The 288,358-nt window shown below is 41.2% G+C and overlaps 1 protein-coding gene and 1 long non-coding RNA gene across 7 annotated transcripts; one reads left to right on the forward strand and one right to left on the reverse strand.

Annotated features, from left to right (window-relative positions):
- Nucleotides 1-21,612: 21,612 nt before the first annotated feature.
- strbp (spermatid perinuclear RNA binding protein) lies at nt 21,613-204,124 on the reverse strand. Of its 6 annotated transcripts, none has more exons than XM_078549839.1 (20): nt 203,948-204,124; nt 153,030-153,114; nt 114,658-114,849; nt 94,892-95,081; nt 93,809-94,044; nt 90,238-90,403; nt 85,723-85,870; nt 82,248-82,342; nt 81,750-81,845; nt 81,188-81,299; nt 80,723-80,820; nt 79,247-79,361; nt 76,334-76,426; nt 62,629-62,837; nt 56,497-56,664; nt 49,964-50,098; nt 45,837-45,977; nt 45,309-45,435; nt 39,785-39,829; nt 21,613-28,740 (listed from the first exon to the last, which is right to left on the reverse strand). In XM_078549839.1, exons 4-20 carry the CDS (start codon nt 94,928-94,930, stop codon nt 28,646-28,648), a joined length of 2,118 nt encoding a protein of 705 aa, XP_078405965.1. In that variant the 5' UTR covers nt 94,931-95,081; nt 114,658-114,849; nt 153,030-153,114; nt 203,948-204,124; the 3' UTR covers nt 21,613-28,645. The 6 variants fall into 6 exon arrangements, with proteins under 6 accessions (XP_078405965.1, XP_078405969.1, XP_078405967.1 ...); XM_078549842.1 differs by lacking the exon at nt 21,613-28,740 and adding an exon at nt 36,006-36,473; XM_078549843.1 differs by lacking the exon at nt 94,892-95,081.
- A 1,518-nt stretch (nt 204,125-205,642) lies between these two features.
- LOC144685407 (uncharacterized) lies at nt 205,643-239,055 on the forward strand. The gene is made up of 4 exons (XR_013577718.1): nt 205,643-205,693; nt 213,155-213,297; nt 233,053-233,332; nt 237,454-239,055. It is a non-coding gene; the product is annotated as an uncharacterized LOC144685407 (long non-coding RNA).
- The last annotated feature ends 49,303 nt before the right edge of the window (nt 239,056-288,358 follow it).

The raw sequence follows: 288,358 nt of genomic DNA on the forward strand, positions 1-288,358 counted from the left end.
AATATTAATAAGAAGCAAGTTAGTACTGTGCAATATTGGGTACCACGCCACACAAAAAAAATTAGAGGCTTTAGCAAAGGTACAGTGTAGAATTACTAGGATGGTATATGATCTGAAGAAATACAAAGTTGAAGAAAGACTTGAAAACATTGTATTTTTTCATTGGAATAACACAGGTTGCAGGCAACATAGTAGAAAGAGTGATTACAATTATGAAAAGGCGGGACACTGTAGGAAAAGGGATTGTTTCCAGTAGTTGAGGGAGCAAGAATGAAAAGCCATAGGTACAGGATTAAATGCAAGAGAATTTGAACAGAAAGCAGGACAAATTTCATTGCTTTAAAGACAGGAGACAATAAATGTCTTCTTTGCATATTGTCTCCAGTCTCCGCCTGTACTATAAAATTACATATTTTTAAATTAGCATTTGTAAAAGTCAAAGTACATTAATGCTAACTTTCATAATACAATATTTAACAGCATGTTAAATGAGGACTCAGGAGACTTTTTAAATTCAATTTTCTATTAATGAAATAGCCATAAGTGAAATGTGACTCAGAAGAAAACATACTACAAATCATACAGAAGAAAAATACCAAAATAGGATATGTATTGTATTGCATTGTCTGAAACACAAAACATATTGAAAAGCATCCTGGATTGGGGCATTAGCTTTTTCAATGCAATTGTTTTCAGAATTATAACAGCAGATCATCTGTCATCGAAGGTGGCATTTAAAACAGCAGATCAGGAGAAATCTAAGAAGCTAAATAGGTGCACAATGGTGATTCAACAAGCAAGTCGACAGTGCTTTTGTCACAGGTTATGTCTGATTCCTCAGGTGGACATAAATGAGCTCATAGCACCATTTGCAGAAGAGTAGGGGGACTCTTAGCACCCTGGCTAACATTTAAACCTCAAATGACATCATTAAAAAACATTTATCTCAGTACTGTCTGTTGGTCCTTATTTTGGTCAAATTGGCTGCAAGTGACTACACTTTCTTAAAGGAGCTAATTGGCTCTGAAACAATTTGGAATGTCCTGAAGCTGTGCAGCACAATCTAAATGCAAGTGTCTTCTTTCCTTATTCAATACAGAGGGCCAACTCATAGATCAGCCCAATTTTTCAAACTAAAATGGCAATCCTAAATTAAAAGTAACTACATCTTATAGTCTGCATTCCAAACCACAGTAGATTTTGCCTAATAGAATTAGAGGAAGTATTGGGATTCACAGAATCACAGAATCTTAATGGCACAGAAGGAGGCCATTCTGCATGTCTGCACCAGATCTCCAAATAAGCATTATGACCTAGTGCCACTGCCCTGCCTTTTCCCCGTACCCTTGTACATTGTTTCTATTCAAATAATCATCTAATGTCCTCTTGAATGCATTGATTGAACCTGCCTCCACCACACTTCCAGGCAGTGCATTCCAGTCCCAAACCACTCGTGTGAAAAAGTTTTTTCTCACGTCACACTTGCTTCTTTTGCAAAAAACTTTAAATCTGTGCTCTCTTGTTCTTGATCCTTTTATGAGTGGGAACAGCTTCTCCCCATCTACTCTGTCCAGCTCCCTCATGACTTTGAACATCTCTATCAAACTTCCTGTCAGCCGCCTTCTCTTCAAGGAGAACAGTCCCATCCTCTCCAATCTATCCTCATAGCTGAAGTTTCTCATCCCTGGAACCATCCTTGTAAACCTCTTCTGCACTCTCTCCAATGTGTTCACATCCTTCCCGTGCATTCACATACATGCATAGTAGTCCCAGTTTAGATTTTGTTACTTTCTCCCTTACCCTGACTTTACCTATTAACTTACTATTCTTTCTACTAGTGCTATCTGTCCCTCCCAGTATTTTGTGCACTCTGGTATTCCTCTCTAATATTATTTCTTGGTTCCCACACACCTGCCAAGTTAGGTTACAGTCCTCCCAACAGCACTAGCAAAACGGCCTGCAAGGAACTCAGTCCCAGCTCTGTTCAGGTGCAACCCCTCCGGCTTGTACAGGTGTCATCTCCCTCAGAGCCAGTCCCAGTGTCCCGGGAATCTAAAGCCGTCCTTCCTGCACCATCTTTCCAGCTACGCATTCATCTGCCTGATCCTCCTATTTTGGCACTCACTGGCACGTGGCACTGGGAATAATCCGGAAATTACTACATTAGAGACACTGCTTGCTAATTTTCTACCTAGCTCCCCAAATGCTGATTGCAGGACCACATCCCCTTTCCTATCTAAGTTATTGGTACCAATGTGGACCACGACCTCTGGCTGATCACCCTCCCCCAGAAGAATGTCCTGCAGCCGCTCTGTGACATCCTTGACCCTGGCACCAGGGAAGCAACATACCATCCTGAAGTCACGTCTACGGCCACAGAAACGCCTGTCTGTTCCCCTAACCAATGAATCCCCTATCACTATAACTCTTCCTTTCTTTATCCTCCCCTCCTGTACAGCCGAGCCGCTCATGGTGCCACAAACTTGGCTCTGACTGTACTCCTCCGAGGAACCAGCGCCCTCACCAGCTTCCAAAACGGAAAACCGATTTGTGAGCAGGATCCCAGGAAACTCCTGCACTACCTGCCTACTTCTCTTGGACTGCCCATTCCCTCTCTGTCTCCAGGCCCTTAAGCTGCGGCGTGACCACCTCTCTGAATGTGCTATCCACGTAGCTCTCAACCTCCAGCTGCCGCTCGAGCTCTGAAATCCCGAGCTCAAATTTCTACAGCTGACAGCACTTCCTGCACATGTGGTCGTCTAGGACACCGGTTGTGTCAATGACTTCACACATATTACAAGACACACATTCCACTTGACTGAGCTGCTTTACCATGTCTTAATTCTACTTCCTTTACGTTAACTTTATTCTACTTTGGATTATTTATATTACTTTATTATATTGGCCCTAAATTTCCCTTATTCCTGTTGCTCCACAGTTAAATCCAAGTATAGGAACTTAAAAAATATTACACTTTTCTAATTAACTCACCAGTTCCTACTTACCAAGGCCACTACTCTTCTTTCTGAACAAAGGTCGAAAAAGAAAGGAGCACCTCCTCCCTTCTCGCCGAACTCCCTCAGTCACCAAACTCCAACTGAAGCGCTCTACTGCAGCCAAAAACAACACTATAGTGCAGACACTGGGATTGTCGTTACTTTAATCCAAACACCTATATTACTAGCTTCCCTATATTTTTGAATCTGGTTCTTTGAAGCAAGACTTCAGCTAGAATAATAGGGAATCAAAAATTGTCTGGTTCTTCACTTGTTAAGATTTGGAGATCCAAGCTTTTTAGGCTGGTAGAGAAAATGTGGTATTAAGTCACTTTAGTCCAGATTGTTATCTTTTTTTAAACTTATTACAGTGAAATTTTATCCTCTGCTGGATGCAGAAAGGCTTTCACAATGACACCCAAATTCAACATGAATCACTGAATATAACATCAAACTGATCAACAAAATTCTCATCCTCTTTATCCCAATCAAATTCCTAACAATTCTATCCATATAAATGTAAATGGATGGAATGCTTTCTTAATTACTGATGAGGTTCATGATTGGCATCTGAACTAGGGAACGTAATAACTTTACATCAGATAGCTGCAAATAATGAGCTAAAAACCTGTTTCCTATTAAGCAGGGGATAAGCAGTGAATATCATCAGAAGGTTATTGAAATGTAAGCTAGTTATTGCAGCTCTGTGACCAATAGCTGAGTAGAAGCTGAGAGGTATACCATTTATTGTACTGAACTAATGGTTACTTTGGGTTTCTTTTGTAGAAAAATACAGACATAATTCTCAAATGTTATGTTGTTTCCACTCTGGTGTGTAGCAATTTAATATTTAAATCTGGCATTACACTGTTTATATATCTTGTCTTGTAAATTGTGGACCCTCAGTTTGATTTCCCCTTTTATTCAGAAAATAAAACAGAGCTGGATGGCGTAGTGGGTTCAAACACTAACATTTCACCTACCTTTGGAACTACTGGGGATGGAAGTCTTCTCTTTCACTTGGATACAAGGGCTCTAAATAAAATGACCTAGAACAGGGTGAATTCAGTTCCCAGGAGACAAAAATCCATAGCACAAGAAACAAATTGACAATCTCTCAGAAGCCATCAGTTTTATATTTACAATATCAGCCGTTCCTATTGATGCAACAGGGCATCTTGGCATTAGGCAGGATAGTGCTGCAGAAGTACACCAATCACCTTCTGTAATTGGGAGTGAAGGCAAAGTAGAAAGAGTTTTACTCTTATTCTGGGGATACTGGATGCTGATACTGGATGACCAAAGTAGAATAGTGTTTGCAGGGACAGTGCTGACATCCTTCCGTTTAATGAGCAATTAATAAAAAAACACAACCACTGCCCAGAAATCACACTTCACTAAATAATCAAAACAAAGCATAAGGCGGCAGCTAAATTATACGCACTCTGAAGGCAACCTTAAAAACATTTACTGACATTATTTATAACTCCGAATTTTACCAGTTAGCAGCCACTAATGTTTGTATTACCAGAAATAAGGCAAGTGGGACATGTAAAAAAAAATTAAATACAAATCTGAAACTGGAAAAATGTTTACGAGGGGGTGGGGAAAATTGAGAAATCATTCTCAATGTTCAGAGAAAAACAGACAGATTAAATTAGTGGCCATATCTGTTCAGATATTTTGACTGTAAGTATATTATATATAATTAGGCCCCTCATGGGGGTGTAGTTCACCTAGTGTGGATGGAAGATTTTTCTTTTGTCTGTACCTAGAGTACTGACAGGCTATTACACTGTGTAGAGTATGAGGGCCTAGACAATTGTTCTCAGCCAATGCCCAGACAGAGCTGAGCTCAGTAGGGAGAGTAGCATGAGGCATGAGTCCTGGGTGATTCTTTCCTTCCCTTGACCAAACGCAAATTTCCTGGGTCAGGAAATTCAGTGGACTAAAATTCAAACGTAGAAACCTTGTGGTCTGAATATTTTTAACATAACCAGTTGCTTCATTTAATAATCAACTAGTTGAGAATGTTGAACTTTTTTGTTTTTAATTAAAACTCGCACATTGCCAAGCATAAAAATTGTTGCAATTCATTTTTCCGAATACTATTGGCTGCTGCTACTTTTCTGGTATTCTTAAATAAACTAACAATCAAAATGCTTTTGGGCTACATAGGGACTTACAACTCATGAATCACTTAACACCAAGATGCAAGTCTTCACTTATGGACGCCATAAGCAAATTAAGTTGAATAATGTCTCTTCTTTTGAGGTTCTGGAATTAGCAACATGGTTCCTTTGAAAAAGCAGCTTTGATGTGTTCGCAGCAGGTGACCACTTACAGGAGACTTCAAACTAAATCTCAATTTAAATTCAATGCAATCTCACTTCCTTGGTTTTGGAATATCTGTGGTGCTGCCTGCAATTAAGGCCAAGGATTTTACAGTTGGCGTGCGGGAGCGCGCCCGACATGCCAGCGCATAAAATGACACACGGTGACGTCAGGCGTGTGTCCCGGCGTCATCGCGCTGTTTTGTTCGGCGGGCATGCGACGATGTCAGCTGCCCGCCCGCCGATAATTGATAGGCCCGTTAAGGCCATTAACGAAGTAATTAACGTCAAATGGTTGGCGGGCAGGCGAAAAGGCCAAGCGGCCTTTACTTTTTTTTTAAGGAAACCTCATCCACGAGCGGGATGAGGTTTCCTAAAGCGTTTACGAATTAAATTTTAAAAATTTCTGAGAAATGAAACCATGTCCCATCTCATGTGACACATTCACACGAGGGCACGCATTTCATTACATTTTTATTCCATTTATTTCTTTATTTCTAAAGCGCTTCAATCACCCTGAGGCAGCTCTGGGCCTCAGGGAGTTTGAAGCACTCTTTCACGCGCATGCGCAAAAGAGCGCAGGACCCGACTCTGCCTCCTTCCCCAGCCCGCACAGGTAGCGCTCACGCTCATGTGTTATGCTGGGTGGGCCTTAATTGGCCTGCCCGTGTTTAATGGCAGTGCAGAGCTGATCGCGGGAGGTGGTTGGCTCTGTGATCGCGCCCCCCGCCTGCTCCCACTGAGCCCGCCTGATGCGGGAAAAATTCAGGCCTAAGAATTCAAATGGGCTCACTGGATTGCTCAGAGTTTGACTTTCTTTTCTTTAACCTAATGGTAGGATCTGTTTCTTTTCCTCAGCTGTAAAACATTATTATTGCTGCTGTTATGAAAGTATAATCCCTTCGGAAGCCAAACAATCCCTTCACTTATCTAAAAATGCAAATTCCCTTATAATAGTATAATAATTTTCATAATATTTTTCTGGCTTGTTGTAAAGTATGTTTATGGGTGCAAGTGTAGTTGGTTCTGTCTGTGTGATTAAATTACATTTGTGGAGTCAGATAGACTGCAAGCTTGAAATTATCAAAAGAAGCTAGGTGTAGAAATGTACTTGATATGCTATTGAGTCAACATTGTAAGCATGTAAGGTGGGAAGGGAATTTGCATTTTTAGATAAGTGAAGGGATTGTTTGGATTCCGAAGGGATGTTAGTCTGTTTACAAGTAGCCAGATAAGCAAGGCTAAGCAGCGTGTTCATTTTCCCAAAGGTTACTGACAACATTGGCAACATGAAAGTTTTTATATTATGGGAGAGGTACAGTTCCAAAGGCATATGGAACAATGGAATTTACATATTAAAGAGGGAGAAACATATATAAAGGAGAATGAAAGGCTATGTTAGGGGCTATGTAAGATAACAGATAATGTAACAGAAGTGTGCAAAAGAGCCTTGAAAAATCCTCTAGCCATTTTGCCTAAGTCTGTGTGTCCAGTAACTAAAGTTAGAGAAAGCCATTTGGAATTTCACTGACAAGTGGGTACTGTGTACTTGCTGGTTTTAAAAAAAATCTAAAATCTATTTTGAACCATTGTCTTAAAAGGGATGTGTAACTGGGAGGTAGGTGTCACTGGCAAGGCCAGCATTTGTTGCCCATCACTAATTGCCCTTGAACTGAGTGACTTGCAAAGTTATTTCAGAGGGCAGTTAAGAGTCAACCAACCACATTGCTGTGGCTCTGGAAACACATGTAGGCCAGACTGGGTAAGGATAGCAGGTTTCCTTCCCTAACCGGCATTAGTGAGCCAGGTGGGTTTTTGATAGCTGTCATGGTCACCATTGCTGAGACTAGCTTTATATTCCAGGTTTAATTAAATTTAAATTCCACCAGCTGCTATGTTCCCAGAGCATTAGCTTGGGCTTCTAGATTACCAGTTCTGTGACATTACCAGCACGCCATCTTCTCCCCAATGGCATACACACAATGGCATATTCACTAACTGAAAAACACCACTTTTAACTCAACAAGTTAAAGTGAATCCATAGAACAGCATGTATTACATTAACAAAAGTGCTCTTGTTAAACCATTAATATTTACAATCAAGTCCTCAAATTAAGTATTATATTTTCAAATGAAATTAACTGCCTTTCCTCGACTCACTAAGTAACTTCTACTGGATTGCATTTCCACATTCTACTTTCAAAGTCCCGTTCCCCATCAGTGCTGTGCTTGCTGATCTACATTGTCTCCTGGTCAAGCAACAACTTGATTTTAAAATTCTCATCCTTGCTTTCAAATCCTTCCATGGGTCTTGCCCCACTTCTCCAATCTGCTTCAGCCCTACACCCTCCGAGATATCAGAGGCTCCTGGCCTCTTGTGTATCCCTGATTTTAATTACTCCCCCATTGGTGGCTGCATTTTCAGTTGCCTAAGCTCCTGGTTCTGGAATACCCTCACTACATCTCTCAGCCTCTCTACCTTGCTTTTCTCCTTTAAGATACTCCTTAAAATCTACCTCCTTCATCAAGCTTTTGGTCATCTGCCCTAACACCTCCTTATGCAGCTCAGTGTCATATTTTGATTTGTAATGATTTTGTGAAGCAGCTTAGGGTGTTTTATTATGTTAAAGATGCTACATATATACAACAACTTGTGTTTATAAACAGAGCGACTTAAGAAATTAAAAGATTAATGTTTGGGTCAAGTGCTGTAACAAGCTGCAGCAAAAGGAGGCAGCTGCTGTCCCTCTTTTACTAAATCTCAGTTATGTTACTGTAGGGTGGGGTGCCGTGGAGATTGGGCATCTCCCTATGGGTTGACGGATAACTGGAAGGAACATATCTGAAATCTTAAAACAAGATGCCACAGTCCTTTTATTCCCAATAGGCCTAGGAAGAAATTATGGTGACAGTGGTGATGCATGTGACAGTAATTGGTGAAACATCAGTATTAAAAGAATACATTTTGCTGTCCTTATTCACTAGGATGGCAGTCATTTGCTGTGGAGGCAGACAGTGGCCTGAGAGAAGGTGCACAATTCACTGGCCTGTGTTTCCCCTGGGCCCTCTTCTTGGCCAGCAGAACTTTTCATTTTTGGTTGCCTCTTCTAGTACCCTTCCAGTCAGTCTCCAGAGCCCATGGCTAACAGCAACTGTCTCCCAATCATCAGTATCAATATCCGTCATCTTCATATCTTGTTTGCAGGTATCCCTGTAGCAGAGGTATGGATGCAAAGGCTGTGACACAGTGGCCAATTCAACGTACAGAAGGTCTTTGGGTATACGACCATCATCCATCTGACATTTTTTTTTTTATTCGCTAGGCCAACATTTGTTGCCCATCCCAAATTGAAATTGCCCTTATTCAGAGGGCTTTTAAGAGTCAACCACATTGCTGTGGGTCTGGAGTCACATGTAGGCCAGGTTAGGATAGCAGATCTCCTTCCCTAAAGGGCATTAGTGAACCAGATGGGTTTTTACAACAATTGACAATAGTTTCATAGTCATCATCAGACTTTTAATTTTTGTTGAACTCAAATTCCACCATCTGCCATGGCAGGATTCGAACCCAGGTCCCCAGAGCATTACCCTAGGTCTCTGGGTTACTCATCTAGCAACAATACCACTATGCCATTGCCTCCCCTAATGATGCCGTTGGTTTAGCAATGAGTGTATGCTGATGGAATTAGCACACTCCAGGACCTCCAAGTTGGTGATCTTGTCCTGCCAAGAGATGCTGAGGGTTCGACTGAGACAACAAAGGTGGAAACTGTTCAACCTTTTCTCCTGCCTGGTATGTGTTATGCAGGTCTCACCACTGTAACTCGCTGAGGACTCAGGCTTGGTAAACTTGCAGTTTGTTGTTTTCAGCTTGCTGTTGTCCCTTACTATCTTACTCAGCTTGGGCATAACAGTTGCAGCTTTTGCAATGTGTGCATTGATTTCAGCATCAAGTGACAGATTGCTGGTGACTGTGAAGCCTAGATATGTGAAGCTATCAAAAATCTCCAGCATCGTATCGAGGATAGACAACAGATTTTTTGAAAACAGCAATGAAACTCACCGGCAAACAGGCGGCAAAGTAAGTCATATAATTCTAGAATTAGAAATGGGAAAAAAGTTCAAAACAATGTTGAGGGACAGCACAGGGGGATTACCTTGAGAGACACAGATCAATCGGAAACAGCCGGTATGGTTTTCAGAGTGGGAAGACATGGAATCTTATGAATAAAGGTGAAATATTTGCCATTACTTAGCTGAATTTTGGAATTATCCTATATAGTAGACTACTGCACAAGTTTCAGAACTTTGGGATTAATAGTATCGTGCTAAATTGATTAACTGAAAGAAAGCAACAAATACTGGGAAGTGGAAAGAAGTTATTTATTCGAGATGCGTTGGAATCGCTGCTGTTTGACACCATATGTGATTCAGACCTTGCAGTCAGCTTAAACATGTGAAAAATTTGCAGATGATACCAAAACTGGTTCACTAGAAAGAGATGAGAAAAATACGCACACATTTGAAGAATTTGGTCTGTGGGAAGGAAAAAAAGCAGTAGATTCAATTTAATGCAGGTAAATAAAAATGAATAGCACTTACAAATGAAAAGATACCACAATAAAAGTTAATATGTATTCAGTAGGAATATAGTGGAGGTGTAGGAGGGATCCCAGAACGCTGGTGCATAGGTCACTAAGCCCCACATTCAGGTTCTAAAGAAAGCAAGGAAAATATTGGGTTGAATTAACAAATACATCGAATGAGGCAATTTTAATGTTGAAAATGCCCTCAGGTTACTTATGAAATACCGTGCCTAATTGTGGTCCTTTATTTCAGAAACAATAACAAGATATTGGAGGGGATACAATGGAGGGTTAGAAGATTAACAGTAGCAATCAGCATTGAGCTATGAAAAACAATTGTATAACCAGGGACATCGACACCTTGAGAAGACAAGGAGGAGTGTGAATAAAAGGTTGCAAGATTACAAAGCATTCTGCAAGTTACTTTAGCAAAGGGCTGTTCGGTATATGGAAGAAACTGACACAACAGGTTGAAAGGAATTTTAATTGGTTCCAGAAACATTTTTGGCATTTTAAAATATTCAGTGCTATTAACTTTTATAAATGACAAGGAAATACCCAAAGGGAAGATTGGGGATAATTAAATGGGCAGGCTAGGTCACCTCCTGCCTGAAGCACATTCTGCATAAATAATATAAGCTTTTAAACAAAAACAAAAGCAAGGTAGTCAGAGGAGAACAGTGTCAACCCAAGGGGCAGGAGTTGCAGCTGCAACACATTCATTTAAATGTGTATGCAAAATAATGAACAAAGACAAAATTGCTACACAGTAATTTACCTATTTACAAAAATCTGTAAAGATCATACTAGATCATACACATGTAAAGATTGTGGAGTATTAATAAAAATTCCATATAGAGACAGGAAACAACTTTGCATTATTTCTAAATGGTGAAGTACCGCTTTTAAATATATATAACAAACAGCAGAGCCAAGCTAAGTAACCTAAACATATAGGTAAGGAAGGTCTAAATCAGTTAAAATATACATTCATTTCAAGTTGTGCATGCACAGTGTATCACATACACAATTTATTAAAAGATTTTAAGGTATATATAATTAACATAGAAATGCACCTAGATTATAAGCATTTATTTTTCACTCCTACTTTAATTCCTCCATAGAAAATGATTTCAAAACACAGGCCAACTAAAAATAAACCCGAGGATTGGCTTCACACTGACAACTATACATTCCTTAGCCATTTAATACATTGGGTTAAAATGTCATTTGGAATGCCAGTTATTAAGATATTGCTGAAAAGGGAGACATGCTGTTGAAGTTTTTTTTATCTTTCGCTTATCAGGACAAACATAAAAATGCCAAATTTCAAACAATCACAATTTATACCACAGGAGAAAAGGAGTGCTGATTGGTTGGAAAATTGACTCTGATTGGTTGATGCATTGCCATGTTGAAAGCTACAGGTAACTATAGGCTATCTATGCTTCCAGGTAATTTTTAAAAGGCATAGGGCCTGAACTTATTCCTTTTGTATGCAGAGAGTGGGTCCCTGGGTATGAATGCATCACTTCTAATGAGTGTAAATAAGCCAAGTTACAAGCCCAACTGATTATCTTAAATTGTTTTTAGTGTAGCTATTAGCACACACGGAATTGTTCAGCAAGAGCTGTCCAATTGCAAAATCACACCTAACAGTAGATGTTTTGTTTTGGGCTTCGCAAGCACTGACTGGTTGAGTGCATTCTGCCTATTTTTAATTTTTTTTACCAGATGTGGGTGTCACTTGCAAGGCCGGTATTTGTTATTGCCCTTGAACTGAGTAGCTTGCTAAGCCATATCAGAGGGCATTTAAGAGTCAACCAAATTGCTGTGGGTCTGAAGCCATATGCAGGCCAGGCCAGGGTAAGGATGGCTGATTTCCTTCCCTAATCACCATTAGTGAACTAGATGGGCCTTAATGACAATCGATGATAGTTTCACGGTCAGATTAGCTTACAATTCCAGGTTGACTGCTTCGAACCAGTGTCTCCAGAGCATTACTAGTCCAGTGACATTACCACTACCTCATCATCTCCCCTATTATTAACAGCTGGAGGAACATGTTGTTTGATTCAGTCAGGCAATCCTTGGGACGTAGAGTCCACATATCTGGCATCACACCAGCCCTGAAATTCACACACAATGTTGCTCAATTGCTCGGTGAGCAGAACCTCTTATTCAACTGACAGCAGCATCCTATTGGTGGAAAATACCACTCGTGTTGCTACTGCAGAGTAGCATTGTGAAAAGGCTTGCTTAACCTGTTGCTTAAATTTCAGAGATACTTTGTCCTTTCCATGGTAATTTGAAGTAGACCAGACACTTCTCAGGTCTGAAAGTGATGGTCTTTGGCCCTTTTCAATCAAGCTCGTAATGTGGCTCATTTACAGATGCTGGAAGTGATGTGGATTCATGCATAGAGGCTTGTACTCTGTAAACAAAAGGAACATGTCATGCTTTGCACCTTTTTTGAATCACCCAGAAGCATGGGGAGCCTATAGTTCCTTGTTGCTTTCTCCATGGCAAATCTTCACCAATCAGTCGACTTGCCAACCAATCAGCGCCCTTTTTCTCATGTGGTATAAATTGTGATCTTTTGCAATTTGGCATTCTTGCTTTTGTCCTGATGAGTGCACGATGAAAAGCTTCAGCAACATGTCTCCTCAGCAATATTCAAGTTCTGTACTACCAAGCATCTGTGTCCAGGAAAATATAATAATTTTCATAATGTTATTGGAATTTATTGTAAGGTAGGAACAGTGTGTGCCTGTGGGACTTAACTGAATTAAAGACAGCTGGTCTGAAAGCTTTGATGTATCAGAAGAGAAGCTAGGCTTGAAATGTTAAATAGGTAAACATGGCTGAAGTTCTAGAATGTGTGAGGTGTAAAGGAAAAATTTGCAATTTAGATAAACCAGACAAACTTGAATTTCAAAAGATGTGGTGAAACGTTATACTGAGCCAGAAGAAGCCAGTGTGTTTATTTTTCCCAAAGCTTACTGATAAAATTGGTACTTTGAAAGATTTTTATTATTAGAAAAGTAGAGTTGAAACATTGGGACAATGGGGTTTACATTAAAAAGGGAGAAGCCTGTATAAAGGAGATGAGGTTATGTGTAAGAGGAAGGCATTCTAAGATCTAACAAGTGTAAAAAGCCTGCAGCCTCTAAGCCTCAAGTTGCTATCTACACGAACCGAAGTGAAGAAAACTCACTTTGAATTCGACTGTTCAGGGTATCAATGTTACTTTGCCTGGGTCTTTTAAAATCTGTGTGTTTTACTGTTGTCTTGATGGAGATGCAACTGGGAGTTAGATTAACTAGGGGAGCTAAGAGTTAGCATAGTAGTAAATTGTAAGCCTATGAATGTGCTTAAAATCATTTACTTATTTAGTTTTGTAAGAAACCTATAAGACTCGGTGGTCTTATTACAACTGAATTTAAGGCACGCATCTCGAAATAAATACAAATTGTGAAATAGTTGTGGCAGTTGTTTCAAGTTTCCTTCTGGGATTTGAGCAGCTCGGCAGTTACCATCCGCTGTGCCATAACAAAACCGGGGGCTCTTTGCAGGATATATTTGAAATTCCTGGATTGGTTTGGAGTTGGTGAATCTTAAGGTTACGAGTACGAGAAGCACTTTGAATTCAGGAGTTGGTGAGGTTTTTTTTTAAAAAGCGGTGAGACTGCAAATTGGCTTTGGCAGCTGCTGAGACTTGAAGTTATAACATTGGTTGGTTTACAAAAGGCAAATAAAGCTAACTTAATGGAATTGGCAGATGAGTTACAATTAGGGTTACCTGCAGGGGTAAGGAAATCAGACATAATTGAAGGTTTGGCACAGCATTTGAAATTGGAAGGAATACCAACTTCTCCAAGGGGTGGTTTATCGGAATGGGCTCAAATTCAGTTGCAAATGAAGGAACTTGAGCGAGAGGCAGCAGAAAAAGAAAAGGAAAGAGAAAGGGTGTTTCAAAGGGAACAGGCAGAAAGGCAGGAAAGAGAAAAAGAGGAAGACAGAGAATTCCAGCATAAAATGCTGGCAGTTAAAAAAAGAAACACCAGGAGGTGTGGAAGGACTTATTTCCAGATCAGAACCCAGTGGGGAGATGTTTAAATTTGTACAAGCTCTTCCAAAGTTTGAGGAAAGAGATGTTGAAGCATTCTTTATTTCATTGGAGAAGATAGCTAAGCAGATGAAATGGCCACAGGAAAACTGGAACAAAAACAGAACCACCCGGAAAAACTCAGCAAGTCTGGCAGCATTGGCGGAGAAGAAATCAGTTAACGTTTCGAGCCTTCATGGCCCTTCGGCAGAACTGGAGCATAGTTAGAAGAAGGGAGAAATATAAATTGGTTTAAGGTGGGGGGGGGGGGGGGGGGGGAAGAGACACATTGAGGGTGTGGTGTGATGATTGTGGAGATGAGCAGATAATCAAAAGATGTCACAGACAAAAGGGTCAAAGAGGTGTTGAAGGTGGTGGTCTTTGTCTGAGAAAAGTGCTAATTAAGAATGGAAGACAGGATATTCAAAGTACAGCTGTAGTGGGGGTGGGGTGGAAAGACTAGAGGTTTTAGTTTTAGATTTAAAAATAATGGAAATAGGTGGGGAAAGAAGAATCTATATAAATTATTGAAAAAAAAGCGGGGGGGGGGGGGGGGAAAGAAACGGGGTGGGGGAGTTTAAGATCTAAAGTTGTTGAATTCAATATTCAGCCCGGAGGGCTGTAAAGTGCCTAGTCGGAAGATGAGGTGCTGTTCCTCCAGTTTGCGTTGGGCTTCACTGGAACAATGCAGCAAGCCAAGGACAGACATGTTGGCAAGAGAACAGGGTGGAGTGTTAAAATGGCAAGCGACAGGGAGGTTTGGGTCTTTCTTGCGGACAGACCGCAGGTGTTCCGCAAAACGGTCGCCCAGTTTGCGTTTGGTCTCTCCAATGTAGAAGAGACCGCATTGGGAGCAATGAATGCAGTAGACTAAGTTAGGGGAAATGCAAGTGAAATGCTGCTTCACTTGAAAGGAGTGTTTGGGCCCTTGGACGGTGAGGAGAGAGGAAGTGAAGGGGCAGGTGTTGCATCTTCTGCGTGGGCATGGGGAGGTGCCATAAGTGGGGGTTGAGGAGTAGGGGGTGATGGAGGAGTGGACCAGGGTGTCCCGGAGGGAACGATCCCTACGGAATGCCGTCAAGGGGGGTGAAGGGAAGATGTGTTTGGTGGTGGCATCATGCTGGAGTTGGCGGAAATGGCGGAGGATGATCCTTTGAATGCGGAGGCTGGTGGGGTGATAAGTGAGGACAAGGGGGACCCTATCATGTTTCTGGGAAGGAGGAGAAGGCGTGAGGGAGGATGCGTGGGATATGGGCCGGACACGGTTGAGGGCCCTGTCAACGACCGTGGATGGAAAACCTCGGTTAAGGAAGAAGGAGGACATGTCAGAGGAGCTGTTTTTGAAGGTAGCGTCATCAGAACAGATGCGACGGAGGCGAAGGAACTGAGAATGGGATGGAGTCTTTACAGGAAGCGGGGTGTGAGGAGCTGTAGTCGAGGTAGCTGTGGGAGTCGGTAGGCTTGTAATGGATATTGGTGGACAGTCTATCATCAGAAATTGAGACAGAGAGGTCAAGGAAGGGAAGAGAAGTGTCAGAGATGGACCATGTGAAAATGATGGAGGGGTGGAGATTGGAAGCAAAATTAATAAATTTTTCCAGGTCCCGACGAGAGCATGAAGCTGCACCGAAGTAATCATCGATGTACCGGAGAAAGAGTTGTGGGAGGGGGCCGGAGTAGGACTGGAACAAGGAATGTTCCACATACCCCATAAAGAGACAGGCATAGCTGGGGCCCATGCGGGTACCCATAGCAGGAAAACTGGACATTGTTGTTACAATCCAGGTTGGTGGGCAGAGCACATGAGGTTTTTACTTCATTGTCAGAAGAAATGTTAGTGAACTATGAAGTGGTAACAAAGCCTATTTTGAGTGCATGTGAGTTGGTTCCTGAGGCATACAGGCAGAAATTTTGGAACATGAGAAAATAGCCTGGGCAAACTTGAATTGAGTTTGAAAGAGTAAAACAAAGTAATTTTTACCGGTGGATATAGGCATTAAAAGTAGAGATGACATATGCAGCTCTTAGAGAAGTAATTCTTTTGGAAGAATTTAAAGATTCAATTCCTTCGGAAGTGAGAACTCATGTGGAAGAACAGAGGGTTGAAACTGTAAGACAAGCAGTAGCGATAGCTGATGATTATGAATCAGATCATAGAACTAAACATTTTTTTGTTACCCGTGTAAATCAGAGAAGGATAGAAAGTAGGAAGGTGAAAGGAAGGTGGGTAGTCAGGGAAGGGGAGTAGGTGGAAATTCGCAGAAAGTTTTTTTTTCAGATTAAAAAGGTGCTGAGGGTAGAAGTCTCATTTGAAAATCGGGGCATTTTCATTGTAATAAAGTTGGACACGTGGCGCAGAATTTTTGTGTCTTTGGGCAGGCACGGTGAATGGGCCCGGGAGCGGCCAGGAAATGGCCTGGTGCCCGTGTTCGGCCCTGACTGTGATTTCACGCTGGCTGGCCAATTAACAGTCAGCCAGTGTGAAAGGCGCACTGAAAGGCTCAGCGCAGCTGGGGTGGGGGCGGGAGGAGGGCAAGTGCTGACATCAGCACAGGTGCAGGGGAACGCGCAATGAAAGCTCCCTGAAGGTAGAGAGCTGCCTCAGGGAGCTGGAGAATTTAAAACCAAGAAATAAAGGATATAAAAATGCAGAAAAAATGTCCACACATTGGACTCACTCACCTAAACATTTAGATAATAAAAATTCATCCAAAACATTTTTATTTTTCTTAATTGATATCAGAAACCTCATCCCACCCTTGGATGAGGTTTCCTCAAAGGCCATCTAACCGATTTGCCGTAACGTTGGACAGGCAGCAAAAAATCACCACTATTTGAAACTTTAATGACGTTAATAGGTCCCTTAATTGTCAGCGGGACTCTCATGCGAGCCCATCAACCGATATATCACTTGAGTGTGCGATGACGTCAGGACATTCACCTGACATCAACGCACATTATTTTACGCCCAATCAGGTCAGGCACGCGCCCACCCATGGGACGTAAAATCCTGCCCACGAAATGCGTGCGTTGGAAATTGCAGGGAAAATCTGTTGGTGTTATTGGGATGCAGAAAAATTCTGGAAGTACTGTGAGTTCTGTGGTTCAGGCACAGGAAAAACCAGTGGTTTGTGTACAGGTAAAACAGGAAGAATCAGTGATAGGTAAAGAAGTGGGAATGTGTTCACAATTTACCCAAGAGAATTCTGAAGAGCGGATTGCATAAATGTTTAATGATTTTGTATGCGAAGGGAAGTTTTCCATTTGTACAGGGTGGAGTAGGTAAAGATATTAAAATTTTAAGAGACACAGGGGCTAGTCAATCCTTAATGTTGTGGGACAGTGATATTTGTTGTTCAGAGGGAGTATTGCAGGAACGGATAACAATAAGTGGGGTTCACGGAGATGTTAAACCTATTCCATTATGGAAAGTAAATTTAAGGAGTAAGTGGATAACAGGCAAAGTGATTGTTGGAACAGTGGAAAAATTGTCCATTGCAGGGGTTCAATTTATTCTGAGTAATGATATAGCTGGGTCACAGATGTAGGTGATTTCTCTGGTAGTTGAGCAGCCTGTAGCAGTGTTTTCAACAGAAGTGTTGCAGAGACAGCATCTTGGACTGTTTCCAGAATGTGAGATAACAAGATCACAGGCTCATAGGTTGAAACAAGAAGAACAGGAAGTTCAAAGGCAGGGAAAAGGTGTGGAAGTCCAATTAGCTGACACTGTGTTTGATAACATTGTTAAGGAGGAAAGAACAGACGGCAATGCGACTGAGGTGTTTAACTCCAGGCAGTTAGTGGAGTTACAGAAAAAGGGTTCACAAATAAAACAGCTATGTCAGGCAGCTTACCCAGAAACAGAGATTTAATGTATTCCTGAATGTTACCTTAAGGGTAATGTTTTGAGAAAATGGCAGCCTTATCATGTTTCAGCAAATGAAAGCTGGAGGGAGGCGCATCAGATTGTAATTCCATTTGGATATAGAAATGAGATTCTCAGGGTAGATCATGAAATTCCAATGGGGGGACATTTCGGAATTAGAAAGACACAGGCAAAAGTAAAAACATTTTTATTGGCCTGGATTGCATAGGGATGTAGTCAAATTCTGATGAACATGTCAGGTGATAGGGAAACCACAAGCAGTGATTAAGCCAGCAGCTTTAATTCCAATATTTGAAGAACCTTTTACTAGGGTCATGATTGATTGTGTAGGACCTCTCACTAAGACTAAAAGTGGAAATCAGTATTCACTGATAATAATGGATGTGTCTACAAGGTTTCCTGAAGTGATGCCTTTGAGAAATATTACAACAAAGAGAACTGTGGAAGAGATAACAACATTATTTTTTACAAGATATGGTTCACCCAAATAAATACAATTAGATTAGGATCCTAATTTCATGTCACGGCTGTTTAAGGAAGTAATGAACAGTTTGAGAATAAAACAATTTAAGTCAACAGCTTACCACCCTGAGCCACAAGGGGCTTTGGAAAGATGGCATCCAGCTCTAAAAATTATGATGAGGTCATATGGTCAGGATTATCCACAGGATTGGGATGGGAGAATTCCATTCTTGTTATTAGGGACCTATTAGGGGACATCCCTATTGGGGACACTCCTAATGCATCAACTGGTTCTAGTCTTTTCGAACTATTCTATGGTCATGAGGTTAGGGGACCACTGAAATTGATTTAAGAGAAATTGGTGGGTCAAAATTCATAAAGTGCTCTCCTGATTATGTATCAAACTTCAGAGAAAGATTGGACAGAGAATGTGAGTTGGCTAGCGAATATTTAAAGATATCACAAGTGACGAAAGTGAGGGCAGACAGGAAAACTACAGCTCAGCTTTGCTGCTGGGGAGAAAGTGTTAGTTCTGTTACTAGTACTGGATGACTCATTAAAGGCAAGGTTTAGTGGGCCTTACAGGATTGAAAAGAAACTGAGTGAAGTAAATTATTTAATAAATACTCCAGATAGAAGAAGCAGAGGGTGTGTCATGTGAATATGCTTAAAAAGTACTTTAACAAGGAACTGGACCAAAAGGAAGTATTAGTGGTGGTAGATAATGAGAAAGAGGTAGAAATGCATGATTCTGAGATTGATTTTCCTCTAATCAAATTGGATAATGAGGGGGTACTTAAAACTTAAATGTAATATTGAGTTACCTTCCAGACAAGTGTCAAAGGGATATGGGGAAGCTATTGCAGTCACACAAAGCTACTTGGGGGAATAAGTTGGAGAGGGCAAATTTAGCTATATATGATGTATGTGTAGGAGTTGTATCTTCAATAAGGCAACATCCTTATAGATTAAATCCAGCAATGTTATCAAAAGTACAGAAAGAAATCAAATTCATGCTTCAAAATGATATCATTGAGTCTAGTTGCTGTAACTGGAGTTCGCCTTTTGTACTGGTACCGAAACCAGATGGAACACAAAAACTGTGTGGACTATCGAAAGGTGAATGCAGTGACAAAAGTTGATTCATATCCTATACCATGGTTGGAAGATTGCATTGAGAAAGTGGGACAATCGAAATTTATCACAAAGATTGACTTGCTAAGAGGATATTGGCAAGAGCTGTTATTAGAGAGAGCAAAGGAGACATAGGCTTTTGTGACACCAGATGGACCATATCAGTTTAAGTCATGCCATTTGGTATGAAAAATGCACCTGCAACATTTCAAAGACTTACAAAGTTAATTGCAGGTCTGCACTGTTTTTCTTGACAACTTGATAGTTTTCAATCAAATATCGGAGGTGCATTTACAGCATCTGGAAGAACTGTTTTGTCAATTGCAAGAAACTCATTTGGTGATGGACTTGTACAAAAGTGAATTTGCAAAAGTGCAAGTTATATATCTAGGCCATACCACTGTACATGGTAGGGTGGCGCCAAGAGATATGAAAGTCAGGACTATCATGGATTTCCCCGTGCTTATAACAAAATTAGAAGTTTTGAGATTTCTGGACATGTGTGGGTTTTACCGGAAATTTGTACCAAATTTTAGCCGTGTGGTTACTGCATTGACTGAACTATTAAAAAAGAACAAGAAGTTTCAATGGGCACAGGAGTGTCAGAAGGCATTTGACAGTTTGAAGACTGTTTTGACTACACCACCAGTTTTGGCAGTACCCAATTATGCCAAGAAACTTAAGTTGGCCATTTACACAAGTGATGTAGGCATTGGGGCCGTACTGTTACAAGATGGCGAAAATGGAATTGAAAAACAAAGGGTATTTTTCACGAAAGTTGAATGCACAACAGAGAAGATATTCAACGATCGAAAAGGAAACTTTGGGTCTGGTGTTAGCAATGCAGCAGTTTTGAAATTTACGTTGCAAACAACTTGTCAGAAACAATTGTTTATGCAGACCATAATCTGTTACCAAGTTTCTGGACAAATTTCGAGACAGAAGTACAAGGCTTTTCAGATGGAGTTTATTACTGGAGTTAATGTACAGATTATACATGTGGCTGATTGAAGATGCATTGAATTTGAAGCTTAAAGGGAAAATTGGACATTTAAAATCTGGACAATGGACTGGAATGATTTCTGTTGATACTAAGGATTTGTATATATATTATGCTAATGCATGCATCTAGTATTCAGAGGTATAGATTTGGCTCTCTGAACATTAAAAAAGTACAGTTGCAGTCAAATGAAACCTGAGCAAAAGCATGAGTGGTATTGAGGTGAAGTCTGTGCTGCATGCATGCTCAGTGTTCACTCATCATCTCTTTACATATTTTTTCATGTGGGTTTACTTGTTCTTTTTTAAAGCTTACTTTTGAAGTGTTATTTGTGCACCTCTTTCTGGTGAAGAGTATGAGGATATGCAGTGCCTATTCTATTTCTTGCTTTGGATTTACTAGCTAGTTAAGGATTTGTGTGAGTTGACCCATTCATTCCACTGTCCCTCTGTCTCAGTTCACTAGGTGGAAAACTACAAGCACAACCTCCACATTCTAGAACTCTGTAGCACAATTGGCTTTGCCACCTACATTTTCTTTTGGTCAGCACAAATGAGTTTAATAGTGTAATATTTTCTAAGGGCATGAAAATCTCTCTCCATTTTCCCAATTTGGTCATTGCTTTTTGGGGCAGAAGGCAGGCTGAATGTCTGGCTCCAAGCTCTCCATATCAGTGTTTCAGTGTTAGCCACTAGGCTTTGAAAATAGCCTGAAACTGGCATCTTTAATATTTCATGCACTTGATGAGATGTCTCATTTTCACTTGACGCCACCCCACAGCAGAACAGCCAAAATTTGGAAGGTAGATTAAAATTATGTTTATGTCCTAAAACATAACCTTTGTTATGAAAGGCAACAAAACAAAAATTCAATTGCGCCATCTCTCTAGTGAACCTCAACATAAAGTTATGGAAATATTGAACAAAGAAAGCATTTTATAGAATGATGCAATGTAAATGGAAGTAATTTTTAGATGAAATTTCCATTCGCATGTGTAATATCTAACATATCAACACAGAGGAAGGTTCATTCAGAAGAGTATTCAATAAGAGAATTGACCATAAATCTACTTCTACTTATCAGTTCTTCCAAAAATACTCAATACAATTTTAAATTGTGATATTTTATTGTACAAAATGCAAGTACTGGCTGTGTAGCACAGTTATTTGTGACAAAAATTGCATACAACAAAAAAATATACACTATATATCATTTCATTTATGTTCATAATGATTAACCTAGTTATTGCCTTTATTCTTTTCATACACAATTCCCTAAACATTTAATAACACGTCAATAAGCTTCTACCTCAAGGTAGTTTCCTAGCCGTAGTCATTTATAATTATATACATTGTCAATGAAGACTAATTTTCCTCTGTAGCTTTTATCTACCCGAAAATACTTACTTATTTTATTTGATGGAGTACACCTACCAATAACCTCAAAAGGCGAGCTTTGATGCTTTAAAAGTACTTTCTGTAAATTATATGCAGAAACAAATGGAAAGCTAAATAATTGATTACATCAAAGTAATTATTTTGGAAGAGTTTGGTAATTATACTGCCCTGATTGTGTGCATTTGAAAATTCAATTTACATCTTGGTAGGGATTTTGAAAATCCAGAGTCGATGACCAGCATTTCAAATCCCTTCATTACCCTGAGAGAAGTATTGCTGAATTAGAATTGTGCTTTAGCTTACAACTGAGAAGTATTCAATTCTAACAAATTATTGCATAAACTGTAGTTTAAGGTGACTGGGCATAGTTTCAAAACACATTCAACACATGGCTGATGGTATTCAAACATGACTGTAATAAGCCATTTGCAAACATGAAATGTGGCAGGTCAATTCTTTTAATATAACTTGTATGTGTCTACATACAAAGTTGGAACGAACAATGATAAACAATTCATCAATGATTATCGTTAACATAAGAAATTTAGATCCAACATTTATTCAGTGCTTGACTTTTGCAATAAATAGGACATTAAATTACATTGCAAATAAAAGTTTTCCAAATTGCACTACTAGCATAATGTGGAAATCTGGAAGGAAAAGCAGCCAATATAGAATTGTGGCATGTGTTCATCAAGAGACTTGCAAATAATTTCCACCCTGGTGCATATGCATCTTTCCACATCAAAAACAGGAAGATAATATATACAAATGGCTAACCAATTCCTTTGACCTAGAGGACAGAATGCCTTGGACCAGAAACCTCCACTGTTACATATACTGCTTTCTCCAATGAAAGGAATGAAAGTTGCCATAGTCCCAGAGGATCAAAGGCTGCTCTCTCATTAGAGAAAGATGACTGGTGGTGAGTTTAATCTGAGGGTCACCACATCTCAGGCGAGGGGCAAGGTTGAGACAGCGGGGCCTTCATGAATGACTTCAGCCAGTACAGGAATTGAACCCGCGCTGTTGGTATCACTCTGCATCACAAATCAGCCATGCAAACAACTGAGCTAACCAATAGAAGGTCTACTTCTGTGGGTAAGTCAGTTTCTGCCAATAGTGATGAAGAAGTGTTCCATTATTATAAAGTGGAAGAGCAACAGAAAAATACAGTATGAAAGATAGTCTGAAACACAAAACATTTCAAATAGAAGTCCAGCAATTTTTGACTCAGACAGTTATGTTCAGTTCAGTACAGTTCTGGCCTGTTACAGTAGTTCCACTCTATATTTACAGATTTTGCACACAGATTGCTCCGGAATGCACGCTGTAGCAACATGGTAACAATGTGGTATGTAATAGCTTGCAATGGATTATGGACACACAGGCCAAAACCAAAACAATTTGGAATTTCATGCAACCAATGTACTGGTTTTGTCTTGGACAGTTTGGAAGGGCTAACCCGTATATTGGAAAAATTAATTTTGCCACAATTCCAATCCATTCTGGTCCTCGATGCGCAGGACAACTGCTATATAACACCAAATTAAATGAGAGAATGGCGCAATTTAAATATGACAACTACCTTTACTGGAGTGAAGCTTAACATGTAATTTAGATTGTTTGCTGTTGGAACAAAACATTAACAATGAAAAAATAAATTTCTAGCATGATATAATTGATTTCACATAAAGAGGTGATAAATGAAACTTGGGCTACCAGTATTAATTTCAGAACAGTGAAAGATTATTACAATTACACTCTGGAAAAACTGGTTCTCAACAAGTGCAGATGTACTCCCCTCCTCTGCCACAGATAAAACCTCTACACTTCACAAAAAACTTGTATTAAGTTGCCGGTTTCATCTTTTATTTGCTGTCACTGGAATTGAATGGTCAATTCAACCAAATCAGTGAGGAAAAGGACTCACTGCAAATTAATGCTCTTGAAGCAAAGAAAGATGCATAGTAGTCATCCAGAACAGGGGCAGAAACCCATCCAGCAGTACAGTAACTCAGAACAAGCTGACTACTCCGGCTGATCTATATTAACTTACCATTATTCTGAATGTGTCATTGGGCTAAAACACTCGAACTCTAGTGTTTTACACCAGTCCTATTGAACAAGCTCCTTATGGTGATAAAGAACCTTGGAAGTGCTATCAATTACACAGGAGCTGCCAAATTTTGTACTCTTACCACAACACACAAATTTGGTGGTTAATTTATTCATAAGTTCTCAAAACAGTTGGCATAACATTGCAAATACTACACAATGATTTCAAAAGATGTGCAATCATTTACTAATGGATAATATTACTACAGATATGGTCTTCCTTGATCTTTGAGAGAAGTAGAAAAAGACCATTTGTCTCAAAACCACAATTGCTGGGGTGGGCGGGGGAATTGGATGCCTTGTGATCAGTGGGGTCTTCTACTAATTTCTTATAAGGAGCTTTGCACCAAACATTACAAATACAGTGACAGCAATCTTTCGTATGGTTTAAATCATGGCTCAAGTTTGGACAGTGTCATTCCCATTCAACTTTCTCATGTAGCTTCAAATTGTTTACCACAAAATCTCCTCCCTTGGAAGAGCAACTTGTAACACATTTCTGGAGATCTAAAAGGAAACCTAAGCACCTTAAATTATCCATGTCTATGGAATATAATATTTAAGGATCAATAAAATAGAAACATCACCACCTGCAAGTTCTCCTTTAAGTTACGCACCATTCCAGCTTGGACAACATCATCAACTCGAGAGAAGAAAAGGAGACAAGCCACTTGTTTGTACAAATTAGCAGTAACGTTTGCCCCACACAAAGAGTTGACAAGATATCCAGCCCCAAAACTCCTGAATACTCATCCTTCTTCATGGTGATGAGTGCCTCGCCTACCAGGGTTTCAGCAGAGAATCTCACATTTATTGTTGGTGGGAGATGATGGAGGGAAGGTGGTGGAGGGGAGCCAGCCAGCTGCTGCTTGATATTAGGGTGCATTCCATCTGTACCCATGCTGTGAGCATGCACAATTATAATGCTGCTGGCCTGCTAAATATTTTGAGCATTTTCTGTTTATTTTAATCTCCTGTTGGCTTGATTCTTATTACTGTGGAAAAAGCTGTCAGTTTGACTTACTTAAATCTTCCACCATGCTGCAAAAATGTAATTTCCTTGAATGATTAAATAACACTGAGAAACTGGGTTTGCATAAGTCTGTAAAGTATTTTCGAGAATGTCATGTTCAAGTGAGTAATAGAATTGGAGCGAAGGAAACTTGTATGTTGGTGAATTAGAAAAAATAAAATATACCTACTTTGAGCCTGTTAAATATATAAAGTGAAACTGAGATCTGTGAACTGATTGTCTAATAATGACATAGTACATGAGTAAGCTTTAACCACATTAAAAGCACTTCAGTTGGCAGACACTAGAATGTTAGTGGACTTACACTTAGCCTTTCTCTCTGGTTTATCTGGTATGTCTCATCATGGTTTTTAGTCCTCAAATTGCTACTCAAAATAATTATCTGTTTTCTTAAAAGCATTATTAAAACACTCCTTAGATGCAGCACTTTCATATGATGAGTATTATAATTCAGATGGCGGCCTCCGTGATTACTAATCCATTTGAAAAAGGGCCCTTCAACGAATAAAGTTTGAGTACCACTGGGTTAAGTGGCCTCTTCTGCATTGCATATGTTATGAGCATCAAATGGAATTATACTGGCACACAGGTCAGGGTGTTTATTTTGGAATGCTGATGTTTGCACCAAAGATCACCTGAAAGTTAGGCGAAGTTTCATACATTAGCACTTAGTTACAAATTGCATCAACACCACTGCAGAACCCAGAGATACATCAGACTTCTGACTATTTCTGGAAGAGACAGTTCATACTGTCCTTTGATACTAAAATTGCAGAATGCTCCCAGGTTCTGCTTGAACTGTTGGCATAACTACAAACCTGTGGCTCATCTGTAGGATCTATTTACAATGAATAAGTAGTTTGCATTTGCCACTTTTGGTGAAGGCGCTACTTCTGAATGTCATGAAATGTTTGTTGGAATACAATAAATGTCAATGTTATGAAGGGAATACAAAGAACAACACCTGGCAAGTTTTAGAATTAGAATAAACTGAACAAAGGCAAAAGCATTTGCCAAGAATATTTTCATTCATCAAGAACAAAAATTGGAGGTTTGAAGACGATCAGATACCATTGTAGTTCCAACCATAAAAAGTTTTAGAATAAGAAGCTTGCATCAGCTGATGGGAGAAAGAGCAGAATTGAGCTGAAATTTCCTAAGACAGCCCCAGTCAGAAAATATTGAGATGCAACAAGAAGCACTGTGACACTGTGCAAGTAAAAAAATTTTTTTAAGAAGCTGTCTGCAAATTTGAAAACTAATTTTGGAGAAGATTAAAGAAATATTATCAATCCACAAAAAAACGATAAATGGCAAAAAAAAGTCTTTTCAGTAAGTGGGTTCCTGAAGGCAACTGGAGAGCACCTAAATGCAATAATTCAGAATAAGGTCTTAGAAGCAATGGGGTACACGGAAGATAATCTGATAGCAACACAATGGCCAGAATTTTCCCGTCGGCGATTTGGGGGCGGGGCCCGCTCGTCGATGGGAAAATGACGCGGGATGATGTCGGGAGGAACCCCTGACGTCATCCCGGTCCATTTAAATATTGAGGAAGGCGGGCGGAGGGCGAAATCAGCTGTCCGCCCGCCGACCTGTCAATGGCCAATTTAAGGCCATTGACAGGCTAATTAAGATCATTAAAGACCCTGCCCGTCCAACCTTAAGGCTGGTGGGCAGGCCAGGAGCCCCAGCGGGCTCCAGATTATTCATGAAACCTCATCCACTGGCGGGATGAGGTTTCATGTCCGTTTTTAAAAAGTTTAATAAAGTTTATGTCCTTTTTATTAACATGTCACATCTTATGTGACATTGTCACATGAGGGGGACATGTTAATAATTTTTATATTTTTAATGTTTTTTTACACTGTCAGTGATCTCCCTGAGACACCACTTAGTCTCAGGGAGCAACGCGTGCATGTGCGAAAGAGCGCACTTTGACAGATGGGGAATCTCTCCATCCCCCCACACAGGAAGTGCTTAGAGCATAGCGCTTCCTGTCGGGCAGGCTGCTGGGCAGGGCCTTAATTGGCCTGCCCACTCAAAATGGCGGCGGGCCCCGTTTCGGCAGTGGAGTTCGGCTGCCCACCCGCCGCCGAGCTGGTGGGGCCCGCCCACCCATCAAGGTAAGAATTCTGGCCAATGGCACAGGTTTTTTTTTAAAAGCAGTGTCAACAGTGTCACTAAATGAATTTTCCAGTGTAGAGTGACAATCATGTCTTACTTTCAGGTGACAACATCTGATACCGACTTGTTGAGAACTCATCTATTTTCCAAGAAATACTGTGTAATAATTTTCCACTCACATGTGGGATGTCGCTGCTGATGTTACTTACCTAGGAATGGTTTTGCCATCAATTTAATTGACAACAGAATGAAAAAGTCTGTGATTTAACTTAGACACTGCAGACACAAGCAAGATTTAATAAACCACTGACATGGGTGAAGTTTAACAAAAATATAAAAGTTCTCAATTGTCACATTTATTACATAAATCTGAACGTAAAAAAACAAAATGTTATTTCACTTCTAAAACTAAAACGACAGTGAACTGATTAAGATACTAATTGTGTACATCAATAAATAGTATATGTTTTCAGATGGCTATAATAAATTAGATAACTGCCCATTTCCAATGGCATTTATTGTTCCAACAGTTTAAAGGGATATAGTATAAATTACAGTTCTATAAGTAACAAAAAAGCTAATGAACACACATTTCAAGTACTGGCCATATTTTCGATATTAATCCCATAGGTTTTATATTTCATTAAGTGTTAATTCATCAGCCATGCTATAGAAAATGTTGATTAATAATGAAAATTTGCTTTCCTCTACTTGTGCTTAACTTCATCTCTTTCAAATATATTTGATCTGATTTCAAGTATCTTGCTGTACACGAAGCCAGTGGCTTTGTTCAGCTTTCACATTTTTGATTGTATTAAACAATTACCTTAAACAGCGCCCAGCCACCATAAATTTAGAAAATTATTTTACAATTGTATTTTAAACCCTGTATTAATAATTCAAGGAAAACACTGAGTCGTTAGCATTTAAATACATCCTTACTGGAGAATGTTCATTACTTTGTAAATAAAGGATCGATTTAGTGTTACTTTCATATTGCACAATATTTAAAACTAATAAATCTGGTGGTTTTGCAACATATTAATGGCATTTCACTTTAAAATCTAACTGTTAAACCCATTAAGTAAATGACTAGCAGCAGAGCTGACAAAGTAAGTCAAATTCACAACAATTTTTACTTAAGTACAAAACAAAATACATGTCTCAAATGCAAACTCCAATGAAACAGCATAGGATTTGTATATGTTAAAGTGGAGGAATAGGAAAGAGAATCAACTTCATTATACAGTTCAAATTTCTAATGGTTGGAATCATTAATAAATAATCCTCATGATTTTGGCTTAAACATTTAAATTCTAAATTTCAAGTAAGCTACTGCCAAAGATTGCTATTCGTGCAAGGGATGGATAGATATATGGCCTTGAAACAGTCTGCCATTTTCCCCTAGCCCACAGCCGAACTGACATAACAAAAATAAGTTTTCAAGTCTCACAACCTGATGGTTCTAGAAGTCAGAGTCGAAATCCTGAGGACCCAAGTGAATAATAAAAGGTGCGATGGCCCGAGGCTGGTAATAGGGATTGTCAATGAAAAAACCACCTACAGTAAGGAAAAAAGCAGAGAAGCAAAACTGCACGTTAATTATCACTGCAGTGAAGCTGTTCCATTAGCATTTATATTTCTCTGCTCCTTTAGCTGTATGTGGAATTTTCATTGCAAACGGGACAACCTTTATCAAAGGCATTCAAATTCTGGGCCACGCATTTCCTACTTTGATAAAAGTCTCATTTTAAATAAAGCAGAGAAATGTAAAATTTGCAGCAACTGGGGGGGGGTTCAGACAATGTGGTTAGTCACTTGGAATAAACGTAAAAAAGGTAATAAAACAATCTCAGCCATCATTTTGGAAGCTGTACAACTGCTTGCTGACAGATCTATGTTATGGAACACGATTAACATGCTTGAATTTGGCGAAGCAACGAGCAGCAGTTCTCCTGATATCAGAAATAGCTTTGTTTCATCTGAAGGTCACAAAAACAAACCTCTCTGTGCAATGAATAGAACTCAAGACAATAAATGGCATGTCTGTTCAAACTTCTGTCTTGCAAATCGCAAGAGCTAACAGTATGAGTTTTCATGCAATTTAAGACTGCCTTGCAAAGCAGTAAAAACTTGTAGTAAAGATGGTCTCAACTTTTCAAGTATGTTCTGCACATTACAGTCAGCTATAGTTGGGGGAATGCATTTGGAGAAATATTTCTGAATTTTCCCTTTAGACATGGTCAGAAAATAGAGAGCATTTGCCTAAATATCCGCAGCAAATATTCTAAACAAGAATGTTACAAAACCTTAAACTAGCTTTTCAGGTTCTGCCTTTACATCTGCCACTAGGGTCTTTATGAATCATTATAATTGAAAAAAGTCATATTTTGAATCTATGTAGCTCAGGGATGAGAGTGACCGAAGACAGAAAGGTCTGAAATTTTTGTGTGACAAGGAATCAAGTAATTAGGGCACTTTTTATGATCTGTAGCGAAATGTATATACGTCTAGACCCCTTCATATTGGTGGAAACATTGGTTTTCCCTTTACCTTAAATTACCATCAAGAATGTGGGCCAGTGTATTTGTATCAAATCACCACGGTGACCTCAGCATTCAAGGCAGTTAGTGCACATGATACGGGATGAAGTCCATATGAACAACAGAGCATGACGTTGTTGGACCTTCACATGCGAAGCGAAGCGACAGACTACTGCAGTTCTTTGCAAACTATTTTCCAATGTGGCTCCAAGCTCACCACCGCCTTCTCAAGGGCAATTAAGAATGGGCAACAAAGGCTGGCCTTGCCAGCGATGCTCACATTCCATTATCAAATATATATTTAAAAAAGCCCTTGAAAATGAATGTGGCCATATGCCAGCCAAAACAAAACAGCAATAAATCAGCACAGTAATATTTGGCATATAATTATTAAAATTTGCATATTATAGATCAACATATAATACATCATATAGAGGTGAAAATCTGTGTTTTTAAAAGCGCTTTTTAAAAATGTTATTATTTTATGTATTCACATAGGTTTCAGCCAAGCTCTCCATGTTCTATAGTGCCAGAGGGCTCAGGGAAGCCCCTCTCTCCCCCTACCACACACACATTGTAATCAGTTCCTCTCCCGCCATACACCCATCTTCCCAAATCCCCTCCCCACACTCACTCACCCACAGCCCCTCTTCCCAAACCACCTCCTGCTCACTCATTCACTCCCTTCCCAATCAGCTTCCTCACTCATCCCGTCCCCTCCCCACCCAGCCCCTCACTCATGCCCTCCCTCAACGCTCACTCACCCCTTCCTCCCCTCCCAACTCACTCATCCACTCTTCCTTCCCCACTCTTCCACCACCCCGCCACCACACTTTGGACTTCACCACCTTCTTCGAACTTGGCTCCTCGTCACTGCTGCTGTCCTTGCTGTAAGAGGGCGGCTGCAACTCATTCTTGGCTGGTACCCACTTGGATCCACAATGCCGGGAAAGGCGAGTCACCTGCCCAGGGATTAGCAGATCAGGCCCCAAGGGCTCAGACCCCGAAGGACTGGGGAACATCAGATCTTCAATCACTGGGTACTTGGGTAGCGCGGGCATCCCGAGCAGTCCAAGCCAGAGGCAGCAGAAAGACGCAACTGCTGCTGAGGCCAGGATGTGGCTGAGACCAAGCTGGCTGAAATCTCCCTCCCTCCGTTCCAGGGATGGAGCCAGAGCCTGAAGCCAAGCAGTACACCACGGTTGAGTCGGGGCTGAGTTGCTCTATCAGTAACGAGGCCTCAGATTTGGCAAGGCAATCTAGTCATCCTCTGCCAGGGGCAGTGACACCTGCAGCAGAGGCAACACTAGGAAGAGGGCCCAATGCTGGAAGGCATTTCTGCAGGTGGCACATGGGAGCAGCAGCTACTGGGGGCAAGGCCTCAGCATCTCCCAATCATAGAAAGTGAGTCATTGGGACTGTAATTAGATCAATTGGAAGGAAAAGCCAGATCAGAACAGGCAATACATTAAAGAAGAGGGGCTGATCGAGGGCTGCCCCTCCTAGGGAAAGGTCAGAAAAAAATTAAAAGGGCGGAATTCCGTGATCCAAAAGTCAGAATTCTACCATATGGCAGAAAGTTCTCACCCTTGGTAGTTGGAAATGAAGAAAACAAAAATCCTTAATTGCATGTAATAGTTCCACTTGCCATTCATGTCTGAGTCACATCCAATCACATGAAGCCATATTTACTAATTAACATATGGGCCATTCCATCAGATTGTGTACCTATATGTATTTTTGATATCTGAAACCATTCAGAATACTTTCAGCATACTGGATGCAGACACAGGCAAGGCTTACAATATCCATTATTGTTAGGCACTATTCAAGACCTTTTCCCCCCTTCCAGTGTGAAAAGGAAGAAGCCAATGATAGCAAAAATAGTTTAAAAATTTTAACAATCCAGGTCTGCACTTTCTTTTTCATTAGAGCTGTGTAGAAGATCCAAATCTCTGTGGTTCAGTGAGAGGGGCAAATATGAAGCTGGTTTCAAACTGCAGACTCCATTAGTATTGAGATTCAATTGGTCTCAGATTTTCCTTTTTTGCTTTTTGGTTTAGCACCACTTCCTTATGCGTCTGGCTAAGATTAATCAGTGAATTAAAGCCATAACTCTGCAACCATTGCTCCCTAATTGATGCACCAATATGGCATAACCAGGCTGCCCTAATCCCGTTTTTTCTTAGGTGGGATTGCAAACCATCATTCTATTATTGTGTTTGACCGCTAATTATATTTGACAATGCCCGGCATTACACTTGGGCAGCAAATTGTATGAATTTAGTTTTCACAACGTATTGTGTAAAGAACCATGATTACAGTGAAAACCAATCAAAAGAAAAAATATTATTTCCATTTGTAACAATGATTAAACATGAACACCACAATCACATGGCAACAGTACTGTTGAAGATGACATTATCCTTTTGAATTTTTCCAGCAAAAGTACCTGGGCCCTATTATCATCATTGAGTGCTCCCTAAATTGAAGGGTGTTAGGAGACAGAAACAAGTAGATGATTTACGTACCTGAGTCATTCCTATATATTCTTGGTCATCAAAATGTACCTACTTAATTCATTTTATATACACAAGGATTAGATAAATCATATGCACTGAACAATAAACAGAGTTTAAGATCATAACTATAATGACATATTTAGGTTTTGATGTATCATCCTCCAGTCACCACCCTTTAAGCGGAATTGTAAATGTCAACGGACTGTGATATTCCTTATAATTTCAATGTCAATACTTCTCTCTTGACAGAGGATGACAAAGAGTTCACATCACTCTCCCCCCCCAAAAATTGCTTAGTCGGCTTTGTGAAAAAATACTTCAAAAAGAAAACCTGCAAAACTTCACAGTAAATCATAAAAAGCAGTTTTTTAATTTAAGCATCAGCAACACTCAAAGAACAATTTAAAAAAGTAGTCTAGTTAAATGATAACCTACAATTGTTCACAAAGCCCATGGGCATTATTTTGATGGGATTCTCACGTAACACTTAGATAGTTTTCTTTAAATTAAGATTAGAGAATTCATGTTTATTGTTGTTGCTCCAGCCACACTGGTGTTGAAATAATAAAAACTGTTGGTACTTAACATGCAATGCATGTGGTTGTCACTATTGCAATCTGTCCACAATTCTGGATCAGATTTTCGACTAGCAAAAAAAGACTGGGAAATTTCCAGTGATTTTCCCCTCAAACCTGAGAGGAATTATTGCCTTACAAAAAGCAATTCACTCGAAAAAGTTGTGAATTTATTGATACAAATCAGTAAAAATGGATTTTAATTATCCCTTGTGACAAACCCAACTAAATAGGTTGTGTGGCACATGAAGAGGCAATCCAGTCAACCACAGCATTGTGAAGCAAATAACTAGGCTGCCAAAAATGTATTTCCATGCATTGTTTTATCTCTACCTTTTAGCCTATTTCGATCCCTTCCCCCCACCCCACCCCCACTAAGGCTATCTGTACCTTGCTCGTCCTGCTTTCTACCCTTAATGTCACCTATTAGCACATTTCTTAGCTAATATCACCACCGTCAACACCTCTTTGTCCTTTTGTCTATGACATCTTTTGGCAATCTCCACCTATCACTGGCCCTTTATCCAGCTCTACTTGTCCCACCCCCCCCTTAAACCAGCTTATATTTCACCTCTTTTCTATTTTTCCTTAGTTCTGTTGAAGAGTCATAAGGACTCAAAACGTTAACTGTGTTCCTCTCCGCAGATGCTGTCAGACCTGCTCAGTTTTTCCAGGTATTTTTATTTTTGTTGTGTCAAATACTCTATAAGGCAAAACAAAAACAGAAACAGAAGTACCCGGAAAAACTCAGCAGGTCTGACAGCATCGGTGGAGAAGAGCACAGTTGACGTTTCGAGTCCTCATGACCCTTCAACAGAACTAAGTAAAAATAGGAAAGGGGTGAAATATAAGCTGGTTTAAGGGGGGTGGGTGTTGTTGGGACAAGAAGCCAGTAATAGGTGGAGATAACCAAAAGATATCACAGACAAAAGGCAACTTTTGGCAACTTCTTTTCCACCACAAAGAAATAATAAAACATTTCCCTATAATCAATTATTACTCTTTGGTTCCCATAAGCACCAATTTAAAAGTTTAGGTGCTCAATTGAGGACTTTTCTTTATTCCTTTATGGTATGTGGATGTCTGTGTCAAGGCCAGCATTTGTTGCCCACACCTAATTGCCCTTGAACTGAGTGGCTTGCTAGGTCATTTAAGAGGACAGTCAACCACATTGCTGTGGGCCTGGAGTCACATGTAGGCCAGACTGGGTAAAGATGGTAGATTTCCTTCTCTTAAGGACATTAATGAATCAGGTGGGTTTTTACAACAATCAATGGTAGTTTGACAGTCATCATTACTGAGGTCAGCTTTATATTCCAGATTTATTAAATGAATTCAAATTCTACCAGCTGCCATGGTGGGATTTGAACCTGTGTCCCCAGCGCATTAGCCTGGGCCTCGGAATACTAGTCCAGTGACATTACCACTACACCATCATCTCCCCCTAACTCAACTTAACAAAAGCAAACATTTTGAGGCATAAGTTAAGTTAATTCAAAATACACTTGTTCTGGTTTCATAGGGTACAGTCTTGCTGACTATAAGCCTAAGGATTATGCAACTGGTAGGCAGACAATTGCTGAAATTTCAATAGCATTGTTACTGCCAGTAGTCAAGTGTTACCAGCCATCAAATGTGAACCTGTAGTGGCTAAGGGTTGATTTAATTAAGGTTTTTAGGGTTTTGAAAGAATTGATTGATTAGATAGAGAGAAAATTTTCCCGCTGGTTGGGGAGTTTAGGACAAGAGGACATAACCTTAAAATCAGAAGGCGGCCATTTAAGAGAGAAGTTAGGAAAAACCTCTTCACACAAAGGATGGCAGAAATGAAGAACTCGGCATGTTGTTATGATGTGGAATGCACTGCCTGAGAGTAGTGGAATTAGATTTAATAACTTTCACAGGGGAACTGGATAAATAGTCAGTTGTGGAGGGGGCGGGGAAATTAGTGCTTGGGAACAGGGAAGGGGAATTGGGAGCTGGTGCAGATATAATGTGCCGAGTAGTCTCCTTCTGTGCTGTATGATTCTATAATATGCATAATTTGCATTTCATTGTATCTGATTTACAAGTGCAGCAATATTGCGTATATTGTTAGGGGTTTTACACTGGAAAACATACAATCTTTCAGATTTTATTAAGTAGGGATTTACAATTTTAGCAAGAAATCTCAAGCTTTATGCCCCTTTAAGCCCTTTCCTAATAGAGCATCGAGACCCCTAGCATGAAATACTTAACATTTGGTCAATTTAGAATTAACTAAATCTCAGATTTTTGTACACACCTTGATAAACTGCTATCATTGACTTCAATCCTTACCACAATCCAATATAGTCAAAAGATTTTAAGAGGAAGGTGTCCTTCTCAGGAATAAACTGCAAACAAACTGATTGGTACCTTAATCTTAGGAAGAAAGTGATGTAATCAAGGATGATCTTAAAATAGTTCTCAAAGCCTATAATAGTGGCATATCATTTTCACAAAAGGCATGCATATACACAAAAAGGGCATTGGGATAAAAAATGTTGGTTAACAATTATATAAACACAAGCATCTGAAGTTCGGTTAGGCTTGACAATGATGCAAGAATGATGGCCCATGGGTGAGACGTGTCACTTTTTAAAAAAACAGCAGCACTCAACAAGAATTGGGACAATTAAGTAGCGAATATCCATGGGGACCTTGTTGCTGCTTCAGATTCTTCATTTTGTGCAGTGGGAAAAAGATCCTTAGCAAAGGAGTTTTTTTTTTGTTTTTGTACTACAGCTCATCAATTAAAAACCTGTCTACCTAGAAGCAACTAATGCAAAGTTAAGGTGCATCTCAGATAACTATGAAAAAAAGGCCACAAGAACCAAATATGAGATTATGGAGGCAAGACAGCCTTAAGCCAATTTTAACACACATGCTTCATACCAGGATCTTAGGAAGGACATAGGTATATTAGCTCATTTGCAGCTTCCATCATTTGTATAAGACTTACCATCAATTTGGCCTAACTCGAGTGTTTTGGGACAACGCAAACTAAATTTTGAAATATATTAATACAAACTAATTATAAAATTTGAGGAGGGAAAGCATCATTTTCATTACACAAATGATGGCCAGTACAGAGCATATGCACAATACTGGGTTAAGGCTTTGCTACATAAAGAGATTTATAAAACAGGCAATACGCTGGCTGGTTCTGAAACAGAAAGTGTTTATTTGTGATCAGAGATCTATTATCTATACATCCTTCACAAATAAGCTTCCATAAAATTCTTCAGAAGCTATGATTCAATTAAAATGTTTGTGAGGTTTTCTTTTTAAAGTTTATTACTTTCTACCACAGAAGGCTGGCATAAGTTATATTGAGAATGAGGTAACATTTCACAGTACATCTTCAAGTTTTAATGAACTAAGCCTTTTTTGTTAAAATCAAAAAGATAGGAAAATTATTTTACAAATAATTTGCTTCATACAACATTTTCAAAAGAAATTTAATTAAAAAAGCAACTTTTTTCTCCTAATGCTCACTTTTTTTTGCTATTGTGATCAGAATCAGTTGTTAGGCTTCTAACACAGTAATTAGCTGAAAAAGGAGTAAAGGGGAACAGGATATGTTGGAATTTTCATAACAGGGAACAGAAGCATTCTCTTGCCTGGCAAACCTATAGAGAGAAGAAACGAAAGGACCCCAAATAAGTTTAATGGTCCATTAAATTGACTTAAGAATATAAGGCTCTGTTACCATAGATCTTTCCAGATTAGCCATTCAATTTCAACTTATTTATTTCTCTTTATATGTATCATCTAATTTCAGTGAACAAGCTGACAAAATCTCAGCATTAAAATTAATGCTAACTATTACAAACTGTGTAACTCAAGTGCATGGAAACTTCAATTTTTATCCACATCTGTCCCCATATTGTATTTTTATTCAAGAACTGGAAACCGCAAAGCTTTGAACATTTCTTTACATGCTATGTTTTAAAATAAAACTTATCCGGCCGAACTTAAACCTCGTTATTTGTAAAATAGATTCATTCAAGATAAAATCTGGCACTGGGAAAAATAAATCAGGGTAGAAACTATATTAAAGAATTATTAAATGGGATAGTAAGTGTGGCAGCAATGCTGCCAATTCTATATGAATGATAAATTGAGGCATCTATTTAATTGATGTATTTTAAGGAAAACAGCATAAAAAATAAATTAAACTGGAGTAGCATTTTTCATAATATAAATTCATTATGTTAATAAAATATTCTCTCTTCCTCAGCCAAGACAGCTTTCATTTTCTCTCTAATAAGTGCCCTTGCCATGAAATGGAACCTTTCTATCTTTTAACGGAGTGTTTTGCCAGACTTCATGATCAGCAATGGTTGCAGCAGAGGACTTTTAATGCTGGAGCAATTTTAGAAAAAGAAGAAAATTATTTTAACTAAATATGTACGAATAAGTTGTTTGGCATTGGAGGTGGACTCAGGCATTAATTGTTATACTCCAATCTCTACCTTGACCCAAGAGTGTCTGCAGGAAGTTATAATTCTAGATCACTTAAAAAGTGTAATGCTTAGCACATTTGGGCGGCAAACACTCACTACAGATGCTACCATAAATTTACAACACCCTTCTTCAGTAAGCACTTCAAAAGACTAAACTACCTATTTTCCTCAAGACTGAATTCAAATCTGATGCCATCCACAGAAAAATTGTTCCGCAGTTTATTTGAATAGCAGATCTGGAAAGATCTATGGGTTGTTAATTAATGTTATTTGGTTGAATACTAAGTTCTTGTGGCCTCACAGAATTCTACATATCTAGACAGATTTCTTATTTTCAATTTTAATCTTCATTAGAAATCACAAAGCAGCAACAGTAGGTGTTTTAACAGCACCAGATGACTGAAGTGCAAATTTCCCAACATGCAACAGCTTACAAAGGCATTAAGACACTTTCAACCTACAGCCAAGAAAACAGCCGTGTCAAATATTGTTTTGCATCACATCTAGACACTGAAGAAACACAGGGCCTTTATGTGAGAAATGATGACAATGATCTCTTTCTAGGAAATAACATTAATTTGGACCTCGTTGAACATTGGTGCACACCAAACTGACAAAAAATGAACTGAAGTGTTCAGGATTGATTTTAGAAGTATATCAGGTAAGTTATTTCGGGCACATGCCAGCTGTGACTGTAATAGCAAACTTTGCAGATTTATATTTGGAACTCCTGTCATGATACTCAAACTGCTCACATGTGCAGCCCAACTCAGGTTCCAAATAAATCTTACACTTGCTTGTCATCATTTGCACATAAGACTCATTCAAAGCAACAGCATGGTGCCAGTTTCTGTGATTAAATCAAGCTTATTTTAGTAAGTTATGGGAATCTGTCAGTATTGTTCTAACATTAGAAATAAATGTGTATTGCAATACAACAAAGGTGTATGAACAGTCAAAGGTTGGTAAAAGCTCGAGTCAATTTATATACCTTCCCAGTACTAAGCATTTACCTGTTACAATGAAGTGTGGTGGGGGTCACAGACTTAAATATCCCTGAAAGAGTACTTAAAATAAAACTAAATTGTTTCATATTGGCTTGCTTTGTGTACTAGAAAAATGCAATTTAAAATTAAATCTTTAAAATGTTGATTTACTAGGTGAGAATACTAATGCTGTTTTTCATCTTGATTGTTTTTAAATTGACAAATTTAAATCAAGTTTAAATCATTCCCTCATGTCAGCCTCAACCCGGTTAAATCGGATAATGGTGAAGTCGATTTTAAAAATTTGAAGGGAAAATTAGGAACAAAGCAACAAGTTTAACAGCTGGGGAGGGATTCATTCTGGTCACAGACAAAATTGTTAACACGATGATAGGTTTTCCACAGTCATACTAGTGACTAAAATTGCAGTCATTTCACTAAGCCCTTCAGCTGTCAAGGATAAGCAAACTGTCAGGAGTCAACCATGAGATGGGCCTAAGTGTTGACATTCCGCCTGTCTTGCTGTTACTCAATTGAATATGTGGGTTATAATTTTGAGGCTAACTAACCACAATACACCCATGTTCCAAAGTCCCTTTAAATTGTAATCATTGATTGAAAATGCAGACAAATGTGAATGCTGGCATATTATTCAATAACATTAGAATTAAAGATTCAATTTTTTACAAATCTAAATGCTGTTACGTAACAAGTAATTACGGCTCATTTTAAATTTGCAACTTTAAAATTAATTATGCCTGCTTAAGGCTATGGAAAAGAGTAGTTGCAGCAGTGAACTTAATAAATGTTACCGCAGTCTACTTGTCAATTTGTCTGGCAGTGCAGTTTGCTTTGAAGAGAGCATCTAATTGCTATAAGCACTGGGGCTACATTTAATAAAATGTACACTCTGGCATGGAAGGGGACAAGCACTTTACAAGCAGTCCCTTTACAGCTGGACAATTCTTTGCAAGGAAGAGCTCCAACCATGAGAAGAACCACAAGGTTATGCTGATTTCTTCTATTGTGTTTTAAGCTGTGTCAAAATGACAACTGGACTGTTTTTGTATGAGCATGTAGATCAAAATGAACTAGCTGCTATTTAAAAACAACACCTTGTGTTTAAATTCAATGCAACACTGAACCCTTCAGAGTACATAAGGTAATAATAGGTCAAATTGATTTTTGGAAAATATTCCATAATTTTCTGAATTCGTAATATGTTCCATGCTCTCTATAATCCTACTTTGCAAACATAAAAATTGAAATTCAAAAGGGAGATATGGAAATTTGAAATACTTTCACTATCTATGGTTGAATACATGCAGAAACCAGGAACTGGACTTTTGGTACTTGGAGGGTTGTCAATGTTCACACACACATATATATCTCTCTCTACACAGTGCAGAGATATACATGTTCTAGATTAAGGCACTAAGGAAATGATAGTCATCTTAGAGTCATAATCCACTGCGTTGCCATACATACCGTAAGCTGGGGCAGCAGCACTGTATCCATATGGTGCCCCATAACCTAAAGCCAAAATGAAAAATCAACATTATTTTCTTCTCTTACTACTGCTGCAGTATATCAGCAAGAACACAGCAATGAAACAAAATTAATTTTATTCAATTATCCTTTATGATCCACTTAGTTTACTGCAGGTACATATGCTCAAGGCTTCATCATTAACTGCATTTACCATTTTAAAAATTGATCAAAGACTATATTAAACTAATCAACTATTTAATTACCAGACCAAACCAAATGCATTGCTTTTGCTTCTTCCAAAAAATTACACTAGCTTGCCGAGAATGTCTTCAGAAATTTGCAAACCAGTGTTACAACAAAATCAAAAGTGAAAGTACAAACCTTCAACACTGGGAGTGAATGATACAATACAATACGTCAGAACAGAATCAGCAAGTTTAAGTGGAACTAATGAAAGCATGAATATTTCCAGAATTAAATGATTCCCTTCTTGTTCCTTCCCTACTTATTACAGGAAAGGTATATATACCTTCATCTCCCAACATCTCTTCACCACTGTATTAATCAGTGAGACTGCCCTTGCTCGATTTCACTCTTATCTACCCAATCACAGCCAGAGCATCTCCAGCAATGGCTTTTCTGCCTAAACCTGCACCATTACCTCTGGAAGCCCTTGAGTGTCTCTTTCTCATCCACATGCTGTCTCTTGATCACATCATCTGTAGAGATGGGGACAACTTCCGCTTGTGCATTGATATCATCCAGTTGTACCTCTCCACCCCCTCTCTTAACTGCATTACGCTATGTTATCAGACAGCGTGTCTGACATGCGATCTTGGATGAGCTGCAATTGCCTTCAATTAAACACTGTGAAGGCCAAAGTCAATTTCTTCCATCCCTACCAAAACACTACATACCATTACCAGAGTTGGTCCTATGCTATTATCTCAGCTTGAACTTGACTGTTTGTAACTCATTATCCTTTTTGAGCAGGTTTACTTCCCTCTTTTGCTTAAAAACCTTCAGTTTGTCAACATTTTTGATCATCCTTCTTAAGTTCGGTGTCTATATTTAAAAATTATTCCTCTGTGGAGGGCACTGAGAGACATTAAAAGGTAAAAGAAAAAGACTTGCATTTATCTAGCACCTTTCACAATCCCAGCACATCCCAAAGTGCTTCACAGCCAATGGAGTACTTTGGAGGTGTAGCTGCTGTTGCAATGTAGAAAATCAGGCAATTAATTTACACACAGCCAGCTCTCATGAACAGCATTGTGATAATGACAGATAATTTTCAAGTCAAATTGAAATTGATAATGACAGATAATTTTTTTCAGTGATGATGAGTGAGGCATAAACATTGGCCAGGACACTGGGGATAACTTCCTTGCTCTTCTTCAAATAGAGTCACAGGATCTTTTACACCCACTTGAGAGGGCAGATGGATCTTCAGTTTAACATCTCATCGGGGAGGTGCAGTGGTATTGTTACTGGACTGGTAATCTGGAGACCCAGGATAACGCTCTGGGGACCTGGTGCATCAGTCCAAACATGGACAAAGAAACTTCCTGCTGATTACCACGTACCACACCCCCACCCTCAGCTGATGAATCAGTACTGCCCCAACTTGAACACCACTAGCAGGAAGCACCGAGGGTGGAAAGGGCGCAGAATGTGGGAGCTTCAATGTCCATCACCAAGGATGGCTCGGTAGCACCACTGCAGGACAACATAGTTGCTAGACTGGGTGGCAATGGAAAAACATGCTTGACCAACTTGCCTGCAGCAGATGCATCTGACAGTATCGACAGGAGTGACCACCGCATAGTCATTGTGGAGGTGAAGTCCTGTCTTCACTTTGAGGATACCCTCCGTCATGTTATGTGGCACTACCACCCTACTAAATGGGATAGATTTCGAACAGATTTAGCAACTGGGCATTCATGGGGCACTGTGGACCATCAACAGTAGCAGAATTGTACTCAACCACAATCTGTGGCCCCATGGCCCGGAATATCTCCCACTCTACCATTACCACCAAGCCAGGGGTTCAACACTGGTTCAATGAAGAGTGCAAGAGGGCATGCCAGGAGCAACACCAGGCATACCTAAAGATGAGGTGTCAACCTGGTGAAGCTACAAAACAGGGCTACATGTGTGCCAAACAGCATAAGTAGCAAGTGATAGACAGAGATAAGCAATTCCACAATCAATGAATCAGTTCTAGGCCTACTGCAGTCCTGCCACATCCAATCGTGAATGGTGGTGGACAATTAAACAACTCACTGGAGGAGGGGGCTCCAACAAATATTCCTATCCTCAATGATGGAGGAGCGCAGCAAATCAGTGCAAAAGATAAGGCTGAAGTATTTGCTACAATCTTCAGCCAGAAGTGCCGAGTGGATGATCGAACTCGGCCAATTGATTGAGCCAATTTGATTCACTCCACGTGATATCAAGAAACGGCCGAAGGCTGACAATATTCCAGCAATAGTACTGAAGACTTTTGCTCCAGAACTTGCCACATCCCTAGCCAAGCTGTTCCAGTGCAGCTACAACACTGGCATCTACCTGGCTATGTGGAAAATTTCCCAGGTATGTCCTGTACACAAAAAGCAACACAAATCCAACCCGGTCAATTACCTCTCCATCAGTCTACTCTCAATCATCAGTAAAGTGTTGGAAGGGGTCATCAACAGTGCTATCAAGCCGTACTTGCTTAGCAATAACCAGCTCACTGATGCTTAGTTTGGGTTCTACCAGGGTGACTCAACTTCTGACCTCATTACAGCCTTGGTTCAAACATGGACAAAAGAGCTAAACTCCAGGGGTGAGGTGAGAGTAACTGCCCTTCATATCAAGGCAGCATTTGACCGAGTGTAGCATCAAGGAGCCCTAGCAAAACTGGAGTCAATGGGAATAAGGGGGAAAACTTTCCGCTGGTTGGAGTCATACCTGGCACAAAGGAAGGTGGTTGTGGTTGTTAGAGATCAATCATCTTGGCTCCAGGACATCACTGCAGGAGTTCCTCAGGGTAGTGTCCTCAGCCCAAATATCTTCAACTGCTTCCTCAATGACTTTTCTTCCATCAGAAGATCAGAAGAGGGAATGTTTGCTGATGATTGCACAATGTTCAGCACCAGTCGCGAGTCCTCAGATACAGAAGCAGTCCATGTCCAAACATCTAGGACAATATCCAGGCTTGGGCTGACAAGTGATAAGTAACATTCGGGCCACACATGTGGTGGGCAATGACCATCTCCAACAAGAAAGAATCTAACCATCGCCCCTTGACATTCCATGGCATTACCATCGCTGAATCTCCCACTATCAACATCCTGGGGGTTACCATTGACCAGAAACTGAACTGGACTAGTCATATAAATACAGTGTCTACAAGAACAGGCCAGAGGCTAGGAATCCTGTCGTGAGTAACTCACCTCCTGACTCCCCATTGCCTGTCCAACCTCTACAAGACACAAAGTCAGGAGTGTGATGGAATACTCTCCACTTGCCTGGAAGAGGGTAGCTCCAACAACACTCAAGAAGCTTGTCACCATCCAGGACAAAGCAGCCCACTTGATTGGCACCCATCCACAAAAATTCACTCCCTCCACTACCAACGAACAGTAGCAGCAGTGTGTACCATCTACAAGATGCACTGCAGAAACTCACCAAAGCTCCTTCAGAATCGCCTTCCAAACCCACAACTGTTACCATCTAGAAGGACAAGGGCAGCAGACACATGGGAGCACCACCACCTGGAAGTTCCCCTCCAAGTCACTCATCATCCTGACTTGGAAATATATTATCGTTCCTTCACTGTCACTGGGTTATAATCCTGCAACTCCATAACAGCACTCTGGGAGTACTTACACCACAGGGACTGCAGCGGTTCAAGAAGGCAGCTCACCTTCACAAGGGCAATTAGGGATGGGCAATTAATGCTGGCCTAGCCAGTGATACCCACATCCCGTAAATGAATTTAAAAAATAATAAAAATGGCACCTTGGACAGTAAGCTGGAGTTTCAGCCTTGATTTCTGTGCTTAGTCCTGGAGTGGAACTTGAACACACCAATCTTCTGACTCTAGAGGTGAGACGCTACTGAACAAGTCACGGCTGACACAATGTATATGTAAATCGTTGCTGCATGTTTTGCTACTGTGCAAGCAAAGGAGAAGGCTGATCCTTGTTTAAAGCTGAGTTAGCGGATGTCAACCAGTGGAGCTTCTTTTCAATTCCTGCTAGCTTTCTCAAGTTAGCAATGGATGAAACAAAACATGTACATGGCCAGGATTTTCACTGTAATACATGTGAACACTGCATAAAAATAGCTTAGCTATGATATCACGGTAAATGATCTCCAGGCACTCTGTCTAGATTCTTAGAAAGAATAGCCAATTGAGTGAGGTATCTATGAAACTATACTCCAGCAAGAAATACGACTGTCAGTAGAACTATGGGGAGAAAATTGTTGGGTGGACATTATTATTGCAGTAAGTGCTATAAGGGCTCTTAATGTTGAATGTATAATTTTAACAATCGTCTCTCTGTAAATAATAAGGAACTTTTACATAATCAAATGGATAACTATGTACAGTCTTGTTGAAGTTAGTTGCCAAAATCTCAAAGGCCCTGTACAACTTATGACATTATTCAAAATGAACATTCCCATGAACAAAGTAATTAGCAATAAATTTGAGTCCAAAAACAAAATCTCAATCCAGCTGCTAGAAAGTATGTGAAAATTTGAGCCACATCGATTTTCCTTTTCTTCCTTCCCTGTAGAGGAATGCCTGCCCTCCAGCTGGTATTTCCCTTGATTGCATAGATGAGGTTACTAACTCCTGTGCAAGGATTCACTACATATAATCTTTGGCACTGCAGTCTGAAGCTATAATCTCTGGAAAAATAAAACACTTAACTGATTTGCCATAGATTAGTTTACAACATGTAACCTATGGATCCATGTAAATATAAATTTGTAAAAGTTAAGCACTATGATCCATCAGGAAGAGAATGTGCTGTTGAAGTTCTACATCGGGCAATATTTCCTAAATATGAACTGAATCAAGGTATACCCCCACGTTACTGGCAAGAATTAGGGAAATAGGCCATTGATTTGTACTTATTCATCTTTGCCAGGCAAAGATTTGTTACTTTTTAATGGTTAAACAGAATTTGTTGGTTAAAGGGAAGCATCTTTGCCACCGTTAGGACAAGTGAGGAGTGGAAAGGTTCGTGCAACCAAAAGTGAATGCATGTGGGTTGAAAGTCTGCAAACTAGTAAGCAAAATTAACAAAACCAGTTAAGAAGCTGACACTGCCAGCTTCATTATATGCAGGTGTGCTTTATTTTGCAAGGCTATGCAGAACTTGAACAGAGGTGACTTAATTCTGTGCTCCTCCGGCAATATCCATAAGAGAATAGAATATAGAAACTGAGACATTTATAAAGCAAACAGTATTATCTTCAGTAACTTTCAACATGACTACTGTTGTTTCGCTATGTGCATTACCTGGTGTTAGATAGCTTGGAGCAGCTGTTACTGCTGCACCAGCAAAAGCTCCTCTGCTCAAGGCACCTCTGCCTCTGCCTCTGAGCGACTGGACTGCAGCTGCTGGAGCGGCAATTGGACCCTTAGCCTTTACAAAGTGAAGACATTAAAATGCATGAATCAAAAAGTGATCATTTCATTTAGATTAAGTTTTCAAAAAAAAATCAAAGCATCATTTCAGATTTAAAGGAAGTCAATCCTGTAATGAGCTAATTAAATGACACACATTCTACTTGCGTGGTTTGACGCACATTTGCCAAACTTACAAGAAAGGTAAGGGAACTTATGTAGAAACTGATAAAACTCCAGAAGAAAAATACTACAAATGTATGTGACTACAAATGACATGTGGATATCTAAATATATTAATTCATGCTAAAGGTCCTATTTTTAATTACAAACTATTTGCATGTAATTTGTGATCAATTACTTACCTAACTTACATTATTAAATGCAACAGAAGCAGAAAGAAAACGATAGAAACCCTACCGGAGGACCAGTTCTCTTTTTCTTGTTGTTTGCAGCACTGGGACCAGAAAACAATCTTTCAAGGGCAGCTAAAGCAGCGCTGGCCTTTGCTACTTTCTTATTAGGACCTGCTCCCTTGAACTTCTGACCATCTACTTCCACCTATGAAGAAGGAGATGAGAATTTTCAATCAGATCCTGTACAAACTACTGGATAATTATGGAAAACTTAATAGGCTCAAATACCTCTACCTCATTACCCTAAAGGGGGTGCAGAAGTAGAGGGACCTAGGTGTATGTGTGCATAAGTCATTGAAGGAGGCAGGGCAGGTTGAGAGCATGCTTAATAAAGCATATTGTACCCTAGGCTTTATTAATAGGGGTGTAGAGTACAAGAGGAAGGAGGTTATGTCGAATTGTCAACTTCAATTCACTACACATAATCTTTGGTGCTGCAGTTTGAAGCTATAATCTCTGGAAAAATAAAACGTTTAACTGATTTGCCATAGATTAGTTTACAACCTGTAACCTGAGGATCCATATGAATGTAAATTTGTAAAAGGAAAGCATTATGGCCCATCAGCAATGGAATGTGCTGTTGTTGAAGTTCTACATTGGGCAATATTTCCTAAATATGAACTGAATCAGGTATCCCCTTGTTACTAGTTCAACCTCAACTGGAGTATTGCATCCAGTTCTAGGTGCTGCGCTTTAGCAAAGATATGAAGGCATTGGGATGGTGCAGAAAAGGTTCACAAGAATGGTTCCAAGGATGAGGAGGTTCAATATGAAGCTAAATTGAAGAAGTTAGGAATGCTTTCCTTGGAGAAAAAAGGACTGAGAAGAGATTTGATAAAGGTGTTCAAAAATCATGAGGGGTCTGGACAAAATAGATAGGAAGAACCTATTTCCACTCGTGAAAGGATCAATAACGAGAGGGCACAGATTTAAAGCAATTGGCAAAAGAAGCAAAGACGATGTGAGAAAAAACTTTTTCATGTAGCAAGTGGTTAAGGTCTGGAATGCAGAGTGTGGTGGAGGCAGATTCAATTGAAGCATTCAAAGGGAATTAGATTGTTGCCTGAAAGGGAAGAATATGCAAGGTTACCGGGAGAAGGCGGGAAAATGGCACTAAGTGAATTGCTCATTTGGGGAGTGGAGCAGACACGATGGGTCTCCCTTCTGTACTGTAACAATTATGTGATTATAGTAAATTGGCTGTAGGTCGAACTGCAATGGCTGCCAAGGATTTGTAATGTACTTAGTGTATCAAATAAATCAATAGCAACATTTATTCTTGCCCCTAACAGAACTCTTTTATTTAAAAACCACTTCTGTCAATACTTAAAACACATTAAGATCTGTTTGTTTTCTTAAAACATCATTGTAAGTATGCACATATGTATACAAAGACTGGATGTGGGATAATAAACACGCAGGTCCAACTATTGCATATTGTAGCCAATAATTGGGGTGTCAGCTGTGGCTCAGTTCATAGCACCCTCGCCTTTGAACCAGAGGGTTGTGGGTTCATGTCCCACTCCCGGAAACCAAGAACCGTGATTGTACTCAAAAGAGTTGCAATCTGTGACTGTTGATAACTCGAAAGAGTTTTTTTTGTAGCCAATAAAAGGAAATTTAATGTTAAAATTTTCTCTATTTAAGGATCTGAAGATCAAAACGATTAATCTTGTTGTGTGTATAACTTCTAGAGAGGCATTTTTCTTCCATTGGTGTTAAGTTTTAAAAGCTCTCAGTATTTTCGCTTCTATGTTTCAGAATACTCTACTAGTGAGCCTTAGGAGGAATCTGCTCACCCCAAGTCCTAGTCATGGCATGGCAGTAAACTAGCTAAGTCACACTCTCAGTTTTCACGGACAAGATGAGCTTGGAGAAGGCATGAGGGGAGACAGGAGGTAAATTCGGCTTGGTGGACAAAGGGAAAGGGTGGAAGTAGCAGAGGGAGCTGAACAGATGATCTCAATATTTATGAAACATCTTTTTCCTGCCTTACAGTATAAAAGGCAATTAATTCCTTCCACTGTTTTCCATCCACAGCTCAGTTGGGTTTTTCTGCAACAAAGACTCCTTTTTATCTAGACAAGTCTTTAATCTGATCAGGAGATTGACTAGATGAGAAGTGGAGTCACCACTTCACTTATCAGGCATAAGTAGTTTGCTGGATGTCAACCCAATATTCAGAGGCTGGAGCTCTAGTCTTCTGTTCACCGGGTTGTATGACAAACAAGAAACAGCGATAGATCTAGCTGATATTTGGATATACTGAGTGGAGGCAAAGGACATAACCAATTATGAGATCTGGCCAAATAATATTTAGCACTATCAAGTCTCATTCTCCTCTGCCAAAATCATACCTTACACTACGATGATTCTGGAGATCAACGATAATCCCAGATTTCTTCTCTTCATCACCAACAAATGTCTTAAAAACCTACCCCCCCTCACTTCTGCCTCTGGTATATTTAGATCATCAGGCATTGCTTAAGAATTCAACCCTGTAACATTAGTTGACAAAGATTATTATAATCAGTTTTGTTCTTTACTTCACTCACAGATTCAAGGTGAAAGCCATAGATTCATTGTCCAGGAAACCTTGCAGGTAAAAGTAGGCAAAAAGGGCTAGATCCATAAATTAAATGTCTTTACAATTTTTAGGCCAGGAGGAGCAGTGTTTACTCCAGGCTCAAGAAGCTTATCCTGTAGATGACACATCCCCACACCCATCTCTTCCACGGCCACCCCCCGCATTCCTTACATGATCTGCCAGCTTCCCAACAAGCCCCCACCGATCCCTTCCCACCGCTAAACTTCCCCGTTCACCAGCTGTGCCCTTTTATAAAGACATACTCAACTGACAGGCTGCGGACAGGCCACCAACCCTATCTATCTATCAGGCTGGCTTTTAGCAGGGAACCTGTGAAAAATAATCTTATGTGCTATGGAGTTTTTGGGGTAACCCACGCTTCCGGTTTCCCAGTTATAACATGCTACCCCTCCCTAGTAATTATTGGAGTCTACATCCCTTATAATCAATTGTACGGTTTGCTTTTAAGCAATTCCCCTTGCTTAATATCGTAAAGTTTTGCACTCCTGCTTTGAATTGTGCAACTGAATGACTTGTGTAGGACAAAGCACCATTAAAGTTCCACCTTATTAAAGCTATTTCACTGCATGAAAAGGGCATGGAAATGACCTTGGATCCAACCAAACAGGAGGCGGCCAAAGTGACAAAGCAAGAAAGGAAAGTTACCTCACAAAGAATGCCAGAAACAGCTGTCAAACTTGAGGTGCTAATAGGCAGTATTCTTGTAAGTGACTTCAGTGGAAATGGCAAATGGTTAGCCCCATTTCGCAATATAAGTGCTGCCCATGATGAGCATGAACAACGTAAGTGCCAGGCTGCACCATGTTAAACCTTTATTTTTTTTGGATACGGATATGCTTAACTATAGACAGTTTATTCATGTACAAATCTTTATATTAACATAAAGTAAAATAAATTTGATTGACACTTCACAAATATTTTCTCCGCTACCATGCAGTAACAAAAGAAAAGGTATTATGAAAGTTACAATGTAATGTAATTAAAGGACTTTGGACTATCAATCATTCCCCAGTCCAAAGTATGCAACAGAGAGGATTCTGCTACTGCTGTCAATGCTGATGCACAGTTGATAAACAGGTAGTTCATTATTATTTGGCTGAGTTGGCATAATCAATGCATGTAGTTAGAATATCAAGCAAGGTTGGAGATCTCAAGCTAGATATTAACTTGTTAATTGTGGATAGTGCAATTCAGCCCATGCTCAAATTCTCTAGCTGGAAGAATAACATTGCTATGAGATCTTTTAAAGACAGGAAGCACATTTAAAGCTCAACTTTCTCCAGCAAGTACTCAGAAGAGCAAAAGCCACAAGACTCAGCTTTCCTTCTTTGTTATCTGCTAATATGCTTTGCTGAAAAGTCAAGTGGCATTTGTTATTGTAAACACAATTTTTAAGAAAGCATGCAATGTCTCAGAAATTAGACTTTTAAACTAAATGTGATAAATTCTAAAGCAAAACACCGTGGGTGCTGTAAATAAAAACCAGTATAGAAAAACATTTCCAGTGATAAATTTTAACATACCTCCATAACGAAACGTTTGTCATGACTACCACCAGTTTCAGATATCAATTCATATTTCAAACCCCTCCTCTTCTCATTCAGTTCCATAACGGGATTTTTTCCACTGGCGGTTAGGATAGGACCCTGTGTTCTCATCTAAATACGAAACAAAATATGAGCAAAATATTTTATGCACCACTGCATGGTTTCATCTAAAAGCAAAATGCCTTACAATAAATCATTTATGATTTACATTGGACTTTGTCAATTTTTGTTTAAACAGCAAACACTAAATACAATACCTGGCAAAACTCGCTGTGAGGAATTATTGACACCAACTGTATAAAGGAAATTAACCTAAGCTGGTGGTGTGCATCAGCAATCATTTTTATTTCAACTGTGCATGTTAATTTGGTTCATGTACTTGGTCATGCTTCACAAAGTAGTATCTTCCAGACTCACTTACAAACATATATGCAAATTAACAGGATTGGAAAGAATAAAGAGACATTTATTGATCAAATATTTTTTGGAACTTTTTAATATATAAATAAAATTGTGCAGTACTTTCCACACTGTACTCTATTGAACCATATGCCACAATTTGCTTTTCTAACAGATTCTTTCACAGAATATAGTGACTTTGGCACAGCCCCATAACATAAAAAGACTTAAAACATATGTAGCATCTTACATCTCTCAGAAACACCTCAAGGGATTTCAAATACAACAACTTACTTTGAAGTAGCCATTATGCGTCCATCATGCAAATAAAAACCTCTCAGGCGTCCAATTTTATCAAACAGTCTAAAAGCTATAACTTAAGATGCCTCAATGTAGAAACTATCACATAGAAGGCTCAAAATATGAAACTTAATTAGTCCTCAACTCTCTATGAAATTGTACAACAGCTGGTTCCAGTTTCCCACTTGGAAAGTATTTCCTTTTAAACTAACCCACTCTCACTCATGTCACTTTTGAAAAAGAATTCCATTGAGAAAAATGAATTGTTAACCACAAACCACAGATAGATGTTGCAATTTTTTTTCTAGAAAATCCAGATTCATACAAAACATATATGGATTCCCCCATTGCTTTGATGGATGAGTGTTCAGGAAAAAAATAAGACTGGTTTACAGTCTAGGTGGATGTCGTCTCATGTGTGATGTTAAGCCAAGACTCAAATTGCATAACTGATTGCAAATATTGCATATGAAGTCAGCGTTGGAGGGATGGATGGAGGTATTGGCTTGTCCTGAAGGCACTTCACTCCGTTCTCCTCAAATGTTAGAATTGCTTGCTGACAGAGACTTCTCCATTTGGTTCTGACCAAGGTTGTTTCTTTCCATGTATTGGGATCCAGCTTTCAGGTTGTCTTCTATATCTAAGTTTGGAATGTCCTGTGTGGGTTCCCGTGCTCAGCTGGCTGTAGAGAACTGCCTTTGGAATGCGGGAATCCTCTATGCAAACCATATGACCAACCCAGCAAAGCCGAGTTCTGATGAGCATGTTCTCGATACCAGGTATGCAGCACTTTGTAAAAACCTTAGTGTTTGGGGGGGTTTTGTCCTGTCACCTGATGTTGCAAATACATCTCAGACAGTGAAGACGGAATGCTTCTAGTTGTTTTATGTAATGCCGGTAGGTTGTCCAAGTCTCGCAACCTAAAGATGTGATGTAAGAACCTCTGCCAAGCAGACTTTGATCCTTGTTCTGAGACAAATTCCCATGATCTTTCCAAAGCCTGAGTGAGCCTGCCAAACGCTGAGCTTGCTTTTGCCAGGCGATGGTTGATTTCGTCATCCAGCATACTGTTACTGGACAGAATACTTACTCCCAAGGTAGCAAAACCTCGTACTGAATGGAGGGGTCGACGGGTTGTGGGGTCTTTTGGAGTATGTGGCCAGGGATGGGTTGATACAAGATGTCAGTCTTCTTCAGGCTTATTGTCAGGCCAAAGTATTCTGAGGCTAGGGCAAAGCAGTCAACATGTGTCAAGATCTTTTGAGTGCCTACTGGTGCATGGCTAAGAAGTAAATGGCAAAGAGCTGGAGCCAATACACAGCCTTGCTTGGTGTCATTGGTGACAGGAAAGGCATCCGATGATGTACTACTTTGCATCGTGCTGGCCATCATGCCATTGTAAAATGAGCAAATGACACTGATCAGCTTTTCAGGGCAGCCAAAGTTGTACAGAAACTTTCACAGGCCTTCCCAGTTTACTGTGTCAAAAGCCTTTGTTAGATCATTGAACACCATACAGTGATCCTTATTCTGTTCGTGGGACTTTTCTTGAATTTGACATGCTGCAAAGATCATGTCTACTGATCCCGTCCTACACAGAAACCACACCACATTTTGACCCCGGTGAATGGATGACCTGGCAGGAGGAGAGACAGCAAACTGTGTTTAGGGTTCCTTTTCCCCCCCTTCTCTGGATTGGGGAGAGTAGCACTGTATCTGAAAAGGTCTGCTCTGTTGCCTCAGGAGGATACTAACTTTACATCTGCCCTGATCTGTGGAGAGCGACAATCACCCTGAGGCTGCCTATGTGCAGGGTTATGACCTTTACCGGTCACCACAAGGCTTGGTATGTCTGATGTTTCGGTTGATGATTTGCCAAACAACCTGCACATTGAGTATATTTAAGTGGGTGGGGTTTGTGTAGAGACTCTTCCACCCCCTTGTTCAAGGCAGCTCATACTACACTGGTGCAATGTGTTCCACAAGCGTGGCAGCTGAAAGGATGCATGTTTGATTTTGGAGTTGTTCATCTCTTAAATGAGCTGCTGAACTGAAAAGCCTCATCTACTCTTGACATCACCGTCCAGTCCATCAACACTATTTGTGATCTTCTGCACTGTCAGCCGACATATGCCTTGCTAGTTAACCCATAGCTGGAGGTTTTGAAATCAGAGTTACCTTCTCCTAGGTAGACTGCCAATAAGGCTGATGAGCTCTACCGAACCAGAGTTGTCTGGTTTAGAGGTGCCAAGCATCCACTGTCACATCTCTGCCCACAGTTCTAAACAGGGATCGGCACGTGAAGTTTGATTAGGAGGCTATTTGAGATGATGACCATTTGGGACTTTTTGTGGATGAAGGGCATCTGAACTCTCTTCACCATCCTGGTCCTTCCTAACCCTTTGACCCCAGATTTATACAAACCTAACTGAAACCACCCAAATATGTTGGATTAATCCTGCTATTGAGCAATATAAGAATATTTGAACCATTTAACATTTTCCCCATATAAAAGCAGCAGCATACATTCCGTCATAGAAGTTTCTTTCGTTCATTCATTCATGGGATGTGGGCGTCACTGCCTAGGCCAGCATTTATTGCTCATCCTCAATTGCCCTTGAGATAGTGGTGGTGAGCTGCCTTCTTGAACCGCTGCAGTCCATGTGGTGTAGGTACACTCACAGTGCTTTTAGAGAGGGAGTTCCAGGATTTTGACCCAACGATAATGAAGGAATGGCGATATATTTCTAAGTCAAGATGGTGAGTGCCTTGTTAACTTTTAAATGAATGGTGAGTTGTTAATTTTTAAATGAATCATCTGCAATACAGTATAGATTTTGCTCTTCCGGGCTGGATAAAAACAATTCCAAATGCATAGATCAATGGCAGACAAGTATTTGTCAACTCTGAACAAGTAACAATATTGAAGAAAGCTTATAAACCATACTGAAGAAATGCACTGCAAACATTATGCCCAAGTTACCATAGACTTGTGACCTTTATAGCTCTTCAGCAACTGAAAACATTGGATGGCTCCATGCCCGAACATTTAGAACTAATCATTGTGAATATTGCCAGGTCGTTTGAGTAATCAGTACACATCAAATAAGGAAGATTAAAGACAAAAGAAGAATCGCCACATTGGCACAGTTTGCATATCTGGCTCCCTTTTTTCACTGTAGTGACCTCTTGATTTGGACATGTAAGTGTAAAGATTTGTCATGGAAAGTGGCGCAAAGTGGGTGGTATGACATTGGCCACCTGTTATACGCGCCACTCAATGTTCTGTTCTAGGGACTTCAATGAAATTGAGTATTGGGCGAGGTGAAATGACAAGTGGCCCAAACGCTACCATGATTGCCCTTATCCTTCCTGTTGTCAACCAGCAACAACCTGTTCAACCACCTGGGAGCTTGCAGGAGTAGAGCCTTAAGCTGATTTGCTTACTTTGGGATATGTCGCTAAACTACCTGTTTAAATTTAGAGTTTGAATGGTTGTTATCTGTGATTCTCTTATTGAATTTAAAATTCAACCACCTTTTCGAGCAGTACTGCAAACAGACATTTCAAAGCACAACATGTCCCAAATTCAAACTGGAGTAAGCCAATGATACAAGGGGTGACTAGAAGACAAGGTCAAGACTCAACAAAAGACCAATGGTGCAGTTTATGGAGAGAAGGTGAGTGTGAGGCTTACTTTATTTTGACTTCTCTCCTGCCTTGAATGTTAGCACCCATTCAATCCCTGGATTCTCAAATCTTTGCTTCATCCCAATCTCCAACTGCATAAATAAGAAGTTGCCAGCTATTTTATAGATAACCACTTCATATGTAGTGTTGGGGAGTGGATGGGGATCAACTGACTAGCAAGACCCTCCAAGGCCAGGCAGAGGCACTGGGGATGGGAAGAACTTCAAGATTATGTGCATGTGCTGGGTTTCTCAGTCCTGTTTCCCTCTTGTTTGATGCAAGTCAATGTTCCTGAAAGTCAAATTTGACTGAAGCCAACTGAAGGGCAGCTAAAAGATGAAAACTGGACTGAGAGACATGCATTCCAGCAATGTTTTTTTCTCACAGTATAAATGGGACAATTTTATCAGTAGAAATTCAGAGATTTCTAATGTTGCTTTTCTGCATAAAGGATGTGAAATGATAAGTGAGCAGTGCTATTAGTCCAATTTTCTTGAATTTTAATCTGGGATAAATATGAAGTAGGAAAGGTTAGCTGTTATTTATGCTAATTAACAATTCATGTAGAAAATCTGAAACCTAGCTCTGCATATTGATTATCTAATCATTTTAAATAAACCAAGGTCGGTATTTGCTTCTGAACTGTAATTATTCTCCTCCAGTTGATACTTGGCAGGAAATATTTTTCACTTTGCATCCAAAGTGACATCAAGCACTCCTAATATTAGATACATTATAGGCCAGATGCAACAAGATACAGGCCTTCCCACACATTACATTGACAATCTGCCTAAACTTTAGAGCCGGGAGCAACAATCCTACTTCACCCCTGTATAACATTTTAATTTTTAATTTCCCACAATCATCATCCATTTTAAACAGGACCACACCCAGTAGAATTAAATTAGGTTTATCCTGATTTGTTTTGTATTAAGCACTTTAAACAGGTTCATCAAAGATTTGGTGCACAGTGGTAAATGGTCATAAAAACGTGGGATTGAATCCAGATATGAAAGTTCCTATTCTCGCGTGACTGCCAACCAAAATAGCCTAATACAAAACAAAGTTGGGTAAACCTAATCTAATTCTATTGGGTGTGGTCCATAAAATAACATTTCTCCACTAGGCATAAGGCTGGCTGGTGTAGGAATTTCACAATATAATGGTGCCGCAAGCTGGGTGAAGGCATAATGCTGGGCTTGTGCAAAAGCAGCTTCAATTTACTTATCAAAAATACATGAAAATCCACACTAATTTGGTCAAATTGAAGATGTGTGTGCAAGCCAGGGAAAATACTTGTGTTGAGACCTAAATTCACAATATACACAGGCATTTTATTTCTCACTCTAAAGTTGCTAGAACCAATCTCAATTTATGACTACACAAGGAGAAAAGACGTCCAACTTGCCCAACTTGCTCACTCCATTATCCATGATCTGATTAAACAATTTTGAATCTATTTCCCAATCCATATTCACCACACTTTGCTGGAGCAGAAATTAATCCATTTGCTCTTGAATGTTTTTTACTGAGCCAGAATTGAATGCATCAAGTGGCAATCAACTTTTGCCACTTTAGGTTGCTCAGACAATCAAAAACGCTCCGGCATCTTGACCACTCAACTTTAAGTGGAATATACTATGTTAATAAGCATTTTTTAAGTAGTGCACGCACAATGACTAATTTTAATCATATTTTTCTCTCTCATCACTTCAGCTTGAAACAATGATGGAACTTGAAAGTTCACCAACCTACCTTATTGTCCAAAGGTAATTCATTTGTTTTGCTTCACAAACTTTAAGGAAATAGTTACAGCTGCATTTCTAAAGCACATACACTTTCAAATGTCTCAGTTTCTATCCGATCTTCTAACTGCATAATTCTGGAAGGGCAAGGTAACCAACTATTGCCAACATGGTTACTTTCAAAAGAACCCCAAGTGGTAATGAAAGGAAAGTAACTCTATTTGGTTAAAATCCCATACATAAAGATAGTGAATACCGAATTTACTTTGAAACTAAAAAAAATCAAAGTCATAAAAAATGTGAGTTATAATAGCAAAATAATGAATCGATTCTTTCTACCCATTTATTAATAATTAGGTATTTGATGTCTGGTACCTCTAGAGTATTGGTGCTTGCAGCAGTAGCGCAGCCAACTGTGTCATTGCTAGAGTTTGTAGAAACAGTTTCATTCTTATCATCGCCTGAGGACTTTTCTTCCATTTCCTGGGATTCAAAACCCATCTTCAAGTCCATACCAGTTGGACAGCCCATTGCCTGCAATACCTGTAATAACAGTGACAAAAAAAGTGATTTCGGAAGTTTCGAGTGTTTCGCTGGCCCAATGCAAAATCTCCAATAATCCCATTAAACTATCAGGACACTCACTCCATTACGTGTATAAACTCAATACTACTACTACTACTACTTGTTTATTCTTGGAATTTGGTAGACACTGACAAAACACAACTCTTGGCTGTCCACTTAGTTGAACTGGAATCACATGTAGGTGAGCTCAGTTGGGGGTCGTAGGCTCCATGCTTCAAAAGAAAAGTGAACCTGGTGGGTTTTACAATAATTCAGCTGTTTTCATGGCCATTTTTTGATGTTAACCAACAAATTAGCAGATTCTTTGCATTCAATTTTGCAACTTGTGATGATTTCTAGCTTACTAGTCCATTACCAGTATCATAACAATTAGCCTATTGTACAGTAAAAGTAGCATTAAAGGGGGAGAAGGTGGTGTAGTGGTAATGTCATTGGGCTAGTAATTCTGAGGTCCAGGCTATTGATCTGGGGAAACGGGTTCAAATCCCACCACAACAGCTGGTGGAATTTAAATTCAATTAATAAAAACCCAGAATTGAAAACTAGTCTCAGTAATGGTGACCATGAAATGATCATCAATTGTTGTAAAAGCCCATTTGGTTCGCTAATGTCCTTTAGGGAAGGAAATTGGCAATCCTTACCCGTTTTGGCCTACATGTGACTCCAGATCCATACAATGTGGTCGAATCTTAATTGCCCTCTGAAATGAGTCAAGGCAATTAGGTCTGGACAACAAATGCTGGCCTTGCCAGTGACACCCATATCCCGCGAAATTTAGGCCACATTAACATAACAGAAACCGATGGATACAAAGTAACATGTTGCAAAACATGGTATGTGAAATCAGGACTGTCACAGTCCATTGTAGAGTATCCAATTCGAAAATATTTGTGATCATTACAGATGCTGCAACATATATAATTTTTCAAAACATTACACCAATCAACCCCAAAAATCTGTATTTCTTGCTAAAATTGGAAAATGTGTTAAAAACTAATAAAACATAATTGGATAATTCTTTTGACTGGATCAGTAATTGTATATCAATGAACATAAAACATCTTCATTATGAGAATTCTATGCTTGAATCTGGTAATAATTGAGCTGGTTCGCACATTAGCCTTCCAGCAAAACTACTGGCTCAAATTCATACCTTCTCCTGACACAGTTCAACAGATTATCTGCCTTTATAGCTCATACACCTTCATGGATTCATTGCTGGAACATTAATGGCTTGGGAACAGGTTGCTTATTCACCTCCTTAATTTTTGGTGCAACAGCATTTTGGGGAGATACATAGCATGCTTGTCTTTGAGGAAAATCTAGGTCATTCTACATTTGTCTCAAAACTGAAGAACCTTGAAAGATCTTAAAAGCTAGTATTCAAAATCATAAATTACAGCATTCCTTTGTAAACTTCTTCAGCAGTAGCACACAGCAACTTAACAGGCAATTTTAGCATTTATTTTTATTTAAATTAAAAATTATTTTTAATTATTTATTAGTTTTGAAAAGGCAGATGTGACACTTAAAATTGCTCATTTGGAATACTGAGTCAATATGGTGGAATGTGGGTTTGTAACTAACAGTCCCCATATAAGGTTCTTGGTACCAGCAATGCCACCCTGGGGATCTCAGCAGCTATTCCAGTTTCACATTAGCATTTATGGAAACATGAAAAGTGGTCTTTGATTATGAATAAAGCTCAGAGACCAAGACGTTCAAAAGAAATTTCAATGCATTTTTAACCAGCTGGAAATTATACCACTCATATTGGGTTTTTTGAGCTGAAACAATTTGAGAGAATATCACAAATCTTTTTTATCCAGTTAGGACAAACAAGAAGCACTCAACATGTAAGATTCTATCATATTGTTTCTTTTAGAATGTAAATGGCGATAGAACTGTTCTTTTCAAACAAGGGCGACTGTGCCACATTGTCGGTTCTTAATGTGCCTGGCCCCGGTAAACAGGAACAGCAGGCAAACTTCATTATAAATAAAGTAGATGCAAAACCTCTGCAAAAATAACCCTAATCTGGAACAAAATTGGTTCACAACTAATGTAGACAACTGAAGCTTTCCTCTCTCAATCATCCAAATCAAAAATATAATATATAAATAATCAGTCTTCTTCGTACAAATATTCAAACTACTCTGTGTTTAACGTGCCAGAATTCCTGTTTTACAATTGCCAGTCTTCATTCTTTTGCCAGTGACCGTTATTAAGATTAAGTTAATGCCTGGCCTCCAACTTCTTGTTCTTCTGTTAATACCACTAACTGGTCAACAGAAGATGGCATGAGAAGACCTCCATGTTCTATGGGGAAAGACAGATTCAAAAGGAAAGCCTACTGTGTAAAGAAACTGTGGGAACCCATGGCTTACAAATTTGAAACCTCGTGAGATTTATCAATAAGCCACTCTATCATAATATTACAACATTACCTGACGTACAGCTGTCATCATCTTTTAATAGCACATAGAAGGAAAACTACCTGGAGACACTAATCCTTTAAGGAATTTGCATCCTGTGTCTCATTTATGTCAAGCACTAATACATCGAGTGGTGACTGGCAAAAGGAAGACACACTGGGTCAATTATAAATATAAATATATAATGAGCCCTCAGCTCATTGCCTAAAGGAAGCAGCATTATGGCCACACTGAACAGCACATATTGTTGAAATAAAACAATAAAGAGGAGCTTAACGCCAAGCCACAAGAAGTCAAAAGGATAAACAACTGGTAATCTAGGATGGAGCTTGGCACAGGGCAGATTTTCAGGCCCTGCCAAGGTCAGGAAGGGAAGCCGATGCAACTCAAGAACATTGGCACCAGCTAGACTGCCCGTTTCTCAATACTGTTCCCGATGCTGACCTTTGTGGGGGAGGCAGCCAATTGCTTCATTGTTAACAATAGTTAAAGGAGGCCGATTAGGATTTTCTAGTCAACCCTCAGCTTTCCGACTCAACAGCTCCTTCCTGTTAGCTGGGTGTGGGTGCAACCAAAGTCTGCCCTGTAGTGGGATCCCCCCCCTCCACCCCCATAGTGGTAACCTGGCTGCTTTTTCTATTGTTTAACTGATTTTAAAAAAGTTGGTAAGAGGGCATCTTCATTTTGAAGTGCCTACTCAGTTACTTAGCCTTTACTGGAGCTAGCTTTGAAGTTGCTCCTCTGAAGCTGTAAGGCTTTTGATTGGCATTTCAGCTTCGAAAGCCCGTCTGCCACCCTTAATAGGACAGGGAACCTGTCTCTATGCCAATTAAGGGAGAGCCCCAGTCAAAATTCCAACAAATGGCTGCTTTCCTCTGGGGGTGAATTTCAGAGCCGGAAACAGTGCCAGCTCCTGTTTGCCATCTGCAAAGCAAAAATTCAGCCCATAGATTGAAAAAGATCATAACCAAGGTAGGTCTTTATTTAAAATAATAAGGCACTTTTCAATATCCATATGGAAGAGGAGCATTCCAAAGTATACAACAGAAATTGACTGTGGAAATCTAATCTGAGGACTGCATTTCCAGTGCAACTTGCAGCAAAACACTTGACTTCCTGGGCTGTCCAGTCAAAGATTAACGTTCAGTAAAAGCATGGAAACCACTCCAGCTTGTCTCGTATGCAGCCTTGGATGAGTCCATAATATTTGGGTGCAAGAGCTGCTCACTATATAAGAAAGCAAACTGATGGGATAAATTTATAAATGTATTTTATGTTAAAATCTAGGGTCATATACAAATTTACTTCATGGAAGAATCGTGAGGTTGGTGACAAATTTGAACAGTGTGATAGTTTGATAAAAATAACCCAACCTCACTGGAACCCATGGATTCTTCAAGCAACGTGAAAGGTGTCTCAACGAGCTTATCTGTGTGAAACTATTTTTGTCGACTGATGAACTACATAGCCCAGAACGACCTCCCTAAATCCATGTCTTCGTTAACATTTCCTGTTAAGCTTAATTCTCTGGCTTACGATTTGTGGAGGACTTTTTTGCTAGTTGTTTGAGATATTTGTTTCAAGATTCAAGCTGCAACATTACTGTAAACCAGAATCCATCTCCAGTGAATTAATTTTGTTGTCAAATCTTTATTCTTAGATTGGAGGAGGCATCATACCTCAAGAATGATATGATGCTGGGTCAAAAGCCTGGAACTCCCTCCCCAACAGCACTGTGGGTGTACCTGCACCACAGGGAATGCAGCGATTCAAGAAGGCAGCTCACCACCATTTTCTCAAGTGCAATTAGGGAGGGGCAATAAATGCCGGCCTAGCCAGCGACACCACACCCCCTATATGAATTAAGAAAAACACTAAGTGAGAGGCCCAGAGCAAGTGAAATATGTTTAAAAACTAGAAACTGGTATTTCAGATGGCTGAAACAAGATTAACTGAAAAGCAGAATACTGCAGATACTGGAAATAAAAACAGAAAATGCTGAAATACTCAGCAGGTCAGGCAGTGTCTGTGGAGAGTGAACAGAGTTAACGTTTCTGATGAAAGATCTGAAAAGTTAAACTTTGTTTCTCTCTTAAGCAGAGGCAGGTCGATTGCAACAACAATCTCCTATAGTTGGCAATGTTTTGCAATAAATAGAAACACACTATAAACATGGATTGCAAGAGCAGAAAGACTGAAAAATGAATTAATCATGCAGTATACAATTGCCTTCATTTTAGGAGTAGGTTTGTATGCAGGAAATCTAAATAATATTTCTTCACTAATAATTGATTGCTGAAAAAAATATCCAATGTCATGGACAGAATTTGCATGTTTTCTTATTTTCTGTGACCAAAGTGTTTTGTATGCGAGGTGTATGTATTTTTACCCTCCGGTTGTCCTAATTTAAATAACCCCAGCAGCAAGCTGTTCTGAGAGTTTTAAAAACAAAGGTTATTAAATATCTCACACTTGCCCTGGAAGTTTAAAGTCATGATGTATCACACACTTATCACTCACGCAAACGTTCAATGCAGAGGAAGAAAAAATATATAGTTAGAAGGTATAATGATCTCAGTCTCACTTTTGTGGCAAACCTGTAGGTTCTTACATGAGTTGATGCTTTGAGTAAATATCTTATAAGCAGAGGGTTCTCAGTAAGCTGTGAGACTTCTTGCAGTTGATTTTCCAGGAGGTTGGCTCTCAGGTGAACTTGAAGTTGGAACAAGTTGCAGAGAGTCCTTTTACCACTTTTAAGGTATGGCTGTTTATTACCTTGACTGCTAAGTTGACTGCAGCTGCTTTGATGACTTTCTGTTCATCTCTGACTCTGCAGAACTGATTTTTTTCTGTTTTAAGAGCAGGCAAACGTGCCTGTTACAAGTCCAAAGTCTTTTCCCAATAAGGTGGTGTGTTTGACCTTTAAACATCCTGTGTTATGGCTTTTCACAGATTAAGAGTGTGATATAGCCAAGGTCTTTGTGTTTGGATGAGGGGCCATCGCAATACAATGAAAGGTCGATGGGATCCATTTTACATTCGTCTAACACCCATTAAGTTTCAATGTCCCCGGTGAAACATGGAGATGAGTTGTGTCTGTAGGTTTTGGTCCATCCTTAAACAATGAGATGTGTGAATTTCACAAGTGGCTGTGAGGTTCCTTTCCTCAGGTCCATATCTAATCGGTATTTAATTGGGTATCGGCCAAAGACCCTAATGTCTACAGTTTAAATGTCTATAGTCACATGGTATGCTGCAGCCACCTTAATAGCATTGGTGTTCACTTTTTAAATTATAGCTTTAAAATTTGTAATATCTTCAAGCCTGTACTGGGCATGATACCAAGTAAACCTGATTGTTGTTTTAACTGGAAATTTCGTATCCATGGCATGGCTGCGCATTCCACGAGCATTTTTCCCAAATTAGCCCTATCAAAATTTACTCTAACAAGCAAAAAATCACATCACTGGAGGCTATTATGTCTTACCTTAACTGCTACATTAAGCTTGGCTGTTTTTTTTGATGGTCCTGAGGCTTCATAGGTTTTTCCATCAACATCCACAGACATAGTGAAGACAGGTGCGTGCACAGGACCAGACTGTGAAAGAAGCTTGTACTGCAGGCCAGGTTTAATTTGATTCAGTCTCATCAGAGCATTCATAGGTTGGTTAACATCTATTGCCTTGCTTTCCATTACTAGAAAAAAAGGTGTAAAAAAGAAAATCTCAAAACTCCTAAAAGCTTTGTTTTTGTTAGAAAACTTACTTCTAGTTTAGAAAGAATCACAATATACCCTTCTAAAACTTTAACATGAAGATGATTTAAGATGTATAAAACAGTTTTGATTTAATCACGTTATTCTTTACAGGACTTACAATGTGTCCTCAGAAATCTGGCTGATCTTTGCTGTGTCGGTGCAGACTCAATGGGCCGAAGGGCCTCTCCTGCACTGTGAGATTCTGTGTATCCGCCAGATATTCTTTCAATGAAACATTCAACTGGCAAATTTCTGGGAATTAAAGTGCAGTCTTATCTGCCCATGGTGCACTGCAGACATACAAATCTAATTGCAAAGCAATCTATGTACCGAGAAATTCTCACCATTATTGTTAGCAGGTCTACTTCTACCACCCTGTTCGTTCTAATATCCAATGAACTTGTGCTCCAATAAACTGACTTCGTCCACAACCTTACTCCAGTCACACACAACCTAGTATATCCTTCACTCCTCATACTGGGCAACTTATTATCCCTCACTCCTTTTGCTCCACCTTTAATGGTGTAAAGAACATATCTTTTTATTTCTGTTGGACTATGGATTAAAATTACAATGGCTGTAGTTTGAAAGATATGTCCACTGGAACAGCATAAGGGGTATATACAATGTTGCTGTCCTGGAGCAGTGTGCCATGAAAGACGGGATGGTGCCAAGGAGGAGTCTGGTCTAATGGGGAACTGCCTGACAACAACGCTTTCATTGGCTCCTGACCAGATGACTAGGGTTTGTGTGAGAACACTGCAGCAGAATAACTCCTGGCCTGAAAGGGAAAAGACCTAAAACCTCTGCCTCAGGTGTGTGTAAGATTCCAGTAATCCTACAATAATAGCTAGCTGGCTTTTTCTCCTCATATCTCTATAGCCTACTCTCTCTCTGAAAACCCCTGTCAAGAGGAAAAGGGGAAAATCACTGTTAAGAGACATTGAAAGGCAAGTACTCAACCAGTGAACTAAAGACTGAAAGTGTTGGGAAGACCACCTTGTTTCATCAACAAAGAACTGAAAGGAATTTGAAAAACATTGATCAAAATCAACCCATCGGATCCTGTACTCCGGAATTGGTGCCAATGAAGTGTTTTGTCCCACCCTTAAGATCCATGTTTTTGTGCGTCCCATATGTGTGTATAGGGATTTAAGAAGGGGTACAGTTTAGGTTATAGAGTTGGAAATTAGCAGTTCATATTTCTTTCTTTTGTCACTGGTTAAAGACAATTTGTTCAATAAACAGTTATTTACTTATTAAGTTTACAAACCTGGTGCTCGTATTCTGTTAACCTAAATTAAACAATTAGGCGGGTTGATCAAACTTTTTCATATTTGTCGCGGCTTGGGGAGCAGTGGGGCTTGATGTTGCAGCGCACTATCCCCAGTGGGTCGTGACAATGGAATGTTTCTCTAGATCCCTATAACATTATCTGCTATCCAATGTTTCAAATCCCTCTTTCATTGTGCCTTTGAAAATCTCCAATCTTTCCATTTTCTGTTTGGTTTCTATCTATCATCTTTTCTCTGTCTTTGGTTCCCTATCAACGACCGCTCTGAGCTACCTGACCAGTACTTCGCTATCTGACTAGTTCTCTGGCATCAGCAACATTTAAAGAACTAATTCCTAACACAAACTTTGCAACTTGACCCAGATTTTGTCCACCACCCTGGCTGCTCATTAAGAAATAACCTTACATGGGTGTCCTGTTTAAGGCAGGAGCTGAACTTCAAATCACACAGCCAAACATCAGCAAGTTTCCTTCCACATCAGTCTATTCCTCACACCCAGTCCCACATCTTTGTCATGCCAGGCTCAAACTTTTTCAATGTTCTCCTATCTGCCCCATTCTTTGGATACGATTCTCCTTGTCAAACTCTATTAGCTCCCATCCCAACACCACCCCACCCACAACCCACTGAATTCAACACAATCTTGTTCCCTCTCTACCTTTGTGAACTACTTCAACCTTGCTCCCTGATCTGACTCTGGTCTCCTTTGGACCTCCCCTCTTCTTTTATTCCACTTCTATTAGTAAAGCCCTTATTATTTCAGCCCCATATTTGAACCTTCTTTTACCTTGTTAAAAGACACTATACATTGCAAAAATGAAAGCAAAATACTGGGGATCTAAAATAAAAATACAAAGAGCTGAAAAAATTTAGGAGGTCTGGCAGCAACTGTGGAAAGAGAAACAGAGCTAGCACTTGGGAGTCCAATATGACTTGAGTTCTGAAGAAGAGTCAAATTGGACTTGAAACATTAGCTCTATTTCTCTCTCCACAGGTGCTGCCAGATCTGCTGAGTTTTTCCAACACTTTATTTTTATTTTTCATAAATGCAAGCTGTTGTTGCATTATGCATTGAGATTTCTCTCCCTGATTATGAGATGCAAACTAAAAATGCAAGTTTTTAAAAGTATCAATACTCCATATGCCAACATGGTTTGGAGTTGTTCACTACTCTTTATTAGCCATCTTAAATAGCTTCCATCACTGCCAACAATGGCAGCAAGGTCAGGGGGAGGTGCCAGACAAAATGCGGTCCAAAAAGTCCTCAATGGCAGAAGAGGCGATGGAAGACTGTGCATTTCATTGGCTGCGAAGGTGGAAGAAGCCTGGCAAGCTGGCCCCAGTCATCATGGCTTGACAAATCACTGAAATCTGACCATCAACGCGTCAAGATCATGTGGACAATGACGACACCCCAAGGTCCCCACGTTAAACAAAGTCACGCAATGAGTTCTACAAGGGGCCATTTCCAAGTCCCGTGGTAAGGGAGAATTGGCAATGGGGACAGGGCTATGAACCGGGGTGTCCCTAGTCAAGAATCTGCACGCACTTGACAGATTGAAGATGGTCATTGGACACCTGTGTTGGGGCAAAGGTGTCTTTGGGCAGCAGCATCTGAGACTGAGCAGTCTTCTTCAGGATACCCTCTGCTCACCCCAAATGGGGAAATGGGAGGGGACTAGAAAAGGTTTCTTGAAAATAGGCTGTCCCACTTTCTCCTGGCTGGGAAATTACACCCTGCTGGATTACTATCTTAGTGGTCAAAGAAAGAAAACTTTGCAACTTGGAATGTTAGAACACTCATGGATAATCTCAAGATTGACCATCAGGAAAAAAGAATTGCAATCATATCATGTGAGCTATCAAAGCTCCAAATTGACATTGCTGCCCTCAGTGAGGCCCATCTTCCTGGGGAGGGGCAGTGGAGGAACAAGCAGGGAGGTACATCTTGTACTGGAAAGGAAAGTTTGACAGCAACATTCGTGTCCACGGTGCTGGTTTTGTTATCTGGAATAAGATCTTAGATGCACTGCCAGAACTCTCCAATTGTATAAATGAAAAGCTCAGCCGTGAGCAATATGGCACCTTCATCAGCGCTTATGCCCTGACCCTTGACTCCGATGAAGATGTTAAGGAAAAGTTCTATTCTGACCTTGATGGGGTCCTCACCGCCACCCCAAAAGAAGAAAAGATCATCATTCTGGGAACTTTAATACCAGGGTTGATCGTGACTCCGGAAAAATGAGGTGGGAAAAGCCAAGGCAAATGGTGTCCTCCTGCTGACAAAGTGTGCTCAACATGGAGTTATTATAATCCACACTCTCTTCTAGCAGAAGGACAAATACAAAATGACATGGAGGCATCCTGGATCAAAGCACTGGCACTTTCTGGATTATGTCATTGTCTGAGTCAAAGATCTAAGTGACGTCTGTATCACTCGGTCCGTGCGGGTGACTGATGTCTCCTGGACACATCGTTGACTTGTTCAATCAGTGATGAACATCCACATAGCACCAAGGCATTGCAAGACCCAACAGTCCAAGAGGAAGAGGCTCAATGTCTCAGCCCCAAAGCAGCCTGACCAAAGAGAGGAATTCCAATTGCAGTTCACAATCAATCTGGAAAATATTCAGATATCGAACGCAATTTCAGAACAATGGGAACAAATAAAGTAAGCTGTTTGAGACTCCTGTGCCAAGACCATTGGGTTCAAGCATCGTCGTTGGCAGGACTGCTTCAACGAAAATGATACTGAAATGTGACCCCCTGGAATGAAAACATGCAGCCTTCATTGCCTGGCAGAAGAACCCAAGGTCGCAAGTCATGAAGGCAGCATTGCAACAGCTCAAGGCTGACACTCAAAGACAAATCAGGACGGTAAAGGACAAGTGGTGGGAAAAGAAAGCCCGAGAGATCAAACAATATGCTGACCATCATGACATGCAAAAGATTTTTTGATGCCATCCAAACCATCTATAGGCCTAGGTCAAATGGACAAAATCCCCTTTGCTCCCAGGATGATGTTTCTCTTCTTAAGGATGACAATACCATCAGTCAACACTGGAAAGAACATTTTCAACGACTGAATTGTGAATCCACAGTTGCAGCTGAACTCTCCAGGCTATCTCTCAGCATCCGGTAATGGTATTGTCACTGGACTAGTAATCCAGGGACCCAAGGTAATGCTGTGGGGACCCGGGTTTGAATCCCATTATGGCAGATGGTGGAATTTGAATTCAATAAAAATCTGGAATTAAATGTCTAGTGATGACCATGGCCAGGGTTTTCCCCTCGGCGATTTGGGGTGGGGCCCCCTCACCGAGGGGAAAATGATGCGGGATGACGTTGGGAGGAACCCCCGACGTCATCCCGGTCCCTTTAAATATTCACAAAGGTGGGCGGACAGCGAAATCAGCTGTCCGCTCGCTGACCTGTCAATGGCCAATTAAGGCCATTGACAGGCTAATTAACCTTATTAAACACCCTGCCTGGCCAACCTTAAGGCTGGTGGGCAGGCCAGGAGCCCCAGCGGGCTACAGATTAATGAAACTTCATCCACTGGCGGGGTGAAGTTTCATGTCCGTTTTTAAAAAATGTAATAAATTTTATGTGTTTATTATTAACATGTCCCATCTCGTGTTTACTTACCTCTCACGAATCTCCCTGACACAGGACTTTGCCTCAGGGAGCAGTGCGTGCATGCGTGAAAGAGCGCACTTTGACAAATGGGGATTCCCTCCACCCCCCCTGCACAGGGAGCGCATAGCGCTTCCTGTCGGGCAGGCCGCTAGGCGGGCCTTCATTGGCCCCCTCACTCAAAATAGCGGCGGGGTTCGGCTGCCCGCCTGCCGCCGAGCCGGTGGGGCTCACCCGCCAGCCAAGGGCTAAATTCTGCCCCATGAAACCATTGCTGATTGTCAAAAAAAACCCATCTGGTTCATTAATGTCCGTTAGGGAAGCAAATCTGTCATCCTTACCTGGTCTGGTCTACAAATGACTCCAGATCCACAGCAATGCGATTGACTCTTAAGTGCCTTCTGAAATGGCCAGCAAGCCACTCAGTTGTATCAAACCACTAGAAAGTCAAAAAGGGATGAAACTGGACGGACTACTCAGTATCAATTTAGGCACCCGAAATGACAACGGTAAACTCAGCCCTGTTGATCCCACAAAGTCCTCCTTACTAACATCTGGGGGCTTGGGCAAAAATTGGGAGAGGTGTCTCACAGACTAGTCAAGTGACAGCCTGACATAGTCATACTCACAGAATCATACCTTACAAATAATGTTCCAGACACCATCACTATCCCCGAGTATGTCCTGTCCCACCGGGAGGACAGACCTAGCAGGAGGTGGTGGCACAGTGGTATACAGTCTGGAGGGAGCAGCCCTGGGAGTCTGCAACATCGAATCTGGATCCCATGAAGTTTCATGGCATCAGGTCAAAGGTGGGCAAGGAAACGTCCTGCTGATTACCACGTACCGAACCCCCTCAGCTGATGAATCAGTGCTCTTCCATGTTGAACGCCACAGTGAAGCACTGAGGGTGGCAAGGGCACAGAATTTACACAGGGGGGGGGCGAAATTTCCATGTCCTTCACCAAGAGTGGCTCAGTTGCACCACTACAGACCGAGCTGTCTAATCCCTAAAGGACCTAGCTGCTAGACTGGGTCTGAGGCAGGTGATGAGGGAACCAACAAAAGGGAAAAACATACTTGACCTCATCCTTACCAACCTGCCTGCCGCAGATGCATCTGTCTATGACAGTATCGGTACGAATGACCATCGCACAGTCCACATGGAGACAAAATCCCATCTTACCAATGAGGATACCCTCCAAGTTCTGTGGCACTAACACTGTGCTAAATGGGATAGATACTTGACCATGAGGTGCTGTGGGCCATCAGCAGCAGCAAAACTACTCAATCACAATCTGTAATCTCATGGCCTGGCATATCCCCCTCTCTACCATTACCACCAAGCCAGAGGATCAACCTTGGTTCAATGAAGAGTGCGGAACGGAATGCCAGCAGCAGCACCAGGCATACCTAAAAATCAGGAGTCAACCTGGTGAAGCTACAATAAAGGGCTACTTGCGTGCCAAACAGCATTATCAGCAAGCGATAATCAGAGCTAAGCAATTCCATAACCAATGGATCAGATCTAAGCTTTGTAGTTCTGTCACATCCAGTCGTGAATGGTGGTGGACAATTAAACAACACACTGGAGGAGGAGGCTCCACAAATATCCCCATCCTCAAAGATGAGGGAGCGCAGCACATCAGTGCAAAATATAAGGCAGAAGCATTTGCAACAATCTTCAGCCACAAGTGCCAAATGGATGATCCATCTCTGCTTCCTCTGGAGGTCCCCAGCATCACAGATGCCAGAATCCAGCCAATTTGAATCACTCCACGTGATATCAAGAAATGGCTGAATGCACTGGATACTGCAAAGGCTATGGGTCATGACAATATTCTGGCAATAGTACTGAAGACTTGTGGTCCAGAACTTGCTGCGCCCCAAGCCAAGCTGTTCCTCTACCTGGCTATGTGGAAAATTGTCCAGGTGTGTCCTGTGCACAAATAGCAGGGCAAATCCAACCCGGCCAATTACCGCCCCATCAGCCTACTCTCCATCATCAGTAAAGTGATGGAAGGGGTCATCAGCAGAGCTTTCAAGCGGCACTTGCTTCGCAATAACCTGCTCACTGACGCTCAGTGTGGGTTCCGTCAGAGCCACTCAGCTCCTGACATCATTACAGCCTTGGTTCAAATATAGACAAAAGAGCTGAATTTCAGAGGTGAGGTGAGAGTGACTGCCCTTGACATCAAGGCAGCATTTGACCGAGTGTGGCATCAAAGAGCCCTTGTAAAACTGGAGTCAATGGGAATCAGGGGGAAAACTCTCTGCTGGTTGGTGTCATACCTAGCACAAAGGAAGATGGTTGTTTTTGTTGGAGGTCAATCATCTCAGTTCCAAGGCATCATTGCAGGAATTCCTCAGAGTAGTGCCCTAGGCCCAACTATCTTCAGCTACTTCTTCCTTCTAACACAAGGTCAGATGTGGGGATGTTCACTGATGATTGTGCATTGTTCAGCACTATTTGCAGCTCCCCAGATACTGAAGCAGTCCATGTCCAAATGCAGCAAGACCTGGGCAATATCCAGGCTTGGGCTAACAAGTGACAAGTCACATTCGTGCCACACAAGTGCCAGGCAATAACCAGCTCCACCACCAACTCAAAGTGGCAGCAGTGTGTACCATCTACAAGATGCACTGCAGGAACTCACCAAGCCTCCTTAGACAGCACCTTCCAAACCCATGACTACTATCCTCTAAAAGGACTAGGGCAGCGGACGCATGGGAACACCACCGCCTGGAAGTTTCCCTCCAAGTCACTCATCATCCTGACTTGGAAATATATTCCTGTTCCTTCACTGTCGCTGGATCAAAAACATGGAACTCCCTCTCTAACAGCACTGTGGGTGTACCTACACCACATCGACTGCAGCAGTTCACCACTACCTTCTCAAGGGCAATAAATGCTGGCCTAGCTAACGATACCCACATTCCATGAAGGAGTAAAAACAAACCCTGTGGTAGAATTTATGGACGGCGGCCCCGCCGGTGACTTCAGGAGTGTCCGCCCCATTCAAATCCCTTCTTCCTGTGATCTCAGCAGCTCCAGCTCCACAGGCCGAGGAGGGTGCCAGTGCCGCACAGCAGGAGCCCAAAAACAGGTCTGGGCCCTCCAGGTCTAAGCCCTCCAGAGGATGCCTGCCAAGGTCATCACAGGCAGGGCACAGCAGTCAGCAGGCTGCCTCCACCTTCGTTGTGGATATCCGGAGAGCACCAAGGCGTAGCAGCGAGGTTAGGAAAGTTAAGAAGATGCAGTTTCGCAACCTGGGCACGGGCATTAATCACTTGTACATAATGTAAATAAACTCCCAAGAATGTCTCCCTACCTATGGCTACTTGTTCTGACGAGCAGTGTTGTGTCACTCGGATGTGAAGCCTCTCTGCACAAAATAAAGGCCAGTGTGTCAGTCCAGGGTCTCTTCCCTGTGCTTTGTGCAGCTTTCAGGCTAAAGTAATGGTCCGGCCTCTCATTCCCTGGACATATCAGTGATCCCTGCACCTTGGCGGTGCTTGTTATTTCAATGCAGTCTTCGGTAACACTGGTTGTTGGTCATCTGCAGAAATGGAAGGCGGTGTCTATAGACCCTGGGTCAAGCTAGGCGCTGACCAACAACGGCTCGCTGTGGCTCTTCAGCAGTGCGCGTGGGAGCCCAACTGACCCTTCTTCCTGAGGGTGCTGCTCCTCCCTCTGAGCAACCAGGTGCCCCCATCGCTCTCTTCTCTGTACGCCATGTGGCGTACAGCTAGTTCATCAGGCTCCATGATCCTAATGTACTCCTCCTGCAGGGTGAAAGAGAGAGACGCGTGGGTTAGCTTGGGTGTGAGCAGTGTTGTGTCACTCGGATGTGAAGCCTCTCTGCACAAAATAAAGGCCAGTGTCTCAGTCCAGGGTCTCTTCCCTGTGCTTTGTGCAGCCTTCAGGCTAAAGTAATGGTCCGGCCTCTCACTCCCTGGACATATCAGTGATCCCTGCACCTTGGCGGTGCTTGTTATTTCAATGCAGTCTTCGGTAACACTGGTTGTTGGTCATCTGCAGAAATGGAAGGCGGTGTCTATAGACCCTGGGTCAAGCTAGGCGCTGACCAACAACGGCTCGCTGTGGCTCTTCAGCAGTGCGCGTGGGAGCCCAACTGACCCTTCTTCCTGAGGGTGCTGCTCCTCCCTCTGAGCAACCAGGTGCCCCCATCGCTCTCTTCTCTGTACGCCATGTGGCGTACAGCTAGTTCATCAGGCTCCATGATCCTAATGTACTCCTCCTGCAGGGTGAAAGAGAGAGACGCGTGGGTTAGCTTGGGTGTTCTAAGAAACTCTCTCGGTTAAGTCTAAAGGCCCCTTAACGCATCCCACTTGGATGGTCAGAGTTCAGTGTGCTACATGGCTGTCCAAAACCCCAACCACCTCTGCTCCGCTTCATCTGACCGTTTGGAGGTAGCCTTCCCCACTGGACTGCACGCTGTGCTCTCAGCTCAGGCACAGGCATTCTCCTAACCCACACTGCAAGGCTGCACTGTTAGCTTGAACCATGGGGGAGACTGGTCCAAACCAGGATGCTGACATTGCACAGGGGCTGTGAGCACCTCCAGCAGTGACTGCTCCATGACCAGCTTTAGTAAAGAGATTGTACAACGTGCCCAATTGTCCAACTTGTCTGCGGTCCACTAAAACGCTCATTAGTTTGCAGTCTGTGCCCAAGAGATGAAAAGCTCTGCAGCACTTGGTAGCACCTGCACGCCTCTGCGTTGTTTGAGTGGGCAGATAAGCTAGAGGCCAGACTCCATGCACATCAATGTGGCTGTGTCAACTGTCTCAGCTGCAGAGGAATGGTCTCTGTATACAAGGTTCTTCTTACGCGTGGCTGCTTCCCTTCCCCCCACCCGGCACATGCTTGTGCACTACCTTCAACCGCAGGGCAGCCCTTGCACCCCTTCCCCCCACCCCTCCCCACAACGCATCTCAACTGAAGGGCAGCCCTTGCCCTCACACCTCCAACCCGTCTCAACCCTGAAGTCTAACAGAAGACCCGGGCGCGCACCGCGCAACGTTACTGTGTACTCACTTCCGGGTTCCCCTCAAAGTGCCAAGTGCAAGCCTTATATATGCTGCCGTGAAACACGCTGGCGTTCAATCATGCCAACGTGGGCGTAGGATCCAACTTGGGCAGGCGGGGGGGGGGGGGGGCGCAGATGATTCCGGCACGCTGGCCTTATAATGATATGCAGGTGTATTACAATGAGGTTCCCAATGTCTGATGGTGGGAAACGTGGCCCGCTATTGATGGATTGAGTGGACGATCGCAAACTGGTTTCATGACATTTGTGAAACCAATTTTTGGCCTTCTCGCCATATTGTCTGCACACGTCGTGCACACCCGACGCCAGCGGGCACAGATGATTCCACCCCAAGGGTCCATGCACTCATCCTATAGATTTGGGAGGAAACACTCCCCCCCACGCCTCGACTTCAGGAATGTGACCATCTTCAAGAAGGGAGATACATCATGCTGTTGAAACTATCGAGGTATTTCCATAACAGGGAAAATGCTGACACACATCCTCCTGATTGCCTGCTTCTTGTGACTGAGAAATCCTCCCAGAAAGACGGAGTGGCTTTAGACCTTCCAGAGGAATCTCTTACATTGATTTTGTTGCCAGACCAATCAGAGAAAAATGTCAAGAACACCACCAGGAACTCTACATTGCATTCATGGATCTAACCAAAGCATTTGACTCAGTAAATCACGAGACTCTGTGGATTGAGCCCCAAAGATCTGAATGTCTAAGAAACTTCATCATAATCCTGTAGCTGCTCCATGATGATATGGTTACAACTGTCTTGAGTGGGAGATCTGAAACAGATGCCTTCAAAATCTGGACTGGGGTGAAGCAAGGCTGTGTGATAGCTCCCATGCTATTTACAATTTACCTGACAGTGGCTATTCACTTCAAAAGATCAACTGCCCTCTGGTATAGGTATTAAATACTGCCTAGATGGAAAGTTCTTTAACCTCAGTCACCTCCATGCCAAAACTAAACTAACCACCAAAGACACACATGATCTATGGTTTGTGGATGACTGCAGTGCCGTTGCCCACTCTGCACCAAATTTGTAAACTACTCTCAATCTCTTCAATTTGGCATTCAAAAGACTTGGCTGCTCCTTGAGTGTTGTCAAAACAAAACTCATTTATCAACCCACACCTGGTCAGCCAAATAGTCCACTTCCCATACATGGTGAAGGAGACACTCTGGAATATGTTGAACACCTCCCATATCTTGGCTGCCACCTCTCTCAAAAGCCATCATTGACGAGGAGATCCAACATTGGATCAGCGGCACCAGCTCAACCTTCTACAAACTACAGCAGCAAGTGCTTGACAACAAGGACCTGTGCAAGTCAACAAAAGTCATGGCAGCTGACGTCACCCTACCCTTGTACTGCAGTGAGAATGGGACTGTGTATCAGCGACACATAACAGCACGAGAGAAATTCCATCAACAATGCCTCTGCTGCATCCTCCTGATTCAATGGAAGGACCATCAAGCAAATGCTAGTCTACTTCTTGAAGCCAGCTTCACAAGCATTCTGGCAAAATTCCTGAAAAATTAACTTCGATGGACTGTGTCCAGATGGCCGAAAACAGTCTCTCCCACCTGGTCCTGTTTTCGCAACTCTGAAATGACCAGCATTTCGGTGGGGGGGGCGACATATAAAACGCTTCAAAAATGCTCTGAAGCTCTCCTTGGTGCACCACAGCATTGACATTAATGACTAAAAGGAGCTTGCTACAAATCGTTCAAAATGACAAAAACTTATCCATCAAACTGCATCATGCTTTGAGTCCAAAGGCCTCAAATGATGAGGCAGAACAGCGGCACTCCAGATCCCACTACCTCGTGGAAGGTCCACCTCCATGTGCCCAAAGATCTGTGGGTCAAGAATCTGCCTATTCAGTCACATTAAAATCCATGGCAGAATCTCATGACCCTGAGTAGACATTATCCTCGAATCGAGTGACAGCCGACAATGACGTCAACGATATCCAATGCTTTATATTTGTGGAAAACCAGAAAATCCCCAACACATATCAGTAGGACATATCACGAGCCACATCTTGACAATCCAAAGAAAACATTAATTTACCATTTTGTTTTGCTCTTCACCTCCTATCCATGCCACCACATTATCACAAGTAATTTAGAAGTCTCACATTGGCACTTCATCAAATGCTTTCTGAACAAATATACTACATCCACTGTAACCTAAGTCTGTATACTCAAATCTCCAATTATTCCATTCCATTAGTCAAGCTATTCATAAATGCACATTGTGGTTCCCTGATTGGCCTACACATTTCCAATATTCACTAATCTTATTCCTATTATTTGGAAGGACACAATCTAATGGTGTGTTGCCCGGTGAAATTAATCAAAAGACATAATATGAACATTTTTACATACTCACCTTGGCACTTCACTGAAATCTGTTGTTACACAAAGAAGTATCCATATGCAAAAAACATCAAGTACTTTGGTATGTTCAACTTTATCAATATTGTAGTATCTTAAATCTAAAATAATTGAACCTATTGAGAATACTGCATATTGGTTCCATAATATGATATTAAGAGCCTTGAGAGGGTGCAATGGAGGGCAAGAAAGATGATACCACAGTTCAGGAAATTAAGTTAAGTTATCAGGAAGGATCAATAAAATTTTGCTTGCTCTCACTGTAAAAGAATGAGTTTAGAAGTAATGCAACAATAATTTTCAGAATCTTTAGATGATTGATAAAATTGATCCAAACAAACTGGTATTGCTTATTATAGTTCAAAAAAATGAGAGGACATAATTTTTAAAAAATGAACAATGGACTCAGGTAAAACCATATCACATGTTGAGGTCAATAACACATTAAATCAAAGGATATTTGGATGTGTTGCTGAGAAATAGGCATTGAGGACTTTGTTGAGAAAACAGAATGTTGATATTGGTCAAAAAGACTGGTTTTCTGGGCCTCATAAATTCGTCTGATCATAAAATATATGTCCTATGAACTTGTCAAAATGAAATAACCAATATTAAACAACAGAATCTTATAATAACATCCTTCACATTATGAGTCATAAGGCATTATGTTCTTATGCACTCTAGTTCTCCAATGCAAGGTGAAAAAATAATCTTGGTATTTGAAGCTCCACCTTCAATGGAAGTACCAAAAAATGTCAATAACTTCTGTTTACAAAAGCATTTGAACAAAATGTCATGAAATAAAGTTGAAACGAAGGTGTATATTTTTGTCAGAATTAACAATTAAGAAGTAAAATGTATCAAAGTTCTCACAAGAAACATGTGGATAAGTTGAAAGCACATGGAATGGAAGAGAAAATTGCAAATTGGATATTCGATAATCTAGATAATTAGAAAGATACGGTGAAATGTTCCCAAGTATTATTCCACAGTCGGTGACAAATTAATGGGGCAACATGGACATTAGCTTACTTTTTCTCAGGTTCCTTTTCATCTTTTTGTTTGGATCTTTGTCATCTCCCATACCATCTTCGTATGGTCTCTTCAAAGGTGCTGAGAGTGGTCCTGCAAAAAAATCCTGAAGCGTTTTACTTCATTATACATCTTTAGGTGAAAGTTCTACATCAACAAAATTATTCATCTATGATTTGCATTGCAACACTATGAGTAGGGATATGAACTTAACATTCTTCTTTTAGATATGGTTTACTTCTGAGAAAAGTATCAACAGTACAAAAATAGGTATTTTATTTTAAAGAATTTAAGGATCATTTTTGCAGTGGCTGGTTTGATATTCTGAAGGAATAATCTTGTACTTTTTCAAACTGCTGTGGTTGTTCAATGATGTACCAGGATAAGTAGACCACTACAGTCAATCTATCCGTGGTACTTACTGATGTTTGGTCATGCAATAACCATAAGCAATGACATGCTTAAAGTTCACTATCTCAAAAACCCCGTAAGACAACTTTACGGCTTTATTTTTTAACATTAGAATATGGACCATATTTCTATTTCTATTTTTTTAAGAGCGTCCAACACACTTTGTATAAAGTTACAACTGAATAATTTAAAAAAAACCCACAAAAATAAAAAGTTCCAATACTTTCTGTTGTTCTGAACTTGAGGTAACCTGGGAGGCTTGTTAACTAGGAGACGATTCAAGGATTTATGCAGTTATCAATTTGGAGAAGCTGCCAACAATCCTAAATCGCCTCTAATTCGCCTCGGAATCAATTTTGACCATTTGACTACTGAGCAAAACAAACAGATGATCAGCTAATGCAAAAATGATCAAGCACTGGATACAGTGCTTGACTCAAAACATTAACTCTGCTCTCTCTCTACAGCTGCTGCCAGGCTTGCTGAGCTTTTCCAACACTTCTTGTTTTTATTTCAGATCTCCAGCATCTGCAGTATTTTGCTTTAAGCACTGGATACATATTGAAACATATAAGATTCTGAGGGGCTTGATGGGATAGGTGCTGAGAGAATCTTTCCCCTTGTGGGGGAATCTAGAACTTGGTTTCAAAATAAAGGGTCTCCCATTTAAGATAGAGGTGAGGAATTTCTTCTCTCAAGAGGGTTGTTAGTGTGTGCAATTATCTTTCACAGAGAGCAGTGGAGACTGGGCCATTGAATATATTCAAGGCTGAGTTAGACAGATTCTTGATTGACAAGGGAGTGAAGGGTTATGGGGAGCAGGCAGGAAAGTGGAGTTAAGGCCACAATCAAGTCAGGCACAATCTTACTAAATGGTGAAAGAGGCTCGGGGGGCCAAAAGACCTACTTCTGCTCCTGTTCATGCTCTTATACAATATACTGAGCAAATGTTTAAAGGGGCAACTTGACATTGGTGCCTGGTAGGAGCTTGCCGCTAACCTAACCATATGCCATATGGTGGTGTCTCATCTAAAAAGCCACAAGAGTCGGAAACTGACTGCATAAACTCTGCTGTGGTGAAGCGACAAAAGCCAAAGGAGAGCAGAACCCTGGATCAAGAATCTCCTTTCCTTGGGGCAACTCTTGTCCTCTCTGCCCAAAGACCTGTGGCTCCAGAATCAGCCTGCTGAATCACCTGAAGACAGACAAATTATGAAGCTTGGCAAGCATCATCCTCATTTCGAGGCACTGACATCAATGGCTTTTCTGAAAGTGATAGAACATTTTTTTCCCACAAAACAGTTGTCCAAATTTTGGTTGATTGGATACTGCAAGTCTCACCAGCCTTATGCCACACACCTTCCATACCCAAAGGCCAAGAGGGTGTGCTGGAGGCCTGTCTCCACAGAGCCAAAACTCATCTCTATGCACTCAGCAGCAAGCTTTAGAGTTTTGCAAATGTACTCAGCATCCTTTACAGTCCTTGGTTCCAGTGAGTACCATGATCAAAACTGGAATATCCATCAATAGCCAAGCATTAAATTTCAGTTTCATACAACTATGGAAAGAATCTGAGGTTAATACTTCTAATGTCCAGCTCTTACTGAATATTCCAGGTGCGGCAAGCAATTAGAAAGGCAAGTAACATGTTAGCTATCATTGCAAGGAGATTGGAGTACAAAAATAGAAGTCATGCTACAATCGTACAAGGTTTTGGTGAGACCAGCCCTGTAGCACGTATGTAGTTCAGCTCTCCATTTCTAAGGAAGGTTATGGCTGCCTTGGTGAGGTACAGCGAAGATTCACTAGATTTGTTCCTGGGATGAGAGGCTGAGTAAATTGGGCCTAGATTCTTTAAGAATGAGAGGTGATCTCCAGGCATCCAGCAACAGTGATGTCATCAAGCCGGGTTAGCAACTAATCAATCTGAAGTATTCTCAGACAACAAATCAAGGAGTAAAATGTACCAATTTTTTCACTTAATTAAAATTCTACAGAAAGCCAAATAAACGAGTAGGTCATACACATGGGATTGAGGTAGAACTTGGCATATCCAAATTTTTTTTAAGGTGAATTTTTATCATAATAGAGGAATATGACATTCCACAAATATTAAATTAGTCTCTCAGGTCAATGAGGCCACTCAGCAGTAATTAGTTTAGTACACTATTAAAAGTAAAGTTACACTTCATTGAGCAAGGTGCAACTTTTCAAGGGATTTTCTAGCGAGACTAATAGCATAAAAAATCAATTTTTAATCAGTTCAGTGATTTCTACTTGACAGCGATGTGGGAGGACTTCAACAGTGCATCCCCAAGTGGAAGTGTAGAATCATTGACTGCACCCTCTGGTTTCCCCATTTAACTGAGGTGTGCGGACTCTAGATGTTGTCAATTTCAGAGGAGTAATGATGGCGAATGCTAATAGTTTTGCCATTATTACTACAGCAAAACACAGGCCACTATGTCAAATTCGATCTTAAAAATTTTATCATCTACCTACCATCTCGCTCACCCAGTGATCTGGACCATTTTTGAAGGGAGGATCTTGTTGATGGAAGTGGGTCCATCTCCAGTACTTTGTAGATCTGACCAAAGGCCATGAGTCTAAGTGCATGCTGTAAGCACAAGATCTATAGATAAATAAATGACAACTTCATACATATAAGCAAGTTATTTTAGACTGGGTTTTGTGCTAACTGACATGGAAGAGGTTCATAAATGGGCTAGCAAGTTTATCCAGGGAGTAAACTGAGCTATAAAGGCAAGGAAGGGTCCAAATTCGATGCTGCAGTCGGGCAGTCATAATTAGGGAAAAAACTGCTAGGATTTTTGCTTCTGATTGATATTCAGCAACTCCTGCTGGAAGCATGCATGTGTGGATGGATCAAGTTCAGCTTTAACATCCACCATGTTTGAACAGCTTGCCAAAACTCCATGTCTGAGAATGATGACAAATAGGTGTGGGACTAAAGGAGGACATAATCTAGCAATGACATCTTCAAAGGTGTAATTAATGTCACCACCACCCAATTAGTAAGTTGCAGGAACTTCCCACAAGATGCTCCACACAGTATGTTTCCAATCTCAGCCAGGCTATATATGCAGGTTTAGTAGCAGCAGCAAGTTCAGTTCACAAATTGTGGTCCATTTTTTTTTACTTCCAAGAGCCCTAATGGTAAAAAGGTCTAGACATGTTTCAGCAGTTTGTTCTCTTGTACTAGGAACAAGAAAGCCCCGACAATTTGGGGAAAAGAAGAAATACTTTTAAGGTCAATCAAAAACAAACTCATTATCTAATCATATTCTATCATATTTATTCCACATTACATAGAATCCACAGCACAGAAACAGACTATTTGACCCAACTGATTCATGCTGGTGTTTATGTTTCACACGACCCTTCCATTTCCACTCATCTTCATTTAATCTTATCAATATTCCTTCCCTCATGTTCTTATCTACCTTAAATGCACCTACGATATTCGCCACAACTATAACTGTGGTAGCGAGTTTCACATTCTCATCACTGTCTGGGTAAAGAAGTTGCTCCTGTATTTTTTATTAGATTCATTAGTGACTCATATTTATGGCCCCTGGTTTTGGGTTCCCCATAAGTGGAAATGTCTTCTCCAAGTATAGATATGTAACTATTATACGTACACACTGCAACTGATCATTTTTAAAATCAATCCTCTAATTTATATGAAAAGCTTTCATAATTATTACCTTCTAAACCTTCTCAACTGGTGGCTAACAAGGTATAAAATTACCACTAAATTAGGAAGTAAATTCACTGCTGCATTCAACTTACATAATTATTTAAAAACAATTACTGCTTACAGGTATAGATAATCTGAATGTACCCATTTTCAAAAGTCAATGTTTCAAGATGGGAAGAATATTTCTTAGATTTCCCACAATACTATTTTACCTTCAGAAAGGTTTCAATGGTCATGATCCTGATCATCAACCATACCTGGGCACTATGAGTAATGTTGTCCATTTCCTGTGGAGTCATCGAGTTCAATACATCAGTTAGGTCTTTTTCACAAGGATCATGCAACCCTGGACCACCTGCATAGAAAACAGACAGTTTGCATTTCAAGCAGTTGACATTTAGCACAATAATTTTTTTTATATCAAAGCACAATGTGTAGTAAATGTGGCAAGCATCTAGTTATTAGCTATTCCAACAAAATGACCATATTTTCATCCATGGCAATTTATGTATCCTAGCTGATTTTTGATCAATTCCATACTGGAGTTTGGCAGAACTATTAATCTAGAACGTTTATATGAAAACAGAAAACCATACTTTATTATCTATCCTAGTTAAACTAATATAGAACTTCTGAGCATGGAAAAACAATGCTAAACTACTAAATACTAATATTAGTAATCTATTTCAATATATTTATTAAATGTTAATTGAGACTCTTACCAGGTAGAAGAATCCCTGATGCCAAGCACTCCATTACACGTCTCAAGGCTTCACCAGCCCCTAGTGGTCTATTACTAGTACCTATGGCTTTTTCACAAATAAGCTCTAGGGGCTAAACGTAATAAGGAACAAGAAATCAGTCACATCCAACAACATGTTATGGGGAAGTTTTTTTTAACAAAATCACACCCTTAGATTAGAAGAAAGGTGTTCAAGCTTATTTCCAAATAAATGCAATCCCAAGTTCTTTTCACACCAGCTTAGTTCAAGTTCAACTGGTCAGTGCCAAGAGATAAATTTAATTAGTATTTGGCCATGATAAATCCTTCACAATACTACATGAAAAAAGCTATACTTGATATCAGACCACTACTTTTAATTAAATCCATGGTTTAAACAAATTCATGTTCGCTTTCTGCACATTTAGAAATCTGTACGTCACTCCTTCTGTTTTCTGAATTTGTCTTCTTTTGAAATAGAGTCGTGAAGTATTTAAAGGTAGAAGCTTCTATGTGTTTAGACTATTAGGTTTGACAAGGGAACATTCTATATTTAAACTTACCCATCCTTTCAATGGTCCCCATGTGGGTACTCTGTTGCATAAATCACGCAGAATACGAATCACAATTACACATGACTTTAATCCATTTGCCCTTGCCTAAAACATACAGAAGTGTTGTGATACGTCATCTGCTTAGCAGAGATATAAATTACATAGAACCTTGGCATTTCTCAGTAACTTAGAAAATTAAATTAAATTATCATGCAAACAAAAATAAACTTTTACAGAGAAGAAACTCCATCGCTAGAATGACCGATTTCAAGTACAAGCAAGAAGCATAAATGTTTAACGATTGCTTTTGTAGCCTCATGATAACTAGTAAAAGAAAACTATCTACCTACTGTAGTATACCAACTGACAACTGACTTAAACTGTGCGCAGAGTACCAAAGCTACAAAGAGCAAATGAATAGCATTAAGTGTTTTAATATAACAAATAGTTTTAACATTAAAACCTCATAAGGCTACAATAACAATAAGGTAAGAACAAGTAGCCAACCTGAAACCATTTGGCATGTCGCAGAGACGCCAAGGCGTTTAGGCATTTCTGCCTGTCCAATAAGTCCGGTGGATCTTTCATCGCAAAATTTTCTACTGGTGAATGGAATAAGAAGACAGATACAGTTTGACCAAGGGGTTTCTGTCATTCAGTACTAGGGAGTGGCAGCATCCTAGGCAAACAAGGCTCCCAGAAATTTTAATGGTTTAATAGTGCATTGTGGTTACTACAACAGCCATTTACAGTAACGTGAACATGTGAGACAGAAGCAAAAGGCATTCATTCGGGATACGAATCAATGGCATATCAACTGCAGAGTATATGATTCTGAGTCTTATTTAAAATGCAGAACACAACAGATTATACCACACAGCAGATACTTTTGTTGACTGTTAGCCAGGCCCTAATTTCTGGTTTCTTGGGTAGTTCTAAAATTAAAATAACGAATTGTTATTAGAAGAAAAACACGACCTATTTCCAAACTTTTGAGTCTTTCAGTTTGCATTTCCCTTCACAATGATGCCAGCTTTTGCAGATCAAAATCACAAGAGTTCACACTATCATATAAAAATGCTACTTCAGGTTCATGATTCTGTCTTAATGTCACAACACAACATTAATATTTAGGACCCAGGAAGCCAGAAATTAACTATGTATGGCCTTATCATTTTAATGCCTTGTGCAAGTGCCACTTGTTGAAAGTTACTGTTTTCTGAGAAATTGTCGCCAAAACTGTCAGTTGGGTTTAGATTAAATTAGAAATAAACTGCCAGTAGGCACTTGCAACAAAAGGTGTTAAAATGTAACAGAAACTCAATATGGCAGTTAACCCCTACTGAAATTTGCAAAAACATAATAATTCCAAATATTTTCAACAGCTGGAGTTTTCTGCCTTTTAAAGCAACAAAAACATCTGCTATAAAGTACAATATTTCTTACACAAGGGATACAAAGATAAACTGCTGTAGATGGGTGGTTAATAGTCTAAAACATTGGATTAGACAGCATAAAGGATGACTGTCTGCAGGGGCAACTTTTTTCCAGTCACACAATTCTGTATTAAAACATATCAAATTGCAAAACCTCACTCACTTCATCATCACGCAGTCAGGTCCTAATTTTTTTTCAAAAAAAAAGGCACATTAACATTTTAAAATATAGCTTCATTCTGTTTTGATGTCCACGGGCTATGGTTAATCTTAACATTGCTCCTACTATAAAATTTTGATTTGTTTAAAGGTTCTTGCAATGCAAGATTTATTGCATTAAATTGCATTCTAAAAACTTATATAAACATACAATACATTCTTTTTGCAGTCAGTCATCTTTTACATGCAAGTTCTACAGAAAAAAAGATAAGGATAGGGGACAAAGAGCAGGCAGTGAATGGGATAGACTTGCACCAAAGTCCCTTTTAAAACAGTCATGTATTCACTTCATGCCCTGTACAATTTCTGAGTTTGAAATTAATGCAGGCTTCCAACATGTTAATTTTACCATCAAATATAAATAAACAATGCTCCACAGCATGTGGTGATTGCAAATTATACAACTCCCTGCAATTTACACAGAATCAATAACTGATTCAGGATGTATGGTAGAAAGTTCAAAGTATCCATTTAGGCAGAGAAAATTCTGCCTATTGCCAAACACAAAGTTTATTGACACCCAAACTACACTCCAAGCAATGTGAAGCCAATCAACATCCCAAGAGGTCTTGATACTGGAATTTTATAAACTGCATAAATTTTACGTTACTGGTAGAATTTTAAAATCTTAGGGGAGAAATCAAAGCAATGGTAACATGGTTAATGCAACAGCTAACCGAGAAACTATTATTGTCCAATTCTGTTGTTGTCAATACATTAATTTCAAACCTATAATTGTAAGTCACATGGTAGTAGGTGTCAACAACTTGCCCATCTCAACTTTTCAAAATATGCAATAGCACAAGCAACTTTCAAGTTTTCCCCCACCCCTAGACAGCAGGGCATGAACGTACATGAATCATTCATTTAAGACAAAATGTAAACAGCTGAGTAAGTTCCCTTCAGCCCATATTGCTCTGGATGCTGATTAGTGACTGTATAGCATACTGTGTGGCAGGAAATTTTGGATGGTATTAACTTTTGGCAACTAATGTGTACTTAAATCAGTTGGTTATTACTAATGGAGTTTATCTGAAAATTCCTTCTGAGTTTCTAAGCATACATCATTTCATGCCATAATTTCTTGCTGAACAGTAGTAAAATTACTGAAGGGACTTGTAGCAAGTCTAGAAATGGGGAGAACAGCAACAGGGAGTCCCCTCCTGCCCAGGTGGGCACAGCTGCCTCCATTCCCATGACAGAGAGCGGCCAGTTGGTCAAAGGTCTGACATTGTCCAGTAAGGCTCAACAAACTATCACTGACACGCTTTGGAGACTAAACCGAAAAAGGAAATAAAAAATCCTACAAGTAAACAATAAAAACAAATTAACACACTACTTTATTCTTACCAGCTATTTTTCTTTCCCATTCCCAGTGCTGTTATAAGTTCCATGTATTTTAAATCAATGTACTCAAGGCACACTTGAAGATTAACAATAACAACATATGACTGAATATCGAACGCCCTTTCTGGTTCAAAGTCCCATTCTTGTAATCTACACAAGTTACAAGAACAGCGTATGTGGATTAATTTTTTTTTTTAAAAATTAGAATCGGAAAATGTGGTCCGTGCTTAACTAATTAAACCTCAGAGTCTTACGATGTTGTTTATCATAATAAATACTGTTTAAGCATAGACATTTTACAAATCTTACTATTGGTGGTTAGAACTATAAACACAGCTGCCTGGGTTAAGTGTGCTGTGATGCTCATACCATTGTGAACTTTTAATATTCAAACAATACACAAACATTAATTGCAAGTTGTACCCTCTCCAAACATACATCTGGAATCTATAATTCTTGGTTTTACATTTTTGAATACTTATAAACTGAAATGCATTGCTGCTGCATTTAAGTATACTGTTTATTCTTTGCAGCACTGAGATGGGGCAATATTGACACTATATAAATGATTAAAAATGCAGCAAGTCTTACATTTACATGGTCAGAACGTGTTCTGTGAATGTGCAGTAGACAGGTAAGTGAATACAAAATATCATGGAGCAGTACATCTTTTATACGTGGAATACTCAACTTTTACTTAAGACTGCTGTATTTCAATATCATGTATTCATAGCTTTCATTCTAATTTTGATTTCTGAACAGACTAAGAACTGTTTTTAAAATTCTGGAAAAGGAACCCTTTGATTTTTGTTTTTTTTTAAAAAGGGGGAATTGTATGCTTTGCTGTAAGTGACCGCTGAAGCTGCGAAATTTATTTTCAAGGTGTGTTCAAACCTGCTCTGCAAGACCACAGAAGTCTTGCAAACAAGCAACAAGATAAAAAACTGTAACATGTATCTGAAAAACGCTGATCAATATACCTCCATCTTCTTTCTTTTCCATTTCATCTCTCACCACTGGCGAACTCAGGATAATCTTCAGTGTCAACTTGGGTTCTTTTGTATTTTGAACAGTGATAGCTGCTTCTTCTACACATTTCTCAACTTCATACTTCTCTTCTGAAAGTTTCTAAAGGTATCAAAATTTAAAGATACAGACAAACCAAATTTCAATCTAAAGAAACCAAAGATGGCCCTTCATATTCACATATCTCAAAACAGATTACTCATACATTAGCACTTTGTGGGTGAAAGTTTGCTTCTGCAACACCTACAAAACAATAACATATTGCATCCCGTCAGCGCAAAAATAAACTACACTACTAATGAAATAAAGCGCCTCCAAGTTGCAAGTGTTCAGCTTTACTAATCCATTTTGAAAATCTATTACTAGCCACTTATTGCTCACTCAGTGTAAATTATTAATTCCACAATGTATAAATAACAATGTTAATTCATCTTCCAAGAATTGTTCGATTCAGTACTGCATAGAACTTGATTATTATAGTCATTATAATGTACAGCTAATAATTTCATGCAATGCTTTTTTCTTCTAAAAACAGTTCAAATAGTTTATTTAATAAGCATAAAAATACCCAAATACATTCCTGGAGGGATATCACTTTCAATTCAAATTACTTGGTGAAAACCTGATGTTATATTTCACTGGTTACTCTAAGGCAGTTCAATGGCAGGATGGTGTCAAGTTGCCAACCATGGTTCTTTTCAAAGAAAAGCATGATGAAAGCTTTTAACTGAACAGTATAGTTAAACAGATAGGTAGATGATTTTCCTCTAAGCTAAGAATTAGAATAACAAATTTCATGAACATCAAGTTACTCTTACTGATTGAAGAGACAGCTTCATAAATGGGCTTATAAAGGCAGCTTGTTCTATATAAAAAACCCAGTTTATTGAATCAATCACAATTACATTTGCTGAAGGATGTCAGTTAGCTTTAAGATCTTCAAGCTCACATACACCGTGAGCAAAAGAGGAGTTCCAGTTCTTTTACTTAAAGGCTAGCAGTCAATATTATGGGTTTGCAAATATGTTAAAAAAAATCAAACTCTGGTAATATCAAAATAAACTTGAAAAAGACTGAGATTAAGGACATGGATAATGGTAATGAAAATAATGAACTCCTGCCAGGAACATTTTTAAGGACAGCAATGAGGTAGCTGGAAGACGAGGGAACCCTGACATGTCACCAATTATTAAACAGATCTCCCTGTGCACTTCTTTTTGAGCAAAGGCCCATTTAATTCATATTTGGGCACTGAATGGATTTTGTTTTATTTGTTCAAATCTAGATATTAGCTTTCTTTTATGCACTATTTTATGTAATTGACAATTATGTGTGGAGCTTGACAAGCCATTTACATAATCTTCTCTCCTGGTTAGGCCACAAGAAAAGTACTGTGTCCAGCTCTGGGCACACTTTAGGAAGGATATGAGTGTCCTTGAGAGCGCACAGAGGAGATTTACCAGAATGGTTCCAGGGACTAGGGATATTAGCTACAATATTACTTTGAAGAAGCTGGGACCGAGGGAAAATTTGATAGACATGTACAAGGTTATGACAGGTTTAGACAAGGTAGACAAAGAAAAGTTGCTCCCATTAGCTAATGGTATAAGCACTAGGGGACAGGTTTAAGATTTTGGACAAGGAATCCAGGAGGGATGTGAGGAAGAACTTTTTTATGCAGCATGTGGTAACAACCTATAACTTGCTGCCTATGAGGGTGGTGGAAGGGGAGATGATGAATGATTTCAGAAAGGAAATTGGATGAGAAATAAATTTACAGGGAATAGGGAGGGGTAATGGGACTGACTGACTACAGAGAGCTGGCATGGGCTCGGTGGGCTGAATAGCCTTCTGTGCTGCAATGACTCTATGGTCAGAATTTTGCTCTTGGTGGGTGTGCGGGCCCCACCGGCTCGGCGGTGGGCAGACAGCCAACCCCCGCCACCGAAACGGGGCCCGCCGCCATTTTGAGTGGGCGGGCCAATTAAGGCCCACCCAGCGGCCTGCCCGACAGGAAGCGCTGTGCACTTCCTGTGCGGGGTGGGGGGAGGGATTCCCCAGCTGTCAAAGTGAAAGAGCGCACTGCTGCCTGCGGCAAAGTGCTGTCTCAGGAGATTACTGACAGTGTACAGAAGTTAAAAAATAGAGAAATTAAAATATTATTAACTTGTCCCCCTCATGTGACAATGTCACACGAGATGGGACATGTTAATAAATATCACATTACATTTATTAAAGTTTTTAAAAAGGAACATGAAACCTCATCCCATCAGTGGAAGTGGTTTCATGTATTATCAGAAGCCCTTAAGGTTGGACGGGCAGGTCTTTAACAATCTTACTTAGTCTGTCAATGGCCTTAATTGACCTTGGTGGGCGGACAGCTGATTTCACTGTCCGCCCGCCTTCCTGAAAATTTAAAGGGACTGGGATGACGTAGGGGGTTCCTCCCAACATCATCCCGCGTCATTTTCCCATTAGCGAGCGAGCCCCGCCCCCAAATCGCTGACGGGAAAATCCTGGCCTATGACTCCTGAATAAGAAAATTTTAAAATTTGAAAACAAAGCAGTGGGGCACATTTTGAGAGGAATAGAATTTAAATCAGGGATGTTGCGTCAAGTTTATATAGAATTTTGGTTAGAACAAACGGAGTACTGTGAACAATTCTGGTCTCCACATGACAAGAAGAACCTAGAGGCACTGGTGAAGGTACAACAGATTTAAAACAATGATACCACAACTGAGAGGTTACAACTATTAGGAAATATTGGCCAGGATGGGGCTCTAATGGCCAATAAAAATTCCTTTCTGGATTTAAGGAGAAATATCTTTTTTCAGAGGGCGATTAAAATGTGGAACTTGCTACCACTCAATAGAATTCCTGAAATGAGAACAATATGCTGACTATCTACCACAGATAAAATCTCTGGCTAATATGAAACTACTGGCATCAATCTCTAAAACCAATAGCATATGGAATAGCTGTGGAGAATAGCATTGAAGAGTTTAAGGTGATGTTAGGTAACTTCAGGGGAAAAAGGAATAGAAGGATATGCTGAGTAGATTGTAGAAATAGAGTGGGAGGAGGTTCATGAGGAGCATAAACACTGACATAGACGAGCTGGGCCAAACAGCTGGTCCCTGTGCTGTAAATTCTATGTAACAGCATACTCATAGAAATGAAGGTGTAAAGTGTTGTAATTTCACTTTGTGCCTGACTAAGTCCCACTAACATGAATCAGATAAATGACCAGTCAATCTATTTTCATAATGTGACTTTTGGGACAGGTGTTGATCAGGGCATCAAAAAATCTTCCCTGTGTTTTTTAAGTAATCTTTTGTATTCCTCTGAACAGGTGAACTCTCCCAGCTCTTCAGCCTGTACTGTAGTGAAACTTCTATGCTCCAAATAAATCTACTTCATTGCTTCCCAAACTGGAAAAAAAAGGACAGAATGTATGACTTTAAAATGGTAGCCAAATTCTAACTCTGCACCCTGGCTCGCTAACCCCGCTTCAATGTTTCAACTGAAGACTACAACTGGTCTAAACTCTGCTGCAGCTCTGGTAGCACTCTCACCTCCAAGCCAGAAAACTGTGTTCAAATCCCACCCCAGAGAAAATCTAAACTAAGGGGATGCTGCATTGTCTTTTACATGAGATAATTAAGCAAGGCCCCATTTGCCCTCTCGGGATAACGTAAAAAATTCCCGGACACCATGTTGGAGAGCAGGGGAGTTTACCCCGATGTCCTGGCCATATTTCACACCTCAACCAACATCACTAAAACGGATTGCCTAATCATTATCACATTGCTTTGTACAAATTGGTTGCCACATTTCCTATAGTTCAACAGTAATTGCACTTCAAAAGCACTTAAATGACTATAAAGTGCTTTGTCCTGAGGTTATGAAAGTCACTTTACTATGCAAGTCTTTCTTTAAATACCACAGGGGATCAACTGCAACTCCCAAAAGGCCAAAAGTGATTAAGATGTAACATTGGCTGCATCCTCAGCACCTCCTGCCACTTACAGAATTCTATTCAGTCACCTACACATGACACAGGAGATTGACAGTGTGATTCTGCCTGTCGGTACAAAAGGAGGTATTCTCCATGGCGAACAACGTAAACGACTGCATGCACTGCTTCAAATATGTGTATGCAGAGACCATGAGATTTTTTATTAGATTTGATCCTAACTTTGTACCTTTTAGCAAGAGTAATCATATGGTTTTTAACGTAAACAAAGGGCTGGATTTTCTGGCCCCGCCCACTACCGGGATTGTCCGGTCCCGCCAAAAGTCAATTGGCTTTGGCTGGGCTGCCGAATCTCCTGGGGTGCGTGCACCACAATGGGCTGGAAAATCCTGGCCTAAAGTTAACATTTTCAATAATGCAGAGTCACGTGTTACTGCAATTTATGTATAGTGCATTTTCCTATCAAGCACAACAAGTTATTTGGAACTCACCTGAATTTGTATTGGCAGATTGTTATGCACTGTATTTAATAACTTCTCGGTTGGTTTTTCTTTACACATCAACACCAGCTCCAAATCCAGGTCCCCCTTTATCAGCAAACCCTTTGCAACCAATCCAATTCGCATCACTCCACACAAAACTCGACCACTCTGTTCACTGTTAAAGCAATGATTAATTATGTGACTTGTTTTTTCTTCAAAAAGGGAAAAGTAAAATGCTCTATGAAACAGCTAGAAGAATTAGCCCTTTGAATAGTGAATTCTTTTGAAGCTTTCAAATATACAATTTTCTAACATATAGAATCATCGAACCTTACAGTCCTGAAATTTTTTATTGAACTACTTCCACTACTATTTCAGGTAGTGCATCACAGAACATAACTTGCTGCAAAAAAAATTTCATTCCCAGCTGCCTGGGGCTCTTTTGCGAGTTATCCTAAATCTGTAACCTATGGTTAACGACCCTCCTGCCAGTGAAAATAGTTTCTCCCAATCTACTCTTGATAATTTTGAACACCTATATTGACTCTCCCCTAAACCTTCCCTAGACTTTTCACATAACTAAAATTCCTCATTCCTGGTACAATCCTAATATTTCCTCTGCACTTTCTTCTGAATTGTGGTGCCAAGAATTAGACACAATACCATACTTCAGATGAAGCAGGACCAGTGATTTATAACCATTTAGCATGACTTTCTTGCTTTTGTACTTTACGCCTCTACAGTGTTTATACAATCCAGCATAGAGTATGCATTTGTTAAACAGCCTTATTGGCTTGTCCCGCCACCTTCAAAGGTCGGCGTTTGTAAACACCAAAGGTCTCTCTGTTCCTACAACCCCATTGGAATTAGTTTAGTTTATATTTCCTCATTTAGTTTATGTTTCCTCTCCTCATTCTTCTTTCCAAAAACGTATCAATCCACACTTCTCTGCATTAAATTTAATCTGCCATGTGCCTGCTCATTTCACTAATCTGTCTGCCTCCTGAAGTCTGTTGCTTTCCTGCTTATTCTTTACTGCAGTTCCAAGTTTCCTGTCGTCTGCAAACTTTGAATTTATGCCCAAGTGCAGGTCATTAATATATATCAAAGCAAATTGCGCCTGAATACCAAATCCTCGGGGACATCACTCTATATTTCCCTCTAATCTGGGGGAAAAAAGTACTCTCTGCTGTTTGCCTCGTAGTCCATTTTGTATCCACGTTTTCAGTACTTTTTTTTTAATCCTCTGGGTTTTAATTTTACTAACAAGTCTATTATGTGGCACTTCATCAAACACTATCTCAAAGTCCATATACATGACATCACCTTCACCCTCTCCATTATTTCACTAAAAACTCAATCAAGTTCATCAGACACAGCTTACATTCAAAAATCCATGTTGGTTGTCATTTATTATCTCATGTTATTCCAAGTAACAATTAATTTTGCCTTCGATTATGATCTCTAGAAGTTTCCATATCACTGATGTCAGGCTGATTGGCCTATAGTCACCAGGTTTATCCCGTTGCCTTTTTTAAAAAAGGATGTAACATTTTCAATTCTCCAGTTCTCTTGCACCACTCCCATATTCAAGCCCCGCCCCCCGCTTGCCGACAGGAAAATCCTGCCCATAGAGATTAAAAAGATAATCGAAAGGAAGGATGGTTCTAACTTACAGAGCAAATGGAAATCATCTTGTGGAAATAGAAGACTTGACAGAGTATTAAATGAGTACTTTGTATCTGTCGCAGCAAAATCAGCTGTGCGCCCGCCGACCTGTCAATGGCCAATTGAGGCCATTGACAGAGTAATTAAACTAATTAGTGGACCTGCCCGTCCAACCTTAAGGTTGGCGGGCAGGCCAGGAGCCCCAGTGGGTATTAGAAAAAGCATGAAACCTCATCCACGGGCGGGATGAGGTTTCATGTAGGTTTTAAAAAGTTTTAATAAAGTTCTTGTAAAAGTTATGGACATGTCCCAACTCATGTGACAGGGTCTTGCAGATGCTGGGTCACATGAGGGGACATGTCAGGGAAATTTTATTTTTATATTTTTAGCTTTTTTACATTTAGAGCTGATCTCCTTGAGGCAGCACTTAGCCTCAGGGAGATGAGTGCACTCTTTCGTGCGCATGCGTGAAAAAGTGCACTTTCGATTTTGGGATTCCTCCCCCCCCCCGCCCGCACAGGGAGCGCACAGTGCTTCTGTGTGGACGTCACGCTGGGCGGGCCTTAATTGGCCCGCCCACGTAAAATGGCGCTGCACCCTCAATCGAGGGCGCCGATTGGAGGCGCACCCGTGCGTGCCCGCCCTTCAACGTCGCCCCCAACGGGGGGAAAATCCTGCCCTATGTTTATATAAGACTGTAGCATTATATTTTGAATTACCTGCTAATCTTTTCACACATGTCCTCTTAACCCCTTTTAATCCGTTATCAGTCACTTCTGCACTTTGTATATTCTGCTCGCTTTTTATCACAATCCTCATAATTTTTCAGATTTCCAGCATCTGCAAGACTTTGCCCCTAATTTATCACGAGAATCTTCTTTCTGTTTCATTTTAATCACAATTTCTTTAGTGATCCAGGGAACTCTGACTTTGGATACCCTTTCTTTCTCCCTCAACAGGAATATGTTGAGTTCGGGGAGAAACAGGGTTAACCTTTCAAGTCTGTGACATTTCATCTGAACCTGTCACAGACCTGAGACATTAACTTTGTCTCTCCAAAGATGCTGCCAGATCTGCTGAGTATTTCCTGCATTTTCTGTTTTTATTTCAATTTCCAGCATCTGCAGTACTTTGCTTTAGCATGTTTATTCTGCACTGGAACTCCCCTCCTTGAAGGCCTCCCATTGCTCAGTACTATTTCAGGGGGCAAGAGGTGTCAGCTGTGGCTCAGTTCATAGCACCCTCGCCTTTGAATCAGAGGGTTGTGGGTTCATGTCCCACTCCCGGAAACCAAGAACTGTGATTGTACTCGAAAGAGTTGCAATCTGTGACTGTTGATAACTCGAAAGAGTTTTCAGGGGGCAATTTCTATATCCAATCCACCTGGGCTGGATCTCTTTTCAACTCATTGAAATTAGCCTTCTTCCAGTTATGTTACCTTGCCCTTGATTGTTCCTTGTCCCTTTCAATAACTATTCTAAATCTAATTATATTGTGATCACAGCCTTCCAAACATGCTCCACTTGCCCCACTTCATTTTCCAGAACTAGACCCATTATGTATTTCTAAATAGTTGGATTGGAAAATAAATTTGGGAACTGTGACCTTGGAAATATGTCATTTTCCAATTTAAAGTCCACAACACAATTTTGTTTGCTAGAACTTAAAATAATCTCACACTATTGGAAATGAGAAATTTGATTAACCTTTATGGGCTAGAGAACCTGCTTAACCAAATGTTAATCAAATTTTGCAAACTGAAATTTGCCAGCAACTAATCAACAATTATATGGATGAAAATCTGATAAATCAGTAGAACACTCTTCAACTGGCACTGATATGTGAATCAATTACAATATTCTTTCTGTACAGAAAACACAGAAAAAATTCTTCAGTAAAATTGGGAACTCACTTTGTACTGCTCTCTGATGTGCCACTTTTCTTCACCTCTGCAGCTCCATCTTCACCTGCATCCACATTAACTGATTGCAAATTAGTTTCATCCAAATAGTCCGATACATGTTTCAGTGCACATTCCACTGTTGAAACCATATTCTGCACAGCTTCAAGCTCTTCTTGGGAAGGATACACCGAGGAATGTTTTGCCATGACATGTCGGTCATCATTGGCAAATGTTCGGATTGGTCTCTTCAAAAAGAAAATGAAGTTTATATACTGAACCATTTACAAATTAACAAGCAAAAAGTTCTAAAAGCTGTAAGTACTAAAAAAGCAGTGTCAAAATCCATGCATAGGATAATGCTTGTAGCCTGCTCTTCTGCTATTCCCTTGGGCATCCATTCCACTGGGTGAGGAGAACAGATATTCAGTTTTTCTTCTGTTCTTACTACAACTTCTGCTCGATAGAAATCTCTATAAGGTTAACAGCGGGTAAATTGGAGATCACAGCTTTCAACTTCAGGAGGCATGAAACATACTGCTCTCTCCATTCTTTCATGGTTCAGAAGTGTTATTCTTTACCACTTATATAATTTACACACTTATATAATTCACTTACTGTAAAACTGTATAGTTAACTCAGCCAGATGTAACTTCCACATATTATTCAAAATCATATGGATGATAATGAAAAACCAGTCTGAAAAATTATCAACATCATAATCATAAATGGCATAATTATCCACTTCCCTGCAGAAGTCTACCTTTGAGCAACCCAAGGTAATACGGTTAAATCTGGTGTACCATCCACTCCTTTTAGCTTTACCTAACATTGAGGGACATTACTGAGACAGCAGCTATATATAACTGGACTTTTAAAAGGGGATCATTTTATGAGTTATGCAGGTTAGGCTGCCTGCGGGGACTGTGGACTCAAAAATAAGCCTTTGATTTCATGAGAAAATGCGAAAAGCATAAATTCTCAATCACAAATCAGGTAGCACAGGAGAGGATTGGTTAAGAGCTTGGCATGCAGGGAACATAACTTGAAGAATGTTGAAGACCCTACCAAGGTAGGTAATGTTAGATTGCTTACCTTCAGTATGGTCTTCTTCATTCTTTCAACATACTTCATCCTCCAAATACAAATGATTAAGCCATCACCCAAACGGGGGAAAATTGCAAGACACTGTCCATTTAAGACTTTTCATCCTTGCAGTAGCCATGCAAGCCACATGATCTCCCCCGCCTGTGCTGCATATAAGGTCTCATTCTGTACCTCAGTTCTTTCATGGAGGAGAAAACAGAAGAGATCAAATTGATACAGCGCAAAATACACAAAAGAAATTGGTAAGCGCCAAGTGAGAAAAAGAAATAGTATGGTTTGAGCTACTCCGAATACCATTTCCTTATTTGCACTGCAAAAGGCAGTTTGCTTTACTGTTCTGCATTTCCTACAATTTCAAACTTACCTTTATGCATTTAGTGCAGTTGTTTATGCATAGAGAATAGCTGAACCACCACACTAATCTCACCTACATTGTATTAACATGGTCATATGGCAGACCCGGTGCTTATGTGGTTGATTAAGGGTTTTTGACTGCTGTTTTAACATCCAAAGATATAAATATCACTTAATTAATCTGGTGCCAAATCCATACATGTATGATCACAAAAAGGCATGGTTGCAATAGGTAATATAAAAACAGTTGACCAAGCACTAAGTGATAGGTAAAACAACAGTAAATTGCATTGAAAGATTACAATAGGTCTCGAAACATTAATGTTACTTCAGTGCTTAAGAAATTTGACTAGATTTTCATGCTTCAGCTGCAGTGAAACCTTGTATAATATCAGACAATTGGTATTCGCAGTTTGTAAAAACTGAATTTTGTTTTCTCCTTCTCCCAACTGAGCCATGACTGTGGGAGGGTGACTGGGGTAGGTGAAAAAAACAAGAGCTTTGGTCAGAACCCTCAACAGACTGCCATGTGTCCCCTGGATTATCAGCATTACTCAACACAGGCACACAATTCTTCCATGCCCACTCTCTTACACACACACACTCGGATTGCAACCTCTCTCATCCTCCTTGTCCTTTCAATCTATGGGAAGATAAAGACAGACCATTACTGATACTGTGCAAGTGGTGAGGTAAAGTGAAAATTTGTCCTCAAAATCAGTGCCTAAAATTGTGCCAGGGTCCAAAAACTGGGTCTCCCACCCAGGACAGACTCCCACCAATTTCTGCCACTGGGACTGATTGCCTATGCTCCTCTTCCTTTACCAGAGTGCAAAGAGTTATATTCTCTTTCAACACTATAAAAGGTGGACTTTCTATTTCATATACAACAACAAATCAATGGAGTAATTAGATTACTCTCCTGATTGTGCTCAGCGCTATTTAGCACATCAGCATTCCATAAAACATAGGTGTCCTTGCACTGGACCTCTGACTGGCTCAAGGCTCCATACAATTGCAGATTATGCAGCCCATCACCATTCTTGATCTCAACACTATAATTCGTCTCAGTACATTTATCCACCATTGTGTACAGACCTGCTCAGTCAGCCTGTAACTTATTATGCCTCACTGGTAATAGAACAAGTATATTCTAGCATATTACTCTCAGTAGCTGGTAATGTGGTTGCACCAGCTTTTCTAATAACCCTGAGATTCTTCTACAGATGCTCAGCTCAGCTCTCTCAGCCTCCATACATGCTCCACACATTTCCAGTTCAGTCTCACTGGCTAGAATAAGGATTGAACAGTACTTTCTAAATGTTGAAAAGCTCAAAACAGTGGATGTTCAAAGACACTCGGGAAGTGGGGCGGGCGGGGGATGGAATGGTCCATGCATAGAGATCATTAAAATGTCATGAACAAATAGGGAAAATAATCAAAAATGACTAATGGAATATTGGGCTTTATAGCTAGTGGACTAGGAGACAAATGGGTAAAAGTTACGCTACAAAGCTGTGGTTAGGCCACACTTGGGAGTACTGTGAGCAATTCATGGCACCACCACATCTTAGGAAGGATATATTTGGTCTTGGAGGGATTGCAGCTTAGATTTATCAGAATTTTACCTGGACTCTTAAGGGTCACATTATGAGGTGAGCTTACATAACCTAGGATGAAGGCAAAATACTGCAGATGTTGGAAATCTGAAACAAAAACAAAAAATGCTGGCAAAACTCAGCAGGTCTGACAGCATCTGTGGAGAGAGAGAGACAAAGTTAACGTTTCGAGACTGTATGACTCTTCTTCAGAGCTCTGAAGAGTCAAACGGATTCAAAAGGATAACTCTGTCTTTCTCTCCACAGATGCTGCCAGGCCTGCTGAGTTTTGCCAGAATTTTTTGTTTTTGTTACATAACTGAGGGTAGAACCTTTGTCTCGGCGAGTGGGGGGCGGGGTGAATTTGTGATTTGATCAAAGTTTTCAAGATATTAAAAGGAACAGATAGGGTGGTTATAATCTAGTAGAGACTGATAAAATTTAAAAAGAATAGTTGTTTGGTAGTACAGAACGCGAGTATTTTTGAATAAGGGGGACATGCTGTCGAAGCTTTCAGACTTCTCTTACATACAACTCATTTAAGATTATCAGTCAGACTCACAGTGCGGCTCACTTAGATGTGCTAAAAGCTACATATATTCACACACAGGGCCTTGTCCTTTGCAAACAGAAAGAACATGTCTATGCAGTGCATCTTTTTTCAAATAAACAGAAGCTTGGGGGATGCCAGCCCCTGGTTCATTTCCCATGGCAATACCTTGACCAATTAAAGTCAACCTGCCTGATTTGAATTTAAACAAAAGCTCGGCAGTGAGCTGCTCCTTGGTGCATTCTCCATGGCAACCCCTCTACCAAGCAGAATCCACTTGCCAATCAATCAACATTCTGTCCTCATGCAGTATAAACTGTTATTCCCTTTACAATTGGTGAATCTGTCCTGATAAGTGCAAGACAAAAAGCTTTGACAGCATGTCTGTTTTTCCCAGCAATATTTAAAAAGAAATTCGAACTTCAAACTAATTGCTGAAAAGTATGCCACAAGATTTCACGTTAATATTTTTAATACAAGAAATCACTAAAAATACTATTAACTAAACACAATTTTTGTAGACAACTTATACTTTAAGACTTTAGAAAGGAACAATCCTCTTTTATACATCGTGTTCTTCACAGAATTCCAGTCTTTATAACATACAGTCCGCCAGTCCACAGCTGCTTCCAGCTTCCAACGGGTTCACATTTTTCCATTTCACCGAGTAGTAACTTTGAGTGACCGTCTTCAGATGCTTCCCTCAATTTTAAAAGTGTTTCCTAAATCCATGTCAGCAGGAAAGCCCACGCTGATGATCCTTCTTCCGCTCCAGCCAAGGCAGGACAAATCTCCTGGATTCCTTAATTAGCTGTGGAGTGTATCTCTTCAACTAAAGGCCATCTCCCTCCAGCAACCGGTTTCTGTAGCTCACAAAGAATCTGCAGCCTCCTCTTTCTCATGACCACTCCAACAGCTGTTCCTCTCTTTCCCTTTTATCCAAAAGCTTGGAGCCAGCAAGTCTATTTACTGTTAGCACAGCTGCCTTTGCCTTTTGTTCCCAAGTCTTTGAGAACTTTGCACCTAGCTCAGCAGGTCTCTTGGCTAAGCCAGGCTTGTCGTCAGGCAGGATTCAGAATAGTCACATGACCCCATTCATTTTAACCTCACAGTCCAAAATACAATCATCTTATGAACGTCATAACAGTACAGGGACAGGGAGAAAACCTACTTCCGCTGGGTGGGAGGTAGAGGACTGGTGGGCATAGTCTAAACGTTAACTTCATGAGTGAAGTTAGGAAACACTTCCACATGGAAAGGGTGGTAAATGTTTGGAACTTAATCTTAAGCCTGAAAATGACAGATTTTTGTCAACCAAATGTGTAAAGGGATATAGGGGCAAAGGCAGGTACAAGGAGTTAGACTGCAGATCATCCATGATCACGCCGAATGGAGGAAAAGGCAAGGGACTACATAGCCTACTCTGATCCTTTGGTCCTAGTCTGGGCTTTTCCCTCGACTACAAATCTTTGCACTGCATCAATTGGTTGTACACTTAAGTGTCTGTACATTAAGTCAGATGGAGAGAACCTGTTAATTTTTATGACATCTTCCTACCAGAACATGACATATGGGGCAATTTGCCCCATATGCAAACAGCATATGGCTAATATGCTGAGAAACCTCTATTAGCCCTTGCATCAGCTTATAGTATCAAGTGGACAGAAACTTTTTTATGTGGCTTTTTAACTGTTGCTGCAGTGAATAATTAATTGAGTAACTAGTTGTTGAGACATGAAACTAGAATGTCACATGGGAATCCAATCTGTGTAAAAATTTCTAACAATACATCAATCATGATATCAGTGTCCGCTGACGCCATCAGTTATCTTGGTCAGCAAGCACCATTTCAGAAAAAAAATTCCACCAACAGGCATGCCAATTCTCTTAAACAGTTGGTTTATAATGAGTAGATAATGCAATGGTGCTTTGATGCAAGCCCTAATTTACTGACATGGTCATTCCACATTCTACAAAATATTCTGTTTTCTTGCAGATCAACATTGCACCAATCTGCACTGTGTATTTCATGCCCTGCTGCCCCTAGTAGATGTTGGGCTCCCTTTAATAAATCTTGGTAGCACGCCCTTAATACCATTCTTTGCTGGAACACTGCTGTATTCTGTCCTGCAATTGCTTTGATTTCCATTATTTAATCAAAATCCTTTCTTCATACTAAGATAAAAGCAAAAAACTGCGGATGCTGGAAATCCAAAACAAAAACAAAAATACCTGGAAAAACTCAGCAGGTCTGACAGCATCTGCGGAGAGGAATACAGTTAACGTTTCGAGTCTGTATGACTCTTCAACAGAACAGAACTCTTCTGTTGAAGAGTCATATGGACTCGAAACGTTAACTGTGTTCCTCTCTGCAGATGCTGTCAGACCTGCTGAGTTTTTTCAGGTATTTTTGTTTTTGTTTTGTCCTTTCTTCATACCTTTGCCACTATGAAAGTTTAGGTTGTAGGCTGCTGATGCTTTTTGTGACTCATCATTAAATGGCCTCCAGTTTGGGGTCGGTTCAGACCCATAGCTAGCTCAGCACAATTCAAACTGTGCAGGCCCCTTGGTACACTGCAAGATATCATGGGGAGTCCTCTATTTCCTCACATGCTTCTATGAGGTCTGATATCACTGCAGTAACAGAAACTGCATTATGGAATTTTACAGGCTCTCCTGGCTTGAATTGTGAAATCATGGCTGCTTGAGCTGTTTCTTGTTCATATTTTAATATATTCACCAGGAGTCTATCATACAGTTAGCTAGACGCCTAGAATGTCAATCAGAGTAAGGGCAACAGCACCGGTTTGATCCCTACTTCGGCTGAGGTAGGCTCGAAGCTGCCTCTTTGCCCTACCCATGGTTAAAAATCATGGCAGTTTGCTGTGCTTTGGCGAATAATCGCCAAGGAATGAGGAGAAGAAGAAACTATTTTGTATTCTTTGCCCCTGGTTCTGGTCTCACCCACAAGTGGAAACACCTCTACATTTATCTTATCAAGCCCTTTCATAATCTTGAAGGCCTCTTTCAGACTTTTTTCTAGAGAAAAAAGGCTCCAGCCTGTTCATGAAAGGTATAAGCTCTGTTCTAATTCTAGTAGATCTTACTGCATCGTCACTAATGCACCTATATCTATTTTATAAAATGAAGACCAAAACTCTTTACAGTGTTCCAAGTGTTTTCCAACTAAAGTGCTGACAAGTTTAACATGTCCTCTCTGCTTTTCAACTCTGCCCCTCTAGAAATGGATCCAAGTTTTGTTTGTATTTTTAATGTCTTATTAACCTGTATTGCTACGTTAGCGATCTATGTCATCTATCCTCGACCTCATTTAGATCCTCATTTTCCAAGGAACGTGTGTCCCCCTTGTTCTTCCAACCAAAATGTATATTACCTTGCACTCAGCGACATTGAAATTTATTTGCCAATTATACTCCAACTGTGTAGGCTTACTGTTTTCTTGTATTTTGCTGAAGTGTTCTTCTGTATTAACGAAAGCGTCCAATTTGCTTTTGATTTTCTCCTATTGCTTCCGCTGTTTTTTTCCCTGCCTCCAATTTATGAAATTTTAAGTGCTGTGCATGTTTCTTAATTCTTTTCCCCCCGCAGCTAGACAGGCAAGTTTGAGCTCACTATCCACATTTTTCTGAACCCAAAGTCAATTACTTTCATTTGTTACTGTTTTTAAATTTCATTTAATGTCATCTTCTTTGTTCCCTGCATGATATCAATCCCACCAGCTATGATTTAGGCTTCTCCCCGATAGTTATTTCTTATTCCCATGTAAAGGGCAGCTTGTATAGGAAAATGCACATTCCCCATGATTTAACTAAACATAATGGCCTGGACTTTGCTCTAATAATGGCAAGGCTTACAATATATTACAAATTTAACAACAACTTCTGGCATCCACACACACACAGTTAAACACAAAAATACAGAAGTTGCTGTCAGGGACATTGCTCTTTCACAGGTGTGCTGTTCCAGTCCTCGCTGATAAGGTTCGCCACTGAAATCATTAATGGTGTGAACCTACGGTAATCACCCACAGGCCTCACATTAAAAAGGCCTGGAAATGTTAGGGCTAGTGCATTCAGGAGATGATTACTGCTGAACAACCTCTCTAACCCTGTAAAATTAACTCTACAGCTGTGGTGCCTCATTCCCTCAGAAGAAAATGCAGACATTTGAAAAATAAACATTTTTAAGTTCTTCTCTTTTATTGCTCTCCTGTAATCATATCTGTATTCAATCTTTTAGTTATATTTAAATCTTTGAACAGGGAAATAATGTTTCCTGTTTAGTTCCTGGCTCAAAATCTGTCTGTCTCAGTGAGGATTCTTCAATCTGATTTTTTTTTTGAAGAGCCACCCCGCTGCTTCTCCTGCTCACAGATCACCACAGGCCCCATGGAAAGGGTTTCCCACTTGATCAGATGTGGGATTAGTAGAATTTCCTGCTGACAAGCCTGCAAAAAGTTTCTGTCTGACTGCACACAAGGTGGATGGCAAAAGCCGTTCCTTGGCTGCTGGAAGGGAAATCTGTGGGATGGAGGTGGGCCCGCCACCCCGGATGAAAATCTGAGGCAGCCACAGACTGTTTGAAAGGCTCACTGTGATTCTCAGCAGATTTGCCTCAGTTGTATGGTTAAACATTAGATTCTCTTGCCCTCACCCCTCACATCCCTATTGCCCCTGCACTAACTCCCCATGCTCATATATTGCCAACTCATGCCCCCTCCCACTTCCAATGGCCCCTCAATCCCTCCTTGGCAACCCACGCCTGCCATCCATTCCTATGACTCTTTATAACCCCTATGCCAATTTAGTGCCAAGTCATGCCCTCCACCAGCCACCCTTTGCCCTTACACCCTCGATGCCAACTCACCCAGTATTTACTATAGGCAGAGCTCAGGAGCTTTGAAGTTCTAAACATCTATTATAATTCACTATATTAAAAAAGCACTTGCACTCATGAAAGCTCATTCAATACACTTAAATCCCCGAAAGCACTTAATCCCTTATAAAAACAAACATTTGTATTCATAACCCCTCAAAGCCAGCTAATTCTTTAATAACCTCTTAGAGCTGTCAATCGAACTGTGAACTTACAACTCCCCCACTGTACTAATGATGATGTGGAAAGCAGTCAAACATTAATAATGCTTTAATTATTGGAATTAGGTTATGTCAACAAACAGCTATTGAAACTGTTAAAATAGGTTTCTTTTTCAGCTGTCACAAACAAAGACAGGCAGTTTATTTTTCAATTTTTAATGGGATGGCTATTTAAATAACTTGACAGCTTGGCAATTCTATAGACCTTATCTGACCTTCAAGAACATTTATGACCTCACAAAAGGTTCAAATAGCCATGCTGAGTTTGGGTTTCCCACACGTGCGAGTCATGTTCTGCACCTGTTTCCCACCCACTACTGCCCCCTGCACCCACACGCCTTCCCAACACCTTTAGTGAAAATGGGTCTGTCAGAATTCTTCCAGAATCCGGGTCCCGATTGCCATTTTTAAAAGGTTGCAGAAGTCTCCATGACTCCACAGAAATACAGCGCTATATATCTGAATACATGAAGCATTCATAATCAGGTATGAATTAGTGGCACAAATAGAGATAAATGGATTTGATCCAGTACTCATTACTGATTGCAGAGTCACCAAGATTGGAAACTAAATATTCCATGATACTTAACTTTAGAAAAGACAGCCAAAATGGAAAAGGTGACGTAGCCCTGATAATAATGGATGAGATAAAGGCAGTAGAAAGGATCTTAGTCCAGAAAGTCAGAATCAGTATTGATGGAGCTATGAAATAACAAAGGGCAGAAAACTGGTTGAAATAGCTTACAGGCCTGCTAACAGACATCAGTGTTGGCCAGAGTGCAAATCAGGAAATTAGAGGAGCATATAACAAAGTAATACAATAATCCTGGGGGACTTTAATCTTCATACTAACTGGGCAAACAAATTGGCAAAAAGCCACGTGGAGGACAAGTTTGTGGAATGCATTTGAAGGCAGTTTTTTAGAATAACATATCGAGGAAGCAACTTTGGAACAGACTATTTTAGACCAAGTATTGTGGAACGATACAGGGTCAATTAGTAATCTTACAGAAAAAGGCCATCTGGGGAAGAATGATCACAATATGATAAAATCTCTAAGTTTGAGGGTGATGCAGTTAAGTCAGGGGCTAAAATTTAAAGCTAGGTATGGGGGTGAGTTGACTGAGGTGGATTGAGAAATTAAATTAAAAAGATATGATGGCAGATAAACAATGCCAAACGTTTCATAGAATAATAGAATGATTACAGCACAGAAGGAGGCCATTTGGCTTGTCACATCTGCGCCAGCTCTCCGAAAGAGCTATTCGCTATTATGACACAGCCGATGGTAAATGCTGAGTTATTCAAATCCCAGAGAGAAACTTGAAACAACTGTCATAACTAATTTTCGCAATTTGTATGTTTCAAGATGTAGGCTTTGAATTCAGTAGTAATAAGACTACTGAGTCTCAAGATGTTTTTATGAAACTAAACATTTATTATTACAAGATTGCAAGTACATACATATGTTTACAAAATTACTACTATAACTACAAAAATCCCCAAATTAATCTGACTTCTAATTACACCTCCATAAAGGCAACAGTAAAACACAGATTTAAACAGGCGCCTGACAAAGCACACTCTGGACAGTCGCTTTCAAAACAAGTTTCTTTCAGCTCTGGGTCTTTGCAGACAGCAGCTTGGCTTGAAGCTTACAGGCTGAAGGCTTTACATCTTTGAATCCCTCCTCCTTATACGAACAGCCTTCTCTTCCTTTATACATATTTTCCTCTTTGAATACAAATTTTCATTGTATCACTATGTCATTTGAACTTTACCTCTTCTAACAATAAAATCCTTTCATAACACCAATTTTATTAGTAAGCTTTGGAAAAAGTAAACACATTGTTTGGTTTCTTCTGGCTAGGTTCAATATTTCACCCATTCTTTTGAATGGTTTATTTAAAATGCAAATTGCCTCCTTTACACTTCACCATGTAACTTCTTTATGTTTACCTAATTAACATTTCAAACCTACTTCTCTTCTATACATCAAAGCCTCTAGACCAGCTGGCTTTAATCCAGTTAAGACACACACACATACACACACAGACACCACTAAACTCTATTTTAAAATAATTTCCACTAACATTATAGACATTATTACATCTTCTTGACATTCACCTAGTGCCATTCCCTACCTTCCCCCTAACCCTACATATTCCTCCTTTACAGACAACAATCCAATTCCCTTTTGAATACTCTGATTGAACTTGCCTCCATCACATTCTCATTATCCTCCTCGCAGTTCACAATGCTTCCAGGCTTCATATCATCTGTAAATTTGAAAATATGCCCTGTACACCAAAGTCTAGGTCATTAATATATACCAGGAAGCACAAGGGTCCCACTACTGACCTCTGGGGAACTCCATTACAAACCTTCCTCCAGCCCAAAAAATATCCATTAAACACAACACTCTGTTCCCTGCCACTCAGCTAATTTTGTAACCAGGTTGCTACTGTCCTTTCTATTCCATGAGTTATAACTTTCCTCACAAGTTTGTTGTGCAACACTGTATAGTACTAAATGTCTTTTGGAAGTCCATCAATAGCAAAATGACATCAATCCTCTTTATTACTTCTTAAAAAAAATCATATTTCGACAAATATACATTCCCTTAAAGGAATGAAACTCTGCTGGAAATGTTGTGGAATAGCCAAGGCTAACTAGAAAAATTAAGGATTGTGTTAGATTAAAAGAAGGCTTACGGCGTTTCCAAAAAGACTAGTAAGCCTAAAGATTGGAAGAGTTTTAAGCATCAATAAAGAATGACCAAAAATTTGTAAAGGAGAAAATATTATGACAGTAAACTAGCAAGAAATACGAAAACAGACTCTAAGAATTTATATCAGTACTCAAAAGGGAAGGTCAGTGAAAGTAAACATGGGTCCCTTAGAGACAGAGAGAGAAGAAATTATAATGGGGAACATGGAAATAGCAGGGCTGTTTAACAAATATTTTGCCTCTGCTTCACAGTAGAAGAGACAAAGGCTATACTGGAAATTGTGGGGGCCCAAGAATCTAATGAGAATGAGGAACACTGGAAAAATTAATGGGACAAAAAGCTGGTAAATCCTTTGGATCTGGTGCTCTATACCCAAAGATTTTAAAAAGGTGGTTGCAGGGGTGGATGCATTTATTTTGATATTCCAGAATTTCCTAATTTCTAGAATGGTCACTGTCAGTTGGAAGGTAGCAAATGTAACTCTTCCTCCTTTCTTGCACAGCAGAAAGAAAACGGGGAGCTATAGGCCAGATTGTCTGATCAGTCGTAGGAAAATGCCAGAATCTATTAAGGACAGGATAACAGGTACTTGAGAAATCAACACATTATCTCCGCAGAATCAACATGGATTTATGAAAGGGAAATCGTGTTTGACAAACCTTTTTTTCGAGTGTGTAACTAGAGGTTAGATCAGAGGGAACCAGTGGACATATTGTATTTGGATCCTCAAATTCTCAGAAGACATTCAATAAGGTGCCGAGAAGAGGCTGTTACACAAGATTAATGCTCATGAGATTGGGTGGGGGATAATATATTAGCATAGATGAAGGGTTGGTTAACAGACAGAAAACAGAGAGCAGGGATAAAAGGGTACTTTTCATGATGGCAGGGTGTAACTAGTGAATTGTCACAAGGATCAGTGCTTGGACCTTAACTATGTACAATCCATAAAATGGCTTATACGAGAGGAACAAACGCAATATATCAAAATTTACTGATATTCTAAGGCTATGTAGGAAAATAAGTCGTGAGGAGGATACAAAGGGTTGAAAAGGAATATAGGCCAATTGAGTGATTGGGTAAGAAGCTGGCAGGTGGAGTAGGATGTGGGGGTACTGTGAAATTATGCACTTTGCTAAGAATGGAAAAGCAGGACACTTTTAAAAAAGGCAAGAGAGAAGTAAATGTTGGTGTTCAGAGGGTTTGGGAGTGTTTGTGTACGAAACACAGAAAGTTAACACTCAGGTGCAGCAAGCAATTAGCAAGGCAAATGGTATGTTAGCCTTCATTGCCATGGAGTTGGGAGTATAATAGTCAGCAAGTTTTGCTGCAATTATATAAGGATTTGATGAAACCACAAGGAGCATTGTGTACAGAACTGGTCTCTGTACCCAAGGAAGGATATGCTTGCCTTAGAGGGGGTTCATTGAAGATTCACTGGATTGACTCCTGGGATGAGCAGGCTGTCCTTTGAAGGAAGATATGTATGTAAGGGAAATGGAGTATTATGGGCCTATGTTCTCTGGACTTCAGAAAAATGAGAAATCATTGAAACTTATAAAATTATTAAGAGGGCTTGACAGGGTAAATGCTGTTTCCCTAGCTGGAGCATCTAGAATTATAGGTCATAGTTTCAAGGTAAAGGGTCAAGACCAAGAATTGTAGATTTTTGGGCAGTAAGAGTGTCAAAGGTGGAAAAGTGAAGTTGATGCAGAAGTTCAGTCATTATCTTATTTAATTGCAGAGCAGGCTTCATGGCCTGTATGGCCTACTCCTGCTCCTATTTCGTATGTTCTTATTCTATTGATGGGTGATTCATACAGTGAGTGCAGTAGTAGTTGATTCTGAGCAAACAAGCTAGCTTCTAATGAAAATGTTAAAAATTTTGCTTTTTGTAATGGGGAAGCAGAAGTGATAGCCCTCCTAGGACAGGTACATGAAGGATAAACTATTACCAAGATGACCCATTTACAGTATGGCTTAAAAATTTATTAAATAATCAGTCATTACACACAAAGGCATTATACCGAATTATTACAACTGTAGGTGGGCAGTACTGACTTAGTTTTGAGGCTGTGCTGATGAAAACATGTCTCCTGTGGGCATTACTGTGACAGTAATTAAAAAGGCAGATAGTTAATCATGCTGTGAATTGTTGAGAGTGCTCTTCTGGCATCAACGGCCAGAATTTGATTTAACATTAAAATGGTGGTTACTCTAGACACCAACAGGTTTTACTACCAAAGGTAGAGAACTACATATGTAAACAGTTTCTTTCATGAGCCAAGCCATCAAATGGAGTCTGAGGAAAGTTATGCTGTATACTTAAAATATCTTGCCTCCAATGTTTTATGGGTCAATTAATGCTCAGCTCCAGCTGGTAGTAGGATTAGGAAGGACAAAAGCAGCCAAGAAATCTGACGCATAGAATGCATTCAAAGTCATTTTTTTTCTGTTGTTTTCTAATTTTCCTTCCTCTCCTCTTAACTCCTGAAGACATGGGAATGCTGGGGTATGGTACAATGGACATCCTATCGTACCTTGCCCCCAAGTGTTCATTCTTCACATGAACAACAGCTACTCTATGATAAAAGCAAAATACTGCGGATGCTGGAAATCTGAAATAAAAGCAGAAAATGCTGGAAAAACTCAGTCTGGCAGCATCTGTGAAAAGAGAAACAGAGTTAACGTTTCGAGTCCGTATGGCCTCTTCAGAGCTACTCTACATTGTGCAGCTTCTTAGTTTTGCCCAATCTTGCCTTTATTGGGCATCCACAGTTAGTCAAACGTTGGGAATAGACACTTGGTTGATGTTAACTCCCCACCCAACCCACCACCAGCATTGCCCCCCACCTCTCCACTGTAATGTCCAACCTGCCTCTTTGGCTAAGAGTAGTTAACATAGCACAAAGAGCAATTAACTAATTATGTACCATGGGACTATCCTAGATTAATGGAGGTACACTTAATGCCCTGAAACATCTAGTCAGAGTATCAGAGTACATTACAACAAGTCAAGTAAACTGATAGGTCTATCTGTAGCAGCTGTGTTATCAAAAAGTAGTAAAGGTACCACTGTAGACAAGGGTGACTTGGAAAGACCTCAAACAGTCTCAAATTTGACATCAGATTGATAGCTGTAGCATCAGGTTCAGTACAGTAAGTTCTCACTATAAGTTGCCCCATTTAAAGTCATTTTGCTTTAACGTTATTTATTCTTTAGGGCCTTTTCTTTTGATTAGCGCCGTCATTTTCAGTTTTATGTTGTCTGGACTGTAGCCCCAACCCTTCCGCGCTGGATGCTGGGCCAGTGACTGCCATGTTCTGTTGGGCAAGCTGCCACTGCAGTCACCAGAGGCCCAGGCTGCGGGCAGAGAGCGAGGGCAAGGCCTGAGATCCCGGGAGCAGGAGAGAGAGTAAGAGACAGTATGTGAGAGAGAGTGTGTGTGAGAGAGAGAGAGAGAGAGGGAGAGAGAGACAGAGAGTGTGAATGAGTGAGAGTGAGAGAGAGAGAGTGTGAGTGAGTGTGAGAGAGAGAGAAAAAGAGAGAGAGAGTGCATGTGTGTGCAGAAAAGGAGAGAGCTGAGTTTTAGGGGTGTTGTGGATGAGACACAGAAGCTGTGCTACTCAGGGCTTGTTTAGGTGATACAGTTTTATTTAATTTGAATTTGTATGGTATTTGTGTTATATTCAGTGATTTATTTTATCTTGCAAATTATTTCAGCTGGGAGTGCTTAGTGCTACACATGCATGGTACAGTATTTCAACTTGCACATTGGTTCTTCTGGGCAAGAAATGTCCGAAGGAACTCAACTCCAGCTTTAACATTGATTCCAATGGGAACGCATGATTCACTTAAAGTTGTTTCACTTGTTATGAAAGTCAAATTTATCTTAACGTTGAGAGTAGAGGTCGGGAACTTCAACTCCCAACACACCTTGGACTTTCTGCGCATGCGCAGACTGGGAGCAGGCTGCATATGTGCAGTTCAACAGTGTTCTTTGGGCCAAGGACGGATCCAGTGCACTGGTGCATAGAGGAAAAATGGCATGAAAGCCTGGGTCATGTGACCAGGTGTGGAACACCATTGCCGGAAAGTGTCCAAGGCAGAGGACGGTGAGAGGGACAGCGAGAGGTTCCAAAGGGGGAGGGTACAGGGAGAGATCCTAAAGGAGGCTCCAGTTAGAGGACAGAGACAGGCAGCCATTGAGGTAAAACAAAAGAGGAGCGGAGAAAACAGGTTCCAAACATGAAAAGTGCTGCGTGTTGCAGACTTTAAGTGAAGAGAGCTTAGGGGAAGCTCTGGTAATTGAAGAGGACCATTGGAGCAAAGATACCCTTTGGAGCAGTAGTCTGCTGCTTGACCTGGCCGAAGAGCTGAAGTTGTGCTGGTGTGTTGGTGCTTGAGTGCATACTCAGGAATCCAGGGGAACAGAATCTCGGGAGGCGAGACTGAAACCCTGCAAGGTGGGTTGTCGTTGATGCCGTCCAATTTGGAGTGACGTTTTTAAGAGAATTCCAAGGTTAGATGTTCAAAGATGAAGACCCGAATCGCTTGTGAGAGAGACTGAGTTTCAGTGAGATTGACTGACTCACAACCGTTACTGATGTCTGAGTGGCTTGTTCAGGGATCCATGGACTCTGTCTTGGTTGCACCTGCCATTTATTGTATAGTGTGGTTTGTTTGACCTCAGTTGGCTTGTTAATTCACATGCACCTCATACTTATCTTGAATGTTAGAATATAAGATAGATATTGTAAATAGTTATGTTTTTGTGACCTTGTATAGTAAAGTTTATTTTTGTTTGTTCAAAACCCGTGGAATCTTGTGGCTGTATTCGCCGAGCAAGTGTCCCAAATCTCAAACTTGATCTACTTTAAACAAAACATTATTGGTCCCTAATCAAATCTTGCCAAAACGTTGGGGGTATGGTCAAGGATCATAACATACAAAGTCGTGATTTTCAGGAACACAACCACAACTTTAAGTGAACACTTACTGTACTCGGAAGAGATTACTTCAAAATGTTACGAGCTTTCAAATGCTAATAACAAACAATCTGGGACTAGGGAACTGGAAAGGATAGGAAAGTTGCCTGCCAGAAAGAAAGTTGTTTGAGAGAAGCCTCAAGGTCATTGCAAAAAGATCTTAAGAGGGTGCCACTTTCCTGGTTCTCTGCATATTCTGCGTTTACTTCTAATATTACGCGAAGTTTGATCTAAAACAACACCGAAGCATGATCAAAAAGGTGGTTTCAAAGAGCGTCTTAAAACATGAGAGAGGTACTTACATTTCTCCCTATTGCATTAACTTTTGCTTGTTGTATGCAAAATAACCTCCAATAATCAAGTTAAAACTGTGAACCTGGAACAGCTCTCAACTAACTTAACAAAGCTAAAAGATGGTTGTTAGCATATCACACTAATACAATGTCCAATGCAATATGTGGTGATACTGACTCAAGAGGGGTTAAATAAAGAAATTGCACACCAGGGATGGGCTGTGGAAAAAGACTTTACCTATAGTGTACTTTTAAAATATTTGCCATTTGTTGCCAGGAAATGTTCATTTCTTCTACAGGCTGATCTCAGATTTAGAAGTCTTCTTAGATGAGAACAGTCCTACAAGTGTCATGTCTATACACTAGACAACAGTTGGACCATATACTTGTTAAATAAAAAAAAATGTATATTCATGCTCTTCCTCCTTTTCTGCCCAATTTTATCCATCATTCCCCTCCTACCCATAAAGAAGTACCTTTTACAGAAAATAATCCATTAATAACTGCTCCAAGTGATTATCCATTAGTAAGTTTGACTTCTTCGGCTCGTACAGCTTAACAGTCATGTCAACTGATGCATGCTGTTATCGGCTGTCCTTTGATTCAAGAATGATAGCTACTCAGCATCATGTGTTTCTGCCATGGGTTTTCATGTGACCGAATAGACTGATTCTCAACCCGCAGAACTTTATGCACATCGGGCAGTGGAATCCAGAGGGCAAGATTTGCTTCTTTTTCTTTCCTTCTCTGCCGGCACTCTGTCTTATCATAAAGGAATTTGGACTCATTATTAAGGCATTTGGGCTCAAAGCTTGCTGGACAAGTTGATGCCATCTTGAATGACAGGTAACAAACTTCTCCTAGTCATTAATGCCAATGCTGCCATCTTCAAGGAGAGCTTCAGAGTGTCATTGAAGTGTTTTCTTAGCCCTCCCCTAGAATGGTGGCCATTTGATTAAGTTGGGAAAACAGGACCTGGAGGTGGAGGCACTTTTTGGCCATCTGGACACAGTGTCCAGTCCATCATAGTAGATGTTTTCCCCGAATGCTTGTGGACCTGGCTTCAAGGACACTAGAATTTGTTGGAAGGCCCTTCCATTGAATCTGTAGGCTGCGGCACAGGCATTGCTAATGGAATTTCTCCAGCACTATTGTGTTGTTGATACACAGTCCTGGTCTCACTGCAGTACTGGGGTAGGGTGACGACAACTGCTCTGTACACCAGGGCTTTTGTTGACTTGCGGAGGTCTTTGTTGTCAAACACTTGCTGCTGTAGTTTGAAGAAGGCTGAGCTGACGGAGCTGATGAGGTGTTGGATCTCCTCGTCAATGGTGGCCTTTTGAGAGACGTGGTTGCCCAAGTATGGGAAGTGCTCAACATTTTCCAGCATTGCTCCTTCAACATACACAGGTATCCAATGACCTTCATGCATCTGTCACTTTTGTGCAGATTCTGGATTAAGCTCACATCTCTGTCGTCGCCAATTCTCCATGCCACAGGATTTGGTAAATGGACCCCGGTAGAAATCTGCGCCTGACTTTGTTTAATGTGGAGTCCCTGGGGCACCATCATTGTCTACACAATCTTGACAGGTTGGTGGTATGTTAAACCACAATGACTGGGATCACCTTGCCACTGCAACCTTCTTCTGGCTTTGCACCTGTTGGGATGCAGAGCCTTCCTTCTCTTGTTCCGCCTTTGAAGACTTTTTGCACTGCACTTTGTCTGGCACCTACCCCCAACCCTGCTGCCATAGATGGCTCCTCCAGGGGTAAAGAGCTCCCAACAAGGGATCGTCAGAGTGCACAGGCCTCTCCACCACAGAGGGATGCCTGCACATATGTGGCAAAAACGTGGATAGTATTTGGGAGCAGAAACCCCCTCTCACATTGTATTTCTATAATCAGGGTCATTGAAGCCGAATGCGAGGTTGACTCTTCTTCCCCACTGTTCACAACAAAGGTTGGGCTGACTCAGTGAAGACTAGTGACATAACATGGAATGTTTCTGGTCTTCAGGGCTTGGTCTCATACCTCGTTGTGGCATTACTGGGCAGTGGAAAAGAGAAATTACTAGTTTGTATCATTTGACCTTGCTAGAGGAAAAGAAATAACATTCCTGCTCTTTGCAGCAAAGATGAGAGAACACTGGCCAACTAATTTGACAGCCTGAAGGCAAACAGATTGGCCATTTTGGTTTACTGAGCTCAACACTGCCAGACAACCAGCTGAGCTCTTGGGACCTCATGAACAGGCCTGTGTCATCATTTCATCTCCAGAATTCCATATGTAGATGTAATATGAATATCCAACTTTCTGAATTCCAAATTAGCCACTGTCTCAATTACCTGCTAGAATTCTCAGCAAGGTCGTGACATTGCACAACCCAATAATGCTCTGGTTATTTACATTTCAACATCTTTTCTTGTTTTGTTTTTCCCATTTATATTGTATTTCTTCATTCTGTCCTTAGGGTACTGCAGTACCAAACACACAAACTACAATTTTGGGGGCTCTCGATTTATCTGCATTTTCCACTATTCTCCTATAGTAGCTTTTACCTTGGAAATAGTATGCATCATTTCAAAAATGTCAGTGAGCCATTTGCTCACCTTGCAAGCTTGATGCTGAAATAGGGCGCATCAAAGCCATCGTGCAGGATAATGGCTACCCTGATCACATCATTGCTCACTGTATATCACACAAACTCATTAATGGGCCTAAGGCTGCCACTTTTGGTCCTGAAAAGTGCCCAGTCTACCTCAGATTACCCTGGAGGGTAAGGTATCTCAAAAATTTGAGCAACAGGTGAAACTAGGTGTTGCTTTGCAGTAGCAACATAAGTGATATTCTCCACTAACAGGATTCTGCCCTCAACCAAAAAGACATTCTGCCTATCACACAAATGAGTAATGTGGTCTATGAATTTCAGTGCCAGTGTGATGCCAGGTTTGTAGGCTGTACATCCCAACAACTGGCAGATCATATCAAACAACATGTCCCTTTGGCTGTCGCAACATGCAAAGTATTGGCTGTACCCAACCAGCCCATTCTTGCAAAACTCAAAACATATCGCCAACATTAGATACAATTCACGAATGGACAACAACAATCCTGACTGTGCTAAAATGTACACTGACAACCAATTTAAGATTATCAGTAGGGCTTGCAGTGTGGTTCACTTATGCATATTAGAAGCTACATATATTCACGCACAGGGCCCTGTTCTTTGCAGGCAGAAGCAACATGCACACACATTTTGCTTTTTTTCAACTAAAAGAAGCTTGGGGGGGGCAGCCATTTCCTCATTTATTCCCCATGGCAATGCCATGACCAATCATAGCCCACCTGCCTGGTTTGAATTTAAACAAAAGCTTGGCGGTTAACTGCTCCCTGGTACATTCTCCATGGCAACGCCTCTATCAGAGTACACTTGCCAACCAATCAGCAATCTCTTCTCATGCAGTATAAATTGTTGTTCCTTTTACAATAGGTATTCTTGCAAATTCTGTCCTGATGAGTGCAAGACAAAAAGCTTCGACAGCGTGTCTTTTTTCTCAGCAATACTAGTAGTTATTTAGATTAATATTTCCCTTAAGTTTTATTAATGCTTTCTGACTTCACCATGCAATTGGATGATATAATAAAGTAATTTGAGCAGAAGATTAAATAGTGCTGACATGCAGCATCTGTTTACCTAACAATTGCCAAGCTAGCTGATGCATCTGTCAAAGTATCCTGATTCTCTCACTGCAATGATTTTGCTACACCGAGGACAATGGCAAGCACCTAAAATTTTAGCTATGCAGCAGAGTCCAAGGTCATTTGGCATCTTCCAGCAGCATGTTAACGCCAGTTTCATTAGAGCGCGTAATTTATGAACATCCACTTTGCAATTAATAATTCATATGCTGCAGACTCTTGAGACTTCATTTTGTGGTTTAAAGACCTTGGAAATAAATCAAGAATAGTACACTCTGCATATGGAATTGTATTACCCATGTAGTTACTATCAAACCACTAAATAGATTTTTGTTTTACTGAGCTGTTCTGATTGCATCCATTAGACTGCTTGCTAATTTTTCACATACAAGGTCAGAAGTGACAAAATCCAAGAACATACCATGATTCTCCACTTGCTATTCCAGCTTCCCTTTTCCGTCTTTCCCCGTTTGATGCTCCTTACGTTCTGCAGTCTCCTCTAGCCACTGGTTTTCTTTCTAGCAACAGAACTTCCTCATAAGCTCTTGCAATCCCTCGACAACTCAGATCTTAAAATAGCAAATGGTACAGCAAGACGTTCTTTTAAATGTACCTGGAGAAAAACACCAGCAGTCCAAAGTGAAATTCAGGCAGCAAAAAGCACTTGGTCAAGTATTGTTATTTTTGCAATATCTTTTAAATTACAAAAGAAAAATACAAATCTCAATTCTGAAATCAAAGCTTATGCGGAATTGAAACTATAAACTCAGTACACGAGGGGGTAACCATCTTCAAAAGTGGTCACACCATTAAGGTTGAACTGAGAACAGAGGCTCTGGGGAATATGGAACTAGCAGTTTGCAGCATATCTAATTGAATGCTTGGTTGCTCCATATTCCCAAGATTCCGGATGGGTTAAGCATGCCAAGGCATTTTCTTCCCATTTGACATAATCAGAAACCACAAATCTGTTGGTAAATGCATACACAATATTTAAAAGCCTGTATTTTTTCCAGGTTGCTGCAATGCATTTAATCAGTGCACAGAGATTAATTATCTCCCATCTAATTAAATTAATTTTTACACAAGTACACAATCTCTAACTCATGAACCTTTAAGAGTTCACGTGCTAAATCAGAACGTTAGGTTTGCAGTTTTTCAATTAACTGCAGTGAGTTAAAAATGCCATTTCTCAAACATCCAATAATGCAAAATCGTAACGATAGATCTTGTACGGGGTAGGCGGTGGCGTAGTGGTATTGCCACTGGACTAGTATTCCAAAGTCCCCAGGGCAATGCTCTGGGGATCCAGGTTCAAATCCAGGGTTGAATTTGAATCAATAAATACCTGGAATTAAAAGTCTGATGATGACCATGAAACCATTGCCGAATGTCATAAAAACCCATCTGGTTCACTAATGTCCTTTAGGGAAGGTAATCTGCCTGGCCTACATGTGACTCCAGGCCCACAGCAATGTGGTTGACTCTTAAAAATGCTCCATTAGGGATGGGTAATAAATGCTGGCCAGCGAGGCCCACATCCCGTGAACGAATAAAAATAAGTATAGTTAAAAACAGTCTGCCACTTGTAGAATTGGGATAAGAAGTTTTTTTTGTCTGTGGCGAACTATTAACTTTTTTTAAATTTCTGGAATCAGCGTATGAAGAGCCAAACTCATGGGCACACAAATTATTTCACACAAGGTGCAAATTCTTAAGGAATACACAATTGCCTTCCTCCAAATAAAAGAGGTAGCTATGGGTGTCCGCATGAGCCACAGTTATGCCTGTCTCTTTATGGGGTATGTGGAACATTCCTTGTTCCAGTCCTACTCAGGCCCCCCTCCCACAACTCTTTTTTCGGCACATCGATGACTGTTTCGGTGCCACTTCATGCTCTTGTCTGGACCTGGAAAAATAGATCAATTTTGCTTCCAATTTCCACCCCTTCATCACTTTCACATGGTCCATCACTGACACTTCCCTTCCCTTCCTTGACCTCTCTGTCTCAATTTCTGGTGATAGACTGTCCACCAATATTCATTACAAACTCATCGACACCCACAGCTGCCTCGATTACAGCTCCTCACACCCCGCTTCCTGTAAGGGCTCCATCCCATTTTTTCAGTTCTTTCGCCTCCGTTGCATCTGTTCCGATGATGCCACTTTCAAAAACAGCTCCTCTGACATGTCTTCCTTCTTCCTTAATCAAGGTTTTCCACCCATGGTGGTTGACAGGGCCCTCAACCATGTCCGACCCATCACCCGCGCCTCTGCCCTTACACCTTCCTCTCCCTCCCAGAACCATGATAGGGTCCCCTTTGTCCTCAGTTTTCACCCCACCAGCCTCCACATTCAAAGGATCATCCTCCGCCATTTCCACCAACTCCAGCATCTTGCCACCACCAAACACATCTTCCCTTCACCTCCACTATCGGCATTCCGTAGGGACCGTTCCCTCTGGGACACCCAGGTCCATTCTTCCATCACCCCAACACCCTCCCACGCAATCGCAGAAGGTGCAACACCTGCCCCTTTACTTCCCCCCTCCTCACCGTCCAAGGGCCCAAACACTCCTTTCAGGTGAAGCAGCACTTCAACTTGTACCTCCTTCAATTTGGTCTACTGCATTCGCTGCTCCCAATGCAGTCTCCTCTACATTGGAGAGACCAAACGCAGACTGGATCATCGCTTTGCAGAACACCTTTGGTCTGTCCGCAAGCATGATCCAGGCCTTCCTGTCGCTTCCCATTTCAACACACCATCCTGCTCTCATACCATATGTCCGTCCTTGGCCTGCTGCAATGTTCCAGTGAAGCCCAAGGTAAACTGGAGGAACAGCACCTCATCTTCTGATTAGGCACTTTACAGCCTTCCGGACTTAACAATGACTTCAACAACTTCAGACCATGAACTCTCGCCTCCATCCTCACCCCTTTTTTGATCCCCTTTTTTCAATATTCATTTTTATTTTATTTTTTTCACTTATTTTTATTATTTTTAAAATTTATTTCCATTTTTATTCATTGTTTTATCCCCACCTTTTAGCTTATTTTCAATCTTTTTCCCCCACCACCATCCCCTCCCCCCACCCCACCCCAAGTAGGGCCATCTGTCACGTGCTCATTCTGCTTTCTACTCTTAATGTCACCATTAGCACTTCCTTTAGCCAGTACCACCACCATCAACACCCCTTTGACCTTTTATTTATGACATATTTTGCAATCTCTCCTTTGCCTCCACCTATCGCTGGCCTTCTATCCAGCTTCACCTGTTCCACCCTCCTTGAACAGTATACATTTCACCACATCTGTCCTTCTCTTTAGCTCTGAAGAAGAGCCATACAGACTTGAAACGTTAACTCTGTCCTTCTCTCCACAGGTGCTGTCAGACCTGCTGAGTTTTTCCAGCATTTTTTGTTTTTGTTACGCAATAGGGAGTTTAATTTGCTAATTGCATAATTGGACTATAAGATTTCATAATCAATAGTAAAGATTGTATACCATTGTCAAGGATTGACTATACATTTAATACTCAAATGGGAAAAAGCCTTTTGTTTCAGTGTATCTTCGAAGGGTGTTAAATGATATATCTGCCATTAAACAGTTTTTCCGTTTTCTACCAGCAGAAAAACTCCAAAGCAAAATACTGCAGATACTAGAAATTTGAAATAAGCAGAAAATTTTGCAAATACTCAATGGCAGCATCTGTGGAGAGTTAACATTTCAGGTTAACATCCTTTTACCAGAAGGTCAATATAAAAGTTCTGTCTTTATAGTCAGCTCCAACCGCAGAGAGGTTAGGCCAATTTTGAAAGTGCAACACATTCAGCACAAAACGTGTCTGTTTTAAAGCTGATAGACAGAAAGTGAGTAATATCTTTATTATTTTGTATGAGACCAATGAAATGTATAATTCACTATTTTATAACTGTTTATTTATTTGGTTTATTTAAATAAACCATTGTGATCTGACAGAATGTATATTGAGTGCAGAATATATGTAGAATTCTAATTTTTTGAAAAGATGAGAATCACACAATGGCATGTTTCACATTCATGTAGCTAGAATACAGGTCAGTGGTCAGTGATGCCAAACCCCAAAAAAATCTTGTACAAAAACCCAGAAAAGCAATAGTGAGACTGAAATCCAGACTATTAGAGAGCACTTAAAATTAGATTCAAAGAAAGAACTCAGATCCGAGTATAACATCAATAACACCTTGTTACTTGTAGATCCAGTTTTTCCAGTAACGTTTTAATGGATATATTTACTTCAATCAGCACTTGTGAATGAGTTAGTTGCTCTCATGGCTGGTTTGTTCCTGTATCAAAGGTGCAGCTGGGAAGCAGCAGTGTTCACTGCACAGGAGAAACAGTTGGAAAATGAAAAATTGTTCATAGGTTCCCCCCAGTAGGGAAAAATAGTGGAAATCTTCAAAATTTCAACATGATACTGTTCACATATAACACTGCAAATAGTTGGCAAGCAGAATACTGCAGATTCTGGAAATCTGAAATAAAAGCAGAAAAATACTAAGCAGGCCAGGAGCATCTGTGGAGAGAGAAAAGGCGGTAACATTTCAGGCCTATGACTTTTCATCAGAGCTGGGAAAAGTTATTAGGTTTTGAGCAAGGGGTGGGTAGGACAAGGACTAAAGGGAGGTCTGTGATAGGGTGAAAGGAGAGATTGAATGATGGAACAGTTAGTCTTCCAGGGCCAAAGAGAATGGTGATGGGGCAAGAAAAGAAACAAAGAACAAATGATATGCCGAGAGCGAGTGCTGCTGCTGACCGAAAGCAAAAATAAGAAAAACTGAAACAAGCAAAGAAAAAGAACCAAAATGGGTCAGAGATTCTGGTCTGAAATTGTTGAACTCAATGTTGACTCCAGAAGGCTATGAAGTACCCAGTTGAATGATGAGGTGCTGTTCCTCAAGCTTACAATGAGCTTCACTAAAACAGTGCAGTAGGTTGAGGACAGAGATGTCAGCATAGGCACAAGCTGCAGAATTAAAATGACAGGCCACCAGAAGCTCGGGGTCATGGTTGTGGACTGAATGAAGGTGTTCTGCAAAGTGGTTACCCAATCTGACTTGGTCTGCCTAATGTAGAGAAGACCACATTGTGACGCAGTACACAACTTGCTGCTTCACCTGAAAGGAATGTTTGGGGGACCTTGGATGATGAGGAGGAGGTAAAAGGGCAGAAGTTACACCTCCTGCATTTGTATGGAAAGGTGCCACGGGAAGGAGACGGGGTGTTGGGGGTGTCTTGAGGAATGGGCCAGGGTATCACAAAGGGAACAGTCACTACGAAATGCTGAAAGACGGGAGGGGAGGGTAGGGGAGGGATGGTGGCATCATGATTGAGAAGGCGGAAATGGCAAGGCTAGCATTAATTGCCCATTCCTAGTTGCCCTCGAGAAAGTTGTGGAGAAATGCCTTTTTGAACTGCTGCAGTCCATGTGGTGTAGGCTCACCCACAGTGCCGTTAGGGAGGGAGTTCCACGATTTTGATTCAGCGACTATAGGAATGTCAATATAGTTCCAAATCAGGATGGCATGTGGCTTGAAGGGAATCTTGCAGGTGGTGGTGTTCCCATGCACTTGCTGCCTTGCCCTTCCAGGTGGCAGAGGTTGCAGGTTTAGAAGGTGCAGTTGAAGGAGTCTTAGCAAGTTGCTGCAGTGCATCTTGTAGACAATGGGGGGGAAGCAGTGAATTTTTTAAGGAGTAATGAGATCGGGAGCCAAGTGGCACTGGCAGAAATCAAACTGGGCATCGGTGAGTAGATGATGCTGATAGCACCGACAACAACAACCTTCCATCACATTGCTGATGACTGAGAGTACACTAATCAGACGGTAATTGATGAAATTAGATTTGTCCTGCTTTATGTGAACAGAACCTGCCCGGACAATTTTCCACATTGTTGGCTAGATGCCAATGTTGTAGCTGCACTGAAATAGCTTGGCTCGGGGTGAGGCTAGTTCTGGAGCACAAGTCATCAGTACTACAGGTGGGGTTTTGCGGGCGAAAAGAGGACCCAGAGGAAGTCAGCAGCTCCTAGGAGAGCGAGTAAAAATAGGACCCGAAGGCAATCAGCAGCACCTAGTAGAGGGTGAAAAGAAGATCTGGAAGCAGTCAGCAGGACATAGATGAGCTATCCAATCCACTCCATGTTGTTTCCAGAGCGGAGTGGCCACATTTTGAGAGAAATCAAAGGGTGACATGACAAGGCAACAATTAAGTGATTGGTTGGTGAATATTTTGCTCGATTACCATCAAACCTCATGTAATTTTTTAGTAATTGTAAGGTTTAATTAGTTGTAGCAAGGTTCACCAGTAGTAGTAGTAAAGGTTATTGGGAGCAGCGGTGTTAATTAATTATAAATAATAAAACAAATGAATTGACAGCACAAATAAGAGATAAATATGTATGATCTGACAGCCATTACGGAGACAAGGCTGCAGGATGACAAAAGCTGGGACCTGAATATTCAAGGGTACATGACATTTAGGAAGCAAGAAAAGGTGCAGGGGTAGCCTGGACGATGAGTTCATTGAGTGCTTTCAGGACAGTTTCTTAGAGTAGCATATACTAGCACCATCCACATGGCAGCCAATACTATATCTGGTAATGTGCAATGAGACAGGATTAAATAATGACCTCATAGTGAAGGTGCCCCTCAGTAGCAATGATTATAATATAATTAAATTTCACATTCAATTTGAGGAAGAGAGGAGTGGATCTGCAACTAGTTTGACTTAAATAAGGGCAATTTGTGAGGGCATGCCGCCAGAGCTGGCTAAAGTGAACTGGGAAATTAGGTGAAGGTATAGGTCAGTAAGGATGCAATGGCAGACATTTAAGGAGCTATATCAAAATACTCATAGACACATTCAGTGTGAGAGAGACTCTACGGCAAGGACGCACTATCTGTGGCTAACTAAGGAAGTTAAAGATAGTATCAAATTGAACGAGAAAACACATAATTCCACAAAGATGAGTGTCAGGTCAGAATATTGGACAGAATAAAAAGGATAGCAAAGAATGACTAAAAGATTAATAAGGAGGGAGAAATTAAGAGAAAGTTAGCTAGAAATATAAAAACAGATAGTAAGAGTTTCTACGGGTATTTAAAAAGGAAAAGAGTAAGTAAAATGAGCCTTGCTCCTCTAGTTAGAGAGAGAGAGAGAGAGAGAGAGAGAGAGAGTGTGGAATTACTAATGGAAAATAAGGAAACGGCAGATGAATTGAACAAATATTTTGCGACTGTCTTCATTGTAGAAATAATTGTGAATCAGGAGGTGGAAGGGAGGAACTTAAAACAATTACAATCAACATGGGAAGGGTATCAAGAAAATTATTAGGACGAAGAGCTGATAAGTCTCCAGGTCCTGATGGACTTTATCCTAGAGTCTTAAAAGAAGTGGCTGCTGAGATGGAAGATGCTTTAGTTTTAATTTTCCAAAATTCCCTAGATTCTGTAACAGTCCCATCAGATTGGAAAATAGTGAATGTGACTCCTCTATTCAAGAAAAGAGGAGACAGAAAGCAAGAAACTACAGGCCAGTTAGCTTAATAACTATCATAGCAAAATTGCTAGAATCTACTATTGAGGAGGTTTGGGGGGTGGTAGGGAACATTTAGAAAATCTCAATGCAGCCAGGCAGAGTCAACATGGTGAGAGAAATGGATATTTTTATATTTTGGGGAATATTATGTTATTCTGTGAAAAGGCTGTGTGTGTGTTTGTGTGTATGATTTAATTAAGCTGAGCAGAGATTAATAGAAGACAGGTTTTCGGGGGGGTTGAAAAAATGAAGAGGATAGAGGTGTTAGGTTTGAGGTACAAGTAAACAGGTTGGATGTAACATTTGCATTTCTAGATAAGTTGAGAGCTTGTTTGAATGTCAAAGGGGAGTCAGACACATCAAGAGACATGTTTGTATCTTGCAGGAGTTCCATAGTAAATAGAAGGGGGGATATTATATTTTATTGACTCAAAAGCAAAGACAAGATGATAACATGAAAGATCTTATACTTAGAAGGATTTGAGTTTCAAAGAGGTGCGAAAACAATGGAACCTGAGGCGAAAGGGAAAAAAAGTATTTCAGAGTTACTATGGAGAGCTTAGAGGGCTGTAGCTGTTTGAACTGTTGGTCTGTTGAGCTGGAGGTGTAAGATGTAGCAGCTGGAGCTATAGCAGGACCTATGGTGGAGAGAGGATGCAGCTTGAAACAATCATTCAGTCAAGCCAGAAAAGTCTTGGGCTGCAACAAGCAGTTTTAATCTGAAGTTTGCCTTGGGTAATATTATTGGATTTATTATAGTTAAACATCTATAAGGGAGTGTCGCCTGGAAGGTGTTTACTTGTGGATCTGACCAAGTATGGAGACTTTATGGGGGAATGTTTTGTAAGAATAAGTTTAACTGTGCATCTGTAATCTTGTGTGCTTAAGATTTATTTTATTCTTGTTAATAAAACTTTTACTTTTAATTTTTAAAATCCCAAAAGTGTTACTAGACTTCTTACTACTGAGATCAGTACGTCCCCTTCTCGTTTTCAGAATACAAAAAAAATGGTATGGCCTGTCAGCCAAGCTTCCCTTTGGGATTTGGATAGCACAGCAAACAACATCAGCTGTGGCCAGAACAATAGTCTTGTGAAAGGGAAATAATATGACTAATTTATCAGTTATTTTAAGGAGTAACAAGCAGCGTGGATAAAGGGGAACCTGTGGATGTGCTGTAGTTAGACTTCCAGAAGGCATTTGTTAAGGGGTCACATCAAAGGTCACCACACAAAATAAGAGCTCATGGTGTAAGGGGTAGCATATTAGCATAGATAGAGAATTGGTTAGCTGACAGGAGACAGGGAGTAGGCATAAATGGGTCATTTTTGGGTTGGCAAGGTGTGACGAATAGAGTGCCACAGGGATCAGTCCTAGGGCCTCAAATATTTACATTTTATATCAATGACTTGAATGAAAGGAGAGAATGTATGGTTGCTAAATTTGCTGATGACACAAAGATAGGTAGGAAATAAGCTGCGAAAAGGACATAACCTATGTCTCTTTGCAGACTCTAAGTGAGTGGGCAAAAATTTGGCACATGGAATGCAATGTGGGAAAATGTGAACATGTTCATTTTGGCAGGACGTATGGAAAAGCTGCATATATTTAAATGGAGAGAGATTGCTGAACTCTACGGCACAGAGGGATCTGGGTGTTCTGATACACAAATCACAAAAAGTTAGTATGTAGGTACAGCAAGTAATTTAGAATGCAAATGGAATGTTGTTGTTTATTGTAAGGGGGATGGAATATAAAAGTACAGGTGTTTTATGACAGTTGTACAGGGCATTGGTAAGACCACATCTGGAGTACCATGTACTGTTTTGGTCTCCTTATTTAAGAAAGGATATAAATGCATTAGAAGCAGTTCAGAGAAGGTTCACTCTGGGGTGGCGGGGTTATCTTATGAGGAAAGGTTGGACAGGCTAGGCCTGTATCCACTGGAGTTCAGAAGATCGAGAGGTGATCTTACTGAAACATATAAGATCCTGAGGGTACTTGAGAGGGTGGATGCTGAAAGGATGTTTTTCCTTGTGGTAGAGTAGAACTGTGGGATATCGTTTAAAAATAAGGGGTCTCCCATTTAAGACAGAGATGTGGACAAATTTTTTCTCTGAGGCTCATGAGTCTTTGGAACTCTCTTCCCCGGAGAGCGGTGGTGACAGGGTCATTGAATATTTTTAAGGCTGAGTTAGGTAGATGGATTTTTGATTAACAAGGGAGTCAAAGGTTATCGGAGTGGAATATGGAGTTGAGCCACAATCACATCAGCCATGATCTTATTGAATGGCAGAACAGTCTTGAGGGGCTGAATGGTCTACTCCTGCTCCTAATTCACAAGTTTATATGAATTGGCCGAAGACTGTCATCTATCGTTTTAGGGTCCTCAGGAGGTGCCGAGATGGATCATCCACTCGGCATTTCTGGCTGAAGATGGTTGCAACATTTTCTTTTGCACTAATGTGCTGTGCTCCACCAGAACGGAGGATGGGGATGTCTGCCTCCTTCTTTGGTTCATTGTTTAATTGTTCACCACCATTCATACTCAGGTGTGGCAGGACTATAGAGCTTTCATCTGATCTGTTAGTTGTGGAATTGCTTAAATCTGTTTACAGCATGTTGCTGCTGCTGATTAGCATGCACACAGCTCTGTATTGTCGTTTCACCAGGTTGGCGCCTAATTTTTAGGTTTATCTGGTACTGCTCCTATATTCCTCACTGAATCAGGGTTGGTCCCTTGGCTTGATGTTAATGGTAGAGCGATGGATATGTTGGACCATGACGGTTACAAATTGTGGTCGAATACAATTCCACTGATGATGATGGCCCACAGCCCCTCAGGGATGCCCAGTTTTGAGCTGCTAGATCTATTCTGAGTTTATCCCATTTAGCATTGTGGTAGTGCCACACAATATGATGGGTGGAGTGGGGTGTGGGCGGTGGTGGGATCTTCAGCGTGAAGACAGGACTTTGTTCCCAGAAGGACTGTGCAGTGGTCAAGCCTACCAATACTGTAATGGATAGATGCACCTGCAACAAGTAGATTGGTGAGGATAATGTCAAGTAGGTTTCTCCTCTTGTTAGTTCTCTCACCACCTAGCATAGTCCCAGTTTGGCGGAAATGTCCTTCAGGACTCGGTCAGCTTATTTCAGTAGTAATGCTGCCAAGCTACTCATGGTGATGGACAGAGTCCTTGATACTCACAGTGTTTCTTCCAGGTGACATTCAATATGAAGGTGTACTCATTCATCAGCTGAGACGGTGACAAGCGATAATTAATAAGAGATTTCCTTGCCTACATTTGTCCTGATGACATAAGACTTCATGAGGTCCAGAGTCAATGTTGAGGACTCCTTGGCCCACTCCCTACCGACTGCATATCATTGCGCTGCCATCTCTGGTGGGTCTGTCCTGACAGTGGGACCGGACTTACCAGGGATGATGACAGAGGAGGGGACATTGACCATAAGGTATGATTTGGTGAATATGACTACATCCGGTTGTTGCTCAATTAGTCTGTAGGACAGCTCTCCCAATTTTGGCACAAGTTCCCAGATGTTAATGACATCTGTTGGTGCCAAGATTTATTTTGTGTTAACTTGAGCAGGTCAGTCTAGTTATCTTGTATATTGACAGCAAATTTAAATTGGCCCGGTAAAGAAACAGGTAGTTCTCCCCTGTGTCCTAGCCAATATTTATCCTTCGATCAACATCACTGAAACAGATTGTTGGGCAATATTTAGCTTTCAATCAACATCACTAAAATAGATTATCTGGCCATTATCACACTGCTGTTTGTGGGACCTCTGGGCAAATTGATGACTTCTTCCCTTCATCATAACAGTAACTACACTTCGCAGTTACTTCATCAGATGTAAAGTGCTTTGCAATGTCCCAAGGTCATGAAACGAGCAATATAAATGCAAGCATTTTTTCTTTTAATTACGTTGTTAAAAATAAGCAGGGGATAAATAGCATAGTGGTAATGCTACTGGACTAATGATTCAGAGGCTTGGAATAATGCTCCAGGGATGAGAGTTCAAATCCCACCACAGCAGTTAGGGGGATTTGAATTCAATTAACAAATCTGGAATGAAAGGCCAGATATCAGTAATGGTGTTCACAAATGATGTATGTCTAGATCAAATTTAATCTTGTATTTATGGCCCCTAGTTCTTGGCTCTTCAGCCACAGCTGCTTCTTTCTACCCTGTGTAACATATCTGCCCCTCAACCTGGGTTGATCTGTTGATCATGATCAAGAATGAACATCAAGCTGCCTGTCAAGTAAAAAGGACAGCTGATCATTTATGATGAATGTGCCAGCATAATTAGAAATACTTATTCACCACAGGTGAATGCTACCACAGACTGGCTGGGCCAAACGGCATGTTTCCGTGTTGTAGGAGTTAAAAAACAGTTATTAGGTAATGTTAGGTATAATATTAGGTATAAAATCTTAGTGGGGCCTTAGTTAAAAAATACTGCGTGCAATATTGGGTATCACATTACAGGAAGGACTTTGAACTTCTAGAGGAAGTGTGATGAGATTCATGAGGATGCTGATTGTCAAGTACAGAGACAGATTCGAAAATGATGTCTTTCTTCCAACAGAACCACCCAGGTTGCGGGGTGATATGTTACACAGGGTAGAAAGAAACAGCTGTGGTTGAAGAGTCAAGAACTAGGGGCCATAAATACAAGATTAAATGTACGAGGTATAGCGCCAAGAGGAGGAGAGATTTCTTCACAGAACTGTATGGCTTTGGAATTCACTTGAGAATTTGTGATGAATGTTAACATGGTTTCTGCATCAAAGATTAGATTGAGTGGATGGATGAAGCACAAGAGGCTGAAGGAATATGGGAATTGAATGTGCCAACATAATTAGAAATACTTATTCATCACAGGTGAATGCTACCACAGACTGGCTGGGCCAAACGGCATGTTTCCGTGTTGTAGCTTTTATGTATTTCTATTAAGGTTGTCAATTAAACGTAGTTAACTTCTGCAAACAACATGCTCATTTTTTTAAAGATTCATTTTTTTAAAGCTTGTTAATCATGGAAATGGGAGACAGTACCTAGGTAGGAACGTGTTAATTACAATCAATCATCATCTTGACAGCCATTTGCCTACCACCTGGGCTAATCACACGCTGATTTGCCTGCAGCTTTCAGTACATCTCAATTCTTCACTGTAGGATCTGCATGCATAGAAGTGTATGCAGCCATTGCGCACTTGTGAACGTGTGCCACTGTTAGGTATCAATTAAATATGTTACCAAAACAAAGATTACCCGAGATTAAAATTTTTAGTTGAGAGATTAATTACTGGACAGCCCTCATTTCTGTGTCTTTCTGAACTATAGAGTTGGATTCACTGTGTGTGTGTAGAGAGAGACAGAGAGAGAGAGACACAGAGAGAGAGAGATGATCATTAGGTTACCTTTAACTGGAATACAACGTCCTGTGCAATATACTCTGATACTAAGGACTCATTGTGGGACAGACTAGATGAAACATTTCCACATAACTGCATGATTTAGTGCATTAATAATTATTTAATTTGTACCTGAACTGCACCGACTCAAAATAATTGACTTATCTGCGTAAGTGATTTTTTTTTCAATCAACTCATACTGAAGAAATTTACCTGACTGCAACGAGTCACAAATGCTGCTCAACTACATGGAATGTTAAACATTTCGTTTTAAAAAAATCATTAATTTAAATATTTAAATTGCTTAAAATTTAACAACCACTATTTATCATGGTCTCTAGCACAAATAAACAAAGTATGAAAATAAGGTTATTGTCTTTTCCATCTAATTTTCTCCCCTTGTCCCTTTTTTCCTGAAGGCAGTAACATATAAGGCAGTTCTATATGCAGGTCTCTAGTATCTCACCCAGGTTACCATTCACAAGTGGATGACATAGGACATTTGACCAATTTTAGCTCATCTTTCTAGAAAGGCACTGAGGTATCAAATGGTTTGTTCAATGTTTCAAGTGTTCCTTTTCTACCATTCCAATGACAAGTCCTTTCTGTGCGTTGATTGCTGTTGGTGTAAAGAACTTCCGGAGATGTGCACTAAATTTTCCTTTAACTAGTTCCATTCTCAATGCTTAGGAAGCAACTTTCCGAATCTATCTTTCCCCATACCCTTCACAAACACAAAAAAATCCTCTTGCGCTGTGCTGCACTGCACTCTGAGATTCAGGAAGCCACCCACTCGCTAACTGTTAAGTGGCTGTGCCCGATCCTGCATGCACAGAAATCCTTCTCACTGACACCCAGAGACAGGTCCGATATTTTTCCCCAAATGGGTTCGGCGACCTGGTTGGTTCGCCTTTCAGTGCTCTGATTGGCCATTCCATCAGCACGCTCCAATTGGCCAATCAGGGATTTCAGGGTGTGAAGGCAGTGGACAGAGTTCCTGTTTGGTTTGGAACGATTCGCCTTTTGCCAAACTATGAAAGTTGTTCTCCATGTTTGACCTGGGGCGGGGGGGGATCAGCTCTGAAAAGAAAATCACTTTACCGGTGACCGTGAATGCGAAACATTTGTGAAATAGTCAGGGGTTGCGGAGCTGGGAGTTGCTGGGACACTTTATGCGCGACCCGGGGTGTGTGTCATTTATACGAGGTCACGGGGTAATTTGTGCAAGGTCACCGGGGGCTGGGAAGGAATCAGCCTCTTGAGTGCTGACAGAATATTGACAGCGGTATCCGCAAACCGCAAGCTGCACCTGAAGAGATTGTCGGATGGTAAGGTACCAGTCAGCGCTGAGGAAGGTGGCAGACAAAACAAAAACAGAATTACCTGGAAAAACTCAGCAGGTCAAGTTCAGCTCCAAGTCCTAGCAACGTTCAGTCAAACCTCTCATTGAAACATTGCCTGCTTTCCTGGGTGCAAACAAGATCTCCCACACTTGAGAGTTATGTTCAGTCGTTTAAAATTCAGCTTCTGGCTACAAATGTCTGCTGTTGGAACCCATCATGCAAATTAAACTAAATGAGGCTTTTAGATGGAAACCGGTCTTACCATTGTTCAGTCAAGTTAGAGCGGGATAGAAGATTCTAGGATCGTGTGACAAACGAAGCCTCGGTTCAGTTTTCTTTTAAGGACATAAGGCAGAAATATCATTGAAACAAAATTCTGTGCTTCGTAACTGCTGTTTTCAATTTTTGGAGGTCTTAATAGGGTTGCCAACTGTGGCTGGGCATATTCTGGTGAAGATCATATGATCTTCTACCTACAACTGTCCCTCCCCTAGACTTCTGCCATTTATCATGGAACCTTGCCTTCCCAAGGCCTTTTCAATATGTCCAGGTTTTTGATTTTTGAAAATCTGGTCATCCTAGCAAGGCAGAGTTTGCTTTACACTGCTTGGTTCCTGCCTCGATGGAACTATTTGCTTAAAAAAGAATTGGGCCTGGATGAGCACATTTAGAGGTAAATCTCCCCCAAAAAGTAGAAGTTTAAATGTTTATAGAGGTTAATAGGGGACTCACCTGTGTTCATATATTGGGGGCAGGCTGATACCAGGTGGTTGGATCTGATAGACCTGAAATTTTGATGAAAGATTAATAGCTTGAAACACAAACTCTTTCTCTCTCTTCACAAATGCTGCCTGACCTGAATATTTCAAGCATTTTCTGTTTTTATTTCAGATTTTCAGTATCCAAAGTATTTTGATTTTGAATTGGTTGGATCTTGAGGTGCATGATATGTAGTGTGTGTTTCTGGAAATAAAAGCTTTCAAATGTATAAAGACTAGGCTCCAGTTATATTACTCATGGCCTGCTTATGTCAATTCGAACAAAGGATGCAACAGATCTAACGCAAGAGTTTTAAATCTGGAACTAAGTTCAAAATGAAAGGTTGGAAGCAGTCAGACCATAAGACAAGGTTGATTTCTTTTTAATCAGGACTTAATTCAGATAAAGCTGCTTTGTTCATAGTGTGAACGCAATTGTTCACTAAACAGGTGTTGGTGCCTAAATTTTTGAAATTGTGTGTTTAACTTTTTATTGACATTCAATGAAATTATTTTGATGTTATTTGACACCACAAATGTCTGAGGCATTGATATTTTACGACAACTGATTCACTGTACTCTTTTAAAGGGAATTAAGATTACAGGCCAACACTATCTTTTAAAAAAAAATTAGCAGCACTAGCATAGAATCGAGCATTGACTCTTAACACAACAAACTCCACAGACATTTGAAGATGCATCTCAAGACTGCATTCGCTTCGCTCAGTAAAGAGAGAAAACTTGTCTAATTTATTTAAAGCAGCTGTTCCATTTGTTACAGACAGGAGGGGGATTAATTTAAACAGCTCTGATTTCTCCTCTCACTATCTGTCCATAAACAGAAAGGTGTTTTTGATTTCTGATTTCCCCCTTTATAAGTGATGGCGTGTTTTCTCCAATCCTTCAGTTTGGAGTGATCCAATCCTCTCGTAACACGACAGCAAACTAACAAATAAGGTAAAATAAGAGTGTTGGTTTATTTTTACTCACACAATGCGGGAAGGGGTTTCACAACGTCCGGCCCTGTTTGCACTCATGCAATAAAAAGAGGGATAAGGGAAAGAAAGTGGTACAAGGTAGGACCACGATAAAAATTAGAGTTATGGTTTCACATGAGTCCAGAATCAATGTCCAAGGAAGGTTCTTTTAGGTGGCTTTGTCTGGCAGAATTCTTGGTCTTGGTCCTAGGAGCTCAGCTGCAGGTTGAGTTCGCTAAAATGTAACAAAGTATTCTTGTATCCTGGGTATTAGTTCACTCTGTAGGCAAAATACAGGGTACTTTCTGGAAATCAGACTTGGAGAGAGACGGAGGTCAAAGGCAGGCGGCTAGCCTGGAGTTTGGTTCTCTTTGGAGGTTAAACCGCAACCGAAGATGAAATTCAAAAGCTGTATAATTAAAGGAATTCAAACAGCTCAAGTCTGGGTCCTGTGACAGGGTGGTTTCAGGTCGAGCTATTCAGCTAACAAAGCCCCTCATTACAACCCATTGTGTTTTGAGCTGACTGAAGAACTATTAGTACAATGTTGGAGATGACAAGTCCCAAACAGCTCTGCCTTTGTCCAGAGCTGGCTGGTGCAGACGTATTGTCTAAGAATCCTGTGTGTTGACTTGGTTAGAATGTTTCTACAATGCAAGTCACATTCCAGGAGGATGATGAGGTAGCCTTTGTCGACTGGAACAGCTGAGAATCTTCCAGAACTATGAGCATGTGGTCAGCTGTGGCCATTTTCTCAGTATAGCAATTGGTCCATTTTTTAAAAAGTAGAAAGTTTATAAAGTAGCCTGAATGATTGATATATATACACACACGCTTCCTGTCTTTGGATCATGACACATTCCAAGGAACAAAATGTCGGTTGATTAAATTATTTTTATTTGCAGTCAAACAGTTTAGAAGGACAGATTAACCTTTGTAGTTCCCTTTTGCAAGAAAAGCTATGCATTTACATCACAGAATTAGTAAAGCGCAGAGGGAGGCCATTCGGCCCATTGTATCATGATATCCAACATTAAGTTTGCGTATCACGGTTTGAGATTCTGTGGCTATGTTCCCACATGAATAGGATACAGACAAGCTGTCCTAATGTGTTGGACAGGAGCTTGTCCAAAAGGGAGCAGTTTCCTCACTCACCGTTTGAAAACAAGTCAAGGAACATTTAAGTCATTTGCAAAGCCAACATTTATTATCTATCCCTAGTTGTCCTTAAGGTGATGGCAAACTGATTTTTTGAAATGCTGCTGTCTGTGTGGTGAAGGTACTCCCAGAGTGTCATTAGGTAGAGGTTCCAGTGATGATGATGGAATGGGAGTGATGTATTTCCAAGTGAAGATGGTGGGTGACTGGAGAGAAAATTGGGGATGATGGTGTTCTCAGGAACATACTATCCTTGCCCTTCCAGGTGTAGAGGTTGTGAATCTGGTGATACTTTGACTAAGCAACTTTGGAATTCCAAGGGTAAATCTATTACCCAGCCTCAAAAGTGCAACTTAAGATGAGCTGACAGATTCTGGGACTGATCCCAAGGTCAATACTCAAAATCAGAGAAATCTTAGGAATTTGGTATCAGTACCATCCACCTCTGCCAATCTCTCAGTTTAAGAGCACAGAGCAGAGTCTTTTGTCTAGCAAACTAATTCATTAAGCTTTTCTATATGCACGATAAGGGGCACTGCTTTTCCTAACCTCCATGAAGTGGTTGGGTCAAGTCGCTAACTCAGTAAAATACATTCTCCAAACCCAAAGGATTTGTTGTATAGCACGAGGCTTGTAATCACTGGTAAAATCCCAGAGAAACCATTTTGCCATGAGTGCCAATGCATGCAAAAATAATGGGCTGACGAGTGATAAGTAACATTCGCATCCCTCAAATGTCAGGCAGTAACCATCTTCAACAAGAATGAATGAATTAAAAAAAAAACTCAGGCTAATTTTTGTACACATCCACTGTCCTTGTGAATTAGAAGCATAATTCTCTTAATGGGCATCTTAACGCATTGCACCATGATGCAACAGCTCATAAGTGTTCCAAGGTCTTCCATATTTGAAAGACCCTTGTTAATGGGATGTAGGCATTGCTGGCTAGGCCAGCATTTATTACCCATCCCTAATTGTCCTCGAGAAGGTGGTGTTGAGCTTGGAGGGGAGCTTCCAGGGGGCAGTGTTCCCATGCGTCTGCTGCCCTTGACCTAGCAGGTAATAGAGGTCATGAGTTTGAAAAGTACTGTCAAAGGAGTCATGGCGAGTTCCTACAGTGCATCTTGGGAATAGTACACACTGCTGCCACTGTGCATCGGCGGTGGAGGGAATGAATATTGAAGGTGGTGAATGGGGTGCCAATCGGGTGGGCTGCTTTTTCCTGGATGGTGTCCACCTTTGTTGCTGGAACTGCATTCGTTCTGGCGAGTGGAAAATATTCCATCATATTCCTGACTTGTGCCTTGTAGATAGTCGACAGGCTTTGGGGAGTCAGGAGGTGAGTTACTCACTGCAGAATTCCCAGCCTCTGACCAGCTCTTGTAGCCACAGTATTTATATGGCTGGTCCAGTTCCGTTTCTAGTCAATGGTAACCCCCTCAGGATTTTGCTAGTGGGGGATTCAGTGATGATAATGCCATTGAATGTCATGGGGAGATGGTTAGATTCTCTCTTGTTGGAGATGTTCATTGACTGGCACTTATGTGGCACAAATGTCACTTGCCACTTGTTAGCCCAAGCCTGAATGTTGACCAGGTCTTGATGCAAATGGACACGACTGCTTCAGTACCTGAGTCATCGCAAATGGTGAACATAGTGCAATCATCAATGAACACCCCCACTTTTGACCTTATGATGGAGGAAAAGTCATTGATGAAGCAGCTGAAGATGGTTGTGCCTAGGACACTTCCCTGAGGAACTCCTGCAGTGATGTCCTGGGACTGAGATGACCAACTTCCAACAGCCACAGCCATCTTCCTTTGTGCTAGGTATGATTCCAACTGGGGGCAAGTTTCCCCCCGGTTCCTATTGACTCCAGTTTTGCCAGGGCTCCTTGATGCCACACATAATCAAATGCTACCTTGATGTCAAAGGCAGTCACTCTCACCTCAACTCTGGAATTCAGCTCTTTTGTCCATGTTTGAGCCAAGGCTGAAATGAGGTCAGAAGCTGAGTGGCCCTGGTGGAATCCAAATTGAGCAGCAGTGAGCAGGGTACTGATGTGTAAGAACTGCTTGGTAGCACTATTGATCATCAATTTGTTGATGATCGAGAGTAGGCTGATGGGGCAGCAATTGGCCAGATTGAATTTCTCCTGCTTTGTGTGCACAGGACATACGTGGGCAATTTTCCACAGCCTCATAGCCTTTGCAGTAGCCAGTGCCGCCAGCCATTTTTTGATATCACTTGGAGTGAATCAAATTGGCTGAAAACTGACATCTGTGACGCTGGAGGCCTCAGGAGGAGGCAGAGATGGATCATATTCCTGGCACTTCTGGCTGAAGATGGTTGCAAATGCTTCAGCCTCGTCTTTTGCACTGATGTGCTGGGCTCTCCCATCATTGAGAATGGGGATATTTGTGGAGTCTCGTCCTCCTGTTAGTTGTTCAACTGTCCACCACCATTCCGACTGATATGACAGGACTGCGGAGCTTAGATCTGATCTGTTCGTTGTGGGATCGCTTAGCTCTAATTACAGCATGCTACTCCGTTGTTTGACGTGCAACCAGTCCTTTGTTGTAGCTTCACCAGGTTGTCACCTCATTTTTAGGTATGCCTAGTGCTTTTCCTGGTATGCCCTCCTACACTCTTTATTGAACCAGGGTTGATGATCCCCCCCCTCCCCCGCTTGATGGTGCTGGTAGAGTGGGGGATAGGCCAAACCATAGATAGGTTATAGATTGTGGTCGAATACAATTCTCCTACTGATGATTGCCCCACAGCACCTAATGGATCCCTAGTTTTGAGCTGCTAAATCTGTTTAGCACAGTGGTAGTACCACACAACACGTTGGAGGGTATCCTCAACTTGAAGCTGGGACTTTGTCTCCACAAGGACTGTGCGGTGGTCACTCCTACCAATACAGTCATGGACTGATGCGTCTGCAACAGGTAGGTTGGTGAGGACAAGGTCAAGTAGATTTTTCCATCTTGTTGGTTCCCTCACCACCTGCTGCAGTGTGCAGCTATGTTCTTTAGGACTCGGCCAGCTTGGTCAGTAGTGGTGCTACGGAGCCATGCTTCGTTACTGACATTAAAGTTTCCCACCCAGAGTACAACCCTAGCCACCCTCAGTGCTTCGTCCAATTGGTGTTTAACATGGAGGTGTTCTGACACAATAGCTGAGGGTAGCAATTGTGTGTGTGGGGAGTGCGCGGTAGGAGGTAATCTGTAATCTATAGGAGGTTTCCTTGCCCATGTTTGACCTGATGCCACAAGATTTGATGGGATCTGGAGTCAATGTTGAGGACTCTCAGGGCAACTCCCTCCTAACTGTATTCCATTACGCCGCCATCTCTGGTAGGTCTGTCCTGCCAGTGGGAAAAGACATACCCAGGGATGGTGGTGGTGGTGTCTGGGACAGTCTTTCAAAGGAAAGAAAGCAAAATAGGACGAGAGAGAATTAATGTCATAAAAGGACCCAAAGAGCTTCATGAGACATAATCCAACAAAAAGTGACCCTGAAACAAACAGAGACGTTATGACAGGTGACCAAAAGCTTGGTCAAAGAGGGGGGTTTTAAAGCACTTCTCAAAGGGGAAGAGAGAGGGAGTTCCAGAGCTTTGGCTTACATGGTATCCATTTCTGGGCACCATACTTGACGAAGGATGTAAAGGCACTGGAGAGAGTACAGAGGAGATTCACAAGAATTATTCCAGAGATAAAGAACTGTAGCTATAAGGATAGATTGGAGGGGTTGGGGCTGTTTTCCTTGGAGAAAGGAAGGCTAAGAGGTGACTTGATAGAGGTATTCAAGATCCTGAGGGGTATGGTGTGGGTAAATGGTGAGAAACTGTTCCCACTCAAGACAGCATCAAGAACTAGAGGGCACAGATTAAAAATAATTGCCAAAAGGAGTAAATGTGATGTGAGGAAAACATTTTTCACCCAGAGGGTGGTTGGAGTCTGGAACAAACTTCCTGAGAGGGTGGTGGAGGCAGGTTCAATTGAGGATATTCAAAAGGGAATTGGATTGTTACCTGGAAAGAGAGAATGTGCAAAGTTGCAGGGATAAGGCAGGGGAAAATGATTAGGTAGAATGCTTTTTCAGAGAGCCAGTGCAGACTCAACAGGCCAAATAGCCTCCTTCTGCACTGTAAAGATTCTGTGATTTTATGGCTAAAGACATAAATGCCAATGCTGGGGCAAAGGAAGTGGGGTTGCAAGACAGGCCAGAACTTGGGAGACATAGAACTCTAAGGGTTGTAGGTTGGAAAAGATTAGAGATGGGGAAGGAAAAGGTCATTGAAGGACTTGAACGAGTCTGGAAACTGGCACTTGGAGCCAATTTTAAGTCAATAAGCACAGATGTAATGTGTGCATGTGGCTTGAAGCAAGCTAGGATACAGGTAGCACAGTTTTAGATGAACTTAAGTTCACAGAGGGTGGAAGATAAAGGCTGACCAGGAAAGCAAGTATGGAGGTATCAATATGGATGGGTGTTTCAGCAGCAGATGACTTAAGGAGAAAGGTGGTCTCGGTAATGGAGAGGATATTGGGTCGGAAACTCAGCTTAGGCAATTATTATTATACATGATTTCTGCTTTTTTACCAATATGGAAATGCATTTTGCTTGTATTACTTGGTCATTTTTTGATTAAAGCAACAATTTCAGCAGACGTTTTCTGCAACAACAGAGTAACAATCAAGAGGACTAGAATATAAAAGCAGGGATGTGCTGCTGAGGCTTTATAATGCTCTGGTCAGACCACATTTAGAATATTGTGAGCAATTTTGGGTCCCGTATCTCAGGAAGGATGTGCTGGCCCTGGAGAGAGCCCAGAGGAGGTTCACGAGAACGAACCCAAGAATGAAAGGCTTAACATATGAGGAACGTTTGAGGACTCTGGGTCTATATTCGATGGAGTTTAGAAGGATGAGGGGGGATCTGATTGAAACTTACAGAATACTGAAAGGCCTGGATAGAGTGGACGTGGGGAAGATGTTTCCATTAGAAGGAGAGACTTGGACCCGAGGGTACAGCCTCAGAGTAAAGGGAAGACCTTTTAGAACAGAGATGGAGAAACTTCTTTAGCCAGAGAGTGGTGAATCTATGGAATTCATTGCCACAGAAGGCTGTGGAGGCCAGGTCATTGAGTGTATTTAAGACCGAGATAGATAGGTTCTTGATTGGTAACGGGGAGAAGGCAGGAGAATGGCGTTGAGAAACTTATCAGACATGATTGAATGGCGGAGCAGACTCGATGGGCCGAATGGCCTAATTTCTGCTCCTATGTCTTATGGTCTTATGCCTAATTTGCAAGATGCATGTAATGTTATCCATACAAGATAATTTATGAGGTGCCAGAAGGTATATTCATTGTTTTTGTACCTATTTGCACCAATTTGCAGATTCGCCATTAAAATGTGTTAAAATAAAATTAAAACTGTGCTCTCGATAGGGCTAAACAGAACAATTTGTCTCAAAGTTCTACCAAACTTCACCATCTTGGAATGCAGTCAACATCAGATATGCACAATCAACAGTTACAAGAAAATTGCAGTGAAAATGATGGGTGAGGTGTCCAACTTACAGCAAAAGTGCTGCATAAGCTAAATCCAGTAAAATAGTAATGTGCTACAGCCAGAAAGGACAGGCAGTTGAAAGAGAGCTATTTGTTTCAAGATAACAAATGCAGTCCTTGATTTTTAAGTGGGCACACAGCCATCAACTTGCTGTCATGCAATGATGCTCAGAGATCTTATTTATACGTAGCCCAATACTGAATTGCTTCAGAACTTTTATTCTGTCTGATGTAAATGAAAAAGTGGCAGAGTTGTCAATGCTTACACCAATCCATGGACACACCAACTTCTGCCATGAATAATAGGAAGTGATCTGCTGCCAGTATTATGCATGCGTCTCTGTCAAAAATTAGGTCACAATTTTAAGTTTATCAATGTACATTCCTTTGTTAGAAGGTGCACCTATGACATGTGAACAGTTTGGGCAGAAAAAGACTGGTTGATGCATTTAGCCTGTCCCATGCAGTTATGGTGCCTCATGCATCAGGTCAAAAACTTCCGAACCCTTATATTCCAGTTAGTTTCCTGGGAGAGGCAAAACAGAAAATTCAAATACCCAAGGCCAATTGCTGGGGTGGAGGAGGGAGGGAGGAAGGTTGGATGTGAAGGGACCAGAACTGGACACAGTATTCTAAATGGTGTTGCACAAGGGCAAAATGATATGTTTTGTTTTGCAATCTATAAATGCAGCAGAACACTTGATTTGCTTTAGCCAGAGGATCTCCCTGCCTTGGCTGTAAAAATGTAATAAAGTCACATTCATTGAATACAAGATACCTTAAAGACCAGGAACTGCAGAATTAAAATTAACATTTTGTTTGGTTACGGTTATATATATATTTCTGGGATCTGATGGCACCAGTTAAAATGGGTTTAATTCTATTTTTAAAGAGACAGACACTGCACTTACGAAACGTCCAAACTATCTACCACTGGCATAACGTGACTGCACTGCTAATTACCTACAGGGCACACCACAACAACTTACCAAGGCTGCTTCGGCAACAGTTCCCAAACCTTAGCCCTCCACCATCCAGAATACCATTACCAACAAGTTTCTCAAAGTCACACACCATTCTGATTTGGGCATGCATCACTGTTCATTTACAATTACAGGGTCAAAATCCTAGAAATAACTACCTAGCAGCATGTGGGAGCAGAGTCTGGAGCAGTTCAAAAAGATGGCCCATCACTGCCTTCTCAAAGGGCAACAAGGGATGGGTAATAAATGCTGATTTTAGCATTGACCCTGACATCCCATTAATTAATTTTTAAAAATACTGTATTCCAAAAAGCATCACTGATTTGTACATCTGATGACTCTGAATCAACAGTAAAAAGATTATCCATTTACAACTGAAATGAGGTGTCCTTGTCAATCACATCTCGGGAATCAAAATAAGGTCCTACAAGCAATGAGGTAAGAATGGGCCGATTGAAATCTGATCTCCTGCCAGTACATTACTGGATTGTACTTCTATCTCTGAGTGCAGATGATGAACAAACTTGATTCACAGAATTTTAACGGCACAGAAGGAGGCCAGCCGGCCCATCGTGTCTGCACTAGATCTCCAAATGAGCATTATGACCTAGTGCCATTGTCCTGCCTTTTCCCCATACCCCTGCACATTGTTTCTATTCAAATAATCATCTCATGCCCTCTTGAATGCCTCGATTGAACCTGCCTCCATCACGCTTCCAGCAGTGCATTCCTGACACGAAGCACTCGTTGTGTGAAAAGTTTTTTCTTGCTTGCAGTTTTGATTATCTGAACCTTGCATTGTAATTTTATAACTCACTGAAAGGATGGTTTAGGAAGAACATTACATCCTCAGGAAATCCCAAAGTGGTTTACAGTCATGGAAATTCTCTGGTCAGCAGGTGTAGCAGCCAATTTTCAGATACAACTTTCAGTGAGATGAATAAACAGCTAACCAGTTTTCAGTGATAATGGTTGAGCATAGTCATTAACTTATCTCCCCCTCTCCTCTTTAAATAGTGCCATGGAATCTTATACATCTGTCCATTAGGGCAGATGGGGCTCTGTTTAAGCTCTCAGCTGAAAAATGGCACTTTCAACAATCCAGCACTTCCTCAGTACTTCACCCAAGGGTTGGCCTAGATTATCTATCTGCTGCCCTTGTCCTTCTAGATGGTAACGGTTGTGAGTTTGGAAGGTGCTGTCTAAGGAGCCTTGGTGAGTTCCTGCAGCGCATCTTGTAGATAACAAAGGCAGCAGACACTCACGAACACGGCCACCTGGAAGTTCCCCTCCAAGCCATTCACCATCCTGACATGGAAATACATCACCGTTCCTTCACTGTCGCTGGGTCAAAATCCTGGAACTCCCTCCCTAACAGCACTGTGGGTGTACCTACACTGCAGGGCCTGAAGCAGTTCAAGGAGGCAGCTCACCACCACCTTCTCAAGGGCAATTAGGAGTGGGCAATAAATGCTGGCACATCCTGTAAATGAATTTTAAAAAGTACTTGAACCCTAAATCTTCTGACTTTGAAGCAAGGTCTAATCACCAAGCCAAGGTGACACTCCAAGTTTAGTGTCTATCTGAAGTTATACATCAATGCTAAACTCAAGTGTAGATCCAGAGTCTGGCCCTAAACTGTCTTTGGACAGATATGATCAGAGCCAACATCTTCCTGCTTCAGGAAGTCTTGCTCTACTTTGCTTCAGAGGCAAGACAGAACCCAACTCCAGACTTAGGCTGCATTTAGACTATAACAATATAGTTTGTGCATGGCAGTTTCACTTTGCACTGACACTCAAGTGCACTACAAACATTTTGCACCAATAGTACAGCTACACAGGAGGTCTTATGTTACAGTAGGTAGTGTTCCTGCCTCCGAGCCAGAAGCTCTGGGTTCGAGTCCCACTCTGGGACCTGATGGCCACAGAAGGTGTGTATGTGGCGTGACCAAACAGGTTGATTATCAATCTGCAAATTGTTCCTGTACATCTACAGCATGCAGTAAGAGCGGGAGCATTTCCTGGTCATCCAGAACCTGCAAAAGGCAACCCAAACCACTGCAGCACCTTGACAAACATAACCATGGACCACCACATGGAAGTCCATGGTCACCAATGCCCTCTTAAGACATAACCTAAAAGCAAAAAACTGCGGATGCTGGAAATCCAAAACAAAAACAAAAATACCTGGAAAAACTCAGCAGGTCTGGCAGCATCTGTGGAGAGGAGCACAGTTAACGTTTCAAGTCCGTATGACCCTTCAACAGAACTAAGTAAAAATAGAAAAGAGGTGAAATATAAGTTGGTTTAAGGGAGGGGGAGGTGGGACAAGAAGAGCTGATAGAGGGCCAGGTGGAGATAACCAAAAGATGTCACAGACAAAAGGGCAAAGAGGTGTTGAAGGTGGTGATATTATCTAAAGGAATGTGCTAATTAAGGGTAGAAAGCAGGACAAGCAAGGTACAGATAGCCCTAGTGGGGGTGGGGTGGGGGGAAAGGATCAAAATAGGCTAAAAGGTAGAGATAAAACAATGGATGGAAATACATTTAAAAATAATGGAAATAGGTGGGAAAAGAAAAATATATATAAATTATTGGAAAAAACAAAAAGGAGGGGGAAAATCGCACAGAGGGTGGGGATGGAGGAGAGAGTTCATGATCTAAAGTTGTTGAACTCAATATTCAGTCCGGAAGGCTGTAAAGTGCCTAGTTGGAAGATGAGGTGCTGTTCCTCCAGTTTGCGTTGAGCTTCACTGGAACTATGCAGAAAGCCAAGGACGGACATGTGGGCATGAGAGCAGGGTGGAGTGTTGAAATGGCAAGCAACAGGGAGGTCTGGGTAATGCTTGAGGACAGACCGAAGGTGTTCTGCAAAGCAGTCACCCAGTCTGCGTTTGGTCTCTCCAATGTAGAGGAAACCGCATTGGGAGCAACGAATGCAGTAGACTAAGTTAAGGGAAGTGCAAATGAAATGCTGCTTCACTTGAAAGGAGTGTTTGGGCCCTTGGACGGTGAGGAGAGGGGAAGTAAAGGGGCAGGTGTTGCATCTTCTGCGGTTGCATGGGAAGGTGCCGTGGGAAGGGGTCCCTCTTAAGACATGGTACTCAGAGAGAGTGAGTGCAGCTGCAGTGTAAGTGCAACCAATTGCATCTGGAATTTGCATCAAAGAACACATCTGATATTTTTAATATCAATGGCATTTTGCTGCTGTTGGCATGTTCATTAAAATGATGCCATGTAACTAGGATCTAGATAACAGAATTGTGTATTTTTGTGCTCATTAATATTGTTTTGCACTTAGTTTTCTCCCAGATGAATAGCAGAGATTGGATTTCAGCTGACTCATGAATGACTTCAACCCATTTGTCACGGCAAATAAAATCAACAAAACTGTTTCAAATCAATATCAGTGTTAGCAAAACCATTTTTGAGAGTGACATGCCATATTAATACTGGTTTTGTATTTATAACGACAAAAACTGATGGTGGACATTCTCTTTTTTTATAATTTAGAATACCCTGTAAAAGAACCTAATTCTTTGTGTATAAAGAAATCAAAATGAAGCCTGATTATGGCACTTCAGGCTTGAATTTCTCCTAATTTGATTCAATTTTTAAAAATTTTGATGCATCCTTTCTTTGGTCAGGAAGGTTAGGTAGTCTCAGGAAACTGAACCATTGGGAGGTGAGCAGTCATTGAGGCAGTCTGCATCGGAGTGGCTTTTGAGAGAATACAGAGGCTAGATCTTCGAAAGTGAACAGCTGAAATCCCTCATGAGGGAGATGGAATTTTAACGAGATATTGTGACTCACAGAGGTCACTGATATTTGAGTGAGTTGCTGAGGAATCCGTGGGATCTGTCTTGGTCACATCTACCGTTTAATGCGCAGTGTGGTGTGCTCGACCATAGTTTCCCTATTAATTCATGTTTACCTCGTTAATTCTGCATGTTAGAATATAAAATAGATATTGTAGATCGATTTACTTTGCTGACTTTGTATAGTAAAGTTCATTTTGTTTGTTTAAAACCATGGAAGCTTGTGGTTTTATTCTCAGTACCTGGGATTTCAAACATCATTTACTTTAAACAAAAAGTTACTGATCCCCAACTAGATTGTGACACAAATTGGGGGCTCTTGTGGGATTTCAAATCCAGAGACATACAGGTGCTGGAACATGCTGAGATTTGAGCTCATAAGGTTTTCACGGCAAATTTTGCTATGCTTATTGAAAAGCAGAATGGCTTTGTCAGTTGCTACGACTTTTGTGGAGAAGGAAGATTTATCCCTGAGTGATTTGCAATAATTAACCAAGGTTCGGTTATTTGCATTAGCAGAAGAGTTGAAGTCAGGGTTAAAAGCAGGAACTAAGAAAGCAGACATAGTTGAGGTAATAGCACAGCATTTGAAATGAGAAGAAGGATAAGTTAATCTAGATAGCAATTCAACCGAGTTGGCTAGAATTCAGTTGCAAATGAGGCAGCTTGAGGTAATTAGAGAAAATCAGAAACTTGAACTCGAAAAAGGAAATGAAAACATTTCAACCTCAAAAAGTGAAAAAAAAGAAAAATACAATGGCTTGACCGTGAACTCCAGAGAGATGTGCAATGGATGAAAGAGAAAAGAAGAGAGAATTCAGACAGCACAAACTGGATAAAAAGAACTTAGATTCTCTTTCACTCTGTTAACCTAATAGTTCGTATGCTGAGTCAAGTCCCACTCAGAGCTTTCCTAAAACAAAGTATCTTCCCCTAATGCCTAAATTCTCTGGGAATGGAGTTGAGAGATATTTAAAGCTAAATTGGCCAAAAGACACAAGGACTCTCCATTCTGCAGAGTGTTTTGGTTAGGGAGGTTATGGATGTGTATTCTCATCTTTTGTCAGAACATTACGAGACAGCTAAAACTGTGGTACTTATGCTTCAGGGACAAGCTTGAAAGCATTATCAGTTGAAATTTAGGACTTTTAAAAAAAAAAGACTAAATGAAATGTTGTTATGACCACGGCCGGTGTTAAGTGCTGCACAAGCCAAATCCCAGAGGGAAACTTGGCTTACGGGCCACGGTTTATTTTTTGTGTTCTAATAACGAGAAGACGGGGTACCAATCTCATCAGTAAGAGGTCCAGTAATACTTTTGGGTTTTTAAAAAAAAGTAAAGTTTCTATTAACAAACAAAAAATAACCTAAGCACACAAGATTACAGCTACACAATTAAAGTTAGTCTTACAAAAACATTCCCCCAAAAAGTCTCTACTTGGTCAAGCCTACAAGTAACCCCTTTCCTGGCAACACTCCCTTATAAATATTTAAATATGGAATACAGTAATATCACACATGGCAGGCTGCTGAAGCTTCAATAAAGGTGTACCACATGATCTTTACCCTCTTCCACTTTGCTATGGAATTCACTTCACAATAAAACTGCTTGCTGCAGCCCAAGACTTCTAAAAAGCTCCAGCTTAATGGCGTAACAGCTATCCAGCTCAATGGCCAAAAAAACAGCTAACCACAGTAACTCTAATATACCCTTTTCCCCTTTCATCTCAATCCCGTTGTTCTGACACCCCTTTGAAACTCAAACCCTTCCAAATACAAGATCTTTCATGTTTCCATCCTGCCTTTGCTTTTGGGTCAATAAAAATATAATATCCTCACTACTTGTTTACCTATGAATTCCTGCAAGATTCAAACATTTTCATTGGCGCCTCTAATTCCCTATTGAAATTCAAACAACCTCTCAACTTATCTAAAAATGCAAATCTAGATCTAACCTATTTACTTGTACCTCAAACTTAACTCCTTTAACCTTTTCTTGTTTCCAAACACCCAGACAGCCTGACTCCTGTCAACCTCTTGCCCAGCTTAATTAGATCACACATACACACCAGATCTTCTTTACAGAATATCACAATATTCCCCAAAATATTTTTAAAAACTAACATCCATTCTCACAATGTTCACAGAATTTGCTAGGGAGAAAGAAATGTTCTGGGACTGATGGTTTCAGACACTGAAACTCAAACAGAATTTTGAAAGTGAAAGAGAGCCAATGATAATAGAAGAATTTCGAAACAGCATCCTAATAGCTATCAGGACACACCTGGAAGATTGCAAGGTTTCTAATGTAAGGGGAGCAACGGTTCTGGCAGATGGGTATGATATATCACATAGGCAGCTAGGGGGCAGTAGATTTTCATTTGTAAACCTACAGGAAAGTTGAAGGAATAGAAAAGAATCTAGCTTTGGGGAGAAGGCAGAAGCTTTTCCAGTCAATAAAAATGATAGCATAGAGGATAAAAGTAATGTAAAGAAACCAGTATGCTTTTATTGCCATAAGACAGGGCATATAAAAACAAATTGTTGGAATCAGAACGGTAAACAGTAATAGGGGCACTTAAGGAGCCTTCAAGAAAGGTTGCACCAGAAAAGGAAATAGGTGTTAAATCAGTGACACCGGTGCATGTGACAGGAATTGCCACAGAGAAAGTGGCATCAGAAAGTGAAGATTGTGAAAAAACCATTGCATCTAATGTTTTTACCTTAGGAATAGAGAGAGATGTAAGGAATTGATGGGGAAGTTACTCTATTTTTATTCAAGAGCGAGCCTAGTAAAATGGTCATGCTGAGAGATAATCGTTTGGCTCATAGCTTATTGTTAGCAAAGGATTTAGACCTTCAGAAACTTTGCTAAATCAGAATGTTGATGGGAAGTGTGGGCCTTTCCCACTGCATAAATTTAAATTGTGCTCTGAAGATGGGGCCTTGTGTGGCTGGAGTTATTCCTAAATTACCTATTCAAAATACAGATTTCATATTGGGAAATGCTATTGCGGGCAATGTTGTTTTTGCACAATCTGGGACAGCATACCACAGCTGGGGAGTAGTTCCTGTGTGTAAAAATGAAACAATCTGATGCAAGAGATACTGATGGAATAATTGTAGTAATAGACAGTACATACAGAAGTGTCTTTAGAATTTCCCAATCAAAATTCGTCACAGGAAGGGGTGAGACCTCAGAATGATCCTTAAGGGTTAATGACAGTTAACACAGAATTAAATGGTCCTGTAAGTGCCGAGACAGCACAAGAACTTCAAAAATGAAAGATTAAATCCTTAATTTGGCAAACTGCAGAGAAAAATCTCTCCTGCTCCCAGCCTCAATTAAGTCAAAAGCCACAAGGATCAGTGAACCTTATGAGGATGAACTGCTTCATCCAGAGTTCATCAACTACAAAAATCAGATACATGGTTGAGCTGTCACTCCCTCACAAATAATAGGAGAAACACCAATGCTGCTGCTTAAATCAGGCTTTAATTTATGCCAGGATTCATCTATTGTAATTGCACTTCAATATTTGAATTGAAATAGCCATTCAAATCAACAACAGTATAACATCATACACCATTTTTCCTGTAGAACATTTTCAGATACAGTGCTATTGTATGGAACTCTAACCCATGTATACAGTCAACAAAGACTTATATGGATAAGCAGCATTCAACTCATCCTTCCCTAGAAAACATGGTTCCTCCACAACACCAAGTAATTGTTTCTTGAATTATTTCAGAGTTTCTGCTGTCTGAAGACCAGTTCATTATTTATTACTGTCTGCATAAAGAGTGGTACCCCAGCAATAGCCCTAATTTTGCTCATTATTCGTATATACTTATCAGGCCTAGAACAGTGGTTGGGGGGGGTGAACACAGGCTTGGCGGGTTAGGGTAGGGAAGGGAAGTTGCTGAGGCAGCTGATCAGATTGTCTCCACCTCAGTGACAAAGAAGTACAAAGGTTTCTTGCACATACTGTTGAAGGTGAAGGTGGAGGAGTCAGGGGAGAGGGGTTTAAGAAGGTTCTTTGTAGGAAAGAAGCCAGGGGTATCTTTGTAATTCAGGATGATCCTGGAATAGTGAGCAGCTTTCACAGGTAACAGCAGTGCTTTGTAATGACTGACAATGGTGCAGAGATGTCATCACCACCTCTTGGACTCATGCCAATGGTTTATCACCTTAACCAATTAAATTTCAGGGTAGAGAATGAAACAGTGAATGACATAAGGAAATAGGGGTGGACGATTCAAATTAGATACAGAAAATGAAATAATGATAGAGAAAAAGATATGAAAGACAGGGAGGATAGGTGAGAAAAAAATTTAAAGATTGAGACATTGCAACGCAACTCCATTTGTAAAGTACTGGACTTTGAGAAATTCATGGCAGAAAATGTATAAAGATTCTTATCCCTATACAATATCCCAAAATTACTTTCTGAAATAAATCTATTTTGCATCTTTGAGTGTCAAGACAACTTTGCAGACTTCGGGGTGCGGGGGTGGGGGGCGCGCGCCGGGGGGGCGGGCGCGGTTGCAGGAAAGTGGAGTTGAGACCTCAACCAGATCAGCCATGATCTTATTGAATGGCAGAGCAGGCTCAAAAGGCCGAATGGCCTACTCCTGCTCCCAAGTCCTACGTCCCTATGCATCCTGAAAAATAACACTACCAAGTGCGGTTGATGAAACTGGTACAAAGCTACAGCCAAAACAGACATAAAATAAGATTTAAAACCTCCAAAAACAATTCACTACCACTCAGCAGCTTCATTTGTTCCCTAATTAGATCTCAAAAGTTGAGTTTCATGTCAGGACCACAAATCATATCATTAACAGGGTCTGAACAACATGAACTACCAACTCTAAAAGGCAGTGGAAAGATTAATTCAAATTCATGGAACAAACCCGGCAGATAGTTTTCACAGAGGGTGACACATGGCACTGTTACAATTCTTTTCAATTTTGTCAAGGCTAACTGCAGAGCAATGTAAATCATCCACACATTTTTGGAATATTGAATCTCATTACGCAGCTCTTCAATGCCACAAATTGCTGTTTTTGCAAAGTAATAATGGCTGGCACCATTATTTTATCATTATTTTTGCAGCAAGTTCTGGGCCTGTTACCCAATTCAGAACCATAATGCCACAGAAGCGAATTCTGAAATGCAACATAAGTCACAGAATTCCTCAATTATATTAAATGTTAAGTCTTTGATGAAACTAAAAGGTTCAACTGCTTTATTTAAAAAAAAGTCCTAATCAATAATTTAAACTGCATGGTCCATAAACAGTTTCACCTTCTCAGATTATGAATGTGACCTCCAGTGGCTGGAAGAGCAGTTCAACTCATTTTTTGCTGCCACAGCAAATAAATGAAGTCAACTGAGCTGTGCTAGTGTCTGCTAATTAATAGTGACATTTTGTGCTGCAGGAATGTGTAAAAATCCAAGCTGAGTTATTCAGATTTAAGCTGCATGCACATTATTAAAATTCAGTATTCCCAACAGGAAATCAATCTGCTGAGCACATGATGACATTTTTCATTTTCTCTTCCTATAACAAAGTTAAAAAGACTACAAATCCATTTTAAGAAACCCAAAGATCAAATACTAATGAAATACCTTTTCTAATATAAAAGCTCAGCAGCAATGATTGTGTATCAACATTGTACTGAAATCTTACCTTACATTGTCTTACAACACTTTTTTTTGAGGAAACATTGTATTACCATATTTTCACCTCAGTGCCCCGCAAAGCAAAACCCACAGATTAGAAAGCGAACAAGAAATCGGCCCTCAAGCTTCCAGCCCAGTGATTACTTACTTCAAACTCTCCCTCCTCCCTCTCTTAAGCATGCTCAAAGGTCCATCAAGCACATCACCACAATATTGTAGCTCACATTGGGAAGGTGTAATTATTGATCTTAGTTATTTTAGGTCATTGAGAAAAGCATCAGTTCCTCTTTCTAATATCTCCATCCCTCCAAAATACCATGGTACCAACACCTTGACCAGGATAGACACCTTTTAAATGTATCCATGAAAGGCCAGACTACCGATCCATGGTGCAGAAGAAATTCCTCAGTGCAGGAATCCATGGAAAGAGCACTGAAGATAATCAACACAGAAGCCACACTTCATTTTTACAGCACTAGCTGCCGTAAAGCAAGTTTAAGTGTCCAGCACAAATGTTGGTGGACAGCTGGAAGAGCGAACAGGTGGGTACGTGGACCGGTGGCTAGTCAGGTCTGGGAGATGAGGTGTAGTCGGGTGGTGGTGTGGGGGGGAAAATCAGGTTGGGACAGGGAGGCAGTCAAGTTGGGGGTCATTGGGGGAACAAGTTGCATAGTTACCTAGGAGTTCGACTAGGATTTTTATATTTATGCATAAAAATTAGGAGGAGTAGGCCATTCGGCCCCTCGAACCTGCTCCGCCATTAAACAAGATCATCACTGATCTGATTGTGGCCTCAGCTCCACATTCCACCTACTGCCCCTCCAAACAGCCCAACCCTGGATAATCTTTCACTCCCTTGTTAGTCACAAATCTATCTACCTCTGCTTTAAAAATATTCATTAACTCTGCTTCCACTGCTCTCTGGGGAAGATAGTTCCAAAGATTCACGACACTCTCAGAAAAAAAAATTCTTCTTTTCTCGGTCTTAAATGGGAGACCCCTTATTTTTAAACTGTGTCCCCAAGTTCTAGTCTCTCCCACAAGGGGAAACATCCCTTCAGCATCCACCCTGTCAAGTCCCCTCAGCATCTTATATTTTTCAAAAAGATCATCTCTCAATCTTCTAAACTCCAATGGAAACAGGCCTAGCCTGTCCAACCTTTCCTCGTAAGATAACCCTGCACCCCGCCATCCCATGTATCAGTCGAGTGACCTTCTTTGAACTGCTCCCAACGCATTTATATCCTTTCTTAAATAAGGAGACCAAAAGGGTACACAGTACTCCAGGTGTGGTCTCACCAATGTCCTGTACAATTCAGGTAAAACATTCCTAGTTTTATATTCCATTCCCTTTGCAATAAATGACAACATGCCATTTGCCTTCCTAATCACTTGCTGTACCTGGCTGCTGACATTTCCTGATTGATGTACCCCTCGTTCAAACAGGAGGGGGTGAGGGCGGCGAGGGCGGCAAGAGCAGGGGAAGAGTGTGAGAGACAGAGAGTGTGTGTCAGCCAGCAGCAGCAGCAATGGCTCCAACAATGCTCTGGACTGTCCCTTGCACAACAATTACCAGCAACCAATCAGCGAGACAGAATGGGAGCGAGGGGGTGGCAGTGAGAGAGAGAGAGAGAGAGAGAGAGAGAGAGAGTGAGAGTGAGTCCTTTAAACCCCACTTTCTCATCTCTCTCCCTGTAATAATGGAGTGAAAGGAATCAGCTGGGGGCTCAGGCCACGCTTTGTTCTTTCATGACAGAAAACTGAAAGCAAAATCAGGAAAATAAATAAGGAGGAAGGGAGCAGGAAACTGGATTGGAGAGAGCCTTGTGTAAAAAGGATCAGCTGGTGCCTTCAGTACAGGAACATTTTTCAGCGAGAGAGTAGAAAACCTGATTAACATCCAAATTTTGGGATGGCTGAAACCTATCTAATTCACTCCAATTCCAAAGTATGTTCACTGTGATTTCACTCTTTGCGAGAATTCACAGGAAGGTAATCCACATGAATGGTGGGGCTTTACTGTACAGCACATCCACGGGTTCCCCTTTATCCACATACCTTGTCCCTTGCTCAAAGAACTCCAATAAATTAATCAAACATGATTTCCCTTTCGCAAAACTCTACTGACTCTGCTTTGAGGTTTAAGTGCCGCACTATACCTCCTTAATAATAGGATCCAGCAATTTCCCTGTGACAGATGTTAAGCTAACTGGCCTGTAGCTTCCTGCTTTCTGTCTCCCTCCTTGCTTGAACAGAGCAGTCACATTCGCTATTTTCCAATGGGTTTCCAATGGTTTTCTGATGGGTCCTTTCCAGAATCTAGGGAATTTTGGAAAATTAAAACCAATGCATCTAATATCTTCTTTTCAAGCCCTCGGATGAAGCCCATCAGGGCCTGAGGACTTGTCAGCTTTTAGTTCTAATAAATTTTCTCAGTACCCTTTCCTTGGTGATTGTAATTGTTTCAAGTTCCTCCCTCCCTTGCACCTCCTGACTCACAATTGTTTCTTGGAAGTTATTTGCATTCTCTACAGTGAAGACAGATGCAGAATATCTGTTCATTTCATCTGTCATTTTCTTATTTTCCATTATTAATTCGCCAATCTCTCTCTCTAGAGGACCAAGGCTCACTTTACTTACTCTTATCCTTTTTAAATACCTGTTGAAACTCTATCAGTTTTTATATTTTTAGCTAGCTTTCTCTCGTACTTCAATTTCCCCCTCTTTATTAATCTTTTTTAATTCTTTGCTTTACATTCTGCCCAATTTTCTGATCTGACACTCATCTTTGTGGAATTATACACTTATCTTTCAATGTAATACTATCTTTAACTTCTTTAGTTAGCCCTGGTGGTATATCTTTCCCTTAAGAGTCTTTCTTTCTCACTGGAATGTATCTTCTCTGATTATTCTGAAATACCTCCTTAAATGTCTGCCATTGCATCCCTATTGATTTATCCTTTAACCTAATTTCCCAGTTCAAGTTAGCCAGCTGTCTTCTAACATTCCCTGGGTGACTAACCAGGTACGTAAGTGAGAAATGTCCAAAGTGTCCGACTCTAACTCAGAGCCAGAGGGTCCCAGGGAGCAGGGGAATTTCTGATCAAAGTTCAAACTTCCCATGCAATTCCCACAGAGTCAGCACGTCGGGACTTTTGTGGGGTTTCGATGCACATCTTGGGTCATATGTCCAGTCCGCGACGATCTGCAGGCTGGAAGATCTGGCCCATGGAGCTAAGCAGTATTTATAAAAATGCACAAGTACACAGTTTGTGGTCCAGTTCAAAACCTTCAGCAACACTGACCATAAATTCTAAGCCAGACAGACCTAAGAAAGAGTTCTAAGCTAGCCTTAACACGGAAATACTAACTGCCAATAATTTCAGCATGGTATAGACTCCCAATGCACTTCAAAATCATCAGTCGAGGGAAATATATAATAGAGTTTATTAGCAAGGACAGAGAGGTAGGGAAGGAGGTTACATTATCCATTGAACATTTCAGCACAGGAAGCTATTTTTCCATGATAAAGCATTCCAAATTCAACTCTATAGAAAGAAATTTCTCCTTAACTCAATCTTCACACTCATTGATAACCTCTCATCATAAACTTCCAAACCAGAGAAAATAGTCTTCATCTATTCACTCTAACAAAATCCTTCACAATTTAAAAGTTATATTGAATATTCTCTTAGATTTCTATGTTTCAGTGAAAATAGTCCGTGCATTAAATTACATTTAGCTTCTTACAGTGCTGGAAAAGCTAAAAATGTACTTTAAAAAAATCCAAAAAACGTAACTAAATGTTAAAACTATTACGCAAGCAGTTCCCCCCTACATAGCCTGCTCTTCTATCTGAACGTGACATTGGGCATTATGGAAAACATTCCATCTTGGGTATATTGAGAATTTAAAAAGTAAAAAAAAATCCTCTCCCCCTCCAGTATTTTATACATCTTAAGTTGTTAAATAAATATTCTGGGGTAATTACATTGTTTGGAATGTAGCTTTTATTGTTGACTGACGCTTTCACTCTAGACAGAGTGGGGGTATTTATGATGAGCTTTAGTGCTGACCTCTGACATAATGACTACAATTAATAAATCAGATCTGCATCTAATGAATAATTACACTTGTTCAAACGTTGACCACAGGAGGCTCAATAATGTGAAAAACATCTGTGGTGCTACATTGACGGATTCATCAAGGGCTGCGAATCCCCAGTAACAGGAAAAAGGAACGTTTATTGGAGAGAAAGAATTGAGAAAAACACATGCATCTTAAGCAGATAATGGGAGGTAAAGCAAAAAAAAACCTCTCAATGTAAATAACTGAGTATGATGCTTTGATGAAGGAAAAAAAGTAAAATCTTAAACATGTTCTGTAAAGTTAGCATTATGAATATTCTGTGTTGGACTTCTTGTATCTTTCGGTACCAGCAAAATGTGCAATATTTTACTTCCAGTCAGTCTTGTGACATATTGCTTTCATTAGAGTAATAGCTGGGTTAATCATTGTCACATTTTGACTACAAGATTGCGGAAAGGGGATCAACAACACTAGTCCCAAACTGAGTAATGCCTTTTATTTTTAAATTGGTTTGGTGAATTTCACTAGAAGCAAGTAGAATGCTTAGATTTTTATCAAAATTATCTGATGGGAAAATGCAGGTCAGTTTTTGATAAATTCACTTAACACCACCGATTAAACCAAATGGATGGTTAATAATAAATTAACATTATGACAGATCAGTCAATGTGAAACTAGGGGAGTGTTTGATAAAAACATTTCCCCATGAAATCTTAGGCTAATTGAAGAAAAAATACAAATATATACCTCTTGGAGGTCTCACCAGTTTTGGCTCTCTATATATGAAGATAAACTGCAGAGTCAAATCAGGAATGACAGGAGCATTGATCTGGGTAGCATTATTGGAATTCTGAAAGTGATCAGCCACCATCTTTACAACAGCTCATTTTGAATCACATCAGGGTCAGTTTGGGTGGGGAGCAAGTGGCTGCAGAATTAGGTGGGGTCAGATGGATAATAGTGCTGGAGAGTTGGGTGAATGAAACATAGCAGTGAGAGACATGAGTTACAGTATTTTAAAATTAAAACCTATTACATTTCAAGAGAATTAAGGGAATACCAGTTTAATAGCACAAGTTCAAACTGTTGCAGGGAATGGTTATTTCCCTCAAACTATCCTCAAGTGCTCCAATCCACGTTTTTAAAAATAATATTTACTGTATTTAGGACTTTAGATCCAATTCCAGTGTAAAGAAACATTCTCCTCTCTTCAGTATACATTTGCATCCATTTTCTTCTCTAGAGATCTGCTTATTTCTATTGATTTAGTTCATCTTCAGAGCATCCTTTCAACAGTATATGTATACATCACACCACATCAATAACTTTTAGTTTATTTGCACACACTTCAGAAATAGATCCTCAATTACCTTATGTGTACTTCAAACAAGCTTCGTGACAACAGGTATCCACATCATGTCATGTCATCATAGGTCAATGCTTCTACCTGGTGTACTGTGGAGTAAATTTGGAACAGTGTAAAGCAGTGCAATATTTCAACCAACCATGGGTAGTCTGGCTATTCAGAATTTTCATTTATTGAAATCAAGCTGCTTTATACGGCATTTTTGACATTGGCAGTACCAAAATTGAAAACATCAATACAACAAAGCTCATAAAAAACAATAAAACTGTTAATCTCTTCTCAATTTCAAAACAAGCTCAGAAAAATGTAAGTTTATATATACTTGCACTGATGCAATGGCACTTCAATTTAAGAAAATGACCAGTGTAAGGTACAAAAATGCATAATCATGTTGGCATGAATGAGACTTCATAGTGCACTTCACTTACATATTACATAATAGCAATCATAAAGTATGATCAGCTCTCCATTACTCCCCAATGCACACAGTGACTGACTTTTATATTAAAACGTGAGCATCTTTGGCCAATACACTTACAGAAAAGGATTTTTTTTTAAAACATGAACTTGGTAAAAATGTTACTTTCATATTCAGTGGGCTAAAAACAAAAGTTACTCTAAGTTGGAAGTTTAACCAAAGATGAAAGAAGAGTATAAAGGGTCAATCTGAGGCGTTATAGTAGCTAAAAGCATTGTTTTCTGCAAAATCAAATTCACCGAGACATTTTCAAAGAAATGTATAATACACCATGTACAAAAAGCAATTCTGTAACTTGCATTAGCCAAGATGCTCTGGCATTAATCTTTTATCAAGCCTTGAATCAAATTTAAACAAAGGAGGCTCTGCGATAAGTTAGCTAGCCCTTGTACACTGACCTTGTTTTGTGTTTTATTCCAACAACTGCCCTAAGATACCCAAGTAATTTCTATGATTCTAAATAACCAGTACTGAACTCTGCCATTCCATTACTCAATAGGGGTTCTCCTGCAATTGTGTTGCTGTGGCCCTTTTTAAAAAGTTGTTTCTAAAATGTTGGCATCACAATTGCCCTTGAGACGGTGGTGATGAGCTGCCTTCTTGAACCGCTGCAGTCCATGTGGTGTAGGTACACCCACAGTGCTGTTAGGGAGGGAGTTCCAAAATTTTGGCCTAGCGCCAGTGTAGGAACAGTAATACATTCCAAGTCAGGATGGTGAGTGGCTTGGAGGCGAACTTCCAGGTGGTGGTGTTCCCATGCGTCTGCTGCCCTTGTTCTTCTAAATGGTCGTGGTCATAGGTTTGGATGTTGCTGTTTAAGGAGGCTTGGTGAATTCCTACAGTGTATCTTGTAGATGGTGCAGAATGCTGTCACTCTGGTGAAGGGAGTGAACGTTTGTGTTTGGGGTGCCAATCAAACGGGCCTTCTGGAAATCTAAGTACAGTACATCCACCGGTTCCCCTTTATCAACTGCACATGTGACTCCTTCAAAGAACTCCAATAAATTGACTAAACATGATTTCCCTTTTACAAAACCATGTCGACTCTGCCTGATTGCCTTGAGTTTTTCTAAGTGCCCTGCTATAACATCTTTAATAATAGTTTCTAACATTTTCCCTGACAGATGCTAGGCTAACTGGCCTATAGTTTTCTGCTTTCTGTCTCCCTCCTTTTTTGAATAAAGGAGTTTGATTTGCTATTTTCCAACCTAATGGAACCTTCTCCAAATCTAGGGGTTTTGGAAAATTAAAACCAGTGCATCAACTATCTCACTAGCCACTTCTTTCAAGACCATAGGGTGAAGCCCATCCAGACCTCGAGATTTGTCAGCCTGCAGCCCTAACAATTTGCTCAATACCACTTCCCTGGCGATTGTAATTTTCCCAAGTTCCTCCCTCCCTTCCATTTCCTGATTTACAGTTATTTCCAGGATGTTACTTGTGTGCTCTATAGTGAAGACCTGAGCAAAATACCTGTTTAATTCATCCGCCATCTCCCTACTTCCCATTATTAATTCCTCAGACACACACACTATAGGACCAACACTCATTTGTTAAACTTTTCTTATTTAAATATCTATAGAAACTCTTCCCATCCATCTTTATGTTACTAACTAGCTTTCTTTCATACCGTAATTTTTCTCTCCTTATTAATCTTTTTGTCATTCTTTGCTGTTCTTTATATTCTTTCCATAATTATATGCTTTTTCTCTCAGTTTGATACTGTCTTTAACTTTTTTTAGTTAACTATGATTGGTGGGCCCTCCCCTTAGAATTTTTCCTTCTCATTGGAATGTATCTATTCTGTGTTTTCTGAAATATCTCTTTACACGTCTGAACTCCTATTGACATATACCTTAACCTCATTTGCCAGTTCACTTTAGCTAGCTCTGCTTTCGTGCCCTCATAATTGCCCTTATTTACATTTAAAATACTAGTCTTGGACGCACTTGTTTCTCCCTCAAAACAAATGTAAAAATCAATCATATTATGATCACTGCTCCTAGGGGTGCCTTCATTAGGAGGTCATCAATTAATCCTAGCTCTTTCTGCAATACCAGGTCTAGTATAGCCTGCTCTCTGGCTGGCTCCAGAACATGCTGTTCTAAGAAATTATCCTGAAAACATTCTATGAACTCCTCATCTAGGCTACCTTTGCCCATCTGATTTTTCCAGTCTATATGTAGATTAAAATTCCCCATGATTATTGCTGTGCCTTTCTGGCAAGCTCCCATTATCTCTTCTTATATACTCTGTCCTACTGTGTAGTTACAATTAAGGGGCCTATACACCACTCCCACAAGTGACTTCTTGCCTTTATCATTCCTCAACTCAACTCAAACCATTCTTACGTCCTGGTTTCCTGAACTTGGGTCATCCCTCTCTAGTGTGCTAATGCCATCATTAATTAACAGAGCCACCCCTCCACCTTTTCCTCACTTCCTGTCCTTCCTAAATGTCTCATACCCTTCAATATTCAGGTCCAAATCTATGTCATCCTGTAGCCATGTCTCTGTAAAGGCTATCAGGTTGTACTTATTTATCTCTATTTGCGCTATCTGTTCATCTGTTTTGCTTTGAATACTACATGCGTTTAGATATACAGCCTTTAGTTTTGTCCTTGAATTATTTTTTGTAGCATCTAGCCTTATCTGCTGGTTTACTCTGTCTCTTCCTGTCACAATTATCATTTCCCATATTAATACCTGTCTCTCTTGCTTTGTCACTACTCTTTGGTTTACCACATCTTCCCAAATTTGACCCCTTGCCCCACTATTCAGTTTAAAAGCCTCTCTACTTCCCTAGTTAGATGGCTCACGAGAACACCAGCCCCAGCACAGTTCGGGTGTAGACCGTCCCAATGGTACAGATCCCACTTTCTCCAATACTGGTGCCAGTGCCCCACAAACCAGAGCCCCACTTTTCCCACACCAGTCTTTGAGCCATGCATTCATTTCTCTAATCTTATTTATCGTATGCCAATCTGCACATGGTTTAGGTAATAATCCAGAAATTACCACCTTTGAGGTTCTGCTTCTTAATTTGGTGCCTAGCTCATCATACTGATTGTGCAGAACCTCCTTCCTCAACCTGTCTATGTCGTTGGTACCCACATGGACCGTGACTACTGGATCCTCTCCCTCCCACTGCAAGTCCCTCTCCAGCCCTGAGCAGATGTCCCAAACCCTGGCACCGGGCAGGCAACAAAGCCATCTGATTCTCGCTCTTTGCTACAGAGAACAGTGTCATTCCTGCTTACTATACTGTCCCCTACTACGACTATATTCCTTTTTGCTCCCCCCACTGGGATGGCTTCCTGTACCATGGTCAGTTTACTCATCCACCTTGCAGCCCCCACTCTCATCCAAACAAGCTGAGAGAACCTCAAACCTGTTGGACAATTGCTGAGTCACACCTTCCTGTCCCTGGCCACTGACCAAATCAGAAGACCCTATCTTAAGTGGTGTGACTGCCTCCTGGTATAAAGCATCCAGGTAACTTCCTCACTCCCTGATGATTCGCAGAGTCTGCAGCTCAGCCTCTAGCTCAATGATTCTGAGCCGAAGCTCCTCAAGCCGCAAACACTTACTGCAGACGTGTTTGCCCTGGATCACAATGTTATCCAGGGGCTTCCACATGCTGCAGCCTTGACACATCACATGTCCTGCCATCATTAATGTGTTTAAATAATTATTTAATTATATTAATCACTCGTTAATGTTGCTTTCTTATATATTTTATTAACCAAATTGTGTACTATTTTAAACCTTAAAGATAGAATAGAACTTACCCACTTACCAGATACTCACCAAACAGCTAGCTCCTTTCCTTGTAGTAGAGCAACAACCAATTTCTATAGGGTGAGAAAGATAGAAAGGGGAAACAAACACCTCCTTCTCTCCCTTCACCGAATTCCGCTGTCACCAACTCCAAGTCTTCACTCAGTTAGTCGGCTGCACTCTGTAGATCAGTATGTCCAATGTGGCAAATTGGCCAAAGACAATACTAAGTAAGTTAAGTTGCAGCAATGTGTATTTGTTGTCCATCCTTAATTGAGCAAGGAAGAATCAATCACATTACTTTTTGGACAGGAATCACATGCTGAGCAGACCAGGACTAAGTTTGTTAGAATTTAGATGCGTTGTTCTAGTAACCTAGAAGCTGAAGGTCACTTGCACAGTAAAACAAGAAAGTTGTTACCTTCTCTATTCCTGTTCTCTCTGGGTGTCTCCAAATTCTGACACATTTAGATTTGTGGGACCGCACTGTGAAAGCCTTCACAAGGACAGCAGTCTCATTGCTCTCAAAATTTTCCTGGGGAATCCAGTGACACAGAGGAGACTAACTGAAGAACTGGGTTTTGTTTGACTGGTAGGTCAGCTGGTGGTTTTGCAAAACAGTTGAGGTGCCTGAGTGACAGGCAGCACTGTATGGCTGCCAATAAGGTTAAAATGTACAATTTTCACAAGTTGGGCTGGTACAGTGACATCGAATTGTGTTCAGCCTTCAGCTTAGAAGATCTGTTGAAATGAGGGAGTGAAAGGAATAGGGTGCTATTGGCATAAAAGGAGAGATTATAGGAGTTTGGCCTTGAGCCAGAGGTCAATTAAATGTCTAGACACCATTGGGAAATGTCAGGTGACAAAGTGTGAGCAGAGTCAGAGCACAGAAGTCAAAACTTCGATTTTTTTTCCCTCCCCAAGTTTTTTTTAAATTTATTCTTTCATCGGATGTGGGTGTTGCTGGCAAAGCCAACATTTGTTGCCCATCCCTAATTATTCTTCAGCTGAGTGGCTTGCTAGGCTATTTCTAAGGGCAGTTAAGAGTCAACCACATTACTGTGAATCTAGAGTCACATGTGGCTCTGACCAGGTAAGGATAGCAGATTTCCTTCCCTAAAGAACATTGGTGAACCAGATAGGTTTTCACGACAATCAATAATAGGTTCATGGTCGCCATTGGTGAGACTAGCTTTCAATTCCAGATTTATTTTATGAATTGAATTAACTTCCACCAAGCTGCCATGATGGGATTTGAACTCATGCTTGCAGCGAAATTGCCTGGGTAACTGGATTACTAGTCTAATGACATTAACAATTTACCACCATCTCCCCCAAAAATTAGTATCAATTTTGTATCAATGTTTCAATTTTGGTAAAATAGGTTGTCTATTATTGAAGAAGTTTGTTTATTTGAAATAAACTGGAGCACACCTTCAGAACAGAATATTTCAGTGATCAGATTATCACTACCCTTTGACAGTATACAAAACAGGCTTGCTTTTGCAGTACAGTTGAATGAGACTGTTGTAGCTGTTCTCCTGGCCCTGGCAGTGAGAGCATCAATCCTGACTGCTGACAGTTTAAAACCTCAAAACCATTTCAAGAGATTGTACATTTGTTTCATTAATATTGCATACATTTTGTATCATATAGCAAACATGGTGACATAATCGCTAATGATCACAATGTTTGGCAAGCATCGAAATTCTATCAGACAACACTGTTGTAGATGGTCCAATAAAGTATGTTGAAGCAACTGTAAGAGCAGACTGCATTTAAGCACTCCACATTGGAAAAAAAATGGATGACATTAATGCTCCATCTTTGGTACCAAAATAGCAAAGTGACTAAACATGTCAAGTACTGTTTCCAATTAACAAAGTAGAATGATCAACTATAATGCTAAATATATATAATTCAACTCAGAGGATGTCAAACTGTGCAGTACTCCAATCAGGCCATATCATGACAACAGTTTACAGATTGGCTCACCAAAACAAAACGGAGACTTAGCCCCTAAAAGTACGTAGCTCAGGCTATACATTTAGCAGAAGCCCACCAATTTTCTTTTTGAACATAACAGGAACAGGGTTCTGCCATCTTCAGAGTTACAACCATTTACACTTCTGGTGCTAGGAGAAAGAAAAAACATTAGTCTTTCTTCCATGTCAATTTTCTTTCCCTCACTCCTCTACCCAATTCTTGACTCCTCTCTGGGGTACAGCTCCACAGCCAAATTCTGATACCATAACCATTATTCAACAAATGCTTTAACCATTATTCAACGAATGCTTTAACAGTCGCTGCTAATTCAGCTGTAGAGGGCAACTTGGTAAAATAGTGACCTCAACTTTCATATGTACACATTTCCAGCAAGGATCACTGCGCAACTATCAGGAAGGTCACTCATTCTTGATCCTCCCTCTCCCCTCTCCACCCAAATCCAGGAGCAATGTAGCTAATCTACTCTGGCCTCGAATAAGATCAGCTAACTTGACACAGGCCAGGGATTGAGCCTGGGACCTCTAGTTATCTGACTTAGCTCTGGTCAGGACAACATAGAAATTAGATTTCCAATGATGGAAAGATTCATAGCAGAAGTGTCAAAAGAGGAAATTTTTTTAAAAATTACTAAAACAAATTAATGCTCAGAGGAAATGTAGAAAACCTCAGCCACCCGCATCTAGAGAATTTAAATATTTAAAAAGGACGATGGCTAAAAAGAAACAGAGAAACTTTGCAATCCCTTCCTGTCTAAGCAGCTACGCAGTTTTTTAAAATTCGTTCATCACTGCTATGCCAGCATTTATTGCCCATCAGAGGACAATGAAGAGTCAACCATATTGCTGTGGGTCACATGTAGGCCAGGTCAGGTGAGGACATTAAAGGGAATTGGTGAAACAGATGGGTTTTTACGACAATCGACAATAGTTTCGTAGTCATCATTAGACTTTTAATTCCAGATTTTTATTGAATTCAAATTCTACTATCTGCTGTGGTGGGATTTGAACCCAGTTCACCAAAGCATTACCCTGGGTCTCTGGATTACCAGTCTAGTGACAATACCACTACACCACCACCTTCCCATGCAAGTCTGCTGGTGCTTTACTTGTGAACAAGATGTTCAGCAACAAGAGTGAAACAGGTATTCCAAAGATACAACTGAATCTAAGGGCAGTATTTAATCCAGGCGACAGCTGCTGTCTGGAGAACTGGTGAGAGCTCCATGTTGCCTCCTTTGGGGAAGGCCTGCGGTACTAAGTGCCAATCAGGCACTTAACTGGCCAGCGGTGGGCCTTCTCCAGGATAAGAAGCCCAAGGTGAAAATCCCACCCGAGAGCTGCCAACCAAACAGACAATGGCAACTGCCCATTTTAGGCAGTGTCAACAGGAGCGGTGGCAGCTGCTGGCAATGCACCCACCAGAAGCCCAGAATCCAGGAAGGCCCCCAGGTCACAAGTCAGTGAGAGCAGGATGGGAGTCATGCAAGAGGGGTTGAGGGGGTTGGCAGCAAAGGCAGGGGTTTGGCTCTCAGTGGCCACTCTCCTTGTCCCATTGTCGATTGTCTCTCGATTAGGTACCGAGTAGCAACAGTTACTGTCAGAGATATGGCTGGAACCGACTAGCTTAATTAGTGTTATAGCTTTGCGTTTCTGCAAACTGGAGCTTTTGCACTCTGTTTGCTACTGACTGGCACTGCTATTACCAGCCAATATTCAATAAAAATAAACTTTATCCTCAGGGAGATTCTTTCCCCATTTCTGGGTTACACAGGAAAGGGCTGGAGTTTACAATTGCTGTTGTATTAATGCAACCAATTTTAATGTTAAAAGATAGTAAAAATATAAGGAAAATTGTCAAAAAATGCTAGATAGTGATGCAAATTAAAGGATAGTTTCTTAGATCTAGAAATTGGAATGTGTTACAACTTGTTCTACAGGTGTGAAACATGCAAATAAGAGGTTGATAAGACAGGTGGGGTGCATTATGCGCCAGAAATGTACCACTCACCGCACCTTTTAGGGTTGTTCCATAGTTCTCCATTGTGTGTGTCTAAAACAGGAATTACAACTCTTTGCAAATACAAACTGGGGCCTAAAGTATGCTTCAAGCTGCTTCACAGAATTTGACTGAGAATGCTTGTGTTTGTCTGGGCATAAGTACACTCATCATTGACTTTGGCCTTATAGGAGATCATGGGGTTAATTTATAGGAGATCATGGGGGTACTTTATGGGAGGTCATGGCTGTAATTTATGCCATGACCACCTGGGAGCTGGGTGGGAATCAGCTTCTTGGTGATGACAGAAGATTGACAGCGGTATCTGCTAACCCCAAGCCAAAGTTGAAAAGGAAGTTGGACAGCATCTATTGGAAAACCCACCAGCAGCAGTTGTGCCAATTGGTTGGCTTCTCCACACCGGTTGTGGATGGCATTTCATGTAGCCATCAACTAATCATTTCAATTACCCGAACAGAAAAGGCTACCAATCATTGAATGTTCAACTCGTAAGTGACCAACAGTAGAATGTGAATGCCAAGTATGCTGGCAGCTGCCCCAACTCTTTTAATCCACATGATAAGGTAAAAACAAGGAATCTCATGATAAAAATGGAATTTGACTTATTCAAGCACAACCATATCAACTACACTGGGATTGTCCCTAGGAAGTTGTCCAGTTAAAGTACAAAAGTTATGGTACCAAAGATATATCCTGGTTTATCACTGGACAAAGAAAATTAAAGTTTCATTTGCAATATATTGCTACCGTGTCTCCGACTGTGTTTTAAACTCCATTGCCCAATAGAGAAGGGGTTTTCTTTCTGTCCCAGAATGAAACAAATATTTGCATTTATATAACCTTTTTTTGGCCAAAATCTCCTGAAGTGTTTCACAGAACAAATTATTTCTGATATACACTAACTGTACTGTAGGCAAAGGTTGGATGCAGTAAGGGTTAAATGAAGAACAAGTTGCCTTCTATTCTGATCCATCAATATATTCTAGCCTATGAAGAGCGCTTATGCTACATCAGTGTGACGTTTTCACGTCCCACACAGCCATTCTTTTGGCCTCGTGAGCAAGTTTGCCAATTAGCACCAACTTTTGAGCAATTTCATATTATGAACTCACATCTGCTTAGCTCACCCGTGCTAGCCTCCCACTCTCCCACTGTGGCCTCCTCCAAGGAATCCCTGATTGGCCATTCTGTCAGAAAGCTCTGATTAGCCATTCAGGACACTAAAAGGCGAACCACGCGTAAGCAAATGGAATGTAAGGGGTGGGGCCTTAAAACACGGACATTTGAGCAATTTGGAGAAAACTGCCAGGACACTGGGATGCTTAATGAAAAACCCAGGCTGTCCCAGCAAAACGCAGTGGGGGGGCTGGTCAGCCTAGAGTGTGTGTGCAATGTCTGAACTTTTTTGCTGTACCCGAATCCGGTAATATCCCCAATTCTACATTTACCCTACAACTAACTAATTATTGTAGGAAACTACATGCTGTGCCAAATCCACTTGGCTGAGTATAACTCTTGAGTTATTTGCTGCTAGCCATCAGAAACATGGTGCTACTGTTTGGAACAGAACATTTACTGTTGTAAGTTTATTGCCAAAATTTAATGCTCTTGTCAGGAGTTCTCTGAAACTCAGTCGGTGCAATAGTATTCTTCACTGGACCTTTGACATCCTGATAGTGTGAAGGGTCTGAACTAGGGCATATGAACAGAATTAGACTTCCAACCAGAAGTAATGAAAATTGTCAGCATTCTCAGGGCTCAATATATAAAGTACATAAATGCAACAATAAAAACCAAAATATTGAGCTTACCATTTCACTTGATAGATGTCAAAGTTATGTCCTATGTTAATATTTAGAGTTTTTAAGGGTGCTATTAAAATTCAAGGATAAATAGTTCCAGTTTTTCTCAACATCATCCATTAGCCTTTTTAACCCTTCCCTATTTCACCTCTTAGCCTCGGTTTCTCTTCTGAGTAGCCACAACTAAACTTAATATTCTGATGCAGCCCGATCGTAGCACTGTATAGCTTTAGCAATTTGGCATTAAGTTGGCACTCTGTACTCTATTTGTTTACTTGAGTCCTGCTCTGGAATGACTGGACATAGTCATTCTTCAGTATTGTTGCAAATATCTAGTTCAGAGTTCATGTGCTTTAATAAATCATTTTTAGTTTAGGGATTAAGGTTTAACGGCAGAAAATGGGATAAAATAGCAATTAAAGCAAGTTTGGAGGCTATTACACTTAAAAGATTGGGTTATGTTGACTCAAGAGTTTAACAGCTGGAAAGGCAATAACAGCTGGAAAGGCAAGATCATAAAACAGCAGGTGGGCTTACTTAGCTAAAGAACTGGAGTTGTAACATCTGTAACCCTTGTAGTAATGGCAGTTGAGAGAGAGATGTTTTTGTTTTGAGAAGTAGAGGCAAATTACTTCAAAAGCATCCAGTAAACCCTGAAAGGTAGTAAACCCCTTTACTTCATCAGATCAAAGAATAAATTGTGAATGAAGGATAATTAATCTAAAGGTTGGTTAGAGGACAGCCCAGAGCATGCTACGTCATTATGGAGGTGGGTGGAACTTAGGGAAGCTCTCTGGTTTCAATTTATCTGGGTGATTGCTGGAAAAAAGTTAATTACAGCTTGGAACTGGTGTGTGCAGTTTGCTCTGAGAGAAGATAGACAAAGTAAATGACAGTTAGTTAGACCTGCACTGTAAGCAGAGTAAAAACCTGACTTCATTATTAATTGTGTGGAATGTGGGTGAGACTTAATCTCAGTTTGAATTTTGTGAGGGAACAGAAGCTGGAAGATTGCCTAGATTGAAACCAGTGGAAGAATCTAACAGGAGTCCCCATAGACCCCTGTGAAAAATAATGTAATCAACTGAATTAGCTTGGAAGTATTGAAAGGTAATCAGAACAAGGCCTCCACAGACAAGAGTGGGTAAATGAAAGTTTTACCTCTGAGAATAGCTGGTGCTGAGGAGAATTCTCCAGAGGACTGTGGCATACTTATGGGTGGTCCCTAAAGAAGTAAATAACTAAGATCGATGTGTCTTGTAAGAAAATTCTTGGGGGAAGTAAGAAATAAACCTGAATGCATAACATACATAGTTATAAACCATATTGTTAAGTTAATACTGCTTGTTTTTGTTTAAGTCTATACACAATAAAATTTATGTTTTTGTTTAAAACTGTGAAATTTTGGGGCAGAGTTCTATTGGTTAAAACGGGGTATTCAGATTTCTCTTTAAATGCTACAAGTCCCTAACTGGATCATAACTGTATACTAGGAGGTTTTTTAATTCATTTATGGGATGTAGGTGTCGCTGGCTAGGCCAGCATCTATTGCCCATCCGTAACTGCCCTTGAGAAGGTGGTGGTCAGCCTTTCTCTAACAGTTAGTCTAAAAGCATTCATTATGCACCTTACTTCCACTGCTTGCCCATCTGCACTTTTTCCACATGTTTTTCTATAGTTCTTTAGATGCTTCATTGGACTCTAGTCACCTTTCTCCTCCCAAATGTTGTATTTTTCACCTACACAAGGGAGTTTATGCGTTATCCTTTTCAACATTGTTTTTTATTCTCGCATAATTCTTGCGTCATCCCCACTCCTATAACTGGCACCTTAAACCATTCAGACCATTAAAAGAAGAGTTTAACAGTTCTACCACAAACTATTTTTCCCTCTCACAGCAAACAACAAATTACCACAGATTTACTCCTGGGACAGAAACCAGCCTCAATCAATGTGATCCAGAATTACAAATTCATTTCTATCCGAAAGCCCTCTTAGTTTCTCCAATATGTGTGCTCAATAGGTTTTGGAGCTTTTAAACAAAGTTGATTTCTATTAATTCCATAAAAATGATCCTCTAAATTTCTCTCACGTTCATAGCATAATTAGAAAAATGGATCAAGTCACAGGTCTTTCCAACAAATTAGAAAATTACAATTTTCAAGTCATGCAAAATGAGTACTGAATCAGGACTGGAAAAGTTAGTTTCTCATGAATGTCCACTGCATCTCATCAATAGCAATATAAAAGAAAAAACACTATGGCCTGATTGACAACTCTCTCCTCCATCCTCACCCCTTTTTTAACCCCCCCCACCTTTTTCAATATCATTTTTATTTTTCCCCCACTTATTTATTTTCATTTTTATTCATTGTTTTATACCCACCTTTAAGCCTATTTTCGATCTTTTTCACCCACCACCGTCCCCTCCCTCACCCTCACTAGGGCCATCTGTCACTTGCTCATGTTGTTCTTTCCAGAGTGCTTACCCTTGTCCGGCTATTATCACATACTGTTTTCTATCCTTAATGTCACCATTAGCACCTCCTTTATTCAGTACTACCCCTTTGATCTTTTGTTTATGACATCTTTGGCAATCTCTCCTTTGCCTCCACCTATCGCTGGCCTTCTATCCAGTTTCACCTGCTCCAACCCCCTTAAACAGTATAAATTTCACCACATTTTTACTTCTCTTGGCTCTGAAGAAGTCATACGGACTCGAAACGTTAACTCTGTCTTTCTCTCCAAAGATGCTGTCAAACCTGCTGAGTTTTTACAGCATTTTTTGTTTTTGTTATGGCCAGAATTCCTGGCCCATTGGAAACTGCTTTAGGTGTGGGGAGAGCCAGGAAAGTAGCTGAAAAACCTGTTGGAATGGCTGCCCAACACTGTCCAACCTCTGGGCTAGTTTCCCAGGAATGGACGGCCACTGGAATTGGCGACTCAATCCACAGAGATGGGGAATCAATGCAATTAAGGCTCCACTTAAGGGCCATTTTCCCACACCAATGGATTTATCCTAGTGGGGTACTGAGTCCAGAGCCTGGCAACAATTTGGAGGCAATCTCTCAAAGATGGCAGAGGGTCATTGGGGCCTGCTCTCCATGCCCCATGGCGGAGCCGCAAGGCTGAGATGGCTACAGCTGCCTCTCTCAATGGGGCTGTCAAGGGCCCTCTCAATGGGCCTTCCATGTCCCTGTTCCACTCCACATACCTGTTTCACCTGTCATCCTTCATGAGGCGGCCTCCATGTTTGCTGCTGTGCCATGGGAGTGAGGTGCAGTGGCTTCAGGACCCACAAATAAACACCTGTGGGAACATTCAACTCTGTATTTCAAACTAAAAAAATGAAGTATGGCAGCATATCGCTAAATTTATGACTGAATGGATAAATAATAAACTGCAAATTTACTGTAAAAAAGTGTTACATTGCTAAAGACCAGATGCTGTACAACTTCCATAAAATATCTTGCTCATTCACCTGGCAATGTCTAACAAAATACATACATCTGTCTCTGGCAGTAGAGTTAACAGGAACAAAGCAATTTATATCTTAGTACTCTCAGCTTGCATTTGTTAGATAACAATTATCCATCTCAACTCTCTTTTTGTATGTGCTACTCTGCACAAATGCACAAAGTTCACAACCTATATTTCAAAATATGTCATTACACAGGCACTATAAAAGAGATACTTGGAATATAGTTTTGCAAATTAATGTAACAAAGGCCACAAAGTGGTTTGCATGAAACAAACTACAGATTTTCAAAATACACATTTCATGTTGGCATCCTGAATCAAGAATTGTTGTAGGGTGGGAGGGAGTAATTACTGTCCAGGCAAGCTACAGCTTATGTGAGAGATATTTTATGAAGACATTTAATAGAGTGCCAAAAGCCTAACAAGTCAGGCATCATAGCACTATATAATCGCACTGTACTGCAGCTTAAGGAAGAACTGAACCACTGTGCACCACCATCCCCCACATCCTCAATGAAAGACAAGTGATGCAAACCTCTAGTTCATGATTCATGTGTTTTAGATTATAACTTTTAGGAATATAACTTTTAGTTTGAGAGTTGAAACTTTTCAATATTACTTAAAATGAAAAGCAAACCAAAGGTAATTAGCAATCAGAGGGTTGGGCCATGTTGACTTTAGGAGGTCAGGGCTAGAAAGATTAAGATCATAACACAAGCAACAAGTTATTTAATTTAACATTTATAGAAAAGGTATGTTCTTTAAGAAACATTCAATTTTATCCATATTCATTTCTAATTATTAGCATTCCAACCATTTTTAAAAATATTCCTGATCTTGACTTTATCTTTCTACTCATATTTTATATTTTTCCTCTGTCATTGTCCTTTTATATAGCATTAGGGGTAAAAGCTGAACAATTAAGGTCTGAAGTGATTTACTTGTATTTTTTTCAATTCAGTATGCTATAATTGCCTCTCACAATCTGGTCTCCTCTACACAGGGGAGACCAAATGCAGACTGGGTGACCACTTTACGAAACACCTCCGTTCAGTCCATGAGGAAGACCCCAAGGTTCCAGTCCTGTCATTTTAATTCTCCACCTTACTTCTAACTTTGGCCTTTTCATCTTTAGCCTGCTACAGCATTGCAATGAAGCTCAATGCAAGCTCAAGAAACAACACCTCAATTTTCAACTGGGCACTTCACAGCCTTCTATGCTTAAATCAACAAATTTAGATCATAGCCTCTGTATCCATTTTGTGTCATACTTGTTTACCCTCTTATTTCCTTTACCTTGCATTCGCTCAGCAGCTATTCTGCTATTCACACCTCCTCTAGACATATCTATTGTTTCTTTGCTTATCCCATTAGCACTTGCCTTTGGTCTTTCACCATGAAACCTTTTATCATTTAATCTCTTCTGCCCTCCACCCTATCACAGAGCTGCTAATTCTGTGGCACTCTCCACAGATGCAGCCAAACCGGAGTGTTTCCAGCATTTCCTCCATTGTCGAGCACGGTGATTGGTTCCATTCTTATCTATCCAATCACAGCCAGAGCACCACCAGCAATGGTTTCTGCCGAAGGGTCATGAGGACTCGAAACGTTAACTGATTTCTTCTCCACCGATGCTGCCAGACCTGCTGAGTTTTTCCAGGTAATTCTGTTTTTGTAATGGTTTCTCTCACCACTCCCAGACAGTTAGCTCTGGAATCACACAAGAAACTGTGCTTCACTCCTCCTCTTCTTTGGCTACATGCAGCCCCTTGATGACATAATCTGAAGATGCAGGGTCAGCGACCACACATGATTCCCAACTCTACTATTCCACCAAATCTCTGACCCCCTCAACTGCATTTATGCGGAGGCGGATTACCCAAAAACAATCTCCGATAACCTACAATTACCTCCCCTACAAGTTAAAAGACCAAAAACATTATTTCCAACTCCCTCAATAACGTTGCTACTAGTTTCATCTCTCTCATTAGTCTCAGATTCAACCAGGCTACTCTCAACCTGGACCCGAGGTACTTACTATCCACCAAAGTCTGCCTACTTCCACCTCCAGAATAACAGGTATGCAGCCCAGCTGCTGCTAAAACCTTCATCCGTGCCCGTCTTCACCAAACTCAACAATTCCAATGCTCTCCTGGCCAGCCTCCCATTTCAACCCTCCATAAATTCAGCTCTTTCAAAATCCTGCTGCATTATCCTATCTCATACCTGGCCCTGCCTAACAAACACTTGCCCTTGCTGACCTGCCTTTGCTCCAAGTCACCCAATGTCTCTAATTTAAATTCTCATACTCGTGCTTAAATCACTTTATTGCCTTGCTACTTCCCCTATCTGTCTCTCACATCCTCCAGGTCTAAAACGTTCCCAACACTCTGGATTCCTTTGATTAGCCTCTTATGCATCACCCTGCCATTGATGACCATGCTTTCAGCCATATAAGACCTACACTCAAAGTCCCTCCTGCAACCTCTACATCTCCCTTGCCACTAAGATTCTCCGTAAAAACCTACCTCTTTAGCCAAGCTTTTGGTTATCCCTCCTAATATTTCATCTTACTTTGCCTCCATTTTTGTCTTGATTATGAGTTTGTGCATCTAGGAATCTTTCCCAAATTAAAATAAATATGATTAATTGAGGTTGATAATGTTTTATCATATCGCCATATTATTGTTCAAGGAGCTGGTTGACCTCTTGCGATCAAACGTAATTTTTAAAATGTCACTTTTTGACCTCTAGTTTTAGTCATCGGCAAAATTCATCTTGTCAAAAACTCCAAAGACGTGAGGCAAGCATCTCCATCACACTGATGGGAATAAAGACAAAATTTTAAACTTGTTTTGCTGTAGAAAATTACACTGATTGCACCATGGTTGAAAGCAGTGATCTCTTAACTTATCATACAAGTTGACCCATCATATTGTTCTAAAATCAGTTTTACATGCAAAAAGCATTTAGAATGAAAATTTCAATCAATTGCAGCATTATCATATTTGACTCAGCAATAAAACAACTTGAGATTTGTTTCTTTACTTTCTATTGGGTATTCATCAGAATGATAGATATCAAACTCCTTAGATAACAAGATGCAAAAAGAAACATTTTGCAAGGAGGCAGAGTGCAAAAAGAAGTGAGAGGAGTTAAAAACATTTAATAACTACTTGGTTAAAGAAAGAATCAGGAGCAAGTTAGGCGAGACTAATTCTTCTTTGTTGAGATTGCCATTTTTGCCTCACAAGAAGCAAATTATGTGTAGCATTTACCTACTTCAGTTATTCAATATATACTGACAACATGCGCTCACTCATGTTATTTCTTAAACGCGAAATACAGAATTCATTCCATTTACCATATCAACCTAAAACAAAATCATTCTGCTGACTTTAATCATCAGTGTCAACTGGAATCTCGCCATCCTCCTCACCAAGGCAGTACTCAAGAACTACGGATCATTAGTACAATTCACAGCATGCTGATGCTGCAGTTACCTTGCAAAAATATTCTGCAATGGCCACCGAACAAATTTGAACCAAGCAAACCTACTAAATGGAACATACGTTCTAGTAATCAGGCTGCAAATCAGATTGCAAACACATCACCATCTTTGCCAAACAGCAAAACAATGACATAATTAGCTTTATGATGACTGTTCCTAAGAATCAGGGTGGAAACCGACTATTTGCTACACAACGAAACTACCACGCCTAAATTCCACTCAAATTGCTTTATTTTTAACTACAGAATGTAGTCATATTCTAAAAAACAATTAACATGGCATACAAAGTTGTCAAATATATTAATTCCACTTATATAAAGATTGCTTGTCTTGGCACATGAAATAAAAATGGTATTCAACACCTACGTATACAACTTACCTTTATATCAGGTCAAAACGGACACTGAGAACATGAAGCATCTGGTGCAGCCCAAAACATTAGCTGAGGAAAGGTATGGAATGCTGGCGAGGATACAGAGTTTGTGGCATTAGGAGATCAAAGTCCATGGCTTCACTTGAGGAAATTACAGTTTGTCAAAGACTCAATATTGGACAAGCAGTCCAACAGTACAACAAGAACTGGGTTAATGTCAGCATACATGTGAAAGTTAATCCCATGTAACAAATGATTTGCTGACATGGACACAATAGGCAGAATGGCCTTCTTCTGTGCTGTAACGATTCTATGATTTCAGCAAGGTGCAGTACATAGATACGCAAAAGGGAACCAAAGATAGACAGATCCTTGTGTGGCATGAAAGTAATGTATGCTGTCTGGAAGAGAAGCCACTGCTCTATGGTCAGACAGGTAAGAGTGGAAGCAAGTGAGTGTAATCCTCCAAGACAGCAGGATCAAGATATTAATTTTAACAACAAAGTAAATTACAGTACTCTTATTCCCCGTTTCATTCATCATAACTGAAACCATCAACTTTCTGGGCTCAAAAGGTGAGCGGCATTTAGACTACAAAAGAGGATAGCATAGTTTTTGCTGCTGTAATGGTTATCTTGCACGTTCAATGAACAGGTGTACTCAAAAAGTCATACAATTTAAAATGCAGCTTTTATACAACTAACTAGGTACTAACAACTAGTCAGCATTCACAAAAATATTTTGTGTGTTCTCTCTCTCATTTGAATCTGTGTACTCCTATCAATTGTTGCTCCACAGGTCTCCTTCAGGAACTCTCCCGGCTCCACTCTTGGTTCCAACTGCTGATTTTACATCATCTCCCTTCATCTACCCTTTTGAGTTGTCTCCAATTTTGAATCAGTAGCAGGAGTGCAAACTGAAGTTGGAAGGAAGAAATGCCATTTTTAAATATCACAGTCCTGGAGCACCAGAGCAACTGCTGATTCCGAACATGGCATGTTTGCCTCCAAGACTTTTTTTTGCCTCCTTGGGGTAAGAACGTGGCACTCTCAGCCACAAGGAGTAGTTGAGACAAATAGCATAGCTGTATTTAAGGGGAAGCTAGATAAACAGTGAGAAAGTGTTAGATGAAGAGCACAGAGGTTTGTGTGGAGTATGAACATCAACACAGGGCTAAATGCCCTGTTTCTGTAGTAAATTTTACGTAAGCATGTATGAACTGCGAGTGTTTCAGCAAAACAAACAAAATTCAAAGATGTAACAAATATCTAGTCATGGTTCATGCAAATATTTTAGAGGTAATGTTTTAGTTCTGGGAAGGTTAAACTTGGAAAGGGTAAAGTAACTAAAATGCTGGGCTTTAGAGATCACCAAAACACCTCAATAATGGTAGTTCAGAAGGTTACCCTTGTTTGTTTAATAGAGTCCAATTAGAAGAGATGGAGTCATAAAATAGCAGGTGGGCTTACTTAGCTGGAGAACTGGAAATGCAATGTCTTCACTGCTTGCAAAGAAGTACAGTCCAGAGAGATATGCCTTGTTTTGGGAGTTAGAGCTGAATTAGTTTAAAAGCATTCGGTGAGCCCTGAAAGGCTATGTTTTCATGGAGATTGGTTGAAGCTTAAGAAGGTTCTCTGGTTTCAATTTATCTGTGTGTTTGCTGGAGAGGGGGTTGCTTGCAGTTTGGACTTTATGTGGGTTTTCAGCTCACAGAAAAGCCCTGGGAGCTGTTAGCAGGCTCCAGGCAGTTAAGGCTCAGAGAAGTCCTGCAGAGCCAAGGTGGCGGCAGAAGGTTCGGTGCCAGACAGTTAGGGCTCAGAAAAGCCCTGGGAGCCATTTATAGCTTTGTGCAGCCGAGAGACTGGAGTTCAGAGAAACCCAAGGGCAGCACCAGTAAGGCTAGCGGTCTGCAAGAGTTGAAAGTGTGGTGGTAATTAGAGGTGTGAGTGCAGCTTTGTGAATCCCATGGAATGCAGTCTCAGAAGAAGAGATTGGACCATCAGATGGTGAGCAGTCAGAGGCATTTGAGGAAATTCAGAGACTAAATCTTCAAAGTGAAGAGTTGAAATCCCTCATGTGGGAGACAGAATTTTAACTAGATATTGTGATCACAGTGGTCACTGACATTTGGGTGGGTTGCTGAGGAATCCATGGGATCTGTCTTGGTCGCATCTACCATTTAATGTGCAGTGTGGTGTGTGTGACCACAGTTTGCCTGTTAATTTATATATACCTCATGTTAATTTGAATGTTAAGAGTGTAAGATAGATATTATGGGTTGTTTTACTTTTCTGACTTTGTAAAGTTTATTTTGTTTATTTAAAACTGCGGTCGATCTTGTGGCTGATCTCTCACAAGGGGAAACAAACTCTCACTCAGCATCTACTCTGTCAAGCTCCCTCACAGTCTTCTATGTTTCAATAAGATCACCTTTCATTCTTCTAAACTCCAATCAGTATAGGCCAAACCTGCTCAACCTTTCCCCATAAGACAACCCCTTCATCCCAGGAATCAGCCTAGTGAACCTCCTCGGAACTGCTTCTAAAGTATCTCCCTCCTTCAGTAAGGAGATCAAAACTGTGTACAATATTCCAGGTGTGAACTCACCAATGCCCTGTGGTTGCTGCAAGACTTCCCTACTTTTATACCCCGTCCCCCTTGCAATAAACACCAACATTCCATTTGCCTTCCTAATTACTTGCTGTAGCTGCATCCTAATATTTTATTATTCATGTACAAGGACACCCAGATCCCTCTGTGCCACAGCATTCTGCAGGCTTTCTCCATTTAAATAATATTCCACTTTTCTATTCTTCCCAAAGTGGATATTTTTTTCAATAAGATCACTTATCATTCTTCAAACTCCAATCAGTATAGCCAAACCTGCTCAACCATTCCCCATGAGACAATTCCTTCATCCCAGGAATCAGCCTAGTGAACTTCCTTTCATTTTCCCACGTTACATTCCATCTGTCAATTTTTTGCCACTCATTTAACCTATCTATATTCCTTTGCAGATGCTTGTAATTCCTCATAACTTGCTTTCCTACCTACCTTTGTGGCTATAATACAGCCAGTCCCTTCATCTAAGTCATTAAATATAGATCTTAAATATGTGATCCCTGTGGCACACCACTAGTTAGTTTGCCAATCTGAAAATGATCCATGTATTCCGAATCTGGTTAACAAGGAAACAATCTTTTATCCATGCTAATACATCCCCCTCAAGACTTGAGGCTCTTGTGCAAAAACCTTTTATATTTATCAAATGCCTTTTGGAAATCCAAATGCATTACATCTACTGGTACCTCTTTATCTACCCTGCTTGTTACATTCCTCAAAGAACTCTAATAAATTTGTCAAACAAGATTTATCTTTCATAAAATCATGTTGACTCTGCCTGATTATATTACAATTTCCAAAATGTCCTGCTACTACCTCCTTAATAATGGATTCTAATATTTACCCAATGACAGATGTTAGGCTAACTGGCTTATAGTTTCCTGCTTTCCATCTTCCTCCTTTCTTGAATAGTAGTGTTATATTTGCCATTTTCTAATCTGCTGGGACCTTTCCAGAATCCAGGGAATTTTGGAAAATTACAACCAATATTCTATAGCCATTTCCTTTAAGACCCAAGGATGCAGGCCATTAAGTCCAGGATATTCGTCAGCCTTTAGTCCCATTAGTTTTCCTAGTCCTTTTTCCCTAGTCATTGTGATCATTTTAAGTTCCTGCCTCCCTTTTATCTCCTGCTTTTCTACTATTCTTGGGGCGTTTTTTGTGTCTTCTACTATGACGGCAGATACAAAATACTTGTTCAAAGTCTCTGCCATTTCCTTATTTTCCATTATTAATTCCCAGTCTCATCTCTAAGGAATTCATGTTTATTTTAGCGACTCTTTTCCTTTTTATATACCTGTAGAAGCTTTTACTGTCTGTTTTTATATTTCTTGCTCGTTTTCTCTCTGTCCTTTTTTCCCTTTTTTCAAAATAAGTCATCCCTTGCTGGTTTCTAAAATTTTCCCAATCTTCTGGGTTACCACTAATCTTTGCAGCATTGTACATCTTTTCCTTCAATTGGATACCATCTTTAACTTCCTTAGTTAGCCATTCCAATTCCTCTGAAGTATTTAAATAGTAACTCTGGCTCCTCACATCAGCAAAGATCCTTCTGCCGAATTTAAATCTCTTCCTATATTTGTCCTTTTGGACTGCTTCACATTTTAAAATCAGCAGTAAAGCACTGACTAGTCAGGTATTGGGATAGAGAGTTGCTTTTTAAATATCATGGCAGATAGGAATATCTCTGCTGTAAGGCAACAATATTTAAATTCTGATTCTAAATTAGCAAGAGCCTCACTCAATAGAGAAAATAAATTTATCAGCAGCAAGAGCCAAGACTGAAGTTGGGACAGAGTTACTATTTAAATATCAGTGCTGGAGCAGCAAAATGTTTTCCTGTCATCAGTTGCTCTCATCTTCCAACACTGTGAAAATAGGTTCAGATGAAGGAGGATCTCCAGATGGTATTTTTCTTTCTTTCAGGATGTCAATCCTACCATATTCTCATTAAAGCATCTAGCTGCTTCTGTACTCTGGCCTCTATATTGCTGCCCAACTGCTAATTAGCCTTGGTTATTTCCTGACATCAGCCCTAAATTTGTCTTCACAACCCTTCCATAGCCAAAAACTGTTACTTTCTCTATTCCATTAAGGGCTTGTTCCCTTTAGAGGCACTGAGGAAATTGTTGTAAACATCAATTCAAACCTCATAGCTCTTCCCTCAGACACTTGGGATCAACTTCATGGCTCTTTTCTGCACTGCTTTACTAACTGAATAGCTTGTCAGTCGTACTGACCAGTAATATATTTCCCCTCAATTCGTGGCGTTGATCTAAAATTAAACAAACCCCTACAATACTGATACTATCTACATATAAACTTATGAACAGGATTCAGCCCCTCTAATCTGTTATACCATTCAATTACATCACAGCTAATATGTACCTCAACTTCATTTACCTGCCTTAAATCAATATCCATTGATATCTTACCTAGCAAAGATCTGAGTCTTGAAATTTTTAATTGATTCAGCATTGATGGCTTTTTGGGGGAAAGAGTGTTCCAGATTTTGACAAGCCCTTTATCTGGAAAAAAATGTTTCTTAAATGACCGAGTTCTCAGGTTATGCCCACTTGTTCTAGGTTTCTACTAGAGGGAATAATTTCTCTATATCTACACAATCGCATCCTTCCATCATTTAAATACCTCAATTAGTTTGTCTCTCAGTCTTCAAAACTCAAGGAAATGCAAGTTAAGTTTATACAGTTGTTCGTAATAATTTAACCCTTTAATCCTTAGTACAATTCTAGCGAATCTGTGCTGCGCACTATCAAAGACAAATTAAGAAAAGCCATGGGGGAAGGCAAAGTGAATTTCAGGGAAGGTAAAGACAGGAAAGAACAAATGATTCTTCTGGAAGCTCCAAATCTAATATGTGTAAATTGCATTTATATAGTGCCCTTCACAGGCTCGGCTTGTCCTAAAGCACTTTCTAGCCAATTAAATATTTTTGAATTGCCTGCATTATTTGTGCTGCCACATTTCCTGCGCATGCATAGTGTCAGTCTCAGGTGCTGCACTGAAACAAACAAGTTGGCTTGACACAGACCAACAATACTGTGCCGTCCTTAACCAATTGCAAATTATTGTATTCACTTTACCCAACATTCATCCACTATTCCCTCTGTAAAATATGCTTCTGATGATTCAGCGCATGAAGAAGTTTTTAATCAGGAATTTTTAGCAAATGAGATACCCAACTTCCAATGAACTCAGAAACCATGAAAAATTGTTGTAATATATTTTGGTAAAAATCAATTAAGAAAAGTATTTTGAATAAAATACTTAAGAAATTTATGTTATGTAGGTTTTGAAACAATGTCCCTGGGTTTAACAGTCTGATTATCATCCAAATGAGCAACCTGAGCTTTGAGGCGAAAGCCTTAACATGCTGGGGGTAAAATAGCATTTAAATAAGATCATTTATTTTGATAATTTTCATGGTCTGATTTATTACGTATTGTGGCAAGTTAATTGGTGTTCTGCGAGGGGTTTGATCTCTCTGAAGATGCAGCCGTTTCTCTACCTTGTTATCATTGTAGAGCTTTAATAATACATCCATTGCTAATCAGAGCACTAACAATCATTCAATGTTTTGTAAATAGGCAGTTTTACAAAACTGGATTTTATGTAATAATTCATATTTAGAAAAATTCCACCCTCCTTGCCAGCATCAGGGACAGCTGCGCACGTGCTAGTGGCTGCAGTATGGACTAAGTGCACAACTGTTCCTGCCGCACTTCCAGTCAGTAGCAAGAGTTACGTCTTGAATTATAGTTACTGTTGCAATGTAGGAATGATTCAGTGCCCCAGATGGAGTCCAACCCAGGCTGTATACAAATGAAGAAGGGCCAGCATTCCATTAACTTTTTAAAATTACTTTTTGTTCCAGCATTAGCTTTCAGCTATTTGCCTACATGGACTCTCAAATAATTATCCTCCTCCACAGCTGATTCCCTCTGCATACTTCCATTAGTCTTAACACTTCCATTAGTCTTTCACATACCTAACATGGACGGCCTCACATTAATTACATATTGTACTTAATTCAATGCAGGTGCTGCGCATTAAATGAGGATTCGCTCGAGCCCCTATACAAATAGATAAAACTGATGCTGTTGGGTTAAGAGGCGTCTGCTTGTACTGTGTAAGTCTGTAAATGAATATGAAGAAGTGTAAAGGTTGGCTTCAGTTTTATTCTTCACCAACAGGCTTTCTGGAATAGAACGTGGCAACAGAGAATGGTTACTTAAAGATGAAGGCTGGAAACCAAAATAAAAATTGCAGAATAAAACTGCAATCCTCATATCCATTGTAAAAAATGGCAGAAAGAAGTGTAAATTGTTAGGGTATGATTACCCTTCAATGTTCTCTGAATCTGTATCATACAACTAGTGGAAGAATGAAGTAGGTATATTGGCACAGGTTACCTTCCAACACAAGATAAAACAAATATGGCCTTGCCATTATCACTTCCTACAAGAGGTAATATCAGAAGTATTTTGTGAACTGAATATCCGTCATTTGATGGTGATGAAGGTTTGGACCTCCTATTAGAGTTCCTGGATGAAATTTCCAAAAAATTTGATCTGTGAAATACCTAAGAGGCATGCTCAGAATTTGATAGATTTCAGGACACAGATGGCTTCATGGGCTTCAACATATTGCATAAAAGATTGACTAAATTCAATTTGGGGATCCATGGATCATTATTAGCCGTTAAATTACTGGGTTGTGCTAATGTGTCTCATATGGACAGGCAAGTGGTCTAACTGGTGTTCGGTTCTCAAAGAGAGAGGCACTTTTGATCAGATGTTTGCAGGCTTGGAAAAAAAGTCCTGGGTAATAGTTACTTCCTTCAACCTTTGTGGAACAAACAGGACATTCTATCATGACACAAAAAATAGAGAACTCAATGATTGCCAGATTTCAAAATGGTCCAGCTACTGGATGTGAAAGGGTTAAAGATAAGCAGAATGATGAAAGCGCCTTCAGCAAATCTGGCTATTACAGAAGACAGAATTCGAGCTGCAATAATAGGTGTATGAATTCCAAGAATGCCCAAAGTTTATAGGTGCTTTAAGTGTGACCTGAAATACTGTTATGTGAGGAACTGCCCGAAGCAGAGAGACAGGATTCTCGAAATGACACAGTGCAGCGAATTCTGAGGAAGACGACGAAGATAATGATGAATACGAACAAATTATACTGTTTATAAGGAGCTTTAGTCAAGAATTCTTAACTGTGCAGTGCTAGATACACTTTGACAGTATGTGGAACAGACTTGTTAAAACGTTACCTTGATTCAATAAGTAGTGATGATCGAGACTGGCAAAATTAAGGAATATAAAAGTGCTACCTGCTTTAGGTCTGAGGATGACCAGACAGTGAGGTTGCTACAGAGAGTTGTGATTCCACGTAAAATAGCTACAGTAAGCCATTTTATAAGTACGAATGTAGTCACTAGTAAGATACCTATACTGTTGAGTAAACCTTCCTTAAAAAGGCTCAACTGAAACCTGACATGAAACATATGACGACCATTTTTTTACGGAAAGTCAGTGGATCTGCAGTTTACCCAGTCAGATCATTATTGTACACCCTTAACAAAACCTGGGCCAGAATCTTCAGTTTGGCGAGCGGGGGCAGGCCCCGCTTACCAAGGCGTAAAATGACGCATGGTGACATTGGGCGTGTGTCCCAACGTCACCGGACGTCATTCAGATCCTCAGTTTGGCGGGCGCGCACTGGAGTCAGCTGCACGCCCGCTGAACTGTCAAAGGCCTATTAAGACCATTTAAAAACCAATTAAAATAGTTAACTGAGCTGTCCAACCTTAAGGTTGGCGGGCAGACAAAGAGTCCAGATGACCTTCGCATTTATCATGAAACCTCATCCACGGGCAGGATGAGGTTTCATGAAGGTTTTTAAAGTTTAATAAAATTTTTTAATAAAATTCATTGACATGTCCCAGCTCACTTAAATTTTTTTTTTTCTTTATTAAAATGTTCTGAAGTCAAACTAATCTCCCTGAGGCAGCTCTGTGTCTCAAGAGAGATTTCTGCGCTCTTTCGCACACACGCGGCCTGCTCCCTCCGCCCGCACAGGGACCACTCAGCACTTCCAGGTGCGCGTCACGCTGAGTGGGCCTTAACTGGCCCGCCCATGTAAAATGGCGGCACACAGCCAATCGCGGGCGGCAATCGGCTGTGCGCCCCCCACTCCCACCCCCGCCCAATCCCCCCCAACAGGAAGAAAATTCTCCCCTTGATGTTTCTCATCAGTATTACTGGCATCAGGTGATTAAAGAAAAAAATCAGAAAGAAAAAATAAATTGTCTTAAAATTACATAGAGAACTTGTTCATCCTACTTGTCAAAGGTTAAAATACCTGCTAAGATACGCAGGTATGATTATTGGAGAGTATAAGGCTAATAGAAAAGATTAGTGAGAAGTGTGAAATCTATAAAAGGTATCGGAGGATGCTGCCACATCCTATTTTGAGGCTTCCACAGGCACTCGAATTCAACAAGACAGTTGCCAAAGGTCTATAGGTATGAGACAAAAACAGAAATATTTTCATTCTACATTCTGTAGAACTGGCAACCAGATATAGTCTTTCTACAAAATATATAGTAAGGACAAAAGTACTATTATAGACAAAATCATGGAGAAATGGACAAGGGCCAGACTTGAGGCACCAGCAAAGTGCGATAGTCCTTTGGCTCTAGAAGGTACTACAGTTAGTTCCATCCTTTTTTTCCTACATTTGAATGCTTTAAAGTGGGGGGGGCGGGGCGGCGGCGGGAGAGAGAGCGAGAGAGAGAGAGAGAGAGATGAACATTTTTCAAAGCTGAGGTCTCGGAGAAAACTCAAAGACCTCTGAAAAATTGTATAAGACCATTCAAGGCAGAACAACTCATGGAAGAGAGGGTCACAGGAAATGGAAAGGCCTTGATAAACGTAATAGGTATTGGTGCTAAGAGAGTACTTATTAATTATGACAAACCATTATGATTCATTCCTCATGATTGATCATAATTAATAACAAAATCTCAGATTCTGAGCAGATGGAAGTAAACGAGGCACCTTGTACCTCAAGTTTTCATTTGTTTTGTGATGAAGGATCTGAGGAACAGAACACTATAGATTAAGGGCTGGACGGTAGAAATGATGATCATGACACAGGGCAGAGCTATCACATCCAAAAGCCAATTGCCCAAAGTGTGTGCTCAGGTGACATATTCCAGAGAGGTCAAGTGATGGAGGAATGTGACAATTCTGGGATGTGCTACTGGCAAGTTTAAATATTGGTTGAATGTTCAGGATGATAGCCAAGAAGCTTGATCCATGGACTGACAGAATGGGATGAAGAGTGAAAAGTAAGAAAATATAGTGTAAGTTCTAATAGTGGGTCTGGAAATGACTCTTGAGTCAGAAAGCAATGAGGTACTGAAAAAGCCCCTCCAATAGTGCTAGAGGAAGATCTCATATTGTAGTAGACCCTGCAGATATAAAAGTGGCAGCAAAGGCCATAGTTTGAATAAGTTACACAAGGAAACAGAGGCCACAAAGATGTCTTCGAACAGAACTAGAAGCAGAAATTCTTATGGTCGAGAAGTTTTGGTGGCTGATAATTAACTTGAGGATAAACTAATATCAGGCAAAACAAGGGTAATTAGAAAATTAGAAAGTTGAAGAGATTTTGCAGTTTATTCTGAGGTACCAGTTAAGGGGCAACCAGTTTCATCACATTGCTGGATTTGAACTGAAAGTCACTGCAGATGGGACATTTAAAACTAAAGTGAGACTAGATGCTCGGGGTTTTGTAGAGCTATTGCCTAATAAAGATGTTAGCATGGTCTTTGTAAAAGCTGGAAAAGCCATCATGACAATCTATTTAGCTTTTTGAGCCACATATTCATGGGAGTGTAGATCAATCGACATAAAAGCTGCGTTTCCGCAGGGCAATAGTTTCAGAGGGAAGTGTTTCTGGTATTGCCCAAAAAGGCAGCAGATACAGAAGAAACACTATGGACACTAAACAAATGCATTTATGGCCTGGATGGTGCTTGCAAGGTCTGATTCTTTTTGATGAGATCTGTTTTGCTGAAAATAGATTGTGTTCAACTACAAAATGATCCTGCAATGTTTTATTAGTATCATAAAGGGAGACTTTCAGTAATCTTCATGATACATGTTGATGAATTCTTATTGGGTGTAATTGAGGAATTTGAGAAATGCATTATTAATCAGATTAAAGAAAAATTTATCAGGCTTCCGGAGTTTTTAAATGCTGGTTTATATATTATGCAAAGTAGGTCTGGAATAATTTTAAATCGACAATCCTGTTTAGAGTATTACTCCCATCCTGATTAATCGTACAAGGTCATCACAGTGTTAAATTCAAGAAGATAACAGAGCAAATGCAAAGCTCAATTGGTTAGCTGAACTGATTGGGCACTGGGACTAGGCCAAATGCTAGTTTTGATGCATTACATCATACCCTAAAGTACAGAATGTTTTAAGGGGAAATAAAACATTAAAAAAATTTAGCCTAGAGAATGCACACTCAAGTTACTATCCTTGGGTGACCAAAAGCACATGAAACTAATCGTTTCTAGTCATTTCACATGCTAAACTTCCTGATGAGTCTTCTGGTGCAGCTGGTTTAATCATATATCTTTTGGGTGAAAACAGGATATGCTGACTTTAGCTTGGGAAGCCAAGAAAATAACAAGGACTGTTAAAGCTATTCTGTTTGTTGAAACACTGGCTCCTGTAGCGACAGTGGACATGGGATTCTATTTGTTAAATATTTTAAGTGAAATTTTGTACAAGGGGCATACCGAAGATAGTACATCCATTGAATGTTAAGTAGGTAATTGTTCATTATGGAATGATGGATTCTACGAAAAGTAAAAGTGAAAAAAGGTTACAGAATATCCTTGCTGGCTTGAAACAAATGCTGTGGAGAAAAGAAATCTCTAAAATTGAATGGGTACATGCAAGTAATCATCTGATTGTTTTACAAAAAGAAATGCATAATCAATGAAATTGTTAGGGGTCTTGAGGATGGGTGTCTTGCAATATAATGCTTTGTACAGAATATGGAAGTTTTTGATTTAGTTTGTTTTGAAATTTTGATTGCACACACTAATTCAATTTCTTATTTAAAGAGAAAGAAGGGAATCTGTTAGTTACATATTAATTATGTTAAATTGTATGCGAGTGGTAGATATTAACTGGGGATTAATTTGAGCCCTATAAAAATACATACAAACTGTGATTGTTAGGTTAAGAAGTGTATGCTTGTATTATGTAACTCTGTAAAGAAGTACAAGTGTAAAGATTGGCTCCAGTTCGATCCTTCACTAAGTGGATTTTCTGGAATTGAGCACACTTCCCCACATTGAACTCCATCTCCCTTAGTTTGGCCGACTCTTAGTCTTTGTAAACCCCTGCAAAATTTAGGTAACTTACTGTCCACCTAACTCATTATCTTCAAATGTGAATCTACAATTCTCTATACTTTCATTCAGGTTATTAATATAAGAGGTGGAAAGCTGAGGTTCAAATACATATTTCTAGGGAATAGCATTTGTCATATCTTGCCAATCGATGTTCCTTTTATCATTACTCTGTTTCCTACTGCCCAATTACTGACCCAAGATAACCTCCCTGCCACTTTAATGACAAATTTAGAAATGCATTTTTCATCCTACACGCAAGTATATCTTTCTTCAATGTACAAAGCAATTTTAGATAAAAGGGGATGTGTGCCTGCAGGTCCAACTCAACGCAAAGCAAAGGATATTACTGACCTGTAGAGATGCATCACTTCAAATCTCATTATGTAGAAGAATAAAGAAATTTTGCCAAAGATCCAATTTCATTCTAAAATCAACGTAGCACACAAAGTAAAAGGCAATTTTCTGGAATTAAAATATTATATTCCTCCTTCCTCTCTAAAATGGGACTTTCTGAACTCTCATTACCTACTGCCTAGACAGACAGTACTAGCTTCCTACACATATACAATACGATGAAACCACAGGAAATAGAGATTTCAAGTTCTTCTTTGTGATAAATCATTCTGAGACTTCTGAAGGGACTAATGTCTGCTGAATGATTCCAGCAAGCTACAGGTGAGAAAAGTTAATGGAAAAAATTGTTTTGTTAAAAAAGAAACATAGAATGTAAGTCTAAAGAAATAACTCATAATTTTAACCCACCATATTTAAATAAACTGCAACTAAAGCCTAATGAATTGGGAACATAGGAATTGTTTTAAATACATGTAAAACTGAAAGTTATTTTGTGCCAAGATCAAAAACAATCCAAATGGTTTTAAAATTCTCCCTCTGCCTCCTCAATGTGTTCCTGCAATTCCGTGGAATTTTTAATTTTTGGGGGCGGGGGTGGGTGGGTGCAGAGCCTCAGAAGCAAGAAAGTTAAGAATTCCTGATGTGCACGATTCCTGACAGCAATTATATTGAGTAAAACATTTTAAAAGGGAAATGTGATTGCCTAGTCACTTCCAGGCTATTAATGCACACTGTCGAATGAGTGCCATTGTTGTCTAACAGATAAGGAAGAAAAAATATTTTTGATTTGTGCACAAACATTTGTTTTTTGTTGCAAGGACCCAAAGTTTGTAATAGTGGGAAAAAAACAGAAGGAATCTCTTACAACACAGCCTTCCACATAGAAACGTAGTATGGAGTCCAAATACACTGATTTGGGAAATGATAAATTTGAGGTGTTTTCAAAATTTTTAAAAAAGTAATCTATAATAAAATAATTTCTTAATAAATCAAATTTACATTTGTACCAAAATGTTACAAAATATTTAAAGAGTAGAAAGAAATACATTTAGACAAGCAGACAATAAAAAACAGCCTATTACAGTCTCAGATACATCATTCATTTGGAGTTAACTGCAGATAAAATGCACGGAAAGACATTCAGCTTTCTCTACAATGAGTCAGCCTTGTTAATCTAAATCAAGTCAAGTAAAAAATTGCTTAAATTATCACATTTACGCATCTCTCTTCTGAAACAACTTGCTTCATAAATTCACTGGAATAAGCACCCACAGAAAATTAATAATTTCAACTGCAACAACTTTCAGTTCTATAGCTCCTTTAATGTATTAAAACATATCTAATATGCTTCAAAGGATCAAACAAAATTTGACAGCAAGCCATATAAGGAGATTAGGATAGTTGACGGTCACAGAGGTAGGTTTTATGAAGCGTGATGGAGATGGTCAGAGAACTAGCGAGTCAAATTTAGAAAGGAATTCCAGTGTTTTGGACCTAGACAGCTGAAAGCGCAGCCACCAGTGGTGAGTGTGATTGAATCAGGGAGGCATAAGAAGCCAAAATTGAAGCATCCAAGATCTCAGAGGGCTGTAGGGCTGATATTGGGAGGGGAGGGCTATGAAAGAATTTGAAAACAAAGTTGAGAACCTTAAAATCTAAATATTTCCAGATAGGAAACCTATATAGGTCAGTGAATACACGGGTGATGGGACTTGGTGTGAGTTGGAACATGGTAATAGTTTTGGATGAGCTCAAGTTTATCTAGGGTGAAGGATGGGGGGTCTGCCAGATGTCTTTGGAATATTTAAATCTAGAGATTACAACGGCATGGATGTGGGGGCCAGCCACAGATATGCTAAGGCAGGGTCGGAGACGGGCGATGTTATGTAGGTGAAAGTAGGTGGATTTGGTGGCGAGTGACTATGTGGTCACAAGCTGATCTTAGGGTCAAATAAGACACCAATATTGCAAATCATATGGTTTGCCTCAGACAATGTCAAGCAGTTCTATGTACCAGTTTAATTTTGGACTCATGATTTTAATCTTACTACCGGTTTACTTCTATAAACTACAACAATTAATCCAGTTAGCTAGAAACGCATTACATGCTATTGTTCAAATGTGCACGAGAATGTGTCACCATTGTACCCGCCAGTCTCATTTTACAATGAAAGCAGCCTTTCGAAAATGTAGAACCAAAAGAAAAACCAGAGAAAGAGCCCACATAAGGGATGCTTCTCATTAACTGCCACAAAGCCCAATTTCCCCATTTGTTCTTAGAATCTGTGCATTGTTGTCAAGGCCAGCATTTATTGCTCATCTGTATTTGCCCTTGAGAAGACAGTGTTAAGCCACATTCTTGAGCCACTCAAGTCTTTGAGGTGTAGGTACATCTACAGCGTTGTTAGGAAGGGAGTTCCAGGATTTTGACCCAGTGATAGTGAAGGAATGGTGATACACTACTGAGTCAGAATGGTGTGTAATTTGGAGGGGAACTTGCAGATGGTGGTGTTCCCATGCATCTGCTGCCATTGTTCTTCTATGTATTCAAAAGGGAATTGGATCGCTATCTGAAAAGAAAGAATGTGCAAGCTTACGGGGATAAGGCAGGGGGAGTGGGCCTTGGTAGAATGGTCTTTCAGAGAGCTAGTGTAGACTCAATGGGTCGAGTGGTCTCCTTCTGCACAGTAATAATTCTGTGACTTTGAGATGTGGTAGAGGTCATAAGTTTGGAAGGTGCTGTTGAAGGAGCCTTGGCAGGTTCCTGCCGTGCATCTTACAGATGGTACATACGGCCGCCACTGTGCACTGGAGGTTGAAAGAATGATTAATTAAGGTGGTGGATGGGGTATCGATCGAGTAGGCTGCTTTGAGCCAAAAGATATCAAGCTTTGAGTGTTGTTGGAGGTGCACTCATCCAAACAAGCAGGGAGTATTCCATCACACTCCTGACATGCAGTTTGTGTTTGGTGGAAGCCTTTGGGGAGTCAGAGGCGAGTTACCCTCCACAGAATTTCCAGCCTCTGACCAGTTCTTGTAGCCACAATGGGTGTGTGGCTGGTCTAGTTAAGTTTCTGGTCAATGGTAATGCCTAGGATGTGGATAGTGGGGGATTTAGTGATGGTAAAGCCACTGAATGTCAAGAGGAGATGGCTCCATTTTCTCTTGCTGGTGATAATCATTTCCAAGCACCTAGTGTGACACAAATGTCACAAATTGAAGTAGATGCCATACCTACACCAAGTATGTAGATTACATAGGATAGACAGCACAGAAACAGGCATTTAGCCAAACCAGTCCATGCCAGCATTAATGCTCCACAATGCTGGTCTTGCCAGCAACAAATATATTCAGTCAGGGAATATGTATAAAAATCTCTCAAAAATTAATGTGACCTCAGACGCCAGTAAAAACAAAACAACAATAAAGCAGCATAGTAACCAGCATAGTAACATACAATTATTAAAGATTAACAAATCAATGTACACCATATAAAGATGAAAATGTGATTTAAAGTAATTCGTAAAAATGTTCTTACGTACTCCTGTAGATTTCAGCCAAGCTCTCCGTAATCTATGGTAACAGAATGCTCAGTGAAGCCTCTCTCCAACGCACGCGTGCGCACACACACGCAATCTTCCCAACCTCTCCCTTCCCTCACTCACTCAAAAGCCCCTCTATTGAACACCCTCTTCCCCCCCCCACCCACTCAATAGCTCCTCTTCCCAGCCCCCATCTCCCCACACCAACCCCAGACCCCCACCCCTCAACCTTCACCAACTCACTCAGCAGCCTGGCTTTTCCATCAGCCTTACAGTAATACCAAGCTGCCCTAGGCCCCACAGGCCCCTTCATCGCCAGGCCATGATGACTGAAAACTGGACTGATTCACCACAGTCATCCAAAATTTGTGTTCCGCTGTTTCCTCCTCCTCCCCCGTGTCTGACAAACTCCATGGCTCTAGTAAGTGGCCAGCAGTTGAGCATATTGTGCCGGTGGGACAAGTGACAGCAGCTGGGTCTAGGATGGCTCAAGGCTGCGTGGCGGCAGTTGGGGCTCAGTCATGAGCTGTGATGGGGCTCCCAATTCTGGAGTTCAGGGATTGTGCCCTGGACAACTTAGACTTCAGGGATTGGCTGAAAGCATGAGATTGAGGTTGATCACAAAAACAACTACGGAGAATTGGAGGTTGGAAAATCATTTCCAAGGACAGAATTCCATGCTTGCAAAGTCAGAATTCTGCCAAAATGTGAAAATTTCTCATCCCTGTACCCAAGAAATGACCATCTTCAACAGCAAAGGGAATCGATGATGAATCAAGGTTCGATATAAGTTTAGCATAACTTCCCTACTTTTTGATTCTATCCCTGTCGAAATAAAGCCTCGTGCTTGGTTTGCTTTGTTTTGCCAACATGTAGTGCAACTTTTAGTGAATGCGTATTTATTCTCCAAGATCCTTTTGTTCCCCAACTCTTTCTAGACTTGTGCCATTCAAGTAATGTGACTTTCCTATTCTTCCTACCAAAATGCATTACCTCAGATTTATCTGTGCTGAACTTCATTTGTCACTTATTTGTCCACTCTAAGTTTATTAATGTTCTCCTGCAATTAGTTGCAGTCCTCCGCAGTATTGAACTTCCCCACAAATTTGGTATCATCCGCAAATTCAGAAGTTGTGTTTTTAATTCCAAAGTCCAAATCGTTCATGTAAATCATGAACAGCCGTGGCCCAGCACTGATCCTAGTGGGACACCACTTCTCACCTTTTTGCCACTTTGAATAATTACGCTTTATTCCAACTCTCTTCTGTCTTGAAGTCAGCTAGTAATTCTGCCATTTGTTCCCTGGTTCCACATTCTCTGATTGTATTCATCAGTGTATTATAGGGTACCTTATCCAAGGCCTTTTGAAAATCCAGATAAACTACATCTACTCCATTCCATTGTCGACTCTGTCTGCTGCTTCCTCAAAAAGTTCAATGAAGTTGGTCAAGCAAGATTTTCCCCTTTTGAAATCCAAGCTGACTGTTCATTATTATATTTCTTATTTCTAGACGTTCTTCTATTCTCTCCTTTAGTAAGGATTCCAAGATTGTTCCGATGACCGATGTTAAGCGGATGTGATGCAGCAGTTAGAACAAGGATAGAGATGGCCAGAAGTAATTTGTGAAGAAATTATGAAAACAAGATTTTGTTAACAAGAAAACTTAAGCTTGTAACAAAGAAAAAAAAACTCATAAGATACTACATTCTAACCACTTTCCTGTTTGCCTCAGAAACCTGGACAATAAGTAAATACCTATGGAAGAAAATTGAGGCCGTTGAAATGTGCATGCTAAGGCGAATGTTAAAAATTCCATATACAGACCAATGAAGAAGTGCTTGAGATAGCAAGAGCAAAAATATCTCTTCAAAAAAAGTGACATCCAGAAAAGAAAATGTCAATATTTTGGCTGAAAAGCTACAGATATCTCTTCTAGAAGGAAAGAGGAGGGCAGAAAGAGGGGTCGACCTAGCCATTGTTGGATGACTGATGTCACAGAGTAGTTGCAGACAAGTTTCAGTGGATCTGTAAGAATGACACAGGACAGGCAGCATAGCAGAGGACATAGCTGCTAGGTTGGGTCTGAGGAAACCAACAAGAGGGAAAAATATATTTGATCTCATCTTCACCAACCTGCCTGCCGCAGATGGATCTATCCATGACAGTATTGGTAGGAGTGACCACACACAGTGGAGATGAAGTCCCACCTTCACATTGAGGGTACCCTCTTTCGTGTTGTGCAGCACCACCACCACGTTAAACGGGACTGATTTCAAACAGATCTAGCAACCATAAGGCGCTATGAGTCATCAGCAGCAGCAGAATTGTACTCAACCACAATCTGTAACCTCATGACCTGGCATATCTCCCACTCTACCTTTACCATCAAGCCAGGGGATCAACCCTGGTTCAATGAAGAGTGCAGGAGGGATTGCCAGGAGCAGCGCTAGGCACACCTAATAACGAGGTGAAGCTACAACACAGGACAACTTGCATGCCAAACAGCATAAGCAGCAAGCTAGAGACAAAGCTAAGTGATTCCACAACCAACAGATCAGGTCTAAGCTCTGCAATCCTGCCACATCCAGTCGTGAATGGTGGTGGACATTTAAACAATGCACTGGAGGAGGAGGCTCCACAAATATCCCCATCCTCAATGATGGAGGAGCCCAGCCCATCAGCGTAAAAGATAAGGCTGAAGCATTTGCAACAATCTTCAGCCAGAAGTGCTGAGTGGATGGATTCATCTCTGCCTACTCCGGGGGTCCCCAGCATCACAGTTGCAGTTTTCAGCCAATTTGATTCACTCCACGTGATATCAATAAACGGCTGAAGCCACTGGATACTGCAAAAGCTATGGACCTTCATAATATTCCAGCAATAGTACTGAAGACTTGTGCTCCAGACCTCGCTACGCCCCTAGCCAAGCTGTTCCCATACAGCTACAACACTGGCATCTACCCAGCAATGTGGAATATTGCCCAAGTATGTCCTGTACACAAAAAACGGGACAAAACCAACCCAGCCAATTACCGCCCTATCGGTCTACTTTTGGTCATCAGTAAAAAGTGATGGAAGGGGTCATCGACAGTGTTATCAAGCAGCACTTGCTTAGCAATAACCTGCTCACTGATGCTCAATTTGGGTTCCTCTACAGTCACTCAGCTCCTGCAGCTTAACTCCAGAGGTGAGGTGAGAGTGACTGCCCATCACATCAAGGCAGCATTTGACAGAGTGTGGTATCAAGGAGCTCTAGCAAAACTTGTGTCATTGGAAATCAGAGGGAAAGCCCTCCACGGTTGGAGTCATACCTAGCACAAAGGAAGATGGTTGTGGTTGTTGGAAGTCAATCATCTCAGTTCCAGGAGTTCACTGCAGGAGTTCCTCAGGCTAGTGTCCTAGGCACAACCATCTTCAGCTGCTTCATCAATGACCTTCCCTCCCTGATAAGGTCAGAAGTGGGGATGTTCGCTGATGATTGCGCAATGTTCAGCACCATTCACGACTCCTCAGATACTAACGCAATCCATATCAAAATGCAGCAAGGTCTGGACACTATCCAGGCTTGGGCTGACAAGTGTCAAATAACATTCACGCCACACAAGTGCCAGGCAATAACCATCTCCAACAAGGGAGGATCCAACCATCGCCCCTTGACATTCAATGGCATTATCCTCACTGGATTCCTCACTATTAATATCCTGGAGGGTTACCATTGACTAGAAATTGAACTGGACAAGCCATATAAATACTGTGGCTACAAGAGCTGGTCAGAGGGTGGGAATTCTGTGGAGGGTAACTCACCTCCTGACTCCCCAAAGCCTGTCTACAAGGCACAAATCAAGAGTGTGATGGAACACTCTCCACTTGCCTGGATGAGTGCAGCTCCAACAACACCCAAGAAGCCTGATATCATCCAGGACAAAGCAGCCCACTTGATTGGCACCCTAGCCACAAACATTCACTCCCTCTACCACCAATGCACAGTGGCAGCAGTGTGGACTATCTACAAGATGCACTGCAGGGACTCACCAAGGCTCCTTAGGCAGCACCTTCCAAACACACGACCGCTACCATCTAGAAGGACAAGGGCAGCAGATACATAATACATAACCCACCACCTGGAAGTTCACCTCCAAGCCATTCACCATCCTGACTTGGAAATATATCGCCGTTCCTTCACTGTCACTGGGTCAAAATCCTGGAACTCCGTCCCTGACATGTGGGTGTACCTACACCACGTGGACTGCAGTGGTTCAAGAAGCTAGCTCACCACCATCTTTTCAAAGGATAGGTAATAAATGCTGGCCTAGCCAGCGGAGACCACATCCCATGAATGAATTAAAAAAATACCATGATAGCAGATCTCCTGGTAGGAGTAGCTACAAGCAACAGCAGCAGCAGATGTTCAGCTGACCTGTCTATAATTCTCTGGGCATGTTCTACCCCCTTCTTAAATATAGCAATTACATTATTTATCTGCCAGTTTTCATGCACTACATTTTTTCTAGTGATTATTAAACGTATAGTAATGCCTCTTATCTCTTGTCTAGATCCTTTAAAAATGTTTAAATGCAATCCATCTGGACCAGATGTTTTATCATCTTTGAGTTTGATTAATTTGTTTAATACATCCCCTTTTTTATTTTAAATTTGGTTATCTCATTAATCATCTCATCATTCAATGTCATATCTACTTGTTCCATATCCCTGGTAAATACCAAAATGAAACATTTCTTCCATCTCTCTATTGTTACATGTGGTATTATCCCATCACTTAATGATCCTATTCCCATTACAGTCTTCCATTTTTTATATATAAAAATCAATGTTCCAGTAAAATATTTCAATATTTTGTTTTATGTTCCTTGATTTCGTAGTTCTTCTTTGCCTTCCCAACTGCTTTTCTGACTTCTCTCCTAATCTCTTCATATCCTCTCTTATCATGCAGTCCACTGTCTATGTACTTAATGTATCCCTCTTTCCTAACCCTCATTTGTCTGCATGTCTTTATTCATCCATGGAGTCCCACAAGTGTTTGTTCTTTCCCATGGAGACCCACAAGTGTTTGTTCTTTCCTTTTAAGCAGAATATATTTTTCCTTCACTGTGTTGAGCACCATTTTAAATGTTTCCCATTGTTATTTTACATCATCACTTGTCAATACTATACTAATTGTTAATTTTATTTTCCCAAGTTCTATTCTCAGTCTCTCAAAATCATCTTTTCCCTAATCAATTAACCTGGTTTTCATCATATTTATGTCCTTCACTATTATCATCTTAAAGTGTATTATATTACAATCACTAATGTCCCCCTACTCTTCTCTTATGTGCTCTGGTTCATGCCCCATTACTAGATCCAATACTGAATCTTCTCTTATTGGGCTTTTAAAATATCAAATTAGAAAGCATTCCTGTAACACAATGTAGGAACTCAAATCCCTTATCCCTTTCCTATCTCTTCTGTCCAATTATTAGGGTAGTTGAAATCCCTGGAAAGACCTGTTTCCCCTAGCTGAGATTACCAGGAGGTGTAGATTTAAGGTGATAGGTAGAAGGATTAGAGGAGACATGAGGGAAAACATTTTCACTTAGAGAGTGGTGGGCATCTGGAATTCACCGCCCGAATTGGTGATTCAGGCCGAAATGCTCAACTCATTTAAAAGGTACCTGTGATCTGCATCCGAAGTCTTGAAATCTCCCTTTTTTTTAACCTCAACCTTCTACTTTGTCTGCCTATTTCTTCCTCCACCTCTCTTCCACTATTAGGTGATCTGTGGACTATACCTATTAGTGTGATTGATTCTTTGTCTTCTTCATCTATCCACATGGATTCTATTTTTATCTTGCTGACAGCTGCCTTTTCTGTCTACTGCCATTGTTATCCCTAATAAGTGCAGCTACTCCCCTCCCCTTTTTCCTATCTCCATCTTTTCTAAATATATTCTACCCTGCAGTGTTTGTTTCCCAGTTCTAATTTTTAGAACTATAGAAAGATTATGGCACATCGTGTCTGCGCTAGTCAAAAGAGAGAAAAAAAAAACTAGACTCCAGCACCTGGTCCGTAGCCTTGCAGGTTACAGCACTTCAGGTGCAGATCCAGGCACCTTTTAAATGAGCTGAGCATTTCAACCTCAATCACCAATTTGAGCAGTGAATTCCAGATGCCCACCACCCTCTGGGTGAAATTGTTTTTCCTCATGTCCCCTCTAATCCTCCCGCCAATCATTTTAAATCTATGCCCCCAGGTAATTGACCTCTCAGCTAGGGGAAACAGGTCTTTCCTGTCTACCCTATCCAGACCCCTCAATTTTGTACAGCTCAATCACCTCATAGCCTCCTCTGTTCCAAGGAAAACAACCCTAGCCTGTCCAATCTTTTCTGTAGCCATGTCCCAATAATCCCTACAATGTCTGGTTCCTCCAAAAGCACGATTGCCTCTAGCTGCTCGATTACAGGAGGATCACAGATATTTTAACTCATTTTAAATAGGATTTCCTCATCACTTTATGCTTAACCATCTTTTTAGACTCCTGTTCTAATTCTATTCTTTTCTATGTTCTTCTTCCCTCTTTTGTTTACAGTCGGCTACGAACATTTCTTGTAGATCCCTCCCCTCACCTTACTCGCTTTTGCCACCTCCCTATTTGCCTTTTCCATTAAGGCACAAGTCCCATCCCAGATCAGGTGAAGCCCATCACATAGGTACAGTTTCTTCCTGTCCCAGAACTGGTGCCTGTCTCACATGAAAAGGAACCCCTCTTTCCCACAACAGCCCATTAGCCAGGCATTAATTCTCCTGAACTATTTGCTCCAATGTCAATTTGCATGTGGCTTGGGCAATAATCCAGAGATTACCACCCTCGAGGTCGTGCTAAATTAGTGCTGAATGCTTCCCTGTTCCTGCCTACGTCATTTCCTCCAATCGAACCTTGACAACCAAATTTACACCCCTTCTTTGCCAAGTTCTTTTCCAGCCAGCGCGAGATATCCCTTACCCTGGCACTGGGTAGGCAACGCACCCTTTCAGATTCTTGTTCTTGGCTGCAGGGGATGCTATCTGTTCCCATCACCCCAACCCCACCCCGTTACTACTATTACTACCACATTTCTATTCTGTTCTTCTCCCACCTCACCCCCCCACCAGACTGTCTTCTGAGTCACGGTGCCTGCATTATGGCCGTCCTCTCTGCAGTCTTTCTCCTTGTCCTTTCAGGTAGCGAATACATCATATCTGTTGGACAGGACGAGTGTTCGAAGTCATCCTCCTCAACCTCTCCTAAATCCTCACTGTCCAGCTCCCTATCAGTCACATTGTCCCTTTCCTGAACCTGTGTTTTCCTCTGGGGTGTGACTGTACTCTGCAGAAAACTGTGTGGAAATTCCTCCCCTTCCCTTACTTGTCGGAATCATCTCCTGGAGACAGTCTCACCGCCGAAAAAAAAAAGCCTCACATTCTGCAGCCCAAACATACAACCTGCTCTGTCATATTTCAGACTAGCCTTATTTTATTTCTTAAATGAATTAAAGTCTTTATTCCATGATTATTAGTTATATTAAGTAGTTTAACAAGTTAAGCTGTGAATTTAATACAGTACTTATAGTTTCCAGGTCCTAATTTAAACCACTGGCCTAGTTTTAAAAAAAGACACTTTAAAATTCACCAACTAATCACCTACCTGCTTACATTATTAATACATATAGATTTCAGGTCTTGCTGTATCCCACGCCCTTTCTTGGGCCAATCCTTGTTTTGTAAATTATTAAAACAGCACCTCTTCCCTCACATCAAAATTCTGAGTTAAGTAAGTACTCTATTCTAAGAGGTATTTCATCAAGCTGGACTTCATGCTTTTAGGCCATTTTTTTTTAAACATTGTTGTAAGACAGTGTAATGAAACCAGAGTTCTTTCTCAGAATTCTGACTGAATATGCTAATCTCAACTGGCCAGCTACGAAAGTGCCTAGGTCAGCTGAACACAATTAGAGCCAAATCTTGGCGCTTGCTGCATGCTGTCACATCATGACATATCTTTCTGTACTGCACACAGTGTTTCAACAGTGATCTAAAGATTTGTATAGATTCAGCATTACATACTTCTATATTCTACACTCCCTACCATAAAATCCCCTTCTTTTGAAAGTCCCTCAGGATTGAGAATGACTTCCTTCCACTCCAGTTTGACGAGTTCTAAGATGGCTGAGAAGTCTAATGAGCAATCTGCAGACTCTGCCACATGCAGGGTAGGTGGTGCTTGAAGAGGCAGGCAGATGAAGTGTTTGGAGGTTTGTGCGCTCTCTCCGACTTTGCCTCTGTGTGCTCCCGAAATCTCTTGATGTGTTCAGTGCCTTCCTAAATAAAACTTCTCCATTTTGGTCGGTCACAAGTCAGACGCTCCCATGAGTGATGGGGATGTTTGATCTCTTCAGGGATGCTTTGAGGACATGCCTAAAGTGTTTTAGCTATCCTCCTGCAATCGAGTTCTGAGTAAGAACAGTTGCTTCAGGAGTCTGCTATCAACGTGACCTGCCCAGCAGAGCTAATTTTGATGATTAGTGCCTTGATGCAGGGCTTGGGAGAGGGCACTGCTGTTGGATGGCCTATCTCGTGAAGGCACCACTGCTTTGACTTACCTGCTGTAGATTGTCCAAGTCTAAAACCTAGGACTTCACTGACTCCACAGAAATGCAAAAAAAAAGGACACTGAGCCAAGAAGGGGGAGGTTGAGCAAGCCATGCTCACCAATCATATCTGACCTTGCTGATGTACGTTGGTTCTCACTCTCCCAAATTCTCAAATTTAAAATCTTGTGTTTGTCACTTCATGGGCTTCCCCCTCCCCATATCTCTCGAACCTCCTGCAAACCCCCTTCCCCAAAGTCTTTGGTATTTTTAATTGAAAATATATATGCATTTTAAGTGAAAAGGCAAGGAGGGGAGGCCTAGATCAAATATTAATTTAATTCAAAGTAGCCAGAGGTGGAGAAATTCAGGAAAGGTATTCCAGAGATTGGGACCTAGACAGCTGCAGGTACAGTCACCAATGATGGGCGAAAGGGAGTGGGTATGCACATCAGAGGAACAAAGACTTTGGGGAAGGGGTTTGTAGGAGGTTTGAGTGATTTGGGGAGGGGGAAGCCCATGAAGTGACAAACACAAGATAAACATTTTAAATTTGAGAATTTGGGAGAGTGGGAACCAATGTAAATCAGCAAGGTCAGGTACGATTGGTGAGCATGGCTTAGTATGGGATAAGACACTGGTAGCACAGTTTTGGATGAGCTTATTCAGGGCACAGGGTGAGAAAGTGATAAGGAAAACAGCTGACAGCTGATAAGAATGCTGAAACTGTGTACAGGTTGGTACAGCCTAAGACAGTGACCAAGAATGGAGTGGAGTCAATGCTAAAAGGTCTGGAGTTTGTGGTGGGGATTGAAGACACAGGCTCTAGTTTTTCCAATGTTTTGTAACTTTTCATTCAAGACCAGATATTGCACAAACATTGTAGAGTGGCTGCAGTATATACCAACTGCAGGATGCACTGCAACTCACCAAGGCTTCCCTGACAACACCTTCCAAAACACCTATACTCCCCCACCCAGAAGGACAAGGGCAGCATGTGCATGGGAACATGACTTTTAGGTTACCCTCCAAGTCACACATCATTCTAATTAGAACTGCTGTGCCTTTATTGTTGCTGGGCCAAAATATTGGGAATTCCATAACTAACTGCATTGCGAGAGCACCTTCACCATACAGACTGCAGCAGATCAAGAAGCTGGTCCATCACCACCTTCTCAAAGGAACTTGGATAGGGCAATAAATGCCAGCTCTGCCCACATTTCAAGAATGAATATTTTTTTAAATCCTTAACTGCTTTGAAATTTATTTCAGTGCAAAGTTTTGATGGCATTTAAAACCATCTGTAACTGTAATTTGAGCAACTCATTTCACATAGTGAATTTGTCATAGAATGTCAAAGATAATTGTGCACTGATTGATTATGCCTTCTCTCTTCCTCCTCCTCCACCCCCTTCAATAAATTGTAGCCATGCAAATGGATATGGGTCTGCGTTTTCTGCCTCAGCATTTGTGAACGCGATATTGACAAATCATTTTGCTGGGAAGATTTTTTTTTAAAACTCCTACAGATTTTCTCAATATGAAATGAAAAATTTCTTAAAATTTCTCCATTTTATACAACAAATTTTGAAATATCAGTGCCAAGGAAACTTCCTGTAACCCATGATTAAAAATCTTCAACCAGTTTTCTGTGCCTGAAACTCAAGTCCATGCTGAAAATATTTTGTACAAATCAAAAATGCTGGAGATGAAACATTTAATAGCACGTCTCGTAAGATTAAAGAACAAAATGTCACAGAGTTGAGTATGCCTTTTCACTTAAAATGCATATATATTTTCAATTAAAAATAATTTTTCTTTAAAACCAGCAGATGCTGAGCTATTATCTTTTACATGGTAGAAAGGCATATTATTTGAAAAATACAGCATTAGCCCTAAACCATTACTGGCAATGGAAAAATGTGCATCTTTGAAAAAACAGATGAAACAATCTAACATGATTAATCCAACATTTAAATTGTACCTTTCACCAAGGCATCTTATAATGCATGTCTATGCTTAAATTCAGCTATCCACAAACACTGAAATTCAAAACTACAAAGCTTTCCGTGTATGCCAGTGCTTTCTTGAAGTTTGACAATTGTTCTATATTGCATTTTAACAACATACACAAATCACTAAATCGAAAAATCCACAAGCAGCAGCGCATGCTCATTAAAAAAACAGAATTACATAAGCTGCAATAGCTTTTGGGAATACATGTTTCATCAGTTTATTAAGTAAGATAAGGGTATGGACAACTTCATATTTAAAAAAGCTAAATGGTCTCCATTAAAAAGAGGCCAACCTTCCAACTTTCAACCTTCCAAAACCCCTTACTAGTGTAATTTCCTTCAGAGCTCCATATACAGTCGTCTGTAAGTTTTTATATATAGATTTTTAGTGCAAACAAAACGTTCCTTAAACAAAGATCCAAACTGGGCACAATTTCACACTAGAAATGGAAAGCATTTGCATGTTAGAAATTTATTTTTTACCAGCTATACCACTTATTAAAAACCCTTCTACAACTTTTCATTTGATTTCTCCCTTTATTACTCTTACACAGGCAACAACTTCTGATGCCTTGCACTGGCAGCCATTGTACAAGCATTAGCCTCAAAAAATAGTTAAGTGGGGACTTTGAGTATAGCACCATTAAATGCAGCTAATTCTTTTCTCATTCAATATCTATATGCAATCAAGCTTCCAACAGGGATAATAATAAGGAGCAGGACCCCCAAGCAGTTTTTCTTCTGCTTTCCTAATCCAAGATTGCAGAGGTAAACTGTACCACTCTTACCTTCATCTCCTGGAATTCGATAAGATCTGGAACAAAATTTATGATCTTCCTACCATATGGCTCAAAATCACAGTACGAAGTCTATTTCCTATCAGAAATCAGGGTCATGCACTGTTTCATTCCTAATGATATTGTCCTTTTCCTCCAATTTACTTAGCTAGTATCACATTGTCAGGTTTTTTTTATTCTTTCATGGGGTGTGGATATCACTGGCTAGGCCGGTATTTATTGCCCATCCCTAATTGCCCTCGAAAAGGTGGTGGTAAACCATCTTCTTGAACCGCTGCAGTCCATGTGTTGTAGATACACCTTCAGTGCTATTTGGAAAGAAGTTCCTGGATTTTGACCCAGTGACGGTTAAGGAATGGCGATAGAGTTCCAAGTTAGGATGGTGAGCGACTTGATGGGGAACTTGCAGGTGGTGGTGTTCCCATGCATCGGCTGCCCTTGTCCTTTGAGGTGGTAGAGGTTGCAGGTTTGGAAGGTGCTGTCGAAGGAGTTTTGGTGAGTTGCTGCAGTGCATCTTGTAGATGGTACACACTGCTACCACTGTGTGTCAGTGGTGGAGGGAGTGAATGTTTAAGGTAGTGAACGTGGTGCCAACCAAGCAAATGCAAAATAATTAGTAAAATATTGAAACAGAAGCTAATATCTAAGGGTTTATCTACACCACATCGACTGCAGCGTTTCAAGAAGCAGCTCCCATCAACTTCCAGGGCAATAAAAGGGATAAGTAACAAATGGCCCTGCCAGCAACACTCACATCCCAAGAATGAATTAAGAAAAATGTTTTATTTATGTACAAGCACAGAAAGAAAAAGCTTTACGCTCCACATACGCGAATGGAACATTTAGAGTGCCAAAAAGAAAGGTAGCATAAAGATTCACTTTGAACATTTTTTTGTTTCTTAAGAGTTACATGTATAGGCCTTTTCTTATATACATACTGCAAGTAGTTTAAGAAATAAAAGTTACTTTCTACAGGTATGTCTAAAACAAACTTTGATAAGAGTAATCTAATAATCCTGCAAGGGGGTGTGGAGGGACTTTAATCTTCCTATAGACTGGGCAAATCAAATGGGCAAATTTTACTTGGGTGAACACGTTCATGGAATGCATTTAGTTTTCTAGAACAATATGTCAAGGAAGCAGCTAGGGAACGGGTTATTTTAGATCTAGTATTGTGGAATGAGACAGGATTCATTAGGAATGTTGTAATAAAGGACCTTTGGGTACAGTGATCATAATATGATAAATTACATGTTAAATTTGAGTGATGTGATTAGAACTTCAGTTTCAGATTTAAAGTTAAACAAAAACAATTACAAGGGTACGAAGAGTGAATTGGTTGAGATAGGTTGGGAAATGAGATTAAAAGATAATGGTAGACAGCCATGGTAAATATTTAAAGAAATAATTCATAATTCTCAATATACATTCCCTTGAACAAAATCTCTTTTGGAAAAGTAGTACGAGTGGCTAATTAGAGAAATTAAGGATAACAGATTAAAAGAGGCTTACAGCATTGCCAAAAAGAGTACTAACCTGAGATACGAGTATCTTTTAAAAATCAGCAAAGGGTGACCAAGAAATTAATAAAAAGGGAGAAAATAGCAAGGAATATAAAAACAGATTGTGAGAGCTTTTACAAATTTGAAAAAAAGGAAATAGTGAATGTAAATGTGGGTCCTTTGGAGGCAGAGACAAGAGAAATATTGATGGGAATAAGGAAATGGCAGAGACGTTAAACAATTTATTTTTACGCTTGTCTTCACAAAGGAAGAACATACTGGAAATTGTGGGGAACTAAGGTCCAATGAGTGCAAGGAGCTTAAAAGTAATTAATTCCAGTAAGTACTGAAGAAATTAATGGGACCAAAAGCTGACAAATCCCTAGACCTGATGACCTACATCCTAGGGTTTTAAAAGAGGAGGTTCCAGATATGGCAGAAGCATTGAGTTTGATCTTTCAGAATTTCCTAGATTCTGGAATGGTCCCATCCCTCAAGAAGAGAGAGAGAGAAAGAAACCAGGGAACCAGCTCAGCTTGCCTGCCATCAGTAGTAGGGAAAACGTCAGAATCTATTATCAAGAACATGGTATCAGGAACTTTGAAAAAAAACACGATATAATTAGGCAAGCTAATGAAAAGGAAATTGTGTTTGACAAAATTATTTGAGTTTTTTGACAGTGTAATTAGGAGGCTAGTTTGGGGGACCAGATGTAGTATATTTGGATTTTCAGAAGGCATTCAATAAGGTGCCACACAAGAGGTTATACACAAGGTTAAAGCTGATGGAACTGGGGTAACATATTACCATGCATTGCAGTTCAGTTAATGGAGTATAGGAATACATGAGTTATTTTCAGCATGTCAGGGTTTTACTAGCAAAATGCCACAGGGATAAACGTTTGGGCCTCAGCTATTTACAATCTATATCAACGACTTGTTAAGTGTAACATATTCAAGTTTAGTGACAATACAGGAGGTAGAGAGTAAGTAGAGAGTAAGCTGTGAGGAGGACCTAGAGAAGCTGCAAAAGGTTTTTGATTGCATTGAAACATATAAAATGATTAAAGGGCTTGACAAGGTAGATGCCAAGAGATTGATTCCCTGGCTGGAGAGTGTAGAACTCAAATGTCATATACAAGATAAAGGGTGGGCCATTTCACACTGAAATCTCTTCACTTTGGAGAAAATGACCAGTTAAAAGATTGGACAAGGTGGCTATTGATGAAATAATAACTTGGGCAAGTGTGAAATTATCCACTTTGGTAGGAAGAATGGAAAAGCAGAATTTTCTTTAAAAAAAGGCGAGACACTAATAAACGTTGGTATTCAGAAGGATTTGGTGGTCCTTGTATGCAAATCACAGAGAATTAACAAGCAGGTACAACAAACAATTAGGAAAGCAAATGATATGTTATACCCCAAACTCCTTGTAAAGAGGATAGGAGTAAGGACATCTTGTTGTGATTATAAGGATTTCATGAGATCGCCCCTGAGTATTATACAGTTTTGGTCTCCTTATCCAAGGAAGGATATACTTGCCTTACAGACGGTGCAATAAAGGTTCACTAGGTTGGGTCCAAGGATGAGAGGGCTGTCTTATGAGCATAAATTAAGTAGAATGGACCTATATTCTCTTGAATTTAGAAGAATGAGAGGTGATCTCATCGAAACATATAAAATGATTAAAGGGCTTGACAGGGTAGATGCCAAGAGATTGTTTCCCCTGGCTGGAGAGTGTAGAACTCTATTGTGATAGACAAGATAAAGGGGGCCATTTCACACTGCAATCTCTTCATTTTGGAATTTGTGAATCTTTAGAGTTCTCTATTTCAGAAGGCTGTGGATGCTCAGTCAATGAGTAAATTCAAGATTGAAGCTGATAAGGAAAATAAGCGGTATGGTGACAGGGCAGGAAATTAGAGTCAATGTACAAGTTCAGCCACAATCTTACTGAATGGCATAGCAGGCTTGATGGGCTGTGTGGTCCACTCCTGCATGCATTTTATATGTTCTTATGAGCAAGCATGAGGTCAGCTTCCGCATGCCAACTGTTGTCTGGCAGGCAGTTCAATAAAGTCTCTGGTAGTTCAACACCGGCAAGACCGAAGCCAGTCATTTAGTACCCAGAAGTCAACATCCTTTAAGCAATGTGCCACAGTTCTAAACCAGAACAAGCACAATGCCCAATTCTGAATGTCAAGCTGATTTAAAAAAATCCAACGGTACTGAAAAATATAAACTCTCTCCCAATATACCTATAGTCAACCTATTGTTCTCTATTTCCTTTAACAGCAGAATGTTCTCTGCAAATAGGAAATTTGACAAATTTAGTTAAATGTAAAATACAAAACCACACTGAAAAAGCTTCTGTACAGATTGCCAGGTCCCAGAACATAAACTTACTGCACTGGTGTATCAACTTCATATGAATTTAGTTTCAAAATAATCATTCATCATCTTATGCCATTCTAATTCTGTAGTCAATTCAAAAGAAATCTATTCCTACAATAAGGCCTTTTTAAAACACAGAATATAGCTTTTGAAATAAAGTGAGGGTGTAATATTTGTACATGGCCTGGATCTCGATGCTTTGAGCATAGCAAAAACGAAAACTAGATTTGAATCTACAGCATTTGTATTTACAAGGAACTATCGACATTGCTTGACGCTCCAATGCTACTGTGCTGGTGTCACCCGTAATCTTCGAGATTCCAGAGAGACTTACGTAAGTTTTACAGATCACAAAAGATCTGGACGAGTCAATAGACCGTGCACCCGACACGGAAACGTTTCACTTACACGCAAGCTATAAATATTCTGCGCAAAGATATTTTGCAGTGCTGCATATTCTAAACTTAATGCAATTTTGCAAAACTGCAAGAAAATATCGGTTTTATATGGAAAAGCTCATTTACAGATAATAATGCATGGCTTAATTCGACAGCTCGAGCAATTCCGAACAAGATGGACCGGTTTTGAAATGCACAACTAAATGTTCTGCATAGCAACAGAAGTGAATTTATAGAATTCCAGCTGCCACCTTGTCCACTGCCTTAAATCATGTACGAAACGTGGTCGAATTTTGTACATATTTCCTTGTATACCCTTTTTCTCACGAAATAAGTGGAAAGTAAATTTGGGTCAAGGACAATGCGGCAGATCCGGAATTTGCACAAAAAAAACGAATCAAAATTTGAAACGATTTGAATCTTGTAATATTTGCTTAATAATTGCAACAAAAAAAAATCAAATCCCCCCAAATTCTTCATCGGAGAGGACGTCGTATTTATATTGTGACCATGTCGAACAAATGAATACACCCCTTCAGTCAGCTACACTAACCTGCCAAATAGTGGAGCCCAGGAAATCCAAGTCGGAGATCACTTCTGCTAAACTTCCAGGTTAATGACATGATTTTTTTTTAAAAAAGCATTAAAACCACCCCCCCACCACCACCACCAAAGAGCTGATCGTTGCAGAAAAGGGATTGCCCAAGCCTGGTGGGGAAACGGAATCAAGGTGGGTTGTGTTTAGGGAGGAATGCCCAAATCGCATTCTGTCTCCCCTATCATGCCAGAGTTAAAACAAAGATTTGTGCGCTTTTCCTTCAAATGTTGTGTGTGTTTTTTTTTTATTCGCAGCGAGGTGGCACGAATCAGCCGCACACGCACACGAGAGACGGAAGTCACCAGTGGTACTACAATCAGTAAAACCTAATGTGCATAGTAACGTGAAATATTTCACACTTTATATAGACGAATAAAACTTAACAGCCGGTGCATTATTTTTTTTTTTCACCCCCCCCCCCCCCCCCAAAATGGGGCAACTAAAAGCACTGAAGATCCTCATCTCGCATCACACCGCACAGACTTATTTATTCTTATCAATGTCAATGGATTCTCACTAAAGGAATTCATTATGAAACAAAGCCACACGTTAAACTGCAGCCCTTCCTTTTACACCAAAAAAAATCACCCCCAATAACCTCATCATTTTCAACCTTCAGCTTAAAAACATCTTTATAGAGCCCGCTTTCCATGTCAGAGGTCATCAGATGCTAACAAAAAACACACAAAAGCAACTGAACCCCCTTCGACACCAATTATTTTAATGACCAAAGTGCATGAACAAAAGAAAAACTCCTTTTTCCGACCCGAGCTCCTACTTCATTACGACTAAGTTTCCTCCCCCCCCCTAAACTCACATCCTTCCTCAAGTCACATCGTTCAAATCAAAGTTAAATGTTCAATTTCAGATATATATAAATATATATATATTTTAAAAATTGTTCACACAGAACAAAAAATCAATGTCCCATTTAGGGGGGCAGAATATGGCAGGAAGCAGTGTTGGGCGCATCTGCGCATGCCCAGGGCGGCCCGGGGGAACGGGCTCACTATTTGGCACCGCACCGGATGGGACCTGGGATCCGACTCGACCACGCGAGAGACGGAGAGGAAAATACACAGGCATCGCGAGCCAGTTCAGCAATTAAAGGGGGGGGGGGGGGGAGGAGGAGGAGAACATCAAGGTGAAACTCACCCGAATCAAATCGGCGACCGTCAAGAATGTAAATTCATTCACTCCGCGCGGCAGACGAGGAAAATCAAAGCCCCATTAATTAGCGTCTTGAGTGAACTGACCTAGCGCGTCCTCCAGCGCGGGGGGAACTCAGACCTCACTCACTCACTCCGAGCGCCGGCACCAACCGCCGCTCACGTGGGGGCGCGCCGGCGCCTCTCATTGGTCCGGCCCGCCCGCCCGCTCGCTCGCTCGCTCGCTCCTTGGAGACGGGGCCTCCTCCACAGCAGAGCCCAGAGCAGCCCTAACTCGAGGCGCTTAGCAGAACTGAAGCGACCAGTCAGGTAACTAGGGGGAGGCAGGCGGGCGGGGGGGGGTGTGTGGAGTGAAGATTAAAAGCCGAGAGCAGAAAAGGACCACGATGGGCTCGTCATGGAGGTAAAACCCGACGGTAAGAAAGCGGGACAAGCGTCCCTTTGGTCAAAATGGGGATGGATGGACGGACAGCTGACAATAGGAAAGCTGCTCCTCCTGTGGAGCTTCGCGGATCTTTCTAGGAGGAATACCAGCGGCTTGGCCGTGTAGGTGTTAATGGGGAATGTGTTTCAGGGCGAGGAAATTGCCTTGTCAAAAAAACATTCCCGCTTCATCACTTCAGATGGAAGAAGGACAATTATTTAAATTGCCCTAGGGAAGATGTTGGCTGCATTTGTATTGAAGTTGATGTTAACTTTCAACCTGTCCCTCAAAAGCACTTAACAATGGAAGGTCTTCCCTTCCTCCCCCCCCCCCCCCCCGCCCCCCCCTGACGGCATTCCGTAGGGATCGTTCCCTCCGGGACACCCTGGTCCACTCCTCCATCACCCCCTACTCCTCAACCCCCACCTACGGCACCTCCCCATGCCCACACAGAAGATGCAACACCTGCCCCTTCACTTCCTCTCTCCTCACCGTCCAAGGGCCCAAACACTCCTTTCAAGTGAAGCAGCATTTCACTTGCATTTCCCCTAACTTAGTCTACTGCATTCGTTGCTCCCAATGCGGTTTCCTCTACATTGGAGAGACCAAACGTAAACTGGGCGACCGCTTTGCAGAACACCTGCGGTCTGTCTGCAAGCATGACCCAGACCTCCCTGTCGCTTGCCATTTTAACACTCCACCCTGCTCTCTTGCCCACATGTCTGTCCTTGGCTTGCTGCATTGTTCCAGTGAAGCCCAACGCAAACTGGAGGAACAGCACCTCATCTTCCGACTAGGCACTTTACAGCCTTCCGGGCTGAATATTGAATTCAACAACTTTAGATCTTGAACTCCCTTCTCCATCCCCACCCCCTTTCCGTTTCTTCCCCCTCCCTTTTGTTTTTTCCAATAATTTCTATAGATTTTTCTTTTCCCACCTATTTCCATTATTTTTAAATCTATACCTTTAATGCCCTGTTAGTCTTTCCACCCCACCCCCACTAGAGCTGTACCTTGAGTGTCCTGCCATCCATTCTTAATTAGCACATTCGTTTAGATAATATCACCACCTTCAACACCTCTTTGTTCTTTTGTCTGTGACATCTTTTGATTATCTGCTCCTATCACTGCTTGCTTGTCCCTACAACCACCACCCCCCGCCCCCAAACTTCTCTCCCCCCACCTTAAACCAGCTTATATTTCACTCCTCTCCTAATATTACTCAGTTCTGTTGAAGGGTCATGAGGACTCGAAACGTCAACTCTTTTCTTCTCCGCTGATGCTGCCAGACCTGCTGAGTTTTTCCAGGTAATTCTGTTTTTGTTAATGATGGAAGGTAGTCTGCTTATGTACTAGGGTTGAGTTCGGTTGTTTGGACGTGTTTCTCAGGTCAGGGCTTCCTACCCTCTGACCACGTGCACCCCTGAGCCTTGGACGTTCATGTCTTTCTCTTTCTGTTTTATCACTATTGCCTTGTTGGTGGGTAAATTCTTAAAATTAGACACCAAGCTCCAACTTGAGATGCATGTAAACTAATAGAATCATGGATTTAAGCTATTTATGTGGTTTCCTGGAGCACACCAATGTGGTTCCTCAGGTCAAATACAATTTTCTGTGAGAAATAGGAAAGGTATTCGAGAGCAGGATAAGTATTTTAATCAAAACGTTTGAGTAATCTATTTTGCTGCAGCTGCTTGTAGTTACTCATAGGGTCATAGAGTTTTTTTTACAGCAGAGAAAGAGTCTCTTTCATCATGTCTGTGCCAGTCATCAACCCCCTATCTACTCTAGTCCCATTTTCCAGCCCTTGGCCTGTAGCCTTCTATGCTATGGTGTTTCAAGTGTTCATTTAAATACTTCTTAAATGTTGTGAAGGTTCCTGCCCTTCAGGCAGAGTTCCGGATTACACCCCCCCCCAACACCTTCTGGGTGAAGAAAATTTTCCTCAAATCCCTTCTAAACCCCCTTCCCCTTCCCTTAACTCTATTCCCCCCTGGTTATTGACTCATCCACTAAGGAGTAAAGTTTCTTCCTATCTATGCCTCTCATAATTTTATACACCTCAGTTGGGTTCCACCCTCGGCCTTCTCTGCTCTAAGAAAAACAAGAAGATCCTACACCCCAAAATACTGAGTTGCCAGTCCTGCCCCTCCCTCAACCATGTCTCCGTGATAACAATGATTTCATATCCCCATGTGTTAATCAACATCCTCAACTTATCTGCCTTACTTGCAAGATTCCGTGCATTAAAATAAATGCCATTCAGCCTCACCTTGCTCCCTTGTGTCTTAACTTGACTATATATGCTCTGCCTTCCAGACTAACTTGGCTTTTCTTCTATACTTGTCTGTACATCACCCCAACTATACCTCCATTCTGTATCCCATTCCCCGACTCATACTAGGAAATCTGCTGTCATGGTATGTCATGCTTGTCTGTCTCATGCCATCCTCATGCATCCACTGTAGTTCATCTGCAACCATTCTGTGACCTCTGTCATCCTACTTTGCCTATGTCGACCCCTCTTCCTGCTGCCCTTCAAGTTGCCCTCCAGAAGAGATCTCTTTTCAGCTCTGATCAAATGGCTGAAATACTGACATTTTCTTTTCTGGATGTCACTTTTTAGATTTCTTTATGCTTTTGCTATTTGAAGCACCTTTTCATTGGTCTTGTGGTCTGTATATGGCATTTCTAGCACGTCTTTTAAGTCTTAGCAACCACATTTCAAAGGCCTCTGTTTTCTTTATTTATTGTCTGGGTTTCTGAGGCATTTAGGAAAGTGGATAGAATGTAGCATCTAATGAATTTTTTCCTTGTTAGAAGCTTGAGTGTTCTAGTTATTAACACGTCCCTCATTTTCACAAAATTCCTTTTGGTTATCTCTATCCTTCTAATTTCAGCATCGCATCTACCATTTTCTGTTTTTATTTGTCCTATATAGACAAACTTAACTACTTGTTCCAGTGGATCAAGGAAAGGTCAATGATTTTAACATCCAAGCTGGAAGCCTTAGGGTAAAAGGGCTCAAAACAAACATCTCCTGACGTGGGTGGTATTTGTCCCAGAGTGCTGCGGGAGCCTGGGGAGGTAATTTGTGAGGCACTAACAATCATTGAGATATTCTGTGGATACTAGGAAGTTAGCATTATATTGGGTATGCCTAATGCTGTCCTCATAGTCAAAAAATGTGACAAAAGATACAGAACCCATTAGCCTTCCATTCCATATAAAATGATGGAATAAATCGTTGGGTGTAAACTTAAGGATCATCTGTGCACTAATAAACTACTGAACAGTAGTCAAGGTGGATTGAAAGAGATGATCCTATCTGACCAGCCATTTTCATTTGAGGAAATGACGATCCAAATGGATAGTGGTGTACCTTGGTATCCAGAAGGCTTTTTATAAAGTTGACAGTAAAAACTAATTAAAGTCAAACATCGTAAGCTTTGGGAATGGATAAAAATAAGCTGGCTGAGAGTTGGAAACAATGTTTACTCAATGGAGGAATTATGTCGGGGTGAGGGAGGGGAAGTAAGTGTTGAGTGTGGTACCTCGGGGCTCTGTATTAAGACCACCACTGTTCCTAATTTCCATAAATGATCTGTATTCAGAAGGCGAATACATAGTTCAAATTTGTAGATGCCAATAGACTAGGAGGGCTAGTTCAGAAATTACAGAATGAGTTAGACAAAATATACATTTGCATCAGACATGGATAACTTTAGAGAACCTGATGAGAAAACCACAGCACGAGCAATAACTGATGTAAGGTTCAGAACTTTAGATCTGAATGCTTAGAAACAATGGCAAATGAAATTTAATACAGAGAAATGTAAAGTGCTATATATAAGAAGGAAAAATAGATGACATTGATATTCCATATTAGGGAAATAATTAAGGATGCAGCTTGGTGAGACCTAGGAGTCTTAGTAGACAGAATGATAAACATGGCCAATCAGTGCAGTGCAGCAAAAAACAAAACTCTTAGAATCTTCAATTACATATCCAAAATAAATATGATATAAATTAGATAAAGTCGTGATCAAATCTTATGGTGCTCTGGTCAGACTGCACCTTGAAGACAGTATCCGATCCCGGTTACCAAGAAACCAGGCTTTCAAGTGCGGAAGGCGTGGGTCTAACCCTTAGGATCAGGAGCCTGGATTATGAAGAAAAACTGGAAAATGTGAGCTTTTCAGTTTAGAAAGGAATTGTCTCAGAGGTGATATTATGAGTTATAATGGAAAAAACTAATCCAGAAGGTTACTTGAAATAAAAATTTCGGGACTAAAATGAGGAAATATGAAGGTAAGAGACAGACAGAAAAAGTAAAATGAGTTTTTAAAAATCTCCAATAATTAAAATCTGAAGAAATGAGACTCTGCACTTATAGAAGTAAATCTTCAGTGCCAGTGTGATAGTAATTGAGACATATCGCTCTATTAAAATTCACTGTTAACATTAGTTGAATAGACAAGCTGTAATGTTTTTCTGGCATTTTTAGTCAGTATGTGCTGCAAATTTTCATCATGAGTATTTTAATGCCAAATCTTTTGGTGAGATAATGGTGTAGCAAAGCTTGCGGAGAAACAGGGTAAATTAGACAGCACCCCCCCTGTTTTCCAATTTTAACTGCACTTGTGCAGATGCTGGAAACTCTTTCGAGTTATCAACAGTCACAGATTGCAACTCTTTCGAGTACAGTCACAGTTCTTGGTTTCCGGGAGTGGGACATGAACCCACAACCCTCTGATTCAAAGGCGAGGGTGCTATGAACTGAGCCACAGCTGACACCTCGCAGATGCTGGAAGTCGCTATCTGATTTAACCTATAGTAATAGTGAGCACTGATTATCACAAAACCCAAGCCATTATCTTTGGGTCAAGTCAACCACAAAGAACTCCCCTTATCTCCCACCTCCTACTGAAGGAGAACAGACATTAGATGATTTACTGGGGAACTGACTGCCAAGAATGTAGTTTATGTTCTTGCAAGGCGACTAGCAAATACCACAAAGGTAGTATGTGGTGACCTGCACAACTCACTATTACATACCCTGTCTAATAGTAGTTCCCAGTAGTTGCAGATGTGGAGCTCCAGCAATAATTATTTGTCTGTCCTCAATCCAGGCTAAAAAAGCACACCCTCAAACCTGACCTCCAGGTTACCCCTTCCAGCAGCTTTCTGAAACCTCATAATTTCATTAGGACTTTTGCTAAGTTTTATAATTAGAACACACCTTGTCAGTTTTTTCTTTTTCTTTTGTTGTTACGTTCTTCTCTTCAACATAAATGTACCAATCATATACAAGGATTGGTGAAACAATAATGTGGGCTCTTTATTTGAAGGTCTGTTGTACATCTAATTTCTACTTCTACTGCTTGTAGACTGCAAATCATGGAACTAATACACCCTATCCTGTTGTGGTAGTAATGATTGACAGCAGTTTAAGATACCCTCCCTTAAAGGTGCATGTCATTATATCACAACATATGTTAACGATTATGGTTTAAACCTTTCAATGCAGATTTCTCTAATATTTTGAAAATACATCCATTTCTACCATAAAATGTCCTTTAGGGCTTTGTCCAGTTTCTGATCAACAAATCATGTTGTAGAAACATCCCTGTGAAATTTGGGAACTCAACTAAATCTCATGACAGTCTAGAGGAAGTATCTGAATGAATCATAATCGTTACTTTCTATTGGCTAGAATAGCTTTTTTTTTATTCTTGGGATGTTGGCGTCTTTGGCAAGACAAACATTTCTTCTTCTTGAGTTCTCCACCCAAAGGGAGGTCTGACACAAAGCACCACCACCTTTACCACGGGTAGGGCAAGGAGCGGGTCCTGAGTCCACCATAGCCAGTACGGGGATCGAACCCCACACTATTGGCAGCAATCTGATCCACACTAGCCACCCAGCCAATTGACCCACAGAATCAGAGTGCAGAAGAGGCCCATCGAGTCTGCACCGACACCCACCCAGGGAGCCTGAGTTGCTGTGGTAACATAAACTTTTACATGCATGTTGTAGCCTGGAACCATGAATAGTGATGGTAGAGGCTCCAATTTCTTTTCATCACATGGCTGACCAGGAATCTCTCCTGTCATTGGCGTATGTTGGAAGAATTTGCAAGTTCATACTTGTTTGGCCACATTATGGATGCACCTTTCTTGGGCATTGGGTCCTGGAGTGGATCTTTAACCCAGAGCCTCTGGTTCAGTTGCAGGGATGCTATGCACTGCACCACAAGACCTCCTTCCAGCATTTATTGCCCATCCCTAATTGCCCTTGAGCATGTGGTAGTGAGCAGCCTGCAACTGAGTGGATTGCTATGCTATTTCAGAGGGCAGGTAAGAGTCAGCCACATTTTGACTGGCTTCTGGCAGGAATAGGTTCCTGATCAAAACATATGCCACTGTGGCACACTTGACTAAACATCCAAAGGAAACAAACTCCTGTTTGTACTGAAACACCATAGATTTTGTTTACTGGTGGCTGTGTATGGATTATATGCTGATATTTTGCCACACATCTTGTTGCAAAAATGCATCACTCTGCAGATCATCTTTGCAGTTGTAGAAATCATTGCACTTTTTTTGTTTCACCCAATTTTTCCCCTCTCCTAAAGGTTTATTGCCTTCAATTCCATTGATGCTGGTTGCTCCACTGTGCCTTGCCCAAATATCATTATTCATTTGTTCACTTGTGAGTTTTGGCATGGAGTGTTGGCAGATAATTCAACTGCCAGGGGTAAATTGGGAGGGCGGGAACAGTATCACAGACCAGGACCTCCAGTATCCACATAACTGCACTTCGAGCTGGTTAGTGGTTAGGAACAGGAATCCTGGTTGAATTTAACTCTGCAGATTTCAAAGCATGGAGTTAGATTGTGCTTTACCGATAGCCACTCAGCTGAGATCAGCTAACTGACGCTGGGGATTGAAATTGACATTGTCCTGATTCGTCTGGCTTAGCTACATATTGCCTAAATTTGCAAGCATCAACAGAGAAGTCAAAAGCTCCCCCAGAGACAAGCTGACTTCTTCGAAAGGCAAATCTTTCATATGAAAGAATTATTATGGATGTGGCCTTCTGTAATTTGGGGCTGAGATCCTGATATCGTTTTTAAAAATACTTGAAACCATACACTGGAGGTGGCATTCCTTACCTGGAAAATGCCTACTCGTCCCGGTCATAACAGGAGGATTGCGCAGTTGATTCTATCCCCACTGCTCCACAGGTCACGATATATGTATTTAAGTTTAATTCCCTCACCAAAATGGACAATTGCTTATATTTGCTACTGCTATACCCAGTACAAAAGAGACTTTAACCAGGTTTCTTTCAATAAACTCAAAATAATTGATTCATGAAAAAACAAACTTTTTTAAAAAAACAAGTTGCAAAACTGGTTAACATACAATTTGTATTCCAGAAGTATAATGATTTGCCCCTTTTCAAAACCCCAACGCGCGCACGCACAAAAACAAAGGAGAAGCCAGATAAGGTCTCTGCAAAGATTGGTGCAAAGGAACACTATAAAAAGAATTAAGTTCGAAAAGGTCTTGATGCTGTTGATCTGACAGAGTTCTGGTCACAGTAGATCTGGAAGTCCTTTCAGATGGATCTTTGGTAAAACACTGGCTTTAATAATTCTTGCTTGTCACAACTTTGCAGGCTTTCAAAATACAGATGAGTTATTCTGAAATGAGGATTTTCTGGCTGAAGGTTAACTGACTGCAGGCAATACAGAGAAGAATCTTCCTTCATAGTCTGCTTCCAAGGCACAATGCTGACTGAATTCAAAATAAAATGCCCAGAGAGAACTTTTCCTAGGCTTCAACCAATCAGCAGGAGCCGTAGCCTGCTTTTCTTTATGTTTTTTCTTTAACTCAAATAAACAAAACTCTTCTCTCAACAGGTGTCCCACTGGTCATCTAGCTGAAGACATTTAGTTTTTTGAAAAGACCTAAGTGAGCTGGTAGCCTTTTAAAAAAAACTCAAGGGAGAGTGCCCAAAATTCAATGACCTTCCAATTTTTAAAAATCCATATATTCCTTACACACTGCATCTGCTAGAAGTGTTAATAAGCTATGTGAGCTCATGTGTTGACCTGCCACATTCACAATTCCTTGAGCCTGAGCTGCAGTCTCTATGAATCTCTTTAGTATACCGCATTGTATCTGGTATCTACATTCTACAGGAGATCATTGTTCGTAGGAAATCCCTATTCAAGTTACAAGATTGCTGTGCATTGCATCCTCGGCAGAAACATTATTTTATTCATTCGTGGGATGCGAGCAGCGTTAGCAAGGCCAGAATGTATTGTCCATCCCTAACTGTTCTTGAGAAGGTGGCAGTGAGCCACCTTCTTGAACCGCTGCAGTCCATGTGGCGTAGGTACACCCACTGCTGTCAGGGAGGGAGTTCCAGGATTTTGACCCAGCAACGATGAAAGAATGGCGATAAAGTTCCATGTCAAGATGGTTTGTGATTTGGATGGGAAATTGTAAGTGGTGGCGTTCCCATGCATCTGCTGCCCTAGTTCTTCTAGGTGCTCTAATTACCAAATACAGCATTGTATTAAGCTTGTAATGCATTCTTTTTCATGTATTCCCATTCTGTTTTAGAATTCAAGGGACGTAATGTGAACAGGTTCTTATGAATTTAAAATATGTCTGTTTAAATAGCATATTAACGAAGCCTTTTGTTTTGGAGATTGTTGCAAATCATGAACTGTATTGAATTGTAACCCGATAGGAAAAAAGTACAATTGCGCCAAGTGGACTGATCAGCCACCTATTTTACCAGCTCACTCTCATTTGTGGACAATCTTCTATCAGCCCAGAATTTGACATGACGTTCTAAGACAAGGCATATTGCAGTAATGTGTTGCAATGAGGGTAAATCCCTTCAACCCGTATAACGCATTTGAATATAATACAATATTATTGTGTAAAGATTTAAATTACACAAATTTGCTTTATTTTTAAAATGAGAGAAATGTTAATTTAGTGGCCATTTGGAGGGGATAATTGTTGGCCTGGATACCAGGAAAACTTACATGGATTTCTCTGAATAATGACATCCGATCTATTACACCCGCCTTAGCAGGCAGAAGGGGCCTGTATTTAGCATTTCAGATGAATTGCACCACATTTCATAATGCAGCACTCCTTCATTACTAGCCTAGATTATGTTCTCAAGATCCGAATTGGTTTTCGAGTTCATGAACTTTCTGACTTGGCGAGGGGAATGCTACAAAATGAGCTTTTAACAGAAATTGGATCACACCAAAACTGAGGGGCTAAATTTTGGAAATGTCAGCAAAAACAGCGTAGGAATGACAAAAATAATAAAAATGAGCTTCCAGTTTTGATAAAGGTAAAAACTTATTCAAAGAAATAAAATACATTACACCATAGAAAGTGTAAAATAAAGCACAGAACAGTACAAGCTCTTAAAGAGTTGAAACATATGGTCCTCATGGCACAAAAGTGGCCATTAGCACGAGTACAAGTAGCCTCGTGGTTATAGTACTGGACTAGTGTGACCTGTAAGTTATGAGTCTATCCCACCAGGGTATATTGTGAATTTAATTTTTTTCAAAACTTGTGATTTGCAGACTATACAGGAAAGCAACCATGAAAATTGCCAGAATGTCATTAAAACCCATGTGGTTCACAAGAAGGGAAAGCTGTCACCCCTACTCAATCTGCCATACAAGTGGCTCCAGTTCCATACTAAATGGCTGACTCTTAATGCCCTTGGAACACTTAGGGATGGGCATTAAGTTCTGTCTTGCCATCATATGGTCCACATCGCACATGAGCCCAGTAGCTACAATGAAAGGGTGAAAATCTTAGCACTCCCTAGCAAAGATGTTTACCAGGGGCCAATATTAAATTTAGTTTAGAGTGCCCCAATGCATAAGTGCATCCTTACAAGATGACTAAAAACACTGATAACTGCCTATGGAAATGTTTTACAATGGTTGAGGTCTTGGCTTGCAAGGTAAGAGAGAGGGATATGACCGATACAATAGCCTATGGTATTTTGGACTATCTAGATGGACACCAGTGGTATTTCTTGTTTCTGCCCATTGTTATGTTTCTAAGAGAGATGCATGAGTTAATTAATGGAGAGAAAATTTAAGGAAAGATGCTTCATGGAAAGTAAAAAATGACCAAAAATCGGTCACAAAATAATATATTTATATGTGAAATGATGAAAATTTGTGAAAGTTGCATGAAACAATGCTGGTGTCAAGGAAGAAAAGATTTTTTTTCTGAATGTTCAGCATTCTAGAAGCAGAAGGCTATTGGCCTTGATCTCACAGTTGCTGTTGCACATGCAACAGCCTGCATGTTATTGCTGAGCACAGTGAAGGTCACCTTTGTAGCTTTCTTAAGCAGAAAATGGTTGTTTTCTGAGGCTGTAGAGGAGAGCACCAATGACACATAAAGAGTAGGTAGATCTTTCAGAGAAGACCCCTATGATTATTCTAGTTGATATGTGGATGTCATCAATGTAAGATTTAATGTGTGGTATCTAATTTTTTATTCATCAGAATGTCTCCTGAAAATATGATTTTGAATGCATAACACATCCCCATTGCAAAAATTGCAAGACCTTTTGAAATTTCAATAAATCTTATAAGATGATGTGAAATGTCTACAATCTCTGCAATACACCATGTATATGAGGAATTAAAACCCCATAAGGATACTTTTACTCTGTCTTGAAACATTGAGCAGAATGTTACGGGATGTTTCCAGAGTTCCAGGATGCTTTTTCTTGGTATAATGAACATACTGACTGCCGTTTAGTTCAAAGGCCTGGTTCTATTCCAGCTAAGATAAATTGGTTTAGTATTCCTTTCACATTATAGAGTGTGATTGTTGTAGGTGTTTAGCCATGTGATGGAGTCTGTACCATCTGCCAATTCTCTTGAGCATGAACGCAAACATAATTTACAGTGCAGGACCATTGATTTACAGTGACTTAGTAAGTTAAATTATGTTTTTATGAACTGTTCTAGGATTTTCACCAAAGATTTGGAGAATGCATTCCATGATTTCATCCATTTTTGTGTGAAAATATGTAAATCGGTGGACGTGATCATTTTAAATGCACCAACATCTTAACTGCTTAATGCAGCCACTTGTTGACAATTTACGATTTCAGACTTTTACAATTAATTCTAATTTATTTTTGCCAATTTCCCTTAAATCAAACCAACCATGACATCAGCCCTGTTTGCATCTGCTTTTTACCATTGAGGCCATTCAAAGTACTATGATTTTACATTCTTCTCTTTGAACTGCACAATTATTGAAAATTATGCTCTAAATCTTATTTTTAGACATGTAGTACTAAAATGGAACATTTAGTAAACTGACCTCAAAATAAATGCTTTTTATTTTTGTGCCATTTATATGCAACATGCTTTTGTAGCTATATTTCCCACTCATTACTTCCACCTTTCACTAATTGCAAAAAGCAGAATGGTCTCAGCTTTTGACTGGGTCTCCTAAAATCTTTTTTTCTGTCCCTCCATCTGGGAAAGTATCACACCTCCTTTGGACAACATAAAGAAATCACTTCATGGGGAACCATGGGCAGCAGTGAGTTAGTGCACCACTGCCTTTTTGGTTTGTATTTTGAAGCAAATATGCAATGCAGAATTGAAAAAGATGCATCTAGCAAATATTGTTTGATATCATAGGTGACTTTTAGTTGTTATGGAAGAACTTATTGTATTTATGTTGAATGAACAGATCCTTAAATTTTCTGTTGGTCTTGAAAATTGACAGAGGGTAGAATCATGATGACTGCACAGTAAAAAGCACATTTAAATAGTGCTGTTATTACTGACGAGCATTCAGTAATATACAATACACTTCCAATTAAGCAAAATAGCTTTTTTTTTGAATGATAATTGTTGGAAGAACTGTGGGTTATGCCCTTCTATTTTAGTTTAAGACAAACACAGCTAATGGTTACAACCAGATGCCCAAACTGTCATTCCTAACCATATTTTAAGGACTGAATCATTCCTTAATTATTACTAGTTGATCTCTTGTAATGTTAACCAGGTCCAAAAAATTAGAGCAGTTTTTCTGCTTCTTTTACACTTTTATGAAACTTTCTCATGATCTTTTTGTATGTGTCCAACATTTTATCATATTTCCTCAAGCATTCTTTCCGATCAGGTAGGTAGCAACATGATGTAGGTTGGGGAAGGATTAACAGGGGTCCCAGCTTGGAAAGGGTAATTGGAGGGTATAAAGGTCAGGAATAGCTTTAGTGAATGCAGTGACATTCTCCATGTCCCCCTAATCATAACTTGGATTATATAGCACCTTTAAATTAATACAACATTCACAACACATCAGCAAATACTTATAATGTTTAATAGTAACTTGCTGAATACCACAGGTTTGCAAGAAAAGTTCCCACGGCCGTGAAAATGTTGGTTTGTGAGTGAATCTGAGCAACAACTAATTATTAGCCCTGAATATAAATTTCTAAACAGCACATGTCAGATTATGTGAAAGCTCTAAATTCGACGGGATGCCTGACTTCGGAGATACAATCAAAGTAAATCCACCAATACTTGAGCGTTACTTTGGTTTTTAAATTTTGGCAAAAGCATAAGCCTTTTATTCAGAACAGTAGAAACAACGGAGTTGAAAATTGGCAATTTTCATTTCACAACTTCCTAATAGATTTGCAATTTTGCCATGTCATGTGCCAAAGTAGTGCATTTTTACACATTAAGTGCATAACACATAATGTATTGCACTTTCCAAGACTATTACTCGCTGTATCCAGTGCAGAAAGACGTAAATTATACCTCGGAACAAGGGAATAGTGTTTAGTCCTATGTCATAAATTGCAGTATTGGTCGCAGATTTACAGTCAACCAAAAATGGCACACTTTGTGAATTACCAATGAGCTGTAGTGCCCCAGATCTGCAGCCTGCCTGTTTTAATTTTATGTTTTATATTACTTTAAAGCTGTGTTACCAGGAAATCATTTTTGTTAAACTCCTGAGACTTATCAGAAACTGTGATTCAAATCGAATCAGTTTTTGAAATATTAAATTGAAGCATTTAATAAATTAAACTTAAAAAGATATATTTTTCTATCTGCTCCCATTTTAAAAAGTATTCTGACATTGTTGTACTTCATATCAAAAATCAGAACCAGCAACCCAATTAATTACTCGAGATGAATTCAGGGCATCAGTTCCAAGACCATTTTTTAACCTAAAATTTTGGATCATGATTTTTAACATTGTTCCCATCCCATTCTGTGCATTACATTTGTGTGATTCCATTTAGAGCAGACAGGCAGGTTACTTTTTTTTTCTCAAGCCCCAGTTTATGCTGCCTTGAAACCATCTGCTATGGTTGGTTTAAGAGCATGACAAGTTAATTCACCCTCCAAGTTCTCTCTTTCGCTCAGAAGTATCTTGCCTGCATTCAATAGCTCCTCATCCAAACTGGTGGACTGAGACTGGATATTCAAAACATGAAAAGTGTTAGAGAATTTCACCCTGTTATGGACAAGAGGGGCGTTAATTTAAACTGCTCTGATTATTCCTCTCGCCACCTGCCATAAACAGAAGGTGTTTTTGATTTGCTTCCCCCTTTATAAGCAGTGGTGTATTTCCCAACCCCTCAGTTTTGGTGTGATCCAATTTCTATTAATAACCCCACAGCAAACTCACGACAGGGTGAATTCAAAGGATTAGTTTATTTGCATACATTCAAAACACGGGAGGTGGATCACCACATACCTCCCTGTGCACTCACAGTAAAAGGGGGATAGAGAAAAGATTTACAGGGCAAAGACCACAGAGAAAATAATTACTTTTTTACGCATGTCCGGAGTCCAGAATCAAAGTCCAATGGAGTATCCCTTCATAGTGGTCAGCAGGCTGAAAATCAATGCTGTATAATTCACTGTTCCAGTGGAGTTGACTGATTTTTTTATTCATTCACGGGATGTGGGCTTCGCTGGCTGGGCCAGCATTTATTGCCCATCCCTAGTTGCCCTTGTGAAGGTGGTGGTGAGCTGCCTTCTTGAACCGCTGCAGTCCATGTGGTGTAGGTACACCCACAGTGCTGTTAGGAAGAGAGTTCCAGGATTTTGACTCACTGACAGTGAAGGAACGGCAATATATTTCCAAGTCAGCATGGTGAGTGACTCGGAGGGGAACTTCCAGGTGGTGGTGTTCCCATCTATCTGCTGCCCTTGTCCTTCTAGGTGGTAGTGGTCGTGGGTTTGGAAGGTGCTGTCTAAGGAGCCTTGGTGAATTCCTGCAGTGCATCTGAGCAGTCCTAGCAGAACCCAAACTGGGCATCAGTGAGCAGGTTGTTGCTAAGCAAGTGCCGCTTGATAGCACTGTTGATGACCCCTTCCATTACTTTACTGATGGAGAGTAGACTGATGCGGCGGTAATTGGGCTGGTTGGATTTGTCCTGCTTTTTGTGTACAGGACATACCTGGGCAATTTTCCACATAGGTGGATAGATGCCAGTGTTGTAGCTGTACTGGAACAGCTTGGCTAGGGGTGCGGCAAGTTCTGGAGCACAAGTCTTCAGTACTATTGCTGGAATTTGTCAGGGTCCATAACCTTTGCAGTATCCAATGCTTTTAGCAGTTTCTTGATATCACATGGAGTGAATCGAATTGGCTGAAGACTGGCATCTGTGATGCTGGGGACCTTCAAAGGAGGCCGAGATGAATCATCCACTCGGCACTTCTAGCGGAAGATTGTTGCGAATACTTCAGCCTTATCTTTTGCACTGCTGGACTGGGCTCCTCCATCATTAAGGATGGGAATATTTGTGGAGCCACCTCCTCCAGTGAATTGTTTTATTGTCCACCACTGTTCACAAACTGGATGTGGCAGGACTGCAGAGCTTAGATCTGATCCGTTGGTTGTGGGATCGCTTACCTCTATCACTTGCTGCTTATGCTGTTTGGCATGCAAGTTGTCCTGTTTTATAGCTTCACCAGGGTGACACCTCATTTTTAGGCATGCCTGGTGCTGCTCCTGGCATGCCCTCCTGCACTCTTCATTGAACCAGGGTTGATTCCCTGGCTTGATTGTAATGGATGGTAACTTCACATGAGGTGATGGGAATGCAGAGATGAATCAGTCTTGTAGGTAATAGTACAGAGGTTCCAGTAGAAGCATTGTAGATGGGGCCAAGAATTCCATCTGGGAAGAGCCCCCTTTCTATGCTGCTGCTGCTTGTAGATTGCAAAATGGTAGATGAGGGTTTTCAGTACAGCGAAGCAATATTACTGGTTACACAAGCTAGAGGATTCCATGTCACATGACTCTCACCTCTTCAGTGTCTCTGACAAAGTGTGTATCCCCCATGTTGCCAAGATGGTGAAACATTCCAACCATTAAGACTTGAAAGGAAAGTTGCAGGACCCTTTGTCCTAGTAGATGGATAGGCTCTGGTTGACCAGCCTGACTTATAAAATGCAGATGGCCTTTGTATAGTTTCCGTTGAATTTGGTCTCTGCAGCCCACAGGGGTCATTAGTGTCTCTTCAGAGATAACGAGGTTCAAGTTTCTGTGATACTGTCCTGGTAGCTCCTTTTGTTCAGGGGCCACAGACAGACTCAGATTCAGCCTATTTTAAAAGTCCATTTTATAAAAATATATAGTGTGAAGCCTTAGTCCCCTGAACTCCTCATAACACATCATTACACAGAATGCCCATCTATCAAAATGCTGTACAAGAAGGATTTTTTTTGTGTAATTTAAGAATAAGACAAAATATTGAAGTAATGTACCTTTATTAGTTACTTGTGATTTTGCAGACTGCAGTGCTGCTAATTTTAGTGCCATATTATGCCTGCCACTTTTCAACTTGTCTTTTCCACTAAGTTAAATTATATTTGGGACTGGAAGAAATTGGGACAACATGCCTGGCACATCATCTGTTTTAATTTTCTATGTGAGAGTATGAAGTCACTTTTTTGTTGTTTTTCTTCCTGTGTAGGCTTTTGCTGGGCATGTACCCCATGTGGATGAGCAGGTTGTTCACATGCTTCTGACAATGCCATCCTTAATCTGGCTAGGAGCATTGCTATAGTAGTCTCATAATGACATGCAATCCTTTTTACTGTCCACAGCAACTTGTATGGGGAAATTAAACTTCTGTCTGCGTTGCCACACATTAATGCTCCAACGTACAAAACAACTAATGCTCTTCCCAGTGCAACATCTCTTTAAAAATGTCCTTAATGACAGAAACTTCCTGAACTGATAGCTGTGGTTCCTGTAGATTTTTATGATCTTTCACAAAAGGAATTGTGCATCTGCTAATTTTTTTTTCAAAAAGGCCCATTCATTCTTTTTTGAAACAACTAACACTGCACCTAATAGCATTTCAATCTAGCAGATCTCCTCCAATTATTTTCATTCATAACCTTAGCCTTTACCCTAACTCTCATCTTCTGCCACCAAGCGATAAATTTATAATACTGCACTCTTGATAGCAACCAGTGAGTAAATTTCTCTCAAATCATTACAATTCCAGAGAAATGGATTAAAAAGCAGCTGTAGCTATAGATTGCACACTCATGTTCATCAATACAAACATATGAAAAATAATGAATTGGAAAGTATCTACAGACCCAGCCAATTTGTCCCATACAATTGTGATGCTTTGAGTATCACAATGCATTCACACTCACCTGGAAGCCTTTTGAGAGGCCAAAGAAAGGTAAAAACTAAGGACAATTAAGGAGAGGGATGAAAAATTGCCTTCCAATCCCTTTGGGCAATCAAATACTAGTCCAGGAGACCTCAGGCCCTTATTAACATTGACAGGTACCTACCGCTTGTACAAAGAGATCTCCACACAGCCAGAAACCAGTCCGGTTCACATTTGAAGGAATCAATTAATCAGAGTCCATTAGATAAGCCAGCAGCCTGTCCCATAGGTCCACTATTTCCTGCGAACAGTGAACCTCCCTAACGTCTAATCTAGTTCTGCCATTACATTGGATCTTTTCAACATATTTTCAAAAATAGATATTTATTAGTTGACCAAGTGGTGTATTGATGCATGTAAAAACAAAAAATGATAGCCTGTCGATCTGATAAGTAAAAACGATCCATATAATGGACCAGCAATGTGGTCCAACCGTGGCTCAAAGGACCAGTCTCTCCTGCAGCAGCAAGATACTTCTGTTCTCTGCATACTGGAGGTTCCCGGAGAAAATTTCTAAAATTTGAAACAGGCATAGTGCAGGGGATATACTTCCTCACAGGAAAAGAATTATTAGCATTAGTTTCCATTGGATCCAGTCTCAAACAGCTCTGACACTAAATGAGGGTGAAGGGAATGAGGGTACATAAAAGGGCAAGGTCAGAGGTGCAGCACCTTTTGGAAAAGAGGTTGGTGGGGCATAATGATGGAGATAATTGACAGTATTTCTCTGGTTTTCTGGAAAATGGCAAAAATGGGGGTGAGCTCACCTCCTCCGGAAGTGCTGAGGGTCAACCACAGCAGCTTTCGTGATGGGAATCCTTCTGCTTAACTTGAAAAGGCTACTGGTACATGAAAAGCTTTGATAGAGAACTTTGTTTATGCACAATTTGATGGCAGGGTTGGTTGGTGAAAAATCCAGTATCCCCATTTCACCAACCTGATACTATTGTGTCTCCAGAAAATATCAAATAGGAGTATATAAGAATTGATACAGATTTCCTGGAGTAGCATATGTTTCCTGTGGTGGCTCAGAAGGATCCTGTAGCGTTAGAATCTTCATGATGTGGTCATTTTCAATTTTGTGGGAAGAGCCATACTTGTTCTGTAGATAAGATCTGAAACATCTTGATACAACTTTGTGACATCCAGTTTTACAAAGCAGGCGTAATGCGATGGGTCTCTCTAACATGTCTGGTACATGTAGAAGGTTTATAAATATGGGTTCTGGGGTAGTAACAGATACAGAAAAAAAGTTTCAAGTTTCTAAGCATCTGCATTTGTTCTCCTCTCATGAATTTATCTACCTTGTGCAAATCATACTATTATGGGACTGTTCAAAGGGATCACTATCTCATTAATTTATGTGGATCTATTTAAATGAATGTGAATATTTATGAAAAAAGTACAAAATGGCAGACAATCCAGCCAAACTAACTAATGAATGGAGCAATTACAGCAAAATTTTCAAAATTACGGGAAAAAAATTTCAACGGCAACTCAAAAACACAAAGTACTTCAGCAAGCCAGGTTAAAGAATACTCTTGCACTCATTGAACATGGGTGATACGAAAGCAGTGGGTAGTCTATCACTCTAAGTTATGAAATTTGCCATGGGATCCAATTTTAATAATTGTTCAATGTTAATGAGACCTGTGCTTTGCCTGAGCAGCAGCCCCATTCTTGATTCCTGAAATCATGGGGAGTATTTTCTCCCCATTGGGAGCGGGCATGGGCGGGCGTGGAGGCGATCGGCTGCACGCTGCCATATTATGTGGGCAGGCCAATTAAGTCCTGCCCAGTGTGACACTCACCTAGAAGAGCTCAGAGCTACCTGTGCGGGCTGGGGGAGGAGGGAGAGTCGGGGCCTGCGCTCAGAGCTACCTGTGCGGGCTGGGGGAGGAGGGAGAGTCAGGGCCTGCGCTCAGAGCTACCTGTGCGGGCTGGGGGAGGAGGGAGAGTCTGGGCCTGCGCTCAGAGCTACCTGTGCGGGCTGGGGGAGGAGGGAGAGTCGGAGCCTGCGCTCAGAGCTACCTGTGCGGGCTGGGGGAGGAGGGAGAGTCGGGGCCTGCGCTCAGAGCTACCTGTGCGGGCTGGGGGAGGAGGGAGAGTCGGGGCCTGCGCTCAGAGCTACCTGTGCGGGCTGGGGGAGGAGGGAGAGTCGGGGCCTGCGCTCAGAGCTACCTGTGCGGGCTGGGGGAGGAGGGAGAGTCGGGGCCTGCGCTCAGAGCTACCTGTGCGGGCTGGGGGAGGAGGGAGAGTCGGGGCCTGCGCTCTTTCGCGCATGTGCGTGAAAAAGTGCAGAAATCTCCCTGAGGCACAGAGCTGTAAAATAAGTTCAGCCAAGCTTTAATGACAAGAGCAGGACAGGTGTTGCTAATACAAATGTGCACTGACTGTTAGTCAATTGAGTGAAACATTTTGACGAATGTAGAAAAAAACATTCTTTGAAGCAGCTGTAACATAGCAATTAATTATTTGCTCCTGATAGATTAAACATGTGCAACATAATCATAACATTGTGAAAAGACTGCTGTGCTTTTCCTTATTCTCTGATGCCCTAAATAAGGGTGGTGTAATGGTAATGTCACTGGGCTACTAATCCAGAGGTCTAGCCTAATGCTCTGGGGACATGGGTTCAAATCCCACCATGGCAGTTAGTGGAAGTTAAATTCAATTAATAAATCTGGAAATGAAAGCTAGCCTTAGTAATGGTGACTGTGAAACTATCATCGATTGTCGTAAAAACCCATCTGATTCATCAATGTCCTTTAGGGAAGGAAATCTGCTGCCTTTACCTAGTCTGGCCTACATGTGATTCCAGACCCAAAGCAATGTGGCTGACTCTTAACGGCCCTCTGAAATGGCTGAGTAAGCCATCAGTTCAAGGGGCAATAAGGATGGGCAACAAATGCTGGCCTTGCCAGCAACACCCACGTCCTGTGAAAGAATTTAAAAAACATAATTGGTGAGAAATTAGGCTCACATGCCTGCTTTTTGGGGCACTGAGTGCTGTTTCAGCTGAAAAATGCCGTCTGTATTGCTGTACTCATGCCTGTGATGTAAGCATACCCGACACACCTTGATGCAGACATTAGTGAACACCTGCACAGCAGGTAGATCATGACCTTCAAATTGATTTGACACTGGCACTGCCATTTTGAAGCCCTTTCTTAAGCATACACAGCTGAACACACGTTATACAGCAGCAAAGACCACCCCGCCAGTGCTATTTAAAAGGATCATCAACTAATTACAGGTTAGCTGCTGGTTTATTTGTTATGGCTTTTGCTACAATTTCACACATTTTGGTGCATTTCATAGTTACTTTAAGTTTCAGAATTCTACTTGGAGTGGTATGGTCGTGCTGAAGTACTTTTTGCTGACTTCAAGGATCCTGCACATACAGTTCCTCCCAGATATGGGTGCACTTGTAGGCCTTCCACTTGGAATAGAGCGTGATTTAGAGAATGAGTGGAGGCCATTGTTATTAGAGACCTTTAATGTTTAGAGAGAAACCTGAAAACCCAGAAATTAACTGACAGAACTACACCATAAGATTTCACATTTTTAAACAAAATGAACCCCACTAACAACACTATCAGTTATAAAGAGTTATGCTATAAACTCGGTTCTACTTGTTACTCACCACCACCACCCCCCACCCACCCCCCGAATTCCCAGCCCAAGAGTTCCTTTATATGTTACAAGAATCTCGAAGGTTCACTCACTTTTCCTGGGACCAACCTAAACATATTCTTTAGCACTCCAACTGTCACTTTGATTTATCCTCAGTGTTCCAGTTATTCTCTTAGGTATGAAATTTCATGGAGATCCTTCCATTAGCTTTTCACTAACTGATCCTCCAATTTTCTTCAAAGACCTCATGGACTGTGGACTCTTCAGTTCAAGCGTGGGCTTCACTGCCTCCTTGCTTAGGAATTTAAACAGCAGGAATACTCCTGGTTCTTAATGGCCCTCTATGTTACCACAGCTTCTGTACAGCTGCTGGCTCCACAGCTGATTCCCAGCTCCTGGTAGATGCTTCCTCTCTTCCATATTCCAAGCTGACTGGCTGCTTGCTTCTGTGAGCAAACACATGCACAGATAAGTTAAACAACAGAAACTTTCTAACCCCTCCCACCACAGCCCATCCCCATGACAATGTGGCATACCTGGGATGTTCCAAACAGAAATGTAAACTAATTATCTTTTTACCTTCAACACAATTCTTTAATATTCAAACCAATATGAATAATTTATATCTCTAATGGATATGATTGCCCTCTCCAGACTTGCTGGGTCCTAATAAGGAACCCCGCTTTGTTTATAAGCTGGTTTTTTCTTCTTTTGATCTGGAAATTTTGGCTTCTTTTGATCTGGAAATATGTGAATAATTTAAATCTTTTATTGAAGTAAAGGTAGACCTTCTGGCTCCATTACAAGTCCAGAGATGGGTCATTCATTGTCTAAGTTTTACACTTCTATCTCTGACCTTGTAAGATAAACACAAATTACCTTTTCATTGTAATTAGCTCAAGCTTGTTTCATTTTTTGTGTATATATATTTTAAATGCATGCCTGTTTCTTAACCGTGTTTCCATTTATCTTATATTTAACACTTTAATTCCTAAAAATAAAAGTTATACCTCTAAAACATATGAATTATGAACAAGATTTCATAACTCCATGCAGAGCAGGACAATTTGCTGGAAGAGGGAGGAGGAGGAGGAGGTGTAAGGCTCTCAGCAGAAGGCCTTATCTGCTCATGCTTTTCAGGGACCAGTTCTCCTATCTGAACCCCAGTGTGTTTCACTAAGGAGGTCATCACTGAAATTTTCCAATTGCTGCAGCCACATTGGATTACATTGCCAGTTGCTGTGAAGATGACTATGGAAATGAACTTTTATGGGTCAGGCTCCTTTCAGGTTGGAGCTGGAAATATTTGCAACATATCACAATTTGCTGTCCACTGTTGTGTAAGCCTGCAACCCTAGCGAAGCTGTATGCTCGCTCTGCCTGCTAGTCTCTGGCAAGAGGGAATGAAGTGGGGGAGAGTTCTGTAATATCTTGTTGAAGCATCTGAGCCTGGACAATGCATTTTGGCAGACAATTTGATTGTGGAGAATGCCATCATATTTAATCCCAATTATGTTTATATCTGTCATCTGCACAATACACCTCCAGCAGGAACCATTAGACAAAAGTCAGGGACAGGGACACTGGCTGCTGTATGTTCTCAGTCTAGAAGAGCTTTCATGCCTTCACCAACTCCGGCTGAGATCAACAAGTTCAGCGTAGACAGAAAATTGAATCTGCAATCTTTCTGCTCAGAGTGACCCAGTTCTACACAACACACTGCATTTACCCTCAAGGCACCCATTCCTGCTTCGTTGAAATATGGAAGCCTTTCAGGACCCTAACTCACTACATGACATGATAAAAAAGCTAAACTCTGTTGCTGTTGTGTTTGTATTAGATTTAAAATGGGATAATGGACTCTAGGTATATAAGTATTGATTCCTTTTTGAGTGCACAGTATTAATACTGTAAACATTGTCTCCTGATCATTGCTGAAATATTAATTATAAAATAAAAAACAAGATGCAGTTCTCCATATTTTCTTATCAATTTACTTAAATCATCCTTTTTAAAAATTATTTCCCCATCCCATCAGTGAAGTTTCACAGTCCCAAGCTGAGTGACAGGAGGTGAACTATTCTCCTCTACCAGTTCTACCTGCTAGTAGCTGCAAAGGAGTAACAGCCTCTGATTTTCACAAATTAATAAATCTCAGAATAATATTCTGATATATGTTCTTTCAATTTTAGGCTTAAACATAATTAAGCTTCAAAATTTGTGAAATGGTAACCCCCCACCATGTTAAGATGGAAAGAAATTTCAGATATTTGTTAAACTTTCATACAGTTACCCTATAGTAAGTTCAGCATGTTTATTACAATAATGGAAAGGATAGAGGTAATGGAAAGTAATGGATAGAGATAATGGAAAGTAATGGATAGATAATGGAAAGCACATAGGAGTTCATTGCCTGTTTGGACACATTCCTTCCGAAGGATCTCCTAACGGTTTAAACACCATTTTATTGGCGAGAGATATAAAATATCAAAGAAAGATGAGCAAAAAGAACTTGTACTTCTTCCACTGGTGGCCAGAGTAGTTATAGAATGAAGAAAAGCCTACAAGTGTTTTCAATGCCACCATTGTAAGCATGGTACTATAAACGATGCCACACAGACTAAGCAACTGGAGCCTTTTAGAAACAATACCATGGAATCTGTAAACAGGTACAATTAAACCCTTGCTTAGAGTGGATCAACTTTTGAAACTTCCCGGAGGTTGCTGGGGGAATCACCCATACATAGGGTAGCACTCAAATGCTCCAGTAAACTGAAAGTCACATTTCAATTATATCTATGTTGTACTTCATTAGGCATGTGAAAATCTGCCCAAACAAATATTAAATAAAAACATTAGTGCTGGCACTCTCATTTACAACAGAATAAAAAGATTGCACCAGAACTCCAAAAAAGGTAACTGACCTATGGTTTAATGGTTAGACACAATAGCACAAGCAACAGAACACTAGCATTCCCACTGATAGTTTAAAGAAAACTGTTGACTGAACTTCAGTATTCTTCACATCACATATCAGTTGTGACTCAGTTGATAGCACTCTAACCTTGAAATCACAAGGTTGTGGATTCAAGTCCCAGTCCAGGACTTGAACACAAAAATAAAGCAGGCACTCAAGTGCAGGCGTGAAGGGGTGCTGAGCTGTTGGAATTGCCATCTTTCGGAACAAATGTTAAACAGAGGCCCCATCCCCCCTCACAGGTGGATATAAAAGATCCCAAAGCACTATTTTGTAGACGAGCAGGGGAGTTATCCCTGGTGCCCTGGACAATATTTATCCCCTAATTAACATCGCAAAAACATAGTATCTTCTGACATTGCAGTTTATGGGAACTTGCTGTGCACATATTGGCTGCTATGTTTCTTACATTATAGCAGTGACTACACTTCAAAAGCATTTCATTGGCTGTAAATCGCATAAGGATATCCGATGGTTGTGAAAAGCATTATATAAATGCAAGTCTTTCTTTTCTTTTCACATTTTAGTAATGTTCTATTAAATGGCTAAGTTGTTCTTAGATTAGCTTATTCACTACTTATTACCTATCCATAAACTTCCTATCCTCAGCTATAAGCTGGTATACCCAGACAGCTGACTGTAAAAGCAAGGCCAATCTATTACAGTCCAAAGTTTATCCCAAAAATCTAAAGCCAAAGTTTCTGCTTGATGTAACTTTTATTATTCATCAAGCAATTCCAATTGTTCTGTTTGTATGATTTTTTTAGCCCACAGAGAAAAGAAATTTCTGCCTCAGTCTCTCCCCATAACTCTGCAATTGCAAATTTGTAGCACAGATTATTGCTCTGAAGAAGAGTCATACGGACTCGAAATGTTAACTCTGTCTTTCTCTCCACAGATGCTGTTAGACCTGTTGAGTGTTTCCAGCATTTTCTATTTTTGTCACAGATTATTGCAAGGAATAAAAGCACCAGTTCAACTAAATCAAGTTAACTTTTTGTACATAGAATATCTATGATAAATTGTGTTAAATCTATTTTGATATCACGATATTTTATATCACTGGCAAATGGCAACTAACCCGATCACAGACAGGGCAGATCATGCCTCACCAACTTCCTTAACTTTTTTTGAGATAATAGTCCAGAAATTCAGGTGCACTTTTCCTTGGGTGCGCAGGGAATGCCCTGTCTGAATAGTGAGGCCTGAAGTACCTCTGATATTGGAGCTTGAGCCTTCATTATAATAATGGAGCTGATATGGTATCAGAGCCAGCCAGTAAAGAGTATTTGGTCAACCAAGCCCACTACTAGTGTTGCATCAAAGCTTGGGTAAGTGAATCTGGAGTTTGTACTGAGCCACCAATGTTCAGGCCATGGGCTGGATTCTGGAATGGGAGTAGAACCTGAAAAACGGGCACTGTGTGTGGACCAGTTCCTAGACCGTGATATCCCAAGTGGATGTTGCTAATTCGCATGATGTAGTGAGTTCAAACTTCCAGAAAACCGTTGATGACGTCTCAAATAAAAGGCTGTTACATGAGCTTAAATTATTGGACATCTGAGGTAAAGCTTGGAGGTTGATAAGGAATTGACTGAAAGAAAAGAAGTAGGGTAAACAGAAGGCCTGAGAAGTGACATCAGACTAGGAAATTATACCAAGCGCAGTGCCTCAAGGATCATGTTGGCACCACTATTCTTTCCAGTCTACATAAATGACCTAGATTCAGAAACATATTTGCAGTTGAATAGGTAGAAAAGAGGGGTGACTGTCAATTTTAATTAAGCAGCAAGGCAATACAGAAAAACCTTTACAAAATTCACAAAAATTATGACAGATAAAATTCAAGGGATTACACGTTAGAAGAACAAAAATTTTAACTAATACTTATTTAGTTTATAAGTGATGTTTTATTGGCCAAGGAGAGACTGATATCTCTAATGTCGAATCATTGTGGTGCAGCTATCAACAAAGCAAAAAGAAGGGTGAACTGCATTGCCAGAGCAGTGGAATACAAGCCTGAGGTTGAATGGTACTTTGGTCAGGCCATTCCTCATGTACTCTATTTCTGTATGCCAAAGCAGAAAGGAAGCATGCAAGCCTTTGAAGGGATGCAAAGAAGGGTAATGAGAGAAGGGTAATGAGATTAACCCCTAGTGTTGAAATACTGTATCATAAGAAAAGGTTAGGAAAGCTCAGTCTTCTTATTCCATTAAGGAGGTAAATGAGAGGGAACCTTATAAGAAAAATCCCTGATTCGAAGGTAAAATGTCCATTTATAGTAGTGTCCAGTGATCCTGAACCTTGGAGAATATCTAGTGCAGACACAAAATTTGGCAACTCCCTCCTTCAATTGTACTATCTTTGTGATCTTTTTGTATGATTACCCAGTCCAAATGAAAGTGGCTAGTTCAGACACAGGCTGACATTGCTAATTCACTTTCCTCTTTATTGTACAAATTGTGATGGGTCTGTTTAGGCCAAATATTTTAATTCAGTTAGCTTGGGGAAGCCAGGAAGATGGACCATTAAAATCTAATGGAACCAATCTACTCATCTCCCACTGTCTTCCCACAGTTCTGATCTTAACCTGCTCTTCTTAGCAGGCAAGAAGGATCCTCACCAGTAGAGACTCAGGAGCATGATTTCAGATCTTCAAATAGCAAGTGACATAACTCTCTGATGACTCCTCTACTAAACCTGAGTGTACAGAGTTATTGGTCCTTACAAAAGCCCAATTATGTCTATCATAGCCTATGAACCTGCTCAACTTGGTACCTTAAGCTGATGTTCCTCTCCTACGGTGCTTGTCTTATGCGCTTTGTTGCAAAGCCATGCTTTATATCGGAAATGATTTTATGGATTTACTAGCTGGAAACCACTAATTGAATTTTAAAGAGACTGAGGCAAAATTCCAGTGACTTGAAACTGCAGATTCAAGATAGCTGAATATTTGCATCACTGTAAATGATAAATTCCAAAGCCATTAAGTGGAGCCAACCTGTCTAGAAAACCTCAGCAGAGACAATTACCTTGGAGTGAGAATGGGATAATCTCCTAACCCCTTCACAGATTATCTAATCACCTGGATGGGGACTATGTATTAGAAATAATCATCTCAGACAATGAACTCTGGTCGGTAAAGGAATTCACCCAGTCATAATCTAATCAAGTCGAAACCATCCACCTGGAATACACTAGCCATGACCATATTTGGGAACTGGGCATTTGCTGAGAGGGGGATCATGTGAAAAGCCAGCTAACACTCTTTTGTGTTTTAAGAAACTGTTTTCTCCAGGCCAGAAACAGAAATATTAAAGTGGCAAGGCTACTGTGTTGGCCTTCCTCTCTCTCCCCATCTATTTTTTATTCATTCACAGGATGTGGGCTTCGCTGGCTGGGCCAGCATTTATTGCCCATCCCTAGTTACCCTTGGTGGTGAGCTGCTTTCTTGACTGCTGCAGTCCATGTAGTGTAGGTACACCCACAGTGCTGTTAGGAAGGGAGTTTCAGGATTTTGACCCAGCAACAGTGAAAGAACGGCAATATATTTCCAAGTCAGCATGGTGAGTAACTTGGAGGGTAACTTCCAGCTGGTGATGTTCCTATCTATCTGCTGCCCTTGTCCTTTTAGATGGTAGTGGTCGTGGGTTTGGAAGGTGCTGTTGAAGGAGCTTTGATGAAACTTGAAACCTGTCTGCTGTTTGACTATGTGCTGCGTGCAGAATTTTTTTAAAGAGCTCAACCAAGCAAATGCTACCTCCAGAAGAACAGATAAATTGTCCATCTACATCTTTAAACCACCTTGACACCAAAACCAAAAAGACCATCGAGCTCAGCCTGGATCCACCCAAGTCATCAACGTATGAGAACTGTATAACTTTAACCTTATTGGACTTTAAAAGTATCAGTCAATCTATCCTCCCACTTTGTAACCTATTTTTGTTTGTGTGAGCTTGAGTGTGTGTGTGCGTGTGAAAGTTGGAGCGTTTTTTATTATTTTACCTAGACTGGGTTAAGCACAATAAAAACCACCCTCTTTTCCTTAAAAAAAAACACAAGGAAATCTGTCTGTTGTCTTTTACAGTCACAGCACATAAACAGTTAAACACTCGCTGAATTGGCAAGCATATCTATTTTTCCAAAAACTGTTGCGGGTCAAAGGAGGTGTGGGTAAAGAGCAAAGCCATTCCATCTGTTCTCACCTAATCGTACCAGCTTGAATTGAAAAGTGCTTTCCCGCTCTTCCTCTTCCTGACAGCATAAGTAAAGAGGGAACAAAACAAAAATAGCTGGAAAAACTCAGCAGGTCTGACAGCATCTGCGGAGAGGAATACAGTTAACGTTTCAAGACCGAATGACTTTTCATCAGAAGTAAAGAGGGATTCTGATATGAACCCCTGCCATGCACCACATTGTTCTGTGTTTACTGCAGCAAAACGTTTGGGAGGCACTATCCTTTTACAATGTAGAACAGCAGCAAACCGATGAAGTACTTTTGTCTCAAATGTCTTACCGACCCTGACTTTACAGGGGATTAAAAAGCATTTTTACTTTTTTTAAACACCTAATTTAATGTGGGCAGCTCACGTTATCTCTGATCAATACCAGGACAGGATTTGGTTGTGGATCATTCTGGCATCATAGGGCGGAATTTTCCATCCAGGGACTAAGTGCCCCGTGACGGGGATGAGAACAGGGAATGTTTCCTGCTATGGATTTCACATTGTATCATACGATGCTAGCCTAATTAATTATGTAGTCGGGGGTTTCCTGACATTTTGCACAGTAGGGTGGGCTGGATGGCGCACATCCTGCCGTCACATCTGGGCACCATATCTAAACATAGAAACTAGGAGCAGGAGTAGGCCATTCAGCCCTTCGAGCCTGCTCCACCATTCTTTATGATCATGGCTGATCATCCAACTCAATAGCCTGCTCCCGCTTTCTCCCCATATCCTTTGATCCCTTTCGCCCCAAGAGCTATATCTAACTCCTTCTTGAAAACATACAATGTTTTGGCCTCAACTACTTTCTGTGGTAACGAATTCCACAGGCTCACCACTCTCTGGGTGAAGAAATTTCTCCTCATCTCAGTCCTAAATGGTCTACCCCATATCCTCAGACTATGATCCCTGGTTCTGGACTCCCCCACCATTGGGAACATCCTTCCTGCATCTACCCTGTCTAGTCCTGTTAGAATTTTATAGGTTTCTATGAGATCCCCCCTCATTCTTCTGAACTCCAGCGAATATAATCCTAACCGACTCAATCTCTCCTCATATGTCAGTCCCGCCATCCCAGGAATCAGTTGGGTAAACCTTCGCTGCACTCCCTCTATAGCAAGTACATCCTTCCTCAGGTAAGGAGACCAAAACTGTAAAACTGAGGCTGGACATCAGCTTACCCACAGTTGAAGGAGAACATCCACCTCCTGGAAAGTCCTGAAGTTAGAGGATCCACATTGTAGATGCTCCACCCACCCACTGCTGCGCATTGTGTTCTAGGGTCTGGTTCCTGGAGGCTTCCACCTCCCCTTCCAAGCTCTGCTGCCTCAGGCTGCCTTGCAGGTAAGTCCAACATGTATATGCAATATTCGTCCAGACGTGTTCCAGACCGGTGTGATATCACACGGACAGGGGGGAATGATTCAGGTCGGGCCCTCATCTGTGTCCCATTAACGGTATGATACTATTTGGTTTCTATTGATTCCTGCCGGCATATAATATTTCCACTCCCGCTGTATTGTTCCGCCCCTGCTGACCATTAAACCCGCCATGGGGGCGGACTGGAAACTTCCACCATAAATGCACCAAAAGCTCTTTATTGGAATACCAGTTCTTCCTTCAGATACAGTGCCTTCTCAAATGAAGTTAAGGACCCTATGGGTAGACTGATAGGAACAGAGACCCAAAATTATGCTTATCCAGTTAACTGTGCCTCCTGTTCGGGTGCTCCTGGAGATCCTATACTCAGGAAAATATGCCCTAATGAATTCACGGAAGTGACACTGATACTGAAACATGAGCAGAACATATATGTAGAACTGTGTTTGGTTGTGGCGACTGGCAAAAATAGATATACAGGGTGAAAAAGAATTATGTAACAGCAACAACGATGACCTTTTGAGCCATTCGGTTATGAAGAGAAATGACCAAAGTGTTTCCAAAGGACAGAGAAGATTACACTGCTCCACATCTGAAACCAATTTCTAATGTAGATTTCACTTTCATTTGCCTGTGGCTTTTTTCTCTATTCATGTATACATGTAAATGCAAATACACCAAGAATAGTTGAGCAATTAAAATCACGGTGATCAAGAGGTCAGAATTAGAATAGCTGAGGTAACTCTGAGGGTTGTGGGGCTAGGGGAGATTACAGAGATAGGGAGGGACAATGCCATGGAGGGATTTGAAAACTAAGATGGAGATTTTAAAATCAAGCCATTGCTTGACCGGGAGCCAATGTAAGTCAGTGAGCTGGGTGTGATAGGTGAATGGAACTTAAGACATGGGCAGCTGAGTTTTGGATGACCTCAAGTTTATGGAGGGTAGAATGTGGGAGATCAGCCATGAGTGCACTGCAATAGTCAAGTCTGTAGGTTACTTGAATCTTAAAGGATTTCACTGTCAATGCTCAACTCATCCGTAATCACCATGTACTACAAAATACTCATTTTCCCAGCAGCAAATCATCATGCTATCACTTAAAGGCAGTCTGTGCTTCCACCAACATTTAACCCTGAGAAGCAAGTCAGGATGCCTTTGCATCAAAGCTCTGGATCCTCTGCAGCCATGGCTTTTAGCACTTCAATGATTTTGTATGAGATTGGGAAAACTGTATGGAATTTCAGGGTTATAACGAGATGTATACAGCCCCCACCAGAAATATCAGCACACTGGCATATTAAAGCAGTCATTCAGGGCTTGGATTGACCTAGACATTCAGCAACACAGCACTGATGAAAATTTCAAGGATTGTTTTAATGCAACGCAACATTTCCTTGCAAAGAAGCAGCATAATGGAGGCTGCAGAGAAAGACCCCCACGCCCCTCCCAACCCCATGCAGCAAGGGAAGAATCAAGAGGAACCAGATCGTCATAAAGAGCTGGCAGCTTGAAAAATTTGTGCCGCTCTGTTACAGGAGGCCTTCTCATAACTTGAAAAGGAGCCACCACATTAACAGTCCTTTCTACATCTTAGCCATACACACTGGACATATGTCTGCAGCTAGAGTTTTCCTTCTTTAATTCAAGTCACAAATCTGCCATTCATACCCCTTGATCCTTCCAGACCTTGTCAAGAACACACTCTGCATAAAGTCTGTATTAGTACCACATTTTAAATCTCCATACGTTGTGTGTGTCTGTACCTTCTGTTTTTGAACAGTGCTTTGCCTAAGTAACGCAGGGGTTGAAATTAATCCTTGATGTGCTTGTTTTCCAGACAGAAAATGAGGACTAAATTTACCAGTTTTACACACCTGGGATATGTTGGTTCTGAGATGAGCACAGATTCTTAGCTGATTGGAAGATATAGTTGGAGCTACTTCTCCTCTATAATAAATGTTTTTTGTGGTACCCTGGGAAGTTTCAAATCCTGTGTTTGCCATTTTAGCAACTCCGCACACCAGGAATTCATAGCATTTCGAATATAGTTACGGCACAATTGATAAGAAAATGCATTGTATGATATATCCCCAACATTTGTATCTGACTAAAAATATGAAAGGCGGAAGTATGATACACCCAATATCAGTTCCAGTGGGACACCATGTAGGTGAAATTGGATGGACAGAAGCTGTCAGATTCTAGGCTCAATTTCCATCTCCACCTACTCCAGAGTGCCAGTGTAAATATAGATGTGTTATTTTAAAGGGCAAGAAGTTTTATTTCAGTTCACTTTGCCTTTAGCACAATAGTATATGCATGACGCGAGAAGGATGAAACTTTACATTTGCAATAATTGGTGAATCTGCCTTTTCATATACATTGCTACCGAGGAAAATAACAAAAATTTCAAATATGTTTAAGGTAGCAGATTTGAGATTGTAATACATGACTGTGTTATGGACAGGAGGGGAATTAATTTAAACAGCCCTGGTTACTCCTCTTGATTTTAAAATCCCCATCTTAGTTTTCAAATCCCTCCATGGCATTGTCCTTCCCTATCTCTGTAATCTCCCCTAGCCCCACAACCCTCAGAGATACCTGTGCTATTCTAATTCTGACCTCTTGATCACCGTGATTTTAATTGCTCAACTATTGTTGGCCATGTCTTCAGCTACTTAGACCTTAAGCTTTGGAATTCCCTCCCTAAATCTCTCTACCTCACTTTTCGCCATTAAGATACTCCTTAAAACCTACCTCTTTGACCAAGCTTTTGGTCATCTGAATATCTCCTCCTGTGGCTCGGTGTCATATTTAGTTTTAATACACTCCTGTGAAGTGCCTTGGGATATTTTATTATGTTAAAGATGCTATATAAAAATAAATTGTTGTAGCACATAGTGGCATTATATAATGGAGAACAAAATATTGTGTCGATTATAATTAGTAACGCCTACATTTCAGGTATTCTGCTGTCCTGTAAAATTGCACAACACTCTCACACCGCTATTGGTTGTCCATTGGGAGGGAGATAAGCTTGTACGCTTCAGCATCACAATTTGTCACTTGCTTCACGCATCCATGCATTGCTGGTTAGCTGATAATCACAAGATTCCCAGTGGCAGTTTGGAATGACTCTGATGTACAAATGTAGAGTGCATTTGTGACCTTAGCTTCCACTAACAAGCAGATCGGCAGCCAGACTTCACCTATATCGTCTTTACTAATGTATCAAAGGGCATATTTAGTGCCCTCACCTCAGGCAAGTTTGGAGGCAGGGGGGGCATTTACTCAGGCTACAGCCTGATTAGGTGGGGACCCAACCAGCTTCCTGCCTCTGTCCCAATTAATTCTGGGGCAGGAAGGCTCGTGGATGGCCTTATTGCCCTGATGCCAATTGAGGCCCTTAAGTGGGCAAGTAATGCCCCCTTAAAGGCTTTATCCTGCCACCACTGATATTCAACCAGCGATGGGCAGGGCAGTCAGGGGGAGCCAGAAAAACAAACCCGTGCCTCCTGGAGGATGTGGGGGAAGACCCTCATTGACAGGCGCTCAGTACCTGATCGAGGGACACAGCATTGGGAAGGGAGCAGCCCGTGTGAGAGCCACCCCCTACCCTTACTTCCAACTGCCCCTCTTGCCCCCTTAGGTGATCCCATGGCCCACATCCTGCCCTCACTCACGTTTGGTATCAGGTCCCTCATTGACCCTGGGCTTCTGATGGTGCATTGCTGGCAGCTGCTATCAATCCCCAGTGGTGCTGCCTGCAATGGGGAGCTGCTGGCCTCTAATTGACAGGCAACTCTCAGGGGGCAGGATTTCTGCCCTTGGGGTCCTTGATAGAGTTGCCAACCTTCCAGGATTGGCCTGGAGTCTCCAGGAATTGAAGATCGATCCCCAGGATACTGCTGAGTGCAACTCTGGAGAAATATCATTGGGGCCTTAAAAAATATGTTTTTTGTCATTTCCTTTGAATATTTCTCTTTACCAGATATAAAAGTATTGAAAATGGGAAATAAAGGGTTGCTTGGGTAACATCATCCAATTGGGTAATGAGTCTTTTTGTTTTCCAATTGGTACAGGAAGACATTACATCACAAAGACGGATGTGGTGGATGACTAATGGCTGGAACGTGGGAGCAAGTCATGTGACGAAACCTCCAGGAGTACGTACAATCACAGTTGGCAACCCTTGTCCTTGATTCTGGAAAAGGCCCACCACTGGCCTATTAAATGACTTGGAGTCACTTAATTCTTGAAAGTAGGCAACGCATGGCTCTCTTCAGTTCTCCAGCCGGCAGGCGAGACCCCCATTACCTGTATCAAATTCCACCCAAAGTTTCCAGCGAAAAAGTTCCCTGTTTGAAACCTGCCATCAAAAATTTGGGGTCCAAGAAGAGACGACAGAAGCTTAGTGTTTACACTGGCAAAGGAACAGAATGAGATGGCATCTTTCTGAGGTATTCAAGATCCTTAATGTTGTCAAAAAATTGGAACCTAAGAAACAGTTACCATGGCCCCAAGAATGAAAGGGTATGGCGTGATATTCAGAAGAGAAGTGAATAACAAATCAGATAAATCTATTTCACGCAGGACAGGGAAGTGGCCTGCACAGGGAGGAAAAGGCAGCTGACACCATCAATAATGTTAAGAGGATGTCCAGCAGGCATGTAACGAGAAAATTAAGTGAGAAATATAGGTAATGAACTGTACATTCTGCTTTTTGGTCTTGTACATTCCTATGTTCTTAAACAAGAGAATGTATATGCATCCCTGCCTGTACATTGTAGTAGGGAGGTACCAGTAGGTGGGGACTGATTCCTCAGGTATTGCCTGATCTCCCTAGAATTCCCCAGAGCTCTTCTTCTATGTGGTATGTTAGTTGTGACTAGCTAAGGAACGATTATGGAGACATAGATATATCTGAACAGTAACTGTTTATTGGATGAACATAACCATTTACAGATGAACAAGACTACATGTGTCGGGGGATAAGATCTCACACTATATATTTTTATAAAATAGATATAGGTATCCTCATGGCTAATTTCTAAAATTGTAAAAACTGAACAAAACGGGCTATATGGCAGTATCGGAGAAATTTGCACCTCCTTATCTCTGAAGAGACCCTAACGAGCCATGCGGGCTGCAGAGAACAAATTCAAAGGGAACTATACAAACCCAAAGTGGAGAGGTGGGCGTCATGTGACATGACCCCTCCCCCCCTCCACCCCCTAGCTGGTGGAACCTGTAATATTACCTTATGGAGCTGTAAAGCTCAGTCTGCCAGCTTTCTATCTGCCTAGCAGCAGCACAGAAAAGGGGCTCTGTACAGGTTTGAATGTGTGGCCCTATTACACTGTTTCTACTTCTGAACTTCTGCACCGTCACCTGCAAGACCATCTCTGCATGCCTATGTCATTGTTGAAGTCAACTCTACTAAAAAAAGTGCATTATCCAGTATCAGTTCATCCTGCCGACCTTTGTGAAGGGATACACCATTGGACTTTGATTCTGGACTCTGAACTCACTGAAATAATCATTCTCTTCTCTGTGGTTTCTGCCCTCTAAACCTTTCTTTCTCTATCCCTGTTTTGCTGTATGAGTGAAAATGAGGCAACGTTGCTACCCTCGTCCCGTGTTGGAGCATATGCAAATAAACTAACCCTTTGAGTTCACCCTAACATGAGTTTGCTGTGGGGTTATTGATAGAAATTGAATCACACCAAAACTGAAGGCTTGGGAAATATGTCACCCCTTATAAAGGAGGAAGCAAATCAAAAACACCTTTCTGTTTATGGACAGGTGGTGAGAGGAGAAATCAGGGCTGTTTAAATTAAACCCCTTCTTGTCCATAACAGCGGGTAATACTTAGTCTAAGCCATGAGCTTTCTCCTGCTAGACTCTTGGTCATGTGACTCTCTTACACTATCGCGTGGGTGTTTCTCCCGTCCCGCAAATTAACTCTTTCAGCCCCAAACATTTTAATACTACACTCCTTATCCTCTGAAAAACAGCGATCAGGAGAAATCCCAGTGGGAAAGTAATTACAGCACCTTGGTAGCAAGAAAAGGAAAATATGCAACACTGCAACAATTAGCTCAGTATACCTCTTTGTGGCAACAGGGGACAAAAAACAAGTCAAAATCTTCAGTGATGACCTGACAATGTTGCACTCTCAGTACTCTTTATTTTAAAAGATGATTTCCATGCTGAGTACATTGCCTAGCAACCCTGAAAATCCAATTTATCAGAGCAGGTAAGGGAAGCACCATGAAATGGAGTAAATCACAGGAACCTGCAAATGACATTATGCAATAATCTACACTCCACCCACCCACAAACTGCCAAATGTTTTCTGTTACAGTTCAGGCTCCTTTGGAGAATTACAATAGAGTCAATATAAGTGGAGATGTGATGCAATGTGTTTTTAAGTGCGGGGGGGAAACAATCCAGTAATGGAGTCTTGGGTCATTAGTGAAGTCAGCACAGGTCCCTAAGTGACTGTCACCTTTCATTCATAATGGCTTCTGTAAATACAAAGTGAACTTTCAAACTCTCAACATGCATCCACTTCTAAATCCTAAACATTCACTTCTCAATACAACTGATGTTAAAGATTAAACCATTGTGTAGGATAACTGAAATGCGGTTGGTCTGAAAATTCGCACCAAGTATAGAATAGATTGTATAATGTGGAATTAAGTGTAATGAAATTGACTCAGGTCAGCCATTTAAAGAGTTACTTCCCTCACCTCCTCAGTAAATTTATCTCCTCTGCTGGGGAGACAGTTCCACAGGTGCTGGTAGTCCTTTGATAACTCACCCAAGTTGCCACTTTTTATTTGTGAGCTTATACATAGTAGTGAGAGGCCAGTGTGTCAGCCAATCCTGATGAGGTCTCCATATAATAATGAGCAGAGTCTGGCTGCTTTTCCCTTCTGTTTGCCCACTGTGGTGCCCTGCATTACCCTCATAAAGATAGGTTAACCCAACAAAGACTGAGGAATCCAAGACTGGATTGTATCTCAATATCACACCAGTTTATTCAAAGGGCAATCAGAGTAGCCTGTTTTTAAATATATAGTGATTGGATTTAGAGCAGAAAAATGTATTCTTCCTGGCCTAGAATCAACAGTAGCTGGCTAGATTTAGTTTTGAAGAGTTATTGCAGAGCAGGGGAATAAAATATTGTGTAAACATCAAATACAGTAGAAATGAAACATTTAGTCGTCAGCTACCCAAGGCAGTGCACTCAAATTATGTGAACAAATTTGTAACTGCCAATGGTTGGAGTATTTTGATATTTGGATGGCAACAGCTGAAGATTTTGAACCTCTGGTGCATTCATGGAAGAATAGTTGCTGACCTCACTGATGAGGCAACCCATCTGCTCACTGCCTGCAACTTGAAGGTAAGCATGTCTGTTCTTGCTGATTCTGCCCTACAGGGACATGTACATCTGAGGCAAGCACTTTCTGGAAATAATCCATTACATAATTATTTTTGAAGTTAAAATCCTTTGTTATGGCAATTGGACATTTCTTGTTTGAAAATCATGTTATAAGTGCATTGAACCATTTATTTTAAGTACTTTACTACATTGATAAAAATAATTTGGGCCAATAATCAATATGCTTGATTGAGCATATCAACATTAGCTAAAAGCAGAGAATCTCATTGTTGCCCAATAAAAAGCCACTAAACGGTAAATAATGGAAGGAGGAATGTTAAATATTTCCAAATTATAGAGTCCATGAAATAATTATTTACTCAATAACTTCATAAACTCATCAGCAAAGCTTTAGAGGAGAGGTCATGCTGTTCTATATAGATTAAAGTATCATTAATACAGATTATAACAGATGCAAGGTAATGGTTATACTGGAATCACTGTGCTAATAATTTTGTTGTAATCACCCTGATTATGTGATGTGAGCACAGTGCAAAATGCTTGTATAATCCATCTTCCTGTCAGATGGTATCACACCTTTCACACACTTGAGGGCGAAATAAAATCTATTTCGCATGCCAGCATGACATTAACTTAGGGAATAAAGGTAAAATGTATTGTCCTGAAGAAGAGTCACATGGACTCGAAACGTTAACTCTGTTTCTCTCTCCACAGATGCTGTCAGACCTGCTGAGTTTTTCCTGCATTTTCTGCTTTTATTTAAAATTTATTGTAGTTTTGAAATATTATTCAAATTTAGCAGCACCTTCTCACATCCCACCTCCCCCTCATCCCAGATTTACAAGCTGCGGATGCTATAGCCATGTACCTCTTCCCTGCCCCGCTTCTCTCTCTCCAACCCTGATCTTGTACCCTTATGCTTTCAGACACACAAAAACTGCCAACTGGCCAGTTAGTGGGGCAGAAGCCTAAAGACCTAGAGGGTGAAGAAACTACCGAGGAAGAAACACTGTTGCTCGATCTGGCATTCACAGCCACTAGACGATACCCGCACTGTGCGTACTTTAGAGGGAAGCATCGAGGTGGGATCTGGATGTGGTGTGTTGCCAGGCACAGGTGGGCTGCTGCCAGTGCAGGGGGAAAGAATCATGAGTGCCCGCTCCCCAGAGATGAGATCATACCGGAATTCTGCTGCTGATGACTGAGGTGAGGATTTCGATGGGCTAGTGTACAGAAAGAGTCTGCTGGACTTGCACACAGAATTACTCGGCGCATTGGCAATCATGCCAGAAATTGTTGCCACTGTCAAGGTGCATAGAGGAGTGTGGTTCCAACTTGTGGAGATTGGAGCCCATCTTTTCCAGTTGGAGGTGAGGGCCAGCACAGTGAGACCACATGCAGAGAGAACATGAAGCAGCATCAGTCAATGTCTCTACTTCTGTTGCAGCACAAGCAGAAGCAATCTGAGTGCTACAGTGGAAGCTCAGATTGAGGTCATGAAACCCCAGCTAACTGATATCAGACTGTTGCCATCACAACTGCTGATAGCAGTGCTCAAATGGGAGGGGATCCTTCATGCTACTAAATGCATGTTTAGCTGTGCATGCTTAAGAGACAGCGTTAACTAGAGTAGCAAAGTCCAAAATGGTAGCACTGATGTCAAATCAATGTTAGACGCTGACTGACGTCACAGTCTGCCACTTCTGCATACTTCCAACACACGCTCATAATTTATAGAGGTAAGCTAAACTGAAGGGAAGGTAACAGTGGCTGGGGTCAACACTAGGACCACTGATGCTTTTGGTATGCATTAATGACTTCTGCTTTGGGATACTGAGCACATTTCAATGTTTTCAGTTGATGTAAAACTTGAACATGCAGTAAACAGGAAGATAGTAATAAATGTCAAGAGGATATAGACAGGCTGATGGAATAGGCAGGTTCATGGCAGATGAAATTCAACACACAGAAGTGCGGGCTGGTACATTTTGGTGAGAAGAGTAAGGAGAGGGCAAGGAGTAAAATTTCAAAGGGGTTGTGATGAAAGAGAGGCCTGGATATGTTCATGCACAAATGTTTGAAAGCGGCAGGGCAGAAACAAAGCAGTTAATAAAACATGGGATCCTGAGCTTTATAAATAGACAGAGTGCAAAAGCCAGGAATTTATGCTAAACCTATAGAAAGTATTACTTCGACCCCATCAGGAGTACTGTGTGCAATTCTGGCACCATGCTTCAGAAAGGAAATGATGGCTTTGGACAGGGCATGGAAGAGATTTACTGGAATGGTTTCATGGATGAAGAATTGCAGTTACTTGGAGAAGCCGGGGGTTTTCCCTTTAGAGAAGAGAAGGCTAAAAGGAGATTTGATAGCGTTATTTAAAAGTATGAAGGATTTAGATAGAGTAAATAAAGGGGAACTGTTTCCAATGGCCAGTTCAATAACCAGAGGGCACAGATTTTAGATGATTGGCAAAAGATCCTGAGGTGTCATGACTAGAAATCCTTTTACTCAATGAACATAGGAGTTTGAATGTACTGCCTGACAGTGGTGGAAATAGATTGAATAGCAGCTGTAGGGATATGGAGGCAAAGAATAGAACTAACTGGATCATTCTGAAAGAGCCAGTGCAGAGTCAACCAGCTGAATGGCCTCCTCCTGTGTTGTACTATTCTACGATTCCTTTTTTTTTGTAATTTGGAAATGAGAAGGAGAAGTTACTGGTCCCAGAAGCATAGAACTGCAATAGCACCTTTAGGATTTTAAAGCATTAAAAGATTTATTAATAAGAAAAAAAGAAAACTTAAGCACATAAGACTCAAGTTACACAGTTGAAACAGTCTTATAAAACATCCCCCCAAAGAAAAACCACTTGGTCAGAACGCACAAGTAAACTACTTGGCAACAACTCCCCTATAGATTTTTAACTATAAACATCCAGTAATATGACCTCAAGGCAAAACTGCTGTTACTTTAGTAAAGGTACATCACACGATCCTCAAACACTTCACTCTGCTGTGGAAACCCAAGAAAGCTCAGGAAACAAACTGCTTTCTGAAGCAAAGACTTTTCTGGTTTGATTGGATGGTTGTTTCAGATTTCACACTTCCTCTCAGCACAGAGCTGGTCTCAGCACATCTCCCCCACACAACCACCACAACTCAGCTCAATGTTTTTCCTTAAATATCCTTTTACCCTTTCATCTTAAATTCCATTGTCCTTAGCACCTCTTTGAACTCAACATTTACAAAATATAAAAATCTTTCAGGTTTTCCCCATTGCCTCCACTTTCGGGTCAAATAAAATTTAATAACCTTCCCTTGTTTACTTATGAAACCTTTGTAAGTTGTAAGTGTCCCTTAAAAATTTAAATTTGAAATTTAACAGCTGAAAAGCCAAGTCCCTACCTATCTCCTAATGCAAATTCTAAAAACCCAACCTTTTCACTTGTAAATCCAACTTCGCCATAGCCTCTCATTACAAAGACATGATACTTTTAACCCTCCCCCAGTTTAATTAATCATGGACGTATACAGCCTTCTTTACAGAATACCACCATATTCCCAAAATATTTAAAAAAAAATAACATCCATCTTTACGCATCTCGTACAAAGTGAGAAATGTGGTCTACTGGGCAGAAGCAGGTCCCACCCAGCAGGAGGGTCAAGATGGGGGAAGAGGGGTCCTGGCCAAGTGCTTCATTTTTTGCTATGTGGGATAGGCAGACAATGCGGATATGATGCCTGCCCAGTTTAACTGTATAGGACGCCATAGCTTTACATTTACACCTTGATCAGGGTTTTCTGTCAAAGTCACACCAGACTAGTGGGACAACCTCTGTGGAAATTCACCTGCACAGTTCACCCACATGATGAAATAATCATATAATCACAATACCCATGTACAGCTTAGAGGTTGTTTGATTTTAGTTTAAAAATGTAATTTTCTGATCAAGAGAGGGAGAAGATTAGAGTGAGTCAAAAAAATAGGAGAATTTACTAAATGCCAAACAAACTCATTTTGTTTCTGTTCAGTTCCAAGCTCCGTGACCTCCACAGCTGAGAAAGACCAGAATAGCATATATTAGAAACACCTTCACCTTCAAGTTCTCCTCCAAGCCCCACACAATTTTGAACTGGACTTCCGTACATAGGCCACGATTTTCCAGTGGGTTTAGCGCTGCCGGGGTGCAGATGGGAGGAGTGTGAGTGTGGAAGTTCACGCACGTGCCCGGGTGCAGCAGTAAAAGCTCCCTGAGGCTCAGGGCTCTTCAGGGAGCTGAAGATTTTCCAAATAAAAAATAAGGATATTAAAAATGTTAAAAAAAACATGTCCCCTCATGTGACTCTGTCACGTCAGCAGGGACATGTCAGAGATGAGTGCAAAATGTTTTTTTTAAATTAATGTTCGAAACCTCATCCCGCCCGTGGATGAGGTTTCGCCAAAAATGCAAAGGTCGCTTGGCCTTTTCACCTGCCCGCCAACCAAACGGCTGGATGGGCAGCAAAGGATTTGAATCAATTACTTCATTAAGGGTCTTAATAGGCTGCTTAATTGTTGGCAGGCACTCTGCCGACTCCCGCATGTGCCCGCCGACCGAAATATCGGGCAAGCGCGCGATGATGTCGGGATGCTCACCCGATCTCATCGCGCGTCAATTTACGTTCGTTTAGGTCGGGTCGGGTGCGCACACCACACACCCGCCCCCCCAACCCCCGGACGAGCACAATATTCTGCCCACAATGTCCCTTCTTTATCGGTGGATCACAACTCTGAAATTCCTTGACTAACATTTTCAACACTTTCATGGAAGCACCATCATCACAAATACTGTAGCATTCAAAGAGAAAGCCCCCAATCTCCTTTTCTGGACAACCAGCAGTGGCCTTGCCAGTGTTGCCCACATCATGTAAACAATTAAACAATTAAAAAAAACCTTCCCCTTCCACCAACGTGCCATTTATGTGGACGACAAGCTCTCACATACAATGGGAATGAATTAAGGAATGAATTGCATTGAATATACATCTTGGTCATTTTGCCCAACTGGCCTATGTTGGTGTTTTTACCCACAATAATCCCTTCCCATTTTAACTATCTTTACACCTCATCTCCCTCTATTCCTTTCAGATTCCTTCCTGATTTGTGGAAGCATCAGGTGAGGATCAAACATATGCTCACACTGAGCATGAAAACTGAATGGAGTCTTTATTGGATCTGCCTTGCGTGTTGCCTGCCAGCTGGCTAAGTCAGTATTGGTAATAATTTAGAAACCGGCTGCCAACAACATCCTCTCAGTAGCAAGGGTCTGGGTTCAGGACTTTAAGGATTTGGATACACAAATCTTTAGAGTTCAGAGGACAAGTTGGTAAAGTTTAAAAAAAATCATATGGGATGTTTTATAAATAGGGGTGGAGAACACGAAAGCAAAGAGGCAATAGTAAACCTATGCAAATCATTTAGAACCATCTTACCGAGCAAAACATGTCTAGTTTTGGGTGCCTTATTTTAAAGTTCTAAGGTATCACATCCAAACACTCTGTAGATACAGTAGAAATGTTCGCCTAGGGCGGCAAATACCCTCGCGTTGCCCCTGACCTTGAGACATGTTCTATGGCCTGTTGAGCCATTTCTGTGCATTCGTCCAGCCCTTCAATTCTTCCCTAACCATTTCCAGTAGGAAGTAGACAATGAAATTGGTGGGTCTCAGACACTCTGTCGTGCTGAACGTTTTACACTATTTTATCAGACACTACCGGGGAAATTGAAAGACACTGAGGAACAAAGATTTTCTTTTTTTTATTTTGGGGTTTGAGGGGCTGGGGGTAGGGGGCTGATGGTTGGAAAGGTTAAAATCTAAGTGAAACGAAGGCCCCAAAATTCCAGCTTGGTTCAAAGACGGAGAGCAGGCAGGTTGACACCTGCAACCCGAATGTTTGTGTACTTGGTTCCTCTGTGATTCTACCGCATTTTATCATCAGCCATTTTCTGGGAGGAAGGCACCCCCAGGGTAGATCCTGCATCAAAGGGCACTTACTGGAAAGCTCCCGGAGTACCCTGGAAATTTCATCCTCCGCCCCCTTGAAATTGCATCACTAAGAGTGGTATGATACCCCTTGAGGCTTCCTAAAATGCCCCAAAACCTGAATCAAAATGGATTGGTTACATCTGCCTGGAGCTAAATTGGCTTCTTTATGAGCTGAAAACTGCAATGTTTATCTTTACCTTTGGCCTAGAAGAGGGTGGGGGTCACCTCAGGTGGAGCAGCCACAGCAGATTGGAGCACTCCTGAGATTTGGAACGGGGTCTGGGACCACGGCAAGGGCAAACAGAGTTCCGCTCCGCTACCCTTCTGCCGCTGGAATGGAATCCAGTGGATTCCGAGCCCTAGGTCTCAAAATAAAGGAAAGTTGAAGGAAGCAAGCTGGGATCTTGCAGCTAAGTGAACCTTTCACAGACTCACTGCTGGTGTTTTGCTTATGCTGTGAATGTAAGTAGGTCACTTGTATCTGCAATGCAGCTCATTGCTCCGTAAACCTCACAACTGTATATCATTTTGGGGATAGTTTCAGAACACATCAGGTCAGTTGAACAATCCAAATGTGTCCAGTTCAGATAAGAAAGTTACTGATCCCAAACTCAAAGCAACCATGGGCTGAAGACAGGGTTGTAACAATAGCGCCAATTTTCCAACGTGCGTCTTTCGCTGGAAACACAGTATCATTGAATTTACCTTCAATCTAAAGGGGCTAAATTGGATAGCCCCCAAACCCGAAATGAAGGAAGGGGATCATGATGAACAATTATCCTGTGCCTGTTCAAAGAGATGCAGGCAGCAGCCCGCTAGTTATAATGATTGTGCCATGCAGACCAGCGCTGCCTGCCTTATCAGGGGCCCAGGTTCATGCAAACATAACAGTACTTAGCTAGCCAACCCTATTTAAAGCCAGACTACACCTCTTAAAGGTGCATAAGATGTGTTCTGGCTACATCAGATGCTGGAAGTGATTAGGGAAGAGTGGAAGAGCTGCATGAATGTAGAGAATTGGCTCAATAGGCCATAGAGCATGCCTCAAGGTCAGTGCCAATGCCAGGTGATTCACCGCTGTAGGTGAACCTTCAGTCTGGTGCCCTCCCCACCCCCACCGTCACCCCAATTAACTTGCAAAAACGAACACACAACCATTAAAAACAGTCAAACTCACAGGTAGATATTATCCATGTCCTGCCTTTGCTCTGGTTTCAACTGCCTGAGTCCCATCACATTGTTCTGCTTCCTCAGCAACATGTTCCCTTGGCGCTGCTTAGATTCGCGTGCTCTGCTCCCACACCTCTCGTGAGACCTCAGCCTGCACCACAAGATCATCACCTGGAGGGGGTGGGGTAGGGGTGGGGGTGGGGGTGGGGCGAGGAAGATAAAGCAATTGGATGGTCAGCGAGCACCTGCACGCAGAGGAAATGGTCAAGAGGTTGCGGGCATGAGCGGGGTATGGGCAGGGCCAGGAAAGAGCTGCTCGCTGCTGTTGCCTGCTAGAAAATTCTAGAGGGACAGGGAGGGAGGGAGGAACAACTGAACTGAAACTGCACAGTGCCCTGCCCTGGGAACTGGATTAAGTTGCTCTTGCTCATAATAAAGTCATAGCAATATAATTTTAAAGTTTCGCAATTCAGACTTTGGCCTTTTGCCACATTGCCATTGCTGCCTCTATATCTTGCTGCCTAGGCAATGGTTTAGTTCCTCTGGTGGTTGCACTAGCCCTGCTCAAGGTTCACAGATGTTGTGCTAGAGGACTTGGTGCAGGAAGTGCACCGGAGGACAGAATCCACTCTCCATTTGGGATCAGGAGGCCCTCCATTCCAATACTAAGATGGCACTTGGACCAGGTAGCCGTTGTGATTAATGCCAGCAGTCTAGTCCGGAGCACCTGGATGCACGAGCATTCAAGGTGAGTGAATGCATATTCAAATGCCATGTTTTGGTTTTTTTAATTCATTCATGGGATGTGGGCTTCGCTGGCTGGGCCAGCATTTATTGCCCATCCTTATTTGCCCTTGAGAAGGTGTTTGTGAGCTACCTTCTTGAACTGGTGCAGTCCATGTGGTTATAGGTATACCCACAGTACTGTTTGGAAGGGAGTTCCAGGATTTTGACCCAGCAACAGTGAAGGAACGGCGATATATTTCCAAGTCAGGATGGTGAGTGCGTGTCCTACCAACTACACCACTATCTTCACACACTGCTTCTTTCATCACAACCCCTTCACTTGCTTACCAACAATATCTGTCAGCCATGATTCATACCTCACATTCATAACCTCAACTCAGTCTCACATACTTAGCCCTGCTGCAAGCCACACACTCACATCTTGCTCACACTGCCATCTATTTAATTGTAGCAAGCACATCACCCAAAGATAATGCACCACATTCATTGGCAAACTTCCTTTTGTCATAGGTGATCCATAATAGGTAGCAGCAATAGCTAACTGGCAGGTGGCAGGCACAGCTACGTGTTCAGTTTCCTGGGGAAGAAAGTAATGGAAATAATTGGAGCAGCTGTGACTGAGACAGTGGTCAGCAGTGGGACTGTTCCTGCCTGATCCACCTTCTCACATCCCACCTCCCCCTCATCCCAGATTTACAAGCTGCGGATGCTATAGCCATGTACCTCTTGCCTGCCCCGCTTCTCTCTCTCCAACCCTGACCTTGTGCCTTTATGCTTTCAGACACACAAAAACTGCCAACTGGCCAGTTAGTGGGGCAGAAGCCGAAAGACCTAGAGGGTGAAGAAACTACCGAGGAAGAAACACTGTTGCTCGATCTGGCATTCACAGCTACTAGCCGATACCCGCACTGTGCGTACTTTAGAGGGAAGCATCGAGGTGGGATTTGGATGTGGTGTGTTGCCAGGCACAGGTGGGCTGCTGCCAGTGCAGGGGGAAAGAATCATGAGTGCACGCTCCCCAGAGATGAGATCATACTGGAATTCTGCTGCTGATGACTGAGGTGAGGATTTCGATGGGCTAGTGTACAGAAAGAGTCTGCTGGACTTGCACACAGAATTACTCGGCGCATTGACACTCATGCCAGAAATTGTTGCCACTGTCAAGGTGCATAGAGGAGTGTGGTTCCAACTTGTGGAGATTGGAGCCCATCTTTTCCAGTTGGAGGTGCCGGCCAGCACAGTGAGACCACATGCAGAGAGAACATGAAGCAGCATCAGTCAATGTCTCCACTTCCATTGCAACACAAGCAGAAGCAATCTGAGTGCTACAGTGGAAGCTCAGATTGAGGTCATGAAACCCCAGCTAACTGATATCAGACTGTTGCCATCACAACTGCTGATAGCAGTGCTCAAATGGGAGGGGATCCTTCATGCTACTAAATGCATGTTCAGCTGTGCATGCTTAAGAGAGAACATTAACTAGAGCGGCAAAGTCCAAAATGGTAGCACTGGTGTCAAATCAATGTTAGACGCTGACTGACGTCACAGTCTGCCACTTCTGCATACTTCCAATACACGCTCATAAATCCCACGATAGTGCCCTCACCAAGATGTCTGTCAGCATGGCCCACATCAGAAGGCGTGGGCAGAAGCAGCACGGACACCATTTTGCTTCTAAACCAGCATCCATAGTACCAAAACCACGACATGGAGCCAAAGTTTGCAACCAATATATTTTTTTCCTCTGGGCCAAGTATATTATCTTTAAGTTCCCTTTCAACATTAAGGGATTTGATATGCAAGAAAGTAGGAAAATATTTCATCATTCCTCAAAAATACAGGCACAGAATTTTACAAGTTCATTTGATACCCATTAATAATGTGAAATGAAGAGGAGGATGAGTAGAGGAACAGATGCCTTAGGCCTGTCACTTAATGGAAACCTGAGGGGTTGCCATTTAGATACCATACAAATCAACCGCATCTACAAAATTGTACCCAAAATCCTAGAAGTAATTTCAAACCAACACAAAATCTGAGCACTCGGAACAAGTTGTTATCAGGTTTCCTACTATTCAAATCCCCTTCTTTCTCATTTCCCTTATTAGGCTGACTATCCTGAGTTTTGTTTAGCTGTCTGTTGAGACTCTCCCTCCTTCCAAATATCTGTCATGTGTATTAAAGTGTCTGCAAGTTGTAAAAAAGATCTGGGGACTTGAGAATTCCAAGTCAGATACAACACCATGTATGGGATCTGAACTGTGGATAAACAGCATAGAAGGTAAAGTTATTGGAGATGACAGAAACTGAAGTGTAGCAATCAAAAGCTCATCTCTCCTACATAGAGCACCAGAACCTTTATTCTGTAGTTTAAAAATTACGCCATAAATGTGTACAGACTTTTGACATTAGTTTGCTTTAGAATCTTCCTCCAAACCTAGCTCCAATTCCAAAGATTGACTGAAAGATATAAATTTCTCTTGAAAACAATCAACCTGTCTATTTCATACTTTCTCTGCAAAAACAAGATCTGAATGCTGTTGTAATGTTCTGATTACCAAACTGTGCATCAAACTAACTTGGTGGGTAAGTGGAACAGGGCACAGTTACAGAACATTCAAATCCCAACATCTTACCAATCTATGGAAAATTTCTGTTCATTGTTACAGCTTCCTTGCCACCTCACTGATATTAAATAGAATTACCCGTTTTAATTTCTGTGAAACTTACCAGAATAACCAAGTTTAAGGCCTCCATCTCTGTTGATTTTACAAAAAACTCTCTCCTATTAACTGTGGCAAGGGAAGGTATTTCTCTGCTTAGCACAAGATCAGATAAGTCAAGTATTCTAGAGACACTCTTGGCTGATTTGTTTGATGTTATTCAAAAATTGCACTTCAACAAAATATCTGTCATGATACCCGCTTTGAATATAGAGTTAGGGGGTTATTTTGGTGAAAGAGTGAAAACAGACATTAAATGAGTTTTGCTAATAATGCCTGTTTGAAAATCTGGTTTGAGTTTGCAGTTTTGTTCCTATTCCTGATTACCATAAGTGGACCTTGCCTGGGATTGCTAACAGAAATACCTGCAGGTTTAACACTCAGGTACTGAATAGAAACAATTTTCACGGAGCAGTATACATGCATGCCACACATCCATTTCCACTGAAGATGTGCAGTATGTTGGCTGGCACATAACAGCAGGTTTCATGATGGCTCAGGAACTGAGGGAGATGGTGAACAGGTTCTCGGACACAATACTGGAGGTTCTGGTGTTGGGGGATGTCCTGTACCCACAGCGGGGAAGGAGTCCTTATTGGCCTTCTACCTTTCTCTCGTCAAGCAGTTTGTGCTGCTCTCCCTGGTCTCATGCTCCTCCAATTCCCCCTGAAGACTGAAGAGGACACCCACCAAGTTGCCCATGACCAAGCACTCCCTTTCTCCTGATGACTTCTATAAGGTGTCCAATAAGGTAGAGTAGCATAGGACTCACTCTTTATAGGTGGAGTCCCGGGAGAATTTCCAGAATAAATGTTGATGGAATGTTAATAAAGTCTTGGAAAATTGTCCCAGAACAACTCCGCATGTGGTCCAGAAATCCTCTTCAAACCTTTAGCAGCAACAAGTGAACGGTGAAAGATGAGTTTGCCTTTAAGTAGCATTCAAAATCCTCAGCAACGGCTTGTTTACGTCTATTCAGCTAGTCATTGTTATGAGAAGGTGTTAGGTCAAGCACCAGTCACCAAAATGTGATGTAGCCTCTTTATTGAGCACTGGCAGGCATTTTAAGTGGCAATCAGCCCTTAACAATCCTCCTAACAATACTTCAACTTCTTTACCAAGACAGTGCCTTTTCCTAAATGTGGCTTAAACCAGCTTTTCAGCTCAAGACCAAATCTTGCCCTTGAAGACTCCTTAGTGCCTAAAAAAGCTGGTGAAAATTGCAACACCCCCTCCTCTCCTCCCACCAAGTACTTATGAGATAAACTCAAGTTCTCTCTTCAGGTTCTTCAAAGGCTGGCCTAAGTATAGATTGTTCTACACTGGGTCTAAAGCACTTTATTCTGTCTCTATGTTGTGAGTGGGCAAAATGAGTCCTCCAGCTTTTCCATGTCCAGAGGAACTCTCTGTTCTACTTCACGGGTTGTCAGTGGCCATATGAATCTGTGCAAACATCTGGGAATGAAGGCTGAAGACAGTGAACACAGAAGTTCTTTTTAGATTGATGACATCCTGTTATAAATGACTGAGTATGGTCTGTTTTCCCTATATGTTGCAATCCTAACACCCACGAAGAATTTTTTTTTCCAAATGGAGGCATTTTCAATTGTATCCTTTTCTATTAAGATTTGTTGACTACTTAGTAACATAAAGACCAACTTCAGCTTATCTAATACATTGCTCCCCATATCCTAATTCATACTGAGTCTCATTTACTGATCAGCCCTGCTCTTGCTAAGCTACACTGGCTCCTTGTCTGATACTAAAATTCTCATCCTTGTTTTCAAATCCCTCCATGGCCTCAAAACCCTTTCTACCTTGCCTGCACCACCTGCCTCCCCCCACAACCACAACACCCACCCCCAACCACCTCCAGTCTCTGTGAACTCTTTCAGCCCTACAACATTCTGAGCTTAACAGCAAATAAAAGGTCTGGCTATGGGTCCCAGCTATGCCTGTCTCTTTATGGGGTATGTGGAGCATCCCTTGTTCCAGCCCTACTCAGGCCCCCTCCCACAACTCTTTTTCTCGGTACATCGATGACTGTTTCGGTTCTGCTTCATGCTCTCGTCCGGACCTGGAAAAATGTATCAATTTTGCTTTCAATTTACATCCCTCTATCACTTTCACTTGGTCCATCACTGACACCTCCCTTCCCTTCCTGGACCTCTCTGCCTCCATTTCTGGTGATAGACTGTCCACCAATATTCATTACAAGCCTACCGACTCCCACAACTACCTCAGCTACAGCTCCTCACACCCCGTTTCCTGTAAGGACTCCATCCCATTCTCTCAGTTCCTTCGCTTCCATCACATCTGTTCCGATGATGCCACTTTCCAAAACAGTGCTTCTAGCATGTCTTCCTTAACCAAAGTTTCCCCCCGACAGGGCCCTTAACCATGTCTGACCCATCTCCCGTGCCTCTGCCCGCACACCTTCCCCTCCCTCCCAGAACCATGTCTTCACTTTTCACCCCACTAGCCTCCATATTCAAAGGATCATCCTCCGCCATTTCCGCAAACTCCAGCATGATGTCACCACCAAACACATCTTCCCCTCACTCCCCCTGTCAGCATTCCGTCGGGACCATTCCCTCCGGGATGCCCTGGTCCACTCCTCCATCACCCCCAACACCTCATCTCTTTCCCGGGACATCTTCCCATGCAATCGCAGAAGGTGCAACACCTGCCCCTTTACCTCCTCCCTCCTCACCATCCAATGGCTCAAACACTCGTTTCAGCTGAAGCAGCGCTTAACTTGCATCTCCTTCAACTTGGTCTACTGCATTCGCTGCTCCCAATGTCGTCTCCTCTAAATTGGGGGAGACCAAACGCAGACTGGGTGACTGCTTTGCGGAACACCTTCAGTCTGTCCACAAGCGTTACCCAGACCTCCCTGTCGCTTGCCATTTTAACACTCCACCCTGCTCTCATGCCCACATGTCCATCCTTGGCTTGCTGCATTGTTCCAGTGAAGCTCAACGCAAACTGGAGGAACAGCACCTCATCTTCCGACTAGGCACTTTACAGCCTTCCGGGCTGAATATTGAGTTTAACAACTTCAGACCATGAACCTTACCCCTTTTTTAATCCCCCTTTTTTCTACATTCATTTTTATCTTTTATCCACTTATTTTTATTTTTATTCATTTATTCATTGTTTTATCCCCTTTTTAACCCCCTTCTATCCCATTTACAATCCTTTTTTTTCCCACCACCACCCATACTCCCACCCCAGCCCCAAAAGGGCAATCTGTTACTTGTTCCATGTTGTTCTTTCACACAGTGCTCACTCTTTTTCTGCTATTATCACATTCTGCTTTCTTGCCTTAATGCCACCATCAGCACCTTTTTTAGCCCTTACCACTACCATTAATGCTCCCTTTGACCTTTAGTTCATGACATCTTATTCAATCTGTCCTTTGTCCCCCCCCTGTTGTTGACCTTCTATCCAGCTTCACCTGCTCCACTCCCCTCAGACAGTATAAATTTAATCACATTTCCACTTCTCTTTAGCTCTGAAGAAGGGTCATATGGACTCGAAATGTTAACTCTGTTTCTCTCTCCCCAGATGCTGTTAGACCTGCTGAGCTTTTCCAGCATTTTCTCTTTTTGTTCAACATTCTGAGCTTTCTGTGCTCCTCTCATTCTAGCCTCTTGCACATCGCTGCTTGGACCCTAAGTTTTGGAATTTACTCTGTAAACTTCTCTGCCTCCCTCTCCTCCTTTAAGAAGGTGCCAAAACCCACCTCTTTGACCAAGCTTTTGGTCACCCATCCCAATATCACTTTATGTAGTTTGGTGTCAGATTTTGTCTGTTTATGCTCCTGTGAAGTTTCTTGGGAATGTTGAACTATGTTAAAGGTACTATATAAATGCAAGGTGTTGTTCAACATAAAATGAATACAACTGTGCTGAACTAGGGAATAAAATACCAAAATGAGCACAGTGTACAGAAATGCACTATGCATTGTTTAATGCCTCAACACAATGAAGGTGATAGAATCTAGCCCTCATTTTTGGAGTGATTCCAGCTCTCTGGTTTATGTAGCTTTAAAATACATGCCATATCTATCAAGCCTTTTACCTTTAGTTGACCCAGCTACAGATATTTTCACTAGTAATCTGCTCTTTATAAACAGGGCTTAAACCTACTGCATCAGCTAACTCTCTGCTACACCAGAAGCAAGATGACAGATGGCACAAAACACAGCAGGATGTTAGATCGTAACAGGACCTTACTGAAATATAAGCCAAATTTTATGAAGTCCCAGCTATTGTAACTATTAACATAATTTTTGGTGGAAAAAATGATGGCTAACTTGATCTGGCTGTTGCTATATTAAATATCACTGCTAATATTTCTCTCTCTAAGCATATCAGGTTGCATATTATCTTACAATTATTGTCATCTGGATTCTTGCTGGATATTGTCTGGCATTTCATGAAACAGTTTGCAGTATGGGTAAACAAATGACCATTTAGTTTGATCTATTCTGATAATTTTGATAAAACAATTAATTTAGCAAAAATCAACAGTTCAATGTACTGTCGTCAAATGGCTATTTCTTTGCATGAAGCCACCCTTAGCTAGAGCCAAGGGACAAAATGTGCGTTTGCCTTGCTCAGTATAGTCTATAGGCCACCAACTAGTGAGAAAGAAGACGAGGAACAAATTTGCAAGGAAATTACAGAGACGTGCAAGAAATATAGAATAGTTATAATGGGGGACTTGTGAAAGGAGTAATGTAAAGGGCAGAGAGGGGGAAGAGTTCCTACAGTACGTTCAGGAGGGTTTTCTACAGCCGTATGTTTCAAGTCCAATAAGAAAGGAGACATTGCTGTACCTGGCTCTTCAGAAAATGGTGCCAGTAGGAGAATATTTAGGGAACAGTGATCATTGTATCATAAGGTTTAGGTTGACTATGGAAAAGGACAAGGAACAATCCAGAGTAAAAATAATTAACTGGAGGAAAGCCAACTCCAATGGTGTAAGAATGGCCCAGATAAATTGGAATCAAAGATTAGCAGGCAAAACTCTAACTGAACAATGGGCTGCCTTTAAAAAAGAGCTAGTTCAAGGACACTCAAGGTATATTCCCATCAAGGGGAAAGATAGGGCAAACAAACCAAGAGAGCTGACTGGATGACAAAAGAGATAGAGATTAAGATGGAGCAAATAAAGTGACAGCTGTTAGGTGGATAATACAATTGAGAACCAGTATGAATATAGAAGGTTCAGAGGGAAATTGAAAAAGCAAAGAAGAGAAGCAAAGGAAGAGTATGAGATGAGACTGGCAACTAACATAAAAGGGAATCTCAAAGTCTTCTCTTGGCATATAAATAGCAAAATGTTGGTAAGAAGAGGAGTGGGGTCGATTACAGATCAAAAAGGGGATTTACGCATGGAGATAGGAGGCATGGCTGAGCTATTAAATGAATACTTTGCATTTATCTTTACCAAGGAAGAAGATGTCATCCAGGTCATGCTAAAAGAGGAGGTAGTTCATTCACTTAATTAGTTTAAAATTAGTAAGGGGGAGGTATTGGATAGGCTGCCTGTACTTAAACGTTGATAAAGCACCAGAATTGGACGAGATGCATCCAAGGACATGGAAGAAATTGAGAATGGGAATTGTGGAGGTACTGGCCATAATTTTCCAATCTTCCTTAGACTCAGGGGTGGTGCCAGAGGACTGGAGAATTGGAAATGTTCAACCTATGTTCAAATAAGAGTGTAGAGGTAAGCCTAGCAACTACAGGCCAGCCTGTTTTACCTTGATGATGGGGAAGCTTTTAGAAACAATAATTTGGGACAAAATGAATAGTCACTAGGGTAAATGTGGGTTATTTAAGGAAAGCCAATGTGGATTTGTTAAGGGAAAATCATGTTTAAATAACTTGCTTGAGTTTTTGTTCAGGTAACAAAGAGGTTTGATGAGGCTTATGTTGATGTGGTGTACATGGACTTCCAAAAGACATTTGATGAAGTGCCGCACAACAGACCTGTGAAACAAATTGGAGCTCGTGGAATAAATGGGACAGTAGTAACATGGTTACAAAATTGGCTGAGTGACAGGAAACAGAGTAGAGGTGAAGAGTTGTTTCTCGGACTGGAGGAAGGCTCATAGCGCAGATCCCCAGGGATTAGGACCGCTGGCTCTCCCTGATATATATTAATGACCTAGACCTTGGTGCACAGGGCACAATTTCAAAATTTGCAGATGATGCGAAACTTGGAAACTTGGAACAGTGAGGGGGATAGTGTAGAACTTCAAAAGGACATGGACAGGTTGATGGAATGGTCAGACAATCTTTCCAGCCTGTCTAATTCAATATCTTTCTCGTAATGAATGGGGGATTGGCCTCACCTTCATGTATCTGGGGGTTGCCCCTGGACCCACGTGGATTTTAGCTTGCAGCCCCTGAATCTTCCCGAGCTCTTCCCTGAGCACAGAGGCATATTTCTGTAATAATTCCTGCAGATCTTTCATTCTGAGTTGAAAAATCTCAGTCCACTACAACTTTATTTCTTTAATCCAATTCTGACCAAGTAGAGTTGGACCCTCCCCTGCCACCACTATAAGATTAGCAAACTGGCTTCCATACTTTACTGGAACCTTGCATATACCTCTTACTCTTCACCAGCATACATCTGTAATTTAGCACCTGAATTTTCAAGCTTTAGTGAGTGGCCAACTCCATTCAGATACGTAAACGTGTGCCTTCTTGAACCGCTGCAGTCCCTGTGGTGTAGGTACACCAACAGTGCTGTTAGGAAGGGAGTTCCAGGATTTTGACCCAGCAGCAGTGAAGGAACGGCGATATATTTCCAAGTCAGGGGATGGTGAGTGACCTCCTTAGTCAGAATGGTGAGTGACTGTAAACTGTTGTGGATGCGCCTGTATCCATTCAGATAGGTTTTCTGTTGACTTCTACTGACACTTAGATTGGCTCTGTTTTACCCATTTTTAAGTTGCGTAGTGGGTAAGTATCTGACTCTATTTCTTCTGATTCCTCCATTATATGAATTTCATGATTTCTGCCTTTTTATTTGAAATCTTGTCTCAATCTGTCCTTATAATATCGCATAATGTGCCCATTGCAATGGCAGTAGTATCACTCAGTTCTTTTAAATTGTTGTTTGCAGGCTGTCTGGTTCCTAATCTTAACCCTAACCCTAACCCTAACCAGAGCCTTGCTGAAGTCTAAATTTGTTTCTGACAACAACCTTTTTTGAATGGCGTCTTCATTAATCCCACATACTAATCGGTCTCTTAACATGTTGTTAATCGACATCCTGAACTCACAGCGCTCTGTCAATTGTTTTGAGGCTGCTACAACACTCAAAAATCTTGACACCATCCAGGGTAAAGCAGCCGCTTGATTGGCACCCCATCCACAAACATTCACTCCCTCCACCACTGACGCACAGTAGCATCAGTGTGTACCATCTACAAGATGCACTGCAGGAATTCACCAAGGCTCCTTCAACAGCACCTTCCAAACCCACAACCACTACCATCTAGAAGGACAAGGGCAGCAGGTAGATGGGAACACCACCACCTGGAAGTTCCCCTCCAAGTCACTCACCATCCTGACTTGGAAATATATCGCTGTTCCTTCACTGTCGCTGGGTCAAAACCCTGGAACTCCCTTCCTAACAGCACTGTGGGTGTACACGCACCACGTGGACAGCAGTGGTTCAAGAATGCGGCTCACCACCACCTTCTCAAGGGCAACTAGGGATAGGCAATAAATGCCGGCCTACCCAGCGAAGCCCACATCCCGTGAATGAATGAAAAAAACACAGCAAGCGACTGTCTCTCCAGAGGCATGGCACCTCGAATTGAATTTAAAGCCTCGCGTTGTTACCGAGAGTTTCAGCTGAAAGTGGCTTTTCACAAGATTCACCAACTCATCAAAGCTCTTGGAATCTGGGGCGATGGCTGTCATTAGACTACAAATTAGGCCGTATGTTTTACTGCCACATGTCGATAAGAGGATCGCTCACCTCTTCTCCTCCCCCGATATGTCGTTAGCCAAAATAATATAATGTGACCAGGCATCGGTGGTCTGCTCAAACGGTTCGATGCGGCTAAAGTGTGGCACACTGGAGGGAGGTAACTTTGGCGACTATGGGGAGGGCTGTACTTACAATCGGCCAGCAAGGCCCGGCTGATTCACTTTAATAGAGTTTTTGTGGCTTTCCCTGGTGTCGCCGACTGGCCATGTTGTTCCTCATCGCCAGCTCTCATGTTCCACTACGTGGGTCACTTTGCTTGTGAACCAGTTGCACGCTTATCTGTTGGCAGGTGAGGTGATAACACATTACAATAGACGCAGAGACCAATATGAAGTGAAGCACATATTATTTATTTACATAGATAACAGGGCACTAACATGATGTGTGCTTCTCCAACCAGACCCTACTCTAGACTAACATTAACATTATAACCCACGCTACACAGCTATTGGGTCACACAGTTATGTGATCAATCTGCTCATATTCGCTTAAAGGTGTATTGCACCTCAATTATCACAGTATTGAATTTCAGGCTGTTCCATTTTGACAGAAATAATGCTTTCCCTCTTCTCACCAATACTCTCCCCTCCCCTCCACTCCAATCCTGAAGGCGCTGATTTCTTTCTGAGGAATGATTCTTCAAGCTCTTTGTTGCCCTTCACTTCCACAGAAGTGTTTACTGGATGGCTATTCATCAACAAGAGGCTTCACAGCTGAGGTAGGTCCTATCCTCACATGATGCCCATCCTTAATCTGCAATCTCATGGCCTGGCATATCCCTCACTCAACCATTACCATCCAGCCAAGGGATCAACTCTGGTTCAATGAAGAGTGCAGGAGCAGCACCAAGCGTATCTAAAAATGAAATGTCAACCTGGTGAAGCTATAACACAGGACGACATGCATGCCAAACTTTGGAAGCAGCATGCGTTAGGCAGAGCTAAGCGATCCCACAACAGATGGATCAGATCAAAGTTTTGCAGCCCTGCCACATCCAGTTGCAAATGGTGGTGGAGAATTAAACAAGTTACAGGAGGAGGAGGAGGCTCCACAAATATCTCCATTCTCAATGATGGGGGAGCCCAGCACATCAGTGCAAAAGATAAGGCTGAAGGATTTGCAACAATCTTCAGCCAGTAGTGCTGAATAGATGGGTATCGCTGCCTCCTCCTGAGGTTGCCAGCATCACAGATGCCAGTCTTCAGTCAATTTGTTTCACTCCAGGTGATATCAAGAAATGACTGAAGGTGCTGGATACTGAAAAGGTTATGGGCCCTGACTGTAACGTTTTTTTTTCTATTCGCCATAAATGCACCAATCACACACAAGGATTGGTGAAATAGTATTTGAAGATAAGACTATGTACAGATAATGTTCACTGGGAACTGAGTATAGTGCATCTGACTCCTACCCTGCTGATTGCCAACTGACTACAAGTCACGGGTCTCCTAATCATATTCTGTCTCAAGGTGGTGATGATTGACAGCTTTAGTTTAAGATGTGCTCTCTTAAAGGTATATACACACCATATCATAACACTGACATCATCCCGGATGATGAAGACTTGTGCTCCAGAATTAGCTGCGCTCCTAACCAAGCTGCTCCAGTAGAGATACAACATTACCCGATAATGTGGAAAATTGGCCAAGTATGCCTTGTCCATAAAAATCAGGACAAATCCAATCTGGCCAATTACCGCCCCATCGGTTTATTCTCAATCATTAGCAAAGTGATAGAAGGTGTCATTGACTATGGTATCAAGTGACACTTACACAGCAATAATCTACTCACTGATGCTCAGTTTGGGTTCCACCAGGGCCACCTGGCTCCTGATCTCATTAGAACTTTTGTCCAAATGGATGTGATGCGAGAGTGACTGCCCTTGACATCAAGGCAGCATTTGACCAAGTGGTGCATCATTGGCTAAGAGTAATTATTTTTAACGTTATTTTAATTCAATGTAACCATCTTTATGTACATGATATTTTAATACCGTGAATCATGCAGCTTCAGCTGAATAGAAATAATAATTGTAGAGACTGGAAACATGGGCCGTAATTTTCGCTCCCAGGTCAGGAGCTCAGAGTAGGGACAATTCCTGGTTCCACAAACCCGACCTGAAAGAAAGTGCTCCCAAAAGAGTGCTCCATGGGGTGGAAGGGGGTGTTTATGGGAGTCATGGAGGGCAACCTGGAAACAGTGCGGATGCTACCGGGTGCAGAGGCAGGCTGGGCAGAAGGCCTGCCTTGATGCACCAACACTTTGTTGAAGCAATGAAAAAACAAAGCAAAAAAGAGCCTCTGGCCCTCACCTGTCACACACCCTCAAACCCATCCCCACCCCGACAAACTCCCCATGCCCCATCCATACCCACCAATGTCTTTTTACCCACCCCCCAAGGCCCTCCTAGCCTCCATGCTAATCTATGGCCCTTTACCCACTCCTTGGCCCTTTTTAGCCCCTATGCCAACTTAGTGCCAACCCATGTCAACCCATGCCCATCCCAACCACCACCCTTAAATCTACCATGCCAACTCACCCAGAATCCACCATGGGCATACCTCAGGACCCATGTTGAGGTTAAATAAAGTTCTTGAGTGTCTATTGGTGAATTCACTATTTCAAAATAAAAAGCTCTGCTAAAAACCCAATCACTACATTTAACTTCCTTTAATCCCTTATAAAGACAAGCATTGGAATTCATAGTCCCACTTCAAAGAATTGATAACTACTTTGAGCTGTCAATCAAACTGTGAACAGACAGGCACCCCACTGTGATAATGAAAGGTCATAAAATCAGTCAAGCAGCATTAATTCTGTAATGATAGCATTAATTCTGTAATGATAGCATTAATTCTGTAATGATAGCACTAATTCTGTAATGATAGCACTAATTCTGTAATGAGAGCCCTCAGGCTTATGTCAACAGAGTGAAGTAGCAAGCACTGATTTTGTTTTAACACTGCAGACAGTTTTTTTAACTATTTAAAGGGCAGGAGTTTTAAATGTCTTGATAGCATGATAGCTCCCTTTGACAGTTCTGTCAACAGCTCCTTTTGACGTGTCTCTTGACAGTTCCTTTAGACAGTTCCTTTTCACAACTCTCTTGACAGTTCCTTATGACTGCTCCTTTTGACAGCTCTCTTGACTGTTCTTTTTGACAGGTCTCTTGACAGTTCCAATGAGCTTCACAGTTCCACAGAGTTTATGCACTTTTACACACATTTATGTCTATTTTTAACAATCCCAAATGGCACCTTACCTCTCCCAAAGAGCACTTGACCTCCTCCAAAGCTATCTTGGGACCATATCCAAAAGGGTGCCTTATCCCTCCAAAAGGGTACCTACATCTCCGAAGAACTCCAGCAGCCTTAGACCTTCTCGTACCATGTCTAAAGTGCACAAGTTGAGTTTTGGACATCCCACTAATGAAAATCAGATCAGTCTGAACTTAGAACCTTCCCCCATTTCCCCCCACCATGAAAATGATAGAAGTCATGTTCAGGGGCGGGACCTCAGATCTGCGCCACCGCCATTTTCGTAACTATGGAGACGCTGTCTGTCTTTACAAAAAATTAAGCCTTGATGTGAGGACCACGTTACTGGATGTTATTTGGTGTTTCAAGAAATACCAAGGGGATGGTGCGTGCTCAGCAACTGCTGAAAAACAAATAACCTGAACTTGGTAAACTAGATTCAGAGACATTTCAAAAGGTCATCTCATTTTCAATAATTCTGAGTTTCTGTAAATAGTGCGTGAAATTCAGGAAATCTACACAATCATTTAGCAGCACTGCACAACAATGCCACTGATGAATTTAATCAGAAGGACTGGCCCATATGACAATATGAAAACGTTGCTTGCAAGATACACAGGCTGATTGACCAGATAATGATTATGATATTCAAGTGGTTGCCAATTTCACCATTCACATGATGTGACAATGGTGAATTACTCCAAAGTCCAGTTAACGTTTGGAGGCTAAGGACTGAATTTCCCCCCCTGGGCTTCAGGACCCCGATGCAGGACAGGGGGTGCAAGCCCGCACTTGCTGGCAGTGAGACTGACACAGGGGTAATCCTAATCGACTGTCTTTGAGCCCAATGTCGAGTTAAGGGCTGAGTGTGGAGGGAGCCTGTTGTTGCAGGCTCAGTCTGAGGATCGGCAGCTCTGGGACCTCGACAACCCCTCTCGGAAAGGTCGGCACTGCTAAGACAGCTCGGAGAACAACGGGGTGCCCCAAAATGGAGGCATCCTTGAATCCTAGAAAATAAATAATTTAAGGGGGGTGGTGGTGGTGGTGGGGGGGGGTGGTGGAAGATGTTAGGAGTCTTGGATTGGATTGTGGGGCCTGCAGGAGCGTCTTTTGTTGCCCGCAACCCCTTCTTTGTAAGATGTAGCCTCTGGTACCCATGGCCCTTCGAATGCTGCAGAGAGGTCACCTCCTGGGAGTAAGCAGCTCTCCTATAAATCCACTCTGCCACAGGCAAAATGCCCAGTGAGCACAAAAAAACTCACCTCTAATTTGGGTTTCACTTACTCCATTTAGCTGCCTGCTGCAGTTAAGCGGACTGCGAATCTGCATTCCTGTCTGCCCCCAAAATATTTCCCTGGCAACTGACACGGCTACCCGCTATTTTTGAAGTATCCCCTGCCCCCTAGCCTACCTCCCTGGGGTCAGGAAAATTCAGTCCTAAGTTTGAGGTACCTGAAACTCTTCCCTAAGAACAGTTAGTTGAATTTCAGACAGCAATTTTCTTCTTAATCTTGCTTGTCCGCTGCATGTCAAAAGGCTGAAGGGCAATGAATGAAGCAAAGTTGCAGCATCATTGAATTCCTGCCCAGAATCATCATGGCTTGCTGCAATTTGCACCTTATTTGTGATGGTATAAGAAAGCCAGTTTAAGTAGGAGATGCTGGATGATACACCAAATAAAGAAATGGAACAACCACGCACCATATCCCTGTAAATTAATGTTGGCACTGAATGTGTGCTGAAAATATGTGGATGTCACAATATGTTATTTAACCACTTGACAAATGAATGCATCATTTGTTTATTAATCATGATCTAAACTTTTCAGATCAATCAGGTCTGATATTAAAATACAATTTGCTGACAGGTCAGACATTTTATGTTGTCTAGTAACAGATAAATCATATACTTAAACAAACCTGGAAGAATTTTCCTTCCCATTGGACTCTCAAAAATAGTTTACAGAATTAATGTTTAATTTCCAAAGCATTGCAGCTCTCCAGAACATTTTGTGCTAACTTTAAAATGTTTACATGAAAGAATGGCATATTTATACTTAAACGTACCATATATTACTCAGGCTACTAGAATCAGTTTCTCTGCTTTCCTTCACACAGCACTTCAGCACGTAAAAATGTAACCGGATGAAAGATTTTGCTTATCTATTAAGTGCACAGAAGTTCCTTACTAGTCTACACCCACCACTCGTACTATCCATATGCTGAAACATATTGCTTTTACACTTTTAAAGCCAATTGGAAACACAATTAGCTATTTATTTCATTCTTGGTATCGACATAATGTTACCTCCGTAAAAATCAGTCACCGTACTTAAAAATAAAAAATAATTTGTTATGTGAGCTATTTTGAGAAGTTTCAATGCAAAATTTTAATGCAATCGTCACTTTTATTCTGAACTGTTCTCTGTGTGCAAAAAATAAAAAGGAAGTTTTATTTTGCACATATCACGATCTCAGGATGTGCCAAAGTAACAAGGAAATACTTTTGAAGTGTAGTTGCGATTTAATGTAAGAAACGTGGCCTCCAATTTAGGCAGAGCAAGGTTCCTCCAAAAGCAGTGTGATGATGACCAAATCATCAATTTTTTTTTATGATGCTGGTTGAGGGATAATATTATCCAGGGCACTGGCAAGAGCCCCTCTGCTCATCTTTGAATAGTGTCATAGGATTTTTTTTACACTCACCTGAGAGAGCAAACAGTGATTTGATTTAATATCTCATCCAAATGACAAGACTTTGAAATGCACCACTTCAGTGCCAGCCTGGATTATGTTCTTAAATTTCCAGAGTGGAACTTGAACTCACAATGTACTCAAAGGTGAGCCAAGTTCGTGAAACATTGTGGGTGTTACTGGAAACTGTCATAGTGCTTCTGTCATACTACTTCATCATGACGATGTGTTGTGTGCAATGTGGTATTTTGATCTTTAGTTTCATTGGCTATTGTAATGCCTTGGATTATTTTTTTAAAAGGAAAGAAACAACTAGAACTGCAAAGACACTATGTTTTAAAATGGCTGCAGAAGTCCCCTGACCTGCTAATTGGCCAAGTTTCTAGAAGCTTCTGGAAGTGGATTACCAAGGTATATGTCTGGATAGTTCCCCTGATTATAAGCTTGTCTGTTTCTTACAGCAAAAAATAGTCTACAGAATGCACCAGTAACATCAAGAAGAAGACTGTAGAGCATAACATCATTTCTGTATCCCTGCTGTCCTCAAATTCTGGCCCTATCTCTGTTACATTTGGAATACGTCACAGAGATAACGCATTTCAATCAAAAGGAACTTCAAGTGTTGTTAACGTCCACTTTGGGAAAAGACGGATTGCAGTGATGGATTTCACACCTGCCATTGTCTGAACTGTCTGCAAAACATAAGGACAACAGGCCACCAAACTTCCTAACTCCAGAAACTGCCAGGAACAAAGAAGGACTAACAAAACCCATTATACAAGGAGGTTTTGATAGCTTCTTGATAGCCTTGACAACGGGAGATAAAACTCCTTTGTTAACATGGATTGCCCTCCATTGTGTGCCAATAGCCAGCTCTCACGTGATTGGAACCCCATTTTTGAAAAGCTGTGATTATAGGCTTGTTTGTTTCTTACAACAAAAAAGCCTGCAGAATGCACCAGTAATATCAAGAAGAAGACTGGAAGAAGACTGCAGAATGTAACATAATTTCTCTCTCCCTGCTGTTCTGAAGTTTGAGACCCTATTCCTGTTACATTTGGAATAGATCACAGAGATAGAGCATTTCAATCGAAAGGAACTTCAAGTGTCCTAACATCCACTTTGGGAGAAGACAGATTACAGTTTAAAAAACACTGTCTCCAGAAAAACAACCAGCTTACATCAGCTGCAACACCACTGGAATTTCAAGGTCACCAAAGGAATGTCAGAATGTATATCTCTTTTTCTTCTTGTGGACTTAACTATTATCAATTCCACTTCCCCCACCCTGTAACCTGTTCTGTTTTGCATGCTATGTGTGTGTATGTAGCAGGATTCAGGACGTGTTTTTGCTTTTTGTTTATTCGTTCCTGGGACATGAGCATCGCTGGCTAGGCCAGCATTTACTGCCCATCCATAATTTCTCTTGAGTAGGTGGTGGTGAGCCACCTTCTTGAATGGGTGCAGTGTTTAATATGTTGTATATTTTTACCTGAGTGAGTTTTAACAATAAAACTAACACATTACTTGTTAACTCAAGAGATTTGTCTGGCTTATTTCTTCATATACCTTTACATATGGTAAAGTACATACTGAATTGAAAAATCACAACTTTAAAAAAAAAATTCAAACTCTGTTATAACCAACTTCAAGAATGGAAAATAAAGGAATTTATTCACCCTCCCTGGCTTGGTCATAAAAGATTGGAAGGTGTGCAATGATATCCCTGTGGTATACAGGATTAAAATTTCAGAGGTAAAAACTAGCATATAAATTGAACATTACCTATTTGGCTATTGTTCTTGTGCACCCAGCACATCTATTGGTTCAACATGGAGCACTACAGTTATTGAAGGAAACTGCATAAAAATTAATCATGTACAATGATATCTAGTCATTTGTGTTCATGATTTATAAAATATGATTTTATGTAAAATGAAAATATAAGATAATATATATATAGCAGAAACGGCACAATTTGACACACTTTAATGAAATATTCACCCATTTTCTTTAAGGTATTCAAGTTAGTATTTTGTAGCTAAGCTAGTTGGCAGATATGGCCACAGGTTCACTGTATTATAGAATAAAATATTTAACTCTTAGCTTGTTGAAAGAGAATTACATATTCATGTACATTTCAGTAAGCTAAAACAGCAGGTTTCGGGGAAATTGAGGAGGAACAGGCAAGAGCAGAGCTGCAAAACAACTGCCCTGAGGCAGGGGGAAGGGGGAAGGGGGGTGGGGGTGGGGGGTGGCGGGGGTGGGGGGGGGAGCGGGGTGGGTGGCGGTAGGTGGGGTGGTGGGGGTTGTGGGGTGTGGAACACTTAGCAATTCAGTTAGGAATACAGTAAGTGGTGGGAGATTCCGGGTGAGTGATTGGGATTGTCTGTGCCATTTTTTTGGGTGCTATGAGCTCCAAAACACTCTGGCAAATCGTATTAGGCGCCATATTGGTGAAGGCTTCAGCATGTGTGCGGGGAACGGCTGCCAGCGGGCAGATCACGATGCAACACTGATTTGATGCCAACAGCACCATTTTACAGCTCAAAGCTGCAGCTAAAGCCTTATTTTAACCTGGGTCAACACAGGAAGCACCTCAACCAGCACTATTTAAAGGATTGACCAACTACTTACAGGTTGGTTGCTACAATTCTACAAATGTTTGGTGTTTTCTATAGCTGTTTAAAGTTGCAAACATCTACAGGCAGGTGCTGAAGGGGCTTTGCTCACCTCAGGTATTGACACAAACCAGTTGCTTCCAGACATGGGTTCGCGAGTAGAGGCATTCCCCTTGGAACGCAGCATAACTGGGAGAATGAACAGAGGCCACGCAGTGAAGGCAAGCTTTCGGAAGAGGGAGGGGAAGAGGAACTCTCAGCAGGAAGCTAAACCTGCCTAAATTGTTCAGGGGGCAATTCTCTTAACTGAACCTCAACAAGGGAGAATGTGTGAGATGTCCATATTTCAGTAAGTCTCTGAAATCTGCCCACCGCAGCCATACCCACAACCTCAGAGCAGGGCAAGGACAGCATTGCCAGTGCCCGTGAAGGTGACCATGGTGATGAACTTCTAAGCCTCTGACCCCTTCCAGGCTGGAGTTGGAGGTACTTCTCACAGTTTGCCATCCACTGAACATAAGGGAGGTCACCGAGGCTGTCTATTCAAAGAGAGCTAACAGTATTTAATTCCCTGAAGAAGAGTCATATGGACTCAAAACATTAACTCTTTTTCCCTCTCCACAGACGCTGCCAGACCTGCTGAGTTATCCCAGCATTTTTTGTTTTAATTTCAGATTTCCAGCATCGGCAGTATTTTTCTATTACATTTAGTTCTCTCTTGCAGAGAGAAGCAAGTAGAAGGAGCATGTAGCTTTGCTCGAATTGCAGGCTTCCTGGTGGTACATTGAGTGCATGCACATTGTTTTGTGGGCAGGTGAACTTAGCCCTTTATTGGAACAGGAAAGGATTCCACTCTATCAATCCTGTATCAGCGGGGGTTAGGAGGCCCTTCAGATATACACTTAGTGGGAGCAGATAGCTCTGGAAGTCGCCGCAATAATCTGGATGCAGTGCAGCAAGCCGTTCAATGGCCTCACATGAATGATTATGATCAATGAACGCATTGTCAAATGTCACATGGTAGCGACTACACCAGTAACCTTAGACACTGTTCAAATCATCACATCCTCCTTATTCACCTACCAACAATCTTTATCATTCAAATGCTTCACCTCACCCTTACACACTTAGCACTGCTGCAAGCCTCATACCACATCTCACAGCTTGCCCTCACTTTTGGACCCTACCATGACACAGCATTTAACAATGACGTTGCAACTTCCATCCCAGTGCCAGAAGCACCTGCCCAACATCCATATGCTGCAGTGGAGACCCCTTTAAATAATACTGGTGGTGGGTCTTTCCTGGCACTGAATGTGTGTTCAGCTATGTGAGGTTGAGAGGGAGCATGAGCTGGACACTGAGCTCTGAGGTAACTTGTTGATCTGCCTACACTGCAGAATTTTGGCCTACATTCACTGCACGCATGCTACCTCCCTCATCAATATGGGTTTGGACATGATTCACCCCATAAGGATGCACACCTGCCATGGGCACTAGCTTGGAGGCACTCATAGTGCCCAAAAGCAAGTGCTAATGAGCCCAATTTCTCCCTTGTAGGATGTGCAGTCTGTGTTTTTTCAATTGTTCAAGCTGCTGACAGATAAAAATGAAGCCTTAATTCAAAAATATGGAGATGTAAAACATTTCAGACTGTTTAGACTTTAAAATATGATTAATTATTGCTATCTTAAGGCTTTTAAATTATCTTAATGTGGTTCATATTTACATGAAGATGTCAAAATGTGACTAGTTTGTCACCTAATTTTCCTGGCCTGGTGCCTATGACACAATATTTTGTAATGAAATATAGAGCAGAAGTAGAATGATTTCAAATGATATCTCTTCATTTTTGAAGACTATGAGGTGACAAAACAAAACTAGGACAGGGTTAATTGCAAGAAAGTAAGGGAAGGGATTTACCTGATTATAGCAGAATGATGCATTTAACTTCCAGCTACAATAGTTCCACTTACAGTTTGAACTTAGGTTCTGAATTTCCTCAGGAGTTCTGTCAATCTCACCCTACAACTCTGGCAAGGGATTGAGAAAAACCCCAGGAAAGCAGTTGGAAACCCAATTGTGCCAGGTCTCTACGATTCCCTGAAGCTCCTGATGACCTAGCGTCAGCCTAGATTTCATATTTGAATCTCTGGATTGTGACTTGAACCTTGGCATGTGTTTCAAAGGTGAGAATCAGATCAGTCATGGCCTTATTGAATGGCAGAGGAAACTCGAGGGGCCAAATGGCCTGCTCCTGCTCCTATTTCTTATGTTCTTATGAGAATGCTACCGCTGAACCATTGATGACAGAAGTAGATAGGACCATGGCCAGGGAGGGGTTGGGCAATCCCTCCTATGGACAAGTGGGAAATCTAGAGACCTATGTAAATGAGATGTCCTTCCACTGACCCTCCAACCTCTAAAAGCAGCAGTGCTGGAGGGCAGCACTGCCTGTAAATGCTGGTGGATTTTTATTTTGTCAGAAGGCTGCAGGTTCAAGTCTCACTACAAAAATAAACTGGGCTGACACTGGCTGTGAAAGTGCTGCATTGTCAAAGGTACTATATTCCAAAGAGACGTTAATGGATGTCCCATTTAACTGCCCAGCTGGATGTAAAAGATCCCATGCCATTGTTTGAAAGTAGCAGCCCTCCCGGTGAACACTCCTCTTTCGAGAAACACCATAAAAAAGAGCTCATATTCTGCTCAATCACCTGCTGATGTGTGGGATCTTGCTACATGCTAATTTGTTGCTAATTCTGTCCACGTAACAACAATAAGTGTACTTCAAAAAAAAATTCACTGGTTCTAAAGCACTTTGGGAAACCCTGAAGATGTGATACAGCGTTTGTGATGTTTTCAGGTTTCTTTATTTCCTACTCTAGATGTGTTTTGCTTCTGCATTTCCTACTGTTGTAGGTCTGGCTCCTTCTGCAGCCAAGAGTGTTTTAACCAGCTCCAGGTAACCTGGATTACATTCACAGCGTGCCCAGGTAACTAACCTTTGAACATAATTTCAACCTGTTATGCTGTTCAGTGCCTTCGCAAGATAACACTACACTAGACTTTAACTGAGGCTTCAACTGCAGAACAAATGTATTAAATAGTAAAAGAGTATGCGACTGGCAGCAGTAACACAACTTATATTTTTAAGCTACAATCCAGGTCTCAAAATAGCTTGGCCTCCTGACAGCAATAATTGGTGGGCGGTGGTACATTGCCTTCAAAGATTGCAGTTTTCCCTCTTTATCTCTGTAGTCCATTTTATAATTTGGCTGTTATAACGTACCTTTCTCTGGGGGTGGGGTTGGTGTGCTTCATAGAACATGATGGATTTTGGACTAAGGATGGGATATAACCCATGCAGTAAAATTTGAGGATATACCTTCCTTTTATCCTGTCTACTGGCTGCAACAATGCATTTGTGAAAAGGCCAAAAGCTTTTCTTTTGTCAACATATTTTGTCCCTTTCCCTCTTCTTCTGGTGAAGACCATAAATCCAATGAACAGATATTAGCATTTATAGATGGCATAGCTAGATAGGAATCAGGAGCAAGAACTCTGGCTGATTTTCACCTCCCTGAGAGGCACTGAGACCAACTGTAGAGCTGCTGGCCCAACTGAGATGGACTCTAGCAGCAAAGATTGGGGACCAAATCTCAATTCTCCTGTTCTTTATGACTCTGCCACTCTATACCATAGCTAGCTGAACCTCAACAAAAGACTCCTGAGTTGATAGTTTTAATATAGAGTTTTCACTACTGGTGGGGTAACATAACATTTGTCTCTTTCTCTGTCTGTAGTGAGAGAAAATATTGCCACAAGTTACCAGTTCAGTAAAACAAGTGAAACATGAGGAATTTGTAATCTCACACATGTTACTCCCAAATGTAATGGTGCTGATGGAACTGGTAAAATTGCCAGTCATCCAGACTGGGGAATTAATATGTAATTTATCATAGATTGAAGGGTATGTGAAAATGAGTGAGCTGATATAGTTAAGCCCAAGTCCCACAATCACAAATAATTCTATTGGTCATTCTGTCAGTTGTTGGCAACAGAGTTTCTATGAGTTTCATCACCACCAAAAACATCAGTAACCAAGCTCACAATCCTCCCACCATTCAGATATAATATTATCTTTACTAAATATTTACCCTCGGACTGTCTAATTTGTTCTGCTACTTTTATTAGCTGCCATGTTTCCTACATTATATCTTCACTTCATAAATTACTGCATTGACTGTAAAGCGCTGTGATGTCCTGAATCTGTAAAAGGCGCTACATAAATGGAAGCCTTTCTTTTTCTTTTTTTTAACAAGTGGCGAAACAGATGGTAAGACTAGTCTATAGCTTTTTGCTTCTTACAGAGCAGACGTTTGTAATGTTAATGGATTTATGGTTATTCTAGGAACATATAAAATCAAACACATGCTGCCTTGTTTACACTGGAATTACGACAGCTCATCTAAGATAAGGAGAGAACTGAACCATAAACTACTCATATTAACTTTATGATATTTCCTTATAAGGATGAGCAGTGATGAAACTTTCCACATTGAACAGATTTGGATTTATCCAAATTTGTCAACTACAGATGATTTATTCTGGGTTTTGGGTGACACACGCTGGTTAGTTCAGGTAAGTGCAGCCTCTAATTTTTAAGTACAGATGGTTTTTGTGGTTTTTCCTTAGTTTTTAAAATTAGAAGATCATTTTCTCCTTTATTAGGGCTCACTGAGCACACATCACTTTCAGACAAGAGGAGAGACAGGAAACTGCTAATGTCACTCTTTTGGCAATCCTCTGAGATTGCAACACTCTATTCAGCTTCTCCCTGCACGGAGACATCTGGGGTCTGTTCAGGCCTTGCTGCAGGGTTAGCTGAGACCAGCAGCATGGCAGAGTGATGTGCTGTTTATGCACTGACTTTAAAATCTTCATGTTAATTAATGTGAAAATGCGTAATGTGATAGCGAAGGAATGATATCACATGTCTTGGTGTCATCATATTACATGTAGCAAACTAGTAATAAAGCTAGCAAAGCCTTCAATGATTTACAACACATTTCATATAATAATGTCTGACTGGCAGAATTCAGAATAAAATGACATGTCTCCAGCACACACTATGTAGATATGAGGCAGGCAGTGCCTGTATTTGGGGTGTCCTATGGCCTCCCAAGTCTTCTCTATGGCTCTGAGCAAGTGCATACACATTACAAGTTGAAAGTTCACCATTCACCATGTTGGTAATGCCCAAAAAGAAAATTGGTGTGCTGTGTCCAAGTCTGAAACAGGCGTTAGTCCCCTTCTGTATGCATATAAGAAGGGTGATGCTTGTTTGAGACCCGCATCTCAAGATTAGTTTGCCCATATGCAGTTGGTGCCAGCATCAGCTGCATTTAGGAAAACCAGATCTACATGAGGCCCAAAGGCTGTTCTTGAAAGGATTGTTGCAGGTTGCAACCAACAAGATAAGTTTCTAAGAAAATATTTATCTGAATGTGGAGCCAGGGGGCACAGGAGAGTTCCTCACGACCCCATATTCAAAAAATGTGGGCCACTGCTACCCCTCTGCTAATCGCTGCCAATACTGCCTCTCCACCAATCATTGTCACCTCTACTCCTCAATCAATCACTGACCACTAGTCCTCAACCAATCACTGTCACTTCTGTCCTCAGCCAATCACTGTCACCACCACCCCTCCACCCATCACTGAACCAACTAACCCTCAACCAATCACTGTCACCACTACCCCTCAACCAATCACTGTCCCCACTAACCCTCAACCAATCACTATCACCACTACCCCTCAACTAATCACTGTCGCCAATACCCCTCAAACAATCATTGTCCCCAGTACCCCTCAGCCAATTATTGTCCCCACTACCCCTCAAACAATCATTGTCCCCATTATCCCTCAACCAATCACTGTCACCAACACCCCTTCACCAATCACTGTCACCAACACCCCTCCACCAATCACTGTCACCAACACCCCTCCACCAATCCCTGTCATCGCTGCCCCACTGGTGTACACTGCCATTGCTGCTCCTTCTCCAATCCTATGCTACCATCACCCAGATCTGTTCCCTACCACCTAGCTGATCACCGCTCCTAACTCTGCTGCTTGCTGCCTCTACTATCCCTTCCCCACAACTACCTCCCAACCCAGTGAGCCTTGCTTCCTGATTTATTTGAGGGCCCTGCAATGCTAGCATGAGTCCAATCTTCAATCACGCCTTGTTGCTCTTAGCAGCTTGCCGCATCGTTGCAAGTATGGCCCAAGTTCTAGTATGAGGCGTGTCTCGGGTTTCCCACTTAGCTGCAGGAATTAAACTTTGAACCCGGCTGTGTGCCCAAAATTTAACCCCCGAGTTCCTCAGCCAATATTGTCAGTTCAGAGTTGGGTAATTATGTTCCTTACCAAAAAAGGAGATAAAAGAAACCTTCAGATTCCATGGGTCGAAGAGATAAACTAAAAATAGTAGTCTCTAAGTCTTTGCTTGCCATGAAACTGAAACCACAACTAGTTACTATTTTTAAAGTAATGTATACAGTATTTCACAATCACTAATTTAACTCTTTTAATAACATAACAGAGTTCCACATGGAGACCCAACATTATCTCTCCATCCCCACATTCCATCCCTCCACTACCTCCAAACAGGGAATAATTGGATGAGGCACACAGATCGAATTCAATCCCCAATTTTAAAGTAATAGATAGTTTTTATATAATACTTCAATTAAGTTTATCTGCAGCACAGGCTAGGGAGCTGGAAGGCAGAGTTGTAACTATAGCCTCTTTAATAAGACTGATGCCAAGTCCTTTATAAATTACAGCCTAATTTTGCTATATAGTAAGATAGCACAGCATAAAGCAGGCTCTACTGTAGTATGAAACGGACATTATGTAAGTATAAAAATGAAATATATTGCTGCTCTGTATCTCTTTTACTATAAGCAGATTTTGACAGCAAGTATATTATCACGTGAGCTGCAAAGTCACCGTAAATATCTTCTTCCATTGTTGTGTCTATTTTATTCTCTTATTGTTGGAGCTCATGCCATTACTGCCCTCTAGTGAACTGACAACAGAATAGATGATAAACTAACCCCTGTACAATATTGTAAGGGGAAACTGATGAATGGGGATCATGGGATACTTGGCGTAAAACGGAAGCTTGTTTGTGAGACAGAGAGTCATATGAAAGATCTAATCAAGAGGAGACGAGATCGGGGTGGGGTGGTGGATGGGGAAGAGGCAGAGGGTCATATGACAATGTGATAAAGGAAAGATGAGATCGGGGAATAAGGCGGAAAGATCTAATTAAAGATGAAGCAGCTGGTCAAGGGAACTTTTTGTAACTGTATAGATTGACAGCTCAAACATTGTACTGTAAAATCCTTACTCGTGAGAGTGGGGCTTCTCTTGCATGCTCGTAATAAAGATCACTCGCTGGAACAAGACATCCGACTCTCAAGGTAGCGGGGGCCAAGCCCCAGCTGTTTCTATAGGAAGCACCGTGACTTAAAACATCAAATCTGATTCAAACCAGTGAACCCTGTTTTCCTCACCATTACTCGTGAGAAACAATGGGCTAGAACTTGCTGAAAAAGTAACAGCATGTGGGTGAGCAGTTCTGATATTGCAAGGGAAACCTGAAGGTAAGTTCAGTGCATCTGTTAGTGACATTTTAATGCAGCCAGCTCATGTTAATTCTGAGTTTGGTGCTGATTGCATGGCAGCTTGATGCAATCACAAATACAGTACTTAAAGGTTCTCGAAAGGTGGATTTGGAAGAATTTGAAATTGGAAGCAAGAGCAGAAGAATTTGAGATTGGATTCATTACACCCCACTTCAATGACACCTCTCTTGATGTGCTGCTCAGGGCTGTGAAGAGTTGAATAGCTATCGCAGCAATGGAGGAAGAAACCAGCTTCTGCCACAAAGAAGGTGGTTAGAGGTAGCCCAGGAGATCAGCAGTAGGAACATTGGGCCATGCTCATGGATTCAGAGCAGATAACGCTTTGATGAACTGACCAGATCAATAAGGGTGAGTGCAGTTACACATTCACCTACATCCTGCTGTGTATCCCTTCACTCTGGTTTGTCAAACCTATTCCATTATATCACTCTTCACATCCACTTACCTTGCAAGGGCACTGATCCTTCTCTCTCTATGTACTTCCTCACATCCCCACTTATCCATTCACCACTGCCACTTACACTCATCCTAATGTAGTTCCATGCCTCTTCCTGATAGTCACCCTCACCAAATGCAGTGCATCGATCAGGTGAACACGTGGTGATACAGAGCCACATAGATCTGTTCTTTCCCCTGAAAGAAGAGAACATAGAACACTGGGGAGAGGAGAGGGCCTGAAATGGTCCTCCACAGGTTTCCCAGCTAACTAGAGGTGTTTAGTGCTGTTTCAGCATCCCAGGTCATTGGAGTTGGAGAGACAGCCTGGTGACAATTAAATATCAGCAACCCACATGACATACAAAAGTTAGTCATGCTGACATGATTTCAACAGGGAGTGAAATATGATCATCTTCATAATGATAAGTTGCAACATTCTTGGTTTGACATTACTGTACTAACTCATATCTTCTCTTCTGCCAGGGCCTCCATGCATACAAGCAAGAGTCGATGGACCTCACAGATGATGAATCCTCAGAGAAGCTGTTTCTATCCGAGGATTCACAGTCACTTCCATGCACCAGCTTATATACTCATACTTTGGTGGGGCCAGTTATACAGGTAGTTGGGTTTTCACCTGGTGATCCACATTTCACAAGTGAGAAAGAGCAGATGACAGTGGCAGGGACAGCAGTGGAGTGTCCATATCAGTAGCGCAACCCTCTCTAAGCTCTGCTGAACTGGACACAGATGACGTACCCTGGAGGCTGTTGGTGAAAAGGAGAATTGTTGAGGGCCATCAGAAAAATGTACAATTGCCGAGAGCATGGAGGAGTCTACCTCTGAGTGGAATGAAGTTGCAGGGTAATGTGACAATGTTTTCTTGACTGGCCTTATCCACAGAATGTCAAACACAGCCGACAAATGAGTCTTGTCCACATCCATACTCTGGATGCCAGTATGTCTGCTGACTTAAACAGGATGACAGATACCTTAGCCTCAGCACTAGGGTGCCGTACTGAGCTGCACCAAAGTGCTGTCTAGCAGAATGGTAGCAGTGAAATGCGTGAGAGGGGTGATGGCGGAAGGACTTGGAAGTAGGGACCCTGCTCAAAGCATTTCCACTCTTCACCCTGCCCACCTCAGTCAGTACCAAACATGCTGCCTTGCATTCCAAAAGCTGAGTCTATCACCGCACAGGCGCAGATGGAGCAGTCTTTTGCAAGGCCCTCAATGGTTCCAAACCCAGAGGTCATCGGCCATGAGCAATTACGGAGTCAAAACAGGGGTCGGAGCAGCCTGCTCCACTTCTACTGAAGCCACAGTGATGCACCATGTAGAGCAGTGAGAAAGGAAGATGCACAAGGCTATGAATATGGATGTACAAGAAAATATTATGTCGTAAAGCTTCCAATCTTCAATAGAATCATACAAATTTTATTAGTTAGCTAGAGGTACAAACCCAAACGCCTCTTTATTCTGACTGGCATCATTGCAAGTGAAGTTACCTTAACTGTTGGCCCTGGCAAACAAACCATCCGTCGCCTATCTTAACGGATTTATGGGCCACTGACTGAGAGATTCTGGATACGTCTTTGGCAGAGCGTTGGAAGTTGAGGGCAGTGATCATTTGGACACCCAGTAAAGTATCCAGCAGGGAGCTTCTTTTAAGAGGCACTAGATGTCTTCCACTACCTGATGCAACAATGTGAAACTTCTGAAGTGTTGTTATAGAATCGTTACAGCACCGCAGGCCATTTGGCCCATAGTGCCTGTGCTGGCTTTCCTAAGGAGCAATTCAGGTAGTGTCACTCCCCTGTCCTCTCCCCACATCCCTGCACACTCCTCCTTCTCAGATATTTCGAAAATGTAGAAAATGTAGAAGAATTTATGGTTCACTGCGCCAGTCTAAAAACAAGCACCCAGCCTAATTCCAATTTCCAGCACTTGGTCCAAAACCTCGATGTTACAGGACTTCAGGTGCATATTCAGACACCTTTGAAATGAGTTGATAGTTTCTGCCTCTACTACCAGTTCAGGCAGTGTTCCAGACCCCCACCACCTTTTGTGTGAAAAAAAATCCCTATCTCCCCTCTATTCCTTCTACCAATCACTTTAAATCTATGCCCCCTAGTCACTGAACTTTCTGCTAAGGGAAATAGGTCCTTCTCATCCACTCTATCCAGGCCACTCACAACCTTGTACACCTCAGTGAAATCTCCCCTCAGCCTCCCCTGTTCCAAGGAAAACAACCCCAGCCTATCCAATCTTTCCTCATAGCTACAATTTTCCAGTCCTGGCAACATCCTCATAAATCCCTCCTGTACCCTTTCTAGTGCAATTACATCCTTTCTGTAATGAGGCGACCAGAAGTGCACACAGTACTCAAGTTGTGGCCTAACTAGTGTTTTATACAGCTCCGGCATAACCTCCTGGCTCTTATATTCTGTGCCTTGGCTAAAGGAAAGTATTCCATATGCCTTCTTAACCACCTTGTTGACCTAACCTGCTACCTTAGGGGCCTGTAGACATGCACTCCAAGGTCCCTCACTTCCACTACACCTCTCAGTATTCTCCCATTTATTGTGTATTCCTTTGTCTTGTTTGACCTCCCCAAATGCATCACCTCACACTTCTCTGGGTTGGATTCCACTTGCCACTTTTCTGCCCACCTGACCAGCCCATTGATATCTCCCTGCAGTCTACAGTTTCCCTCCTCACTATCAACCACAGGGCCAATTTTTGTGCCTGCAAACTTCTTGATCATGCCCCCTACATTTAAGTGCAAATCATTAACATATACCACAAAAAGCAGGAGGCCTAGTACTGAGCTCTGTGGAAGCCCACTGGAAACAGCCTTCCAGTTACAAGAACACCTGTCAACCATTACCTTTTATTTCCTGCACTGAGCCAATTTTGTACCAAGCTTGCTACATTCCCTTGGATCCCTTGGGCTTTTTTTTTTAACCAGAATGCCGTGTGGGAACTTGTCAAAAGCCTTGCTAAAATCCACGTAGATCACATCAACTGCATTAGCCCCATCAATCCTCCTTGTTACCACCTCAAAAAAATTCAATCAAGTTAGTCAGACAAAATCTTCCTGAGCTCTAACGTGTCAAAGGAACCAAGACCCTGTGTTACAGGTAGTGTCTCCTGTGAGCTGCTCCCTTCTCCACTGTCCAGCCGCAGATCCCTCAGCCTCAGGTTGCTGCTCATACTGTTCCTCATCTGAGGTCCAATTTCAGGCCACCCATCCAGACGCGATTCAGAAAACCAGCAAAGTGTAGAATGCAAACTCCCAGCAAAATGACTATGAACAGATCCTTTCCCCATTGTGCCCTCACCGTCCTTGCACTAATGAGCTTCTGGAAGCCCAGACAACCCGTGAATGCACTCAGATTGAGTGATTAGCAGATGTTAATAGAAAACCCGCCAAACGTGCTCAAATTAAATGCAGAAGTTGGCAGGTTGGAGCTGGCTTCCCAATGTGCTTTTTTTTTTGCCAGATTGAAACTGCCCCATGGTGCCACTCACACCTACACCTATGCATTCCTCTAGGTTTGAACTATTCTTGCTGAATCTGAAACAGAAAGTGCAAATTTGAATAGTTAATTCCATATTAAATCTTGTACAGAAAGCGAAATAAAGGGAGGGAAAGAAAGCTGGGCTGAAGATAAAGAGAGAAAGAGAGAGAGAACTAAAAGTGAAAGAAAAAGTAAAAAAAAAACTACATTTTAAAAATCTCCAACAATAACTAAAATCTGAAGGGGAGAGAAAGAAAGACTTGCATTTATATGGTATTTTTCCACAATCACTGGATATCTCAAAGAACTTTACAGCCAAGGAAGTACTTTTGAAGTGTAGGTACTGTTGTAATGTTGGAAGCATGGCAACCAATGTATGCACAAGAAAGTCCCACAAACAGCAATTGATTACACCCAATAATCTGTTTTTTAATGATGGCGATTGAGGGTTCAATATTGACCAGGATAACTCCCCTGCTCTTCATCAACATAGTACCATGGGATGTTTTACATCCACATAAGTAGACAGGGCGGGCCTTGGTTTAACACCTAAGACAATGCAGCATTCCCTCAGTACTGCACTGGAGTGTCAGCTTTGATTTTTGTACTCAAACCCTGGAGTGGGATTTGATCCTGGAATCCTAGAGGTGAGAATGCGGCCAACTGAGCAACCGGGTGACACACAAATGACATGTAAATCGAGATGGTTTGGTAGTAATTAAAAGTCATCACATTAAAAATTCATTAACACTTTAATGGACAAGTTTTAAAATTTTCTGTCATGTTTAGTAGGTACAGGGATCTATCGAGTAAGTACCCAAATCTCACACCCTTTTATAGATTTGAACGGAGACTATCTTGGTGAGATACTGTTATAGCAAAGCTTTTGGAGGAGCCAGGCTACTTAAAAAGTAACATCTTGATTTGCAGACTGTAATATGTTTCTAATTTTATTAGAAGTTGCATTATTCAACATATTGAGATGGCAGATAGAATCGACTGTAATATGAACTAAGCTGTGATTGAGTTCGATCCCAGCTTTGACTCTGGGATCTGATCCCTTGGGGACACTGGCCTAAAGCACAAAACTCTCTCTAATTCAAACACTAATTGGAAATTTTGCTGAGAGGGGCCCCAGAATGAATAATCTGGGAAATTGAAGAACGTGCAGTGGGTTTCTGAACTGAGCTTTAGATTAACCCATTTGCTGGGGCAGAGTGAAGGTAATTTATTCTGCAGCTGGCTGTCCTACATCTGATCCGGGAGTGCATGATGCTGACACTGGGTGCTGGAAATTGATATCCATCACATCAATGATCACAAAAACTGTTATTTCAAAATATATATAAGCCTGGATATTGAACCAGGTGGGTTAGATAGGCAGAGGGGGCAGAGTTATAGATGAGAAACCTGGAAGTCCTAGTTTCCCCTCATGGGGTGGAGTTTTAACTCCACAGTTTGTATCTTTTGTGATTGACACGTTCCCAACCTGAAAGTCAACCTGATTTCCAGCTTTGCAGCAGGTTGCATGAGCAGGTAGGTCACATGAACAGAAGAATTAGGAGCAGGAGGAGGCCATTTGGCCCCTCAAGTCTGCTCTGCCATCTGATAAGATCATGGCTGATCTGACTGTGGCCTCAACTCCACTGTTTGGCCCCCATAACCTTTGACTCCTTTGCCGATTAAAAACCTATCCAACTCAGCCTTGAATATATTCAATGACCCAGCCTCAAGTGCTCTCTGGGGAAGAGAATTCCACAGACTAATGACCCTCTGAAAGAAAAAAAATTATCCTTATCTCAGCCTTAAATAGGAAACCCCTAAATTTTTAAACCGTGTCCCCTAGTTCTAGACTCCCCCACAAGGTGAAACGTCCTCTCAGCGTCCACCCTGTCAAGTCTGCTAAAGATCTTATATGTTTCAATAAGATCACCTCTCATTTTTTTTACAACTCCTATAGGTATAGGCCCAACCTGCACAACTCTTCCTTATAAGGTAACCCCTTCACCCCAGGACTCAGTCGAGTGAATCTTCTCTGTACTGCTTTTAATGTGATTAAAACCTTTCTTAAGTAAGGGGACCAAAACTGTACACAGTATTCCAGATGCTGTCTAACAAAGGCCTTGTACAGCTGCAGCAATACTTGCCTACTTTTAGACTTGATTCCCCTTGCAATAAATACCAACTTTCCTTTTGCCTCCCTAATCACTTGCTGCACCTGCATACCAACTTTTTTGGTGATTCACGTACCAGGACACCCAGATCCCTCTGTGCCATCAAGTTCAGCTAATTTCTCTCCATTCAAATGATAGATTGTTCCTCTATTCTTCCTGCCAAAGTGGACAAGTTCACATTTTCGACTCACAACCCCAGGAGGGTTGGGCCTGATCCCTGACCTTGGGGTTCATATGGGTGGTGGTGGGAGGGGTGGGGTGTGGGGGAGCGTGGGCTCTGATTGGAGCATTTCTGCTCCTCCAGGCTCACAAGAAGTGCTGTAAAGGTACTGACCTTCCCCCTCAAAGATGTCTCACCTCCCCTCAGTTGCCATATTTCCCGAGAACTGGGAAAGCTGACCACTCACTGTAAAATCTGCAAAGCTGGGGAGTCAGAGGCTACCAACCTTATTAAAATATTTAAACTGCCAACCCACCCCTTGGCAGTAAGTTGGCTGCCCACCCGTTCCTTCGCCGCTGTTACATCCAGAAGTGGGCAGGATGTGAGTGGGTTCTGGCTGGGTTTCAATTTGTTAAAATTTTAACATCTGTCCCAAGCACGACCCGTCCATTTTTAGCTGTTAAAACTGAGCCCGTAATCTTTGACATATCCTTTATATTTTCCCACAGGAAAGGAGAGGTAGCAACTTACAAAACTCCAAACTGCGTTGAAGGTGAATGATGGGAAGTGATTCCCCGAGGAAGTGTAGGAGGGAAATCAGCGGCCTTGTTACATATTGCTGTTGAGTACTTGTTATGAGTCATTCACAACACAGTGCCGGTGGGATCAATCACTGGTTGCACAGTGGCCGGGTTATTTAATGCCATGAGAGGGAATGAGATGGAGAGAAAATCTCTCAATGTGATTGACAGTTACTCAATCTACCCCAATGGATTTAGTTCTTGAGCACATGGACAAACTGTTAACCCAAATTATACCGTAAATCAATTGGAGCCTTTTTTTGTTCAAGCAGTTGAGTCTCCAGAAACCGGGGGGTGGGGGTGGGGGTGGGGGTGGGGGTGGGGGCAGGTGGTTTGGGGGGAGCTATGGAACTCTATTTAGCTTTTCTTTTACAAAGATATCGAATAAAAACAGCCAAGAGACTTTGAATAGTTTTGTCCTAAAGCACTGTATTCACAGAAACAGAACTGTTACAGCACAGAAGGAGGCCATTCAGCCCATCATGTCTGTGTTGGCTCTCCAAAGGAACAATTCACCTAGAGCCACTCCCCTGCCTTCTCCCCATAGCCCTGCACCTTCTTCCTTTTCAGATAATAATCCAATTCTCTCCTGAAGGCCTCGATCAAACCTGCGTCCACCACAGGCTCAGGCAATTTCAGGCTCGGTATATTTGCCTTGCTAAAGCTGAAACTACTAATTTCAATTCAGGTAAAGTAATGCTGTTTCCTTTCTCTTGTTCTCTTTAATTTTATTATGAAATAAAGTTTTTAAAGATGTAAGCTATTCAGTCGTGCAGCATTAATCAAGGTTTAGTCTAGCTCTAAAACAGGGGTTATACAGGCTCTGCTTTCAGACACAGCTGGTTAATTAGATAACTGGCTTAAACAGGTTTTCAGAAGCTAGATTCAGAAAGCATAGAAACAGGCCATCTACAGTGCTGCCTTGTCTGCACTGGAGTGTTGTTTTGGGATGCATTAGAGTGCTTAGGTTGGAGTTTGGTGAGTGAGGGAGTTCAGTGAAGAGGGAAAGAGGTGATCCTTTTGCTTTATACCTTTCCTCAGAAAGAAGGGCAGTGGCCTTGGTAAGCAGGACCTGGTGAGTATTTTTGCTGTCCTCAATATTCTCTAAACTAGAGGAAGTAAAAGTAAAGGGAGTAATTTAAGGGTAAGTCATGGTAGGGCAGCTTGGCCACATGGAATGCTCCTCCTGTGCGATGTGAGAAGTCAGGGACACTTCCAGTGTCTGGGCAGCCATGTGTGCAGGTAATGTCTCCCGCTGCAGTTACCAGAGCTGGAGCTGCTGCTGGAGTCATTGTGGAGCCTCCACTAGGGTGAGATCTTTGTGGATAACACATACAGTGAGGTGGCCACACCACAGGTAAAGAGTGCACTGGCAGAAAGGGAATGGGTGACAGTCTGACAGAGTAAAAGCACTAGGCAGGTATTGCAGGAGTCCCCTGGGTCCATCTCCCTCTCTAACAGATTTTCTGTTTTGGATATGCTGGTGGGGGTGGGGGGGTGGGGAAATGCATTCTCAGGGGAATGCAGCAACAGCCAAGTCCATGGCACCAAGAGTGGCTCAGCCGCACAGTGGTAGAGAGAAAAGAGTGGGAGAGCAATAGTGATAGGGTATTTTATCATAAGGGGAACAGATAGATGTTTCTGCAGCCACAGACATGACACCAGGGTGGTGTGTTGCCTCCCTGGTGCCAGGGTCAAGGAGGTCACTGAGTGACTGTAGGGCATTCTGAAGGGGGAGGATGAACAGCCAGAGTTCATGGTCCATATCAGTACCGACGATATAGGCAAAAAGAGGGATGAGGTCCTGAAAGCAGAATGTAGGGAGCTAGGAAGTAAATTAAAAAGTAGGACCTCAAAGGTAGTAATCTTCGGATTACTACCAGTGCCACATGCTAGCGAGATCAGTGATAGGAGATTGGACCAGATGAATGCGCGGCTGATCACCTGTCTTATCCCCCTCCATTACCCATCCGACGAGACCTTCACCTACCAGACTCTCACCCTGGACCTGCCACCCTATCACATCCCACTTCCCCATCTGACTTTGACGGTTCCCTCCTATCACCGGTACCCTGGGTTCTTGCCCCAGGACCTCACTGTCGAAACCACTGACCCCGCCCTTTAAGACACTCTCACCTCCTTTCCCCAGACATTCTCCACCCCCACTCCCCGCACCCCCCCACCCTCCCTGGACACTCTCACCCCACTACCCCAGACACTCTCCCCACCCTTCCCCGGACACTCTCACCCCACTAACCCAGACACTCTCCCCACCCTTCCCCGGACACTCTCACCCACTACCCCAGACACTCTCCCCACCCTTCCCCAGACACTCTTACCCACTACCCCAGACACTCTCCCCACCCTTCCCCGGACACTCTCACCCACTTCCCCAGACACTCTCCCCACCCTTCCCCGGACACTCTCCCCACCCTTCCCCGGACACTCTCACCCACTTCCCCAGACACTCTCCCCACCCTTCCCCGGACACTCTCCCCACCCTTCCCCGGACACTCTTACCCACTACCCCAGACACTCTCCCCACCCTTCCCCGGACACTCTCACCCACTTCCCCAGACACTCTCCCCACCCTTCCCCGGACACTCTCCCCACCCTTCCCCGGACACTCTTACCCACTACCCCAGACACTCTCCCCACCCTTCCCCGGACACTCTCACCCACTTCCCCAGACACTCTCCCCACCCTTCCCCGGACACTCTTACCCACTACCCCAGACACTCTCCCCACCCTTCACCAGACACTCTCACCCACTTCCCCAGGCACTCTCCCCACCCTTTCCCAGTAAGCCTGACTGCCCTGTCCAGCCTTCGCTCCACCCCACACACCGCCCCCCCCACCCCACCTCCAGCCTTTGCCTGCCTCCCTTGTCCAGCCTTTGCTAATGATACTCAAGTGAAATTATGCAAGATCCCCAAGAAGGAGAGTGCAACATCTACTGACCTCAAAGTGATGGAAGAGCTGAAGTTCACCAGGTGCACGCCACTAACATACAGTCGCAAAACTGAACGTTCTAAATTCTCGCTGCTGAGGAACTTAATTTGGAGACGAACTTAATTCTGGTGAGGTGGTTTTTTTAATTAGAATGCTTGATATCGTAATGAATGCAAATGGAGTTCATCAGGAAACTTGACCCGTCTTTAACCGGCCTTGAATATTGGGGAATAATATTCACACAGTTTATCCCGGCATTGGAAAACAGATTTTTTGCTTTCCACCATTTAAGTGCACCCGCCCTGCTATGATTCTTGATGCTGATAGGAGCGGAAAATTCTACCCTGATATCAGTAAAAGTGACCATGAAGCTGTCATAAAATAAACAATTGTTCCACTAACAATTATATGGTGGCCTGCTGTCCTTATCCTCAATGTGTTTGACTCTTAACTGCGTGAAATAGTCAAGCAATTTGCGCTAGTTGTGTTAAACTGCTACCACCTGCTCAGGGTTTATCAATAATTCACAGCCTTGTCTGCAAAACTCTTCCCAAGAATGAATAATGTTGTTGTGTAAAGAACCTATTTTTATTTTTCTTGGACTGTGGCTTTAAAATCTACCACGGCTGCAGTTGAAAGATATGTTCACTGGAACAGGATGAGGAATATCTACAATGTTGCTATCCTGGAAGAGAGTGTGCCATAAAAGAACAGGATAGTGCTGGAAAGGAGTCCTGGACTAAGGGGAACTGCCTGATGACAGCATTTTAATTGGCTCCTGACCAGATGACTAGGGTTTTGTGTGGTAACAGTACAGGCAGTATAGCTCCTAGCCTGCAAAGAGGAAAAACCTAAAACCTCTCTCTCCTGTGTTTGTAGGATTCCAGTAATTCTATCATAGTAGCGAGCTGGCTATTCCTCACATCTCCATAACCTGCTGTCTCTGAAAACTCCTATCAAGAGGAAAGGGGAAAAATCACTAGTAGAGACATTGAGAAGCAAGTTTTTCAACCAGTGAACCCAGACTGAAAGTGCTAGGAAACCACCTCGTGTCATCAACAAACTGCAAGGAATTTGGAAAACATCAATCAAAATCAACCCATCTAATCCTGTATTCTGGGTTAGTGTGATTGAACTGTTTTCTCTCACCCTTAAAATCCATGTTTTGTGTGTCTTAGGTGTGTGTGTGTGTGTGTGTGTGTGTGTGTTTGTGTATAGGGGCTTAAGAAAGGGTAGAGTTAAAGTTATAGAGTTAGAAGTTAGCAGTTCATATTTCTTTCTTTTGCCACTGGTTAAGGACACTTTGTTCAATAAACAGTAATTTACTTTTTTAAGTTTACAAACCTGGTGCTCGTATTCTGTTAACCTAAATTAAACAATTAGGTGGGTTGGTCAATTGTCACATTTGTCGCGGCTCGGGGAACAGTGGGGCTAATATTACAGCGCACTGTCCCCAGTGAGTTGATATTACAGCGCACTGTCTCTAGTGGGGCTGATATTACAGCGCACTGTCTCCAGTGGGGCTGATATTACAGCGCACTATCCCCAGTGAGTCGATATTACAGCGCACTGTCCCCAGTGAGTTGTGACCGTAGGGAAGTCCATTGTATGGAGTATTCTGCTTAGTTTATGGGAATAAGAACCTTAGACAGCCTACATTGAAACAGTGGCTAGTACAGCAGCAGCTCTGTTTTGAGGCCACACTTGCCTAGTTGATTTGACAGTGGAAGATGATATAAGCAGAGTGTGGACATAGTATACACAAGTGATTGAATGGAGCAGCAAATTGTTTGCTCCAGAGAATGTTACAGTACAGAAACAGGCCGTTTGACTCACTAGGTTGAAGGGCAAAGTGGAGGAGTGCAGGGCCACAACTTTGAATTTTAACTCAATGTTAAGCTTGAGTTCAACAATTTCAGGCCATGAACTCTGCCCTCCATTCTGATATATATTTACTCCCCCACCCCCACCCCTCCTCCCCCCACAGGGCCAGTCTGTAACTCGTTCTTGTTTTGATTTCAGAGAGTGCTGACTCTGGTTCTGCTATTAACACATTTTGTTATCTGACCTTTATGCCACAATTAGCACTTGCCTTAGTCTTTAACACTATCATTACCACTCCCTTTATCTTGTGTCCATGATATCTTTGTCAAATCTCTCCTGGGCTCCTACCTGTCCCTGACCTTCCATATTGCTCCACCTGCTCCAGCCCCTCTCTTCAACAGTATAAAACCCATCACGTTTCTCCCCCTCTTCAGCTCTGAAGAAGAGTCAGACAGCTCGAAACGTTAACTCTGTTTCTCTCTCCACAGATGCTTCCAGACCTGCTGAGTTACTCCAGCATTTTCTGCTTTTATTTCAGATTTCTTAGCATCCGCAGCATTTTGCTTTTAAGTCAGTTTATGAACCTTGGTAGAAGGCTGCTGAGAGGGCAGTAACATTTTGACAGGTAAGTATCCACAGAAGCAGTTTTAACAGATGGGCAGGCATCTGTTTTTTCCAGATGGCCTCATTATGAATGTTTGACTGAGCTCCAAGAACGGATAATGGACTCAGTTCAGCAAGGGTCTGTTGTATAGCTTGAGGGGGAGTGATAGCTTTGTTTAACTGACATCTTTATTGCCTTGTCATAAGTCTTTATTTGATGTGGAGCTGGATTTTTCACTAATAAGGCGGAACATTTCAGTTGGGAGGCGCTGGACTAGTAATCCTAGGTAATGCTCTGGGAACCCGGGTTCGAAGCCCACCAGGGCAGATAGT

Source organism: Cetorhinus maximus, chromosome 10 (genome assembly GCF_964194155.1).
Source record: "Cetorhinus maximus chromosome 10, sCetMax3.hap1.1, whole genome shotgun sequence".
NCBI classification, from domain to species: Eukaryota; Metazoa; Chordata; class Chondrichthyes; order Lamniformes; family Cetorhinidae; genus Cetorhinus; species Cetorhinus maximus.

What these genes read in the sequence shown, in the direction of transcription:
- strbp (XM_078549839.1), bottom strand. Translation starts at nt 94,930, where the DNA reads ATGAAGTATGTTGAAAGAATGAAGAAGACCATACTGAAG. An exon ending in GGGGACCATTGAAAGGATGG is followed by an intron (nt 81,300 to 81,749) that starts GTAAGTTTAAAT and finishes TATTACGTTTAG; the next exon opens with CCCCTAGAGCTTATTTGTGA. An exon ending in CAAGCACCAATACTCTAGAG is followed by an intron (nt 50,099 to 56,496) that starts GTACCAGACATC and finishes TTTCGTATTTAG; the next exon opens with ATGAGAACACAGGGTCCTAT.